Here is a 288358-nt window from a genome sequence, read left to right on the forward strand (position 1 = left end):
TACTGAATATTGTGCATAGGTGTGAAAATAATAAGTGATGCATAAACACATCTCTTGTTCATAAATTCTGAACTTTAATTCAGTTTTTCTTTTCTAGGTTGCATTAAAGGATTTCTTTTTGTGTGTGTAGGGATGAGAGGTATGGCTTTCAAAGGTAAGATCTCATAATCACCTTAATGTGTTTAAAAAACAGAACAATGGCCCTCCCACAGTTTCGGAATCAGTAGGCTTGAGAGAAATATTGATCATTTTCATATGCCATTTGTCAGATAAAGCTAATGTTATCAGCCCCTGAAATACATTTTCGAGCTATTGTCGATATTTTAAAATTGGTGGTGGTGGCACATGCCTTTATTCCCAGCACTTAAGAGGCAGAGGCAGGTGGGTTGCCATGAGTTCAAGGACAGTCTGGTCTACAGAGCTAGTTCCAGAACAGCCAGAGATATATAGAGTAACCCTGTCTCAAAAAAGAGGTGAGGGGATTTAAAATTTGGTTACTATGTCCTTCCCTCTTCAATATTTTATTGGCAATGGAGTGACCATTGTTTGGTATAGCATTAAGAACATTGTATATTCACAAACTGAGGCTAGAGAGAATTGATGTTCACAATGCCTAATCTTGGTTGTTAATTTAATTGCCTCTGGAACCAGTGAAGACATGTGTTCCTGGTTCAAACAAATGGAAAATATTCCTTCTCAAGTTCAGAAACTTTTGTCAGTAGCCCTTATACAAAGAATTTGAGGGAAAAGCGTTGTGATTTTTGTCTACTTTCATTCTTTCCTGGAGAATGTACCAAAGCTATTACTTGGTGTTATGGTTGCCATCTTTCAATGAAACTGCAGACTAATTTCTTTGACCTACCAATGTAGACTGAAAATGAGTGATTCTCCTGGTATCCTCCAAGCCTTCAGCCTTAGATTGACATTACTAAGGCATACGGTTTCAAGAACTGAGTAACTATTGTCTTCTCACCCTCTCAACTATGGAGATAGCCATTGTTGGGCTACCAAGTCAATGACATTTAAACAGTCTAATAGATTGCTCCCACATAAACACACACACACACACACACACACACACACACACACACACGTGCACATGCACATAATTAGTTTCTATTCCTCTGGAGAACTGTGACTACTACGAACCCTGCCTGAAGTTAAAGATGCTGCAGAGAGTGGGTGTGGCTATTTATTGCTACAGTATGGTAATGTCCATGTCTGAGATGGCAATTAAGAAATTAGAGAACAAACTTCTAGGAAAATGATCTACCTCGTTCTCATTCTCATTATCTCAATTGTTGGAAGCAAAGAACATTCATTATCTGGGAAATAATACCTTAGGATGCTGAGTGTACTTTACTGACCTAAAATGATGGAAAGAGTTGTACCTTCTGAGAAATCAAAACAAATTAAGGAAATAAAGTCACGTTTATGTTCCAGTGATTTTGTTGCATAAACCATTTGTGATGATGGGCTGTGAGCACATTATACTAAAAATCCTGCCCTTGTCAAAGATTTTCACTGTTGGCCTCCTATTGCCCTAAGACACCTGCAATTTCTGTAGGTGTACCTTACTACACGTAAATTACTTACTACTACATGTAAATACTGTTGCATAGCAGTTTCATTCAAGATGAAAACCTCTGCTATTGGAGGGAAACTCTTTGAGCCTAGATATATACGTGGTGGAGGTGAAATGAGAGTCTATTCTAAGGAGATGTGACATATTGCCCATTTATTGAAACAAATAAAATCAGGAAGTAAACCACTCAAACGAATTCTAGGAAGTCCCTGAAAATGAACAGATTCACTAGGCTCCTCCCTCCCCAACAATCTATTAATGTCAAAACTGCTGAGAATCATTCTCAGACAGCAAAGTTGCATAAAAGACTCAGACAAATTCAGGCACCAAGAATGAGCAGAGACCAGCTGAAGTATATAAAAGAAATAGACCAGCTGTTGTGCATAAAAGAGAATGAAACCAACTAAGCCACCTAGAAGGGAAACACTTTGATCTGTTGAACTACCTGCAGGCTGCAGCAGTGTGATTCAGGTTTTCAGCTTTGTTGATATGTCATGCATGTTGGGGTGGGCATTGGCGATGCTTCTATCTTTGAGTCATTTCTACTCCTGACATTAACCCCTCATCCCTATTCCAGGAAGCAACTCCAATAAAACTCATTGGTTCATCAAGTTAAACTTTAGCAATATGTGCACTTTGGCCTCTCATTCTTCCCTAATTGGAGTGGTAGCTATTTGTTCATGACTCCACAGGAAAAGTATATCACACCAGTGCCAATCAAAAACAACGGATTTCATCCAATTGACATGTAATCTGTTCTGTTAACATTTATAGAGTATATTATATACTTTGGTCTAGGTGTACAATTTTTGAAAAGTTCATGCATATTAATCAGCAGATCTACAACATCATCTACTTATCATTTAATTTTTGTTATGAAACTATAAACGATAAAACATATCACAATGGGCTGTGGTCTGTTTTGTACTGCACACACTTAAAACTGATTTCTCCTATCTGACACTTGTAGCTTTGGTCAATATCCATTTTCCTGTCCATTAATTGTCCCTGTCACCCATGCTTGTCTAAGCTCTGACATTGTTACACTCTCTGTCTGCTCTAAGTTGACTGCTTGCAATTCCACCGACAAATGAAATGATATATGGCATGTGTAGTCATTTCAGAAAATACTAAAGACATTATTCAAAACTCAAACTATAATTATATAATCAATCAGTCCTATTACTGGGTATGCACACTAAAGGGTTGAAATCAATATGTTGGGGAGAGATGTGGACTCCTACAGTTCCTTCAGCATTGTTTAAGGTAGCCAAGATTTGATAACAATTCATGTTTTCATCAACAGATGAAATGCCAAATAAAATGAGCAAAAGAGTAGTAGTCTGCCTTTTAAATCAAGAAAACTGTGTATCAGCAGGAGCAAAAAAATGGCAGAAATTCTTATGGTAACAGAAATTAGTTACAGAGAGTGATGTCTTTTGTTATGTTTAGCCAATATGATATCCAACACCTGGTACGTGAAAAAAGGCACATTATTGATATCTATGATCTAAGTAAACTAGATACAAGGTATAGTCATCAAGAGAATGTATACTTGATAGTGAGGTTGAAGCGTTTTCTAAAATAAGGGACTTTGGACTGGGGGCAGTTTCCTCTGAATAACAAATTTCACAGTTTATTTTTTTTTAAAAAAAATCATCTTCATTTGTGTAAGACTAAGGAAGATGAAACAAATGATCAAATAAGTAAACACTGTTACATTTGAAATTTATTTAACTTACCAGCCATTGAATCTGTCAATAACAATCTTGAAAAATAATATTCTGGATACATCTCACAATTCTATCCTATAGTCCTCATTTTCCTTTTGACCACTGCTTAAAAGATATTTAAAGAGGATTGGTCTTGATATGATTCCCACCAGAGTAGAGAAGGGGATTTAAAAAATAGATAGTAAAATACCTCCATCTGAACAAAAATTTTGGCTATTTTCTATACAGACAATTTAAATAAAATTGTAGTTTTCCTAAACTGAGGTCCTTAGCTAAGGGGCAAACTTTGAGTATACCTAATAACTGCCTAACTGTTTTCAGGTATTACCCTCCTGGGAGATGAAGAAACAGAGAAAACTAACATGAATGTTATGGTCTTGTATTCTGTGCTCTGTGTCTGTCTTGGAAGCCTCAAGAATTCAGACAGAATAAATGAACTGCCAAACTTATTTGCTAGCTTGGACTTGGGAAAGAATATCTTGTAATTGACAATTATTGATAAGCAACAAGTAAAGAGAAAGGGGAGGATGAAGAAAAGATACTTTAGGGAATAAGAAATGAAAATAATAGCTATGGTTTGTCTTAAGTTTTATATTAAATAGTCAACCTTATTTTAAAATAATGTGTCTTTTAAAAGAGCTTCTCAGAATTCTTAGAGTTGGTTTCCAGAATGGCAATATTGATTAAACTGTAGCTTTTAATGCTCAGATAGTCTCTACATTAAAATTACAAGAAGACAAAATAGAAAGTTAAAGATTATGCTTATTTTTTTGTAAATGAAAATGGAAACGAAATTTAAAATGTGTTCTCTTCTGTTAATTTTATCCAAAAAATTCTCTTTGACTTATTTCCCTACAACTAGAAAACAGAAAATCTATCACTGTTTGATAGTTTTAGACAGATCAGTTAACTTTGACAGTTAAGGATAAAAGCAGTCTGTGTGATGGAGAATTTAATTTTCAAATAACAGAAAAATTATTCAGACTCCTTCTTTCACATTTTACTGTGAAAATGGTGTTCAACTCACTTGTAAATCTCTGTATGCAACCAACATTTTCACCTTCAAAACAGTAGCAAAAATATCCAGCTGCCTTGCAACATCTTGACTACACTGTAAAGATGTGTCACTTGGATTGTCTTAATTAAAAGCTAAATGGCCAATTGCAAGGCAGGGTTTGGAGTCACGTGGGATGCTGGGAAGAAGCAGGGAGGAGACACCAAGGAAGCAGAACAAGCAGCTGACCTTTACAAAGTAAAGGTAACCAAGCCACATAAAAGAACAAAGATTAAAAGATATGGGTTGATTTAAGTTGTAAGAGGTAGTTAAAATCAAACTTAAGTTATTGGTCAAGTTTTCATAAATATTAGGTCTCTATGTCTTGATTTGGGAGCTGACTGGTTGGACAGAGAAAGACTCACAACAAATCAGTGTATGTGATTCAGATTTTTTTCTAAGAAAGTTAAGAAATCGAGGAGTCCCCTTCTATCTGTTCCATATGGCACATGGTGGTTTACCACCTTGATACTCAACAGAAACAGGGGGAAATAAATTCATAATCTCATGTTTTTAATTAAATATGGTGTTTCTTACAAAATAATTACACATTTTATAACACAGATCTTTCAAATCACTTGTTTTTTTTCCAGAATTTTATACAAGAGTATTATTTATATTATTACTCTTCTTTAACTCCTCCAACTCCTTTTTTGTCTGTCTACTCCCAACTTAGAGTCCATTCAGCATTGCTTTTTGTACATGTGTTAGGGGTTGACATCACTGACTTCTTAACATTTTATTTTCAGCTTCGCTTTATGTTCCCTCTTCATGCTCCCAATTTCTTAGAGCAAAGCAATGGATAAATGTGAAGGTATCAGGACCAGTTCACCGGTACATGACAGACATTTTTTTTTTTTCTGGCAACTGTATCGGCGTGAATAAACGCAGGCAAATATTAAAGAATATATACAAATTTAATGATTAAATAAAACTTACAGAACCGAGGTTCCCGCGTAGCACAGGAGGTAGAAAAAGAAAAGGGAGGAGCTGCCTCCTTTGTGCCCATTTATCAGTACGCATTCGCCTGAGGCAAACCCGCCCCCTAAAGGGGCTGGCTTAACCCTACAGGCAACTTCATGCTTTTATTAATATCATAACATCTTTTTGAATAGCACAGAGTGGATACCATGAATAGAGAGAGAAGATCAACACAAACACAACAAATACATTCAGCTCTAGCTTGTCAGCTGGGGCCCAAAGACTTGTGTCATTGCATCAGGAATGGGGAACACAAAATTAAGTTTGTCTACTGAGTGTCTCACAGTAACGTAAATTTCTTGCTCATTTCTTATGTAAATGTCTTGCTTTTCCTTTACACCAGTTTCTATTTAAAGATAAGCAGGGCCTATGAGAACCTGTAAAAAAGCCCTCTTCACTCCTGCTCTGAACATTACCTATAACACAAATGCAAGCTAAAATTTTCTCAAACTCTACTATCCTGAAAGTTCAAGTAGAAAGGAATAGGAAAAAAAGGGGGCAGAGGTTTCAAACCATCTCAGACATATTATTTTGTATGAAATAATTTTTGAGAATAAATAGTGTGGACATTCATGATGCTTCCACCACAACCACGAGGAGAAACTGGATGTAGAGATGGGCATCATCTCCCAAAGAAGTTCAATAAACTGAGGCAGACTGCAGAAGCAACTTGATGTCATGTATTACTTTTTTATTTATTCATTCAGAGTTAGGTAAGTGCACCTTAAAGAATAGGATTACTGTTTATAACAATTTGGGAACTTTTTAGACATTTAGATTGGAAGTTTGTTTTATTTAATTGGTTTTCATATAATTGAGTCTGTCAAATTTGTAATAAGGCATCAGCCTTAGCACATTATTATTACTATAATTACTATTAAAATATATCTAGTCTTCTAACAAAGAGAATGCTTTTGATCTTTTTAGTGATTTATAATCATGATAAGATACTTTCTGTGCAGTTTATATTTGATTTAAATCTGTATTTAGAAGTATACATATTAAATTCCATCAAGTTTTATTGGCTCCTGACTTCTCATATACACAAATGTGCTCCTGAGGTCTTCAGGAACTCATCCATTCCCTTTGGAGAAAGCTGGCTAGAGTCATTTATTTTCATTTATTTCACATATCTGGAACTGACTGTATTCCGCTTCCAGAGCAGCTTACAGACTTCCTGGTGACATAATTTGTAGCGTAAAATAAGAAACTGGAGAATGGTATTGTTTAATAAAAACAGATTGTATTATCAAAGGTTTTATATTTTAGTCAGTAGATTCATCATTTTTAAATTTTGATTACTCAGCAGTTTAGATTATGATTTCAAACACAAAGAATAAAGGACTTAGGACTTTTCCTAGAAGGTATTAATAAAATATGGTGACTTCATATAAACAACCTGCCTCGCTCCCTTTCTCTCTCCATCCCTCTTTTCCTCTTCTATCTCTTATTTGATCTTACAAGTTCATTACAATTCTGGTTGTTATTTACTAAATATCATATCAGGCCTCAAAACCATATCATTAGGAGAATATTCTAAATTTGAAATATGGTACAATTATTTGTGTTCTAAAATTATATAATATATATTCTCCCGAGATACAGTTACAAGTACTGTAGCTCTTGTGTCCATTCGTAGTCTGTCACTGCACTCTTTAGCAATGTCTATGAGCCCAGTGGTTGAATGTTGTTTTGTTTTGTTTTTCTTTTAGAGTAATTATTTCTCCAAGCCTTCCTAGTAATATCCTATGTCTCAGTGTCTCCTTCCCATCAGTGATGTCATAGACATGAACACCTGGGCTTCATTTTCCATGGACCTGTCACCCTTTCCTTTGCATTTGGAAGATAAACATGGTTTTCTATAATTGAGCTCAACTCCTTCAATACGCTGACAGGACAGAGCTAAGTTTCTGATTCTTACATGACGCAAAGCAATCTTACATCTTCATGTAAGAGGAGGCAAAGGTTTTGCCAGGAAATTTACTTGGTCATGTGTCATGGCAGCATGGGTTATAAGTATTCAAATGAGATTTGACTTTTAGGTCTAAGTCCTTACGTTCTTAATTCGACACATTCAAAATTTGTCTAACTCTTCCTCCCAGGATGCAGCTATTTATTTTGATATTAAAGAAAAGTAAATACACAAAACCATTAAGAGAACCTTTAAACTTGCATGAATAGATAACAGCCATGAAATCTACTTAATAATGGATGATTCACCTGTAGAACATGTGACTTTGAAATTTCTCTTGAAAGTCAATTTAATGTGTCAATGGTAGATAGGAAGCTGAGCGACATAAATACATAGGTCCCTAGGATATATGTAATACTTATTTTTGATAGACGATAAAGGCAAGGGACTTTGGAAAATGTGGGCAAATCCTATAGATCCTCTTGTCAGAACCCCATTGCAGAACTTTGCCATAGTCATTATTACATTTATCCCCATCGTGGTGCCTTCATCTGTAATATTTAAGAAAAAATAGTTCTTTTCCACTATACATACCATTTATTGAGTGAAAATGTTTATTTATTTTTTTGTCTTTTTTCCCCTGTGAGCTAAAGGGAAACAATTAGTGAATTAGAAACCTGCGATCCACTAATACTTCCTTGAAATTTAAGAATGTCTCTTGTCTTCCCTCATCAGCACCGTCCTTCTTTTGTTGTTTTGCATGTGTCAAGAGTCTCCTGGTTGAAAAATTATCAAACCTGTTCTCCCTGAGTTCTTGACATCTTATGGCATCTTAAAATAGCAGCAGCCTGGAAAGAAAATGTGAGTTCTATAGACTTCTTGTTGCTACTTGTACACTTAGTGACTGCAAAGGTCTTTAACAGCAGACTAGTGTGGCTTCGCTTTTCCATCACAGTTGCCTGAGACAATCTTCATAATCTCTTCTCTGGCTTTATGTTTTTATAGTTTACAAATGTAAAATTTATTTATAGGTGACATTTTCAAAAGGAATCTCCCTCCATGTAGTCTTGGAAATGTAAAGGTGTTAACTATTCTGTGGAGCTATACTGACATCTTTGGTTAGGTGGTTCTGTTTGATCAAAATTTAATGCAGAGTTAGATAAATAGTAATATGGGCAGTTAAAGGGCTGGTCTAGGAATTATCCAGATGTATTGGTATCAGACTGTTCAGGATATAACATATTTATGACAAAAAAAAAGGTTACAAAGGCAGAGAGAGAGAGAGAGTCTAAGACAACTCCACAATTTAAATATTTTAATGACATTAATCACATATGTAAATTGTTAATGATATCTTGATATGCAAAGCTTGTATGATTAAATAGACAAAACTGCGCAGAGACATTCCCAAATGATGGTTAAGGTGTGTTATCCTTATGGCAATAAACAACGGATAAAGGTATTTGGAGAATCAAGAAAGTTCACTTGCCCTCAAAAGAAATATCTAAAACCGCCCCCCCCCCCCCAACATCCTTGGTTGTTAATATACCTGATCTGTGTGTCATTTGCTTGGCGCTCCGCTAATACTTGTGTTTGGAAGGTCTGGAGTACGGTGGTGCAGGCATATTCATGCCAGAGAAAAGCAAAGAAGTATTTTTTTTTCTTTTTCCTTTCTTTCTTTCTTTCTTTCTGGTTCTTTTTTTTTTTTTTTTTTTTTTTTTTTAATTTTATTGCAAGGAGCAATTGCAGAATCCGCGTTTCTGGGATTGTGTTAGGGACGCAGGCGGATCAGATGGGGCTGATTACCTTAGGATGAAAACAGAGAGTCTTTCTGCCCTGCGGGGGAGGGGACGCCTTTCAAGCGCAGCCCTCCTCTCAGAGGCGCCCTCCCTCGCATTCACTTGCAAATCGCTGTGTGCTGGCAGGAGCCGGCACTTCCAGTCTCTAACCTTCCCATGGCGAGTGCTGCAGCTCCATCAGCAGAACCTTTCTCTCCGAGTGAGGAAGGGCTTTCCCACCCCCCCTTTTCTCCCCTCCCCACCTTCCTTAATCAGAATCACTGAATGAAAGCCAATCAGAGAGAGAGTTCGCCCCGTTTTCTTCGGTTCCCTGCCGTCCAGAGTTAAAAGTGACGCTGAGAGAAAGCTTGAGTTAGACCGAAGTAGAATCAGCGGTAGAAAATAACAGCAGAAAACAAACAAAAAGGGGACAGGGTGACAATCTCTTCAGGGTTATTTTGGCTGGAACCAACTTCCGTTTCCAGAAGCTGATGAAACCAGGTAGGAAGAATTCACCTCTTGTCTTTTAACTCCTTTAAGGTCTTGCGTTTTCTTCCCCTCCTGGGGGGAGATCTATATTTTTTTTTCTTTCTTTTCTTAAGGTATATGTGTAATTATTCCAAAAAGAATGCCTTTTAATAAACAAATGAGCATGCAACTCTTTTTTTTTTTTTTGAGTTTCCTGGAACAACTGCTTTGAATGTAGATAATGCGAAGCCGGATGAATAATATATTATGTTCAACAGTGTGGGTCTTGATATTAGAGTTTTCGAATTCATTCATTCTGAGCAACTGCTGAAAAATATTTACGGAGTGTAATTAGTCATGCTCATTCCTGTTTACCTCTGTTGAAAAGATCAGTTTAGCATGTAGCACTGTTTGCTGTGAACTCTAGCATCAGATAACATTACTTTGCATTCCATATGAACGGATTCCCTCCGCACTTATTCACAGTCATAGTTCATTGTACCTTCAGTAGAAAGAGAAATGACAGGCAGAGGACAGATGCCTTGAAGCTGTGAGTGGTCACTAAGCATCTACATAAAGACAGATTGACATTCATCAGAAACAGGATGGGTACAATTCCTAGGTTCACATTTTCTATGAGTCAGAAATATGAGGGGGTACAATAAAAAGGGGGAGATTAAATACACGCAGTCAGCAGTTGCAGCATTTATTGTCTTTGCTGCAATAAAATCCATATTTTATGTGGTGTTAAGTTAATGCAGCATGTTGCAAGTCTAAATGAATGTCCCCAACAAGTAAGTATTATAGCACTGTAAGCATGGGCCAAAGCAGCAGTCTGTAAGTATTTCCATGCCGCCACAATAAAAACCAACTCTCTCTTTACCATTAAAAGGGGAGAGTCTACAGGTACAGACAAACATCATTTTAAAACTGACCTATCATCTCTTGCTTTCAAAAAGCAGATCTATTTCCTACAATTGTGGTCCTTCATTCCAGTAAAAGCTTCTATTACCCAAAGCTGTGCATGCATTTCTTCTCAGCTCTTTGGAGATGCATTATTTTTTTATCTCATTTTTTTTTCTCTCTTAAAAGATCTATTTTAAAAATAATCTGTCCCTGCGCTGCTGACAACTGTTATACTTCAATGCATATGTTAGGAGACTTTCTCCCTTCACACCATCCCCCTTCTGTGCCTTTCCCTAAAAACGTAGTTACAAGAGCTTCACTGTGGTGGATAATGCTTGGCAAGAGTGTGCTCATTTTTTAGGTCTGGTATGGTGAGGATTTTTAATTAGTGGAACTTTCATGAAAACATTATGTCATTGACAGAGCTGCATGTTCATTTTTAGCTACAGTGAGGAAGGAAAAGGAAGAGACGGTGTCCTAGAGACATGGGTAAATGATAAGTTGCATGGGTAATCTGCACCCCTGGGGTGGTAAATGGGGCACATATGTATTCAGTGTGCAGGGCTAGAGGAAATGCTGGCTGATTTGGGCAGAGAATGGTGAACGGATAGAAAGTGAACAAATGTAAGCAGCCTGTTTGTGGTCAAGGGGCACATCAATTGCAGAAGCATCCCAAGGGTAAAAAGGTAGAGGATTGCTTCCTTTTGCTCTTAACATTTTTGGTTTTTGCCTATGTTTTTAAAGTCTGACTCACTGTCTTCTTGCTTTAAAGAAGACACTTCCTTGATTTCAAATAGTCTCTGTTAACCATTTGACTTCAGTGGTGAACGCATATGCTCTCTCTGCCTCCAGAGAATGGAGAGACATGCATTTTGATTGGGGGTGGAGGGCCTACGACCTGGGAAAACCAAATGACACCCTGTGATTCTATCTACCTGTACATAGATGAAATTAATGGTTAAATCGCCAGGTGCCTGATTAATGCTCCAAGTGAGGCTTTCTGATCGTTACAAAAACCAGTGTTTATTAAGAAGTACAGCATATGCAGACCTGGAAGGTAGTGATTCACTCCCAATTTTTTATCATTATCATCATTATTATTATTATTATTATTATTATTATTAGCCTATAGTTGGATATCATTGTTGGAAAAAAGATTTTTTTTTCTGTCTAGAAAGAGATACAGTTCTGGTACACTATTAAGAAACTTCATGGAATATGAAAAAGGTGTATATACATAGGTCCTTGTTAGAATTGTAATATGTGCAACTGGAAAGGTTAATTGTGAAAGACGTGAATCCTCATAGACTACAAGGTGACGTTCCTGACTTTTACTTGGCTTCCCCTATAAACAAATAGCGAAGGTAAAGTGTATATATCTGGCAGATCTCTTGGCGCAACGCTGTTTCCTGTGCCTCTTAACCTACTTTGCAGTCACAGATATAACAGCACATTCTCTCGGAGCATGTCATTTTTTATATCACATCTTACCACTAGGCGGCAGCACAGGCACAGCTTTGGACAGATGATGCTGATTCAGCAGCTGTGAAACAGGTATTGGTGAAGTGTTCTTCGGAGTCTTTCTAAGGCACAGAAAGACATTAGTGCACACCCAGGATGCAAACTCAGCTACCCTAGTCTGGGCCTTAGGCTTCAAGAGCATCAGCCATCATGTCTTCTTATTTCTACTCTGTAAGTCACATCCTTGCTGATGTCACGCTACACGTGGCTCCAAAATAGTCTCAAGTGCAGAGAGAGAAAATATCATTCGTGTCTGTTATAGGTAATTTAACTCAGTTGCTTAATTTTTCAAGTTCAATCCTATTTTTTAATAATTGCTTTTGACTAATCTGAAATATTGTGAAGAATACGGTTTCTCAAATAAGAGACTACTTGCTATGTGTTTGATTGTAATGAAGTGGACAGAAGTTAAAAAGAAAAGACAGTCCCAAGAGTGAGTGCCTCTTTTCTGCTCTCATGGGTGATGAAGCTGACCAAACACTGATTCAAGTACCATCTAGAGTAACTATTGTGAAAATCTGAATAAAAAGAAAACTATTAAATACAAAATTGCAAAAAAAAAAAGTTGGCTTGAGAAGCTCTGTATTGGTGTATATGAATGACAGTCAAGTGAGCAAGTTCATCTTGACAAAAATCTGGAATCTGTAGAACTAACATATAGTGTGTGTGTGTCTTTCAAAGAGTGGGGTCATGGTCACAGAACTTACTTCTCATGTTCTACTGCTTTCAAATTAATAAGTTCAGCTTTTTCTTTTCCAGTCAACAAGCAATTCCTGTTTCCATGATGGCAATGCCAGCATGGGGTCACCTTGGTAGTGATTTTGGACTCGGTGATAGATTTACTCCTTACTTGACATTTTGCTCTAAGCCCTGAGCCATTCCAAATCAGTTCTTGTCTTGCCTCCCTGGGTGGCTGCCTAAAGCAGAAAGCCATACTCCTTTTGCCAAGCCTTGCTTGGCAACATTCAGTTCAACTAACTCTCACCTACCCAGAGCTGGAAAAGCAGGGCTATCACTTTAAAGTGATAGGTTTCTGTGGAGGAATATACTGAGACATTAACATCAATCTTTAAAATAATCTGGCAGGTCTTAACCATAGCTTTCTAATGCAGCTTTTGCTCAGGTGTTTATTATCCGTTCAGCTTCTCAGAGAAAGATGGGTTTTTGTGGAATTTTTTTAAAAGGAAAATTATTCTCACCGATTCCTTTATAGTTTTGTTCCCTTTCTTTGTTGCTGGATGTGTGATGTACTAGACTCTCTATTACTAAGGACATTTTTGTTAAGCTTTAACTATTCTGGAAGTAGACTGTTAAAAAGAGAAAAATGAACATTGAATATGAGTGAGTGAAATCAAATCACAGCCTGCACCATTTCAGAGGCAACATTCCTGAGAAATAAAGCAGGCTTGTGGGAGGCTGAAATGCCTTCCTGTAGCAATCTCAAGCAGCTAAAAGATTCATATTCTTAAGGAGTTTGTCAGTAGTAACACTATAAAGCACTTTACTAAGTCATGTGATTTCAATGTTCATTTTTCTTTATTTATTTTCTATATGCTGCAGCCCTGTACACTAATGTTAAATGACATTTCAGGCTTAAGGACAGAATGCAGCAGTAGGCTGGGAGATGTAATACAACATTGTCTCTCATCAGGGATTCCAGCACTAGATGACATGTCTAAACACTTCAGAGCATTGCTGATCCTCATAAATTCAACAGAACATCTGCTCCCTCCCTCTCTTTTCTTCCCTCTCTTCCTGGGCACCTCTTTGATTTCCCTTCCTTTCTCTCTCCTCTTCTCTCATTCCTGATCATTGCAAATGTCCAATTGCTTGTGATTTGATCCCCACTCGTGTTTCTATAGCTCTTGTGAGCTTTATGGCCAGTATTTCCACATCTACTGAACCATATATTGGATTCTCGGCCTCATCATGTGCTCTGTAACACGCATGACACTTCTGTTGCCCAGAACATGTCCTATAAACTGAAAGCAATCCGCTTGACTCTGAGGCTTCTAAGGACTGGAAACCGACACCAGCGCAGCACAGTTTCCTGAGAATTCAGCTTTCATTAAGAGAATGCCTCCCGGAAATAATCAGAATGGAGAGTGCATAGTCATGAATTATGATTCTCAGTCCATCAGTTATTGATTAGGAGGCTGTGTTGATTTAGTGTAAGAAGAGAATATTGAAGTGGCTTGACAGAGCTCTGATTTTAAAAAATAAATCAAACACAAATTGCATGCTTCCAGAAAGCAGAACTCCATTAAGTGTGTTGATTCTTTGCTGCTGTGAGAAACAAATATACCAGTTGCTAACCTAAGAAAGGAAGCTGATGGGTGGGGAGGAATCTCCATCCCAGTATTGTTAGGTAAAGAATCCTCATTGCCAAGGACAATGGCACTGGGTTTTGATCCTACTGCATGTACTGGCTTTGTGGGATCCTAGCCTGTTTGGATGTTCACCTTCCTAGACCTGGATGGAGGGGGGAGGACCTTGGACTGCCCACAGAGCAGGGAACCCTGACTGCTCTTAGGACTGGAGAGGGAGGGGGAGGGAAGTGAGGCGAGGGGAGTGGGGGGAAGGGGAGGGAAAAGGGAGGCGGGGAGGAGGCAGAAATTTTTAATAAAATAAAATAAAAAGAATCCCCATTGCTCCTCGGCTCTGAGTGGAAAGTTTGGTGAGAAAGTAGAGCAACAACCAGGTTAAACAGAATGTGTGACAAACTGAACTAATGAACAAGTAAATATTTTAACTTGAGCTATTTTGGTAATTCTCTAAAGTGTTAACCCAGTAGGTATAAATACAGAAATTTGATTGAGCTGTCAGAATAGATCAAAGGCAGTCAAAGTATCTACTTAGGACATCCAATGTTCTTAGCATATTTTTGTGTGTAATCCTAACAAAAGCTCTGTAAAATCATTACTACGTTTAATTAATCTCTTAATTAACTTCTGGTTTCTTGCAACAGTCTCATGTTGCTCATCTTCCGGTTGCTGGGGTTACAGGTATGAATTACCACACGCAACTATAGCCTAAGCAGGAAAGATGATGGGTCAATGGTTAGGAGCACTGCATGCTCTTCTCTAGCAGATGGATGCAGGCTCCATTCCCAGCTCCCATATAGTATGGTGCCTCCCAACTATCAATAACTCCAATTCGAGGAGTTCCAGGAGATTCAGACTTCTACTATGTTCAGAAGGGTCCAGCTGCTCAGTTGGTACCTAGAGACACTTGTATGCCAGACACCCATACTTATATAATACAGATAAAATGGAAACATTAAAAAAAATCAAACATTTTTTCTTGTTGTTCCATTTCCAATAAAATCAAGGGAAATAAACTTTCAGTTTTAACAGTATGGGTTATGGGATTTTTAAAAGTTATAAATATTTCTAAAATTCTAACTCACCTTCCAAATTTAAGATAATTGCCTTCTAAAGATAATCTTTAACAGCCCCACACTTTAGAAAATTGAAAAATTTGAACTCTGCTAAATTTTCAGGATTTTGTATTTCCATATATTTTTGTATTTCTATATTAACCTACCAGTTATATTCATTATTTTACTAGTGTATTTTATTTAACAAATAAAAACATTGCAATTTTACTATATTTAACCAAACGAATTTAAAGTAATTCTTAATTAAATTAAAAACATGAATGTAGCAGTTTTTAACAATGGCGTTTCTTTGCTTAGCAATGATGTAAGGTAAAAATTTCCAAGGTATATTTAGAATAGTTTAATCAATTGAAAGAATAGGACCCATAGTTTAACTATTAATGTAGTCAAGTATAACATCTTTGCCTCTATTTTTTACTTATTTCTAAAGCGTAAGTTGGAGATTATTCTTGTCCTGTAGTTTTGAACCCTGCCAAGTATTATAGAGGACACCACCACCATGCAGATCTGATTCTTTTCAGCATTTAGTATCCTAAATGTAAAGGAGACTTTCTCATAAAAACTTAATGAAAGCATTACTATTTAGTTTTAGACAAGGAGCCAGTGCTGACCTACAGCTCAGTATGTAGTTGAAAGTGATGTTCCTATTTCCACCAGAGTGATGTTTTTATTTCGTTACTGTGTTCTTGTGCACTCATGTGTGCATACGATTGTGTATGTGCCTTGCATGCCATGCACATATGTGGAGGTCAGGGGACAACTTGCAGGAGTCAGTTCTCCTTTCAGCTTGGACCTGGAGACTGATGGACATCTGTCCTTCCCGAAAGTCCCTTTCCCCTCTCCACAAATTGCGACAATAGGAAAGATACCCTTTTTTTGGAAAAAATATTTATTTACTTATTTTTACTAACTCTTCTAGAATTTTGTTCACTATTTTGAAAACATAGAAATATAATTAAATCACTTTCTCCCTCTAGTTCTCAGTTCTCCTGCCTGGAACCTCTCCTATGTCTCCTACTTTCAACTTGCTAGCATCTTTTCCATCTTTTCCCTTGATTATGGTTCTTGCATATACATATGTTTATGTGTCTGCTTGTAGTACATGTGCATATATATGCAGACAGAACCTGCTGAGTCCATTCCTGTTACTTGTCTCTATATGGTTTCAGAGCTCATAGCCTGCATTGGACAAGCAATAATGGGGCTCACCTTGTTCTTCTCTCCACAGTCATTATTTACCTCTAGTTCTCTGTCTATGGCTGGGGCCCTTTAAAATCCCCTCCTTCCAAGCTAGCATGCTCATTGGTGGCGTCATTGTTCTGGTCTTATTTATGAAGTCCCTTTAGCTTCCCAATTAACAACCTGGTATTCTGGCTCTTTCTATTTTCCCGATCCTTCTTGTCTGTGTTCTCTGAGCCCCATGTAGATGCAGAGGCTGTGATGTAAGTAGGTGTATCCTTTGGGGCCAGGTGTTCAGGTTCTGTTGATCTCTGTATTGTATCCAGCTGTGGTTTTCTGTGATGGTCCATATTTGCTGTAAAGTGAGGTTTCTTTGATAATGAGCAAGAGTGACACTTTTCCAAGATGACTCAAAGGAAATATATTCACCATGAACTAAACTTTCCCCACATTTACCCCCTACACCCCTCCTCATCCGATCTCTCTCTGTCTCTGTCTCTCTCTCTCTCTCTCTCTCTCTCTCTCTCTCTCTCTCTCTTTCTGTCTCCCCAGAGTTTCCAGTTGATGATACCCAAATATTCAGAGTTTGGGAGCCTTAAACTAGAGAATGGTGGAACTGCCAGGCAGTGCACCCTTAAAGAAAACTGACTTTTTCTTTCCAAGCAACCATCAATAACAAATAGGTCTTCAGCTGGTGGTGGAACTTAGTGACCAATTAGCTGCTGTGATTTTTGCATGGTTTGAACTTGCACAGATTTTGTGGATTCCACCCAATCATCATGAGTTTATATGTGCTCTATCCAGAGTGCATTGTTTTGTAGGGAGGGATTTTTATTTCTTTGCTTCAATAATTTTTGGTTCATTATTTTAAAGAAAAAAATGCTCATTGACTCAATTTCAAACTCTTCTCCAAGTTCCTCTATTTTTCTTTTTTTCTTTCTGTGGTGGTTGTGTTGAAGGTTTGATGTGGGGCAGGTCTCAATATGGAGCTGTCAATTTCCTGGAATTCACTATGTACATAATTTTGGCTGTGACTTGTGCAGCTCCTTTGAACTCTTCTGTCCTACTGAATGCTGAGTTTATAGGAACACATCTACATGCTTATGTTTTCTGTTCCTTTTACCTCTTGTATGTGTGGAGTTTCTACAAAAGTCTTACACTAAGGACATGATTTCCACCTTTTCTAATCTAATTTTTTTTGGTGTATTGTCAGACAAATAAATAAATAAAATTCCACACCCACAAGAAACTTTTCTCTTTTAGCCAACATCTTTATAAAACATGTTTTGATTTTTAACTAGAAATAAATAGTTCTACATAATATTTAATCATTTATAAACCTTAACTAACTTGAGACTAGACACAAATATTCTGGAATAGATATAACATACACATGTATATCTACACACACGTATGCATAGTATTGAGAGCACATACATATAAATATATACACTAAAGACATGAAAAGGTGCTCAAGAATACTAGGAAGCACACATATGTACATATGTGTGTGTATAATTCATCACTTAGGTGAATATGTATGTATAGATATTTTAATATATATATATACATTATGAATTTAAAATCATGTTTAATTTTTCCTTAGAGTTATCTGATTATATGTGGTTAAAATCTAAAATCCAGCCCACAGAAAGTGTCAAGTTTTATGAATGGGAACTATAAAGAGTTAAAACTTAGACAGGACTTCATCTAACTTTAAAGTGAAAGGTTAGATCCAGCCTGTTTCTAGTAGGCCAAGGAAGATAAAGGTATGAATGAAAAAAGCCTTCCACATTAAGTAAATTAATTACAACTTTACTTATGAACCACTATCCCATGGCAATCATTTATTAATATTTTCTGCTTTAATACTGTCAATGGCATAATATTATGATATCAATTTAATTGCTTTTTGATTTTTAGGGCCTCGTGTATTGTACATCTTTTAGGTTTTTTTTATTTTCTCTTCCAAATTTGAATGCTTTCTTCGAGTCTGTGTACTGACTTCTTAGTTTCATGCCTTTGGGGGAAGGATGATGAGCCACCACTTTGGTGTCATAGCCAGCCATATAGGCTCTTTAAAAGAATGTGAAATGTTAATAGTTATATGGTCCAAAATAGAAATATCAGTAGTGTTCTTTGAAGTTTACTATTTTATGTTCTATTTGTAAAATTAGCATGAAATCAAGCAGAAGTCAATTAGTTCTTTATCTAATGCAGTTGTTTTTAGTGGTCCATACCTCCCACCCCCCAAGAAATATCTCTAAGTATCTTGTGCTGGACATAAACTTATGGTCCTTCTGTCTCATCTCCTTTTTGGCTGAGATTATAGGCATGTGTCTCCATACCCAAGTGGTCTTTCAACATGACTGTCAATTGCATGCATACTAAAAAAATAAAAACTACTTAACTATTAATTTCATTCACTAATTTATTCTCAAGCTCAAGCATCCTTTAGCTGCCTAATAAATGTCAGCTCTCCTTATATCATAAGATAAATATTAGGAGGAGAAAGGACAGGGTTGGGGAATTGATGGTAACCATAGGCTGCAGAGGGTGGGTGTGAGATGCTTTATGACATAGTTTACTATCTTATTCTGGCTGTGATAACTGATAAACACTAGGTACTTTTAAACTGCGTAAGATGAGACTCCTTTGCCTCCATTAAACTTTATTATTGTATTGAACACTGCATTGCTTGTTTTAAGAAACTATTAGGGTGAATTATCTGCTTGGTTCCAATTCCTTTCTGTTTAGCCTCAGTTTTTTTTTTTTTTTTTTTTCTGATGGAGTCTCAAGAGTGTACCATGAACTGTGCTTCTGCAGCAGCAGACCCTCTGTGGATGATCTGTGCTGCAGTTTGATTTGCAGCAGCTAATTTTCACCTTGCAGATGCAGGACACTCTGTGGAACGAAACGAAGGTACAATGCTGAGACTAATGGCCCATACCAGAGAAGTAACGGAAAATGGATGTACATGAGTGCAAACTATACTCCAAAGTGTCATCACTAAAAATTGTTAATAGGAGTTCTCACACCCTCAAATACTGAAAAGCTGCGTGCTTAGTCGCTTCGGAAAGGTTTCCCTTGCAAAGACTGTAGAGGGGATTTTTAATAAGGAGTCTACATGAAGAGAAAGCAGCAAATCAGAAACATTGAGATTCTCTTTGTTAGAAAATATAATGACCTTAACCTGTGTATTCTCCTACTGACTTTTAATGGCAAAAGCAAGGAGCATGGCACCAGTCTGTCTGAATTAAAATTGTAACTGTACCACTTATCATACACTTAATATTTAATACCATTGGAAGCTTTTTTTCATCAGTTAAATGGGGTTAATAGGTATACTTTTGTAATATGACAATTTTCATGATTAATAGAAGCAATTACCATAAGTCTAAAAATGTACCAAACATTAGTTAACATACAATCTATGTTCTAGTATGACTTTAATTGTTATTGTTAAATATTATTATTATTGCTATAATTACTCCATATAAGTTCATGTAACCTATGTCTTCTTCATTAGCATTAAATGTGTTTCATTTTTCCCTCAGAAGACCAGCTTCATGTATTCTAATTTTTAAATTTCAAATTAAAATATTTTAACTTATGCCATGAAATATTAATTTTGTAATTAAGTTAAATCGAGAGAGTCTAGCTATTATGATTTTAGTACTGGAATTTTACCAATAACAGTATTCTTCATTCTTACTGTTTTCTGTAAAATGGGAGTTTGAAACACAAAATTTCCAAGGACTTGGTGCGTTTGCCTATTTTAATTGAAATAGCCTCATTCTATCTATTATTGTAACTGGAAAGAGGTCTGAACGTACGAGTTACAAACATATCCATCCCCCAACGATTGGGAAAATGTCAGCGCATAAGGAGTTGAATGAAAGCTGGAAACTTAAATTGCATTTTCCGATGGCCCTTGCAAGAACCAGGGCATTAATGGATATGAATGTTGAAAAGGATGTGAGGAGCCCGAAACAGACATAGAGAAGGGAGGAAGCATTAGAACGAAGACCATGAACTATTGTGATTTCCATAAGCCACATAAACTCAATCAGGTGAAATATGAGCTCGTTTTTCTTCTGTAATAATGACCGTTTTCTCAGATTTTCCTTTTTGAGGTCACTGCCTCTGTTCACCACTCTGATGACTTCAAGGAATGATTCTGGCAAAGTTTTGATGCCTATGAATCTCAAGAATCATTTTGCAGTCAGTATTACAAGATGAAAGGTCAGTGAGTTACTGTTTTCCCAGATTAGGTTTATGAAATTGTCTAATGAAGAAATAAAACCTGCTGCAAAATGTGAAAAACTGAACAGGTTTTATTTAGCTAATCCATTCCTGTCATTCTTTATGTTCAAGGTGATACAAAGACCCATCCAACAAACCACTGTTGCTAGTTTTTTCTTCCTTTTGGAAGGGTAATTTAAAATTCACCAATGACTTTACTTTTGGATTTTGATTTTCAAAATCAGTTTTTATCTTTCAATTTTTCTTAAATCTTAAGAGAGGTTCTTATATATATTTTATAAACTTACACTTGGATTGAGTATAGTGCCTCACACCTGGAACTGAACCAGAAGTCTATCAAACTCCACCTACTACAATGAAGGTCCTGGCCAGATTAAGTTATAGATAAAATGCTAGCTAAATGAAATAAAAACAAACAAACAGAAAAGGCAAACCACACCTTCTACAAAGTGCATAGAATTAAAGGACATTCTTCTCCCTGCCTGTCTGTAAAAATAAGCACAACAACAACACACATTACCAATGTTTATGACAGATGTAATTTTAGAGAACACAGAAAAGCTGGTTTTCAGTTTTTGTCATGGTGCTATATTCATAGGTGACCTCTAATCCAGCACAATTTATTTAATCAAGGGAAGCCTGTTTTATCAGTGCTAATCCTGCTTGTATTCAGTAGCATTTACATCTACAGCTTCACTTTCATGTTTGGGTAAATGATCCTGCTTTATAGCTGACTGATTAAGAAGGCTAATTCAAAATACCATATACATTTTAATGCTAGTCTACTTGACTACCTAAGTATACTTGATTAATAGGCCTCTCAAGGCTAGAGAATTAGTTACAGAATTCTTTAATCATACTAGCGATAAAGTTCATTAGCTTGCATATATTTTCCCTTCATTTAATTGAAGAAAATGAGGAGAAAATGTACAAATATTAGTGGGGAAATTAATTTTAAAACTTTAAGAAAAATGTAATTGAATTGTTAGTTATACAAATGGTTCAGACTTTGTAAAGGTTTGCAAGTATTTGATGGGATTTTTTTTTAATGTGTTCAGTTTAAAAACACATGAATTAGATAGGGAAATGCTGATAGGATTGAGATGAGTTCACATTTGAAGTATTGACCCATTGATAGGTAAACTGCAGCTAATATTTTTGGTACATTTACATTCAAATTTCGAGTGACACACAGTGGTGTTTGGGGCCCCCTAGTGATCATATTGTGCGAATTAGAGACCATACCTTAATTTAAGATTTTTTTTTTTCAGTTAACACTGTTCTTCAAAGTTCTGAAATAGTCAACACAGATATCTAGTTTTTAGGATGTAGTTGTATTATTTTTATAAAGCAGTTTCTCATATCAAAATTAGGAAGGCCTACTTAGAGTTATATCCAATGAAAATAAAAGTAAAGGAAAGTTGATATTTAATATATATGTGTATTATTCTAAGAAAACAAAAATTGTTACAATATTTGATGAAAAAGTGAATCACACAGACTTTCTCTCAGAAATGACAGTGAACCCAGTGAAAAACTCCGTAAATCCCAGCAATTAATAACTGTTTTCCAGGTCTCTCCTATTTCAGAACTTCGAAGAACAGTAAGAATTTGGAAGATAGATTGTTTCTATGAACTTTTCATTATTTACTTTGTTATCTGAATGTAAATGAGGAATCTCAGCAAATTACATTCTTATATCCCAATCCCATAGCAAGAGATGAGTATCAAATTGTCCCAAGTTTTCCATGTATTTAGTTGGACCTACACTTAGAATTTCATCGCTTTCTATACATTCACCTGATGTCCTAATTATTAGTTATCATCCCTGTCCTAAAATTTCCATTTCAAGACTGGACACAAAGTAGCTTAATCAAATGTAGGGTATAAAGGAACCACTAAGGGTTGGCCCTCTACAGCATGAGGATCACTTGTCTTCATTAAGAGAATAGAGCTAGACAGGAACCAAAGCGTCCATCTACAAGTCTCAAGACAGCTTCTGAACATCATCCCCCTGGAATGTGTTAAAACCGTGCATTTTTCATTGCTGGCAGAAAGTCATTTTCTCTTTCTGCTTGAGCCTCTGAGACAGCCTTGTGACATAAACAAGTGGTCAGAATGTTTGATTTCTCATGCTCGGGCCAAATGACAGACTGAAAACACTGATTACTTCATTCCCATTAAACCACACAGTTTCTATCAACAAAACCTCTCCTATTCTAAAGATATTACTATTGATTTGCTTCTATTGTAAAAAGTCTGTTATTTTTCTATGCAGTGGTTCAAACACAGTGTTACTTCAAATGAGTATATATTTACCTAAATCCTCAAAGCAAAATAAAGATAAAGTACTGCATTTAGAGTTGAGAAAATGTTCGAAGTTAAGTGAAAACATTTTATGATGTTGTGGTGCCATTTAATTTTTCTAATTCAGGTGATACAGTGTTGTTTTTAAGTAAATAGACAATTTATGATCACAAATGTAGAAAGAAAAATAATGAAAGTCAGCACCCGCAGGAGTGAGAAGCATGAAAATACACTCAAAGTATTAATCGAAGTATTTGTTCAAAACTTTTCCCCTTAAAATATAGTATAACTGTATTTGTTAAAGATAATCATCATGAAGAAGAAGGGAATTCTCCCTTTTAGCTGGCACTGAGGACACTCTTTGCTACCTACCATTTTCAGAGATTTGTAGCTGCATGAGTAGACTCTTAACTCCTTTCTCACTCAGATATAATTATTTGCCATAGCATTTTAGTTTCATCTCTGTTAGAAGGAATGTGCTTTCTCTTTGACTACAGGTCCATACCACAGATAGACTTCATGTCTCATAGGAGGCTCCTCCTTCAGGGATGGGGCAAATTAAACCCTCAGAGGTGTGCAAATTCTTCTGTTAGTGACTAGTTCACATCTTCTTCCCACTGCATCTCAAATGACTCCTCAAATCACATAACTATACCTTTTGTGGGGGCCTATGCACTTAGACTTTCACCATTGCTCCTAAGGGAGAGCTTGGAAATCTTGGCAAAGGTGTTCAGTTTAGGTAGACTTCAGCTATATCCTTTGCAACATGGGATAATGATATGGCCATATTCTAAGCAAGCTACAGGGATTAGATGATGCTCTAGTAAAGGTCTCTGGAAGGGGTTTTGTGATTGCAAAGTCTACTATATGTTACTAGCACTATTGTTGTCTCACTTGAGGAAATCCAAATTCCTTCTTCAATCTATTGAATCATTATAGGGTCTTTAGACCTCTTAAAATTAACTTGCCTTGGAATATAAGTAGATAAAGATATTCATTTTCAGTTCTTGGATAACAAACAGGCTTTACTTTATCATTTTAACTCCTTTAATCTCTTTCCTTTTCTTATTTTAGTTACTTTACCCAAAGGCCTTTCTTGCTAAGATTTATGTGTAAATCAAATAGGCTTCAGATATTATTTTTTCATTAAGATGTTCCCTGAGGTCTCCACTTTAGCTTGGAGGTACTCTTATAGATCCAAAGTCATGCCTCTTTGTTTACAATTCCTTCCTGATGGGAGTCACTGCTAGCTTTGACTTGACTCGTGTGTGTGTGTCTATGTGTACACAGCACTGTGTGTGTATGTGTATATTTTTATGCATGCACACATGTGCATATGTGTGTGTAGAGCTTAATCATTTCAAATGTTCTCTCAGAGCTTGGGCCATTCTTGTTTTTATCTACAATTTTACCACTTAGCTCACTATGTTCACATATTAGCAAAGGTGTGATAAGGAGATACCAGGATCACATGGGGAAAAGTATATTATGGCTTCCATTTCACAATTTATACATATTGAAAGTTTAAAGGACTCATGGAAGATCCAAAGGTATACTTTTTCTTATTGTTTCACCTGGCCAACTTCTTATGTCCATTTTAACATGAATCACTTTTAATAAGAAAAAAATCTAAAGCACATTTGTTCTTTAAAAAAAACTGTCTAATATAGTTGGGCAGTGATGGTGCACATCTTTAATCAGCACTGAGGAGGCAGAGGCAGGTAGATCTCTGTGAGTTCAAGCCCAACCTGGTCTACAAGAGCTGGCTCCAGGACAGGCTCCAAAGCTATAGAGAAACCCTGTTTCAAGAAAAATAAAATTATCTTATTTGTTCAACTTACCTCATCCTACATTTATAAGATTATAATATTTGTCATATGTCCTGGCTACCTATATTTAAAAATTCTTGCTGAATGATTTGGTGTGATCATCAGATTAACAGTAATAACTAGACACTACTAAAATGTTTTCACATATAAGCTCACAGATTCTAAAATGATTTAAGTTAGAGTTTACAAAGCACATCTACAATGGCAATTATTTATTATTTAAAGTAAGTTCATTGTTAGGGACATTACCCATCTTTGTGATCTTTTGAATTCAGTTATATTAGGTCTCTAGAGCTGTGTCTTGTTCTAAGCACATGTTCTGCATAGAGCCTTCACATTACACCCTGAACAGAATATAAAAAGAAAAAGATGTCTTTGAGAAAGTGTTCCTAATGTGTGATTAAGGAAACTAGAATGAGCCGGCTGTAACTTAGTTTGGGCTGGAGGTGTGATACCGGAGCAAAACAGGTCAGGTCTGTCTTCATGCCCCTATGTAAGTGAGCTGAAGTAATGGAGAAATGTCAGAAGAGGATTTTAAATAATAGCTATTTTGAAAAGACAAAGCAAATTAAATATTTTGGTCATTTTTCCAGCTGCTAACACAGACTTTAAGTTTGAATCAGAGAATAATTGGGGCTGGTGGCAAGATATATAAAAGTGAGATTTTTAAAGATTTATTTACGTATTTATTTATTATGCATTGAGTGTTCTGCCTGACTGTACTCCTGCACACCAGAAGAAAGCTCCAGATCTCATTACAGATGGTCATGAGCCATCATGTGGTTGCTGGGAACTGAACTTAGGATCTCTGGAAGAATAACCAGTGTTATTAATCTCTGAGCCATTTCACCAGCCCCTGCAAGCTATAAAGAAAATTAAGTATCTGTGGTCGAAATTTGGTGTGGTTGATTGTTGTCTCAGGTTTGGTTCAGTAAATTTGTTTAAGGAAGTCCTTTTTGCTTGAAGAGGCAAGCTGGTGTCTGTGAGTTGATGTTCCTGCTCAGACTTGATCTCACTGTGGAGAGATCTGTTGGAGAGATTTTGCTGACCCTGGAATCCGAGGAGATTGCAGTTTCACAACAATGAATGGAGTTCTCAGGTTTCTTTTGGGAACATCTGAAAAATTCTGCTACTCTTATTGCTTAACCTTTAGCCTTTAAATGGACAAATTTCCCATCAAGTCTGCAGACCCACAGCCCATGACAGTGTACAGATTTGAGCAGGATTCTGACTCAGTTTCAAGAAAACTGAGTCACAAAAGAAAGACAGGTATGCCAGGCTTCTTGTTGTGTCTTCCTTTGTTGAGGAGGGGTGGGTATTTGCTTCCTTATGTTGCTTAAATTTGTCTCCAACCCTGTATTGAAAGTGTTCAATCCAGGACAAAGGAAGACAGGTATGCCGAGCTTGTTGTATTTCATTTCCTAGGGAGATGTGAATAAGTATTAGGTCACCCCATAAAATATCAGGCACACCACAGAGATGATTCCCCACAAGACCAGATTTTTCTTGACCTACTGAGTTAATAGCAATGCCCTCCGGGACTGTGTGAAGGCCTAATTACATAGCACAGTCCTCTCAAAGTAGCCCCATGACTGACAGGCCTCCCTAGGGCGAATGACACCTCATGAAGGCTGCCTATTTGAAGCTCCATGTCCAACCTGCAGTTCACTCCTGATGGAACTTCATTTCCCTAGAAATTGTTTATTTCATTTATAGTTTTGGTAGGGGGCTTTCCATGACTTGAAACTTCTCCTTTTCCTTTTTTTTTTTTTTTTAGATTTTTAATATAAGTCCATAATTTTCCCGCTTCCCTTTTCTCCCTCCAAACCCGCTCACACACCCCTCTTTGCTCTCTTTCACATTGATGCCTTTTTTATCATTAATTGTTGCTATAAACACACGTGTTTGTGCACTCGCGAGTGCCCGCATGTGTGCATGTGTGTGTTCCTAAATACAGACTGCTAAGCTTATATATTGTTATTTGCATGCATGTTTTCAGGGTTTACCACTCGGTTTGGCCCAATGGGTGTGCTCTCCCTCCAGGGAGACTGTGGCTTTTAAGCTTCCGCGGTAGCCTGTGTTTTATGAGCCTCCATCTTCTTTCAGGGAGAGAATGTCTTCACTCTGAGAAAATAGCTATACAACAGACAAGATTGACAAGCTCAAAAATGTGTTATTATTTTAAAAGACCTTAAGATTAAAATATGTCAAATGAAGCTGGCTCCAAAGGCCCATAATTGTGATCCTAGGAGTTTGGTGACCGAAGCTAAAGAATCCAGGGTTGGAGACCCATTTAGGCAACATAATGAAACTCCTGTATCAAAATATATCAAATGAGCCCTACCTACCCACCCCTCCCCAAAATATAACAGCAGCAACAACAGCAATAAAACTCAACGTGAAGAATATGGTAATAAAAATTATATTTGGCATTTTAAGTACATAAACTAGCAATTTAATATGCGTATAAAATATTTGTCATTCAACTAAAATCTAATATTTCTTTGAAGTCAGTCAAACAGGATAAAAGAGAAGTTATACCAGCGATCTCTGTGTGTATTTCTTTGCCCATTTCCTACCCCAGCAGTTTTGTTTTATTGTAAAGCTTTAAATACACATGCAATCTGATTTACCACTTGATGTTTTCAGTTTTCCCTTTGGGATCCAATTCCTCAACATTTGCACCCTGCCTAGCACCTTCCTCTGCTGACGGAGGCAGGCTTTTCCTCTGCCTATGCTTTCTGATGGCGGTCTGGCTTTCCACATATATAGGCACAGAAGTTCACCCTGCCAAGTTAGTGTGAGGAGTCTGACATACTGTTTAAACTGATTTAAACTGTTTCTTTAAATCCTGATTTACTTCAGACTCATGTGTGTGATCACAGAATGACTTATTGGTGTCAGTCTCTGATATTACTTTATTGCATGCTTCTGTAGTAGTCATACGTGGTTCCAGTTACCGGCCACATGTGAATTAGCGCCTAGGCATAAATCTTTCTTTCTCTTTTTATTACCACTATACTAAAGCAGTAGTCAAAATTTAACTCTTTATGAAGTGAAAACATAGACAATATCAAAGTTTATTAGTAAATTTTGTTATTTTGTAATTTCATGCATGTACCTTATGTATTTTAATCCTTTTAGTTGCTATTTCCTCCCAACCCCAATCAGCTACCTCCACTATAAGCATACACCCATTATTAATTTTATTTTGGGGCCCCATGGAGTGTAATCAAGTCACTTGGATGACTTTGAGTTTAGAACTAACTGTTAGAGCCTGGTAAGCTTGGGCGTAGGTATACAATTGGGTGCCATGGTCCCCCTCCCCCAGAATCTGTCAGTTGGAAATACATAAGCTGTATGTGATGGGGATTCTCTTCTCCCTCCATAGCTGATAGTTAGGAGAACTTGGATTCCATTGATCCAGTGCAAGTGTACACAGCTGCTATAAGTTCTTGACTCTCTCATGATTCAAATACAGCATTTAATTGCTGCTCTCCCAGTCCTGAACTCATATTCTTTATGCCTTCCTTCCCCTTTCCCAATGTCCCCCAAGTCCAAAGGATTAGTATAAATAAATATCAACTTTCAAGTTTATCTTTACAAATGAGATTGTATACATACATAATCATCTATCTATATCATTTGTCATCTATCTATATTTATATTTATACACAACAGGCGTATGCCCTACAAAATACACATTGGTTATAATTTATCCTATCATGCTTTCATTTATGTAAATGATATATCAATATTAGTGTCTTTTTTTTTTACAGAAAGGTTTAAAGCAAGTGATTAGATAATGATAGTGTGATAATGATAGCTATCAATTATTTAACATTTTCTGCTTTCCAGACAGTGTGCAGAGTGATCAGTGTGTGGTGTTTCTTTTGTTGTCCTGTTTCAGAAAGTCAGTGTTATTAGGGAACTGAGGATCAGACACATTACTCAATGTTCACAGATCACAGAGCTGTTATGAGAGAGAGTTGGTATATATCTGTTAATACATCCTTGTTTCTCCATCCATAGTTTTCTTCCATATTTTAAAGTTTGAAATATAAAAAGGAGAAACTATGAGATTAAATTGCGTGGAAATATTTGAAATTGCAAGAAATGGACAATTTTAAACATTGTGTGATTTTTGCCAAAATGTAGCTAGCATAAGGGTTGTCAAAATCCAGGAGCAATAAAGAACAAGAAAATAAATTCTAAGTGAAAGAAGTATGATAAAATCATCAAATCAAAACACCACTGTTTTATCCTGGCACTCTGCACTAGTTTTCCATATTCTCAGTTGAACAAATAATGTATATACTGAAATGTTTAGAGAATATTCTTTTAACTTTACTGATAAAAGTAGTCACAGTGGTCACTTGTGAGTAGAAGGGTCAAGGAATGCACCTGTCTACAGTTTAAGGGCTATTTTCTGTCTGTACATTTATTTTCGAGAACTTTGTGGAGTATTGAGTCCATGTAAAACAAATTTTTAAAATTCTCTTCAGTCATCCTTAAGATCAACGGACATGGAAAATGACAAGGATCCCAGATGTTTTGTAACAAAACATCTTGTCTATCAAGAGGTCTGGGTGTGCACATACGCATGTGACATCACTGCACTGAGCCTTAAAAAGCTGATAAATTATGACAGAGTAAGTTAGCAACTGCTGCTCCTCATATGACTGCGAGTATAAGAGGAATATTGTATTTTTATAATGGTTCATTTTTAGAAAACCATATTAAAATTGCAAAATGCTGATCAGTATTTTGCGAACATAATTTAGGTAAAACAGAAAGAAAAACTGCTGGCTTTTTTGTGATAGTAAGAATAGGTTTAATATAGTCATGTGTTTAAGAGTCGTGACGATACTCTCAAAAATTTTTCTCATGTCATTTCAGGACCCATTTTTCTAGTGGATCATTGTCTCTTTTATATTTCCTGTGTTTTTCTAGGTAAGAAGGTGGGTGGATATCTTACGATTATTTTCCCCAAATAAGAATCAATTGACATTTTGGTGAGCTGTGTGGGTTACGTGAGCATGGTTTTCCACAAAGAAAAGTGGGTGACGACTTTAATGTTGCCATGTATCTTAATGACTAAAGCTTCCTCTTGTGTACATCCATACTGAGTCAGCCACCACTTCATCTTTCTGAACAAGAGGAATTGACTCCATAATATTCATTCATTTGTTTTAACTTGGATGATTATGTGTCCTGTTTACCTCTTGAGTGTTGGCCTTCTGTGTTTCAAAGCTTGAATGTCATTTTACTAAAAAAATTTCCTCCAACTTTTAGACTTTTTAAAATACATTTTCCAGTACCAGTATCTGACTTATCTTAGTCAAATAGTTCTTACATCTACATATGGAGACTCAAGGGATATACAAGAGAATGAACCTTCATAGAGTAACCGATATATCGAACCATATTCTTTTAATGATCATCTGAATATTGACTTTAGAAAGTGAATTCATCCAGCACCTATCTGTTTAGTACCCCTCCATATCAGCTACTGCTGTTTGGCCTCTTTCTCAGACACTTGTTCTTTTAGTTGTGTGATTTGCGTGCAATAATGTCCAAGTTGGGTCTCAGATTATAACTAAAGAGCAAGAAACGCTGTGTACTTTGACAAAGATAAAAACAGTATTAACGGTATACTCTACCAATTCCCTTTAATAGTCTAGAATTGATTTATTGCATGTTTTTATCTAAACCTTTTATGAACCTATTATATTTTTAGTTCGCTACTTCCATGAACACTCCATCTAATAAATAACACAGCATGGCAAATCCATTACTTTCCCCAAATTTATCTCTTTTAAACTTCAAAGGGTACCCTTAGACCCTGTGTAATTGAGTTTGTACATAGCTTGGCTTTCACACTTTCCACCTTCTTCATGATTTAATAGATGTCAGAGTTTCTAGATTGAAGATTCTAATCTCTATGTCTTCCTACACAAAGCTCTCAGACTTCTTTAAGGATATATTTTCTTTCTATGCATTTTCTGGAAGTAGTATGTTTCTCTGAAGTAATGTTTTCAACTCTTTGAGATCACTGAGGCACATGGTTTACAGAAGTTATTATTAGAAAGTGTGTGCTCTCAGCATTTAGGTCCCTATTCCGACTGCACCCACTCCAAGGACCGTTAACAGGTGCCTTAATACTTTCTAATTTCTAGTTTGTACCCATAAAAGGGGCATTTGTGGAGAAATTATTTGTATACTGCATGACTGGAGTATCAAAATTGAAATGACAAAATTGTTATTTTTGAAACAGAAGTAAGTCCTTTAAGAGTGGTTAAAAATGCGAGAATTTTTTTAGATTATATTATAATTCCATCTATTCCCTTGTTGCTCTCTATCAAATAAACTCTCCCATCATGTGTTGGGACTGAGTTCCTTTTGTGTGTGCTTTAGCTTGGGAAACAGTGTGATAAATTTCTTGTTTTAGTAATGTGATATTGTTGCAGAAATATACATTTTAAGGTCAAATTAGTAAAAAACTGATTTCAGAAGTAAAAATGACTTAGTCTTCACTTCTGCTGAGTGTGACTCAGGGAAAGAGCAGTGAAAACTTGTGCCCTGCATGGAGACCTTGTGATTCTGTCTTGGTAACCACTGTGTCCAGCAGTATCTTCATCTCCTTTAGCCATTTCTGGAGTTGATTTTAGTTTTCCATACTGTATGCCTTATACTCACACGTTCACTGTAGGATTTTTAGCAAAACTTGGTAAATTTACACCAAATGTAAACATCAGTTTTAAAGCATGCGGTAAATCTCAATATGAACTAGGCTAAAGTCTCTCATTTTATTTAGAGTGCCATTCTACTGAGGATTGGAAAAAAATAAAACTTGGAGTTACACAAAGACGTTCTGTGCCCTGATTCTGCTATAATAAAGAAAACCCAGGTGTAGATTGATATGGCTCCTCGCCTGCTCCTTCCTAACCACAGGAAACTGTCCTGATGATAAGTTTCTTGAAACCTATGGTAAAATTAAAAAAAAATAATGTATGTGTGTATTTCTTGCATTGGTATTTCTTTCTCCTTTCGCTGTATGTTATGTTTTGATGGTGTAGGAATGAAACACAGAAATGTGTTTCTTACACACAATGAAAGAGAACAAATCTCTCATTTCTCACTAGATGATGAGATGTAGTTTAGAAGATGCAGAAATGCCTTTGAGTAACGCAGTTTTTATTTTCATCACTGAATACACTTGACAGTCACTTGTAAGGAAAAACAAAACCAAAAAGCAAAAATGTCAGGAGTGAGCAGGGCCAGTGATTCCTTAAAGCACGCGCAGGCAGTTATTCAGAATCACAGCCCAGGCTGCAGTTACGTTTAGAATTCAGCCTTGCTTTCTACTTCCTTTGATTCTAGGCTCGTTCCTGCTCTGCAACTTTAGAAATCCTCTGGCCAGAGGATGGTTTCAGTTCTCATTTTTACTGACAGGATACTTAAATGCTGTTGAAAACTCGTGAGAAAGCTGACAATCTCTCTGTTTGGAGTCTTCTTCATTTTCAACACCTGGCTTTCCGTCATTTCTCAGTCACACATACTGAAGTGACTGCGGATAGACTTCTCTGACGATTTACATGGTTTTTGGCTGGGAAGCCCACGCCAGTGGCAAGACTCCTTGGGCATTTGTTCCAGTTCAGAGGTTCCAGCCTGTCTCTGCACCTTCTCCTATTGTATATTGTGATTACCGCTGTGCCTCGTTGCATGCAATATTTTATTTGCAGTCATCAGACACTGTCATGCTCAAGCGATCGTTAGCTGTGTGCTCTCCAGCTGTTCGGAGACTGTTAAATAACACCAGTATCCCTACGAGGAATGTGTCAGAGTGCTTTCCCGTCTCTGTAGGACTACTGGCTTGGAACTCCCACCAGAATGAACAAGGGAGACTGTGCACATACAGTAGCTATGGCTTCCAATTTTCTTATCTCTATCTGAAGCAGAAAAAAAATGAAAAAGAGACTAGCAATTTTTGGCTCAAGTGTAACATCTTCGTATTCCCATATACTTTAGTTAAACACATAGAGCTATTTGAAACTACTTAACGTTATATATATATGTATATCTCACAGGCCATGCCAACACAAATGCTATATGGCAGTCACATGTAGATTTTATCAGTTCCTTTTGGACAATGAAGGATTTTACTGGGTCTCACACACACACACTGAGAGAGAGAGAGAGAGAGAGAGAGAGAGAGAGAGAGAGAGAGAGAGAGAGATTTGTACGTCCTACAAAACTGGATGGCTTCTAAACAAATATTTTCTTTTAAAAATAGGCAGGTTAAATGTACACTTGATATTGGAGGGTTTCTCCCCCCCACCACACACACTTCAATTACTTCCTTTCTAGTTTGTTTGCTGTTAAAGTGTGTGACACGTTTGTTTTTGTTTCATGAGCATTGAGAACCACACACTGCTACCACCACTCAGTGTTTCCTGTATCCTCAAACTTGTCCTGGGGAGCAGTGGGAGATACATTCTAAGTTGAAAACGGTTTTATTTACAAGTTTGAAGTGGATTGTGATTGTCACTATCGAAATGGACAGGACCGAATGACAACTCTTCCTCAAATCAGAGACTAGAGTGATTTCCCTAAAACCCATTGGTGCCTCTGGAAGTTTTCATATATCTTTAACGCATTACTAATTCTGCAGTTCATGATTTATCGACAAAGTATCTGAAATAAACTAATATGTTGGCATTTTTCCCCCCTGGGAACCCCTCTCCACCCTTGATAATTCTTATGATCCTCACATGACTAAATAGATTATTTGACACTTTGAAATGATACAGAAATCATATCAATTGCATAAAATGTCACTGGTTTACAGTGACATTTCCTTCCATGAAGATATTATACGACACTCTTATTTACCTTTTGCACTGCATGTTCATGCTCTTCTCTCCCTCCCCTCACTCATGCCCCCTTCTCGGGAACGCAAGGCATCATCTGTAGATCTGGTTAATTTTCATCATTTCCCCAATGTTCTTCTCTCATCCACTCTCTCCTTTCACTGGATCCCTTATTCACAACTAGTAGTGTGTGTGTGTGTGTGTGTGTGTGTGTGTGTGTGTGTGTGTGTGTCTGTCACTGAATTTAATTTAATTTACTTGGGTATAATTTCAAAAGCAGGAGTTGGGTTTTGTTGACTTGAGCAAGGGCAACTATGAAGACAGCAGCTTTATTATTGATGGATATAATCCTCTGCCCCAACAACAATTGGTTGTCTATTACTATTCAGAAAGGGGTGGAGTTTCTTGAGTCTTTTGAATGCTAATGGATTGAGTTCTCTGAAAATCTTGTTCAAGCAGTCACTACTGCCATGAGTTTGTGTGTGTAATACTCACAGAATGTCTCAAAGGACAGCATATCACAGCATTCCTCCCTGTGTTCCTATGGCTCATACCTTCTTTCTACTCTTCTTTAGCAATGTTAGTAAGCCTTGGAAAGGGGCTTAGGGCCAAACATTCAACAACCCCTTATTCTCAGTACTTTGACTCTACATTAACCATTGCACACGATGACCAGAAGTTTCTTTGGACAAGGCTCAGAGTGGCAAAATTTAGTATACACAACAATATTTGCAAATATTTTGCCACTGTGTCTGTTAACTTAAGCAATAGTATAAAGTTCTGCTCTAGGCCATATGAGTTCCTCAGCTCATAAAGCACATGTGATGTAGAAGCAGAAGTAGGGAGGGGACGGAGGTAGGTAACAGAGAAGACAAGGGAACAGCGGTAGGTGAAACTTGCAATTTGTAGTCTAATTTACAGAAAAAATAATTTGAGGGGAGGTGCACCATATGGGTTGATAATGCTGCTACTGAAACATTATTAAACAAAAGCCCAGTGCCAGATGGGGAATAACTTATTAAAATTGTTTTCATTTTTAAGTGTTTTTAATTTAAATAGATTTATGTAATTTGCCCTCCCTATCAACCCTCCAACCTCTCCAAGCTACCATACCTAGAACCCCTTCTGTAACTTATTTATCTTTTGAGTATGTATTTTTTTCAACAGTGGGAAAACTTTTAAATTTTATTTTAATGTTTAAATGGTTCTAATTGAAATAGAGTTCCATCACTTCTCCCTCCCTGTCACCAATCCAGTATTTCTTGGCTATGTTTCATAGACCCAAACCACAGTCTCTTTATCTTTGACTGTACCTATTGAACACACTCACATATGCATTTGAACATCAAAATATGTATAAATATAATACACTATATAATACAATTTGCTGACTCCATTTTTGTTGCTTGTATATTTATAGTTAAAGTATTACAAACTACTCTGCGTTCGACAACCAATATGGGAGCTTATCCCTGGGAGAAACTAATTCTCCCCCTCAACATTCAATGGCTACCTGTACTTTTTTTTTTTTTTATAAGGGTAGAATCCCATGAAATTTACCCTGTCAATATCTACACATCCATTGTTATTGCTATTGTTCCAGTCTTATTTATGGAGCCATTTCTGGGAAAGACTGCTTCATAGACTTCCTGACATTTTAGCTATTAATATATTTCCACTCCCTTCTGTAATGTTCCCTGAGCCATAGATACAGAAGCAATGATATAGATCTATCTGTTTGGGCTGTGCTCCCCAATATCCCTTATCTCTGCATTGTGTCCATTTGTGTTTTCTGTGATTGGATCCATTTGCTGTAAACAGAGGATTCTCTGATGGAGGGTAGTAGTTACACTTATCTGTGAGTTTGAGGAAAAGATTAAGAATGCCATAAGAATTATCTTGATCCAGCAAAGTGGTATTAGTTGATTCTTTTCTGTGGTCCATGACCTTACTAGCTCTGAGAAGCCGTCTAGATTTCCAGTACAAAACGTGATTTCCCTCAGCTGAATTCAATTAGACAGCTGTTGGTTGCTTCCAACATGGGAATGCTGCTTACTGAAACTTTATGAATATCTTGCCATGATGACAATGTCATGGTCCATGCTTGTTTCATCTGGGTAGCACTGATTAATTGCTTTCCTCCCTAGGCAGTTTGCATAGTATTTTCTGGAACCATGAGAGCTAGACCACAGGAAAGAGAGGCTTTCACATCAGATCCAGATGAGGACATCAGTGTTCTTTTTTCTGAGTATGTAATGGTTTCAGCAATTGGGGCCCACCTTCAACCCCTGAGAGGCAACCAAAGGAAGCATGCAAGTGTTCATTCATTTGCAAAAGGCCTTGGTCTGATTTGAGGCCTCTGGTTTCTGCTACATTGTCAATGCTGGACCCTCTTGTACTCGACATGAATATCCTGTTGTTGGTCTGTGTTAGGGAGATCCTGCAACTTTGTATCTGCATGATCGGCTTCCTCACATGCTCCATCAGATCTTAGATGGGATTGCTGTTGGGAAAGACCATCACAATCCTTCCGGGCCTGCATGGGGTAGTTTTCAAATGGGTCTCTTTGTTTCTGCACTTGCTTCAATTCAGTGTGTCTCAACCCAAGGTACTCAAATAATAGTGTTAGTCTCTGTGCAGACATATGTTATTTTATTTTGTATAAAAACTAGGAGCGGCACAATGCCTCAATTGTGGGGTCTACATTTCCTTTCTCACCTCAGCTCCATCTTTTGTCATGGGTCCCACAGCAGTCAGCCATCCAGTTCTTTATTCATTAACCAATAAAATTAACACATAAACAGAAGCACCGCCCACACCACTTATCTACATATCACATGCCATTTTCTTTCTTTCTTTTTTTTTTTTTTTTTTTTTGGTTTTTTTTTTTTTTTGGTTTTTCGAGACAGGGTTTCTCTGTGGTTTTGGAGCCTGTCCTAGAACTAGCTCTTGTAGACCAGGCTGGCCTCGAACTCACAGAGATCCGCCTGCCTCTGCCTCCCGAGTGCTGGGATTAAAGGCGTGCGCCACCATCGCCCGGCTTTCACATGCCATTTTCTAAACACATAACACATACAGAATTTCTTATTTTATGACGTATTTAATTTCCCTCTCCTGTTGATAGTCTTCCAGTAAATTTAAGCACCTTATGGGACAGTTGTTCTGATTAATTTGTTTCTGCTGTGTTATTTTTTATTATATACATTATTTAAATCTGTTTCATAATTATTAAAAATTGATACTTCTAAGAAGGTGGTTTATCTCACTCACCTCTTGCCATATTAAAAGATTCCAATAGGTATGTTTTAAATTCGTCTTAAATCAAGGAGCATGAACATCTTCTTAGTTTCGAGATGACACCTGACTGCAGAAATTTCAGGGAGATTAGATTCCTTTTATTCATTCTTCCCTCTCCTGCTGCGAGTAACACATCCGTGTTGTGGGTGATCATGAGGGCAAGACCATGTGTAGTTTCTGCAAATGCTTCCATGACTGGCAGGTCTCGCTGTCCTTGAGACAGCTAATAGGGGCTCTTGTATTAAACTGAATAAGCTTTACCGATATTTCCTGCATGCTGGCAGATATATCCTCATTTCAATCTCCAAAATATTAAGTCGAATGCCAATAGATCCAAGTGTCTTGTATATTATACTGGCAGGGAGACCTTGATGATAAGATGGAACTAAAAAGAGTTTTCCATAAACCTTCAAAAGTTGAAACAAGCTGTCCAGAGACCATCAGTCATTGAGATTGATTGCTGCTTTATAGGATTTGTATATTTTGCCTTTGCCTCTTCTGTCAACATTTTTATGAATAATATGAATAACAACTGTTGCAGGCATCACTAACAAAAATTGGCAATGAAAAAAGTGAGAAAAAACTTACAGTGTCTCATAACTGGTAATATGTAACTGAGATCTTTGGATGTGATTGTCCAGCATCATCCTAAGCAATGCAGAAAGGTCAGAAAGTGCAAGGTTACCTAGGGTATGCTCTGCCATTCCATTCCTGTGTGTCTGGGACAGTAATTATATTATTTATTTAATATGCATTTCTGCCCACCTTAATTTTTATCAATTTTTTTTGTTAAAATTTTAGATTTGAAAGAGAAAAGACAGAAAACTTGGTTTTCATATTGTTACTTAGAAAGAATTTTAATGATTCTCTGAAAATGAATAACTCTGGGGATCTGGAGAGATGACTTAGTGGTTAAGAGCACTGACTGCTTTTCCAGGTTCAATTTCAAGTACTCACACTGAAGCTTGCAACTGCCCCAAACTTCAGTTCCATGGACTCAACACCAACAGACAGATATACATGCAGGCAAACACTAATTCACATAAAAATAAATTATTAAAAAATGAAGAACTTTGCTTTCATTAACTAATAATGTATTCTTATTTATTGTGGCACTGGGAATTGTTTCTGGACTTTGCAAGTGCTAGAGAAGACTCTGCCATTGAGCTACATGCCCAGTTCAATATGTAATTTTAGTTCTGAGACAAGATGTAGGCAGAGTGACCTTGAATTCATTCTGTAGGCCCATCAGCTTTTGATTTTTAGTTCTCAATCCCAGTCTCCCGAGTTTCCAACATAGGATGTTTATAGAGAAATTAATGTTTATAGAGAAATACATACTTAAAGAGAAACGATTGCATTCTATCTCTGGCCATCCAAAATTAATTTCATTTTTCATGCATAAATTAACCTACTCTAATAGCTCCCCCATATCCTAACTTATTGAAGAACTGGCTTTAAAACGTAAGCCTAAATATTCATCTATTTAATGTCTAATCATCTATAGTGATTCAGATTGAATTTCTTCCCCTTAACATGTTCCTCAGCTGGGGACTTGTGCAAAATGAACATTTAATACACTCCTGAAGTAGAAAGGTGGAGTAAGACTCAATGCTTCGAGGAAGAACCGGAGTGAAGGAAGGAATGGCAGGCCCAGAGAAATTACACACTTTTCATTACTTCTCATAAGATGTGTTAGTTACACACCAAGGTCATTGTTACAGAACCCACCTTCTAAACATAATTCGATGGGGGAGGGGCTTCATATTCGTTCCTTTGAGCAGCCTTGTCATATCTTGAGATTTATCTGCAGGGTAGGACTCAGTGAAGCTTAATCACCTTTGGCTGTTTTAGATCGTAAGTGCTCTGCAGAATCTCTCGGCGTTTGTGAGCTTGGTCTTTGGAATCAAGCTCAGTGCACACCCAAGAGTTTGGGGTTCGAATATTTTCATGGTGTCTGTGTATAATTGATCTTGAAAAGTCAGTCAATCCCATGTTTTCAGCAATTGCATTGGACTGTTTCACCATGTTGTTTAATACTCCAAAGGACACACTAGAATGTATATATTTTTAAATGACAAATAAAAGCATTAAAAACATTGTAGCAAAGGACCCTGGAGTCTGTAACAAATGTACAATTTGAAAAACAAAATGTATTTTTATCCAACATAAACTAAAAAGATAAAAATTACTCCTGATAAAACATAAAATCTCTTCCAGCATTTTAGTATGTCATTTCCAGAATAAACTTATTTGTACAAGAGAACATGAAAAGAGGTTAAGTATAGGAAAATGTCCATGTACACACTGAATTTCATAGTCATGAGTAAAGTTATTTAGGGAGATCAAGCATTATTTAGGTAATTACAAAATTAAACCTTTTCCTTCCCCTTGCTTCTATAAAGTGGCCCAATCCAGTTAATAGAACACTTATTGACTCTGGAAGATAACAATAAGTTGAATGGAATCAATAATTGTTTGAAATCACCATGCAAATATAATAAAAGTATATTTTATTATATTAAAATTAAGGAAGTTAGATTTAAAATTAAATAATCAATACATATTTAGAAGTATAACAGGGGGCTGGAGAGATGGCTCAGTGGTTAAGAGCATTGCCTGCTCTTCCAAAGGTCCTGAGTTCAATTCCCAGCAACCACATGGTGGCTCACAACCATCTGTAAAGAGGTCTGGCGCCCTCTTCTGGCCTTCAGGCATACAGACAGAATATTGTATACATAATAAATAAATAAATATTTAAAAAAAAAGAAGTATAACAAAATATATAGCAAAGACATTTCTGTTTGTCCCTATCTGTATGGATATAAAATAGTAGATATAAAATTTATCTGCATGAATTTTTCTGACAGAAGATCAAGACAGCTTCAGGTATATAAAAATAGTAGAAAATTCATATAATATTATCTCAATTTGTATAAAATCATTAAGCAAATATTCTGTTATTTGAAAACATTTTTAGAAGGTGGTAATGAAGCCTTTACTAGCTTCTATGTTATTGACTGTTCAAGATCAGCTGGTTGGAAAACCTGTTTCTGCCTTCAAAACTTATCAGCCTTTGGACACATTAATTATGTTTCTAGAGACGTGGAATGTATGCCTTCATATCCACAGTAGGTTATTTATATCCAATTTCATCCATAATTGTGCTATAATTGCATCCATTTCTCTGAGATGGGCTTTGTAAATACAGGAGATGAAACAGCCTATATTCTATTAACATTGGGGGAATTCAAATCTTTGTGTGCTGTTGAGTCAAGAAATGACATTTATCATTTTACCCATGCACACTGCACAGCAAAATCACACTGTTCTTCTCATTGGAAGTATGATTGATGGCTGGCATAAAGTCCTTAATGAGTCTTAGAAAGTATTTCTAAATTTTCTGTTGGCAAGTCATTCAGTACTCATATGCCTTTCTTTCTTCCCTCCACCACTCCTTCTCTCATTTGATAGCTTCTCATTTAGTCCACACTGCCAGAAACCCACTTTGTAGCTGAGGGTCACCTTGAACTTGTTACCTTCTTGCCTCTACCATCTGGCAGCTAGGATTGCAGACCTTGACCATCACAACGAGCTTTACATGGTGCTAGTGACATACCCCAATCTCTGTGTATTCTAGGCCAACACTCTTCCAACCGTCAACACTGTAATGTGTATTGTTTTAATATACTTGTATGTGCCTATGCTTTTTATGTGGGCTGTGTATCAGAACATTGATTCACTCATGCAAAGCCAGTTACGTACGTACAGGCCTGTATGTGCTTTGTAAAAACTCATGTCTCCATTATAGCCTCATTGCAGTTTCTCGTTTATCTTTTTAATCTACTGCCACACTCGCCACTCACCTGAGATGGATTATAAGTTTAATAAGTAATTATGGATCCACTGACTCATCTCGATGAGCCTTATAATTTTCACCTGTAATATGCAGGCACTCAGTAGCACGGAAGCTGTGAGCAGTTCTCTCAGTTCCCCACAGCAGCTCTGACAATTTCCTTCCAAGAGCAAAGAAAATAAGACTGAAGACAATAAACTGCAAGTAAATGTATTTTTTAGCAGGATATTGTCTTTTTATTTTAGCTCTGTTCTCCAAAAACAGTTACCAGAATAACTTAATAGGTAAAGAAGAGAGAAGTCTTCTTTGGAAATAAAATAATGTTGGTTTTACCATGCTTATGAGACTATTAAACAGTTTACATGATAAAATTATGGAATAGAGAATATATATTGAAATATACAAATAAAAATAGTCACACTTAAAGAAAGTTTTCTGACTTTAAATTTGAATTTTCTATGATAATTTCCTTGGGATACCTTTTAGCTTCTGCCAAAATTACTCCTGGAGACAAAGAGAAACACAAGCGATGACATGGTATTATTAAATGTTTACAATGGTAAGTTGAAAATTTCTCATAAATGTTACTGGGAATTAATCTTCATACGAGCATTTTTAATGAATAAGACAGTAACCTCATTGAACCTATGTGTTAGATTCAATTTGTAAATTCCCAGCAAACACAAGTCTGACATAAAAGTCCATCAACTGTCCTCAGTGATGCCTAATAAAATATTAAATGTGATGAGAAAAAGTCACAGGCAAAAGAATACGCCATTCTCTACTTGAGAACTTCAGCTGGTAGAATTATTTTCATCTCCAGAGCAGTAGTTTGGTCAAAGAAATTAGAAGGGTTTTGATTGGGAATTTTTGTGAACATTTAGTTAATAAATCTAAATAAGACATTTGGAAAATTCACTGCCTCTGCTAACGTTCCCTTGACATTGCCGGATGCCCCGAATCTTTCCTATGATTCACAAATCTTCCTCTACAGTTATAACATCGCTGTTGTAAAGGAAGCCAATAGAATCAATCCTAGGTTACATCCTTTCATGTCGATGACTAACAACAGGAAAAGAGAGAGAGAGAGAGAGAGAGAGAGAGAGAGAGAGAGAGAGAACAAAGCCTGGGTACTACTGAGAGCTGGGGGAAACGTCATTCTGATTCAAAAAGGCAAAAAGGAATGAAATTACTGGAATTTGCAAATGTAGATATAGTTCAGTGTTCTTTTTAGTCTTATACACTGAAACTGGGAGAGTCCTAAAAATATAAATGCGAGATTTAAGAAGGAGGCAATTAAAAGGAATATTGGAAGTAATGCATGCTAGCATGCTAAAAGGACTGTTCATTCAGTTTCCAAATCCGTTTATCCCACTACCATACTTAAAACTTTTAAATTAGTATCAGAAACATTTGTAGTTCACTAACTTGATCATGAGGTAAAATTAGATAGATTTCCATTGTAACACAATTTTTAACCTATCATGGAGAGTAGATCATGATTTCTCCTCCTTGTGTTGGTTAGTTTTGCATGTATGTGTGTTCGTTATATGTGAACTTGAGCAAGAATATGGGAAAGGGAAACCTGGGAAAATTTTTGTGATTAATGATTGATTCTGGTGGGCCTGGCTCACTCTGAGAAGTGCCAACCCTGGGCAAGGAGACCCAAATGGTACAAGAAAGCAGGCTGAGCAAACCATGGATGGAAAGCCAGTAATATGCACTTCACCATGGCCTCTACATTAGTTCCTAGCTCCAGGTTGCTGCCCTGACTTCCAGTCATGATTGCCGTGAGCTCTAGCTTATATAAGCCTTTCCCTGTCCAACTTGCTTTGAGTCAGTGTGTTCTCACAGCAACAGAAAGCTAACAGAATGCCTATGTAACTTCATGATCTTGAATTTTTTAAAGTGGTTTTTAAGATATGTAGTTATTTCTCTATTTCTAGTTGAATCAGCTTAACCCCACTGTGCAGTGTTCAGAGTTCTTTGGGGAAGTTATATTGGTGCGTGTTTCAGGGTCATTCCTCAGGTTTCCTCAGACATTCCACTGTTTTGTGTACTCCAGTCCCTGAACTGATATCTAGTACTAAGAACTGCCTGATAAGATCGACATCTCTTTTTGACAAATAGAGAGGTTACTCACTTGTACCATTTCCATAGGACATGGAATACTGTAGGTCCCATCCCACAGGCGGTATCATTAGTTAGCCAATGGGAGATATGCTATTGAATGATCATTATTAATTACAGAAATTGCATCTTCCTCTTTATGGCTCATCAGTATTGTTTGTTCTCAGCCCCGAGGGATGCCTATTTTGACCACAGCATCTCCTAGCTAAGGGAAAACAGCCTGCGAAGCACCTTTCAAATGTTTGGATACACCACCATCTGTGTCGTCCTCAAAATATAAAATCTTATTTGGCTCTCTCAAAATATTTATAAAGTGTGCTAACTAATCATGATGAAACAACTACCATTCTCATTTATTTAATTAAATGAATTTTTCTTTAGCAAATGCACAAAATCATCCCAGATATTTGAGCTGTCTAAGCAGTTAAGGAAACCTCCCTCTTCTGTGCTCAGGCTAGCAGAGCAGTTACAAATTCTGAGCACACCAACAGCAATAGATATATTGAAAGATTGTATTCGGCGACCCCCATTGTAGCACATCCTACTTTTGATCTTACGCACAATTTCTAGTTCTTTACTGATACAACCCTTAAAATTTTTAGTAATATTTTCACGCTTCATGTCTTCTGAAGTTTGAGTTTGCAATTGTCTCCTTTGGGCATGTTGAATTTCATCTCTAAATTAAATCTACAGATAATTAGAAATGATGTGGATTTTTTCCCTTGTAAGGTAACTCTGTTGGAGAAGTTGTTAGTGGGTTTCAAGAGGGGTGGAAAAATGTATAAAAGGGTGCTGTTCTCTGCATCTAGAGTTTAGAGTACACCGAACCATCTGTATTATAACTCTTTGCTGATCAAATCCTCAGGTGTACAAAAATTATCAGAAATCTTGTGTCTTCAATCACTGTGGTGAGGTTTTGTATGGCCATGACTTTGGCATTTTGTAACCAGCACGGCTGTATTTAGTAGCAATACTTTATTTTCCAACTACAACTGCAAATCATACAAGATTATTTAACCCAAGTTATAAAATTCTCCTGTTTTCTACCCATGCTTTAGTGAAGATTTTAGGCATTTATTTGCAATATTCATTTTTTCTTTTTTTGAGATTATAATATAATTATATAATTTTCATGTCCCTCTCTTCTTCCAAAACCTTCTATTTTCTTCAAAGTTTTTTGTATTGAAGCAGCCACCTGATACTCAGAGCCTTGCATTCAGTAGTCATCATTTTTCAGTTACTGTAGGTCACAACCCTATTAGCTATTATACTGTTTGCCAAGAAATAATCTCATTTTAAAATTTCCACTGAAAGTTTGGAAAGACATTGCAAAATGTCTCCCAGTACTGATGAAAAGCCAATACTTATTTTTATTTTCTGTGATATTATTTTGAGCATGTCATCTTCTACCAAGTTATTTACCATTTAAAGAGGTGTGTGTATATGTGTGTGTTTGTGTGTGTGTGTGTGCATGCACACACAGTTTTGAGGGCATAGGCACCTTTGCACATATAGGACAAAGAGGGGATTGGATCCATTGGGTTTGAAATTACAGGTATTTGAAGGAAGAGACATACTCTTGATATGTGGGTACTGGGGATTTGAACCTCAGTTCTCATGATTAGCTCTGGTCTCTATGACTGAGCAGCAAGAGCACCTAACCATCAGGCCTTCTTTCCAGCTTCTAACTTGGAATTTTAGTATGTGGCCAAATTTACGCGTGAATTTTATTACTCAAACAAGGCTATGCAAACTCTTTTCTGATACTTTTCCTTTGGTGTTAGGAATAGGCACTATCCACTTAGCATTTTAAATATTGAAATACACATGTTCAATAGCTACTAGAATAAATGGATGCAGATTTAAGATACATATCATTTTTATTTCTGATTATGAATTTAATTATTTTGCCCTGGCAATGCTGATGCATGCATGGGCAACCCGTTTATGATGGTTCTGCTGAAGGTGTCCTTATATTGTGTTTTATGGTCTAAAATGATGAGAACAACTGACCAGGTCTCTTCCTCAAGAGGGCACTATGCTAACTCTTTTTGTTTCTTTGTAGTTTCCTATTATTTTTTTTAAAATTTTCATGCAACTTTCTTCCTTAGAAGGATTAAATTTTTTATGCAACATACCAAGTTATCATTCCAAAAGCATTAATATTTCTTAAAGCTATAATTTTCTTGCACTTACCCTCCTAGTAACATGACTCAAATATTCTGAGAGGTTTTAAATGTTTCATGCTTTTGTTATAGATATTATATTTTAATTTGCCCTCTGATTTTTTTCCTTTTGACTCTGGTGGATCCTTAAGTTCTATTTTTTTCTCCAAGTATCTTTCACAAATCACCATAGTTATGTTTTCTCCCTGTTTTGAAGTAATTTAGATTCATAAATAAGTCCTCAAAATGTGTCTTTGTGCTTTTCCTTTGCTAGGCATAAGGATAACATAATAGGGTGCTGGAGAGAGGACTCAGTTGGCAAGAGCAAAAGCTGCCTTTTCAGAGAACCTGAGTTCATTTCCCAGCATGAATGTCAGAAGGCATACAACTGCCTGCAACTCCAGCTCCAGAACATCCTACATGCCCTATGGGCTCCATAAGCATCCCCATACATATGACATAAATACACACACACACACACACACACACACACACACACACTCATGAGTGTCCTCGCACACAAACACAACCAAAATAATTAGCCTAAAATTACAACTGCAATCAATAAAATTGTGCTATTCATCTTATTCTTGATTCTGTCCATCAACCCTCAAAATGAGAACTATGATTGAGGTGGGATGTGAGTGTTGTACAGGAGGAGGCTTGGGAAACTCATGACAAATATCCTAACAAAAGGAGTAAATGGAGAGTTAGGAAAACTTTTTAAATCATTAAATGGTTTAATCCTTCATCTATTTCTGGTCAGAGATTTCTTTATTATTTTGTTATATTTTCCTAATAATTATGAAAAATGTTAAAAATAGCATTTTGAATATGATTTTTGCCTTTGTGTTTATACATTAGGAATTTTTTTTTAAATTTGCATCCTAATGCCTTAGTTGTGCTGAATCTGTTGCAGATTTCTTTGTTAATGCCCATAGGGGAAGGGGTCTGCCCCTTTCTGAACAGAATCAGAGGAAGAGTACATTGGTGAGGGTGAGGTGAGGAGAGAGAATGGAAAGAGAGAAGAGAGGGGAAACTGTGGTCAGAGTGTAAAATAAATGAATAAAGGGAACTGATAAAAATATAATACTGATATTTTATTATTGTTAGTCTTTGGAAAATTGAGGTGAAGAAGTGGCAATAGATGGGCAGTCTGTCACATTATAGAATCTCTAGCAACCATTATTTTACCCATTGGATACCATTGCTCTTTTGGAAAACGTGTCTTCCTTTTCCTCTGAATGGATGAATTTGTATTTATCTCCCCAGCCTATCTCAAATACTGCTAATTGCAGTCACACTGTTTGCTAATTATTCCTGATTAAAATTGGCTCAGTTTCCTGGATCAACTAAATCTGTGAGTGTGTGTGTTCCTTCCCCTTTTATTTCTGTGTGCTGGTTTCCTACAGCGTGGAACGGACTATGGTTATGCTTGAGAACATTAAGGCATTTATGGAACTTAGTGTGAGATTGTAATCTAGAGTTTAGAGTTTTAAGATAAATTACCTTATTAGAAATATTTGGGTAAATAATTTACCACCCACTTTGTGTGTGTGTGTGTGTGTGTGTGTGTGAGTGTGTGTGAACTTTTAGGGTTTTTGTTTGTTTGTTTGTTTTTATTTAAGCATAGACTTGGGGAAACAAACCATCATTCCATTGTCAGGCATAAGTATAAAACAATAGGGTGCTGAACTTAAAATCACAAGTTGAGTTTGCATACAAGTTAATCGACAAATACGTACTCAGTGCCTATTTCTTTTCCCAGATTTAACCCTGGTCTTAAATTTGGTCTTATTTTCCTGCTTAAAACTTGTGCATTTTGTTCAGAGTTTTCTTTCAATGCTCTGTTAAATTATCTACATGTGTTGAGATATTCAGGGAGATACCTAAATTGCGTTGCACTCCAAGGCAATTTTATTTCCCCCCTACCCCACCAGCAGGTAATATTTAACAATGCCTAGAGACATTTTTGTTCATGGAAGGTATTGAAACTGAAAATTAGGGAGTAGTAGACAGGGACAATGATAAGCCTCCTCTGGCGCACAGCATGACCAACCATCTGCAGCAAAAGAGCACCAATTATCTTGTCCAGAATATCAGGAGTGCAGCAGTGGAAAAACCAACACAAATCCATTGAATACAACTTGATGCACTCGCAAAGGGCTCTGTTGATCATACAGTTTCAGCAATACTGATGCTGAGTTTTGATTAAAGGGCTATGTCTTTCAAATAGGTGAAATGTTACAGTTATTGAAATAAACATAATGAGACATTTCTGTTTTTCCCAATTCACAATTTAAAATGAAATATACTTGTAAGATTGCTGCTCAAAGAACAACAGTGGAGGTACTCTGAGGAGAAGAGTCACTTACAACCGCACCACACAATGAAGTAAGCTTTCATACTGTTTGAGAAAGACATAGTCTGTCCTCAGTCCAGAGTTTAATAAATGTGAATTTGTTCTTCTTTTTATCTGGAGGTTTGAAAGCATATGAGTGCTTGCCCAGACATTTTGGAATTAAAGATTGTTTTCTCTATATCTTAGTGCACTTAGATAGAAACAAATGATTGTAGGGTCTCCTTATTCCTCTTCCTGGATATTGTTTTTGTCAATACTCCACCTGCTGTACAAGTACCACATCATTGCAACCAATATTAGGCCATACCATATATACATCCTCTTAACATCTCTCAGTTAAGCTAATGGATTTCTATGGTTACTCATCAGCCTTGGGAAACACAAATTTTATTCCTTATTGAGTGACTTTAATAGTGAATGTTTAGATATTATCTGGTCTTTATATAAGTAAATGAGACAACTAAAGTCTCTTTTGTTTGCCAAACATGGATGAACATATATGATGGTCCTTCTGGATATCTTCATTTTTAAAATATTACTGCTTAAAAAAATAATGCCAAGTCATGTAAAGTATATTCCCCTCTCTCTTTCTCCCTCTTTTTAACTAAACATCAAAAATACATGGTATTCACCAAAAGTTAAACTTGAACAGAGAGTTCTGCCTTCTTGAGAGATGTAAATTTTAAAAATATTTCTCAGTTTTAAAGGCAAGCTATTATTTTATCCCTTTCTTTCTTCTATATGGGGTCTCACTACACTGGTCTAAGAAATACATTTGCACTGTAGCAGGATAACTTCATTCAAGACCAATGCTGATATGTTTCTGACAGCGACAAGACTTCATGGACAAGAGTTCTTGGTTTGCATGTCTGAGGATCTAAGATAAGTTCTCCACACTCAGATTTAAATGCCAAACATATTTATGGAGACTATTCTGCCCAGCAAAGTGGAGTGGAGATTGGTGGATATAAGAACTCTATGGTCAGATAACGTAACCGAAACAATGAGGTTATAGTTCAATGAAAGGTTTCTTCTCAAGTCAGCAAGGTGAATAGTAGATGGAGTCATCAACAACAACCTTTAGTTTCATATGTACCTTTAGGATTATGGGATTGCAATGCACATTCACACATACACACACACACACACACACACCACAGAATGTTTCATATATATATATTGTTTCTTAATGAAAAAAAATAAACCTTTAAATTATGTCTTTGAAAAATTTACAAGGTGATAAGACCTATAAAGGAATAAAAGAGGAAGAGTAAATTAAATGAGAATGTTTTTGAGGGACAATTATAAATTGAGTAGTAAGAAGCTGCCAATTTGTCTAGGTTGATATTGCTGAAATACGAACTAATGGAACTATGTGAGATTTGAGGAGCAGGGATTTCATAGAGGTAGATCACCAATCGGAAAGATTCTGCTGCAGAAATGGCCTTGGTACAGTGACAGAAATAAACAGAGGCGATTGCACCAGAGAATCATTCAAGGGAAATTGGATTAAGAATTTAAGGAATGCATATCTTTGCTAGCATGTGTCCTGAGTCAGCCAATCAGTTAGAAGGCATATTAGTTGTGTATTTCAGCATTGTGAATGCAGCACCCACACTCATCAGTGGGAGAGATCCAGGTGCTAGTCTCAGCACTGCAAATGGTACCACTGACTATGTCTGGAACATACAGGTCACCACCAATATACTATCCCAGGGAATAAGTATGGAGAGAAAAATTGAGTTCTCTTCTCTTGGTTTTCTTAAAACATGGTGAAAAAATGAAAAACAAAAGCTAAGTTAAGCATCCTCCAATTCAAATAAGTTTGAAGTTTGTGTATCCTTATAATTCTTCAAGATTAACACCCAAAAATCACATTTTTAAAATTCAGGATCATAATGTAGCTACATCATTTCCCCCCTTTTCTCCAAATTTTTCTCCACATTTTCCTCCTTGCTCTTTTTCAAAATATTTCCTCTTTATCCCCTTGTTGTTGTGTGTAAGTGCTCCTAAATAGTTTAATACGTAAATACAACCTGTTCAGCTTATATATTTTTATTTGAATGTGTATATTTTCAGGCCTGACCATTTGATAATAGATAAATAATTTTGAGCTCTTACCTGGAGGATACTATTTTTTAGGTTTTAGGCTTTCGAGTGTTCCACCAACTCCCTTCCATATTTAATATCTTTATTGCTTTCCCTTTTGTGAAGATCATGATTTCCAGACATATTGGGGAGACATTATGGGTATAGCTTCTGAAATTCCTAAAAACATGATCCCACAGCAAATTCCCTGTTCTTCCAGTTCTTACAGTCTTTCACCCACACTTTGGTAATGATTCCTGGGCTTTATGTATAGGAGTTGTGTTGTAGGTGTATGTGTTGGAACTGGACTCTATAATCAGCACTATTTTTTATTGGTTGTGGTTTCCATCTTTTGCAAAGAGAAGTTTCCTTGATGATGGATGAGGGCTATACTTACTTATGTGAATACAGATAAATATTTAGAATGTTGTTGGAGATTATTAATGTAGCAGTTGTTGTTTCTCCTTAAAGATTCATGACATCATTAGCCATGAGAGGCTGGCTAGGTTTCAAGTACCAAGCAGGATGTCCCTGTTGTCGAGTGGGTCTTAAGTTCAATTAGCGGGCTATTGGTTACTGCCAAGATATTTGTGCTGCTACTGCATCTATTGGGTTATCATGCCATGCAAGTCAATGTTATTGGCTGTAGTAAGGAGGCCGCTAGTTAGTTCTGGCACTCTGAGAACTCGTCAAAGGGAGGATGCTTTTAGGTCATTTCAACTCAGATTCTCGGGGTCCAGTGTTTGTGGTACATGGTGACTTTAGGAATATGGAGTTACCAACCAGACAGTGGTGACACATGTCTTTAATCCCAGCACTCAGTAGGTAGAGGCAGGCAGATCTCTGTAAGTTCAAAGCTAGCCTGGTCTAAGAGCTAGTTCTAGGACAGGCTCTAATGCTACAGAGAAACCCTGTCTCAAAAAAAAAAAAAAAGAAAAGCAAACAAACAAAAAAGAAGAAATAAGGAGTTACCTTGTGCCTCTAGGGGCAACTGAAGCAAAAGCAGTACCCTGTAATATTTTGGGAATCTCTTAAATAACTCTTAACAAACAGTCAAAAGTAGGCTTTACATGACTCATGTTGGGATATTTATTTTATTTTATTCTATTAATATTTATTTATTTTACACACCAACCGCAGCTTCTCCTCTTTCCTCTACTGTTCCCCCTCCCCTCTACCATTTACCTTCCTCCCTATACACTACTCTTATGCATTCAGAAAGTGTCAGGCCTCCCATGGGCTTTAACAAAGCAAGTTGAGGGAGGACTGAGCTCCTTGCCCTGCATAAAAGCTGGGTGAGGTAATCCAACATAGGAAACAGGTTTCCCAAAGCCACTCTAAGCACCAGATCCTGATCTCAGGACTAAAAGTCTTACAAATAGATGAAGCTACACACACCTGTCACATGTAGAGAGCCTACATTGGTCGCATAAGGGCTCCCTATGTGTTGGTCCAGAGTCCTTGTGCTCCCAGGACCTCAGGGCAATTCTCTCTGTGAGTTCCTCCATCCTGACCTTGACCCCACCCCCTGGCTGGTACAATCCCTCCTCCCTTTCTTCTGGAACCACACTTTCTCTTTCACCTCAAGTTCAAGTTCCAGATCTTCAGATGTGAGTACATAATCTGAAGTAAATGCAGAAACCAGTTAAGTACAAAGGGGTTGTTGTAGGGGTGAAAGGAATGGGGAGCAATAGTCATGGGATACAAATGACCTGAAAATGAAAATGGGAGAAATGGGAGAGGGTTCTAATTAGGGAGCCTGGAGAGAGAGACCTGCAGAAGGAAGAGAGGAATGTAATAAAAAAGGAGGATAATTTAACAATAGGGATGCTTATAAAAGTCACAAGGCATCATACTATTGAATATCTTTCTAGTAAATTACCTATAATACTCAAAAGCCATTGTAAAAATATACATATATAATTGAAGTTTAATTTCCGCCAATATCAAATTTTAGTAAGATTTTCAGACAGAATGTTGTAGAAAACACTAGCCTAGTATTTGTCTGTAGTTCCGTATGTGGTATGGACACCTAAACTAAGCTGAATAGTATAAACAGGCTGTGCAAGTCAGGGAATCATGCTATGATTAACCCATGATCATTTCCTATGTTTCTTCAAAGTCATGCCAGTCATTTTGTCAGATGTGGAGTTTATTAGCTTATTATTACTTATAGTTTAAAATATTTATACATCCACAGCTATGTCAAATAAGTTTGTAATTCCGTGATTCTTACTTTTCTAAAACTCGTACTTTTGTCTACGTCAGAGAAATGACTCATGTGAAATTTTGACTATTAATGAAAGTTTGCCAGAGCTGGAATCAACCACACTAATGAGATGTTTTCTATTTATCTTTTCTAGAAGTAGTAAGGTATATATTTCACTTGCAGTGTTTTGCCAGGTTTTTATTAACCCAGTGTAAAAATACTTTCTTGAAAAGATTTTGCAAATTTTTGTAGTGATGATAGAGGAACTTTGACTAGTCTGAATCAAGGAAGCTTATATTATTGTTGTTTACCAATGCTGATCACACTGTGTCTCTAGAATCTACTCCGAGGGATGTGTGTGGTTATCAATGCATTTTTCTTACCTTTCCGCTATGATTTAGCCATACCCTTCCAGCAGTTGACTTACAAAGCCTTGTTTAAAGGTTTGAGTCTTTCTAGGAATGATAATTCTTCCTGTTCTGAGCTTATTTTTCTATTTTTCACTTTTGTGTTGAAAATGTGTGTATGTGTGGGTGTGCATATGCACAATGTATCCATGGAGGTCAGAGGGCAATTTACTTGGTCCTCTGTCGCCATCTTGTGTGTCCTACTGATTGAACCAGAGACTGAAACATGGTATTGGGCATGGTAACAGGTGTTTCCACACATTTAAGTAGTATCACCTGTTATTTTTCCACTCTTAAGCACATTTAGCTCAATAAGCATTTACTTGGGAGAAAATGTCATCCAAGATAGTTTTAGTCGATCTGACTGAAGACAATGGACAGTTCCGTAAAGCCAAGTTCTTCTAGAATGTTCTAGTAAACAGTGTATTGGTTAGTCTATCCCTTGTGATACATGGTCTTTACAGACCACTTCTGCATTAAACAATAAATATTAGTCCCCCAAAGATTTAATTTGTATATTAAATCTTGAAATAGTTTTTTTTTTTTTTTTTTTTTTACCATATCCTAGCTAGTAACTCCATACTTTCTCATAAGAACTAAGAATGTCATCAACAGCTGCCCAAATCACCTCAGGCTATTTTTTCATGCTTAGAGTAAATGAAAATCTGCTATTACCCACACCTCCTTTTGCTCTATAAAGATTGTAACTGCAAGCCAGGCAATGCCGTAAAGACTACAATGAAACATATTTTGAAATCATTCCCACAGACAAGAAAGAGAAAGCTCAGAAAATAAGTTTTAATCTTTTAGCTAAGAAGGCTTTAAAGATGAGTCACTCTGCCATAAAGATACATGGTATATGTATTTCTTTCTTTCTTTCTTTTTTTTTTTGTTTGTTTGTTTGTTTTTCGAGACAGGATTTCTCTGTGGTTTTGGAGCCTGTCCTGGAACTAGCTCTTGTAGACCAGGCTGGTCTCGAACTCACAGAGATCCACCTGCCTCTGCCTCCCAAGTGCTGGGATTAAAGGCGTGCTCCACCACCGCCCGGCACTTGCGAGGCAGAGGCAGGCGGATCTCTGTGAGTTCGAGACCAGCTTGGTCTACAAGAGCTAGTTCCAAGACAGGCTCCAAAACCACAGAGAAACCCTGTCTCGAAAAAAAAACCAAAAAAAAAAAAAAAAGGGTATATGTATTTCTTAACAGATGTATTAACAACACAGTCCAAATGAGCTGTTTTTTTTCCCTTCTGAGTTTATTTTTTCTTCATTTACTGTAGCTATTGTCACATAAACGTGAGAATGCAGTCATCCAGCTCTGATCCCTAAGCCACTGCACAGACAGTCTTAAATATTGATCCGTACTTACCTATTTTCAGTTTTAAGAATCGGGTACCTATTATAAGGATGTAAGGAAAATCATTTGAGAAGTTTTTTACATTTACAGGTGCTAAAATATGGAAATTCAGTATATTATGAAGTTCTGGTAGTGGTAAGATAAGATCATAATAAAGACATTTCCAAACCTCTTTAAAATGTCCTTTGTTCAGATATGTCATTCCAATTACTATCACATCTTGTCATTTGCGTGATTTAAGACGTTGTTCTTATGGAAGATCACTAGGCATTTTTTTTTCCTACGTATAATTGCTATCTGACATTCTTTAGAGAAAAAGGCAGAGGCAGGCAGATCTCTGAGTGGTTGAGAACATCCTGGTCTACAGATCAAATTTCAGGACACCCAGGACTGTCCCAAAAAGAAACCCTGTCTGAAAAAACAAAAAAGCAAAAGAAGAAGAAGGAGGATGAAGAGGAGGAGGAGGAGGTGGAGGAGGAGGAGGAAAGAAAGAAAGAAATTATGACTTATAATGATATTAATTAATGCAATTTGGTTATTATTACAGTAGGTGTTCAGTAATTTCTAAAATACTATTTCTAAACTGAAGTGATAAAAACCATGGATATCTTCAGGTTTTTTGGAGGGAGGATCTCCTGTAACTTCTCACATGTTACAATCGAGGTGTATGTAGTCTGATTGGTCATGAGAAATTGGGTACTGGTGGGCTTCATTTCCTTGTTGACTGCTGGAATGAGATCCTTAGTTCACCACTGGCTATTGACCTGTGGCCACTGTCAGATCTTTGTCTGGCAACTACTATAGGATGTCAGCTTGCTCATCCAATCCTGTAAGCCAAAAATGCAATGGAGGTTGGCTTCTAGCCAGAGAGCAATGGTTAACAGTAATCCAGATGATAGTATACTGTCACCTATGTTGTGATTTAAAGGTTAGAAGCACCAGGACAGTCCACAGTGAGGAAGATGAGATGACAGTTCACCCATCAAGCCCAAAGAGCACTGTAGACTTGCTGGAAATCCAATTCTTAATTAAAAAACAAAACAAAATAAAACAACAACAACAAGCCCAAAAAACTACTTTGGAAATCAGGACTACCGTTCAGTTGTTACGGGCACTTGCTGTTCTCTGATGACCTATATTTGGGACTCAGCATATATGTCAAGAGGCTCACAGTCATTTATAACTCCACATACAGGGGATCCAATGCCTTTGACTTCTAAGAGCACCCCTTTTCCATGTGCATATACTCGTATGTACACACATCCTACATATAAAGAAAAACAATAAAAATAATTCTTTAAAAAAATCTACTTTAAAGCATAGGAGCCAGGTTTTCTGTAACCGCTTTTCTGGTGATCAAGCTTTGTTCTCTTTTGTATCTGTGTCCTTGGCATTTTAAGTTATGAATTTTCTGTTGTTGGAAGACAGAATAATAAAGAAGAAAGAATTCGCCTTAAATCCCTGGGTAGCCACTTACCAGCTGTATTATGTTAACTGTGTTACTTAATCCCTCAGCATTTTCAGATGTATTGGTTAAATGATATTTTAACTTAATATAACCACGTATTGGACTTTCTTTACGAGGAAATAGTAAGATATATCACCTTCCTGGAGTTTGCTGGGCAAACAGTTATCTATCTAAAGAATCTATGTTCAATAAAAGGACTAAAAGAGAGTTGTCCTGTCCCAAATCCCTAATTAACCTAAATGAGAAACTGGTTCAGTGATGTAGGAAAATGTGTGGTCCTTAAGGAAGAAGTTTTTTTCCTTTTATGTGTATATATTTCTGATAATATTTTTAAAATAGTATTCTCTAAGCATCAGAGTTACTTGTATTTTGGACCATTAGTGACTAGCAACCACTAGTGTCCATCCTCAGAGCACAGCAACTCAAGCCTGGTCCATCTTCTTTGCCCAACACTAAAACTTGTAACTTCTCCTTTCTCTGCTGCTTTCTCATTTCCACATAAGTTTCCTTGCCTCTTAAGTGTTCCTAAGTGCCCATACTTAAAATCTTTTGACAGTTTTGACTGAAGAAAATAAAACCTAGCATGGGAGTATTGCCTGGAAATATTTATTGATGTTATTAAGAATATTTCACTAGAATAAATCAATATATAATCACTATATTCAAGGATCGTAACTCCATTTTGTAGAGCTGTTTAACTTTGCCATTCAGAGAAAACCTAATGTTTTATTCATGTGGGTATTTTTTTGAAATAGAGGCCACACATTCATATTTATAATATGGAAAAAGTTCCACATTAATATTTAAATATCTACCTCTAAATTTAATCAAATACAATTAACATAATGGAAACAAAAATATATTATCCTAGTCAATACTGTCTTAAATGGACTTGCAAGCTACTGTTTATTGGATTGAAAATTTTGAAGTTCAATTTCTATTTAAAAAGCTACTTAATATAATAATCTTCTTAATATGTAGCCCAACACGTGTATGTTTAGGAATTGTAGCATTTCTTTCCACACCTACATAAGTGGGAATCTACTTCACACTATTTTATAAGCTAATTCAGCCTTTGTAAAAGTGCCCTCTCGTCGACTGTCATGTAATAGCTGCTTATATGTGAATGTTTATATTCCAGAACTGTCTCAATATAAAATTAAGCTCTTTAAACAAGGATCAATTAGTGAGGTCTCCAGTCTATGAATAATAACAACATGGGACTTCTCTGTACCTGGGCCTACTTATTAAATCCTGCCAAGTGGTGTTACACAGTCCCCTTCCTATTGCTTTTTCTTCGGGTTCCTACCATAGATGCTTCAGCCTCAATTCTGGGAATTGTGGGAGAGGAAATACACGGACCCTGCACATGCCATGATTAGGTTGACTAGCATTTCTGACGGAGGTCTAACTGTGACAAAAGACAACAGACAGAAGCAAAGTCAACTGGCAGGGGAATTAGGAGAGTGACAGCTACTTGAAGGAAGTCATAATCATGCTTGAAAGTCATGGGAGAGTTCATGGAGAAGAGGTGAAATCAAAGTGTTGGGAGGGAATTGACATTACTATATATTGGCAGCAGTGATCTCTTGAGTGTCTGCTGTTTCCTATTGCACAGTAACTATTCCCTTTCCACACCTGCATTGATTTCAGGAGTGATTGTTTTATCAGATACACTTTATTTGTTGTATTTTGTATGGGTTTTGGTAAACAGTGATATCCTGTGACTGCCACAATATTTCCCATCTGACTCAGCCTTTGGGGTCTATAGCACTGGCCTTCTTCTCTTTATTTCTCTCTGTAGTTCTTGTGTCTGCTGCATTTCTACCTGAGTACATTCTGGGCTGGATGGGGCTTCTGAAACTGCCCTCCCACATATCCACTTCCATCAACTGTTTCTTATCTACCATGAAGTGAAAAGTTTGAATTCTTCCTTGGCAGCCCTCAGTCAAGTCTCAGAGACGCTGACTAAATGGTAATGAGGTGTAAAGATTCACGCTTTAGTGGATTGAACTTCTTGCAACTTCCCTGTTCTTTTCTATTTTTCTTTTTAGTCAGTTTTCGGCAGCTAAAATGGTTTTCCTTCACAGTGGAGAGGGGATGCTTCTTGCCTGATATTGTACATTGTTCTCAGTGAAACACTGAGGAAAGTGTTAAGAACTCAACAGTTACTAAACACTACATCCGTTGCTTTTCAGACACACTGATGAAAGTACACTTCGGAACATTAGCACTCTTATTCTGTCAACAGCACTTGGAGTTTTATACCCAAAGCTTCACACCCAAACATAGTGTTAGGCTAATTGAGATGTAGCCAGGCACAATGTGTATTACAGAAATCAAGAGACACAATTTAAAAAAAAATGCATTGTGAAGTCATTATTTTATTATTAATTTATTAATTTCACAATGGCTATTTTATGTCAACTGGACACAAGCTAGATTTATCATAGAGGAGGGAGCCTCAATTAAGAATATGTCTCCTAGCCGGTTGACGGTAGTGCCTTTAATCTCAACACTCCTAGAGGGAGAGGCAGGCGAAAACACAGAGAAACCCTGTCTCGAAAAAACAAAAAAAAGAAAAAAAATTGTCAAAAGAAGACCTAGTCGTAGTTATCCTGTAGTGCATTTTTTTAACTAGTGATTCATATGGGAGGGCGCAGCCCATTGTGTGTGTGTGTGTGTGTCTGTGTGTGTATCTGTCTCTGTGTGTCTGTGTCTATGTGTGTGTGTTTCTGTGTGTCTGTGTTTCTGTCTGTCTGTCTGTCTCTCTCTCTCTCTCTCTCTGTGTGTGTGTGTGTGTGTGTCTGTGTGTGTATCTGTCTCTGTGTGTCTGTGTCTATGTGTGTGTGTTTCTGTGTGTCTGTGTTTCTGTCTGTCTGTCTCTCTCTCTCTCTCTCTCTCTCTCTCTCTCTCTCTCTCTCTCTGTGTGTGTGTGTGTGTGTGTGTGTGTGTGGCCATCCTTTGGCAGGTTGTCCTGGGTTCTATAAGTAAGCAGGCTGAGCAGACCAAGTGGAGCAAGAGGGTATTGCAGTGCTCTCATAAAAACAGAAAGAGAACAAACAAAACAAAATAGAGAACTTTAAAGCAAAGCTGCATCTTCAAGGTGACTGATTCTTGGCAACTAAACTAAAACCATACCCTGAAGAGAGAATGATTTATATTAAAAAGGTTCCTAGGAAACTGGTATCTACATCTCACAGATTAACATTTGACCACTGTCTTTCACTGTGTAGAAAATCAACTCAAATCAATGAAGGAGTTTTGCTGTCATACATACAGTACTGCAGGCGAACATAGGAAAAGACTTGGAGATATGGTTCAGAAAGTGATTTTATGAATAGGACTCTGACATCGTTTGCAAATGATCCTACGTCAAACTCGGAAGCTTTGCAAGAATGGAAGCAGTCAGCCAGTAACGGGAAACCATTCCTGGGAGAAAACATTTACCGGTTACTCTTCTAACAGTAACCAAAATACGTAAAGAATTGAGAAAAAAATTAATAAAATCTGTTCCAATAAAAATGAGCAGATCACTTGAAGAGATAATACAGAATGATAAACCTAAATGCCACAGCACACTCTTACACCTCCTTTAGAATGACTATTATTTTTAATAAAAGAGAATGAAGAGCACTTAGAAAAAAAAGGACACTTTGTAACAATGATGAAATGAAAGTAAATTAATATAAAAAGTATGGATAATACTACGGAAATTCTTCTCAAAAAGTGAAAATAAAAACACTATATGAGCTAGTTTCCCTTCATAGCTATGTATCTATGACAAATAGCTAAAATTATTGATTACAGTAGTCGCAATTGCTTAGACAGAGCATGTCACTAGGTGCCTGAAGACTAGTAAAGGAATAAAGAAAATGGGAATATGCGAAAACAGATGAGATGTTCATTAGAAATAAAAAAGAAGCCCTGCCCTCTACAAGAAATTAGACAGACCTGAATGCTATCCTGTTAACTGTGATAGGCCAGAACTGAAAGAAAATATCATATGTTCTCACAGCAAGTTCTAACACCATAAATAGATAGAGGTGTGGGGAGATAGCTCAGCTGACAAAATGTCTGATTGCATCACAATGACTTGCATATGTGATCTATGCGAAGAATAATAAATTGGGAGTAAAATGCTGTTTTTTTCAGCTAATATTACCAACACATCTATTTTTACTCTGCTGAATTTTAGATCTGTTTACGATTGTACTGTTTTGCCATTATTTCCTCATCACATAGCACAATAAGAGTCAGATAAAATATTAAATGATTGATAAAAGTAGTGGAACCAGAATTTACCCTAGGGGCAAGAATTGGTTATTTGGAGCCCATTCCCTATGAAGAAATACATTGCTCTGTCTAGATACTGGGAGGTGGACCTTGGTCCTGTCTCAAGTGATTTGACAGACTTTGTTGACTCCCCAAGGAAAGCTTTACTCTCTTTGAGGAGATAATGGGGGTGGGGAAGGTGAGGGGATCACGAGGAGTGAAGAGAGAGGGAACTGCTATTGGTATTTAAGATAAGATTGTTTAGCTGGGCGGTGGTGGCGCAAGTCTTTAATCCCAGCACTTGGGAGGCAGAAGCAGGCGAATCTCTGTGAGTTCCAGACCAGCCTGCTCTACAAGAGCTAGTTCCAGAACAAGCTCCAAAACCACAGAGAAACCCTGTCTCGAAAAACCAAAAATAAATAAATAAATAAATGCTTACTGACTGAATTAATTGTGCTGGCACGATAGTTTTCTTTTAAAGGATATTTTTTCTCATTGCTTCTGACAATGCAATTTTATTTTACATTTTATGTATTATTTTAGAGTTTGATTATCTATTTACATTGCAGGGCTTCAATTTATACAGTTGATTGATTGCTACGCAATCACTCAATCCTTACCTACAAGCCCAGATTCAGTTGTTAGTAGATACTTTTTATTTGGTTGATGTGTGTGTGTGTATGCATGTATGCACATGTGGTTTTTTTTGTGGTGCACATGCAAGTGTGAATATTTTGCATATTTGCATATGGATGTGCATACACGCAGGAGTAAGAGACCCTCCTCTGGTGTCACTCTTCAGGAACGCCCTCTTCGTTTTTTCTGTGTATGTGTATGTTCATGCATGAGCATGGGGTTCACACACACAGTTGTGCACATGCATGGAGAAGCCTAATATCAACCTCCAATGCTGTTCCTCTGAAGCTGTTCTTCTTACTTCTTCAGGCATAGACTCACAGGATTAGGCAAGATTGGCTGCTCAACAAGCCCTCCAGATCCTTATGTCCTCATCGTGCCTGCCCTGGGTTTACAAATGAATGCTAGAACATCTGGGTTTTAATTTAGATTCATGAGCTTCCAAGGCAGACACCTAAGCCATTGGTTTTCAACCTGTGTGTCAATACCCTTTGTGTGTGTGTGGGGGGGTCACATACCTAATGTCTTAGGTATCATATATTTATATTGTAATTTATAGCAGTAACAAAATTATGCAAAGAAATACAATCAAAATAGTTTTATGATTTTGGGTCACCACAACAAAAGAACCTGTTTGCATCATTAGGGAGGTTGGAAAGCACAGGTAAAGCTATCCTCCTGGGCCATACATATTCTTTTCATTACAACTGGATGAAAATTTGAAATTTGGTCATAAATCTGTAATCTTCTTTAAGCATACATACATACATATATATAATATACTGACCTTTAATCTTAGTTGAACACTTTTTGTAAAAGATATTTTAGTTTCAAACTTTGAAGATTCAAATGTTTTCAGACAGTTAAAAATATACAAGTGGATTGCATCAATTGAAAAATAGGTGTATTCCAACTATAACATTATATCAGTAACAATGCTGAGTTAAAATATTTGTTCCTTAGAAAATTCTTAATACATATACCACTTTATTAAGGTAAATAAGAATTAGTACGATTATGAAAGTCATATATTTTTAATTTATGAGATACATTTTCGTGAATAAGATCTTAAATCAGAAATCCTAGTTCTCTAAAGGATATACAGTTCAATTACTTTTGATAAATCTGTAATTAATTTGACCTTCTATGGAGTGAACCTACAGAGCCTATAACAAGTCAATTATACTATAAAGAATTGCAAGTCATAACACAAAAATTTCTTTGAGAGTTAGAGAATTGTTAGAAAACTTAGCCAGCAAGTCACAAAATATTGTTCTTTATTAAAATTTTATGCCAGAAATTTGTATGTGAATAAAGTAAGAACAAAAGAAGCTCTGTGTTAGCTTTCATAAGTTTCTTATAAATAATACAGTCCTGTCAAGTTCATTTTCCTAGTTGGCTGTGCCTAATGTGTGCCTTTTCCTGTTTGGATTCTGTTCCATCAGATACTTGTAAATAGAAATCCCTTGCGGAAAACACACCTCTCCCACCCTTGTGTCTGTCTCCAAGGGAAAACGTAATCTTCCGTCAGTCATCTGATTAGGAGTCAAAGTCTCTCTGCTGCCGGCATCGACATCTGCACAGGTCTGATGAGCCAGTGTGCTGACATCAATGAACACTTTATTAAATTACACACTCCCATAAGCAGGCATGAGCTCTCAGAGTCCTCATAGTTTATGCACTATTGCACTCACCCCCTGTTTGCTCAAGCTAAAGGTGTCCAGGCCAAACAGAGAATATAAAGGTCTCATGAGGTTAATAGATTTTTTTTTTTATAAAACACGGTATTTGTTAGACTTAGACTATCAAATCTTAAATTTAGGCTGTTGTTTGGATAAGAGATAAATAGCTAGAATTTAAAAGGTGAAAAATAAGACAGGGAGGTAGTGTGGACAATGGATTGATCGCTTTCTTTTTTCCGGCGGGGAAGCATTAATTTCTTAGACTAGCACAAAGGAACAATTGGTTGATATAAACATTTAAAACAATGAGAAGTACATGGATCCTCAATAGATATATCATTAATATATATTGATTTTAAATACTCTCTCATTAATAAAATTACATATTCTTTAAGGCTTTTAATTACTCAGAGGCTTTCTAATAACAAAACAACAGAGGCATGATGTTGGGAAGACGACAGGGTTTGGACATTGGGTAGAACTGCAAAGAAGTAGTGGATGCAGAGGATCAAAATATATTCCATAAATATATGAAATACACAAAGAACACATAAGTTAGTACTCTAAATGATTTAAATATGTGATAAATGAAATAAAAGAAAGGTAAATATTTTTTTAAATTTACATTCCTCTTCTATAGAATTGCAAACAGAAGGTGGTATTGCATTGTAGTTTTTGTTTAAGTACACCTCACTTTGACACTGAGTATGTTTATGTAATTGTTGGATGTTCATATGGGACAAAATTAACCGACAGTAAAATATGTTCTTTCTGTGTGCAGTTCTGTGAGTTTTAACCAGTCCTTGCAGTGATTATTACAACACTCAAGACAGACATGTTTTCAAGTCCTTTAATGTTTTCTCATATCATTTTGATGTTATTATAATTTGTAATCTGTCTCATATCCCTACATCGTTGCTGTTTTACAAAGGTTATATTAAGTAGAACCAGATATTTGAAATAATTTTTTTCTTGTTTTATTTTTTTAACACTGTATATTGAATATTTGGTGGTATTTGTGGCTACATCATTGTCAACAGTCAATTAAATTGTGTTGTGGATACACTACAATTTGTTAACTCATTCATCCATTTGAGATGCTTATACTTCTTACTAAACCAATACTCCATTTCCATAGACTTTTATGTTAAGGGATTTTAAAATTTAAAAATAATATGTTTAGGATGAGATTGCTAAATCAAATTGATCAAATTAGTCTATATGTAAAATTTTAAGAAATAGAAAATACGTTCATGAAATAGCTGATACTTTATATTCTCATTGGAAAGGTATAGCAGCTTCAATAGTCTATTCTTGTGAACTTCTGAGGGTGCATTTTAAAATAGTAGGGCTTTTAATTTTGTGATATGGTGTTCATTATAGCTCTAATATTCACAGTTTGTCCACAAAGATGATGAATGATACTGAACAACTTTTTATATGCTGTTTTCAATCTACTTTTTCTTTTTGGAAGATGTTGTATTGTTTGGTATCATGGGAGTATATGTAGGCATGTAATAGTAATCATGTTTATGCCATGTATGCATGTGGAGGCCAGAAGACAACTGTCAGGAGTGAGTTCCCACCCTCCGTCTTCTGAGACAGAATATATTTCTGCAGAGGTGCTGCCTATTCAGTGCTAGTGGGCTCATGATACCTATTGACAGTTCTGTCACAGCCCCTCCCTCATCCATACAAATGCTGGTGTTACAGCTGTGTCTCATAGCATCTGACATTTTCCATGGGTTCTGGTGACTGAATTTAGGTCGTCAGGCTCACACAGCCAACATTTTAATCTGTTGAGCCACATCCTCAACTCTGCTTTCAGATGTTTAATTGTATTTATTGTTGTTTGACACAGTCTCCTTTGGTTGTTCAGGCTCTCTAGAACTAATGATGTAACCTCAGTGGGCCTTGGACTCAGTACAGTCCTCCTGCTTCATCCTTCCCGGGATAACAGTCACGTGACTTTGAATTTTGTGTTTGCACCTAATAGTGTATGTAACTGAAGATTTAATGTAGAGATACTTTACCAGATTAAAGTTTTGCAACTCTGTTCCGATTCTAAGGACCTTCTTATTTTTTCCATTTCATTAATTTGTGAGTAAGTGGTATTATATTTAATTTTGACAAAAATAGATTTGTCATTTTTTTTCAAGGGTCCTGATTTACTATCATCTCTAAAAAGTTTTTGCCTATTAAAATCACAGAACATTCTTCCTAAGATATTTCTTTCTGGAAGGTCTAGGACTTAGATTTTTATGCTAGACTTGTAATCTACTGCCAGTGATCTTTGTTGTTGTTGCCGATATCCCTTCTCTTAAAGCACAATTGTTTCATTTGTTTATTTTATTTGCGTGACCTCTCTTCTGTTTCTTTAAAAACCTGAAATTCTACCAGCTAGTCCCTGCAAGATTTTTTTTTTCTAAATATACAGTAGGGAATCTACACCCATGGAATCTCAGCAGTATGGCTGTTAACAAAAGACCTGAACAATTACAATATCATTTGAAATGCCAATGTAGGTGGGAGAGCTCACATAAAGCCCCACCTCTAGATGAAGAGCTACAAGCAGTTCAAAGCTTCAGTGAGAGGTAGAAATTAGCTTCCCTTGAGATAAATACCCTGCATGATTATCCAATCCCAAAGAGAGCCCTAAATATACTTACAAACAACACTAAAGAGATTCAATAATCTTTATTTATATATTTATTTGCATAAAGATTTAACAAAATTAATTAAGAAATAAGAGGAAATTATTTTTAAAAAGTGAGAGTCATGGGAAGAAAGAGAAAGGGAGATATTTAATTATATTTTGGTAACATACAAATTTTAAAGATTCAAAATGAAATTGTCTTTCAGTATTCTATATTAGAGAAAACTGCTAACTCAGGATACATTTTTGATACTGTTCACAGAAAATACGTTAAAAGTTAAAAGTGAATACACATGTTTACGAAAGAAAACATAATAATTAAAATAAATTGATATACTCATTGTAATACTGGTAAATCTCATAAAAATAGTTTCTTACACTGTGACATAATCACACACAATACTATCTCCTCCCACTTTCTCCTCCTCCATCTTCCTCCTATTCTTTTTACTATATAACTTCTTTACCATATTCATGTAATTATCTTTATAAAATGTAGAATCTACAACTGAGATAAGAAATGTACTATTTGTTTAGTATGATGATCTCACATTGTATTGATTTTCTACCAAATAACTTAATTTCTTATGGTTGAAAAAGACTCCATTTTGTGTGTGTGTGTGTGTATATATATATATATATATATATAACATATATATGTATATTAAAATAATAAATGTAAATGCATAAAATGTCATATTTTCTCTTTTTTCAATTTATTCTCAGCCTTCTATGTTGATTCTACAATGTGGTTAATGCAAATAATACTTTGAGACAAACATTGATGTCCAAATATCTCTGTTATGTTGACTTTGAGTGCTTTGGCTACATCCCAGAAGCAGTTTGCCTGGGGTTCATGTAATTGTGTTCAATTTAGTTATTTGAGAAAACACATCAAGATCTAGACAGAGAATTTTCTAACTAGAGACCCAATAGCTTAAGAAATGGCCCCAAGAAATGAGGAATGGAATTGCAGGAAATTCTGAAGATCCTCATTGCAAAGGAAGTAACTGAGTGAAGAGATGGTTTGTCAAAACAGATAAAATCTTTGCTACCTATACATATGACAGAGGATTAAATTATAGAATAAAGAGAGAATTGGAAAATAATAATAGAAGATACCAAAAGAACTACTAAATTGCTGTGAAAAACCTGAATTATAGAAAAATTATGCCTTGTGATGCATTCTTTGTTTTTAACTGTTTTTATTCCATGATATTTTATGGGGTCATGAAAGCAAGAATGCATGATGTACAAAAACACTGGAGATTTTTATGCATACTCTCTACTTCATTGCTTCCACATATTTCTTACTACATCCACCCAGTTATGTTAAAAGTTAGTATAATAAACTATAGTGTCATCAACAGAAATATTTTGTTTAATTAACTTAGTCAATTTAAGGGTATTGAGTATGTGTGTGTGCGCACACACACACATACACATACACACAAAGGAAAAGCAGACAATAAGATTATGCTTCTTTTCCCAAGATATGGTTATGCAGCCATCTAACAAAATGGGAAAAGTAGTGAGGGATAGTATCAAGTACAAAAACTTGAAAGATTATACTTAACACAGAGCATATACTAGTTGTAGCAACTATATAGGAGAAGAAATGCTGAACGGAAATCTGCTTACAAGAATAATTTTCAACTAAGTGAATGAATGGCGCTTTGTAGATTAGGCCTTAATGATCCAGAAAACCGCTGCTTTGGTTTAGTTCTGGTACATGTCTTTGACTACTATAATCTTACTGAAATGAACCCACAGTAATGGTGGCTGGAGATAAGTGAAATATATAATGTGTAGAGATTCTCTTAGAATCTGGGAGATATAGACATTATTTCCTTTTACACTTGTTATATTTGTTTTAGTGATAAATATTACACTGTATTCAAGCACCAAATAATTCACTGAACAGAATTATGAACTCCAATATTTCATATAAATGATCTCCTCAACTGGTGTTTTGGCTATTCTTATCAAATGAAAGACTGCATGCAGAATTTCACTTGGAATTCAAAGAATGTACTCTAGCAATTGGTAATTGTAGAGTGGGGATTAGAGTTTGTAGTTAATGAGTACAAAGATGAAAAAGGGAAACACGTACATACTCATCAAAGTCTGTTTTGATTAGGCACATTACAGTTTTAAATAATTCAACCTTCCTTTCTACTAACAAAATTCTTTAAAAACTCAATGTTAAAAATAGTTGAATCTTTGTTCTTAAATGGCTTTTCTTCTTTTTTACTGAAGTTCTGTCATGTTAGTGGTATATTTAAGAAAAAAGCAATGTGTGGAATTTATATAGCTAAGACTATTATTATCAATGAAGGCGGGTGGTTGTGAGGCTGGTCCCACGAGGGGTGGTGGGGTGGTAGTGGGTGGACCAAGGCTTTGGTGGGTCCCCTGAAGGGTGGCCTGAGGCCACATAGGAGACAGAAAGATAGATATACCATGGCATAGACAGTTTGCATATAGAGTTCATTTAGTGGGTTATGGAAGGAGAAGGGAATGGGAGAAGGTGGGGGAATGGAGAAGAGTGAAGAAGAGAGGGGGGGAGATAAGGGAAAAGAAAAGTGAAGTAGTGAGGACACTTGTTCATTTCCCGGTTGCCCAGACTCCCGAAATAACCGAATAGGAACTGTATTAATTAAGTCACTCCTTGGCCAAATACTTAAGCATATTGCTAGCTAGCTCTTACATCTAAAATTAATCCATCTCTATTATTTTATAATTTACCATGAATCTTTTGTCATGGCCTACCAGCAAGGTTTCAGCATGTCTTTTTCTGGTAGCAGCCCCAAGGATTCTCTAAACTCCATCTTTCTTCTCCCAGCATTCAGTATATTATCTCCACCTAGCTCTATTCTTTCGCCCTATCACAGGCCAAAACAGTTTCTTTATTAACCAATGATATTCACAGCATACAGAGGGGAATCCCACATCAATGGGGACTTAACATTAATAAAAAACACTTAAATATAAATATATAAATCTTGCTTCTTTTTGTTCAGTTGCAAACGCTGATAGAAAGTACAAATTAAAATTGAGCCAAGCGTTATCCAGATCGAACTGTGTCTATACTCAAGACAATAAGAGCTAATATCTATGGGGTAATTTTAGTGTTACATGTTGCCTACAGGTGAGTAATTTAAGAGATATTTGTATTTATTTGTTTATTTCCCATTGAAAATAGATTCTTCTCTCACTCAATACATTCCAAACTCAGTTTTCTCTCCCTTTTCTCCTATTTTTCTATCACCTTCCATCTCCCTCAGATTCAGCCCCTCTACCCTTTACTCTTTGGAAAAGAGGAGACCTCTAAGAGAGGACAGTCAAACCTGGAGAGCATGGCCTACCAGTTTAACTAGGCAGGGCTCACATGAGCTCACAAAGACCGAAGCACCATACACAGGGACTAACTACATGGTCTTGAAGGTCCTCTGTGGATATATTGTGACTGTCAGCTTGGCGTTTTGTGGTACTCCTAACAGTGGGAGCAGGTGTATCTCTGATTCTTTTGCTTGCATTGAGTCTCTTTTCCTCCTATTGGGTTGCCTTGTCCAGTCTCCATAGAAGTTATTTTTGTTGTATTTTATGGAGTAGTTTTCCACAAAAATGTGACATACTGAACAGAAATGAAAGTTCATTACTGATAAAATGTGATAATATATATCACATTTATGTATATGTAAGTATACACACATATTAGCTGTTTTACAGAACCCATATAAGTCCCAGATCTAAGAAAATTTGGTAGCAGATGGCTTTTATCTGAACATCTTTAAGATACCCTGAAAGCATTCTTGCTTCTCATTCCATATAATGAAATAAACTCCAGCTACAGTAAAATGAGATTTCCAGGAAGTTGCAGTTGTAATGTCACAGCTGTACTGGCACTGCTAACTTGGTCATGGATTAAGTTACATCTGGGACACTCTCATTTGCTGCTGAATCAAAAAAATAAAAGTTAAGGACGCAGGAGGGGAAACTATTGAATGCTCTTCTTTTACCTATTCGCAGAATCTTAGAGAGTGGGATACCTCAGTCATTGAATCTTGTATTACTTACCAAACTTTCAAATTTAAGTGAATTGTGTCTGGCTTGGAAAATGGTTTTGTGAAGATATTAACACATAGTATAGCTGCTGACATCTATAAAATGTTTGTGTTAGTCACATTCAGGATCTGAAAATCCATGTAATTAAACTTATTTTTTTTCTTGAATAAAAATAGCAATGATCTAAGCTTTTTGTATGTCATTATGCAATTTGGTAGCATTCTTTGCAGTGAGTGATGGCTTATTTGAAACTAGCAATCTTGGTCTTGCACTTACTGCTCAATTTAAAAGGTACCATTGCTTGTTTGGCCTGCTAATGTAAGGTCTGCCATGTTATTATGCAAATAAGATTTTGTAAATATAAGATCATAATTTAGTTTGGTCTTAAGGCAAAAGAACCAATATTCCTTCATATTGAAATATTTTATGAGTGATATTAATATTTTGTCTAGTTTAAAAATTATTGAGCACTGTGTGGATCCTTGCATTAGTAAAAAAATTAGACAATATGAGTCCTTGTTTTAAGTTATACCTAAAAATAAATGCATGTGCAGAATACTTATAATAGAGTGATAAATATTCAATGTAAAATTCCACATTTTCTGACATTAGAACACAGTAGGTAGTGTGTAATGAACTCTTGGAAAATATGATCAAGCATATGGCCTCATTTTATTTGAGTCCTTAGTGTAATGCTTTGATTCAATTGTCTCATAATTCTTTATTTAATATGCATAGATTGGCCTTAGTTAAATAAAAAAGCAAGTATTTAATATGCTTTGACTCATTTGAATTGTAAAAAGCCCACCTGAAAAATGTCTGTTTTTTAATATTGAAATCATATTAGCCTGTATTTATTGTATGGAATTCTAAAAGTATTTAAAGTGTTCACCCAAATTGGCTTAAATTTGTTCTCAATAATCATTAGCAATTGGTATTATTCTTAGAGATGGCGAAAGATTAAAATCTATTACATTACTATCCTAATGACTATAACCAATTGACTGAAGAATGACTAATTTCTTTTTTCAGCCAACAATGTATGGTAGTGATCAGCAGTGATGTGTAGAGACAATGAGTAATTGAAATTCACTGATGTGCTTATTACATTATAATTTTTGATCTTGCCTGCTATATACTTATGTTAACTTGTTTTGGAGGAAACAACATTTGATAACCATTTCATCAGAAGAATGAAAATTCTTAGATAAGAAAACAGAAATGAAATCAGTATGTCAATCTCATTCATGTGTACTTTCAAAGGGATTTATTTTATAGCATGGCCAGACAAAGAGATGCTGTTGAGTACTATTCTGAGAAAGAAAGACTTTCTGTTAAAATAATAATATTAATAGTAACAGTAATAATAATATTTAGTGATACTGTTCTGGTATTTCCCATTAGAGTCTTGATTATCATCCAATATATACAGTAAAACATAAATTTGTCTCTAAAGCACTATACTCAAAATCTCATAAACAATTTGAAGGATATTTCCGATATAAAGGAGGTCTGTGCTTCTGATATTCCTTGCATATGTCTAGCTGCACTAGGACTAGAAAGAGAAAATATTGACAGACACACACACACACCTGTGAGTTCTGGACTCAAGGAGGCTGCAGCAGAAGGATTGCAATGATTCTCAAGCTAGTCTGGTATAAATAATAAAGTCAGATTAGACTGACAAATAAAGCCAAATCTTACCTCAAGTAAATACATAAATAGATCAGTTAGAGAAACAGACAGAAATATAGACACATGCAGAGAAACAAATATTGCACATCTTCCCTACCACATCCCTACTCCACCAGTGCATGGACAAATAAGAACTTACCCAGGAATCCGAATTTACATTAAAATTTATAAAGTTCTTGTATGAAGAGAATACAGTGAATCATGATGAAAGATGGTTTCAAAACAAGTGGTGATTTCTCACTAAATGTTAACTTATATTAATTATGTTTAAGACTAAGAAAAAAAACAATTTTTATTGTTTTCTCAAATTAATTACCTAGAAATTGTATTATAAAACTTCATTTGTTTTACTACACTTCTTTGATCTCTACCTCCTTTTTAATTGCAAAACTATAATTCTAGCTAGTACAATATCTCCTTTTTATATAATTTTATATTATGATATTTAGCTTTAAGTTTGAAGCATAGATTCCAGCTTATTCATTAAGAATTTCAAAGGACATATCAATTGCTTATCATAATATTATGGTTTTCCTAAGTGAATCTAATTCAACAAGCTATAATTGCCTGAACAACATTTAGAATTACACATTATTGGAGAAATACACAAATCAAAAGATTTACATATAAAGATTTAAAATTACTGGAAATAGTATAAAATATTTTAAAATAGTTGATCCCAAATGTTGATAAAAGGTTGGAGTAGTATTTCCTTAGTTGCAGACATATTAAAATATTTTAATTGACTTTATTCTTGATGAATTGGGTTAAGACAAATTAATTTAGATAATGCCCTGCAGGACTATTTTAAAGTAAGAAATTCTGATGTTAAGAAAATCTGTTGGAAGACATTATAATTTTTTTTTGTGAGAAATGATTGCCTAAAATAGTGTGATGGGCTACCCAGATGGCTCCGTGCATAAAGTGATTTCTGTATGAACATGAGAACTTGAGTTTAGATCGCTACAACACTAAAAGTGGCCAGGAATAGTGGTATTAACCTATACCTCCAGCATGGGGGAAGATGGAGAACATCGGATCCCTGGGACTCCCTGGTCAATCATCCTGGCTTAATCTGCAAGCTCAAGGTTCAAGAAGAATCACTGTCTCAAAAAGTAAGGTCTGGAGCAATCAGGGGAGATATGCAAAGTTAAATTTCGAATGACTCTCACACGTCCACAGTGATGGCATATTGGATGGGGAAGAAAAATGTATGTATCTGAGAGTTATGAAGAAATATACCTCCCCAAACAAAAGAATATATTGACTGACTTTGTTAAATATTATTTTGATAGAAACTTTTCACAATTGGTGTCATATTACCAGACAAATATTTTTAGTAGTATTTAAAATAAGTAAGCAATGTTCTCAAATGTCTAGGTATTGACGCCTAACTTCATGGAACATGTGTAGTGGAACTGAACTTTGGAAGAATGTAATAATGAGTAAATTCAGTTTCTTTGAATTAGTTATGTCAAATAGTTTGGATGTAATCTATATTCAAATATACTTTTATTTACATTATAATTATTAAATCATGCATCTTATTGGGGATTTCTAAGGCATTTAAACAGTAAACAGTTGCATATAGAAAAATCTTGAAAATATGATTCCATTTCTTATGTAGAGTTTTGAATATTTATTAACAGAGTTTAAATATATAAGTTATTCATTAATATCTAAAATGTCAGTGTTGTGTTACAATAATTAGCTGTCTATTGTTGTATATAGAGGAGGCAGCAATATTGAATATAGTTGTGGTCAAGTTTATTAATGATCACAGGCATTGAGTTAGTACACTGTTGACTCAATAAATGTTAATATTTTTAGAACACAGCAAAAATATTAATTCATATACTTCTGTGTCCTTAGAAATGCTGTAAGATGCTGGCCAAACACTTGTAATATATCCTATATCATAGAAATAGAAACAGTTTAGTTAATGTTCCTACAACCTAGAATTCAATCAATATAAGTGTCTGAAAGGCAAGGGTCTGGGCTGTAAAACTACTTTACACATCAGATCCTTGCTAAACTCAGGTGGAGTATTACATGGCATATTATAATAGCATTCACATCGATCATGTTGTATGACTTCATGCGCTCACTATCATTTAATATACTCAAGGGAGACATTGGTTCATCATTAATCTTATTTCTAAAGCACATTTGCATTAGCTTTTCAATCTTTTTAATAACAAAGGAATAGGAAACCAAACAAAGTGCAACCAAATATGTGAGTGGAAGCATCAATGTGGATCACAGAGTACTTAGAGTGCTTCTCATAGAACATACAGAGAATTCAATCCTCTTAGTCTCTAAACAATTTAGAACAGTTATGATTTTCAGAAATAAAATAAGTATCTATTAGAAAGCTTTAACAATCTACACAAATTTACAGAATAAAAATGGCCTAAAACAATAATAAAACATAAGTAATTGTTCTTGTCAAAGGTCTTTATGTGTACATACTTGGCATAGATCATAGAATAGAAAATGATCGATGTTTGTACCATTATATTCCATATTTTTTTTACTGAATGTGGCCAATGAATTTCTCTTATGCAAAAGGCTCTGTTCTAGAGACTGAATATAACAGTAAGGAAGAAATATACTTATCTAATTTCTGCAAGAGACTTTCATGTGTTAACAGAATGCATAATTGGTAAAAATTAAAACATATAGAGTTCAAGGTGATACATTTAATTCCAGAGTACATATCAAAGCAGGAACTAAAAGGTGATGGAATCTAAGCTGATCTCTGAAAGCAAAGCATGACAGAAAGAGAGCCCAAAACAAAAGCGAGCATAGGATCCTTAGTGAACATAACACTAAAAGAGCCCTAGCCTTACAGGAGTCATTTTAGTGGGTTGAAGTAAAGGACTAAAATGAAATAGTTGTGTGAAGTAACAAGCCATTGTAAAATCCAGCACCATATATTAGGGTAGATCTTGTTTTCTGCTCAAAGTTTAATGAGCCTTCCATGCAGAAATAAGACATCATCCAACTGATGTTACTGAGATTACTTGGAGATGCCATATAGAAAAGAGTGACAGGTATAAGGTTAGAGAGCAGGGAGTAGGCTATTACCACAGTAGATATTAGACATTATAGTCCAGGGTGAAGACAGAAGTGTGGTAAGAAGTGTTCAGATCTTGCATTGTATTACACATATATCTGCTACGAGTAGATCCTTCTCGTCTCTATTGCTAAGTTTATTACAAATCAGTTCACTGGAGTAGTGCCTTTTATACTTAAGGAAACCCTAGCGATCCTTTGGATGAACTCAGTAGAAAGGATGATCCTTTCAGCAGAAGACTTTTGTATGTGTTTATTTCTTTCTGTTTGTTTGACTTTTCTGTAATATCTGATCAAATTTCAACAATATTATTATTGCATTTCATGTTCTTCATAATTCTTATATCTTATTTGAATAAAATGTTATTTTCAAAGTTTAATTGTATGCTAAATTCTCAAAAACTTGACATGCAAAATGGTGTCTTTCTACTTTACTTAGAAATTATAAGTCATTAAAACAGTGTCATCAGATAAAGAGTCATGGATGGTCTTTAAACAGTGTACTTGAAAGAAATTAGTTATCACTATTTTTCTTAAATTTTAGATATTCTATCAGACAAATAATACTTTCTAAAACTGATCATTATTTTAAATAAAACAAAAAAGAATATTTTATTTTGCACTTATACTAAATCATTTTCATGTTAAAATTGTAATAAAAAAGATCAAATTGTTTTCCACTAACTATTTTTAATGTTTGTTTGCTTGAAGCTCTTGGAAATACGTCCACAGCGTTATTGAAATGTTGGAGGCCAGCTGAGACCCAGTGAGATCTGATGCCATAAACAGAACTACTTTCTAATCGTCTACACTAGAATTTTTCAAGAAGTGAACTATGACGATCTATCAGTTCTTGAGACTTTTTGTTCTCTGGGCATGCCTACCCCACTTCTGCTCTCCAGAGTTAATGTTCAGAAGGACTCCTGGGCTTCAGCAAATGATTGCAGAAGCCCGCGTCCCAAGAAGTGATGGTAAAATCCTTCACCGCCAAAAACGTGGCTGGATGTGGAACCAGTTCTTCTTACTGGAAGAATATACAGGATCTGATTATCAATATGTAGGCAAGGTAAGTAAATATGTGTTGAAAAGGTAAATGCTTATAGTCTTGACTTACATGTCTAACAAAAGAATATTGAAGGTCATCGAGATTCAGTGACTGTAAATTTGTTAATCTAAACATTCCCAACTCCTTTTTATTCATGTAACACCAACTGTACTTTGAGAAACTGAGAGATGCATGCAACATCTTGCAAAGTAGATAGATAGCCTGAGGAAGCCATCCCCTGTAATTAGATTAGTAACTACCCAGATAGCCATCTGAGAGCCTTCACCCAGTGACTGATGGAAACGGATGCAGAATTCCACATCCGATTACTGGGTGGAGTTCAGGTAATCTTGTTGAATAGGGAGAGGAAGGATTGGATGAGCCAGGGTGATCAAGGTCATCACAAGGAAACCTAAAGAAACTAACATGGGCTCACAGGAAGTCCTAGTCTCTGAACCAGCAGTGAGGGAGCCTGCATGGGACCTACCTAGGCCCTCTCCAAATGTGTGGCAGTTGTGTAGCTTGATTTACTTGTGAGACTCCTAGTGGTGGGAACAGGGCCTGTCCCTAATCAGGTGGCTTGTCTTGCCCAGCCTTAATAAAAGGGAGGAGCTTAGTCCTACTTCAATTTGATATGCCATGTTTTGTTGACACCCAAGGGAAGGCCTGCCGCTTTCTGAACAGAAACAGAGGAGTGGATGGGGTGGAGAGTGTAGGACAGAATGGGAGGAGTTGAAGGAGAGGAAATTGAGGTATGGATGTAAAATAAGTGAATAAATTTAATAATAATTATAGTAATATAATTATAAATAATTATAATAATATTGTCAGAACTCATTATAAGCATCAATTTTGATCTCAAAAATTCAGAAGCTACTGAAAGTAAATTTTTATGTAAATTATTTTTAATGCATTTCTTTAAATGACCATCTGTATGTAAGTTAGCGTTAATGTTTACTACAGCAAAGATATATAAAAGGCATGTTTAATTTTTTACAAAATGAGATACACATCGATAATATAACTGTCCCAAGGGCAATTATATAGCTTGCTTAAAATAAAATGTATTTCCATAAATTATTCTTTTACTTTTCTTAAGTTACATGTGAACACAATTTTTAAAAGCAAGCTATTATATATATATATATATATATATATATATATATATATATGCTATTGTATTGCAATATATATGCTATTGTATTGCAGTATAAGATTGAAAAAAACAGATGTTTGGTGAAACTATGTTAAGCTTTCACCCAAGGAAAAACAATATTTTGAGATAATAAATTTCCATTATTTTTAGAACTTTGGTGTATTTTGGGGACACTTGAATAATTTTAGACTTGTTAAATATGTGATAAACAGAATAAAAGTGACATAAAAAGTGAAATAACTAAAAGGAGTGGGAATACAAACAACAAACCTCGCAAACTTAGATGAAGGCAGGAAGTAGCAGACTTTCCAGTTCGGATTGAATGCTTGACTGCAATGTAAAGGTGAAATTCATATTTGCTGACCTAGGAAACCTAGGCTGTAAATACAACCACATAAAAATAAAGTAACAGAAAATCAAGCTATGAAGCTATAAGTCAACTTGTTTACTTTTCTGTGGGCATAGCAGTTACTAGATTTCCATCAATTTCCATCCTCGTCTAGTCTTTAATGGGGATTTAATAAATGTTGCCAAATTACATTATTGTTATAGTATATGCTTTCGCATGATACTCTCCCCACCCCAAACAACAGAATATCAATACTTTGAATTCAAAATCTGTACTTCATGCCTTTGTTTGTCTAGTGCTCATTAACTCCTTAGCTAATTTAATTATTGCTAGTCATATTGAATAACACTTCCTCAGCCATCTGGTGCCATTCGGCTTTTTGGCAGAGAAAACTAGTCTCTAATTTAATATTAGTCTGGACAATTAAAGTTAGAATCATCTACTTACAATATATGCATAATAATAGAGAACCCAACTATAACAAATATTATATTCTTACTCTGCTATATAAAAACCAATAAGATTTCATGGAATTTTTATCAGATTCTATAAAATGTGTACAATTCCTATATTAAGAGTATTTGCAGACCTACTGTTCCATAGAAGTTTAGCAGATGTTTTAATTCTCAATACTGTCTATTTTAGCTTCTGTTTTGTTTTAATTCTTTATATATTACTATGACAAAACACTGCAACCAATGCAACTTCTGAAAGAAAATGTTTAATAAAATTGACAGGTTTAGAGGATTCGTGTAGTGTACATGATGGATGAACACAGGCATGGCAGCAGAAACAGTTGAAAGCTCACATCTTGATACCCAAGAAGAAGAGAGAGACACACTGGGTATAAGTAGCATCTGCTGAAATACCAAAGCCAGTACAGTGACATATCTCTTCCGATTAGGTCAAACCTCATAATCCTTGGCAAATAGTTCCATGAACTGGGGACAAACAATTCAAACATATGAGACTCTGGATGCCATTCTCATTCAAACCACATTACAAATCTGTTTCATAATTTACATGGTTTATTCATTTCATAGCATAAGAAATAGATGTTTGAAGTCTTTTTTATTGCTCATAGGTTAATATCTCAGACCTAACTTGCATTGTATCAGCTACTCATGGAATAAATATTTTATTTTAGATATATATGCTAAAATACTTTAAATATTATAATAATATATTAAATATATCATTTATGACATTAAATAGCATATATAATATTTTGACATTATATATGGATGTTAATGAATGAAATTTTATTGCAATGTATATTTATTCATAAAATATAAAATTCCTCACATTCTCTACATATTATTTCTAGTATTAATTGTGAAAGCTATTACACTGTCATTTTTCTTTAGGAAATTTATCTTTCAATTTTTACTTGCTTTAAGACAGACAAGTGCTAAACATGCTAGTGGTTTCAGTGTCTCTAGATTGATTTGGCTGTAAATTTAATATGCATTCTAATTGAAGGCATATGGGGGAATGGTGACAGACATCCCACTGTAGGAGGAATGTCTTGGGGCTGAGAATAGGAAGCAATAAAGAGAATGATTCTGGTGGGATGAGGACACAAGTATAAAGCACATATATAGAGACTGAAAGTATTTTTTTATAGATAGTTACATTTTCCCAAGTAAGAACTCTTTATTCTGTATAGCTTTGAAGTTGAAGGCAATTTAGGAAAGCATGCAGTTAGCAAAAAAGACCTTGAAGTAACATCTTACTTTCAACCATTTCTCTTTCAGTTGGTTACTGCATTTATTTAGGCTTCATTTCTCTGTCTGTGTAAACAAAGAGGATGTTTATACCAGTGAATAGATCCTAAATGTACTTTTACAAATACTAATACATTATTAATGTAAAGGGTATTTAAATCCTCTTTAGAAAGGGAAAAGAAAGAGGGGAGACAGGCCAGAGGCTCAACTGTCACTGCCATGACTTTGTAAATGTCAAACACTGAAGTCAAAGCATGTCTTTGCTCTTGTCCCAGTAGTCAAGGATTTTGCTTTACGTGACACAATCAAGTGGTTCATAGTTAAAACATACTCAACATAAGACCTTCTTGTTTTCCCTTTCCCAGGAGTAAATGTTGACACTGTAACTTAGACACTTCTTACATTCAGGAATTTATAGCAATGCAGGCCAATGTATCTGCAGTGCCGCTGCCCTGTCGTCACCTTTTCATGGAGATTGTTAAATAAAGGGACCATTATCATTTGAACACCTTTCCCCCTTTTCAATAGGTTTAAGGTTCAGAAAAAAAAAATGGTTATCAACTCTTAGGCTTATTTATTGATTGTCTGTTTACAATCACTTTCTATTTCCTTTAACAAAACACTGTCCTGAGAAAGCATCTCACAATGTAGCCCTGGCCTCAAACCCATGAACTTATTTTGTGACAAAACACAACAAACATATCTGTTCTCCCTAGATCAGGATCCCATGCCACAAAAGTCCAAGGTGGTGAACCAATGAATTTGGGGGTTTGCTTACATCAGTATGGGTGAGAGGTTAAGTACAGGAGCAGAAATGACTCAAAGACAGTTGCATCACCAAGGTGTCCCCACCCCCAGCACACGTGGCAGGTCACAAATCTGGAACTTGGAGCACACTGAACAGCTTGCAGACAGCTCTACAGGTTTGGAGAATGTAATTTTCAGGTGTTCCATTTGTTCTAAAACACTTCCAGGATTCTATTTCATCCAAGTGGCATCTGGTCTCCTCTAAAGAACCTTAGCAGCTGGTCTCAGTGTCTTTTGTAGCATAGTTTTTATTTGTTCATTTGTTTGTTTTATTTTATGTTCTGAGTTTTGCCATTTTTTGTTGGAAGTTGCTTGTTTGAGAGATTCTCTACCAGTTCTCATTGCTTACTGTGGCACCAAGGAGTCTGGGGAATCTGGTCAGTTTCAGGACCTTCCTGAAGGTATTTTGAGCTGTTTATCTGCAGTGGCATTCCAATAGCATTTTAAGAAATAAAGCTTGCCTGGGGATCAGGAGAGTAAAACAGCACACTGCTGAGCCTTGATGTGGGAGTGTCATATATCAATCTGTTGATTTCATTGGTTAAGCAATAAAGAAACTGCTTGGCCCTGTGGGTGGAATAAACAGAACAAAATGCTGGGAGGAAGAGGAAGTGAGGTCAGACTCCACAGCTCTCCTCTCGGGAGCAGACACCTGAGAGAGACGCCATGCCCCACTCCCTGGCAGACACACGCCATGAAGCTCCGACCCAGGATGGACTAGGCTAGAATCTTCCCGGTAAGACCGGTTCTCACAGATTATTAGAGATGGGTTGATCGGGATGTGAGAATTAGCCTGTAAGTGCTAGAGCTAAAGGGCCAAGCAGTGTTTAAAAGAATACAGTGTCCGTGTAATTATTTCGGGGCATAAGCTAGCCGAGCAGGCAGCTGGGGTGCCAGGGACGCAGCCCCGCCGCTCTTATTACTACAGAGCCTTATAGCCAGACAGTGGTAACACACCTTTAATCCCAGTAGTCACAACAGTTGCCCTTAAAACCGAGTGGTACATGTCTTTAATCCCAGAGGTGCATGTCTTTAATGAGTGAATATGATGGAAAAAGTCATTCATTTTGTCAGTCCTCCCTGTTCTTCAGACTGTTTCCTTACTTACCTATATCCCCTGTCAGAGGCAGTGGAAATATAGAGCATAAGCCAATTGGTATTCAGATGTCAACTTGCCAGAAGAGGGATTCTCTGATGGCAGTAAATCCTGTCCAGGAAAGGCCTGCAGAATCATCATCTCTGGAAATTTTTGCTCACTTTTACTAAAGCAGCTTGGTGTCTCCCCAATACCTGCATTGAAGTGTGTAATCTCATGTGATATGTATATGTAATCTCATGATTACTTCTCAAGCTAATGAGCACATATAACTGCAGGTGGTCAGGAAGATGACTTTCATTTTCCTGTATAATTTCCATATATACAAAATTTACTAGGACATGATTCATAACTAGATATGTTGTCTTACAAGTACTTTAGATACTTAAAAACTTGCTGTGTTTCTTTTTGCTCTGACTAATTGCACACAATTAGCTCAGTTTTACCTCAGAGCAAATTTAAACTAAAGACTTTTTTTTGTAAATAGATCATAAGTTTAGAACATTACTGCTATGCACAAGGTCAGAGTTGCAGATGTCCAAAGAAAGTTGCTGCACAAAATACCTTAAGAAAAGCATGCCAATTCTTTGCTTCTTTGCTTGCCAAGTCTACTAACAATAGACCTATTTCAAGGTTTGTTACTACTGGGCACTGTGCCTCTGCCCACCCCACTTCTGGTCCTGGCCTTACTTCTGTAACCTTGGGACCTTATGTTGCCTTGGTAAATGGTTCAGCTCCTTATCGAATATACTAGAAATGTGGTTTTGACAAATGAGACATAACTCTTTTTTTTTTTAATTATTGCTCCAAACCTCCTGTAAAGAGAGTTTTTAGTTTACAGGAGAAAAAACTAAGAGAAATTAGAATTAGGAAAGGAGAATTAGAATACAAGCAGAATACAGAGACTTGTTTGAAAATGCACGATATGAGAGAATTCATTCACTTTCAGATACCTAAATTCATTTCACTTCCTGTAGCATTCAATGTGAACCCTGAATGGGGCGAGCTAAAAATACTCTGTATCAGCGATTCTACTGAAAAGTCACTTTTCCATCCTCAGGAAACTCTCTGTGCTTAGAGACCTTTTAGGAAATCTGCTGCGTTCTATTCCTCAGCATTACTGCACAGTGATCCAGCTAACCATCTCTTAAAGCATGGGACAAATACCTTTCAAATTGCTCAGTTTCCAGTGTCAGTTAAGTGAACATTGAAAAAACTTTACTAGACCATAGTTTCTCAAAGTTGCTTGTAGAATTATAAACAACTCAATTTATAGTTTTATAAGCTCTTACATCTAAAAGCATTTCCAATTATCATCATTTCCTTTATTTGTGATTAGCCGTTAAAGTTTAATTCAATTTTGATGTTTTGAAGACCTGGCTTGCCTCATCTTAAGTATCTAGTTGGTCTGCTCTTAATTTGTATGTTCTACACAAAATGATGAATGAAACAAGTATTGATTCTTTTAATAGATAGCTGGAAGAACTTGTGGCTACTACTTTGACATTAACTGTACAGTGGTAAAAATAGAACCGTCGTGTTCTCAAGTATCTATCTTCAGGAAAGGATGCACTTAAGGATAGTATGTTATAAATATGTTTTTGCTTCAGAAACAACATTTACCCCAGAAGACAAGTACAGGACAATTGAAAACAAATATCTCTATGTTCATCTTTTTCAGCACTTGAAAGGAAAAGGAAAACTGTGAACAAATGCCAGTAGATATTAAGACCATACAGAGGAACTCATTACATTTTGCATTCCCTTTTTAGATTGGGACATTCTTTTTGATAGTAAATTCTTCATAACAACTGAGTAAGAGAATATCAAGAGGAGGGTCTCTCCAAAATTAGGGAAGGTTGATCTGAGTGAGAGAGACCAACTTAAATACCACAAAGCCTCATAATACCAGCTCTTCCTATTACTTTTGGCTGAGTCCTTTTAACCTTAATTATGTGGATCCAGTCAGCTGGCGATTGCTCTAAAATGAAGGTTAGAACTAAGATGAAAACAAAAAACTGCATTTTTTTTCCTAGAAAGCAGACCTGAAAATTGCAGTGTGGAAATCCTTTAGATTATACAAGAACTCAGTGGAGAAAAAATAATTACTGAAATGAAATAGTTTATGAACAAAAATACCGGATAAGTTTTGTTATGTATAAGTAGAAGGATCTACTTTAAAACCTGTGCTGTATACTAAATATGGACCTAACCATAAAGATAAGAATAAAAAAGACAGGGTCTATTGGAATATAGTCAGTTCTATTTAAAGCTAAGAACTGAAGCCACAGAACAGATGGAACAAAAAAAAATCACAATGTACTAGGTAATATTAGCATAAAGGAAGAATTCTTGAGAAGAAATCAGGACACTCTAACAGGTATTGGAAGAAACTCTTTTTGGTTAAGTGTTTGTTAATATCTCCCAGATGTGTGGGGATTTGGATTAAAAGAGATATCCCTTCTCTGATACATCATGACCACACTTAAAATGGAAATTGCGAAGCATCTGCAGTGCTTTTTCTATAACTGTCAGTCAAATGATAATAAAAGAATTTTAAAATGGAGCCATGGGTTAATATGTGTATGCGTGATGCATGTAACAGTAATAATCAAGAAAGAGTTGACATATTTGGTGCAAAAGGGTAGAACAAGGGAGGAGTTCGAGAGGAATGGAGAGAGTGGTGCTGATGTGGTACTCATGTATGAAGTTTACATCAAAATGAAAAACATAAAATAACACAACCATGTATTTACATAATGCTAATTAATGAACAAGAGGCAATTAATTTGAGGCAGAGCAAAGGGGGGGTTATAGAAAGATTTGAAAAGAGAAAAGGGAAAGGAAAAACAATTAAATTATATTATAATCTCAGAAACATAATTGGAAAAATTTCAAAAGATATTGCTGGAAAAAAGTCAGTCTAAAAATCTATATCTAATAAAGTACATACACAAACATCATTCATGATAAAAAAAATGGAGTGGGAACATGTGCTTCCAGAGCTTGATAATCAGTTGCAAAGAAACAAGAAAGTGGATTATAGTGTGCTACATACATATAATTTCTGAAGTTCTCAAGAAGTTACTATGTGATCCAAGAATTACATATGGAAAATATATTTATGTCTCTACTATTGCTGTAACATTCTGAGAGTACTTTTGGGGGAAACATTAAGAAAATCCAAGAGTCCTAACCTGTTAGTATTTTTAATTAATTTATCAGATATAAAGTTCTAATAGGAAAGATACCACAAAACTAAAATATCATTTAAATATAAAGTCATTATGTGATAAAGGGTTTATAACAACACTTTGAAATATACCCAACTGTATATTAAAACATTCTGTCTAAGAGTAGCAGAACACTCATTCCTCCACAGAAAGCATCCATGAAGCATTACCTATGGTAGAGAATAAGTCACAGGATATACAAGGGTACATAGTTACATTCAGTATTTATTCTTACTATAATGGAATAAAACCAGAAATACAAAGAAACATTTTAGAAAACATGCAAATACTTGGTAATCCTATAGTTTATGAACCAACAAAGAATTGTTAAAGGAGTGATAATGTAAATGTGATGAAAATGCAAACACAGCATACCGCAGCTCACAGAAAGAAAAGGTCAAAAGATGAAGCTCATAATATACATTTGCACATCAAAAAAGAACACCCTCAAAAGATGTGCAAGTCAAGAAACTATAAAGAGAAAAATAAACCAATTGCTGTTGAAAATGAAAATAATAAAGATCAGAGAAGAAATAAATGAAACCAAGTATGAAAGGAAGTAGAATAGGAGAGTGAAGATGTGAGCTGCCTCTTTGGAGAAAATGAACATCATTAACAACCTTTTATTTGAAAATAGAAAAGGAGATGAAATTACTCAGAAACGCAATGAGAAATTTAAAATAGATATTACAACAAATGACCCAAAAATAGGAACAGATCAAGACAAATCACAATGTAAATCTTTACAAAGCCAAGTGCATAAGCTAGAAAAATTGCACACTTTCCCTGAAATATATAGTCTGCTGTCCTGAATAATGAGTAAAACTGATCAGATCCATAGTACACTAAGAAACTGTGTTACAAATTCCATAAAGTATAGAACTATACTTATTCCACAATGGATTTCTGAAAACACTTAGAGGAAAGGCTAATAGTCATTTTCAAAGTCTTCTGCGATATTAAACTGAAAACTTCTAAAAATCACTTTAAGATCACTTTTAGCATTATTTTTATATCAAAGCTAGACAGGTGCTAAAACAAAGCTGCAGGATATAATTTCCATGAATGTACATGTAAAAATCATGAATGTAATACTAGAAAACTTAATACCCAAATATATTCATTCACCAAGAATAAATGAGAATTATATCAAGGATGGAAGAGTAGTTCAACATATACAAATCAATAAAAGTGATGTAACATATTAATTATGAATTTAAAAGTTATGTGATCACAGATAATTGAGTACCTTTTGTGATCTAAGTCAAAAAGTATTTTATCCCAATAAATTAAAGAGTATTTATAAAAATTCTGTAATTAATATCATACTAAATGGTAAAATTAAAAATGTTCAATGATTACAAATATTTCTTATATTTCTTTAATATTAATAATAATTTAATATTAATATTTATCTTCCTGAAGAAGTCTGGCTATCATCTTACCAATTGCTTCTTTTGAGCATATAGTCCTTTTTCTTTCTTTCTTTTCTTTTTTTAGACTACTGCATTCTCATATCCTTATTAAGTAAAAAGAGATCATTGTTTTCAGATACTTTCTCAGGATCCTCTTTAGATGGAAGACCGTGTCCTGTCTTGAAACTCTCATGTTTACTGGAAAAAGTAAGGGATGTAAAATATACACAACATTATTCTTATGATATATTAGTTGATAAATGATATTAAAATATAATAGACTTATTAAGCTAATCAATATTGGGATAGATGAGGTAGAACATTGGTAGTGGCTAATAAAGATGACATTTGAGCAAAGACTTGGAGGAAGAAATGGAGTTATTATTCATTATCAATGTGATATTCTCTGCCTGAAGAGGAAACAGTTACTGGAGAAGATTAAAGTGGAGAGTGTCTGATTAGCAGTGGAGGAAGGCGAGGCTGTAAGTGAAACCAGATCAAAGAATTGGAAGGCAGCAATGCAGGTAGCAAAATCAAACAAAGATGTAATGGAAGATGGATGCCAGGTCCTATAGGACAGGTGCTATCACCAGTCAATGCCAGAGTAAATGCTCCCAAAGATACCATGTCCTATTACCCAGATTCTGAAAACACTGCTTAAATGTCTTAAAGAGATTATAGAGATGTGATTAAACTAAAACTCTTGATGTGAAGTGATTATCCTGGATTACATATTAAATTCTGGTATAATTACATGGATCCGTAAAGGAGGAACTCAAGGGCGGCAACCTCAGGAAAAATAAAAGAGACATGATTATGGAGCCAGAGGTTGAAATGATTAACTCTGAAATAAGAGAAAGCAGCCACAAGTCAAGGAATACACACTCTGTAAAATTCATGACAAACCTTCATATGATATTTCCTGTCGATGGTAAATTTTAAAAATGTAATTTACAGAAATAAATTTAATGTATTATTAGTTCAATTAATTGATTGTATTAATTTTGTATAAATGCAGGGTATTAGTAAATATTTTCATGAATTCTTATTTATTTTTTCTTTGTTAATTGGTAGTATATAGACTTGAAGGAAAAATCATAGAAGATATAACTTTTAAACTTATAGTATACATTTTAATGTTTGCTTCTTTATTTTACTCTTATTTGCCTAAAGTTTTCTTCTCATTTTTAATTTATATTTATTGACTTTGAATAAACGATCTTTTCTCATTTTACATGCCAATCTCAGTTCCCCTTTCCTCCCCTTCTCCCACTCCACCCATCTTTCCCTATTTCCCCCTTCACTCATCAGAGAGGATAAGGCTTCTGACTGGGGAGTCTACAAATTCTAGCACATCACTTTGAGGTAGGAGCAAGGCCCTCCCTGCTATATCTAGACTGGGCAAGGTATCCCTCCAAAGAGAATAGGTGCCAAAAAGTCAGTTCAGGCAGTAGGGGTAAATCATGGTTCCACTGCCAGTGGCTCTGCTGTTTGCTCCAGCCAGCCATACAAATGTCACCCACATTTAGAGGGCCTAATTTGGTTCTATGCAGAATCCCCTGATGTCCGTCTGGAGTCAGGGAGTGACTAGCTCATGTCAGCTTCTTTGTCAATTCTGCTGTTATTATGTCTTAAAGCTTTCACTCTGGCTTATGGTTATGTATACAGAGATATTATTTGGTTTGTGTAAGTTTTCACTACGAGCAATATTATGGGCAGTGCCAGGGCATCATTCTCATTTTGTCCTGTTACACTATACAACACCTTGACCTTAGCCCCAAAATGGTGATTCTGACTCCAGGAATCTCAGAATGAGACTGTGTTTGAGAACTGTTTCCTCCCATTTTATAATCCTCTTTAGGGCTGAGATTAAAGGCTTGCACCACTGTGATTAAAAGCATGCACTGCACGGTTTCTATGGCAACTAGTGTGGATACTGGGTTAAAGGTTCATGTCATTGCTGACTGGTCTTTAAGACTGGCCAGTGTGGTTGTTTAACTTTTCCAATCCCCAGACAAGCTTTATTTATTAAAATACAATTGAAATGCCACTACACCTCAGTGCAGTAAGGAATAGAATGATACATATGATTCTCATTTTTCTTCATTTCAGAGAAAGCATTACAGTACTACTGATAATTTATCAAGTTTCTTTCTTTCTCTCTTACTTACTTACTTTCTTTCTATTTTTTCTTTCCTTCCTTCCTTCCTTCTTTTCCTTCCTTCCTTCCTTCCTTCCTTTCTATTGAGACAGCATCTTCCTAGATAACTCTGGCTGTCCTGGAATTCTCTGTGTAAAGATCCTCCTGAACTGTTTCCAAGTTTTGGGAGTAAAGGCATGTGCTACCATACCTGATAATAATAACAATTTAAATATTGCTATAATATTTATTCTATCATAATAAAGAAGTACATTTTGATTCTAGAGTGTTATTATGCTTTGCTCTTGAACAACTAAGTCATATTTCCCAATACATTTAAATAACTATTGTGGTGTTTCAATGTCCTATTTCAAATTAGATTGAAATTACATTAAATAGCATTCTTATTAGAAAAAAATATTAAGTCTGTCTCTGTACCTCATACCATGACATGCACACATAGGTTTGTTACTTCTTAGTGATGAAGACTTTGATTGTTGGCTAAGATTTCAAGTATTTTCATCTCACCTTACTAGACCATGAAAAATATCTGTACAAAATGAAATCCTACAGTGATCAATTATTTCCTCTACAGTAAGATGCTGTTGTCAAAGATTTAACACTGTTCTCTTGGAGAAAGAAAAGTATAAAAATGGAAACAAATGGTAAATTAATATTGTGAAGTAAGCAGTCAATGAAAGCAGCAAGGAAACTGGAGTGCTTACCAAGCAATAAATAAGTTAATTAAATAATAAGTAAGAGCAGTTTAAATAGATTAGTTTTGTCCATAGACCATGATAGAAAATGAGCATCTTTGTCATAGCAGAGTAAACTGTCACACTCCTAGCTGAGTGCATTGCTGTGGAATATCTCCGAGGGCTTCCTTAATAGGGTGTGTACACTGCTGTCGTTTCCTCTGCGGCATGTCATTCTTTTCTTCCCAGACACCTTCCTCATCACGGCAGCAAGCTTCCCTCTCTGTTTCTTCTGTTGTGTAAGGACAATTCTCCCTCTGGTGAGATACACTCACGGAGGTACACTTTCATCTGATATGTAGTTGACTTCTAAAGAGCTCATGCTCTTTGATTTTGTTCAGTACATTTCAGTCATTACTGTCTCACACTTTTTCCTAATCACCTCATTTATCAGAAAGTATGTGAGGCATCTGGGAAAGAAATGCCAAAAAAATAACATGTTATATCTTACAGGTGGGAAATTCTATGGTGTGGTCATGAACAAAATTTTTGAGAAAATTGAAATAATTTGCTGCTAGGAAAAATTATTTTTATTTCTTGTGTGTTTATCTATTGTATTAATAGCAATACAACTTACGTTTTATATAATTTCTCTAGCTGGTGTGCTGTGATAATCAAAAACTTAAGTGTTCTTGAATATCTGTTGTTATGTAAGTTAGCTATAATAATCCAAATCTATTCAGGAAGAGAAACACAGAATAGGGACTTCACATTCATGTCTTTAACTAATCCACATTATCCCTTCCTTTTAGTTTGTGATGTCTAGCAACAAGTATGAGCCTAGTATTTTCCCTTTCTTCCATTTTTCGGATAAAGGCAGCATTCCCAAGAAACAGGAGTCAATTGAAATCAAAACTTTGTTTTGTCCGTGTGTGTTGTGCCTTGAAACATTCTTAAGGATAAATTGTTAAAATTCTGAAACATGAGGTAATCTTTGTTCTTACATATCAATTACCAACCTCCAGTAGCAAAGACAGGAAAGCAGAGAAAAATTATATACATTGTCACAATCCTGGCCTCAGTAATTCACACTATGGGAACAAAGCCACATAATATTTCATATCATATCCAGCTCTCAAAGAAATTTAGTACCTCATGTTCACAAAGGAATGGTGGTGGTCATATCTGCTAAAAAATAAACGTCAGGCTTATGGATAATTGATTTTATATGAATATCATGATGATTCTGTGGCAGAGAGAGGTTAACTCAACACCTAATATTTTGATTTTCCATGAATAATTAATCTTTAAGAATATTCAAAGGGTCATATACCAGAAAAAGTCTAGTATTATCAATATTGGTTTCAAAATACCCAGAAACCAAATGCAGTATATTTATCTAATAATACTAAAAAGATATGAGTCTTGCAGAACACCAATAGGAACCCATAATAAAAAAATGAATCAGTCCATGGAAATTCACTCAGAATTTAAAATGGGAAATTAGCAGAGGATGTGAATGCATAACAGTTTTGTTCCACATAACAACAACAACAAAATTAAGTATGATCACTAAATACATGAAAGCTTTGCATCCACTTTCTACATTTGGAAACTACAGTGTGTATAATGAAGGGTAGAAAAGACGTGATTATTGATTGATTGATATTACAGAAAGAAACAGCTTTAGAAGGCAACGGAAATTATGCGAAATGAGACACAATGAGAATCGTTTAATTCTCTTTCAAATTGAAGTTTTTATCATTCACGTTCCTGCTCTAAAAGTTTATGAATTCAATTTTGCTATTATTGTGTTAGTTGCTACTTGCTTATTTTTTATGGTTTATCCCAAAAATCACATTATGAACCACACCATTTATCAAAATGAAGTTGCCATGTGTAATAGCAGAAGCACCAGAGAGTATTAGTGTTTTCATTCCCCCATCTGAATAAAGTTCCAGACACCCTGTGTTCTCCCTGCTTGCTCATACTGACATGTATCTACGTCTTCTATATTATACCATTCACACTTCACTGTCAATTAGGAAGCAGTTGATTTTGTTTTTTATATTATCAATGCATTATTATGTTTGAAAATGCACTTAATTATTTTCCCTTCTATTGAAGATACTGTATCTTTTTTGTTACATTTATTTGATTGCTTTTTATGTTTTTACACTTTGGCTCTGGTTTACTCGCACATTTAAATTCACTCAGAACTGACAGCAGTCAAACTGCGGTCATGGAGCCTATCACCCGCTGTTGATCTTTAGAGTATTTATTAAGCACAGCTATTTCTTTATTTCCTTATCTATCAAGCATCACTAAAAGGATGATTTTTCTCACTCTAGTAATATAGAATGAGCAACTATTTTGCTTTCTTTTATATTTTCACATGAATGTGTGCTCGTTGAGAATGGGCATGCACACGTGAGCATCGGCATATGGAAACCTGAGAACAATATTGGGAATCCTTCCAACTTCCAGATTATTAGTATTAGTATTAGTGGTAGTAGTAGTAGTATTTTGCAGCATCCCTTAGTTAAACAGAGCTCACTCATACAGCTAGTCTCACTAGTCTGGCTTCCCCTTAAGATCTCCTGTACCCATATTCTGAAGTTGAAGTTACAAGTTACTGACTACATATTACTGTCCAAGAACATTGGGTAGTTTTGTGCGTCTTAGGTGGAGCGCACCACGCCCCTGTCTACGCTGTATTCGCTACAATACAGTTCGCAAGCTTCGGGCAAGGGGCTGGAGGTTGAGGAAACACAAAGAGAGACAGACAGACACAGGGACGTCTAATCACCGATACAAAGCACTTTCTTTAACAGCACCATGGAGGCTTAAATACCCAGCAGTCAATGGCCAACAGGTGAAAATCCCATCCTCTGATCCCCTATGGAAGGCACAGCTTTTAGTAACTCCCATTAGAAGGCTCTAGCAGGGAAGAGAAGCTGAAGGCCAGGACTTCAATTGGTCCCAATGCTTAGGGAATCAAAATTCTAATCATCTGGCTTGTATGGAAATGATTTAAATAAAGAGCATATCTTCAGACAAACGAGGTGCTTTTATTACTTAATCTTTGCTTAGTGATTCTACCTCCTTGATTTTGATTGTGTATTTCTTGTCTGAGGTGTGGAACAAAACTGAACACTAAAATCCACCAGACAAGCAGCCCTTTTCTGGAAGAAAGAGCTGTGACTGGAAGGTTTTTTTTCACTGGTGTGGCTTTCCCTGCTATTATATTTGTTATTCATCATCTTTTATGGCTCTCTTTCTTCAATATTCTTCCATCACTTTTGTTCTATCTATCCATCCACCTCTTTCTCTCTTTCTCTCTCTCTCCATCCTATCTGTGTGTGCTTGTACATTTGTGTGTGTATATTCTATCACCTTCCACATACAGTTTCTTGCAAATGGTCTTTTCCTTTTGGTTCATTTTAGTCCATTTTATCTCAAAGTCTGTTGTTTCTACTGGAAAATGAAACTATTAATTTTGGTTTAGATATGTGTTTCATGACACAAATATTGATTATGCTGGACACTTACACCATATGGGAATTAAAGGCAGTCATTAATGCAGTCAGACATTCAATTATAAGCTTTGATTCTTCCCAATTTAGCTTACTATTTGTAGGAAATCTTAACTGATAGTCTAGTTCAATTTATGTACTTCGGATAGAGTAAACTCTATGCAAGAAGCAAGAAAAACATTTTTTCCCTGTGATACAACTTACAGGAGGCATGACCTGAATTGTGCACAGATCCATTAATATCTCAGGCACCCAAACACACCTGCAACAGGAGCAAATTACTATAGCCCAGAAGATAGCTCCATTTTACTGTCAGCAATACACCTGGAGCTGCAGTTACTTTTCTGCAATAATGATTTAATACTGTGTCTTTATGCTCTTTAGGTTTTTTGTTACTGATGGTCCCATGAAAAGTTTGTGTTTATATATCAATGTTTACACAAATTTTAAATATCTTTAAATTATCTTTATTTTTCTCCTCTTTATGTATCTACGCCTATGTTGGGTTATGTTAATATTGGCACAGGTATCCACAAAGGACAGAGTGTGATTTCAGCTCAGATTGCTCTGGAGTTGGAATTATATGTGATTTTAAGCCACCTGACTTAGGTTTTGTGAACCATACTCAATTCTCAGCAAAAATGAGCATGCATTACTAATAACTCAATCATTTCTCCAGCCCGGAAATTTAACTTTTTATAGTATGCATAACCATGAGTGTAGAAAATTATAGAAGACTGTTTTCTATTCATATTTCACAGATAATGGACACATGAAATACCTAGTTTTTTCTTATCTTTTGTAGTCTACTGGGATCCCCCTGCCAACCCCAGTGGTTATATCTCTCCAAAAGAAAATAAATACACATTTAGGAAAGCCTGCAGAGTTCAAAGCAATACTATTCAAAGGTCAAGTTTGTTTTGTCAAATTGAGTTCTCCCAGCCCTTTCTGAGTGTCTCCACTCTGGATCTACTTTCTTCTTTTCTTTCCTTCCTCGTCATTAAATATTCACAGCATGAGTGTGGCCCTGAAATATCTATTTTTTTTACACTGTGGTGTTTCTTGAGCTTTATCTATGAAATCCTTTTCTGATGTTTTGAAAGAGGTGAGGTAGAATTGCTTGTGTATATCTTCTTTTCACTGCTACTTATTATTCACATTTAGGCTAATCTACTTTAGCAAAACATAGGAACAAGTTTCAGGACATAATTTCATAATTCATATAGTCAGTGGTGATCAGATGTAGCCTTGTTTCATAGACATCCCTGAACCCTGCAGCCTCTGTTACTCGGTGTTTTTCATGCACGTCAGGTTTGCTTAGTGCCACATATGAAAAATCATATCCAATATTTGTTCTTATTTAGTTTAATTCACTTAGAATAATGTTCTCTATTTCAAACCAATTCACTGTAAATGTCAAGATTTTGTTCTTCATAGCTGAATTAATAACATTGTATGTGCTTATCACCTTTCTATAATTATCCAACTGTGGGCATTTATGTTATTTGTCTCTGTCTAGTTTCTTGCTTATAGACTTCCTAGTAGGATGCTTAGATTTGGTGGTTGCTCTATCTTTGGTTGTTAAGAAAGGAAAAGACCTCTCATTCATTTTAATACTACTCAATACCATCCAAAGCATTACAATAGAATTCCAAGGAATGATTAAATCTACTTTTCTACTTCTACCCTATTTGTTTTCCAGTTCTTTTCAAACTCCCTTTTTAACTTTGATTTCTTGTTCAGTTATGAAATCCAAGATAATCTTGGCTTACCCATACTATTGGACATATTTTGTTGCTATTGTGGTAGTCTGGTTCCTGAAGACTGACTTTAAAAAAAAGATATGCATTTTAAGTTTAATTTTTAAAAATGCTCTTCCTTTCCATCCCTTCACTGGTAGACTATTTCCCTAAGTAGCCCAGCTGGCCTTGAACTATTAATGATAATTTCTCTAGGGCTAAGCTTCCAGGCATATAACATCACATCCAGTCCAGTTATGGATTTTTGAGCCAGAAAATTTTTACATAAATTGGAATATGCCTTTGTGGATTTAGTGCCTCCTTTTGTCTAATATAAATAGTGCAGTTCTGTTGCCAACTTATGCCTATTTATAAAGAAACTATTATTGCTTTTTCTATGCTAGCAGATGCCTTAGGGTAGTTTCAAGTTGAGTGTTGTGGAGCATTGATACCACAAAAGTTGGAGAACATTACAAATCAGATGTGGTAGAGAAGAGTTATTTGGCTTTATAAAAAATTGTACTTTGTGTTATTATAGAATTAAAACTAAAATTGAGCATGATAACTTGGAGACTGTGTGGTGGCATATAACAAAAGCACAGGACATCTTTTTCACCTTTCGCCTTGTTCCTGCTCTTCTACTAATTGTTTTATTCACTGCAGATCTTTAGGTCAAATTGAAATTTCTTTGGAATGTATTTCATTGTTTTTATACTGACCTTGACTCAACACTGGATAATGATGCCTTACTGGCTTCTGAGTTAAATTAATTTATTTTCTTCTCACATAACTCCTCCGTTACTACTGTTGACCCCTATGGCTTTTAGCATTAATCAATCTCTTCCTGATTTAATTGAAGCTGTTCCTATTATTTCTGACATCCTGTAGTTCATTTTTTCCCTCAACCCTGTAAAAACTTTTTTCCTTATCTCCACAGTCTTCAATCCTCATCATCAGACTGACTGCAAAGATTTCTTGAAGCATTCAAACAGTGAATACCTTCTATATACCATTCAACATTTCATCCTGACTTTTAAATCATTAAGAATTAACAATAAGGTGGAATGTTTTCCTTTTCTCAAATATTTCTATTGGAATTCCAATGATAGTGAATCCCATTTTGAATAATATACAATCTGTAAATGAGAGAATCTATTAATAGAACACTCTATTTATTCAAGTAAAATTTGAAAACAAGACATCAGAAACAAATCCCATTATTTTAGGCCTTAAAGTGTGGGGCTTCCTCTCATGAACCTGTGGTCTGCTCACACTTACGAGACCACACGTGAGCCATTTCCTAAATTCGTTTAGAAAATAGAATGGTTTCAGGTGCAAATTATTAACTAAAAGAATGTAATTATTACACAAAAATATATGTTGTAACAACGTAATTCCATTAAAATGTGGAAGTATAAACTATCCATAAACTTCCCAACTATTCCTTATAGGTTTGTTTAAGTCAGTGTGCCATGATACACTGAGCTGAAATTTATTATTTTAGCCCTTGAACTCATGGAATCCATATATTGTAGTCTTCTAAGACCTGGCATGAACAGTCTGAGCTACCACATTTGGCTAAGGTATATTTAAAATTTTGAGAATGGATTAGTTTGAATTTCACAACTCTAAATTCCTCGCAATAGTCAAGTAACCTGCATTTGTGTTTGTTTCACACAATGCAGCTTTCGAGGGTATTGTTGGCGATTTCATTTGGAACAAATATATGTGGAAGAAGAGAACTATATCTCAGAAGTGGGAAGAGTTAGGAAGCAATACAGTAAACACAGCATCAGCCACCTCCTGGCCTTTCTGCACCCTAAATATTCCATCAGAACTGTCATCTCTGGATACACAATGGCAAAGTCCCCACACCTTCACTTCCATTGCTCTCTCCCAGTACTCTGTGAGACACAGTCCTGGGTAAAACGGGCCTGGGAAACAGAGGTCTTTTTTTTTTTTTTTTTGATTTTTGAGACAATGTTTCTCTGTAGCTTTTGGTTCCTGTCCTGGAACTAGCTCTTGTAGACTAGGCTGGCCTCGAACTCACAGAGATCCTCCTGCCTCTGCCTCCCGAGTGCTGGCATTAAAGACGTGTGCCACCACCGCCTGGCTACAGAGGTCTTTCTTAAGAGGATCCCATGGACCTGCATCAATTTTTAGCCCTGCTAGGAAAATCGGGCCTATTAAATATGTTCAGAAATGTCTGGTTTTCACTAACAGCAAGTTGAAGTTAAGCATTTTATGAAGATGTATCACTGATTTTAGTGTTTACATCAGTGTGTGTGTGTTTGTGTGTGTGTGTGTGTTGTGCATACGCACTGTTTGTGTGTTCTTGTCTGCTTACATGTGTGTGGCAGTGGTACACACGTGCAAGTTGAGAATGGAGGTTGTTCTCAGGTGTCTTTCTCAGATTCTGTCCATCATATTTTGAGACAAGGTGCTAAAATTGCACTGGCCAATGTTCTGACATGTCTGTCCAGAAATCTCCAGGAATGGCATCGTCTTTGTCTCCTGAGTCTGAGTACTAGGATTGTAGGCATGAAGTGCTGCTCCTGGGTGTGTGTTGGTGATGAAGAATAGTACTCAGTGTTGCTTCTCACCCGGCAAGGATTCTACCAACTGACTTATCTCCTTGTCCGAAAGGAAGGGGGTGAAATGAGACTTCTCTCTCACTTAATTTGTATTTTACAAATGCTTAGTAATATTTTGTGTGTGTGTTTTGTGTGTGTGTGTGTATATGTATGTTTACTGATTACTTCTTTGTCCTCCTTGATGAAATGCCTTCTATAGTTGTTTGCATGGCTTTTAATTAGGCTGCTTGTTTAAATTTCTTTTATTGTGAATGCTTTTATTTTTTATGAATTGAGACTTCGTGCTCTCTGGTCTCAATATTTCTTTATAGAAGTAATATTCTTACTGTATTAACATATCCCCTCTGGTTTCTGGTTTATTTTTTATTATTTTATAATAACTTTACCTTAAGAACCATTTCTGTGGTTTTCTTGGTAACAACTAAATGTAAAAATACACAATTATAGCCAATGATTTTTAAGGTATTTTTCTACATGGTAGACTACGAGGCCCATTGAACTGTTTGCACTATAGCTAGCTCTGAATAATTATGGGGAAGTTGTGTAATTTCTAGTTATGTATATGAATGCAGCTCCATTTGAAACACCATCACATCCCGTCACTCTATAACAATAGATGACAAAGAGAAAGGGAAAAATACAGTTAAGGAAATGAGCCTGCTCATTTTGGTTTACTTGAAAGTCTGAAAGAAATCTTATTAGAAACATCTCTAAGAATCCTTATGTTAAGCACAGCCAACTCTCATCTTGCAAATGCTTGGATGGATTTTGACAGAGCATGGTCCTTCATTCTCCATGTTCATGTATGACATGACCTTACAGCCTAGAATTTTGTCTGTCATTATGTCTAAGCAATTTACCTCCCCACAGACAAAATATTTCTGATTTCTCTCACCAAAGTTAATATCCTTTCATAGAAATAGGCTCACAGAGCACATGTTCTTTTGTATGTGGCTTATTATCTCAGCATTGGCTTTGGGAGAAATGTACACCCTTGTATGTGTTAGTGGTTCCTTCCTGTTTCCTGATGAAATCTCTTCCATGCTGATATCTTATCACATTCTGTTTATTGTTCTACTCCTGTTCATGCGCATTTGGGAGTTTATATCTGTGCAATATTTTTAAAATGCATGAATGTTCAATTTTGGGTCATGGATTTGGTATTTGCTTAACTCAGTGAATTACACTTTCTGAAGAAATGATTGTGTTGATACGTCAGTGACTTCTCATTCCATCTAAAGGGAATGTAGTGGACTTTCAAAAGGTTCTGTATTTGCTTCTAGTTGATGACTATGACTGCTCAGCTTAATTAACATACAGTTATCTAATGGCTTTGTATCTCCTTATGTAGCTTATGTTTAACACTTGCTCAAAACTCTTCCGGGGTTGATGGGTTTTATATGAGTCAGGAGAGTTCCGTTGGCATTAGCATATGAATAATATCTTTTCACTTAGTCACTTTGTTTTCCATGTGAAAGCTTTAATTTTGAGGCTAATAGGCACATATACATACATACATAAATACATATAATGTACACATGTATATACACATTATGTGAATATATGTGTTTGTGTATATACACACATTCACAAACACACACATATTCCTTTCATGCTTGGTGCCTTTTTGCATGTTCTACAAATCTTCAGTTAATTTCAGTAAAGGTAGATAATTCTTGTTTATGATTTGTTTCTAATTCCTTCTGATTTGGATGCTATAAATTGCATTTTCAACTTTTTCCACATATACTCTGAATCATTTCTACATGGTGTAATGTTTTCATTGAAATATTTTTCAATGAAAATTTTCCAGAACAAAAATAGTTTCTACAGTATTTCTAAAAAAGTATAAAAAAGATACCTTGTTGCTTTGCAAACCATCCAAATAATCACACCTTAGGTAAAAGTTGGGTGTGTTGTAGAATATTATTTTAAGATGTGTAACATGTGTTTATGCTGTGGAACATTTATTCAATGATCTAAAGATGTGTTGCTTTTGTTTATGCTGCATTTGTTTAACTCTGTAAAGCTGTGAGTCTTTGCCTGTCTAAAAAACCTGATGGCCTAATAAAGTGTTAAATAGCCAATAGCACGACAGCAGAAAGGGTAGGTAGTGCTGGCAGCCAGAGAGAATAAATAGGAAGAGAAATCTTGAAAAAGAAGGGAGAAGAGCAAGAAAAAAAGGCAAAGAGGATGGTAGGGGACCTCCAGCCAGCCTGCCAGGGAGTAAGAGTGAAAGATACACAGAACTAAGAAAATGAAAAATTGCAGAGGCAAAGGATAGGATAATTTAAGCTAAAAAAAAAAAAAAAAAAACCTGTCTAAAAACAAGGCCAGTCATTTAAAAGAAAGGTGAATAAGTAAGAATAAGCATCCATGTATAATTTAGTTGGGACCTAGGTGTCAGGACACCTAAAAATGCCAAAAGAGCAGTAAAAGGAGAGAAAAAAAAAAGAAACAACCAAAGGATTAGCCATATATTTGAGGGCAAATTGAATTTCAGTAAATACACAAACTGATTTTCCATAAGATGGTGGTGTTGTTGCTGCTGTGATTGCTACCTCCTCCTTCCCCTCTCTTTTCTTCTCCTATCTTGGAAGTAATTTTGCATTTTTCCATCTTTGTGTGAATGTGGCTTCACTGAAATACACTGGAGTATTATTAAATTTTAATAAGTATAAAAATAAAAATGGAATGATTTAACACCCTCTGTTTGTTTTGTTGGTTTTGCCTAAGAAAATAGATCAAGGTACCTCATTAAAAAAAAAAAAAAAACAACTTTTTTGTGGGTTTTTTTTTTGTTTTGTTTTGTTTTGTTTTTTGATTTTTTTGTTTCTCCAAACACCATATCAAGGTGTATTTGGTAAGTTTATGGGAATCACATTCTTTATTGCTTGCTTACTGCCAGATGACTCCTCACATGTCTCTGAATTTTACAAACACTTCAGTTCATAACTTGTTAAATATAGATTAAATTACACTCTCATTTTGAGGATTAAAGAAGGAACATTTTGGACCCACATTTGGGTAATGAAGAATATTTTGGCAAATGTAAAATGATGCAGAGTTTCAGAAGTTGAGCAAGGGATCGGAAGTCCTCGAAGAGGTGTCCTGAGATGAGTTGTAACCAGAAGAAATGCATATATCCACTGTATGCATAGTGTCCTAGTGTGAAGGCTGATGGGGAGACAAGGGAAGATGGTGTGATACACTCTGGGACTGTGTATGAGAATCTGAGATCTGGATATAAAAAATGGCATCACTTAAGACTAGAGATGATAGTAGATATGGGATTTTTTTTTTTACATGCAGGAAGATTGATCAAGTACATATGTTGAACACTTTATCCATCTTTTTTTTTCTTATAAGTAAATAAGGAAAGGAGGAAAATGACAGTCAATTTTGTGGTCTTGCAAAGCAACAGGAGATATTGGTGTGAGTTCTTACATTTTATTACAACTATATTAAAATACCAATATGTATTTTATTTATTTATTTTTTTAAAGGCCAGGACTTATTTATTTGCTAATTTATTCTTTTTTTATATTTATTTTTTTTAAATTTATTTATTTATTAAAGATTTCTGTCTCTTCCCAGCCACCGCCTCCCATTTCCCTCCCCCTCCCCCAATTAAGTCCCCCCGCCCCAGCCCGAAAAGCAATCAGGGTTCCCTGTCCTGTGGGAAGTCCAAGGAAACCCCCACCTCCATCCAGGTCTAGTAAGTTGAGCATCCAAACTGCCTAGGCTCCCACAAAGCCAGTACATGCAGTAGGATCAGAAACCCATTGCCATTGTTCTTGAGTTCTCAGTAGTCCTCATTGTCCGTTATGTTCAGAGAGTCTGGTTTTATCCCAGGATTTTCCAGACCCAGGCCAGCTGGTCTTGGTGAGTTCCCAGTAGAACATCCCCATTGTCTAAGTGTGTGGGTGCACCCCTCATGGTCCTGAGTTCCTTGCTCGTGTTCTCTCTCCTTCTGCTCCTGATTTGGACCTTGAGAATTCAGTCCTGTGCTCCAATGTGGGTCTCTGTCTCTGTCTCCTTTCATCACTTGCTGAAGGTTAATATTCAGGAGGATGCCTATATGTTTTTCTTTGGGTTCTCCTTATTTAGCTTCTCTCGGATCACTAATTATAGGCTCAATGTCCTTGGTTTATGGCTAGAAACCAAATATGAGTGAGTACATCCCATGTTCCTCTTTTTGTGTCTGGCTTACATCACTCAGGATAGTGTTTTCTATTTCCATCCATTTGTATGCAAAATTCAAGAAGTCCTTGTTTGTATTTTATATGCATATACAAATTCTTGATTGCTGGACATGTGAAGTCCTAATAGTAATCAATAGTCTTGAATTCTTTAATCTTTTCTTTTAAGGCCCGTTTTTGACTAAGATGGTTCAGTAGTTTGAAAGAATAATACCCCAAAAGAAGAAGGGTGTGCATTATACAAATTAGACTCACCATGTGCTAGAGAGGAAGGTAGCACTCACAGAACAAAGGTAACATAAGCACCGTGAAGCAAGAAGATCCAAAGGGTTTGAACATCAAAATAACATTCATGATGATGAATTTTACCCATTGGAAAAGACGGGCAGACCTTTCTTCGTGAAGCTGTAATTCATTAACTGACTAATAGACTATGAGTTTTTATGAGGAATAAATGCTTAGATACTTTCAAGCTCACTTGAATATATGTTTTAACTGCACATGTAAAATATGATCTTAGCAGCCTGAAAGTCATAACTGAGAAGACAAAGTGATTATGTTGGAGAATGAGAGAAACTGGAACTTTTTGCCTGTTGCCAGAACAGAAGGAGGATACAAGGAAGTTTCTGTGATAATCCTGTGTGTCTATATGAGAAACATCACACCCAAACTGAGGCAAATTAGCAAGTGCTTATGGTGTTTGAATTTTTTTCTGAATTTTCAAGTCCAATAAATACTGATGAAGTCTCAAAAATGCTCAAAAAAAAAAAGAAAACTAAGTCTACCTCATGCTCTGAGTTTGCTAATTTTATTACAAAAGTTACTAGAAAATGCTAGGGATTTAATGGCAATATGTAGGTAAGAATATAAGAAAAAAACTCTTTATATTATGTTAGTGTTTGCAATTTGTATATTGAGATTGTATTAGATAATCCTTTATCTGTTGGAAATATTGAAAAAATAATTCAGGAATAGTCATGTCAAGGCTACTTGTCAAATGGTGAAGGAGTAAAGTTGTGAGAGAGGTGAGGAGAGAGAGAAGATGGCATGAGGGAGCTGGACAGGGAGAAAGGGAGAAAGAGGAAGAGAAAGCAAGTGCATGGTGTGTGTGTGTGTGTGTGTGTGTGTGTGTGTTCCGTTGTGCAGAGAACAAATGAGAATATTGTATATTTTTCAATATAGTTATCTTCCTTATTCTCTTAAGATAGATAAGACCGATTACTTTCTTAGTTATGATTTTTACTGCTGTGATAAAAACACTTTGACCAAAAGCAACATGGAAAGGAAAGGGTTTATTTCAGGTTGCCTTACCACAGTATAGTCCATCACTAAGAAAAATCATGGCAGCTATCTAAACAGGACAGGATCCTGGAGCAGGAAGTGACTCAGGGGGCATAAAAGAATACTGATTACTGCTTGCTCTTTTGCCCAGTAATAGCAGCTCAGGAGTGATACAACCCACAGTGGTCTGGGCCCTGTCACATCAGTCATCAATCTAAAAATTTCACCATGGGCTTGCCCATATGCAAATTGGTTGGGAACATTTTCTTGCTCTACGTTTATCTTTCCAAATGATTCCAAGTTGTGTCAAATTGACATAAAGCTGGCCAGCACATTCACTGACTCTAAAAGTCACCATAATGGCTAAGGTGGGTGGTCACTGAGCTCTTGGGATTCCTCAAAGTTAAGGACATAAGCTCGTGTGATCATGCTCACATTGTTTCTGGTGGTGCTGAAGGTTTGAACTCGGGTATTTGTGCTTACACAATAAGCAGTTTTGATGACTAAGACATTTCTCTACTTCCCTCAACCATTTTTTTTCTTCTATACTAGAGAAAAAATGTATTAGTGTTTAAAAGTAAAAAATTCAAGGCAGGCAAACAGAATCTCAACAGGTGTCCTGAGCAGGAAGACAGAAGATGGAAAAGTATTCATTCCTTCACATGGCAGAGTACAGCCACATGGAGAGGAGGGGGCCTTTAGAGAAAGTTAATTAAGACAGCTCAATATGTTAGAAATTGTTGTAAGGAGGCCACTTGTTGATTTCCCGGCTGCCCAGACTCCTGAAATAATCACACAGAAACCATGTATTTAAATCACTGCTTGGCCCATTAGCTCCAGCTTCTTATTTGCTAACTCATACATTTTAATTTAACCCATCTCCTTTAATCTATGCATCACCATGATGTCTTAGCCTACCAGCAAAGTTTCAGCACGTCTGTCTCTGGCAGCTGCTCCATGGCTTCACCCCAACTCTGCCCTTTTTTCTCCCAGTAGTCAGTTTAGTTTTCCCCGCCTAGCTCTGTTCTACGCTATCAGGCCAAGCCAGTTTCTTTATTAACCAATGATATTTACAGCATACAGAGGGAATCCCACACTAAGAAAACAATGAAGCATTATCAGGTTCTGGTTATCTTTGCAAAGGAAGAACAGAAAAGTCACCCCACTCAATGGTGGGCAGACCCAGTGAACCTCATGGCCACCTCATTCTGGCTTGCTTGGATTGTGCTTGATGTCAGGAGTTCTAGAAGGAAAAAGCACAGTAAGTAGCTCATTAAAGGAATTCTTACCCTATCTTATCTTCTTCAAGGGGTAAGGTGTTCCTGTATTTCTAGTGGTTGCCCTCCCTTCTGAGGGGCAGTCCAGGTGATTTAGATGCTTAATCCAATCGGTCTCTACCTAGGCAACTGATAATATTCTTTAAAACAGTAGTTCCTCTTAATGAATCTTTATCACTTATCTAGCAATCCCTCCTCTGAAGAGGTAATATAACAGCCTTTAAGGAAATGAACTAAAGTTGGGATTAGAAAAAAGCCCATCTCCACGCTAAAAATGCAAAGCTGTTCACATGAAGGGAATATTAATATCTTGAATAAAAGTTTAGTCTCCCTCCCCAATGTAATCCTTCTTTAGAGTGTTCATTTTGGAGGACTAAGAAACCACAACACTTTCCCAGCATTCTTGGCTTTAGAACCAAGGGCATTTCAGGGATTGTTGATGTTTGAGCCCTGAGCTTTCTGTCTAGTTTCTGTTCCTCTTCCTATCATTCCATCCACTGAAAAGGTAACCCTAAATACCATGCAATCAGGGCAATGGTTTTAAAGTTGATCAATAGTTATTAATATTTTGCTTTTTTTGCAAGTGATGAAGTTTTTTCTTCACGGTACATATAGATTTATAATACTTCCAGTTCTATATTGTTGAATTTGATCATTCTGCAAAAGTTCTGCGTGTATATCTAACAAAAACAAAAATGAACAAAATTTCATTAGGCCTGCAGTTATTGTCAAGGAGATGTTTTGTTGGTTTGTTGTTTACTTTGGCTTTTTATTCTCAGTTCCTGTGCAAAATCCATAAAAGAAAACACACCTGAGTCTGACCCTCCCTCAGTGTGAATGATGTCTTCCATAATGTACTATGGTTATTGCCTTATGACTTCTTTTTCATATTATGGTTTCTGAAGCTCAGTGCCTCAGCTTATTCAGAATGACCTGTGGATGAACCGATCTTATTGGCTGTGATTTTCTGTTGGGTTTTTACTTTGCTTAATCTCATACAATTCTTTACAATCTGCAGTTAATCCTAAAATATGAGGATCTTCTAATACTCTATAGCGTCTGCTCACATATGCTCTTGAGAACTTGTTCTTATAGATGTTTGTACGCCCTTCCCCTTTGATGGCTTTGTGCCAATGCTGGATTGGCTAGAGGTTAGAATAGTTCTTGTTGAATGACTTTAGGGAAGATAAGACCGCAGATGAATACAAAAGGTTCATTTTGAGCTCAACCCCAGGGAAATTAGGTTTAAATCAATCCAAGTGAATATATGACTCTCTTCGGCATTTGTATTAGAAATGTGGTACTACTTACAATTGGCTCGTCCTCAAAATTTTGAATAGAATTATGTAAAAATAATAATCTTTCAGGAGTAGGAAATAATCTTATATGAGACACTTATTTTTAAAACTTCTAATATAGAGCACAAACTTCATTGTCATTCTCCAAAAATTTCTGCTTTAAAAAATAATGTATTTTCTCTTCCATTTATATTATTATCCTATGCAATACATTGTAACACATTAGCATTATCTTTACAAATAAAATGTGTTTTATTATAGAACAAAATACTAAAGCTAAACAAGTTGATGCTTATTGAAACATTTAAACCAATAATTGCTGAAAAAATTAAACCAATAATTTTGAAAATGCTCCTTTTAATCCTATTAAACTTTTGAAAGAAAAGGATTATATATCTACTATAGAAAAGGAAAATTAAAATTTAGGAAGTTTACATAATATTTATTTAGTTATCAAATTAATTTTTCAGGGTATTTTCAGGTCTAGAACAAGAATTATTAGATTATTAGTAAATATGCATAAAACTTTCCAGGATAACTGCAGTTTTGATTTGATTTACTTGCAAGGTACATACTGAATATACAAATTTGTATGTGTATAGATTTGTAACTTTTCAGCCCGAAGAGGACCATTTGCACAAGATGGTCCCTTGTATCTTTTAGCCACAACATGAATGAGCCTGAGCACAGGTTCAGGTCTTGAGAGAGGAAGGGACGTCAATGCAAGGAAAGATTCTAAACACCAAGTAGATTGCATTCAAGTGGTTCAGAATAACTTGAGTCATCTTTACTTATACTTAAACAGAGTTTTTGTTTGTTTGTGTGTTTGTTTTTACCAGGCTTACATGAACAGCTTTATTAATGGCTCCTACTTTTTTACTTTTAAGAAATACATCTTTATCATTATAAATGCTCTATTGTTTCCCATTATGCTTTCCCAAATACTCTTTCCCACCCCCTACATAATCTTATTCTTGACACAGAGTTCAGCATTTTTGTCAATTTAACTAAATATTGAGTCAGACATCCCACTCTTGCAGAACTTATGTCATCTGGTAGCTATTTGTCGTTACAAACTTAAAAAAGTAATAGACAACATTATTCAAACCCAAACAATTCTTTCATGTCTGCAGATATACTTTTATATAGTTCCCATGTCTCAATGTCTCTGTAAAAGTCAGAATTTGTTAAGGCACTCTACTCTTTCCCCACCCCACTATACATACCATTACCTCTTTTTTCTTTTTTTTTTATTTTTATTTTTTATTGCGAAAAGAAGAAAAAAAACATAAACAAAAAACAAGTTTCCACCTCCTCCCAGCCTCCCATATCCCTTCCCCTCCTCCCATCCTTCTCCCCCTCCTCCCACCCTTCTCCCCCTCCTCCCACCCTTCTCCCCCTCCTCCCACCCTTCTCCCCCTCCCCCCACTCCTCTCCCCCTCCCTCTCCAGTCCACAGAGCAGTCCGGGTTCCCTGCCCTGTGTTAAGTCCTAGGTCCTCCCCCCTCCGTCCATATCTAGGAGGGTGAACATCCAAACTGGCTAGGCTCCCACGAAGCCAGCACATTAAGTAGGATCAAAACCCCCTGCCATTGTCCTTGGTGTCTCATCAGCCCTCATTGTTCGCCATGTTCAGAGAGTCCGGTTTTATCCCATGTTTTTTCGGTCACAGTCCAGCTGGCCTTGGTGAGCTCCCCATAGATCAGCTCCACTGTCTCAGAGGGGGGATGCACGCCTCGTGGTCCCGAATTCTTTGCTCATGTTCTCCCTCCTTCTGCTCCTCCTTGGGACCTTGGGAACTCAGTCCAGTGCTCATGTGTGGGTCTCTGTCTCTATCTCTATCCATCACCAGATGAAGATTCTATGATGATATGCAATATATTCGTCAGTATTGCTCTAGGATAGGGTCATTTCAGGTTCCCAATCCTCAGCTGCCCAAGGAACTAACTGGGAACCTCATCTTGGGCACTAGGGAGCCCCTCTAGGGTCAAGTCTCTTGCTCACCCTAAAGGGGGTCCCTTAACTAAGAATTGTGGTTCCGTGCTCCCCTATCCACCATTCCTTTATCCCAATTCTCCTGATTCCCCAAGTCCCCCCTCCTTCCCTTCTAACTTTTCTCTCCCCAACTCCCCTTACCCCTATCCCACCCCACCCCCAAGATCCTAATTTTCTCCCCGGCATTTTGGTCTACTTCCCTTAGCCAAGAGGTTAACTATATGTTTTTCCTTGGGTTCACCTTCTTACTTAGCTTCTTTAGGTTCACCTATTGTAGACTCCGTGGCCCTTATTTATGGCTAGAAACCAATTATGAGCGAGTACATCCCATGTTCATCTTTTTGGGTCTGGGACACCTCACTCAGGATAGTGTTTTCTATTTCCATCCATTTGCATGCAAAATTCGAGAAGTCATTGTTTTTTACCGCAGCATAGTACTCTAGCGTGTATATATTCCATACTTTCTTCATCCATTCTTCCATTGAAGGGCATCTAGGTTGTTTCCAGGTTCTGGCTATTACAAATAATATTGCTATGAACATAGTTGAACAAATGCTTTTGTCATATGATAGAGCATCTCTTGGGTATATTCCCAGGAGTGGTATTGCTGGGTCCAGGGGTAAGTTGATCCCGAATTTCCTGAGAAACCGAAACACTGACTTCCACAGTGGTTGCACAAGATTGCATTCCCACCAGCAATGGATGAAGGTACCCGTTCCTCCACAGCCTCTCCAGCAAAGGTTATCCTTGGTGTTTTTGACTTTAGCCATTCTGACAGGTGTAAGATGGTATCTCAAAGTTGTTTTGATTTGCATTTCCCTGATTGCTAAGGAAGTTGAGCACGACTTTAAGTGTCTTTTGGCCATTTGAACTTCCTCTGCTGAGAATTCTCTGTTCAGTTCAGTGCCCCATTTTTTAATTGGGTTAATTAGCATTTTAAAGTCTAGTTTCTTGAGTTCTTTATATATTTTGGAGATCAGACCTTTGTCTGTTGTGGGGTTGGTGAAGATCTTCTCCCAGTCAGTAGGTTGCCTTTGTGTCTTAGTGACTATGTCCTGTGCTTTACAGAAGCTTCTCAGTTTAAGTAGGTCCCATTTATTCAATGTTGCCCTTAATGTCTGTGCTTCTGGAGTTATACATAGGAAGCGATCTCCTGTGCCCATCTCCTGTAGGGTACGTCCCACTTTAAGCTCCTGTGTATGGTGAAGATGGAATGATGCCTCTCATATTTTACATTGCATTTTTTTTCTCATTGAATCATATTAGATCCTATCATTGGCTTTATCTTTTTGGTGTCCAGGGAACTTACTCTCACCAGTTGGCACTATGTGTATTCCTGAGGCCTTTTCCCTATTCTGTGTATGCATACCTTACTCTACTTTCTACTGTGAGAAATGGCTAATGTTCCAAGTGTTGTTTTCACATATGCACCTGTCTCTATTAAATTAGAAAAGTTTTTAGGATTAGGAGTTCTAATTAATAATTTCATATAAGAGATTTGAGAAGCATTAGCCCACTGCTGAATCTTTGGATAAAATATTCAAAAAAGAAAGAAATTTCCCAGGAAAATTAGAGCTGTTGCATGTGAGACTGAGAAAGTAAAACTAAAAGTAAAACCCAAAGAATCACCAAAATAATGAGAGAGAAATGAGCCTACAAGATGGATGAATTTTGCAAATCCTGCACTGTCCCATGGACTACTGCTACTAATTAAGTAAGAATCCTTTTCCAGGGGTTCTTTGCTCCCAAGGAAACCCGTTGGACATATGCTGATCTGGGACTGGGACTCAGAGATCCCAACACCTAATCTTTGAGTCTCAACTTTCCATATTTTTAAATAAAACAATCACATCTATTCATGCAAGCTCTACTTTTGAAAATCAAAATTTGATGGTGAATGTAAAAAAATACTTCAATGTTTTTCAAGCTTCATCCAGAGGCTCCCAATTATTAACACGTTTGTCATACATCAACGAAAATATGTACCATTTTTATCAGGAATTTTGTAGGACTTGATACTGTTTTAATTACACAAATAGGAAGTCAAATCCAAAGAACTAAGAGCTGTGATGTTAGTAATAATTGCAATTTTGGCAGGTGCTGCGTTCCTGGCTCCTTTCATTTGTGGCATGTCTTTTCTGCCTCTTTAATATTCCAGAGCTGTGCAAACTGAAGGAAATCTGTAGAAGATTGAAGCACACAGAATAAAAATCATTTCAAATGAAGCATCAGTATGCTATTTTCATTAATCAACAGAATGCAAATAAATCCTGCAGTCATTTGAACAAGTGAGATCAAATATTACTGGGAAAAATAATCTGATATTGTAAATTAAAAATAGGAAATGAATAGTGCATGTCTATAGATTAATAGATAAAATATTGAAAGCTGACAAGCTTTGTTCAGAGCAGGGATAGAAGAGGAGCTAACATATAAAATATCACATGTTAAAATACAGGAATTATGTTCATTCATTTAATTCATTATCCAGCCAGGAGAAATATACAGACAAATATAAATGAGTTTGTAAAAGAAAGGAACTCGTTTAAAAAAAAAAAAAACATTTTAGTCAGTTAACAATTCAAAGTCAAAACTATTCATTTCTCATTTTTACTATTACTTTTTAACTATAAGGTGACATTTCTTTCTTATAAAACTGTCAGCATCACTTTTCTTTAAAATACCCCAGTTACTGTTTTCTTCTGTTTCATTTTCAAGCATAATTGTTCTTTTCTTTCTGCCCCATGAGGAGAAAGGCTGCACATCTTATTAGAATATTATTTTCTACATATGTTTCCCAAGGAAAAGGCTAGCATGTCCGCAGGAAGTGCAGATTAGATATTGATCAACGATCAACGTATGGATCTTGTATGCATGTATTTACTTATAAAGAAAAATAAAGATAATTCATTACAAATGTTTGCTATATGTCAGATAATACATTGCTTTCTCAAGATTATTTCCAATTCCTGAGTGATTTTCAGCAGACATCTACCCCATCCAAATCCTGTGCCACAAGTTTTCTAGTAAATATAAAAATGTGGGATAATAGCCGGGCGGTGGTGGCGCACGCCTTTAATCCCAGCACTTGGGAGGCAGAGTCAGGTGGATCTCTGTGAGTTCGAGACCAGCCTGGTCTACAAGAGCTAGTTCCAGCACAGGCTCCAAAACCACAGAGAAACCCTGTCTCGAAAAACCAAAAAAAAAAAAAAAAAAAAAAAAAAAAAAAAAGTGGGATAATTTCCTTGAATTGTAAAATATTAACATCTATTTCATTTACCTATTTAATTCTTTGTAACAATGTGAAAATAGCCTGTTGCACTCACCTTTTAACAGCATTTTTATTAGTGTGCACTGGCATTGAAAACAAAAGCATGACTTTAATTTTTTAAATTTTTTTTGAAATCATCGTTACAAAAACTCCCCTTTCTTTTCCCACCTCCAACCCTGGCTGAACAATGAAGTCGCTAACGAACTGTTGGACGTGGAAAGGTGGATGCTCCTGGCATCAACCCTAATCAAAGAGCTAAGGGCTACTATGGATGGAATGCTGACAGTAGGGGAAAATGGTCTCTGGGAAACAGCCTCCCTATTAATGATCCAATACTGGGTGCATGACTTTTATGAGAAAAAGCATTGACTTTGATACTTTTAAAGTAAATATTAAAACTCCATAAGAAGCCCACTACCTCTTTGCCCCATGAAAAATTAGTAGCTACTTAAGAGATGTCATATGTTAAAAATCACTCTTCACACATGCATGTATCTGTATACCCAGAGTCTCTTTATTACCATGTAAGAAATGATAAGCATGTGAGCCTTATCATAAACACACCCAGCCTTGAAGTTTACCCTGGAATTTGAGTAATTGTCAAGGTTGCCTACTCTAAGTCCTATTAATTTTCTTTCAGCAGTGAGTGGTCTCTGGCACACAATGTACTTGCCACTCTCAATCTAAAAACTATCATTTCTTTCTTCCTACACCTTTTTTCAAACAAAACTTGATTTGTTTAGAATTGCATAAAGCTGAATTATAGGAAGCATTTTGTTCTCATGCTTTGTTTTATTAAAAAAATAGTAACTTTAATTGTAAGTTAGGTTTAAAGTTTTATACAGCAGAAATTTCAGTGAAGATCTCTGAGGGTTAAAACAATGAAACATTGTTCTTGCCTGAGAGGTTGATAAGCATCATTACTTGAATATTTAATCCATTCCATTCATCTTATTTTGCTTAGTGACTATGCCAATTTTTAAGTAATTGTTAAATTCAGCAGGGAGGCATTTATTGGAACAAAATCAATTGCAGATGCTGAAGTAGTTCTTTGTTCTCAGAGATGCTTATTGGTAACCTCGGGCTTTTTTTTTTTTCTTACTAGAAATTAGCACTAGACTTCATCTCATTTGCTTTTCCCTTGACTAATGACAAAAGAAAGCAAGCAAAAAATTTAGATGAAAAAAAAAACTAAAATTAAGCTATGGAGTTTTAATGGTGTGTTGTCTTTGTTTGTATGTGAAATGGCTGGGGATCATAAATGAAATTAAGCATGAAATTATATAGGATTAATTTGAGAACTTATTTTTCAGCCATCAATTTGTTGTATTTTACTGAAAAGCATCAAATGACAGTGGAAAATCAGATACTGTGAAAGAACATAGATTAAGCTAAGGATACTGAAAGAACATAGATTAAACTGAGGATATTAAAACAGGATACAGAAAAAAATTATATTATGTTGGCAATAAAATTAAATTTAAAATCATACAAAATAAAGCAGAAATTGAAATTTCTAAGTTTCTAAAGAGCAACTTAGAAAGCCAGGGATGGCTGTGCATGTCTATAGTCTTAACATTTAGGAAGCTATGGTGAGACTGAATGGCTCTGGATCAAGCTGAGCAACATCATAGAGAGTTTAAGGTCAACCTTGGCAATTATAATGAAACTCTGTCTCAAAAAGAAGATGAACAAAACTCCCCACATAAATCATCCAAAATCTTAAAGAATGAAACAATTTAGGAATTATTTGAGGCAATGAAAAAACATAAATTGAGGTGTAAGAAATAAGAACAATATTAAGAAGAAGTGGACAGATTTTTTTGAGATATTTTTTATATGGCATAGGCTTCTCACAGATTCATTTTGTATGTGAGAATTCTGCTCAGGATGCTGAGATTATTGGTTATGTCAGCAGGACGGGTTTTGTGTCAAGCTTCAAATGGAACCACAGCTAAGCAACCACTCCACCAACTGAATTACATTCCTACCCCGTAAAATGGATATTTACAGTTTTATCTTTGTTTTACAATTGTAGACTCTAATACCAACAGAGAAGGCAACTCCCTACTCTGTCTTCACATAAGCACACAAACTCTTTCTTGAAATTTGACAAACACAGTGAGATGGAGGAAATATCAATTATATGCTCTTGTTAAACATTTTCACATTGATATGTATCCACTTGATTTATTTTTCAACTAATTTATATGCATATATATAATAAATATATATATATATATATACACACACAATACTTTTTCAGAATAATTCCAGGCATCAAATAAATACATAACATTATAGTTGACATAAGAGTAGAAAAACAAATTATCCACAGTTAATTCCATCTTTTTTATAAAGACAATAATAGGAAAGGGGTGGCTTAATATTAATATGTATGTTAAGTATTTTTGAGTTCTTATTAATATTTTAATTTGTTAAAATATTATAACATTTTAATTTATTACTAATAAAGTCTATCCACTAAAATATGTGTACTATTTCCTGGTGATTAATTTATAAAAGATTCATTAAATTATAAATTGTGTTTAATCATTAATGGAAAGAATTTAAACTACTTTTCCATAAAGAAGGGTACATAGACTATACTTATAATTTAGTAAAATCTTTTTTTTTCTTTTTAAATGTATTAGATTTTTACAAAAAAAATACCACTCCAAATTCCCACTTCCTCCCCTCCTACCATTCCCTCCACACACCCTCTAAACCCATCCCCATCTAATCCTAACAGAGGGTAAGGCACTTTGCTTTGTGGAAGGTCCAAGACCCTCCCTACTACATCTAGGCTGAGCAAGGTATCCATCCAAAGAAAATAGGATCCCCAAATTCCAGTACATGCAGTAGAGATAAATCCTGGTGCACTGTCAGTGGCCGCTCAGTCTGCCTCAGCCATACAACTGTCAACCACATTTAGAGAGATATGTTTGTTCCTTCCTAGTCCAGCTGGAGTTGGTAAGCTCCCATTAGCTTGGGTAAACTGTTTCAATGGATGAACCCTTCCTGCTCTTGACCTCTTTCTTTGCTCATGCTCTCGTTCATTCCATTCTTCAACCGTACCATGGGAGCTCAGTCCAGTGTTCCAATGTGGGTCTCTACCTCTGTTTCCATCTGTTGTTGGATGAAGGGTCTATGGTGTTATTTAAGATAATCATCAGTCTGACTACAGGGCAAGTTAAGATCCAGCCCCCTCTCCTCTACTGCTTTGGTCTTAGGCAGAGTCATCCTTGTGGATTCCTGGAAATTTCTCTAGAGCCAGGTTTCTGCTAACCCTATAATGGCTCCCTCAATCAAGATATCTCTTTCCTTGCTCTCAAATCTGTTCTTCCTCCATCTTGACTATCCCATTTCCTCAAGTTCTCCTCAGCCCTCCCCTTCTCCCCTTCTCCTCCCTTTCTACCCTTCCTCCCCCCCCCCCCGCTCCTATGCTCCCAGTTTTGTCAGGCGATCTTGTCTGTTTCCAATATTCAGGTGGGTCTATATATGTTTTTCTTTGGGTTTACCTTACTACTTAGCTTCTGTAGGATCACAAACTATAGGCTCAATGCCCTTTGTTTATAGCTTGTATCCACTTATGAATGAGAACATATCATATTTATCTTTTTGTGTCTGGGTTACCTCAGTTAGGATAGTGTTTTCTAATTCCATCCATTTGCATGCAAAATTCAAGATGTTATTGTTTTTTTTTTTTTTACCACTGAGTAGTACTCTAATGTGTCAATGTGCCACATTTTCTTTATCCATTCTTCAGTTGAGGGGCATCTAGGTTGTTTTCAGGTTCTTGTTATTACAAATAATGGCTGCTATGTATATAGCTGAACAAATAAATGCTTTTGTTGTATGATTGAGCATCTTTTGGGTATATGTTGAAGAGTGGTATTGATGGATCCTGAGGTAGGTTGGTTCCCAATTTTCTGAGAAACCGCCATACAGATTTCCAAAGAGTTTGTACAAGTTTGCATTCCCACCAGCAATGGATGAGTGTTCCCCTTACTACACATCCTCTACAGCATAAGCTATCATTAGTGTTTTTGATCTTAGCCATACTGACAGGTGTAAGATAGTATCTCAATGTTCTTTTGATTTGCATTCCCTGATAGCTAAGGTTATTGAACATTTCCTTAAGTATCTTTTGGCCACTTGATTTACTTATTTTTTGGTTGTTTTTTTTTGTTTGTTTGTTTTAAAACGGGGTTTTCTCTGTAGCCTTGTGGCTTGTCCTGAAACTAGTGCTTGTAGACCAGGCTGATCTCAAACTCATAGATATCTGCTTGCCTCTGCCTCCCGAGTGCTAGTATTAAAAGTGGGGGCCACCACCAGGCTACTTTTTTTTTTTTTAGTTAAATCTTAAAAAGAAATTTTCCTGATCTAATATGTCTAATAAATAAGTAAAGCTTATATTTTATCAACAATCTTGGCACTTAGGGTTTCTTTATTAAGATATATAAATTAACACAACCTTCACTGTTACATTTCATTTAATAACATAAAGGATGCTGTTATTGTCTTTTGTGCAATGAGACATAAAGTTCAATTTGCTATATTCCATCTGCACTCTGTGCAGGAGAGGGAAACTTTCCTTTACCATACTTGCCAATTACCTTTGAATATTTTATTTATCTCTGAGAGAAACGACTACAATAGTTATGGATTTTAACCCGGAAAAAAATGTTGATCACATCTCCAATGTAGAGGGGAGAAATATAAAGTGTTTATTTAGAAGTATATGTGGATGGGGTTAGCATGCTAATTTACCTCAATCATGGTAGTTCTATATTCTTATAAGACTAATGATCAGCAAAGCTGAGAGAGAAGTGGGTAGTTCTACCTTTAATTTCAACTAAGAGTTGATTCAGTTCAGGTTTCCTGCAGCATGAGCTGAGCTATTTAGATTGCCCCTCGTCTCTCGCCAACTACCGACTCTACTTTTAACATAAGGAAGAGAACCAACAATATATCTTCCTAGAAGTGATTTTGGCTTCCCCATTGGATAGGATTGCCTAGTATCGAGTCCAATATTTGTGCCGTGTGTTGGGTATGAAATCTCATTTTCATATTTCCCATTTGTGCAGTTTTTGTTGAAGTTCTCCAATCCCAACAGACATATGCTAGCTGTGCTAGAAGACAATTTTTCATAAATCTTTCACATTTCTTCATTTCTGGGTATTAACAACCAATTCACTTAGATTAATCCACACCCAGAGTGATATAAATATGAAACAACATACTCCCCAATGGTATCTGAGAAACGAAGATACAAAATCTCTTCCTGCATTCCCGGAGAGAATCTGCTTATAGGAAAACCTATAATGTCAGAAGTTTACCTGGGCTCAGTGTTTGTGAAATGTGAACCTGTCTGTCGCATGCTTACTGTATTTCTGTTTCTGGATTCCACTGCAGACCCTGCCTCTCTAATGCAAAAAGTGAGGCTGGGAATTTTTTGTTTCTTTGCAAACTGAACATCAGCTCGAGGAGAACACATGATAGAGAGCAAAGAAAGTAGGTTGATTAAGTCGTATCCTCCTTAGAGAGATGGAGAAATATAAAGAATGATTAAAAAGGAGGTGTGAAAGCAGCAGCAAACAAAACTTGATGTCTAGTAAATCTTTATAGACAGTGTAGTTGACGGAGAGAGAATGGGGTAGATCAATGAGAAGAGGTAAAAAGAATGACTATGAAAGTCAAGGAAAATGAATGACTGATAAAATTTCCAAAGCTCAGGAAAAATTGCCGTGTTGTAAATAAGAGGACTTAATAGAATCAGAGTTTCATTTGTACATTTTTTATCAGATTTTAAAAATAAAATAAGATTTTCATTGTATTCTCAAATTGACTTGTATTTTAATAAATGTTATAATTGATTACAGTTTTACAAAGTAAAAGTGGATATTAATAAGAATATAGCACATTTAATATTTTTTGCAATAAAGTTTGAATATAACACTATATAACTAGTAAGTTCTTAATGAAGATATTTTGAGGCAACCTTTTAATATTTATCAAAGAAGGAAAAACTCTTGTGAAAAAAATAATTTGGAAGAGATAAAAACGTTGTATCAGGTGAAGATCCAGGTATATAGGTTTTGATATTATTTAGTAATACTCTTCAATGCAGCAATTCCTACCCAAAACTACCCAATGCTTTTGAACAACATCATTTGGGTACATATTTAGATTATGATACTGGGAAATACTTACCTGTCTGTGTCTAGATGAACAAACAGTTCTCAAGAAATTTCAGATACACTGGGCAGGAGGAGACTGGACATCTTAGGGCTCACTACATTTCACTGTTTCTGTCTTTCTTTACCATTTACCTTCTCTCTGGCCCCCTGTTCTTATGTGGTCTCTGCTTTTCTTGTTGGCTCTGTATACTGTAGTTTGTGTAACACTCTAGTGACATCAGAATAACACAGCTAACTCTTCTTATATAGATGGGGGGAAGTTTACACATTCTGCTTACAATGCAGAAGCTTTTTTTTTTTTTTTTCTCTGTGGCTTTGGAGCCTGTCCTGGAACTAGCTCTGTAGACCAGGCTGGTCTCGAACTCACAGAGATCCGCCTGCCTCTGCCTCCCGAGTGCTGGGATTAAAGGCGTGCGCCACCATCGCCCGGCAATGCAGAAGCTTTAATACCTCTTCTTAGCCAGCCTGGAAAGTCACACGGCCTCATCATGGTAATATTCTATCGACTTCAAGAGAGCCTAGGTGGACAAATTAGCCCCATATCTTTATATGAGTTATATAATGAGAGCACTAAATTGTTCCTTTTGATCTGAGGATGCCAACTTAATGAAAGATGACTATGGAAAACACCACACACACACACACACACACACACGTGAAAGACTATCAATGAGCATTGAAAATCTAATAGCCTTGTTAAAATTACAATAGATAGTTTGCACATTAATAGTAGAAAACACAAGGAAATAAAGCAGAATACAAGGGATAATATAGGATCCAAGACACAAAGAAATTGAAGCAAAATTCCTATGGGATTAATATTTGAATAAATAGGAGTTCCCGAAAAATGGATTATGAGCAATGAAAGTGAGGGACATCAATGAAATTTTTTTTTTGATGTAACCCTGGGCGGAAACACCGATATTACAAAGTACGAGTGCCCTGTGAGCCCACTGCAGTTTTGATAGAAAGAGCAAACACAACAAAGAACTCTGCCATAAATTAAAATTTTTAAATCGACAGTATGAATTGTTCTGTACGTGTTCAGAGAGAAATGCATAAATCCTCTACAAGAATCAGACCTTAGGAAGACTACAGATTTACTTGTGGCAATATGAAAAGAAGATAATGCAAAGTTATATTCTACATTATCCTGAAAAATAATAACAAGTCTTGATTTCTTTTAACAAAGAATCACAGAAATCTTTACACTTCTATTTGGGTATAACAAAAAATCAAAGAGTAAACAAACAGTAAAAAGAATAAAACATGGACCACTGAAGGGAATCAGCCTGTAAGTACTTTCTGCTGAATCTGAGGACCTGTGTTTGATCCACAAACCCTACAGAGTAGATGCACAAGTTGTGTTCTGTACACCACATACCTGCTGGGTATGCAGTGTATTTACACACACACACTCACACAGAGTTGTATTTAAGGTGCAGAAGAGTTGGGAGCAAAGAGCTCATAAAGAACTACCTCGAGATGATAGCTATTAACACTTTGACACTGTACATATCACACATGGCTTTAGAAACCACACGAGTGTTGGGAGATATGTGGTAAAATGCTGGAGACTCTTAGATCCTTAGAATTTGGGATGGACGCTGGTTTCCTTAATTAATAAAGTGAGCAAAAAACCCATCTATATCTAAGAATGTTTCTTTCTATTTTTTTTAATTGAAAATAAATTTTCTCACACTATACACCCGGACCATAGTATTCCCTTTTGTTACTCCTCCTAGCTCCCCCCACCACATCTCTAGCCTTGATACACTTCTCTATTTCATCTTCAGAAATGAGGAGGCCTCTAGCAGAAGGTAGACAAACAGTGCAAACCAAGACACAACAACAGAAGGCAAGGCCCTCATATCTAGGCTGGACAAAGCAATCCAATGAGAAGGAAATAGTCCCTAGGGCAGGCAATAGAATCAGCAATACATCAACTCCACTGTCAAGAGTCCCATGAAAACACCAAGCTAAGAGTCATAACAGATATGCAGAGGCCTCATGCTTGCTGCTTTAGCTTCAGTGAGCCCCTATGATCCCTGCTTAGTTGATTTGGTATACCTTGTTCTACTGATGTCCTCTGTCCCTTCTGACTTTTACAGTCATTTCTCACCCCCTTGCTCAGGGCTCTCTATCCTCTTAGTCTAGCTACCCTAAGGAGAGCACCAGTTTAGACTCACTCTGCACCTGCTCCCGTCTGCTACCAGAGGAAGCTTTTCTGATAATGATGGGGCAAGGCTCTGTTCTGTGATCTATGTATATAGTTAAATATCACTAGGAATCATTTCTTTCTTTTACACACAAACACACACACACACACTGCCAGTAGTGTTTGATTCTACCCTGAGTCTCTGACCTATCCAGTTTTTGGTTTACTAGCCATCCAGGCAGGATTGTGCATGGTCTTCCTTTTGTAGCATGAAACTCAAGTTAAACATTTATTGGGCATTCCCACAAGTACTGGAAGAGTGAATGGAGGGAGAGAGTGCTGGGAGAGAGAGTTAGAACTGGGAAGCACTGATAGATGATGTGGAAACCTAGTACAGTTGAAACTTCCCAGAATCTAAGAAGGTGATCGTAGTGAGGACTTCAAGTAATGGGGAATTTGGAGTCTGAACTGACCACTTTTTATAGTCAGGCAAGATTCCCAGTGGTAGGGCTGGATTACATTTTCAGTTGCATCCTTGGCTGAAGAAGTTCCCCTGAGATCCCTAAACAACCCCAGCTGATGCTAGGACAGATGTTGTCTCTCTGAAAACTGACAGTGGGGCCCCATTGCTGAGAATAGCATCCACACAGCTTGTTGAATGTAGAGAAACAGAGCTGGTGCCTGCATGGAGCAAACACTTCTAAGTTCTAGTCTATTTGGAGCAAGAAGATACTTTGTAGACTTCAGAAAGAGAAACCTGGACACCAACCCAGTCACTAAACCCTAAGCTCCAATTTATCCTGCCTGTAAGAATTTTTTAAAATGTAGTTGTTATGAAAAGGAGACTATAGTATTAGTGTGTGTGCGGGGGGGGGGGTGAATAAAATTAACCATTGATTATATAGAGGAACAGAACCAAAATTTGTATTGTAGTCAACCCTAATGTTGTTGAGAAAGTTTGACTGATGGGTGAAGAGCTGCATACTAATAAAAACCTAACAGACAGAATAAAAATATTCAACATAATTCCCAAAGGGATATCAGATTTCTACGAGATCATAAGCAAACGTACATGAAAATTATGTTTTATGAAACTTTAGTGAAGTAAACAGGAAGCACATTGGCAACTTCACAAAGTTTCTACAGACAGCAAAAGATCTCACAAATCCTGACAGTAAAACTGAGCAAATTATAAGGAAAGTAAGATTAGATTATGTCATATTTACTGAGGACTCTACTTCCAATTAACCCAAATATGTAGCACAGTAGCAGACTATAGAAATGATCTTATCTAATACTAGCTTGGTGAACCAGTTAGTTTAATTGGGGCTAATTATAGGGACTTAGATTAATCTAAATCTCTAAGCGATCCACTTCCTCCAGCAATTGTCTACAACTTATGTCTAGATTTGGAGGAATTTTGCTCAAAAGATTTATGAGTTCTCAGGCTCTTCCAAGAGGAATGATAATTGAGCCCATCTTGGGATGGTCTTCAATTCTTAAACATAATCACTTAGATTTCAAAATAGGAATGGCCATGTCATATCAGAGTATCAAAAAATACGATATCAAAAGCTAATGAAATATATTCATAAAAGAGCTATAAATAGTATTTGAAGAGGAAAATTATTCAAATCATATACTTTAAATGTAATTTGTAAACTGATTGCAGTTTTGATTAAAAATTTACCAAGGATTCTTCTTATTATATAGAAGGTAACATAATATTTAAAAATCCATGTTGCAACCAGAAAGTCCTGATTTAGAATACAGATAAGGAAGACTACTTGTTTGAATATTTTCATTGACTGCTGTAGGTCTTTAGAAACTGGAGTACTGGGATGTGACAGTGGTGCCCTTCTTTGTTTTTGCTGATGTAGCCCAGAGACTTAAGAGAAAAAAAAATTGTCACATTTCTGAGATGTGAGAAGTCCATTGGTAACCTGTTGGCATCTGACAAGAGCCATTTTGATGCACTCTCCCTTGGTAGAGGCTCCAGAGGATGTGAGATCAACAAAGAAACTAATGTGTCCTTTTATTCGCAGGCCATTCCCATGACTGAGGAGCACTCTTCTGTGATAATAGCATCAGGCTCTTTAGGAGGGCAACACTCTCGAATGCGCCTGTCCTAATCTCTTCTCTTAAGGCTTAACCTCTCAACACAGCTGCAGCGAGGTTTAAATTCCCACCACATGCTTCTTGCTAGAGATACTCCAACAATAGTGGTACTAGCTTGCTAATAGACAAATGGGATAAAAGCAATGCTCTAAAACACCTGTGGAATGCCCATGTAGAAAAATGTATAACTCCTACAGTTCTGGCTGACATTTCTAAAAGACTTTCAAAGTTCATCTATTGTCTTTCTTGCTTTATTTTGGTTGTTATATTTTGAAATTAAGAAGCATTAACAAAATTGATGATTACACATGATGATACAGAAATTGTCAGAACAGCATTTTTCATGCCCTATAGTTTGTAAGTGTGCACACCTTATGAGATTTACTGTACCTCAATTGTACCTGATTTTGTTTTGTTGGACTTTCTTTCAGTTTTTTCCACTTTGTGAACTCCAGTCTTGAATTATTATTTCTTCAGAAATACTGTCTTCATAAACCATAGATTTTTACTTTTAACACTATGTCCCTCTCAGAGTTTCTGATGCTACGCTAAAACACCACGACAAAAGGCAAATCGGGGAGGAATGGGTTATTTTCATCTTTCACCTCTATTGCATAATCCATAAGCACCTTCACTGAAGGATTCAAGGCTATAATAATTCAAGGCAGGAAACTGGAGACAGGAAGTGATGCCAAGCAGAGGTACGATTTCCTGCCACGCCCTCATGATCTTATACACCCCGAGAACACCTGCAAAGGGATAACACCACACAACAAGCACCACAGCATTCACATCAACCATTAATCAAGAAGATGTCCACAGGTTTGCCCACAAACCAAAGTGGTGAGATTTTTTTTCTCAACTAAGCATCCCTATTCTGAAATGTTTCTAACTTGAGTCAAATTACCCAAAACTTAACAAGGACAGCCCCCAAATGACTGTTTTCCTGGACAGCAGTCAGTCATCAGATACATCTATACCATTATGACTTTTTTAATTTTTCTATTTTTTATTTATTTTCTTGGTTTTTAAAGATGGGTACCTATGTGTCCTGAAACTAGCTATCCTGAAATTAGCTTTGTAGTCCAAACTGGCTTCAAACTTACAGAGACCCTCCTGCCTCTGCTACTCAAAGTACTGGGATTAAACATATGTACCACCATTCCTGAAAATTCTTTTTTTAAAAATAATATTTTAATTATTTTTTGAGAATTCCATAAAATGCATTTTGATCATATTCACTTCTCTAATCCACCTTTACCCAGATACACCCTCATTTGTCTATCCACCCAGCTTCTTGTTCTCTCTCTCTCTTTGTTTCTGTTGCTCTTTAAGCCCATGTTAGTACAATTTATTTTACCCAAATAGATTTGGATATGGGACCTGACCTGGAGTGTGGTCACAGCTACAGGGATCGGATCTATTCTTAAAGACAATTGACTTTCCCTCTTCCTTTCTCAATATCTATCCGATACGAAGAGTTTCTCAAATCAGGATGGAGCTTTATGCTTACATCTATTTTACTTGGTTTGAGATTGTGAAGATATTGTGAGAATACTATATTACTATATGTTCTATGGCTGATATGTGTGATGTCTTCAAAATTAGGGTGTTACTGTCAAGTTCTGAATGTTACCCAAATAGTTTTAGAAATAGCCAGTAATGTTTGGTGGTTCTTTGGTATTCTACAAGCAAACCACACAAAATAACATAAACCATTCCAAGTACTAGTGTTTTTATTTGCTAGTATGTGGGTTTAAATGGGTTATTATTCTCTGGTTAAGGCATTAATTTAATTTATACATGTGTAAGTATACATTTTAGGAAATGCCTACAATTCCCCTCCTTCTACTTCAATTCCTATTATATTTGCAATTATTGAGTCATAACTACCTCATATTTTATTTATTCTTCTTTTTCTTTTTTACTTCCTATTTTGACACTCTGGATATTCTACAAGTTGTCATTGGGAATGGCAGCATCCATTTAGTGATAGAACTAATGCTTTATTCAACTTAATTTGAAGATGTTTACGATGACCCTGATTCCTATTACAGAGAAAATTCAGGTGGGCAGTCCTTGGGCTTCCCACAGGTCAGGGAACCCTGATTGCTCTTAGAGCAGATGAGGGAGGGGGACTTGATCGGTGAGGGGGAGGGAAATGGGAAGCGGTTGCGGGGAGGAGGCAGAAATCCTTAGCGGACAATGAGGAATACTGAGAACTCAAGAACAATCGCAGTGGGGTTTTTGGTCCTACTGCACGTACTGGCTTTGGGGGAGCCTAGGCAGTTTGGATGCTCACCTTACAAGACCTGGATAGAGGTGGGCAGTCCTTGGGCTTCCCACAGGTCAGGGAACCCTGATTGCTCTTCGAGCAGATGAGGGAGGGGGACTTGATCAGGGGAGGGGGAGGGAAATGGGAAGCGGTTGCGGGGAGGAGGCAGAAATCCTTAATAAATAAATAAATTAAAAAAAACAAAAAAAAAGAAAAGTTTCATTTATGGTTTCACCTGTTAAACCATGTATACATCATATTCCAATTATTCTAATTTTATAGTTTATTTAAACTTAGATATGAAGAGTAACATTCTTTTCCCTGCCTTACTCTCTCCCACATGACTTCTCCCTGTTTTATGACAGCATTTAGAGATGTGTCCCAGATTAGCCTCATATTCATAATCTTTCTGCCATCCGCCTCTATGCTAGAAGAGAACAAGATATTCTTAATGCAAAAATTATAGTTTTAACATAATAACTCTTCATGGTTTCCACCCTGCAATTTTTATAATTTAACTCAAAATCTTCATGTTTTTTTAAAATAAATATCGTAAAATGCATCCAATTTTTCATTCTCTTAAAGATGCAATTGCAGAATTAGACTTTTTGTCCATTGATGTCTATCAATAAATGTGTGCCGTGTACTATAAATAGTAGGAGTGGAAAAGAATGAAAATGCTATATTTAGACACAAAGTAAACACGTTTCTCTAGAAAAGTATTGCAAAAGTAGTCTTTCAGAATAATTAAAGTTTTTAAAATTATATGTGTGTGAAGCCCAAAATTTATGCAGTTACATGTAATGCATAGATAATTTTAGGTATATATGCATACACATTAAAAAGCATAGTCTGAATACAAAGGGCAAAATATGGAACAACTATACATGGAGATTGAAAAGTTGGCTTATTTTACATCAGACTTTTTGCAGATTACCTGGAATTACAAGTGAGGATAAATCAAAGAAAGCAGTCAGAGATAAGTGCCTGATGATGAAATTCTAGATGTCACTTAGAGGATCAAGCACCCAACCACCTTTTCTGAAGCAATTCCTGAGTCTTTTTTTTTTGTGGAAAACACAAAAAATTGTTGAAAAAATAATTTTTAATTAAATACTTAAGACTGTATCTTAGGGACTCTTTGTACTCCCTCATACTGTACTTTACATCACTTTTATGCACATACTACATGTGTGTTAGCTGTTTCAAGGACATCATTGATATTCTTTCTTTCAGTTTCTTTTAGGGTCTCATAACAAAAGCAAAAACAAAGACTGTATTCATCTAAACACCATGCCTTTTTTTCTCTCCTTTGTGATAGCCAGGGAGATAGCAGGCTCTATAGCTTGGTCCCTGGGGTGTCAGGTTATATGCTTGATGTCCAATGGCTACCATGGGAAAAGTGTCTCTGTAAAGTGTAGAAAACAAAGAGCTTCTAATAAAAATTCTGTAACATCACTCGTCAAAACCTTTAGAGCCTCAAAGCACTTTACTCTCTTTAATTTAATATAAAGAAATACAATTTAAAATTTTACATAAACTCTATCAATGAATGTCATGATCCTAGCTAGCTCCTTTAGTATCCTTTCGTGTTTTCGCTCACCTCAGTTCTAGTCCTTGTGTAGCTATGAGTACGAGAAAGCAAAGAAATTAAACAATCGGGTAGGGGTGGTGCACACATGCCTTTAATCCCAGCATTTGGGAAGCAGAGGCAGGCAGATATCTGTGAGTTCAAGGCTAGTCTGGTCTACAGAGCAAGTTCCAGGACAGCTAGAACTGTAACTCAGAGAAACCCTGTCTTGGAAAAAAACAATTAAATAAATAAATAAATAAATAAATATATAAAGTGATATCTTTGTTATAATCCAATATCGATATTATCCTCCTCAAGGTGGAGGAAAGAATATTCTGTTTAGTACCTTTAAAACTATCTTCAGTAAAATCGAGTCTGGTATTTATATTTAGTTCTTGTAGTTGCTGTTTTTGTTCATTGGTATGTGGAATTTTAGAGGAGGAAAAGGTCTACTTGCCTTACACTTTCTGGTGACAGCCCATCACTGAGGGAAGTCAGGGAAGGTACTCAAGCAGTGGCTTGCATCAGCAATTTGGATAAACGCTGCTTTCTGGCTCACTAACAAGCTTGTGCTTAACGAGCTTTCCTAAACAAGGTTTGAACATCTGTCTAAGAATGGTGCCCCCACAGTGGGCTTTCTCTTACATCAATTAATAATTAAGACAATTTTCCATGCGTATGCGTACTGGCCAATCTGATATGGGCAACCCAACTACTGAGATTCTCCTCTTTGGTGATGTTAGTCTATGTCAAGTTGATAACTTCAGCCACGATTGCTCATTTGTTTAATGGGAAAAAGAAAAGTCTACTTGTTTTCTGCCTCAGAGAGAAACTCCTCATGCTAAAAGAGGATTGTTTCTCCAAGAATCTTTTGATATGGACTCTGTCTATCATTCTGCACTCCATCCCCATCCCCTACTCGTTCCACACCTTATCAGCAAACTCTTAATAATTCTCCATGGCATCACACAGAGACCTCACATCTCCTGTGTCTTCTAAGGTGGATCCATAGTCATGATTGTAATGGGCTAACTTTATAGAAAATCAGATGTGACAATTTCCTAGTTACTCAATCTAGACCAAATATTGTATTTTGCTTGCTTCATTTTTGTTGGGGAGTGTTTGGTTTGGTTTGATGTGGTTTGAAGAGATCTCTGGAGCATGATTTTATAAAGATAAACCAACCCTATTTTTGGTGCTCTTCTATGGTTCCCCACACCCTCCAAGCACTGATCTATAAATACCCCGTTGCCTAACTCCTAAATCCTTTGTACTCATCTCTGCTCACGACACCAAGGATTTTTCAGAAATGTACTTATCAAGCTAAATAAAATACATATGGTACATTTAAAAATCATTATAGTTCCTTCATGATCTTTTTATTGCTCTTTTATCTCCTTTTTGTTTCTATTTTTGAATGGAGAAAGTTTCATTGAGGTTTATAAAGCTGACCTATGCATTCCTGTCTCATGAATATTTACACAGCATTCTCGAGAGGAATAGATACACACATTGATCATTTTGCAACTTAATTTGCTAACTTTCTACATTGCAACAGGATCTTTCACCCTTTCTCCTTTTACTTCCCTAACCAAATGAAGTACTGCTTACTTATTTCCGAGCAGGTGTTTGCTGGCTTTCCCATGCTTTCAGCTGTGTTCCGTTGCTAGATCCTCTTTATCTGTTTATTGGATGCAAATTGGCCTCTTTGATTCAGTACTTCAATTTTTATTGTTGCACTGTTTCTTTCTGGAGCAATTAGAGCATTATGCCAATGTTGGTGACACCTGTACAGGATGACATATTTGTCACATTCCTGATGGTTTAAAAATAAATATAAAGTATCTCAGTTGTTTGAAAGGAAATGGAGCATAAAATTAAGGGTGTATGTTAGGGAATCTACTCAATAGTTTCTGATGCTTTAGGTTAATGCATGCAGTCACACACACACACACACACACACACACACACATGCACACAAAGCAAGGGGGGGAGGTAAGAGGCATAGAGAGAAAAATTGTTAAATTGACATAGTATTTACTATAAATTTCTTAATTCATTTATCAAAATTTTGTTACAGTTTTAAATTCTGATCTCCTCTGTCCTTCCTCAGTCTTTTAAATAGAGCCAAATATAAACAATTATCAATATCTAAAATGCTGTCAACTATTCTGAATATTAAATAGTTCCACAAAAAAAGAAGTTTAATTAACTGTTCTGAATTTCTTGTCCTTTACCGAGAATATCACTTTTTAATAATTATTTAGTAAACCTTTATTTTTAATCTCTTTAATAATGAGTTAAACACATTATTAGGATAGTATTGGTAAGTATTTTGTGTTTTTACATTAAATTCACTTTTAATTGAGTGACATGAAAATTTAAAAAATAATGTCCTGAAATTGAAAGATGAAGACGTGCTATGCTCTGAAGGTGTGTTTCACCTCTCGTTTCTCATTTCTGACTACCAGGTGACGATGTTAGGTGTAGGGTCTTTGAAAGGTGTCTGTGATGTATGGATGAAAGAGGTTTGCATTATTTATTGATTATTTTCTGGAAGTTGAGTGAATTACGCGCACATCTTGGAGGTGTTTGCTAAGACAGACCATAGAGGCTTGAATGTACAGAATAAATTGTTTCTTCCATGCATGGACATAGCACAGTTTATACAGAAGTTGTGGAAAGCAAAAGGTGAGGATTGGTCAGAAGAGCGGTTCTCAGTCTTCCTATTCCTGTGACACTTTAATACAGTTCTTTATGTCATGGTGACCCTCAACCAATATATATATGTATATGTATAGTTTCATATATATATATGTATATATATAGTTTCATATGTATACATATATATATATATTCCTTGCTACTTCAAAACTGAAACTTTGCTACTATTATAAATTGTAGTGTAAATATCTATGTTTTCCAATGGTCATATGTGACACCTATTGAAGAGTCATTCCATTCCTAAGGGATTGTGAACCTTTGGGTTAGAGGGTAGATATAACAACTATGAAAGGTAGATGTGGCATGGGTCACCTGAATTGATTAGCTCAGCCCTAGTACACCCTTGCCAAATGAATTTACTAGAAACCCTAAAAACAGGGAACAGGGAACTATTTCATTCATTTAGGTTGCTGTCAGCGGGAGTTCTTTTTTCATGACATTTCAAAGGTCTGACTAATTTAAGGAGTTGGTATCGAAGTGAAATTTTTCTTGTGACTATCCGGCCATGTTGTTCAAAAGCCTTTTAAAACAAGGGAAAAATTGGATATCCTTTTAGATGCAAGTGAATACAGGAATCAAACACGACTGAAGAAAGTAAGAAAGAAAGAAAGAAAGAAAGAAAGAATCCATTCCTAATGACATTCTGCTATACTCATAGATCAGTGCCTACCCTAATTGTCATCAGAGAGGACCCCATGAGAGCACTGGCCACAGAATCTACTAAGCAGACCTCAAGGGACTTATAGAGACAGAAGCAGCAAATGGTCCCTGTTTGGGTCTGAGCTAGGTTCTCTGAAAATGCCTTGTGGTTGTTTAGCCTGGTGTTTTTGTGGGATTCTCAACAATGGGAGTTGGGGTTGTCTGACTCTTTTACCTACTCTTAGGGCATTCTTCCTACTACTAGATTGCCTGGGCCAGCCTTGATATGAGGGCTTGTGTTCAGTTACATTGTATCTTGTTAGGCTGCCCTGGGAGGCCATTTTTTTGTTATTGTTGTTGTTTTTGTTTTTGTTTTTTGTTTTTTTTTTTTTTTGGTTTTTCGAGACAGGGTTTCTCTGTGGTTTTGGAGCCTGTCCTGGAACTAGCTCTTGTAGACCAGGCTGGTCTCGAACTCACAGAGATCCGCCTGCCTCCACCTCCCGAGTGCTGGGATTAAAGGCGTGCGCCACCACCGCCTGGCTGTTTTGATTTTTTTAAAGAGAAACCAATATTGATTGTATCTGGGAAGATGCTGAGACAGACTAGGAGGAGTGGAGGGAGGAAAAATTTAGTCTGAACGTAATGTATGAGAGAAGAATAAAAGTTTTTTTAAGCAAATTATAAACAATGTCTAATGGGTGAATTCAGTGGGAATTTAGAAAAGAAAAATCTAATAAAATATAGACAATGAGGATTGCTCATGGAGTTTCAAATGGCAGCAAATATTCCATAGAGAGTTGAACCTGGCTCTTAGGTTTACTACACTAATGAAATTCTACACATTGTATCCATGGAATGAGGCTTTGTGAGAGACAGAATTTGAAGGCGGTGTTAATTTTATTTTAATCAATCATTGATACTATGGAATGGCTATAGTTACTCAATTTTATAAAAGTTTTTATGTGTATTCTTTTGTTTTGTTTGTCTCTTGGAAAAAGAAGTACATGATTACTTGTAGCCAAGTGGCTTAAAATACCACAGTGGGAAAAGTACATCTCAGGAAGTTGTGTAGGCTTTCTTACCCGTTGCAGGCTCAAAGATATGAAAAGTCTACGCTCAGTTAAAAGATATTCTCAGTTAAAAGATATAGAGTTCCATAGTGAACAGCACACACAGGTTATGAAGGAAGTTGTGTACAATAATCCTGTTCACTCTGATTTCTACCCAAGCACCCCGAGCTGGATTGAACTATGTTCCAAGGGATATGGCTGGCAGTGACCTAGCACTGGCCCTGATAAGATGAAGGTCCGTCCTGCTCACCTGGGAAATACACAGAATGTAAAAAGTGTGTCTTTGTGGCACCTTAGACTCAAAATCCCAAAGAAAGCTAAGAAGGTCAGCGAATGTACGTGAGGCTCAGAATCCCTGAGAAGGCAATGCGTGAATCTGAGATAAATACCAAGAATGAATGGAAATCCTAGTACACTGACAATCTCTGAAACATAAAAAATGTCTGCCAAAGAAAGTAGAAAACAATGAGTAAATATAGCCAAGAGAGAGGCACGGGGGACTATAATAGGAATTGCACCGTGACAGGGGTGGCAAAATCTACCTCATGCCACCCTTGCTTCAGATGCTGGAAATGCCACCATAGCCACAGGATTTAATGGTCTGTGCTGGATTTTAGTTTTGCTCTATTCTAATACTTCCTTGCTATTCTCTTGTGTGCCCCATCCCACCATTTGTAATCTGGTGCTACATAACTGGATTTTTAATGGTTTTATAGAGGCTTGCTGCTAATTTCTGCTCCAAGTCCCAAAATCCTTTACATTTGCACTTTTTAGCAATTCTGCAAGTGTCAAGACTCTTAAGCACTTTTTCACAGTGATTAAAAAGTTGGAATAGCACAATTTCTCATGTGTTAAGTCAGTGTTCTTGCCCAAGAAAACCCTCTCCATTTTCCCAACAGTGGAGAAAAGCAGCTAGTAGACACAAATATGCTCAAGATAACAAACCCTCACCTGCAGTAAGGACTCTGGCACAGTGATCCTTGACTTCCCAGAAAAGGAGATGACTTTGTCTCGTGGTTCTAGAGAGATAGACATAAAGGTCAGAGAGGAATAGCAGGAAGAAGGCTTGGCAGCTAGAGTAGGAAGAAGAGAAATCACATGTTCATCCAAAACCAAAATTTAGAGAGCTAAATGGAAGCAGGAAAAAAGCTACCCATCCTCTGAGTCTGCCTCTAGTGATGTGTTTCTTTCAGCAGACGGACTACTAAAGAGTCCGTAATCACCAGCTGAAGACCAGATATTTAAAGATGTGGACCTATGGAGGACATAAATCAGGCAAACCACTAATCCACATCTAGTATCAAAAGACATACCTTCCTTTTCTTTGGAAGCCACCCAATCAATAGAATTTGAATATACATTATCAATCCTGAAATGTACCTTGATTTAACTCTTTTACAATAAACATTTATTGCCTGGACTCATACATGAAAAAGGTATTTTTGAAACAAGGTCTATTGCCCTTTGTATTATCTTACAAACTTTCTTTCATGGGAACTTATGAGGAGTGTATGAATAGTCAAAAATAGTCTACGTTTCAAAGTATCAAGCATTCTTTGATGTTTGTTTGGGAATTTTCTTTAGCCTATTAACTCTTTGACGTAAACAGGTACAGTATTAGATTTTAATTAAGCTTATCCGAGTTTAAAAGTTAGGGAGTTGGGATATGACTTTTAATGTGCAGTACAGAAGCAGTTTTCCTGTTTTCATTAGTTGTCATGCATCTTGCCATGTCCTTTATCTACTAGAGAATTTACAAGGAACACAGCAGGTTGTGAATTTTTAATAGGCTTTCCTCAAGGAAAGGAAAGGTCAGTATTAACATAAAATTCTTCTTAAAGATTTGTGGCCAAATGTTTCACACCGGAAAGCAGGTGTTCCTGCAGAGTTAAAGCCACAATAATCTATTTTCCTTCCTTCCTTTTTTCCATCCTCTCTCCCCCTTTCTTCTCTTTGTATTTAAAGAAAATTTTATGTCTCACATAATAGAATAGCAAAATACAGCCCATACAAGATGTTGTTTTTCTTTGAAGGTTGATGCTATGAGCTTTTGAGCATATGATCAATCGACTCGATCTCTTTTTACCATAAATACCTGACTTTTTCAATTAAATTAAATAAGCGTAAATATTGATCCCTAATACTCAAAAAAGGACATTGAGAAAGCAGTAGTTCTAAAGGAATAAACCCGTGTACAATCTCAGTAATGAAGCTGATTTGTGAAATAGTGTGTATGTCATCGTGTATCATGTGTAAGATTATAAGAAAGAAACAATACCAGGAAGAATGTGGAGAAGTTATTCACAGAAAGTAAAGTAAACCAATAAAGAAAGCTTCTTATTGCTGCCCTCTAGACTCAGTACAACTGGTGTACTACATCATACATAACACATTAACTACATCATGCATAACTACATACATAACATACCTGTCCATCACACAGGTCTCACAGAAGCCTGACCCTCTCTACAAGTACATCACAGATGGAGGGTGAACTCATAGGATCTCACATTTTACTGGACAACTAACTACAGTCTAGTGACAGATGAAGAATTCCGCACCCACTACTGAGTCTACTAAGCTCCATAGAATATCCTCAAACCTACACTTAAACAGATAGTCCTGGAAAAAAAAACTGTCAGTCATAAATAAAAATGAGTAGACTTGAAAATGAGACAGGCAGGTTTTCGGTGAAGAGGGCGGGACCAATGTAAGGGTGGCTGGGGAGTGAGAGCGGTAGGTATGCATTGTGTACTCATGTAAAATTACTCCACGACAAATTATAGTTGATATAAAAAACTCTGTCAAAGGAAACAAATAATAAAACTGTTTTGAAAACTAATAATAAAGAGACTTGAACATGGAAAGACTTGATAAGAGCAAACTGAAGAATTATGTTGTTTCTTTCCTTCTGAATCTAATGAAACTGTTGCCACCAATATAACAATTAGAAAAGACCTTGTAACCCTTTAGTTTTATGTGTGAAATAGATTAATTACCCACATCTCAGGAGATATAAAAGTTTATAACAATCAAAATGTTGGTTACATTTCCTGTCTATCTAATTCATATATTTTTGAATACTGTTTTATTACCATACAGTAGGAATAAGACCCTAATCACCCCCACCTTTATCTTTTATTCCACTGTAATAGTCAGCTGTGTTGAATCCTTCCTCACTGTAAGAAAAGACAGAGCTTAAAAAAACTGTTTCATCACTAATGTTAAACCTAATGGTTGAAGAAACACTTACTCTGTCTGTAGCTTCTTAACAAGTAAAGTCCTGCATTTGCAGCTGGCATTTGCTTCTCTTAATTATATTCCTGTTGAATAAAGTAGACAATTTTTCATTCTTAAAACCACAGTCTGACTTCCAGCCCTCCTCCTTCACCTTTGCTGCTACCTTGTTCAACTTTCTAATCCAACAGAAACTCCCACAGCATGTGGTCCATGTACAAGAGTTGATTTTCACTCTCTGTAGCCTAAGCAAAGGGCAGAAAGAAAAACAACACAATCAACTGTGGTTTTTAGTCTAAAGTCTGCTTCAAATAACTCAAATCCTACTCTATAAATGTATACATATATAATCTGGGAAGGTTTTCTTTTGCATGCTTAACTTAGAGCAGTGGAACGCTTCTTGCCTTGTATATTTCTACACGCTACATCTCAGGTCTGTACTCTACATTCACCGAATGTTCTGAGATACAAAATTTGTAAAAGAATTTCTTCAGTTCCCAAACCATATTCAGTTTATATCTGATAGCTTAGATAGTACAAGCTTAGTAGATCCACTTTCACTACTGCAAGCGCTGTAGAGTTTTCTCTGCATATATGGTTTGCATGTCTCCTTTAAGTCTTCCATGGAACACAGATGCAATTTTTCATTTGCTTTTAAAAGCACCTGATTTTGTGGACATTTTAAACTAAAGCTATTGGATGAATAGCTAATAGAAATAGAAACTGACTACTGTGAACCACAGTGCTGTCTGGTCAAGTGATTGATAATACCAGTAGCATTGGCTTGCTGTGTTTCTCAGACAGAGTAAGAAATCTGTAATGTTTAGAGTGACGCTGGGAAGATGACCACAGTGTTGCAATGCATGTAATTGGAGTGTTTCCGAGCAGCCCAGTACATTTTTGGATGCTAATAACCATCAATCTCTTGACTACTTAAGAGTGATTCCTGGACTACACACTCATATGCGACTTGTGAGAGTTTCGTGATTAATAACAGATACTTCCTGAGTTTACTCACATTGTTGTTTCCAAATAGCTACATACACAGTAAAATTCTCTTTGCTCTGAAGCTTCTTTTTATCACTAAAGTACCTACATATTTCATATATGCACATCCATTATGTCACTAATAATGAATTATTTGCCCAAGAATAAGAAGAACAGAGTCGTATATAGAGGGGATTGCTAAATCTAATGAGCATAATCATTTTTACAAAGTAAACTACTCTTGTAAATCTATCTGGAACTAGCAGCACAATAGCATGCATAAATATGTTCATTCTTGCTTAGTTTGACTATTTTATGCTCATTATAACAAAATATTAGCATAAAATTGGAGGTTAGACAGATGACTTGGTGGTCATGTGGCTGCAATTCTAAGCTTGAAGACCTGAGGTTCAATTGTCAGAATGCACGGACGGCAGCTTGTAATTCTGGGATCCCCAAGACTGGCCCAGCTAGCAGTGTATCTGGAGCAGCCAGCTCTAGGTTTAAAAACTGAGGTAGAGATCAGTAGAGAGAGACACAGAATGTTGTCCTGTCTTCCACGTGTGCACACTTACTCAAATATCCATAGACATAAACACTCACAAATCTTTAACATTCACGTTCATTAATATAAAATAAGCATACATAATTGTCATTAACAAAAATACCTCAGTTAAATAATACATTTTTGTGTTAAATGGGAAATAACCAAATTAAAATTCCTAGCTTTGACAGTCTTATGTTTTGATATAAATGACCTAAAGAGCAAATCCAATTTATTTTAATAAATGTATAATTCACATTCTATATCTGTGTAAATAACTGTTATTGCTATATTTTAATGATCCAGAATAGAGAGTGGCATGGCTCTTTTGATTTATGCTGATATCTTATGTGACTATTAAAAGTCTAACATTTGTGGTTATATATTATTTCCATAAATAGTTTAAATTTTTAAGTATTGGTGCAATGTATTATGATCATATTCTCCCTAGCTGCTCACGTTAACTCCCTCCAGATTAATCCTCACTTCCCCTTAACTTCTCATTTAACTGTGTGGACTCACGGACGTCTTCCAACTGTATTTCAAAATATTGACAGGGTTGATTTGGGGCAGATTTTGCACAGGCAGCCACAGCTGCTATGAATTCATGAGTGCAGGGATTCTGCTATGTCCAGAAGACACTGTTTTCCTCTGGTCTTTGCTAGCTAGCCATTTAAAACCTGGTCCTTCTACTGTGATACATACACCTCATCTTTGGGGAGAAGTTGAGATACAATGTCTCATCTTTGGCTCAGCCTTCATCTTTCACTTATTCTCCCCAGTTTGGTGAGTTATGCTTTTCTCTGGTAACCACCTTCCACAGCTGAAAGTTTTTCAGATGAAGTCTGAGACCTGCACTAACACATGACTAGAGAAATGTGATTTTGGAGGACAGTTTAATACTGTGTTCATTTGGAAATTAATAGCTGTTAGTTCCGCCCTGAACCTATGAGCATCCCAACTGTGGGTTTTTCGGTACATTTTTCAAAAGGGCCATGAGTTTCCTTCTAGGGAGCAGGTCTTAAACGCAATCATAAAAATGGTTGGGTAGCCTCATAGTTTATGCACTACTGCATCCATGGGTATAATCTTGCCATACTGGTCATTACTTAAGCTCTCAAGGTTCACAGCTTGCTAAGATTGCTAGCTCTCCTCCTGTTCAGAAGCTTGCACAACAAGTTCTCAATAATGAGAGCTAGCCAGCCGGGAGGAAGCTTTCCAGTCAGTATCATCTTGATTTCTCCATGTCCTACAATCAATGTGTGTGTTTGTGGGTGGGGGGCAGATCTTCAGCAGTAGATCTTTCCTATCAAGTTCTGATGCAAAACAAAGAGCAACATGCTTATTGTTTCTCGCCTTGGGAGTCTTTAAGACACTTTTGACAGAATTGAAGAGAGGTATCCATATCTATCACTGGGCTTTTAATTTGGAAAACTGGGACTTCTGAAATGGACATAATTCCCTACATAGTGTATCTCCAATTAAACACTTTTATATAAATATCCACATGTATAAAGTTTTTTAAGAAGCAAATTTCGATGTGACTTTTAATACATTCTTAGAGGTAGATATTCTTCCGCAAGCCATTCTCCACCCTACCCTCACATTCCTTTCCCCTGTTAATGTTCCTTTCCCATTATTTACTTTACCCTTCATATAAAATTTGTAGGCCATGCTCTAAAGAATAAAAAATCCATATAAGTAGAAGTATCAGTAAGTAAAAAAGTGCATATTATTGCAATATTAAAATTATAGTCGTGGCATAGTCAGGACCTGTGATTCTGTGGTACAACTAAAGGCATAGTTATAAATATAATTATTCCAAATTTCTGACCTTTCTGTGGACAAGCTTCTTCCACAAGCTAAGAATCCAATGACAAGGAGACATGGAGTAATATTGCCTAGGAACACCGTCATATTATCTGGAAGATGCTTAGGATACATTACTCTCCACTACTCAACAGCCTAGAATTTAATTATTAGTCTTAGAGTGACTTCCAGTATATTCTCTCAAAGTCTGAATTTACTCATCCATGTGTCTGTAAGCCTGGCTGATTTCCTTTAGGGATACCTTTGAAAAATAGAAAAATAGAATTTTCTCAGTACACATAAGTTCTTGGACCCACAGCTCAGCTGCAACAATGCACTCCCTAGGATGTTCTGTGCACAAGATCCCAAATACATCTCTTAATATGATAAAACAAATCTCAAATTTTTGGTGTGATTTTGCTATAGATGCAGGAAAGTCAGTCACAATCTTCTCTTGAATTCTTTTGTCCTTTGCAGATTAGGAAGGTATTTTGGCAAGGTACAAAGTTAGGACATATACATTATCATTTATTTATTGTTTAACTATTGTTTAGCATATATGTATTAATATTACATAAATATCTGTGCTCTACTCTAAGATACAAAAATATCTGCATGGTAGTGGGCATCTTCTATATGAAACCAAACATTACATTTATTGTTACCACATTTGGAGTCTGTCTCATGTTTGCTTGAAAGAGTTAGAAATCCTAAGATGTTACTAATTACCAAGCAGAAAAAAGCAACCAATAATAAGTTGATAAGAGCTGAATTCCCAGTCAAATATGAGAGAAAAATAACCTAACATTTCCAGAAATAGTTGAAAGTACGTTGTTGATACCCTCATGGCTATGTCTTTATCAGGATTTATTTGTTCAAAGAAATGGTTATATACCAAGCAGGAAGAGAGAACTTAATTTAATGTGGGATATTTTTTTTTCTGTTTAGAATAAAGAATCACAATGCTACATGAAAAACTCTTGGCGGTTCTTGAGTGTGATAGAACTGATAGTTACTCAATTCTGATTTATAGTATTGAGATTACTGACCCCATTATGTGTGATGGGATTTGAAGGGCCACCTTTGAATTCTTTTACCCATTCCTTAGACATCATCACAGATATGCTCATTTTTATTTCCTCTAGCTTCATTCAGACCAAGATAAAGGAGATGGATCGCTCAAATATATTTTATCTGGAGATGGAGCTGGTACTCTTTTTATTATTGATGAAAAAACAGGTGATATTCATGCCACAAGACGAATTGATAGGGAGGAAAAGGCCTTTTATACTCTACGTGCTCAAGCTATTAACAGAAGAACTCTGAGGCCAGTAGAACCAGAGTCTGAATTTGTGATCAAAATCCATGATATCAATGACAATGAGCCAACGTTCCCAGAGGAAATTTATACTGCTAGTGTTCCTGAAATGTCCGTCGTAGGTAAGTGCAGTTACAGTTTTTAAGATGGTATGAAAAGTATGAAAGCAATTGCAAAAAAAAATCTTGTGATATTGTCTTCAATTAGCTTACATTACCATTTTTATTCCCTAGTCAAAACACATATATTTTTGAATACAGAAGCAATGAGACAGAAAAAGGTTATTAATGCATTTTAAATGGCTTGTGAATTTGCAAATCTGCACAGCACACTTAGGTAGACCTCAAAAATCAAGAATATGCCAGTACATTCCAGTAGAGAAAATTAAGATGGCACTTGTCATATGAACTTTCAGCACAAGCTTGTAAAGTCCTGAAGACAAATATTTTGAGATTAGAGTTGTATCCCACTGTCCACAGGGCCCACATCTGAGCCCCCTACAGATACTGAATATTCAGTCCCTTAAGTGGCATAGTATGTACATATGCTGATGAATGTCTTCCTGCATATGTTAAACTAGTCATGAAACCTATTATTTATCTCAATAATTGCTATACTCTATTTTTTACAGGAAGCAACATGGAAAAATTTATGTACATGCTCAACAGCAATATATTTTAAAAACATTTGAAATCCTCCAACAGAAAAAGGCAACTGTAGGCCAGTAGAGAGTTAGTCAGAACTATAGACCATAGATTGGTACAGCAAGATCAGCAGCAGTAAGATACGATTTCACTTATATATTCTTGTCAGAGTTTATCAAAAGATTTCGCTTAAGTTAGTACTTTTATTAACTCCCATTTTCTTAAATACTGAAATACTTTTGTATTTTAATATTTATGTATCAAAACTCTGCTGCTATAATCCACATATTTACATAACCCCAGTGAGTACCAGTAATATAATATGGTTTTATTTAGTTATACTCATCGCAATTTATCAAAAGCATTTACTTAGATTGCTTACATATTCAAATAAAAGCCAGATTATCTTCTATTTTCTTAAATATTCATATACCTTTGCATTTTAACATTCACATAGTAAAAATCTGCTCTTATATACTCATATTAAAAATATCACACTGAAACCTCATAGTCATACAAAAATTTTATACAGAAGAACAACATTGAATTGTGAAATATATAAAATAAAATGTAAAAGTACATTTTTAAGAAAATGTTATTATTTTTAATCTTACTAAGTGTAATATATTGAGTAGGAAGTTGAAAATACTTGACTTTTATTAAATAGTTAATAATAATATATTCAAACCCCTAGAAATCTTGATAATATTTTTAGAGTGAGATATATTTGGTTTCATAGAAAACCAAATGTTCTGATTCTGTATCACTTGTTTAGATTAATAAAAGCATTTTTTAAAATAGTAACTATTGCTGTTTTGATAATAGCAACCAAATTCATACATTTCTCAGAACATTTGTTCTGTGAGTGTTATTGCACTCTGTAAACCCCAAAGACTTTGGAGAGTTACCAAGCATATAGCCCTTACAGATATCATGAACCCTACTACACAGATTTTTGTTGTTCTGGGAAAGTGGGATCATCTTTGATTGTTTCTATATTTGGAATTCAATCTATTCATAAAATTGTATTCTAGAGCAGAAGTTGGTTATTTTTAGAGCTAATTAGTGCAGAGGGAGAAAGAATATACTTACTCCTTTGAGATTTAGATGTGCCCTTTATACAAAACAAGTCTATTATATGAAAATTCATGTTAATATCGACCTCAATATTTATAAAAGAACCATGTTTGTTATATTCTGAAATACTGCAAAATTATCTATTTGGTGCATAAACATACACCTCTTGGCTAAATAAATTTTAAGTTGAACTTAAGGTTCATTTCCAACATTATATACCTTTATCTATATGTCTATCGTCCAACTGTATAGTTTCTTAAAGTGGTCATTTTTAAAGTCAAAAATCATTTAAGTCTTCAATGAAAACCAGCACTTTTGCTCCTCCTTCTGGTACTGTGCAGAACTAAGCTGAATTTGGATACTTCAGGTACTTCTGTGGTGCAAGTCACAGCTACCGATGCTGACGACCCTTCCTACGGGAACAGCGCCAGAGTCATATACAGCATACTTCAAGGGCAGCCTTATTTCTCTGTGGAGCCAGAAACAGGTCAGAAACAATGTATTGGTGTTTGCTGAAGTTACCATGTTTGTGATCTTTACAAGTATAAATGGGTGAACAAAAATAAAACCTAAGTATTCACACACTCAGGAGAGTAACAGCAGGGCCATGCTGGATTTTTATTTTCTCTCTCTCTCTGTGTATATATATATATACATATATATATATATATATATATGTGTGTGTGTGTGTGTGTGTGTGTGTGTGTGTGTGTATATACATACATATATATATATATATACATATACACATACACTTGATATCTGCATATTTGTGCAGATATATATGGAGGTCATAGTGGGTCATCAAGTATACTTTTCAGTAAATATACGTGTTGCTTTTTAACAAGGTCTTCCATTGAACCTGAACCCCAACAATTTGGCTAAATAACCTGCCCATTAAATCCCAGAAACCATTCTGTAGTGCCCTGCAAGAGTTGAGTTGGCAGGCCCTTACTGTCATTATCTGGAGGTTGGGGATTAAAACTGGGCCTTTGTGTTTGCTTGGGAAGCACTTCACTCCTTTAATGTGTCCTCAGTCTGATTCTTGTGTATTTAAAAACTCAAAGTAAACAATTGATTGAACTAATAGAAATGTAACTTAGACTTTACTTGTAAGCTTAGATCACTATAGTCCACATGAGGTAACCGGGCGAAAGAAAACAAAATGAACTCCAAAGATCTGTGTGAATTTAATGTTAGAATGGTTACGTATGCATAAGTTGATGTCATAAGTATGGTGCTTGATTAAATTGGCAGCCTACAAACATAGTGTGATAACACAGTATTTGTATTTTTTTCAAAGGTATCATCAGGACAGCTTTACCAAACATGAACCGAGAGAACAGGGAACAGTACCAGGTGGTCATACAGGCCAAGGACATGGGTGGCCAGATGGGGGGTTTATCCGGTACCACCACAGTGAATATCACACTAACAGATGTCAATGACAACCCGCCTCGCTTCCCTCAGAGTAAGTGCCCTTCATCAGTCATTCTGTAGAACATAAGATCCAGAGTAAAAAGGTTGACTTAAGATACCTATCAGCTAATGAAAAGATGGTGATAGCCTACTACCAAACTGCCAGCATAAGGTAAAACTAAATACTTTACAAATACCTCTTACAGAACTGGGGACTTTGCATCTCTACTACCTCTCTCTGTCTCTCTGTTCCTCTCACTTTCTCTCCCTCACACACACATGCACACACATACACACATACATACCCATACACACAGTGTGTAGCTATTACCTAATAACTGTTTAATCCAGCAAAATGAATGTGTTCATTTTAAAAGCTAATAATATATAATGAATATTTTTCTCTACTTAGATACTAATAAGGGAGAACCTAACTTGAAGATAAAATTTTAATAAAACATCTAATCATAAAGACTCTATTATAAGTGGCAAGGCAGGCAGAACTTGAATTACATTTTCAGTCACATGTGTGGGTAGTTTTTCCTGGGTCCACATTAGTTAAATGCATTTTATTTAATTCTCCAAATATCCAGGATCAATTAAGAATCCATTAAAAGACATTCTCTTCTGACCATATGATTAACACATCTATTTATTCTCTCTTATAAAACTTGGTAGATTATTATGTGTGCAGCATAGACATGATGACAGTTATGCTACTGTGCTCTCAGGACTCTGCAGGATTCCTTCTGTTTCACTAGGTCCCCACTGCAAGACAGAACATAGAGTTGTAATGAGTCAACCATAAAAAGCGCATTATAGTGTCATCTCTATTCTATTACTTTTAATTAAAAAAAATTGCAAATGTAATTTTATCATTTCTCCCTCTTCCATAACTTTGTTCTTCTCTGCCATATTCAAAAACCCCTAAATTCAAGGACTCCTCTTCTTTCAGCATCGTTTTCTCATACACAAAGAAGGAAATTAACATATGAATATAACTTGCTGATCCATTCACTGTCGCCTGAGTGTACATGTCTTTAGTGCTGATCCTGGTCTCTGTTCTTAATTCTCATTAGTTTCTGGATATCAGCATCAAGGTTGATCACATTTTCCTTTTTGCCTTCCACTGAATCTTTTCATGATAAAAATAAATTATGAATTATAAAATGTTTTTATGGTGTTTTTAACTTTATGCAAGATAATTACCTGGAAAGAATTTTAATATTGCACTGTAATTTTACTCTTTATAAGAATAATTGTAATTCTTTCTATACTGTTATAGTAGATTTTCTTGTCAGCCCTTCATGATTAGGGTTAATTTGTTTTAAACTGCATGTGTAAAGAATTATAAAATCAGATAGAATTATTTGAACTTGCTTGTCTGAATGTATTATGTGTGTATATGTGTGAGTTTATATGTTTGTATCATATATATGGATTATTTTTAGGCATTTAACTTACATACCAATCAGAATGGGGTTTTAGGAATGGATGTTTGATTTTTGTTTTTATCCTTAAGCATAGGGAGAAAAAAGACATCCATGTCCACACTTTTCAAATAGTTATATTTCAACCAATGTTATTTGTGTTATTCATCAAAGAGGAGGAAAGGTATAATAATCCTCAATATCTCTTTGAATGTTTTGGTAATATGAAAAGAATTTAATACAATATAAAATTTTAATTTCACATCTCACATGTATTCTTGAATGTTCATCTTGAATCTGTTATCAAGAGAATGAACATTTAGAGCTGGAGAGTTTAGCTATTAGGAGCCCTTGTTGCTCCTCCAGCACGTTTGGGCTTTGTTACCAGCACCTACATGGTGGCTCACAACAGTCCATGATTCCAGTCTCAGGGAATCTGCTGCCTTCTTCGAGCCTCTGAGAACACCAGGCAAGCATGTGTTACACATACCTACATGCAGACTAAACTTCACATAAAATAAAATAAAAAAGTCTAAGAGAATGAACATAGTAATTGAGGGGAATGAACTATGTCTAACTAATTCCATAACCAGAAAGGAGCAAAATAACTGCTTCAAAGGTTTTTTTTTTTTTTTTTGAATGGGAATTTGGAGTAGTATTACATTTAAAATTCTCAGGAAATTTTAATGGCTTGTTTTTGAGTGGAACATTCAATAAAGTAATTCATAGATTATAATTGATTGAAAAATCAGACATTTTAAGCCTAAAAATGATCAATGAACCTTTGTTACTATGTGTTTTCCCTCTTAGGCCCTTCATTTAATAAGCATTTATTTGTCTTTATCCACTAAAGTTTTATGATTACCACAATTTAGGCTTACTACACAAAATAAAACACAAAAATATGGCAAGAGTAGTTGTCATGATATTAATTAATAGAAGCTGAAAAAAGAATACACATAATTTTCTAATGAAAAAAATTACGTGACACCATACTTACTGGTGTCTTTTACTAAATCATAATTATTCAGTATTACAATCTCAATTCAGGAGTTGATTCAAGATTAAATAATACAGTCAGAGTAGCAACATTGATGTGTTGATCTCAGTATGCAACACCAAATGTATAGCAGAATAGATTTTGAAAACTGTCAATATACCCTGTAACCTACCTTGTAAATTTAAATTTTAAATGAACATATAGTTTACTGATTATTTTTATCCTACAAATATTTACAATGTATCAATTAAGGATACTCTTTCACACTAAATAGTATATTATTTGGTATTATAGGACATCTAGAATGTGAAAAACTGATTTTTATTGTGTAATACCATTTGATTAAATATTCATCATTTAGGAATTGCTGTACTATCTTTGAACATGTCCACATACAACACATCACTAAAGCCTCAATACTGAGATATGTGTAATATATAAATATGTATATGTGAATATATAAATACTCACATTTTAACTACCATATTATATTCCCCAATGTATAAAACAAGGGGAACAAAGCAGACACTACATAATAGAAACTGTAATATAAACCAAAAATATTTACTACATTAGAATTTTTTTTTTTTGGTTTGGTTTTTGAGAAAATGTTTTGCTGTAGCTTTGGAGTCTGTCCTGGAACTAGCTCTTATAGAACAGGCTGGCCTTGAACTCACAGAGATCTGCTTTCATCTGTCTCCTGAGTGCTGGAGTCAGGGACCACCACCCGACCAAGAATCCATTATTGTTGAAAATAGATTAGTCTCTCATATAATTCATCCCAGACTGTTTCCTTTTCTTCCACTCCTCCTTGCAGCCTCACCCCCCCACTGAGATCCTCCCCCATTTCCTTCTCAGAAAATTCAATTTGTCATGTTTAAGGGCTGAGAAATTTATTTTAAGGACATTATTTTCTTTAATATTATCTTTAAAGTATGGAATCAATATAATACGGAGATATGTAAAAGTTTCCCTCTAAATCTTATATGAACCCTGCTCTACTTACATTTAATCAGTTTAGGTTAACTACATTTCCAGTCCATGGCTTCTTAAGGGTTCCTGGCCTGTCAGTGGTTTGCTTCCTGGACAACTCTACAACAGACCCTGCATGAGTCTCAACGGTGTAATTCATTTAGCAGCTTTCTAGTGTGGTGAATTAAACTGAGCTCTACATTTCTCTTTATTATTAGTAACACTGGGTTATAGCGTATGCTTCACAGCGTGATGATGTAAGACTAAATATTTCAATGTCTAATTCAGTGTCTATGGTCTAGGCAGTATTGATTCATTAATAGCTGGCATACTCTGTAGTGCACTAATGTTTATTTCTGTAAGTGATGCTCTGCCATCTTTAAACATCGAAGCCAGATCAAACTTAAAACTTCTTTCAAGTTTTATGAAATAAAATATTTAATAAAGTTTTTATTATTTAATGTTTAACAAAAATTTTCAAAACCAAATCACAAATTCTTTTATCTAAACATATTTCTCTGTGGATCACCACCTAACTTCAGAAATTGAAATTGCATCAAATTAGACTCTTTGGCTTCTTTGAGACCCGTTTTCGAACAAATACTTTACTTATTTCTTATAGCATTACAAGTTAAATACAAAGACACCTAAATGTCCTTAGTAGTCATAGTAACCTAACACAAATCCTCCTTACATAAGGGTTTCCTCCCTTTTTTTTTCCTCATGCTGCTAATTCTCTATTTTTTTCTCAGACTGAAAACTGCCCTTCATTCATGTCCAATTGAAGACACAATAAACCTGGAGGAATCTCCAGCTCTGAGAGCAGCAATAAAATGCACGTGCCTTGAAAGAGCCAATTAACACTATGTTAGTGAGGACTACAGAGCAACTCCTTTGCAACTAGTGAAAAATTAAATCGTGTTCCTTGACTTAAGTTATGTTTCATTTTTGTACATCTAATCCTAATATACCTACTTTATATTTGACTATGCCAGCGCTTGTTTTCTTTATCTTCCCATAGTTTTATTTTTATTAAAATTAGATTCTCCTCTCATATAACACATCCCCATCACAGTTTTCCTTCCCACACCTCCTCCTAGCTTCCCCTCTATGTACCCTTTCCCCCAGATCAACTCCTCCTCCTCTTTTTATTCTTTCTCCTAAAGTTTTAAGAAGAAACAAGATTTTTAGATTTAACTGCTGGGACCATTGAAGGGACCAAAAAAGAAAACAAAAAAAGAAAGAAAGAAAAGAAAAGAAAAGAAAAGAAAAGAAAAGAAAAACTGGGGCAAGAGGATTTGTTTCTGAATGGGTTTTTACATCAACAAACAGACACCTTTGTGAAAATGTTGCAAAACTGAGTTTTCCTGCAGCCCAGAGTCAGAAGGCAGGGATATCCTCAATGGGGGTTAGACTGACCGCAACATTCTTCTTCCAAGAGAAAGAATGACCAGTATTTAATTCTTTCAAATATATTATCTGAGGGCTGGTAGCAGAAAGCAGGTTCTAGCACTAGAGACTAATAATGATTTGCATGTGGTCTGTGACTGGAATATAGTTTTGAAGGGACTAGATATGCCAGGAGGGTAATTGAACCTCCAGTTGAAAGCAAGATAAACATGAAAAATACCAACTTTCATATGATGGTTCTCAAATACCTCCATGTAATTCAAAAGACTTTAAGTCTCTACTCCCAAGGACCACACAGACAAAAAAAAAAAAAAGAAGTCAGATATTTTTACATTTTTTGTAGTAAGGAGGACAGGAATTTGGGAACCAAGACTTCACAAAATCATATATTTACATTGAATTGAATCAATGTAATTTCAGCATACATTTTACATTGATAAATCAAGGACTAGTACCATATAAATTTATGTCCTATCAGTTTTGCTAAGCTTTTATAAGAAGGGAGAACTGTGAATTCCAAAGATCACTCAAAACATAATTGCAAGACTTTGTTTGTGGGGTCTAATGACTGTAGATAAAAAACCACATGTTAGTGAAAAATGATGTGTTTATGATGTAAATTTCCAATTTCTTGATAAATTCACTCAAATATTTTAATTAATTATACTCTGCACCTAAAAAGTTATTTCACTAATAGTTATTCGGAGTAGTAGCAAAGTAAACTTTCCTCCCTTATTTGATTACTGTCATATATATATATATATATATATATATATATATATATATATATATATGTGTGTGTGTGTGTGTGTGACACACATATCTATATATCTATATCTATATCCATATCTATAATGCAAAGTATCTCAGAGAAAAGTTTTTATTTAGATAAGCTATAGGTAATAGAAGATATTTTAGGATTGTGAATCAATTTAACACAGCTAATAATTCTTAAGATTTCCATACCATCTTTCTATAATTCTGTTCTAGCTCTATCTAAAAATCATATATAGTGATAAAAAATTTAAAAGCAATGACAACTGGTAACCGACCCACTCAAAACCTAAAAATGATTTCATAGCAAGCATTTTTGTATGTTTTATAGAATTCTCTTTATTGACTAATGTCATTGGCCCAAAAATTTAAATAAGAATTAAATGTTTTGTCCAAAAATAAAATAATGGTAGTTAAAAATATAAAATAATAGCAGTATAAAATAATTATAAAAGCCTTATTATAACTTATACTGAATCTTTGAAGTGCAAAGTCAATTAATCTTTACAACATCTACATTAGGTGTTGCATCTATTTTATGATTTGAAAAACTGAAATCTGTAAACTGTTACCCAAGTGGTAAACTAATGTTACTTGATCGTGATACTACTTTGCGGGTATATTAACCTACTTTAAAAGCACTTCATTTGTAATTAAATGGGTGTGTCTAAATGTTTCAATAAAAAAAGTTATAATAGAAATAGTCTGTGACTTATTTTGTTCATTTTACCTTTAACTAAATCCCTGACTCCATGTTTTATTTATGAATTATGTATTCGGTTTCATACCTGGCACTGAGAATCATGTTAACTCATTTTCATAGAAAAAGGAAAAGGAAATTGATGCTATTGTTGGTGGTGTTTCTGTGATGCTAAAGAACAAGAAGGATGAAACCATCCTTGGCTTTTTCGGCTGATAGACAAGCAAGTATGTACAAAATAGACAAGGTCTTTCAAGGAACTTCTTTATAATGTACATAGTGATTTAAGGCACGTATATCACTGAGCAGTGGGACTGCCATAATCCCTGCCTGGTACAAGAGAGATTTGATTTAATAAGCGCTGATTTTTCTCTTTGTAAATAGCGTCAACCTCTCCTCTAGTGAGGATCCCAAGGTAATGTCAGCCCCAGGCTGATCTGCATATTTAAAGTTATCAAGTAGTTTTCAACAAGAACAACTGTCAGGTGTGTCCCCAGGAAGATGCTTCAACTTAAGGAAGAGGAAAATGCAGTTTAAAAGGTCTCTTTTCTTTCTTTGATTACCTGGGATATAGAAGTATACCTACAATAAGCACTGTAGCTATACATGTTGCGTTGATTTTGATTTTAACTATACACACTAAAATACTTTCAAATATTTGCTCCTCCCTCCTCCCACATTGTCTGAGTACTTGTTCAAGAATTAGAAAGAAATAATTCTGGTAAAGCCTTTGATCTAGTAAAAGGGCATTAAGTCCTACTATGTGTATAGGCCTTTGTTGTCTAACATAATATATGTTGAGAATGTCAGTAATATAATCTTAAATTCTGAAATATGACACAGGACACAATTTAAATTATTTGCATTTTGGTCAGTTTACAGATACAATATCTTTCTCATCTCTCATATTTATTTACTTTACTGTTGTGTATTTTTTTAACAGCATAATTCCTCTTACTACTTTTCTTGCTAGAGAGATAGCTCAGTAATTAAGAAAATTTGCTCTTCTTTCAAAGAACCCAGTATGCACTTCCTAAGGGCCATGTAGTAGATCACAAATCTCTGTGACTCTAGTTCAGCAGGTTCTGATCTAATTCAACAGGATGGCTTCCATGGGGTCATACAAGGTTTAGACACATGCACATAAATTTAAAATGTGTTTATGTTATAAATATACATACATATAAGTACATCCATGAGTGTACATAAATGAAGATTAATTAAAATGAGTACTATGCTTTGATTAATGCTAAAAGCAAAAAATGTTAATTTATTTTAAATAGGAGAGGATCAGGCAAGAAACTGTTATTTAAAAGTCATTCTAACATATAGCAAAAATTTCAAAGCAGAAAAGCAAAAGACATTAAGGCTTGTCATTGTTAGGGAAGACCAAATAAACAAAGGTAGCATTCAATAAAATGGACCGCAGGACTCAACACAACTGGAGTTGTGTCTGAAGTAATGCCGAAGGGAGGAGGGAAGGAAGATCACAGCATCTCTAAGTGTGAGATTCACAGGAGTGAATAACCAGGTCAAGCAAAGATTCAGGGGATAAAAGGCAGAGGTACCAATAAAAAAGGTACTTTGAAGCTTTTGAAGCTTTCTACCAGAAGAGCTTGTTGGAGAGGGGAAAAGGAAGGAGGGAGTCAGGCAAGGGCAGGTGGAGGGAGGGACACTGAAGGACTTCAAGTTGCATTTTTGTATTGCACAAATTACAGATTGTAAATGTATACTAGTTGGAGAAAGACGTGAATCGGAGATGTGGCATTTAAGTAAACGATCATGTAAAGTGTCAGTGAAATAACATGTTTAGGATGACAGAACCTGGATAATTATCCCTTTTTTCATGTGTGTTGAAATAATATAATTGTTTAAGAGGCATCCTATGGAAAGTTATGTCCCTCTAGACTGCCCTATTTATTCCCGTGGAAATTGTCTCAGAGTAACCATTTTTTTTGTCATTTTTTTTATTTTTATTGAGCTCTACATTTTTCTTTGCCAATTTAATATTAACATATGTTATAATGGGAATCAGAGTCCCTGTTTTGTGTTGCCTTACAAAATTAACGTTGACCATACTCCAAGTACTGGAATATAGATGAGCATTTGCTGCACAAATATGTTTACTCCTTAATGATTATTTAAGACAGTTAAATTTCAGGTGAGCCGTAAAGGGATTGCACAGTAAGTGCAATGAAATCCTTCGCCTGTGGCTAACCGACTTGAGGTTTTTCTAGAAGCCCCCCCCTCCGCCCGCCAGTGCTACATATTTCTGTTTTCATGTGTTATGGTTCTGTGAATTGATGTAATATACTGGCAGACAATTTCAAAGAAATGCCAAGATAGATCCTATAGACTCAGGAGATCAATGGTTGCTCTGTCGTGATGCCTTCCCCAAGGGCATAAGAAAAAATAAAATAAAATAAAATATCCAGCATGGCTTTTTGCTCTAATTTAACTTAAATGCCCCCCAAATAAACCAGTGATCCTGTCTTTGGTGTTCAGAGATTTAGTTTTCTGTCTCCTCTGGTGAACGTCTTCAATTCCGAAACCATAGCAGTTTGTCAGTCTCCAGTGTGACTTTCAACTCTCCTCTGCCTCCTCCTAAACGCTCATTTAGCACGGAATAATTTCCTTAACTACCCTGCATTGCCTCCAAGGAGCTTTATCTTGTTTTTAATTTCTTCCTGTTAAGCTCATTAAAAAACATCTTTTGAGCATTATACAATGGAATGCTTTATAAACGTGCATAATTGTGTCATTTTTCTTAAAGCAAGTATTGTTTGAGATTATTATACAGCACTGAGATGTTGCAAGAAGATTACACACAAAGCAAATAAAAAATTAGACTAATGTTAAATTATTTTGTTGATTCGTATGTGTGGGGCATTTTGAAAAATCTCCACCTTGGAGAAGTAGAAGGTTCTTATGTAAATGTGATAGCAACAAGGACAGAGGACAAAGGATAAAGAAAAATTATCTCTTTCAACCTCGTTTTTTTGTTTGTGACAAAACAAAATAGCAGCTATTTGTTGCTAAGCTCAAAACCTGGAGAAAAGCAATTTGCCCTTGTTTCTCTCCAGGTTGATTTCTGGCATTTCTTTTGTTGTTCTAAAGGACATCACTTGTCACATCTCTTAGTTTGACTATACTTTCCCCAAAGTCCCTTACTTAAATTGAACTGCCAATTATTTCTAATTTCACTACAAAAATCTGCAAAATTTTCGATACTGCAGTATAGGAACCCTGTTATTTGAGTGCAAGGGAGAGTCTGTGACCAGTCTATCTTTCCCAAAGACAGAAAACCCAGAAATGCGTCAAAGCTGTCTGAAATCTTTGATGAAGACAATTCGGGTGTCATGTGAGGTTTTCAGTATCAGTTTGCAAGTACTCTTACTGAAGTCACCACAGCCATTGCTTGCTCCATTGTTTGGAAGGCCTCTTTGCAACAGCACCTCTAGATTTCCACTTGCACGTCTTCTCACATCCAGGTGCTTAAGCGGGCAACCAAGGTAGAAGGATACTTACCGGGAAGAAATATTTATGTGCCCTAATCATTAAAAGAGAAGCAGATGATTCAATCTGACACCTGGGAATGAATTTCAAACAACTACAAATTGGAATTGATAGGAAAGCTCGCCGCATAATTAAAGCTCCATCAACTGTACGATAAGAAATAAGTAGCACGCAAATAGGCGCCTTTAAAAAGAAATGAAACGTGATGGGTGCCAGGGCTGTGTTCCTTTGCCTTTGTCAGGGTGGACCTAAGAATCTAAGAATCTGTGCTTCAGTTCTCTGCTTCTAGGCTTATGTGGAAATTACCCCAGGAAGGAGAACAGACTGGCTCTCAATTAAAGCAGTATCAGTTTGCATGGCAAACCAAGATATTTGTATTCAGCATGAGCAACTAGAAAATAAAGAGTGGAGTGTTAATGAATCACCCTTTTGTACGTTTACACCATGAAAATGAACTTTTAAAATTTGAAATAGACCAAACAATGTGTGACCTAAAATTGGATCTGAGCAAAGTGTAATTCCAAAGAAAGCATTCTAATATTATGTATAAAGATCACTGAATAAAACGGCTTCCAAAGAGTAAACGAGTAACTTCATACAAAAAAGCAGGTGTGAGGAGTGTTTAACAATATACGTAACTACTTACAAAACTCTTTGGCTTATTTGTCAGAACTATATCTATGCTACTTTAATGAATGAGCTCAGTCATGGTTTTTTAGAAAACTCTGGAATACTTTGAAGAAAAATTCATTTTTATTGCTGGAAGAAAATTAATGTGTCTCCATCTTAATTTACATAAATACTTCTTAAGAAATCTCTAGAGAACTAATAATCAATATAACTATATCAATATCTTCAGAACTATCAGGTTCATTGTAAACCAATAAAACCTATTCCCTTTCATGCTTACATTGTCAAAACTATGAAAAATAGCATAGCATTAATAACACTAACCCAACAATATCAAACCTCAAAATGGATATTGTCTCTATGCTAACAGAAAAATAAAGTGAACTGATAATCTTCAATGCTTGAACACACACGTAATAGCAACATGAAGTGAACAGACTTTCAGATGTAAACGTATGCTGTCAAGCAATCAAAAGAATTCCAAGCTGAAAATAAAAACGTAGGACAAAATCTCAGAGACATACCCCCAGTGAAATCGTCATGAAATTAAAATTAGTGGAACAAAGAACACACATCCTTGTCCTTCCCCTTTCTTTTTCTCTTTCCCTTTTCCCTCATCCTATATCAGTTCCTACAATCTAATATCATAGAAAAGTGTGTGTGTGTGTGCTCACACATGTGCATGCTTACTCATATGTATGTAAGTGTTAAGGGTGCATGCACATTGCTTTGTACAGGAGGGACTCTGATAACAAGCTGGTGAGCCTAGGTCCACGGCGCCTGCTCTTACTCTTTATTTTATGACATGGATTGTCTCTGAACTTGCAGCGAGAGTAGAAGCCAAAATGCCCTAGAGCACCTCATTCCTCCACCTCTCACATCCAAGTCCCCATGCTTGCTTATTAAAAGCTCTTACCCATGGACCCATCTTTCCAGACCTCTTTTAACCTCGTGGGTACCTCTGCTCAAACTTGTTTACTGAGTTCTGATGTTTCATTTTCTCCACTTAGAAGGTCAGGTCTCCAGTAGCAGTCCTATAACCTTGGTGTGGCTTTTCTAACTTAGATTGGATAATTTCTGTAGCTTACTATATTTGAGGAAATCTCCCGCTTCAGGCATTTTCTCCTTTCTTTGTGGACAGTATGCCTTATGCATTCTTTGGACCCATGGATCTTGATTTACTCTTTTGTTTTCATGGGATACAATCTTCACCAGGTTACTCAAAAAGAACCAAATGGAATTGGCTGAATATGAAACTATCTTCTTTTGGGAATCATATTTAATTAATATGTTGGTTAGAGTAAACATTGAGGGACCAAAATAATTTTATCATCAAATTTTCATGACATTGCTAATTTTCTTACTTGCTTTTTAAAAAGCTCACTGACAGTTGCGTTCATTCCCTCTTGTGAACCTCTAAGTTATATATTAATTTTATTTCTGCTCTAGCTCACTTAGTCTCCTGTTGGCTGCTATTAATATTGTGTTGATCCATCTGCTGTTTTCAGCTTCAGTGAATTTTTTTGAGATTATAATTTAATTACATTTCTCCCTTCCCTTTCCTCCCTCCAAACTGTCCCATATACCCCTCCCAACTCTCCTTTAATTTCACGGCCTCTTTTTTTCCACTAATTGCTGTTGCATGCTTATATGCATTGCATAGACATGTTGTTCCTAAATGGGACCACTTTGGTCCATATAATTCTACCTTTAAGCATGTATTCAGAGCTGACTGTTTGTCATTGTGCATTAATAGTGTGTTTATCTCAGGGATGGCCATCTTTTCCCTTCCCAGATTTCCTCAGTTGCCTGTAGTTCTTTGTTAGAGCTCAGGCTTCCTGGTTTTCTTTGGCGTGATTATTGTTTTTAAGATAATATTTTGGGTCTTTATAAAATACAGACTACAGTCAAACATAGATGACATCCTGTCCTTATCTTTTTATGCCAAGTTTATCTTATTGATCAAAGTTCAGAAACGTGGTTTTGCAATATATAAAATACTTACTTTATATGAGTATAAGAAACTTAAGTTTTCAATTTAATGTTATGTTCCTACTTATCATTTACCTTTGTTGCACACAAAGATATCTAAAAGTATTTCCTTTCAGATAGGAGAAGAATATATGGCTATGCGCTAGTCCATTCACTGACTTGGTTTTGTTATTTGTATTTTATTATTATTGTTGTTGTTGTTGTTGTTGATGTTGCTATTACTATTATTTTAAAAAATAATTCTATGTTTTGTTTCTACATTTGCATCTTTGTAAATGCCAATGTTTCCTAATTATACAGTATTTAATTTCAAAACATATATTCTCATTTTATCTTTTTTGTGAGCTGAATTCAAGCTTTTACTACCCAGATTATCAAACTGTGACCTTCTTTTAAATAGGAGAACTTAATCAAATTTTAATTATATAGGGTCATTACAGCTGTGGTCCTATTTCTAGGGTTCTGATAATAAATAGCCCTTATAGTACTCAGGTGATGTGTACACAATCAGCTGACAAAGCTGGGTTCATTTTATTAAAACCTCCAGAATCATGTACACCCCAAATCAATGTTCATAGGTTACCTTCTACTAGGCCATACATGAATTTCTATTGTACAAATGTTCTTTATATTGGTTTTATTAGACTTCATATTTATAAGTTCTATAGGTATAAAAAGATTTCACATCTTGCCTTTCACTTACATTTTTTCTGTTTCTGCTTTGGCATACTTTTTATTTTTCTGGTGTATGCATCTGTAAATGGTTTTCTACATCCAACCTAATGCTTCCACTTAGCCATCTAGGTTTTATTGTTCTATAGGCCTTTAGACGTATGTTTACAAATATAGACACTAAACTATCATCTCATCAGGGACAACATACTTTATTTTCCTTGCATTGCCTCTTACTTAGAAATTTTTGAGAGAGGAATGACTTAGTAACTTTCCCAGTAATTTGCATTTTACCCTATCTTATTTGGCCTTGAACTCAACAGCAGTTCCCTAACCCCAGTCTCTCAAGTGCTGCATTTATAGGTGTGAGCCAAGACATCCAGCTAGTCCTAGTTCATATCTATCTGCTAGCTGAGTAACTGTCTGGTGAGTTTCACGGAATTGGTCACCATCTTTATAGCTTCATGAATCAATCCAAATTGAGATAAATTTATTGTAGAATGAGAAATATTCACAGGCAAACGTAATATAATTGTCCACTTCTTGTGATCTTTATTTTCCTGCAGTATGATGACTTATTATTTTACCACCATACATTACCTCTGTGTATAGATATATATGTGTATATATGTTCTCACATATATGTATATATGTATCTTTGTATAATTTAAAGTGTTTAACGTATTTTTAGTATTAGATCAGACGAAATTAACAAGCTAACATTGTAAGAAACAAATCCTGATTTAATTTAATATAAAATTTATTGATGGAAGCTTTTTATTTTCTTAACTTTTATCTAATGCTGTAGCCTCCAGCAACAAATTGATTAGTTTTTTTGTTGCTGTTGTTTTCGTCTATAATCAAGTTACTCAGTGATATCTCACTTAATTGTTCCATGAATAAATTCTTGCCTTGTTTTCCTTTTAATTCCTCAGATTTAAAAATTATAAAATTTCATCAAGACTATGTTCAGAGTATAAGTGGAGAAACACCAGCATTAGCAAGCAATATTAGAGAAGTCAAACTGAGTTGCATGTTAATGTCAGGGAATGGAATTCTACACTCTTTTCAGCAATAACATTCAGAAACAATGTGCAACTGTTACATTGAAGCTTAGAAATCAAGGCATATTATCAGTATTAATGTAACAATGCTCTTTGCTAAAGTAGTTCTAACTTGTCATTGTATTGCATGATCTTTTTAAATATATTATTAAATATTACATTACTACCCATTGCACTGAAAAATCTTTTCTCAAGAATATATATGTTGCTTTTTTGAAAGATCAGATAATGTGCTGAAAGATATTAACTGACTTCTAGTGAAATTACACTTTTAAAGTTGTATTAAAGTGTTATTTAGATGTATTAGATTCTTATTTCAAGAATAATTAATTATCTTCCTTTTGTCCTTAACATATTTGCACATTATGACTGAAGGATTTAATAGTCTGTGATTCTAGAACACCATACTTGATCAAATTTTTTAGAAGTATATTTTTGGTTAACTAAAATTATGTGAATACCTAGTTGATTTTATGTCTTATACTGGAAAGTTATAAGAAGAATCTAGAACATCTTGTTACTTACATTTAAGTAATAATTGGGAAAATATGAGGAAGGAAAATTCATAGGCATTGAAGGCAAGTGGCTAGATTACCAATGTCAAATATGGAATAGTTACAGGAGGAAATGAAGTTATTCTAGCGTGGGAAAAAGCAGACTTTAAAAAATAATCAGGGTTTTTGAGGCTTCACTGGTCACTAATCATCTCCATAATTAAAAATGATTAAAAATGAATTGGGTGAAAAAAAGATTCCCTTTAGAGAATTCTACATAATAATTATGACACTATAGAAAATCAAGATCACCATCATTAGTTCCCAGTATGTATTTAGCTGGCTATATTACTGATTGATACAAAAATGAGGGTGAAGATTTTTGATGAAACATATTTGTACAAACTCAAGGCATTTTCTGTAAGAGAGCCATCAATTGCATCAATTGTAAATAAAAATATACTAATTTAACATTAGTGAAAAATGGCAGGGGCACAGGAATGTAGTAATCATCAGTAATCTCAGTCACAAGACAACCTGATTTCATGCAATACAGGTAAACACTGTGCAGAGGAAAAACACGAAACTATTCATATTTAACAAGTATGCTTTCACGATGAAAAAAAGGAAAATGCTCTTTTCAAAATAACAGAAAAGTTAGCGAAGGCAGGTAACATCGTATTCGCAAAATATCAGCTTTATTGGAGAAGTCTTTCAAAATGAGTTTGGTATTTTTATTGTTTCTCTTGTGGATTTGTTTAAAACTCCAGTATTCTTTGTTTTTATTTTAACTCATTTCTTTGAGTGCTAGGTTATTTTATTATAGCATCATTTTACATTTAATACTCAAGTCACTCATTCCATCTTTCCCTGTTCATAAACGTGTAAAGTAATACATTTTTCTCCTCTGTAGTCCTATTTTCTCTCTACATAGTGTGTTTAGCTTCCGTTAGTGCATCCGTTACAAGCCTTTTGGAGCTTTCTGCTGATGGTTGTTTTGGTGCTTTGCTTTGTGTTTTTGGTCCTCAGATTTGTTGCCTTATATAAGGCATAAAGAACCTAATTTTCTATTTTAACTTTTCAAGAATGTATTGGTGGTCATCTACTCTCGTGTAAGTGTGTGGTAAGCATGTGCGTGTACTTACAATAGGGAGACAGAAGCATGTGGGAGCAGGTCTTCAATATTAAGATCCTGTGTTTTCCTATATTGATCTATAGGCTGGACAGTACATTCTTTAACTAATGAGCCATCTCAAAGCAGTCATCAAGTGTGTAATGTGGATTGCATCGTGGACGGAGATATTTTAACTAGTGATACAATTTAGGAAGGCATACAAACTCAGTTCTAAAGATTCTATCCAATATGCAACTACTATACCCTACTACAAAGAAATGTATGTACTTGACAATAGTAGAATTAAAGAAACAACTGGGGATTCAAGATAGAAGAAGTACCAAAAACTTATTTCATTGTATTCTTTGATGCTACACACACAAATTAAAAATTTAGGAATGGAATGGGATTAGGAAGCGTGCCAGAAAGCTTAGGTGTTGGTCATGTTGTTTTCATCTAATTTACTTTATATCAATCTCACATGCTCACATTTGAGCGGGAACCTGAAGGAAGTGATCAACTGAGCCACTGGGCTGCTCAGGATTCAGGGGTTCCATGGGAAAGAAAGACTTGGAGCAAAGATGATCCATATGAGAGTAAGCAAGTCAGTAGTGGAGTTTTGCTGTCAACTTTGCAGGACCTCAAGAACAGAAAAGAATATGTTTAAAATCATAGGAGGAGACCACGCTGAGCTCCAATGCCATTTGTAAGAAAGACACTCGTACTGAGAGGCCCCTTTATGCTATTACATGGCCCCTGAATGAGCACACATCAAGGAATCTTGTATTTGGAGAACTCTATGATAATATATGGGGATAATGAGGAAATAATTCATGATAAAGACCTAACGTGGTAAAACTACAGTGAAGGACATAGAAAATTCTTTAGTCAAAAAAAAAAAAAAAAAAACAAAACAAAAAACAAAAAAAAAACTGAAGGTCTAATTTAATGCAAATCTTTCATGGAAGAGACTAGAGGTAAAAGATATTAAGAAAGAAATATGTATGTAATACCAGGACAACTTAACAGGTCGGGACCTTATGATGTCTAATACAGAGAATTAAGCTTTATGGGCACATGGAGCTATAATCAGAAGCATGCCTACAGTCAATTAACCCATCAGAAATTGTAGTTTATGACCAGGTGTTAAAATTTAAGTCTCATTAGTGGTAGGGGAGGTTCGTGCTGGAATCACATACAGGTATACCAAGGGCTTAGTTGTATATGTGTTTTGCTCCAGAATGAAAGAGGCATTGTCAGAATTTAATGTTTGTACTCTGACACTGTGAAGGACATCTTTTTATTTCTAACACAGAGCAGTCTTTGTTTTAGTTGTCACAAATAGAGATGAGATTCTTTATACATCGTGACTGATTCTGTGGATTTCTGAGCTGTTTTGATCTGCAGCTAAAGTAAGAGATGTAAATAACTGCACATAGCATGGAAAATGTAAACTACAAATATTCACTGTGTTTCAGGTGACTTGTTGTGATTATGTAAACACATGCAGGGATTCAGGTGCCTTTATGCACTCAGATGACATCTATTCAAATGAAATACGCTAATTTTCAAAATCAGAATTAACCGCTGACACTATACAGATTGCTATATCCAGGAAAGCACCCTTGAAATTCCACATTTTTCTCCCAGTTTTTAATAAATATATTCAAAATATTAATTCAACAACATCTAACATAGATTATATGTTGTATGATATTCCTTTGCACAGACTTTTCTTTTGAATATTCTCTAGAAAAATCTACTTAATCACTTTTTTCTCATATATGTATATGTATTTTTATGTATATACAAGAGAAAGAAATGATGTATATAATTAAGTATATTTATATTAGAATTTATATTTTTTTGTTCTGTACAGATACTATCCATCTTCGAGTTCTTGAATCCTCTCCAGTTGGAACAGCTGTTGGAAGCGTAAAAGCAACCGATGCTGACATGGGAAAAAATGCTGAAGTAGACTACCGCATTATTGATGGAGACGGGACAGATATGTTTGACATTATAACTGAGAAGGACACACAGGAAGGCATCATTACTGTGAAAAAGGTGTTCAGCTTCAACATAAACAAGCATCCTTGTGTTTAGCAAGGAGAAATTTCATTGTGTAGTGTTTGCTCTTGCATTAGCTACCAAAAGAAAAAGCATTGGTATGCTCAGTTGAGTTTTGCATCACAATAAATAAGAAGACTCTGATGCCAGAGAGCCTGTTAGACATTCTGACAATATATTCTTCTTATTTGAAACATGAAACCTGAGGCTTGAACAAAAATTTGAATAGTCAATTTAATACATGTGTAATTATATTTCTTAGTCATATTATTAAAAGCCCCTGTAAAAACAATGTTTTCTTAAAGAGCAGTTAATAACTAATAATGGCAAGATATCATCACAGTTGGAGGCATAAAAATAACATGTTATCCAGATGTATGAGTCAATAATTAGAGTTGCTAGTAAAAAAGAGACAGAATGGATTAGAACATAATTTAATTGTTCACATTTTCCCTTCTGCAATATAAATTAAATTTTTCTTCCAACATATGCTCAGTGAAAGAACTTAAAGGTAGCTAGGTTTTATTGTAGTTGGCTCTATCATTATAAGAAAAATTAGGTACATTTTTATTTAGGTCAAATTGGTAGGCTGCGTAAAGAGTAACAGTTGAGGTACTGGTAACTAATATAGTATTCCTGAGATGGTATTGAAAGGCAAGACACGAAACAAACTGTCACTGTCAGTGACTAGTAATGCTAAAACACAACTTCTCAAAACCAGAGAGTAGCAATTACTAACCAGAAAGTATCAGTAATGGAAAAAAGTATCATTTGCTTCTCAAAAAGAAGAAAAAAAAAAAGATGAGCAAATTTGAGAAAGCAATGATTTTTATCCCATTCTATTTTAATCATGATATCTAAATTATATCAATAGTAAAGTCCATTTTTGTTTTTAATACATCCTACTAATGAAATTGCTATGTTTTTTCTCATTAAACAATGCATTGATTATCTTGAATATTTCTTATAACTGCTGATGTTTGAAATTCTACAAAGACTTCATAGTTTCCTGGACCCTTTACACTGATGAAAATACTTGGATTTTAAAACCTCAAATGTTTAAAATCATAGAATTTTTGTCTAAAATGTTGAGTCCTAACCTTTATATCATCAAGTACATATACACACAGAAGTGCATAACATATGGAATTATCACCCTTATGAGATTAAATTAAATATTCATTCAAATTTGTATAATAATTAAAATTTTTCATATGTTCAAAAGCACTACATATTGGACACCTGTAATTATAAATACTAATAGGAAATAGAAAAATTTAAAGTGTCTAATTTTTATTACTTCTTATTAATGAACAACATGCAGGATTTCAAATCCTAGTGTAAACTAAGGAGGGCAGACTCCCACTCCCCAGAATTTAACTTGATATTTTTTGTCTTATCCAGCCACTTGACTATGAGAGCCGGAGACTTTACACTCTGAAGGTCGAGGCAGAAAATACCCATGTGGATCCACGCTTTTATTACCTAGGGCCTTTCAAAGATACGACAATTGTAAAAATTTCCATAGAAGATGTGGATGAGCCCCCTGTTTTCAGCCGATCCTCCTATCTGTTTGAAGTTCATGAGGACATTGAAGTGGGCACAATCATTGGCACTGTCATGGCAAGAGACCCCGATTCTACTTCCAGTTCCATCAGGTACTTATGTCCCTGTTAAAGATGAAAAGGAACAGAGTTGAAGGCATATTGGGACCATGAAATTCTGCTTGATTACAAGAGTTTCTATGTAAATTCTACATAAATTTGGTGTGCCCAGAATTTAAGAGATATTTTGACAAAATGTTGTGGGCAAAGCATTTACCTCTTTCATGATTTTCTAGTCCTTGCCTTTTTCATTATGTTAATGGACTATGTCATGAGTTTGATTCATTAAAACATTGGTTATTCTGATCATTGATATAGATCAAAAATATATAGTTGGATGCTTCGGATAGGCATGATCAATCTATCACAAATGGGAAGATTGTTGTTTCAGATTTGTTTCATGATTGTGTGTGTTTTATTTTCTTTTAATTGGCTGTTTCAAAAAAGGTTTGAATATCTAGACACATGAGAATCTTTTCTGTACATTTTTTTTTTTACTTTTCTTCCTATGCAATTTTGGTTGTGAGCCTAGCTTTCAACTGCTGAGCCATCTCTCCAGCCCCTTTCTCTGCAATTTTAAAGGCACATGAGGTCTGATAGATATATAAAAATAAGCAAGATTCAAAGTTTTCACTAGCGTTTGAACTGGTGTATTAAAGAAATAATAAATTTCTTTGTACATTGTTCAACATCAAAACAAATATTTCCTTTAATCTGTTAGTCTATTGTGAATTTTGGATTTTATTCCTTTGCCAAAACTTTGTAAGTTGAGCTTGCATCTGTGTGACACAGTTAAGTATGAGTTGCAATATTTGTTTTGCAGTTTCTGATTGAAGTCTTTTGAATTTTTCAGCTTTAAGATATATAGAACCTTAGGTTTTCTATTCCATGGGATTCTGAGTGGATTCAAGTGAACAATTCTGCAGATTCTACTAGTCTTAAAAAATTGTACTAGTCACAGAGTAATGTATCTTTGTATGTCACTTATTCATGTATTTTATGCAAATACATTGTCTTATATTCATGCATTCTACCACAAGTTATATACTGGCAGAAGGAAAAGAAAATTGTACATCATAATCACACAAGTGCTCCCATATGCCAGATGAAATTTGCCATAAATGGCTCTTTTCTTGTTGCTTTATTAAAATTGCTACATTTTATGCATTTTCTTTCTTTGAATTTTCTTAAAGTAACTAATATGGTTATTTAATTTTCCCCATTAAGCACTTAACATTTTCTTGCCAAAGAACCAATCTAAGTAGGCTATGTTCTTGGTTCCTGTTTTAGAAACAGATTTTAGGATATGATGTGTTTGATTTGTCTGTTTTAAAACAGATTCTTGCAATGCGTATTAATCACAACTGCACAATGTAGCCAATGATGACCTTGAATTTCTTATTTTCCTAACTTCACCTCCCAAGTTCTGGGATTTCAAACCTATACCACTATGCCCACATTATGCACGTCTGAGGTCAATCTCAGAGCCTCATACATGATATGCAAGAACCTTGCCCAAATAGAGTACGTGCCCAAAACCTATACACTGCTTATGAGGGATAAATACCAGTCAATTGGTATTAATATAATAACAAAATATTTCTCAAGAATGTAAAATTAATTTGTGTCTTCATACAGACTGGACATTATTATATCAAATCTATCTCTGGACATGTCCCAATAAATTAAAATGTTTAATGATGGTGCTTTCCTAAGTACTGAGAGAATAAGTACGTTTTCATGTCTTAAGTACCAGCTATCTGTGTTAGGGTTTGTATTTCTGTGAAGAGACATTAAGTGGTGGTGTCACTTACAATTCAGAGATGTAGTCCATTATTATTTTGGGACATGACATGGAACAGGAAGTTATGATGCTTGAGAGGTAGCTTGGAGTTCTACATCTTGATATGCAGACAACAGGAAGTGAACTGTCTCACTGGGCTGGCTCCAGCATATATGAGACGTCAAAGTCTGTATCTACAGTGACACACTTTCTCCAACAATGTCATGCCTACTCCAAAAAGGCCGTACTTCTTAATAATGCACTCCTTTTGGGGGCCATTTTCTTTCAACCAAAAGCTTATATGTATATCATAATGCAATATGATAAACAACTTCAGTTGGAAGTTCAAAAGTTCCCATGGTCTTTAACATTCTCAAACTTATCTAAAAGTTTCAAGTTTAAAGTCTCTTCTGAGATTCATGCAATCTCTTAACTGTAATTCCCTGTAAAATCAAAACCAAAAAAACAAATCACATACTTCCGATATAAAATGGCACAGGATATGGATTACCACACCAAAGCATAGGGAAGAGAGTTTAATGAGAAAATACTGGACGGAAGCAAATTAAAAAACCAGCTGGACAAACTAAAAAATCTTCTTCTCAATGTCAATATCAAAATGTTGTTCAGATCCCCAACTCCTTTTAGTTTTATTGACTCAAACACACTTCTTTCTCTTGGGCTGGTTAGCAGCTCTACTCAGCAGGTATCCCAGAGCTCTGTCATCTCCTGCATGTTGGGTCTCCAAGGCAATCCAGGTTTCAAATTCACAGCTTCACCCAATGCCTCTACTCAGAGACAATCTCCATGCCTCCATTCAGGGAAATCCTGTCACTTGCCTAGCCTTAGTGGTTTTCCTTAGTCACAGAAGCAAATTCCATATCCCTTTTTTTTTGTCCTTAACTTCAAAGCCATGTGGCTGAAGCCGCCAAGGTTTGCTGCTTCTGGGGTTAAAACATGGCCTCCTCACTTAATTACATTTCCACCAACTTTCTGTTTTCAATGGTTTCCTTCACTGCCTAAGCTTGGGTATTTTGGAAATTACTTTGTTGACCCAGCCTACCTCAAACTCAAAGATCTACCAGCCTTAGTCTTCTGAGTACAGGGATGAAAGACATGTCACTACACCTAGCTCTAAACTTTTCTTTAATCCCTTTCACAAGTAGGAAACTTAGCTAAGTGGGATCTTGCCCTGCGGTTACCACTCCTTTTATCCCATTTTTTAATCCACTTAGCTCCCTGACATAAGATTTAGCTCAATTCTACTTCTTTGTTCCCCCTTTTTTCATCTGTTCATTTGTTATTTGCTTAACTCAATCCTTTTCATTATAAATCTTCATCAAAGTTAACATTAATCACATGATAGAGTCTATACTAGGCTGTTTTGAGATTTTTCTCTACCAACAGAATTACTCCCAAACTTTTTATTTTAGCCTCAGTTAGATTCTTTAGACAAGGACAAAAAGCAGTCACATTCTTTACCAAAATATCACAAGACTGACCGGTCTTGTCACATATTAATGTTCTTCTCTACTGAAACTTCTTGATCCAGGAACCCACAGTCCAAATCACACTCAGCACCATTGTCTTCCATGTTCCTACTAGAATGGTCAATTAAGTAGTATTTAAAGTATCCAGCTGTTTTTCTAATTCATAGTTCCATGGTCCACATTCCTTCAAATAAAAGCACGGTCAGGTCTATCACAGCAATACCTCACCCCCCACTAAGAAAACTCTTAGTGTTTCTATTGCTGTGAAGACACCATGAACATAAAAATGTTTATAAAGGAAAACATATAATTATGGTGGCTCACTAACAGGTCAAACATTTAACCCATTATAATCATGGTGGGACATGTTAGTATGCAGGCAGATATGGTGTTTGAAAAGTAGCTGAGAGTTCTACATAGTGATATGCAGGCAATAGAAATTGAACTGTCCCACTGGACATGATTTGAGCATATACGAAACCTCAAAGCCCACCTCCACAGTGACACACTTTCTCCAACAAGGTCACACCTACTCCAACAAGTCCATATCTCTTAATAGTGCTACTCCCTTTGGAGGCCATTTTCTTTCAAACTACTATACCAGCTATAATGCTCTATATGGCAACTTTAGTGCTGTTGTTTGTGGTATATTTACACTTTGTTCTACATTAGATATAGGAAATGCAGATAGTTTTAGATGTTATGGTTTAAATAGAATGCACACACACACACACACACATACACACACACACATATATATATATATATTAATATAAATATATTTGTATAAACACACACTTAAATATTATGGGTTATGCTTTCCATATTCATGGATTCATTATTATCTTGGCAAAAAAAGAAAATATTCAGAATTAAAAAAATCTGCTTTTACTGACATGGTCAGGCTTTTTATGTATATCCCATATATTGACATTATATTAGGAATTGTAAGACATGCAGAGGTGATGTAAGGTGTAGAAAGAGACAATAGTTGGAAAAAGATATTGTGGTTATACTGAGAAAATAAATATTTTCTATACATATCACCATGACTTTAGATTATATTGTGCTATGCACTAGACCCCAGTTTGCGAACTTCGGGCAAGGGGCTGGAGGTTGAGAACACAGACGCAGAGACAGACGGACATGCAGACCTTTAAACACTGTTACCAAAAGCCCCTCTTTATTAGCACCATGTAGTCAATGGCCAACAGGTGAAAATCCCATCCTCTGATCCTCTAAGCTAGGCACAGCTTCTAGTAACTTTAATTAGAAGGTTCTAGGAGGGAAGAGCAGTTGAAGGTCAGGACTCGTTAATCCCAACATCATTGGGAGTCAGATATGTAAAGGTGATGCAAAACTTAATATATGTTTCTATGGTTGTTTGAATGCTATTATCACCTTATATTAAGGATTCAGTTTCTGAGAGAGTTTGTATCAACAGAATTAATCTCTAGCTATATCAAGGAAATATTATAGATATTCAAAGTGAATATAGTTGACAGTTTAATACTTTTGTTGAAACTCAAATTATACGTGTTATAAATGTAGTCACTTATTATGAATTATTTATGCATAAATAAGAATTGTTTAAGCATATTCTGGAAATAGTTTTAAGAAAGAAAATGAAAGATACCACATAATTTACCAGCAAAGAGATAGGAATACAGTCAGAATATAAATTATGTTTGAAAGAAAGATCTTGGCTGGCAAGATGACCCAGGGTGTGAGGGAGCTCTACCTGACAGTCTGATAACAAGAGCTCAAGTCTTACAATTGCTCTTCTGGGTCCAAAGATATTCAAAGGTCATCGGTTGTCTTCTGATCTCCAAATATGTACTGTGGTATGTGCACACATGCAAAATATATTAACATCAATACTAATTGTAATATAGAAGTCTGATCTCTGCCTACAAGATACCGCCAAATAATCCCCCACATTCTTCTGTTTACTTTCAAATTTAGTAGCATACACAAGATAGAACACACATAAGACAGAGAGCAGACAGTGATACACTATTCTGGGTGTATTTTATGTAGTAAGGAACACACTGAAACTGAAGGTGTTTTGTTTTTTTTTTTTAACATGTGAAGGACGTCCCAGTTTTCTAACCTGACAATTAGTTCTGTATTTTCTATGATTTGATAATTATTGGCAGATTGTTCTCATGTTTGGATACATTTTCCACTCAGAGAAGCTTGCTCATGAGAATCAAGTAGTAGTCAGTGAGTCTCAGCTAGAGTCTGCTGCTGGATAGACCTAGACTAGCAAAAGGCTTCATAATTACATGTCTTATTTCTTCTTTTAAATTTGTGATGAAACAACTTAATAGACAGTGTCATAAGTGGAGAGGATTAATACAGAAAGATTTAAATTAGAAGGTTGAAGACAGCTTCTACCATGGATAATCATGGAAGACTCTTTTACAGTAAAATTTTCCTTACGTTTTTCTCTCAGTAATTTTTTGTTTGTTTGTTTTGGTTCATTGTATATTTTTGCTTTATTTTGTTTTCAAATTTTTATTTACTTATTTATTTTCATTTTATAAAGCAACACAGTTTCTCCCCCCTCTCTTTGTCCTATCCCCCATCTCCACTCCATACTATCCCCATCCACTCCTTAAAGGAAGTAAGGCCTACCGTGGAGCAACAACAAACTCTGGCATACCAGTTGAGGCATGACCAGGCCCCTACTTCCTCCATCAAGGCTGAGCAAGGTATTTCCCCATAGGGAATGGATTCCAAAAAGTCAGTTTATGCACATTGGATAAGTCTTGGTTCCACTGAGAGGGGCTTCCCACACAGATAAAGCCATACATCTGTCACCCATGTTCAAAGGGTTTAATTCAGTCCAATGCAGGTCCCCCAACTGTTATTCCAGAGTCCATGAGCTCCCACTAGCTCAGGTCACTGTCTGTGATTTTCATCATCATGATCTTAACCGCACTTGCTCATATGATCCCACATCCCCCTCCTGAACTATACTCCAAGAACTCAGTCCAGTGCTTGGCTGTGGATCATTGCATCTGCTTCCATCAGTTAATGAATGGTGGTTCTATGGTGACAGAGAAGTCACTAATCTGATTACAGGGGCAAGCCAGTTCAGGCAACCTCTCCACTAATGCTAGGGGTCTTATCTAGGGTCATCCTTGTGGATTTCTGGGAATTTCCTTAACACCAGGTTTCTCCCTACTCAAATAGTGACTGGCTCAATCAAGGTAACTCTTTTATTCTCCCTTTTTCTGTTCCTCCACCAACTCTGCCATTTGGATAACTCATGTTCCTATTCCCATCCACTTCCTTCTACACACCCTCCCAGTTTACTCAAGAGATCTTAATTATTTCTCTTTCCTTGGGCCATGAGACATTGAGTGTGTGTGTGTGTGTGTGTGTGTGTGTGTGTGTGTGTGTGTCTGTGTGTGTGTCTGTGTGTGTGTCTGTGTATCTGTGTGTGTCTGTGTGTGTGTGTGGGTCTGGGTAGCATTGGTTATCTTCGAAATAGCTCTGTAGACCAGGCTGTCCTCAAACTCACATAGATCTACATGCTTGTGCCTCCCGAGTTCTGGGATTAACGGTATGTCCAACCCCTGGCTAGTGAACAAATTTTTTATTTGAAAATTATTCTAGATGCAGGAAACTAGAGATTTGCTTTATTTGATTATGGCAAAATATGTGGTTTGACAAACGTATTGATGTTTACCTTGATTATGCTTCCTTGTGTGACAAATGCTGGGATTATGCTTTCAAATGGTGTATGACATGATGCCTGCTATCGGTTTGTAGCAGAGCAGTTTTCATTGATTCGAAAAGACTTTATTCTTTATAGATGCATAAGCATTTCTTACACTGAACTGTAGCAATTTTAAAAGACCTTAAGGCATTTATTTAATAATAATTCATGTGAATAAAGAACCTGAAGCTTGGTGGATATTACATATAAAGTTACAAATTACCACAAGCTGATGATGTACTGCTTTGACGAAAGTAATCTTGTCTTCAATATTCTCATTAATAACAAAATTAAGTTTCTCACATTGACATTTTATGATGGACGATGGCAGTGTTTCATCATCATAAGACTTGGGAACTGAGTACAGTCAGTTGATAATGAAACTACATCTGATAACCCTATTCTGTGTACCAAAATGCATGCAAATTAGTCGACTTTATGGCAACCAGCAATAGTTTAAATGGTTAAAATAATGAACATTTCCAGAAATTGTTTATCTAAGCAAAACAAAATGCCAATTCAAGCCTTGAGTGACCCATACGCATCGTTTTTAACAGGTGAAATAGTTTATATTCTACATTAGCTCTGTGGTTTCCAATGATTATGAGTAAAGTGTTTATCTTTGTATTTTATGATTTGCTCATGAAAACCATCAATATTATGGCCCTGTATTTTCTGTACCATCTATTTCTAGATTCACTTTGGATCGCCATACTGACCTTGACAGAATCTTTAACATTCATTCTGGAAATGGATCGCTTTATACTTCAAAGCCCCTGGATCGTGAACTGTCTCAATGGCACAATCTTACTGTTATAGCTTCTGAGATCAGTAAGGAGTTAGAGTTAATGAATATTTTTTATTTTGTGAATGTCTTGATTCCTGCATTTCAAAATATTTATATGTTTATGTTGAAATATTCTCTCTATTCAAATTAAGTTTCACTGTGTTTTTTAAAAAACTTTTTTCAAATGTCAAATTGTTTCAGTAATTCCTTTATTTCTAAACTGAGGAATAGTTAAGCGAATGGCAGCTATAGTAAAATGTTTTCTCTCTCAAAAATTTCGACATTGTTTGAGTGTTAATTGTCTAAATGTCTAAATTTCCTTTGTAGTCCTTCTCCTTCAGGTAAGTCAAGAAGGAAAATATTCACTCATTTAAGAGCACCCCACAGCTCTTGCATTTTCTCTTAATGCTTTCTGAATTTCTTTTCATATTTCTATCAGACACTAATAATTCAATTGTTGTGTTTGCAAGCTCTGCTATTTTTTTCTTCTGTTTAGTCTAATCTCTTATTGAGATTGTTAACTAATTTTTCTTTCTGAGCTTTGGTGTTTCTTATTTCCTGGGTGATCTTTGTCAGATTCTCTTTCAGATATGTTGGGTTCCCTAATTTACTTGTTTGTATTTTTTATTCACTTTTCTTATATTTAAGAATAGCTGAGCCGGACGATGGTGGCACACGCCTTTAATCCCAGCACTCGGGAGGCAGAGGCAGGTGAATCTCTGTGAGTTCGAGACCAGCCTGGTCTACAGAGCTAGTTCCAGGACAGGCTCCAAAGCCACAGAGAAACCCTGTCTCGAAAAACAAAACAAAACAAAACAAAAAAATACAAACAAAAAAAAAAAACACAAACAAACAAAAGAATAGCTGGTCAATTGAGATGGGCATCATTTCATGTTGTTGTGATGTGGCCTTTTTACTAACTTCCTCTAATAATTTGTCTTGAGAGGGATCAGTCCTGCATTGAATTCATAGCATTCCCAGATGTGTCTAGGTAGAGGAAAAAGCAAGTTAGAGATAAGATATCGGGTACAGCATTTCCTTGCCAAGCAAAATTCAGTGTTGGATGGGTCTCTCACTCATGTTATAAAGTCCAAGACTAATCCTGCAACATTTTTTTTCCTACACTCATGCAATGAAATATAGCAGAGCTAAAATTAGCAGCAAGCTCACATGCCCACAACAAATCAGGGTAGAGGCATGGATTGTTCTTAAAATCTTTGTGTTAGAATGTCTCTTGCTAATTTTTTTATCAACCTCATCTTATTGCAGATCATAGTCCTTGGAGATTTTTATAATTTTAAAAATTCACAATGCTAGAAGCAATAAACTGGGAATCAAATTGATTATTTGACTTCTAGATCTAATACTTAATTCTATACATGCTTTAAAAAAATCAATAGTTTATCCAATTAGAAAATGGCAAGTTAAAATCTGAGAACAATACATTTCTAAAACTGCCCCAGATATTGCTTCCAGAAAGGATTCTATCATTGTGGATGCTGTTGTAATTCTTTAGTGGACTGTTGAAAATCATTATGGGTTCTTATGGGATAGCACATGCTTATAATCCCTGCACTCAGAAGGCAAGAAGTCTAAATCAAAGTGATGTTGGGGAAATGCCTGAAAGAACAAGAGCATTATCATATCTAATAGAACAAACAAGAGACAAAAACCATGAAGAAATTTGAGACAGTGACAACAGAGCCTTAAATCAAATGTGCAGTCCATTACATCATAAAGATGTGGAAAAGTCACATACCCATGCTAATGAAAACCTCCCAGTGCCCAATCCCTTGCTGAACCCATTATAAGGCAGAGCAGCTCTGTACACTTTATTTTATTGTTTTTTTTAAACCACCTTATTTTACATACCAATCCCAGCTCCTCCCCCTCTCTCCTGTACACTCCCCCAGTCTTCTAAACACCACACTCCCACCCATTCCTCAGAAAGGGTGGGGCCTCCCATGAGGAGTCAACAAAGTCTGCCATATTACTTGAAGCAGGACCAAGGTTCTCCCTGCTTTTATGTAGGTGAGCAAGGTATCCCTCCACAGGAGATGGGCTCCAAAGATCCAGTTCATGCACTATAGATAAAAACTGGTTCCACTGCTAGCGGCGCCACAAAGTGCCTATGTCAAACAACCACATTCATAGGGTCTAGTTTGTTCGGACTTTATGCTGGCACCCCAGCTGTCATTCTGGGTTCAATGAAATCCTACTAGCTCAATTTAGTTATTTCTGTGGGTATCCCCATCTTAGTCTTGGGCCGTTTGCTCATAATATCACGCCTACCTCTCTATGACTGGACGCCAGGAGTACAGCCCAGTGCTGAACTGTGGCTCTCTGTATACTTATAATGAGAAGTTCTAGCTTTTAGTTGAGCCATGGTAAGAAACTGATGTGTGTTTGCCCTTCTGTATGCTGTTTTATTACCATTGATTAATAAATTAATTCAGCCTATGGCAGGACAGAATAATTCTAGGTGGAAAATATGAACAGAAATATATACAGATAGTAGGCAGAAATAGGGAGACACCAAGTAGCTCTTAAAGGAGAAAGATGCCAGACAAAACCTTAGGTAAGCCACAGCCAAGTGGCGATACACAGATTAGTGGAAATGGGCTAATTTACCATATAAGGGTTAGTTAATAAGAAGCCTGAACCATTGGCCAAAGTGTTGTAATTAACATGATTTCTGTGTGATTATTCGCATTTGGGCTGCCTGAAAACAAAAGAACAGTCTGCATTTACAAGAAACTGCCTATAAATTCCATACATGCCATACTGAGTCTACAAGCAACTGTCTAAACAAAGCTATTAAAACCAATTATTGCAGACTAAAACCAGATCCGAATCACCCAATGTTTCAGAATTGTGCAAGTAGTCTAGTCATAACGCCATTCCAGGATTTTAACTGAAATAATGGATTTAGCTTCAGCATTCTAGCTGGGATGTAAATAGAGATTTGCTTCCACTTTCCCCAAATTGTGCTTTGTTTAGGGAGTTATAAATGGTAGTGTCTTTTGAGGCTATCAATTTAAAAACATATTTTCTCCTATAAGGAAAACTCCTATTTCTCTGTCTTCTGTATCTAATGAGATCCAATTTGGAGCTCCAGGAATCTGATTGTTTGTGCTGTCTGCTCCGCTCAAGATCCTTCTTCAAGCTCACTGAGCTTGGAATTGCATTTTCTATTTCAGATACTTTGAGAAATTTAACTTCTAAAGCTAGTTGAAGTAATTATGATTCTGTAAAAAGCTAAGCCAATTACTTCCTAAGAGCTAAGCTTATTCTCGCCCTTAAGTGAAATCAATCTGTGCAGTGAGTACTAGAAATGCCCACCTGCCAAGTACATGAAGCAGGGTCCCATTATGCTGTTCTGGGCATTTAATGCAATGAGGATGGAAGCAAAACACACACAGGGACTTGTTTCACTAGACATTAAACACTGGGTTGATGGTAAGTGTGTCCCTCACCAAGTTCTGAGCAGGACAGTAGAATGTGTAAAGGAACCTCTTACTGCTGTGCTTCCAGGTCCGCCTCTAACAGTTTAATTCTATGTTGCATAGCAAACGTCACATCATGTGAAAAGTGCAGTTTCCCTCAGGTAATTATTCAGTGCATTATAGCATGGCGTAATTCTTTTCCCCTTATTTAAAAAAAATATTTTAAAATGCCAGGTGGAAAATGCTAGACTATAAAATTAATGTCACAGTCAGTGACTTCATAACAAACTTGGGATCTTAGAATACTCAGGAAGCCAAAGCGTTCCTATAAGTACATCTAGAAACTGATCGTATTGCATATATTTTTGATCAATGCATACAGAGACATTACATCTTTTGGAAACCTCAAGATTCAAGAGAATGATTCAAGCTTGCCTCTTTTTGGATGATTGGCAAAGCTTATGCATGCATAGGAATGGCCTTACTTGAGGACATATATCCTGAAAGCCTTTATTGCTCATGCATCCTTGTTATAGTACAGTTTCCCTGAAGGATTCTGAGGGAGATTCAGGTGGTAAATACAAGCCAGCTGCTATTCAGTATAATTCATCCGTGGAATGCTTTATACTTTTATTTATACATAAGCGGTAGCATCTGCCAGCAAAAAAGATTAGCGTAAGCACTGTCTTCTGAATAGATGACTCCAGGCCTTACGCTTTATAAAGCACATTCATCCCTGTGGATTTAGCTTTTGATTCAAAGTTATTTGGAAAGAGGTTGAAGAGTCTTCCTACTGTGATAGAAAAGGGTCTCACGAAGCAGTTTCTTAGCTATGAAACTTCTTTGTCTCTTTTGTCTCCGTTAGCATAATTAGAAAGTGGACCTTCCAACATGAGTGGAGTTTGTTTTAAAAATAGTAAAAATAAATATTTTGTATACATCTCACTCTATCAATAGGAAGAAAATCATATTCTAGAAAGATACTTTTCCATTTTTCTCCACACCAACATGTAACTAGGGAGCTGAGAGTCCATTTGTAGCTGGATATACCTACCTCTAACTATGAGGAATAAGGAAGAATAGCATTGCTTTTCTATTTTTGTGTGTTTGTTCATTTGTTTTGTTATGTTTCATTTCTTTTTTCTACTCTCGCCTAAATACTCATCAGATTCATGTAAGTGGAAAATAACTGACAGCACTATTCATATATTTTTATTATGTATACTTTATTGTGAGAGACATTAGCACAAAAATCCTAAGTAACAGAAGGAAACGAAGTTATGTTAATGGTTATAAAGATGATTTTAGTGGTAATAATTAGCATAATCTCAAAATTGATGCTCTATTAAAAAGATTTTTTTTTGATTTTTTGAGACAGTGTTTCTCCGTAGCTTTTGGTTCCTGTCCTGGAACTAGCTCTTGTAGATCAGGCTGGCCTCGAACTCACAGAGATCCGCCTGCCTCTGCCTCCCGAGTGCTGGGATTAAAGGCGTGCGCCACCACCGCCCGGCTTAAAAAGAATTCTTATCTAATTTTCCTAATAACTCATATGAGATTGGACTTTCTACTTGATATGTATTTCATAAACTGAGGGAAGAAGAGAAGTGGAGTGAATATATGAACCAAAATTAAACTGCATAAGTTGTGAAATTGAGACAGACACAGCTCACTTGTCTCTGGGGCCCAAACTCGTGTTGTCTGTAGTAAGAGTTTGAAAACTCCTAAAATAAATTCTGATGGCTGAATACATGTGAATTAAGACTTTGGCAAGACTTAAAAAAAATTGATTTTTATCAATTTAAATTGATATTTTCCTTTTGTGGAAAGAAGGGAAGGTAATTATATTTCAAATTATATAGAACCTGTGGCTTTTCCTTTATAGTCTATTAGACTTATGAATCCTGATCAGAGACCAGCTTTTAACTGCATAGAATCATTAATTTAGTAAAAGTATAGTTATATTAAAAGGGCAATAAACTCTTTCAAACTGCAATACATATTACATTTGGACTCAGTCACGTTTTTTATTTTTGTGTTTGTAAAACACAAAGAAAAATATTGGAAAAAATGAGCATCTATAGAGTAAGCAATGGTTTTCACAATCATTTTGTCCAAATATTTAACAATAGTGCTAACCTTATTTCTTCATTTCAATTATAGACTGTCTAACCTCTTAAATTTTTTATTTTATTGATACACAAGAATAAATTTTACATATTAATATTACTGTGTACTGTTTTATATGTGTATCTACTGCATATTGTTTTGATCAGTTCCTGAATTGCTTCTAATTATCTTTATTATGAACTTTTAAAATCTTTGAATTTTAAAGTATGCACTATTTTCTTATTCTTGTAATATCTCTACTGTGGAATAGCACACCAGAATACACGTGTCTCTTAGGATATATTCATCGGCCTTGCTTAACCTTCATCCATCCTATTTTCCAATACCTCTAAAAACCATCATGATTCTTCCAGTGTCCATGACCTCAATGTTTTGACTCAACATATGACTTCAATCACATAGTACCTGTGTATACTTGCCTTACTTACAATATTTTCCAGTTCCATACATATAGTCTTTTATGAATGATTTCATTCTGTTTATAACTACTTATCCTTCTGTTGTGTTTATGTACCTCATTTTATCTCTGCATGCTCAATTTGATGAGCATATTACATTTCTTGATTCTTGTGAATAATACTGCCTTGAACATGAAGCACAAATATCTTTTATATGACTTTCTGCTTGTGACTGGCCACATTTGCATGCAAATTGCATTGTGTTCATATAACCAGCATTATGAAGTCTAAATGACTTTAACTTGAATCCATCATGTAAAACACTCAGCCATCAGTAGGACTGCCTAGAATACACTTGGCACGCATAATGCCATTATGACAAATACAAAAATGATATTAAAGCCAAGCTAAGTAGACAGGTTTTAAAATTTCATTCATCGATCAAAGCAATAAATAAAATTTATCTTTCTTCATAACAAATGTGATGCTTTTAATTTCACCATTTTTAACAAAGCAGATGTAATAAATTCACTGTTTATTGTTTGGAAGCTGGTTGGAGCTAGTGTGGTGCTTTGGCACTTAGTGACAAGCGTGATGACCCATAGTTCAATTACTGAGTCCCACACAGTGGAAGGAAAAACCTTCTTACCACAGTTATCATCTGTCTACTACTTACCTTGTGGTATTCATGTGAACACAAATATAGACACACATGCTGCACAAAAAATAAATGAATAAAAATAATAAAGTTCTGTTTAATGTTATCAGGGATGAATATATCAAAAATGTTTTTACTATATTTTTTCTAATAAATATGTTAAATCATATCCATGTAGTCCAGTTTCCAAATGAAGATTTTAAAGTATGTTTGAAAATGTTTTCATTATAGAAAAAAACAAAGTGAGTTTTAGGAGTTGGTGATATTGACCAAGTACTTAATCTATTTCCAATTGTTTCTTCACTAGAGGGAAGGAAAACTGTGGTTGGAATATATTTTATGAGAGAAGAATCTATTTTCAATTTAAAAAACATTAAAAATCAAAAGTGGTTCATAATTAAGTGACACGGCCATGTATAGCAAGAATTTAATAGTTATATAATATAATCTCATAATTGGTTGTTAGGGACACACATATAATATGAAGACAATTACGTTGTATTGTACTTTTAAAAGGAATATTTAAAATAATGGTCCTCTTGTGCCTACTTATAACAGAATTCATGACTAGTTAACTGGGCTCTATAGTAATTTTCTTTATTGCATTTGTTCATTGTATCAGGAAAGTGGATATGATGTTTATTTGTATGTGACATTCAATGTCCACAAGATGTTTATCTCAATTGAATTCTGCACAAACTCTGTCTCCCTAAACACTGTTTTCATTTCCTCCTTCTAGATAATCCCAAAGAGACAACTCGTGTGTCTGTTTTTGTGAGGATTTTGGATGTGAATGACAATGCTCCACAATTTGCTGTGTTTTATGACACATTTGTATGTGAAAATGCCAGACCAGGGCAGGTGAGCAGCTCTACAACTCCCATTCAGGATGATCCAGTTGTGTGTAAAATGTGTTTTGGTCAAAATCTTGGAAAAGATGAGACAAATGGAGTTAGGAACATTTATTTATATTCTCATTAAAAGTTTAGACAGTGATTGATGTTTATAAAGTTGAAAGTATTTTAGCAGTTAGATTTCTCAATTCCTTTTTAAAGTTATAATGCCAGAAAATAATGAGATCTTACTCTACATTATAATTACAACCATATAGTAGTAAGAAGAAGATATTGTCTCTCCCATAAAAGTTGAGATGTGGGAAATAGCTTTAAATTTTAAAAATTTCAGAATCAGAATACCAGAATGTGTTCCATGGCATGCCATTGGTTCAACATCAGTAACCGTTTAGAGGAATAGAGGATGGTTATTAGTACAGTTTATCATTTTTACTTTTTTTTAATTGTTCGCTAATTAGTCTCTTTGTTTTGTGCTTTCAAGACAGGCTTTCTCTATGTAACAGTCCTGGCTATCCTGGGATCACTTTGTAGACCTGGCTGGCCTCAAAGTCATGGACATCCTCCTGCCTTTGCCTCCCGAGTGCTTTGATGCATGCACTACCATGCCCAACATAGTCTAGTCTTTAATGGTCAGAGCTTGGGCCCTAACAGCTCTAGTCAGGTGGACTTCACCACCCATTCTCAATAAATCAATGAAGTCCACATGCAAGAGTGAAAGTCAGAGAAACATGACCTATTCACCCTGGCAAGGTTGGAAAAATAAATAAATAAATAGAGCCAGTGGTGTCTGTCCAACTGATCCATCTTTCAGTCCCAGCGTAAGGATTTGGTTAAACCAGTTTCATGGAACACGCATCATAAAGAAGTACCCGTCAAGAGTGACCCTTTCTATCATCGACACTGCCTTGTCTCAGTTCCAATTTCTCCTGTGAGGTGTTCTCTGTGACTGTCCCAATTATTTGAGCTCTTTTCGGGAGACAAGTTTCTCCCGTGGCAAGTACCTAGATTTTAAGCCTTTTGTTCTCCAGCATGAGATTCCTGAGAAATTTTCAATTTTTTTGTGACTACTGCTTCAGTAGTCTAATATAACTGTTGACACAAATTTCTACTTAGAAATCTTCATTGCTGCAGGATGTTGGCAGTGAGACTCTGGAAATGCAGAGACAGGTGCACAGGTTCACTGAAACAGTCAGTGTTGAGTTGTATGTGAACATGTTTTGAAGTAAGGCAGCCACATTCACAGCTATGGGTTTCCTGTGTTTCTCCTACGTGTGGCAGCCCAGAAAACACTCAATGACTTCATTTTAGTTCTTTGAAGCATTCTTTCCACATCAGCTTTGTTTGGAATTATTTAAATAATTTCCTCAGTGGACTCATTTTCTTGTTTGAAAAGCTTCAGCATATATGGCTGAGAGAAATGCTCTTAATTGTCTTGAGTGCTGTCTTCACAGAAGGAAGCTGCATATTATAAATAATAATTGGGAATCACAAGCATTTTATTAGAGATAGAGAAGCCATTGAGAAACTGTGTTGTGTTTTGACATCATTTAATGCTTTTATAAACATCAATGTCATTGCTATATTTTTATGCAAATTGCATTGTCGAGTAAGTTTTCTTGTGAATATTCTAACGAGAATTCAATAGCTTGTCTATTGTTTGAAAGGATAAAATTACTGCAATTGGATTTTTTTATTTCAATGTTATGGAAATGTTTATTTCTGAATATTTAAATAACTTAGGTGTTTTTAATATTCCTAATGAAGCAGCGAAGCAGCGTCTACCCTAAAAATACCATTCCATCCAGTCTTTGACCGACAGGCTCAGCATGATTTAAGCTAAATTCTTTTCTGAGAGTGATAAATTATCCACTTTGCTACTACTACATGCATTGCTTCCTCCATGATTATTGAATTTGATTTTTCAAGAGATACCTTTCAGACCAGTAGAGGCATAAATACTAAAATACTGATGTATTCAAAATATTCAAAAAAGAATGGTATTTCCTTGTGCTTTCTCTCTTGTTCACTGTAGCTAACCCACAATGTCTCAAGACTTTTTGATTATTTAAAAAATAGTTAATGGGGGAAAAGAATATAATACTTGCATTAAAAAAGTATTTACTGAGTTCTGAGAACCTTAATTTTAAAAATATGACTATTTTTTTTCTAACTAGACACTTGAGCACACATGTCCAGATTAACTCTTTCTATTCTGACTAGTTTGTTTTACTATGATTGCATGAGAAAGGTTTTCGTTGGAACAAAGGTTTTATATGTGAAATCATTAGTAGAATGTGTAGGTATTTGTACTCCCAGCACTTGTGAGACTGTGAGACAAGGGTATCAGGAGTTCAAAGTTTTCCCACCTCCATGGTGTGCTCAAGGACAGCCCGAGCTACATATTATTTCTCAAAACGTGAAACTATAGCATGGGGTATTATCCCACTCATTTGGTGTGTGGACATGTGGGTGAGTCAGACGTAAAACTGAGAACCACCACATATTCCTTTACATCCCTGCCCCTTGGTCTTGTCAGTTCCTTGATTTAAGAAAGGTGCATTTCCTTTATGAAGGATGCAACATGCCACTGAGATGAAGCTAATTGGCTTTTTTCACGCCTAAATTTGGATACTAAACTCTCACACCCTTAAAAACAGAAAGTCGTTAGAAGTGAGAAGGAGAGCTGGCTCTTTCCCCATGCATTTCCCTCCCTCATATCCTCTCCTCCTGCTGGTGAGAATATTTTCATGTCCAAGGGAACAAATGAGCATTTACATCTCAAAGCATCCTTTTGAAGGAGTCTCCCAGGGAAAGTGGATGGTATCAAACAAGATTATCAACTGACATTACATAACAAGTGGCAGCCAAGGTTTATCAGGCCCCGAATATGCAACATCTGTACTCCAAAGAGCAGTGTTCAGGTGCCATCCCTCACAACCAGGAGCCCTGGGTTTGACCAAGGCAAAGGAAAGTTTTCACCAAGAATTATTTGTCTTCTCACAGAAGAAGTTCAGTATTTTCAAACACATGTACTGCTTTCCTTTGTGCATCTAAGAATCCACCCCACATTCCACCCACGCTTCATTTTGTTAGGATCCTTGAAACAGCCTTGAAGTTCCTGTAGGATGTGAAATACAAGTCAGCTCTGTTACTGCTAAGGACTGAACTGAATGTATTCTATCTCGTACTTGGAATAAATAATCAAAAGCACTTTTTTTTTGTAGTATTAAGATGCAATGAAATAGTGAGTCCTTGGTGAACCAGAGGAAATCTAATTTTTATTTTGGTCATAACCTGTGTTCAGGAAAGGTAGAGACTCAGCTGTGTCATTTCATTTATTGTCCCTTTAATACTATTGCTCTTTCTATAAGACAGTGATTCAGTTAACCACTAATCGTTAATTAATTGGCACCATAATCCTTAATCAGTATACACATTTCATTTGATGTCAGGTAAATTTTGTAATATCCTGTACACACATACAAGTAAGCAGACATTGGTCCTCAAAATTATATGATTTGTTCTATAAAAATAGACTGAAACTTTAATTTGAAATCACAACTACAAATGTTGTTTTGAGATCTTGTAATTTTTCTTTAAAAGATCATTAGATCTACATATATATATATATATTCTGTCTATAATATATATATATATATACATATATATATATATATTAGCGTTGATCCTAGTGACTAATAATTTCCGTTGGGTTTTCATCTTTTTTATTTCATTTGCGGTATTTATTTCTTCTTCAATACATCAATGAATCACATTTTAAAAGAAAAATAAGTAAAGTTAGGCAAAGAGAAACAGATGAATTAATAATTTTTAAGAACCACAAGCCTGTTACCATTATTTGCATTTTTGTCTTGAATATATTCAAGTATCTGTTCTATATTTTATTCTATTATAATATGTTTTTCTTTGTTCTTATAATAAATATCTAGTCATCCATGATTTAATGTTGTTTTAAAATTGTTTCAACACTTAAATGATTATTCTTGTTCATTATTTATAGAAAACAGTATACTGCTTTGTGTGGTTTAATTAAAATTTTTGAATTGCATTTAAAAATAATTAGAATTATAATAAGTAGAATATTTTTACTGTTATTGCTATTACATGTTTTGAAAGGAAAGTAATTTAATATAATAATAATTTGATCATGTGCCTAATCATTTTACATAATGTTTTAAGCTTGAAATTCCTTGCTAAATCAACCAAACTCAAGAATTTTTTTACCAAGTATGCATACAATGTTGAACTAATGCTTTAAAAGTGTATTCTTCTAAGAATAAGTTCAAATGCTTATGCAAGTGATTATAACCTTTTGATGTTTTTCTGAAATGAATTCTTAAAACATTATGTGTGTAAGTGGAAAATAATTAGAGACTAGTCTCCCAGATTATATAAATATCCATTCCTGATGTACTGTCCCATGTGTTAAACATATAAGGAACGTGACAGACGTCTAAAACAAGATATGGTACTGCCCGTGTGTGTGTGTGTCTGTACAACATATGTATTTGAGTGCCCACAGAGTCAGAAGGAGGTTGTCACATCCCTTGGAGCTGAATTGCAGGTGTTTGTGAAATGCTGAATATTTGTTCTGTGAACTTGACACAGGTTCTCTGGATAAGCAACAAGGGCTCTTGATTGCCAACCCATATCTTTAGCCCTCTAGATTATTGCTTAAAATGTCTATTCCTCTAAAATCAAAGTTGATCCTCATAATAGTCATCCCTCTAATGTATAGATAGAGTCTATCTTAAACTGTACTTATAAATAAAGAAAATCCTTTTCTTTATAATTAAAAGTTTTTTTTTCTTTTGGAAAATCATGTATTACCTATAAAGTTTCTATTTCTTTTCCTTTTTTCTGTAATTTTATTTTGTTTCTCATTTTGTTTTGAGGCAGGCCCTGTTGTCCTAGAACTCTTTTTGTAGATCACACTGACCTTGAGCTCACAGAGATCCACCTTCCTCTGGAATCTTAGTACTGGGATTAGTTTTGTGACGTCACACCCAGCCCTAAAATTTCTGCTTCATTTCAATATTTTCATATTTAATATTTTGGCAAGGCAAAAAACCTACCACACATTAAGTTTCCAAATTGGATGAAATCTTCTAGATCATTGCTTTAATTCATGTCAAATAACCCAGTTACAGCAAGCATTTCCTTACATTTGTTTGAAAACCTCAAAGAATGTCACATGACATTTTGAAAGACAAGTCAGTGTTCACAAAAGCAAAGCAATTATTAAAAGTTGTGTTTACTAAAATATTCGTGCATGAGGGTCAAAACCAATTTACTTTTACAAGTTTTGTTGTAGCTTTTCCTTTTGATATTTTAATATAATCGCATCTTTCCCCATTCCTTCTTCCTTCTATGCTTTCACATTTGTTCTTTCAAAATTTCATAACATAATCACTGCCCGTGGGGGGGGGGGGCTGTGTGTGCACGCATGTGAGTGCACAGAAGCATTTAAATATAACCTGCTTAGTCTGTACAATGCTATTTGTAGAATGTTTCTAAATGACATATATGGTTCCTGATTTACCCACAGGAGTGTGATGGCTCTCATTTTCTCTTTTCTACAGCTGATCCAGACCATAAGTGCGGTTGACAAAGATGATCCCTTAGGTGGTCAGAAGTTTTTCTTCAGTTTGGCTGCTGTTAACCCTAATTTCACAGTACAGGATAATGAAGGTCATTTTTGAACTCTTTTCTTATCTAATATGGCGTGAATGGGAATTTCCCCCAAAGTAATTATTGCAATATAACAATCCATTTATTTATGCTTCATATCAACTTAATGATGTAAGCTTAAAAATCTGTTCACTCTGTATTTAGTAATGTATTCCTAAAGTATTTTTTGAGGTTACTTACTCTCTTAAATTTAGAATAATACAATAAATTATCAATCTATGAGTGTTCAGAGGAAGAGTTAATGTTAAAATTATTAGAAGGGCTCCAGATAATTAGTTAATATTGTAAACATGATAACGTGTGAATGGCTGTAGGAAAGAAAGATTTTGTGCATGCATTACACAAAGTTTGATGCAACAGAATGGCAGCAGATTTGTTGGAGCCAGGTAGGCATAAAGAAGATATAGTTGTCTTACTGTGGCTGCAGATGTATTTCAAATGAATCTGGTAACCACACTATCAAATATACAATACTTCCTTCATGGTGTCTGGGAAGTGTTATCAAGACCAATTGGCTGTATTTTCCTGCAGATGGTTTTCATATGTCATAAAAATGCTTACGGCATTGGATCATTTTACGTCATACTAGCTACTCACCAAGAAATTTCATCCAGTAGAACGTTCACATAAATGAGTCAAGAGAAGTTATCATTTGAGACTTTTGCTTTCACTAAATCTTAGGATTTGCAATGTCCATGTTTTCTGTCACTCTAGACACATCGAGTAATTGGGTTAGAAAAGAGTAACGTAGAGTTGGCAGTTGACATACAGAATGTTGAAGCTGAGTCTGAATTTCGGGTAAACACCCCTCAGCGTAATTTCAATTTGCTGAACCTGGCAATCTACACATAGACTTCAGATTGCTGCCTGTCTAAATTGAATCCTCAGTACCAAATTGACAATGCCTGATACTGGGTTTATTTAATTTTGATTATTTTTCTGTGAAACTGAGCACTAGTTGTTAAAAAGTGATGTAGATCAGGATTGCTTCTGTCATATCCCTGCTTACAGAGGCCCCAGAGAGACCACTTAAGACTCACCTTCATTAAATTTTGACATAGATTATGATTTTGTTATGTAGAAAGTATTGTTGAACCTATAAAAATTACTCAATGCGAGAAATAAACTTATACAAATATCAACCCAAAGAGTTCACTGAGTTGCATTCTGCATAATTTGATAGCATATTTTATCTAATTTTAGATATGACATTGTTTTCCGTTATTGGGTGAAAGTTCAAAAGAATTGTAATTATATAGAAATTAAAGGATACATTTTGTGAAGGTTTCCTCTTGTTTATCCACATGTTCCTCTTAAATATTTATTTAATGATAACAATCCTTTAAAAATTAACTTATTTCTGTGGTAAGTCAAATATATATCATGATTTTAAAATCCAGTTGTTTTACAAAATTTAAAGGATAAGATATATTTTAAAATAAAAATTTATTTTGGATATTAAATATGGCAGAATTACAAAATTAAGATTTAAATTTTGCGAAAAGATACCTAGACAAGAAGATTTTTTGTTATATTATTTTTATCTATTAGAGATATACATATATAAGTATAGACACATATGTTTATCATATTTTCTTGCAATCATTTTTAATTGTTTTTATTGAGCTATATATTTTTCTTCACTCTTCTTTCTTCCTCTCTTCTTTCCTTCCCTCTCCCATGGTTCCCATGCTCCCAATTTACTCAGGAGATCTTGTCTTTTTCTACTTCCCATGTAGATTAGATACATGTATGTCTTTCTTAGGGTCTAGATTCTCTGGGATTGTGAATTGTAGGCTGTTTTTTCTTTGCTTTATGTCTAAAAGCCACTTTTAGACATAATAAGTGGCTTTTAGACATAAAACAAAGAAGATTCTAAAAATGCCCACACATGTGAATTTTATCGTGGCTATTAATGCTTGAGAGGTAGGTCTTTGAATTTCTTCATGTTTCTATTAGTTTAAACTTCTGCTTTTATAACGTAATTATCTGATGGAGGAAGGTCATTGGCTAATAAAGAAACTGCCTTGGCCCATTTTATTGGTTAGAACATAGGTGGGTGGAGTAAACAGAACAGAATGCTGGGAGGAAGAGGAAGTGAGCTCAGACTCCACAGCTCTCCTCTCAGGGGCAGACGCCTCAGAGAGACACCATGCTCCTGGCTCCAGGGAAGATGCACGTGATGAAGCTCCGACCCAGGATGGACGTAGGCTAGAATCTTCCCAGTAAGACCGGTGCTACATAGATGATTAGAAATGGGCTAGTCCAGGTGCGAGAGTTAGCCGAGAGAGGCTAGATAGAAATGGGCCAAGCAGTGTTTAAATGAATACAGTTTGTGTGTTGTTATTTCGGGCATAAGCTAGCAGGCAGCTTGGGTGTTGGGGACGCAGCCCCGCCGCTCATATCACTACAATTAACAATGGAGAAAGCACCTGTTTTATATTCAGCCACTGAACCAGTAAGCAATTGTCACTTTCTTTTTTGGTTCCTGTTGTTTTCACTTAACAACTGATTGATTGTTGTTTCTATTTTGGCCTTGCAGACAGCTGTTTGAGAATCAAGACTACATTCGTCTGCTTTCCCCCCTCCCCCCAAAAAAAGAGAGGGGGAAGAGAGAGAGAGAGAGAGAGAGAGAGAGAGAGGTTAACAATCTGTGATTTTTAAAAGTTGATTGTTTGAGACTAACAGAAATTACACGTACTTTCCCCTACAACTCCACATTGAGGAGAATTGGTTTACTTGTTAGATTAGGAAAAATTTTACTAACAGAGTAGTAGGCAATTGGATGGTAAACTTCATTAAAATTCTACATTTTTTGAAGTGTTATTTGGTAGTCCACAGCAGTGACAACAAATTTCTCATTAATCATATAATATATATATTCTTGTTTTTATTGAGCTATCCATTTTTCTCTTCTCCCCTCCCTTCTGCCCCCACCTTCTACCCTCTATGTGACCTCCATGCTCCCAGTTTACTTGGGAGATCTTGTCTTTTTCACCTTCCTATGTTGATCCATGTATGTCTCTCTTAGTGTCCTCTTTGTTGTCCTGGTCCTCTGGGGTGGTTGGCTATAGGCTGGTTTTTCTTATTGAATTTTATTTTTTATTGCTTTATAAATAATACCATTCAAAATTTCCACTTCCTCCCTCCTCCCATTTCTCTCCTGCTCCCTCAGTCTCCCTCCCCCTCCCCCTCCAGTCCTAAGGGAGGGCAAGGTACCCTGCTCTGTGGGAAGTCCAAGGCCCTCCCTGCTCCATCCAGGCTTAGGAAGGTGTGCATCCAAACAGACTAGGATCGCAAAAAGCCAGTACACGCAGTAGAAGCAAATCCCAGTGCCATTATCAATGGCTCTCAGGCAGGCCCCATTGTCAGCCACATTCGGAGAGTCCAGTTTGATCACATGCTTGTTCAGTCCCAGTCCATCCGGCTTTGGTGAGCTCCCATTAGATCAGTCACACTGTCTCAATGAGTGGACGAACCCCTCCCGGTCCTGACTTCCTTGTTCATATTCTTCCTCCTTCTGCTCTTCAGCTGGACCTTGGGAGCTCAGTGCAGTGCTCCGATGTGGGTCTCTGTCTCTATCTCCATCTGTTGCTGGACAAAGGTTCTATGGTGATATTCAAGATAGTCATCAGTCTGACTACGGGACAAGGCCAGTTCAGGCACCCTCTTCTCTACTGCTCAAGGACTTAGCTGGGGACATAAGTGGCTTTTACACATAAAACAAAGAAAAACCAGCCTATGATTGGCAAGGGGCTTGGCTCTAGGCTGTTTTTTCTTTGTTTTATGTGTAAAAGCCATTTATGAGTGAGCACATACTATATTTGTCTTTCTGGGTCTGGGTTAGCTCCCTCAGGATATTGTTTTCTAGATCAATCTGTTTGCCTGCAAATTTAAAGATGTTATATATACCATTGAGTAGTACATCATTGTGTAAATGTACCACATTTTTTTTTTATCCATTCCTCAGTTGAGGGGCATCTAGGTTGTTTCCAGGTTCTGGCTACTACATGTAATGCTGCTATGAACATAGTTGAACACACGTCCTTGTGGTATAATTTATCATCCTTTGGGTATATGTCCAAGAGCAGTATTGGTGGGATTTGAAGTAGATTGTTTCCTAATTTTATGAAAAATTGCCATACTGATTTCCAAAGTGGCTGTTCAAGTTTGCACTCCACCCAAATTGTAACTCTAATGGAGGAACGTTTTTATTTATAGAAGCAGTGTACAGAAATATTCAAAATTTGCTAACCTTTAATTATATATTTAAATCTTAATGGATCTTGATACTTTGTTTTTATGTGCTTATACTACATTGTATCATTTTCTTTTAATTATTTGATTGAAGCATATTTTGTCATGTGAAATACATATTCAGACATGTATAAATTTAAAAATTTATATGGATTATTATCCTTGATAAAGACATATTTTGCAAACCTTCAGAATACTTATCGTTTGTACAGACATCACATATGAATTTTTATGTTTACCATTTTGAAACTGAGTGAGCATAAGAGCTCAAAATAAGTGGATAAATAAATGGTAATACATGATACTAGATTCTCTGTATTTTCTAGTATACGTGGTTTAGTTTGAATTCAATTATGCATATTGAATAGAAATATTCATAGTTTAAATAAACTGATGATTATTTAAACCTATCATTCACAACAAAAACACATTGATTGATTCAAATTATTTGTAATACTTCTGTGATTTATTTTAGATAACACTGCCAGAATTTTAACGAGAAAAAACGGCTTCAACCGACACGAAATAAGCACCTATCTATTGCCTGTGGTGATATCTGATAATGATTACCCAATTCAGAGCAGCACTGGCACCCTGACCATCCGAGTGTGTGCCTGCGACAGCCAAGGCAACATGCAGTCCTGCAGTGCGGAAGCCCTGCTCCTGCCTGCTGGTCTCAGCACGGGTGCCTTGATAGCCATTCTCCTCTGCATCATAATTCTGCTGGGTAAGAAGTGTTAGAGGAAAAGGGATGGTCTTCCAGGATGACTAATTCAGTCTGTTATTGAATAGGAAGGGTTACCATCAGAACACACCACCTCTCAAGTTTAAAGACCACACAAATTAACTGGGAAACAGTAATAACAAGGAAACCTTTTATCTGGTCAGAATATGTAATGTTTAAAGGAGTATTTGGGGTAATAGATGTAGCAGGGCTCTTATTTGTGGGAATTGTTCAAATATACATAAAAATGCACACCGAAAATAAAATAAAAGCAATATGTTAACACAGGCCCCCAGCCCCTAACCTGAAGGCTCTCTCCAGCTGATAACTACTGACAAAGAATAATTATTTTCTCCAAAAGAGTCTCCCTGGGGATAAAAACCACCACACTTAAGAGCAAGCCCCAGCCTAGTAGTGGCCAACACAAAAAGAACTCAATGGGAATTTTTAGGGTTTTTGATCTCAAGGATTTGTCAGAGCATTTTTCCTTTTTCCTTATAGACCTTTTACTTTATATTATGGTTTCTGATTTTGGATCCTTCTGTGTGCGGATTTATGTGTCTCTGAGTCTTTGTGTATCTCTCTCTCTCTCTCTTTGCTTTTTCCTATTACAGTTTATTAATTATGATGATGATGTCTGTTTTCTAATGAGAGAAAAAATAACTATGGATTTATGTGTGTAGGTAGTAGGCAAAGATCTGGGTAAGGAAACATACTCAGACTATAGTGTATGAAAACAATTAGTTTCAATAAAAAGGAAAAAATCAAAAAAGAATTGTTAATAGCACCAGCAATGGATGGGTGCTCCCCTTAATCCAAACTAGTCACTCTGAATGTGATTGACAGCTGTATGGCAGGGACAGACTGTAATCACTCATAAGTGGTTTTTAAACATAAAAGTAAAGAAAACCATCCCACAAATCACAATCCCAGAGAACCCAAACAATAATGAGGACCCTAAGAGAGACATACATAGATATAATCTACATGAATAGTAGAAAAAGACAAGATTTCTTGAGTAAATTTAGAGCATGGGGACATTGAGAGAGGGTTGAAGGGGAGGAGAGAGGGAGGGAGGGAGCAGAGAAAATGTAGAGCTCAAAAAAAATCAACTTAAAAATCTAATAAAAATTGTTAATAGCAATGTTTTAACAATAATCTACTGTTTATCAAACAGTGTACCGAACACTTTGCCACAAAGATTTTTTCTTGATTTATTTTTTAATAAGCAAACAACAGCAAAAAGAGACAACATTGTCAAAACTGTTGAAATTTAATATCCTCACTCAGAATGGTGCTAGGAGTAAGTTTTTGTCAACATGTTTGAAGGCAGAGCAACCAGAGTGCATTGCCCAGTTCTCTGGAGAATGTGCAGATTGCGTTCATCATTTTTTCTCCTAATGGCTGCAAGGAGGTCTTCACAGCTATCATTTTTACTCGAATCTGCTCAAAAACCCTTTACCTGATTTAATTGGTCACAAATAATACTAGTTGATTTTACGGCCTTGAGTAGAATGATTTTAGCTGATCTCGAGAAGAAAATAAGTTATTTACTCTCCATTGCATTCCCGTTTCCCTATTGACCTTAAGGATAGACACAGTAGCTGCATTTCAGAGAAATGAGTCTGGACAGAGTCAGTCTTATGGTTTCTACTATATTCTGTATCGGAAGCTCTGTATTGTCAACTTAGGGTTGAAAACCTTTACCTTACACAAGGTTATGTGTGAGAGGCTTTGTGAACTAAGAAAAATAACGTAAGCACTTCTCAATGGCGCAAATTATAAACATAAAAACAATCAGGGCATTTAATGTTAATGAATATAATTAATAGGAAACAAAGTATATTTTGAGGAAATAGTGATTCCAACTTGCTTTAAATACATTTTCTAGGGCTGGAGAGATGGCTCAGTGCTTAAGAGCATTGCCTGCTCTTCCAAAGGTCCTGAGTTCAGTTTCCAGCAACCACATGGTGGGCTCACAACCATCTGTAATGAGGTCTGGTGCCCTCTTCTGGCCTGCAGACATACACACAGACAGATATTTTATACTAAATAAATTAATCAATAAATATTTTTTACAAAAGTTGATCACTTTAAAAAATAAATACATTTCTAAGTAGAGATATTTAGGGAATTAATTTTTTCGCTTTATCTGATCAATAACAAAATGTTTAAGGATAGTACATAGGAGAACCCCAACTCCATGAGTGGTATTTGCATTAACTTTCTCCTACAGGTGTGTGGCTGTAATTTTTGCGATGCGTTTCTCTCCCTGTGCACGTCGACTCTCTGAAGATCACAGCTGTGTTTTAGAGTTAATTCAGTGTGATCTGAGTTTACTCTTTGTTCTGAATTCAGTCAGTTTAACAGTTTTATAGGGAATTTTCTTACAGGACATGAAAGATAGTCCCTTCATGTAAGTTTAGTATTTAATGCAAAAGATTGATATTTTTCCATTCTGTCAGGAATATACTTTAGTTCTCAGAAAAGTAAGTAAAAGGTAGTCATTGTAGATAGGGATTAGTCTACAGTGCTTTCAAAATGAATCACAAACACCATACTAGCCACCCCAGCTAGCCCTTCTCAGCTTCTGAACAAAAGTACAAAATAACCCCAAACTCTGGCCTCTCATGCAAAAATATAAACACCTTCCCACCTGTGTAGCGCTTGAGTTTTGGATTAGCAGTCTGGGAATTAAGTTCTAACGCATCTTCTTGTCTTTGTTTAAGTTATAGTAGTCCTCTTTGCAGCCCTGAAAAGGCAGCGGAAGACCGAGCCTCTGATCTTATCCAAAGAGGATATCAGAGACAACATTGTGAGCTATAACGATGAAGGTGGTGGAGAGGAGGACACCCAGGCCTTTGATATTGGTACCTTGAGGAATCCTGCAGCTATCGAGGAGAAAAAGCTCCGTCGTGATATTATTCCTGAAACGTTATTTATACCACGGAGGACTCCTACAGCCCCTGATAACACGGACGTCCGGGATTTCATTAACGAACGGCTCAAAGAGCATGATCTGGACCCCACCGCGCCTCCCTACGACTCACTGGCCACCTATGCCTATGAAGGAAACGACTCCATCGCTGAATCTCTGAGCTCATTAGAATCAGGTACCACTGAAGGAGACCAAAACTACGATTACCTCCGAGATTGGGGACCTCGGTTTAATAAACTAGCAGAAATGTATGGTGGTGGCGAGAGCGACAAAGACGCTTAGCCTGGCACCTGAGCTCTGCTCAAAGAAAGTAACTTTGCAGATACTGTCTCCACTTCACAATCTTTGATATTCAGGAGAATTTTTTCCTGCCACTCAGCACAAGTTTTCCACTTATTTCTTAATTTGTTCATTAATTATATTAATTCTTTCCTGTAGAATGTCTCATGGAATATATACGACATTTTATTTAATCACTTCCAAGAGCCAAAGCTATGGAAATTCAATGTTGTCCATCATAGTAAATAAAGGAAACCTGATCAGGATAGCTCTCCCTTAAGCAACCTCATGAACAAGCCGCTTCTGTTAGATACACGTCTTGCCCTTGCAAATGAAGCTTTGAAAAGGCAAAGAAAACATTTAAGATATATCCTGTTCTGTACATTAAGTTAAAAGCAATGTACACGTGGTGTCGTAGGTGTGATATGCAGCCTGGTATACAAGCATTTGTGCAATTTCATTTCATCAAATTCTATCTGCTAATGTTTTATATTTATATTTTTGTATTTATTTTTTAAAAAAAATAAACCAGTTTTTACAACTACTTTGTCTCTAGCTTATCTTTTCCCTAGGAGCAAATTTCTCTCTCCATAAATTAAAAATCTTGTTACCAAATCGAATTAAATGCCCAGGAAGAAAAACACATTTTATGCAATGTTGAAAGCCTTGATCAAACTGATATCCCAGGTAAGCATTGCTTTTCTGCAGTAAATCATTGCGCTGTGATATGGGGAAATTTTCACACTAAAAGCAGCTGCCAATTATAAACCACTTATAAATTATTGTTTGAAAAATTTACAAGAATGGTGTTCTAACCCCAGAGTTGCAGAGTCAATCACACTCGAATTTAAATTATTGCCATTCTTGGTTTCTGTGCTAAATACACCGGGAGTACAGCATTTTCATCTTGCCCATATTTACTAAAATAGTATCTGAAAGAATAAGACATTTTCTAATTTTTGGATGACATTTGTGTTGTTGAGGTTTATAGGTGATATGAGCTCTGGCAGCTCTCAGGCTGGAATAATCATTGAATGGAATTCTATTTACCTCCCATGGTGTCTTTGAAAATGCCTAGTAATGACAGTAATAACACTGAATATTCCATTAAGATGCGGGTTCACAACTCTGTCAGCTTTAGGAGATGCATCACACATTATTGTAACAAAGTCTTTTTGTGTAAGAAGAATGACTTGATAGAAAGTAAAAGCACAAGTTGAAAAACAAACTTTAAAGTGCTGGTAGTCGATCACAAAATGTTACTGAGAATCCTGGCCGTGAGAACAATGTCATTACTTGTTGTTCAACTCCTCGGCCATGATTTCTTTGCAAACGGAATAATTTATTAATAGATACAGAAGTCACCGTCCCTGCTGAGTACATTGAAAACAATACCAAAGATTCATGTGCTAATTAGTAAAAATGCTATATGACTTGAGTAGGTCTGTGTTCTATGTTGATATATCCTTGATGCAGAACTAATTATGTCAGTGTTTTTGGATGGTGTTTTTTTTTTCTAATTTCCAGGCTGAAAGGGCCCACACCACTCTACCCACTGATGCTTCAGTTTGTCTAATAGTCTGATTATGAAAGAGAGACAACCCATGAGGCCCAATTAAAATCACAACCAAGTGGTGTTAAGGACACATCAGGATGGATAGTAACACTTAATTTGACAGAAACCACTAATGTATATCATACATTGGCTTCCAAAAGAGACTAAGTTTAAGAAAGAACTTTTCCCCTTTGTGATGAATTGAAATAAATAAAATACTATTTCCTGGAGAGAACAGTCATTAATATAAGAATAAATTGGCTAAAGAAAAGAAAAACAAAGGCCATTGAATGTTTCAAATTGGTCATAATTTAAAATAAAATTTTTGTTGGAATTAATTTTAACTATCCCACACAGGTAGGGTCCTTGTGTGAATCTTAGATATCAGTAATGTGATTCTTTAGACTATAATGCAATTCTTATGTGAAGATGTTTATCTTCATTCAGAAATATCAAGCGACACTAAATTGTTCTGGCATTTTCTTAGTCATCCATTATTTTAAAAGCCAAGATTTGTGGCAGTAATCTCTAGCATAACCCAAACTTTAGGAATGAGCTTCAGTACAACTGATGGGCAGGTTTATTTGCCAATTGTGGAGAAATTGGTTAGTAGCAAACTGCCAATATTGTTGTTAATGAAGATGGTATCTTAAAGTTATTTCTTGTAGCCACGAATTTAAAACATGTTAAGAAAATCTATTTCCAGTCTCTCAGTCACCTTCTGGTATTGTGCTTGCCCAATGGAATGGCCAGTACATAGTTTATTCCAACATAGTGTTCTGTGTCAATGGGGCTACTGTTTCTCCAAATATTATTGATGTAACTGAAACAATGGATGTTTTAAATTTCTTCATCCATATTTATCTTCAGAATAAATTGTTTATTGAGCATCTATTATAAAAATACAAGGAATGTTCTGACACAAAGAGATGTAATAAATTATATATAATTCTTCTACTTATAGCTGTGTTTTTCTTTTACTTATAAGGTTAAAAGATGGGGAAAACTATGGTGTTATTAAAACCACTGAGGTTATAAGAAACTACCTAGATCTTATGATTACTTTTCAAGGAACAGAATCATTCTGTTCTCTTTTTTCCATGATTGTATAATTAGACATTTTAAATTAACTTCTAAATTTTGGAGCATTAGAAATGCTAAGTATATATAAATTTTACTTACAGCAAAGTATCAAATTATGTATTTACAAATTCATGGTCTCAGATTGAAATTATTCTCTGTCTCTTTCTCTCTCTTTACATACACACACACACACACACACACAAACACATATGTAGGGACACACATACATCCAATTTATATAACTTCAAAAATATTGGGTGGACATGTGCTAATAGGTTAATCCACATATACCATGCTGATTTAATGTCTAGAATTTTTTAAAAAGAAGATGTTAATATTAAAACTTATATATCTTAATATATCAATATATCTATAAGTTTTAGATATGCATTATTTATACATTATGTGCACTTGTATGTATAATAACTAAGACTATGATAAAATGATTTCATAAAACATCCAAGAATATCATATATTTTAGAGTTCATGAATAGACAGAAAAACTCATGTATGTTTTCATGTATAATTTGTCCATTAAATAATGTTTTCTAAGCATACACAGGTAGCTGAGTCACTTACTGTAATAACTATGAGTTCTTGTATCTTCACGACAAAAGCAAAAATAGGGAATGTCCACAATCTCAACTCTTTCACTAGTTGTGAATTAATAGTTACATTTAGTTTGTTTGAAGAATTAAATGAAATAAAATTATTAACTTTCAAAGGATGCTGAAAAGGTGAAATAAATATAGGCCCTTCTCCTCAAAATCATATACAACAAATGATACATACATGTGATAAATATGACAAAACAGCATATAAGATAAATACAGAGGAAAACTACTAATGAAAATATCGCATATTTGGTTAATTAAAGAATGGTTTTCTGTCTATGTTTAGCTTTCAATACACATAACTACCTAGTTTGTGGTAGTCATTCACATATTCTTCACCTTTATAAAATTACCTTATTGTAAAACAGGTTTGTCCAAAACAGAATTGGGTCTTACTTAATTCTGTCATTGTTCTTCCCAGTGTCTGCCACCATTTTTCCAACTGGCTTACCCTATTAAGGATCATTCTATCATTCTTTCTGTCACATACGCAAATCACTTTATCTTTAATCACTGCATTAAATTACCTAACACTTTAAGATCTCCAAGGAAAGCATTATGAGCAGAGTAACTATATTCTGCCTTATAAGTATGTACTTTTCTTACAGCTGACCTCATAATTTTCTCTATGACAGCTACTAAGGTAATTGCCTCAAAAGCTCTCTGCCTCTTCAAATACACTATTCACTACCCACTCGTCCATTCTAGTACATCACTGATCTTTCTAAAGTTAGGAATTAATGAATATGTTACTCTGTTTTTAAAATCTTCCCTAAAACCTTCATCTTAAGATTAATTCTAAATTTCTACTCAGTATTAATAACTCCCCCAACCAAAAGATGTTGATCCTCATTTAAAAATAGTTAAATTTATGTTTTCTTCCTCATTACCAAAAAAACTTTTAATTTTATTTGAATGCTTGCTATCTCACAATTCATATCTGATGTTCTCTGGGAATCTTACGGAAGGCTGCTTCTTAATAAGAGGATCTTATAGATGACATGTCAAGAAAATAGCCATGCATTTTCAAACTTATTAGCCTGTTGCACCTAATATCTGCCCCACTGATGGTGCAACACTGACCTCTAACGAGATGATGTCTCCAAGTTCTTAAGAGTTCTTCATGGTCTTTTATCTTTTTTTTCCTTTTTTAATGAAAAAATTGTCACATAATTTATTTTAATTATATTTTCTTCTTCTCACCCAATTCGTCCCAGATCATTTCAAACTCCCTATCCATCCAATTTTGCTTTTGTTCTCTTTACCTCTTTCAAAACAAAAATGGCAAAAAAAACCCTATATTTCAAAATTGTACCTCTCTAAATGTGTCCTATCAAGTGTGACCGTGCATGTAACTGCAAATAGCACCTCTGATCCTTTGACTTTATACAGAGTTTCTACATCTCAATATTTCTATTCTCTTGTCTGAGACAACTCTTTTCACAATTACTGGAAGTAGTTAATTATCTTCCTAACTTTGCCCTTTCCTTTTATCTGCATATCCAGTTATCAAGGTCAGCAGAATGTTTCTCCTAGGGTTTTCTTTGCCATTGTTTTCTTCTCCTAAACTCAGGAATGATTTCTGATTTTCATCAGAGTAGAAGACAAGATTTGCAATATGACAGTCTCTTCACAGTCCTTCATCTGTTCTTACCTTTTACAAACAAACCTTATGACTTGATTTTTCATTCCTTTCCTCCACCATGTGTTTTCACTGGCTACTACTCCTTCTTTCTTACTCTGTTTAAATTTTGATCAGTTAGCTAAATTGAGGTCTACTCTATTATTTCTACATCATGAAACTGGTAATGCTGTGGTCATGACTAAAATTGGTTGTATTCACTTGCTTTTTTATATGCCTACATATTCTTTTCTATTTTAATGACTTTATCCCTATGGTTATGTTCTTTCTCCTTTAATCAGAATATGTTTACACGAGCATGGATTTTATCACTTTCTCCCAGTGTATAGAACTCTATGCTTGTACTGATGCTCAATAAACATTTGTTGGGAGAATTAAAATAAACATTATTTTTAACTAAGAGGTAATCATTTAGAATGCTTATAACATATTAAAAGTTTGTATGAAATCTCTATTTTCACAGTGATTATTCAGTCTTATAGGAGATGCATTCATGATCCCTTCATTTGCTGGCAACCATTTTGGACATTATTCTAATATTATACAATTCTACAGACCTTCAATCCCACCTACTGGGGCAGGAATATCACAATACCAAAGCTGTATTGATCTTCAGAAGTGAGTTCAAAGTCAGTCTGGAAACCTTGTCTCAAAAGGGGCAAAAATAGCAAATTAAAAATACAAAATGATAAAAGTGTAGCACAGTGGCAGTGTCTTGCCTAGCATGTACAAAGCCTTAGTTTCAGTCTTCAAAACTGGGAAATGGAAAAAGAGGAATGTAGAGTAGTTTTAACAGGCACTCAAACCTCTGAGCTGTTGCCTCTGGGGTAGAGTAATGCACAATCATTTTACAGGGCATACATGTCCAATTGTTTTCTATGAAACAATATTGGAAAAGTTTTTAAAATCTGTGCAAGCTACCAAGGATCATATTAATGGAAACACGACTAAATTAAATGGTAGCATCTGAAGACAGTTACCAGTTTACAATGAGTTCTCGCGTCTTGGAGTCTGTGTCATGAGAGGGAACTTAGTCTAATACTGTGGAAAGACTGCCTAGTGAAACAGGTGATTAGGGAAAGTGAGAGAAAGATTGTGAAGAATAGGAATGCTGAAATGAATGAAAGGAAGATAGACTTCAATGAAAGCTCCCCTTTAATAGGCCAAAGTTTAATTTTGAAGTAATCTCCACATACATATTTTTTGTTTTCTTCAAACCATAATATTTGCATATATTTGTATCTTATAGAGTACTTGGTACAAGTTTCACTTGCTAATATCACCAAGATGCACTGAGCTATTGGCATTCAAGGAGAACCTTCAAAGATATGTAGGCATATACTTTAGGGACTAACTTGATTTATAATTCCAAAACAAAACAGAGACAAAGAAATTGCAAAATACCTAGTGGTGAATGAATGTGCTAGGAGCCATACAGACACTATTGATTTTTATAATAATGAAATAAATTTAAATGATATATTTTAAACATCTGTCTATTTTAAGTCATAAAAGCCACATATAAATATGTAAATATCAGTACTATTGTATTGAATTGTACTGATATTGTATTGAATTTATTTTTATCATATGAATCTTAATTTTCAGGAGACAGCTGCAAAACTCATTAATTATTTAAAAATATGCATATAATGCTTACCTCCATGCTGAACAAGCTATTAATAGAAAAGCAGTAAAGTCACTTTTCACAACTATGATTAATAAACCAAAAAAGTGAAAAATAGAAATAGATCTTTTCCAGATACAAGTTTGCATTCCTGTTGTAAATGCATCTACTTTAGAACATATGCAAATTAGCAAAATGGACATTCTTTATTTTAATGAGAGAGGATTGAAAGCTGAGGAAGCACATAATGGAAGCCTGCTAGACTATTTGTGAATTCTTTTTCCAGTTGTGAAGTTATCCTGAGTTGGGAACGTGACATTTACAACTCCACAGGAAGGTAACACAGCAACTTCATCCCCAAATTTATCTGAGCAAGCCTCCTACACGTTGTGAAATATTTAGAATCAGCCCTGAGAGTCTTAGCATGGGTTTTGCCTCTTTTTACAGTCAAAAAGCTTGAAGTTTAGTTTTCATCTCAGCGTGTACCCTGCCTAACTCTTACAGTTCCACTTTTTCGTTGCTCTCACTACTAATCTATTGAAATTTTCTTACATCATTTTCCCGAAAAGTGATGTCTTCTAAAAGATCGCATTAACATGACCAGGTTTGTGTTAAATAAAAAGCTAGACAAATCCAGTGATTATTTCTGCTGGTATTTTAATGTATTTTTTTCCTTTCGTTTCCAGAATAGGACTTTACATTTATGAAATTACTGTGTAAAATTTTCATCTAAATACATAATTAAATTTCAAATTTCTTTTTTAAAAGAGGGTTATAAATTTTAAGTTTGGTTGTGTGAGCACCCCAAGGTTTCAGGTGCATTTGTGATCCCAATGCATGAACACTACAATATGCTGACAGGTCTATGTAATTTAGAAAAAAGAAACTCTGAATTTATCCTTCTACTGGTTTAAACACTTAAACCTGATAAAACACTAGTCCCCATTGCACGTTGGGCATCTAAATAGCTTTATATATATGCTCGTTGAGTGACTGATTAATCTTGGCATTCCAATACTTTGTTTTCTAAATTCGGCAGCATGGAAAATGTCAGGTTCCATACCTTCCCCACCCTCAACCAAAAAGGCAACATGTTTCATTCATATTTGAAAAAAGCATATTCTAGAAATGTCACAGCAACCTTTAAAGATGACAGTCTCTGCCTAGGAATTCTTGACAGCAACTAAGCACAATTATTCCAGCTATATATTGAAATTTTCTTACATCATTTTACCAAAAATGATAACTTGGGAACACAGCATGTAAGGATTGGTTGGAAGGAAACAAAAATTTGATACACTCTTTAAATTTTTATTTTTAATATAGAAATAGAGAAAATTGAATTAAATTTTAAGGTGTTTAAAATAGAAAACTGGGTGTACTCAAATATTTAAATGTAAACTTATTTTATAACTCTGTATATTTATAATAGAGAATAGAGTCCAATTTATATCCCTTCATATTCTATTAGAATAAAAAAAACGAAGACAAACTCAAAGGTACACTCCAAATAATTTAAAATATAATGGATAATTTTAATAACAGAGTAAATCTCACTGTCAAGTAACAGAACCAACATGCGTGCTTAAGAAACCTGCACATAAAATGTTGACTCATTTATACTGAAGGTAGTTGAGGATATAAAGTGATGGTGGAGGCGGTGGTGGTGGTGGTGTAGGTAGTTGAGGATACATAGGGAGGGTGATGGCGGTGGTGGTGATGGTGGTGGTGGTGGTGTAGATAGTTGAGGCTATATAGGGATGATGGTGGAGGTGGTGGTGGTGGTGGTGGTGTAGGTAGTTGAGGATACATAGGGATGGTGATGGAGGTGGTGGTGATGGTGGAGGTGGTGGTGAAGGTAGTAGTTGAGAATGTATATGGATGGTGATGGAAGCATTGGAGGAGGTGGTAGTAGTGGTGTAGGTAGTTGAAGATATATAGGGATGGTGATGGAGGTGGTGATGATGGTGGTGGTGGTGGTGTAGATAGTTGAGGCTATATAGGGATGATGGTGGAGGCGGTGGTGGTGGTGGCGTAGGTAGTTGAGGATACATAGGGATGGTGGTGGAGGTGGTGGTGAAGGTAGCTGAGAATGTATATGGATGGTGATGGAAGCGTTGGAGGAGGTGGTAGTAGTGGTGTAGGTAGTTGAAGATATATAGGGATGGTGATGGAGGTGGTGATGATGGTGGTGGTGGCTGTGTAGATAGTTGAGGCTATATAGGGATGATGCTGGAGGCGGTGGTGATGGTGGTGGAGGTAGTGGAAGATATATAGGGACCGTGATGGAGGTAGTGGTGGTGGAGGTAGTTGAGAATATATAGGGATGGTGATGGTGGTGATGGGGGTGGAGGTAGTTGAAGATAAAAAGTGATGGTGATTGAGGTGATGATGATGGTGGTGGTGGCAGCAATGTTTATAATAGCTGAAATTGATTTGCGTTCTCTACTCCAGAATTTGCATTGACTTTTATAAAATGGCACAGGTAATTGTTACAATGACTCAATATGATAAATACTATTATTATGCTTACTTTCTTGAGAAGAGTTAAGTGAAATTAGATAAAGTCCAACTACTACCAAATAAAATTGAAACCCAAGTAGACTTAGGTCTTGCTCTTAGACAAACAATTACTACTGGGGAGAAATTTTAAATGTCAAACTTCACCTCTTATGGTAGTAATGACAATGAACAGCTTATTCTCTATAATGTTAATTTGAATGATGACTTTTTATTTAAAATGGTAATATGTTATCCTTGTACATCACCGCTGTTTATAGTATATTAATATTATCCCAATTTGTAAGAATTTTGGTCATCACAATCTATTTTTCATCAGAATTAATATTAATAAATAAACATTTAAGAATACACTTAGAACAGTGTAGGTTTTTTCTGTTATATTTTAGCTTATCTCACATTTAGAATTTAAAACATCTTATTAGACACATTTATGAAAACCCTTGGTGTTTAATGATTTAGAAATAATTGCATCAACAAGAAAAATATGGGCAATAAAATGTTTTTATTGACAAAGAAAAAAGACTCCTGGGTCATTACTAGCCAAGCAGTCTAGTGAGTTGGTAAGGTCTAGTTTTATGACAGACCTTATCTCAAGAAAAAATGGTGAAGTGGGATTTAGAAATACATTCAACTTTATCCTCTGGCTTCTGCTTGATGACAGATAGGTATAAAGATCTTCTCATATATTTGTACACACACAAATACACCAAACACACCCACACACACACACACGCAAAATAAAATGATTTTTTATTATTTTATTTCATTAAAGCAACTAACGCCAAAATCAAGTATAAATTTGCTAGTGTACACCTTAGATCATCAATAGTTCAAAATAAGACTCATGTGTTTGTTGTTATGGGGAGAAAAGAATTAAAGACAGATGTAATAATATTTTTTCCAACTATTAGCTTATTATTTGGCATGAAAAATAGAAGGACTATGATACACAAGGCAGTTTTATACAGACTGGCTCTGACGATGAATATGAGTCAAACGAGCAAACCTTCATGTATTATGTGAATGACGGCGTGTATGGATCATTTAACTGCATTCTGTATGATCATGCACATGTGAAGGCCCTGCTGCCAAAGAGACCCAAGCCAGATGAGAAGTATTACCCGTCCAGCATTTGGGGACCAATGTGTGATGGCCTTGATCGGATCGTTGAGCGCTGTAACCTGCCTGAAATGCATGTGGGTGATTGGATGCTCTTTGAGAACATGGGTGCATACACTGTTGCTGCTGCATCTACTTTCAATGGGTTCCAGAGGCCTTCTATCTACTATGCAGTGTCGAGGCCAATGTGGCAACTCATGAAGCAGATCCAGAGCCATGGCTTCCCACCAGAAGTGGCGGAGCAGGATGTTGGCACTCTGCCCATGTCTTGGGCCCAGGAGTGCGGCATGGACCATCACCCAGCAGCCTGTGCTTCCACTAGTATCAATGTGTAGATGCCATTCTTGTAGCTCTTACCTACAAGTTTAGCTTGAATTAAGGGATCTGGGGGGACCATTTAACTTTATTACCGCTAGTTTGGGAATGTCTTTGTAAGATTAGGGTTGGCACGGATGCAGTGTGGAATGCTAGGAGATGGGTCGCACTTACCTGTGTTCCTATAGAAACTTTGAATATTTGTTTTATATGGATTTTTATCACTTTTAAGACATGATACTAACGTGTAACTCTCAGCTGCTAAGCAAGCATTTGTAGCTTGTACATTTGGCAGAATGGGCCAAAAGCTAATGTTGTGACCCATTTTGGAAATAAACTGTCTTGAAATAAAAAAAAAGATATAAAAAATATTAAATTCAATACTAAAATATTAATTTTTAACATAAAGTAATTATAATATAATCAAATCAATGTACTAAACTTAAGTTTTGGATTATGGGGAATGATGAGCAGTTTTCATGTGTTTTATTTACTTAAGCGATGTTATAACTAATATTATATTTTTCTCAATTAGTGATAGATTTTTCTCTCTACACTGAGTTCTTACTTCTTCTTATGGTGTGTCTAGGTGAAGGGGTATTTCTGTTGTGTTTTTTTATCATGATGCTACATCTTCACAAAGCAAAATCTTTATTATGAGCAGAAAGTATTACTGTAGGATCATATGGGTTTGTCCCATGTGTATTTGGTCATTGCATTTGAAAACTGTATGTAGGAAAAGCATGGCCTTTAATATACATTTTCTTATTCATTTTATGTCAAATAAAACAAGCCTTCTGAAATTATTTAAGGTTTTGAAACTTTCCAGGTTCCCGGTGAAAATAACATATCCACATAGCATAAATTCATGCTAGTGTGCAATCAGACTGTGTTTTCTAAAACACAACTGCACATATCTTGTCTGCTTGAGTTCACTTTACCAAATGCAACTTTATATAATTCAGTGATTCCAATACTAGTTGTCTTGGCTTTGATATGTTCCATTGCCAGATGCGGGCATTGCTCATTAAGGCTTCCTAATAAAAATTTAATTTCATTTGAATTTACATATGCCCAAAAATTAAGTATAATTTCAGCTTATTCCTCTAGCCCAGAGTTCTCCCAGTCTCCTCTCTCTCTTTCTCTCTCTCTCTCTCCCTTTTCTCTCTCTCTCTCTCTCTCTCTCTCTCTCTCTCTCTCTCTTTTTCTCTCTCTCTCTCTCATCATTTCTTTCTTAGAATATGTAATACATGTTTTAGAAAAAAAGGACTGTAAGATGATAAAGTAATATTTGTTTTGATTTTATATGAGTAAATGGAAATATTAAAAGTTTAAGTGACTTTCCATATATCATAATTGTAATAACAAGTAGAGCTGGATTTACGCATTAGGCTGCCATCTGTCTCTACACACTAGGCTTTTAATCCTATCTTATCTGTGAAAATTAAATCTAAAATTAAATTAATTCTTTAGGGAAGATGATTATTGATGAGAAGACCATGCTTTGATGCCAGATTGGAGGATCATGACCAGGAAGTAAAGAGATTGCTGAAAGTATGAAAATTATATCAAGATGAAATATGTTCAAGAGTGGAAATATGACAGGCTCAGTCTCAAACTTATTCACTCCTAGGTTTAAAAAAATGAACCAGCAACTCATATCAATGAGATGATGGTTTCCAAGGCTTCAAGAGGACTAAACAATGAAAAACTGAATTAGGGAGGGTTAAGGAGCCATTCAAATTGGAACTATATAAGAAATACGGTTAATTATTTTTGCCATTTAAAATTATACTTTATATATATTTTATCAATATGTAGATTTGATTTCTTCTTAATTCTACACAGTTGATGGATGATTTGGGGAAATAGAGTTGCGTTCTGGTTTTCTAACTTATATTTCATAAGATGACTGAAACCTGCATTTGAAAATTTTGTCTTCAAGAAATTCAGCTACATACAGGAAATAGAATAATTTTATTTAGGTATACTGAGTGCATAGTTATAACTCTCAATAATTTGGGTGTTAAAGTTTGAAAACATTGAGACAGATTGATTTTTTTAAGATGAGAGGAGTATTACATGCTAGTTTGCTGAACTTGAGAAAATCAAACTGAAGAATGAATATAAAGGAATCCAAAGATTTTTTTCAGGAAATATACTTGGATTTGAGAAAATGTCTTAAATATTTAAAATATTTTAGATACGCACATATTACCATATTTGCAATAATAATTTTTCTCAGCATTATTATTCTTAAATTAATTTTAAATTTGCTTTCTAACATGAAATTTAGTTTTTTTATAACATCATAATGTATCAAATATTCTAAAATAAATTTGTATAGAATAACAACATGGAATTTGCTGGAAAATATTGAACTTTTATTTGAAAAGTATATGAATAATATATTTTATAAATATGTAATATTTGATCTTGAATTACTGAATGTTATAATAATAAATAAATTAGAAAACATTTATTTAATTGCCTTACTTTATGTTTTTTTTTCATGTACAGAATTAAATAGTGAATACAGGATTTAATAGTGTAAGCTAATAGTAGCTGGTTTGAATTGATGATGTATCTGTTCCTAATTACAATAACTTGTGGTCAATGCTCAAAATTTCTTAAGTAGACAACATTCTTATCACACTTGTTGAAAATTTGCTTTATGGGAAGATGCATATGCTTATCATCGGTTGTCAAATTATAGCAATAATAATTGGATTCACCAGTTTTCAAAATACAGCCATAATTACTGGATTCATGCCTGATGGTTTAAATGGAGATCATGCGCTTGTTGCTAGTCTTGGGAACTATATATAATGAGAATCACTTGGATGGTCACCTTTTACACACACAAAAGCTATTCACATCCTTGCTCTTTCTTCCCAACTTCCTCCTTTTCGGTGGAATCTTATCTATTTTATACAGTACAGAAAAGGTGTGTATGCTGTAAGGATTAACTTTGTGTGTCCACTTGTCTAGGTTAAATATTTAACAGAAAGTTAGAAAATGTGGTTATGGGTATGTTGAGGAGTAAGTGTATGGAGCAAAAGAGTACTTGCCTTGATAGGATAAGCAAAGAACCTGCATCACTAAGGGTAAGTATAATCCAAACCAGTGAAGTCCTACACAGTTCAGAAGAAGGGGCAATGTACTTATGTTTGAGTTTGAACACTCACACTCTTAGGCATCATTTCTTCTGCTCCCCAGGGCTTTAGATACAAGCTAAATTATAATACACCTACATCTCTGAATTGCAAACAGTAAACTGGGAATTCCCTGCCTTCTTAACTGCATGGATGAATCCCTAATAAATCAGTCTTCATCTCTGTATCTCCCATATGCACATATAAATGCCTGCCCCAGTTTAATGCAGATTTCTTTTGTTTCTCTGAAGAATCTACACGAATATTTATGCTATTTCCCTGTCCACGTCGGAGCCTTGGTTTTAGTCCTACAGTCCTTATTAGTTTCTTGTAAGTAAGCAGTCTTACTACTTGTTGTATTTTATGCTGTTGAAAATTTTCCAGATATATATGTATAGGTGAACTTAAATACACATATCTAGAATTCTGAAAAAAACTATAATTTGTAATATGTTCTTTATTCTTTCAAAATGTTTTCTTTGAAAATTTCACGTGTTGGGTTCTATGGACAAATATAAAATTTGCCAACATCTTGTTTCTAGAGTTTTGTAAAAATTGATAATTATTGCTCAATTTTTATTTATCTTCTTATGAATCTAAAACTAGATAAATATGAACTATAAAGATTTTGGTAGTTTTAGCATTTTTGATAAACTCCTCTGCATCTTAATTTTCAAATATTCTTCAAATAATTGAAGGTTTATAAAACGTTCTAAAGACTTCTAACACAAGGGTCTGTTGACAATATGAAATAATGGTGGTCAACAAAAGAGGAAGAGTTATAGTTTAATAAGCAATTAACATTCATAGAAGAGGTACCTAGTCTTATTGCAACTGTGACTGGCTGATATACACGAGGGACCTGCACTTCTCTGAAGGGAAAGAAGGAGTGGACTAGGGGCCTAAGAAAGTGGAAAGGGGGAAGGTTTGAGAAAGGGGCTGGAAGGAGAGAAGAGAGGGAGACAAAATTATAATTAGGTCATTAAAAATTAATTAATGAAATATTCCCAACTAGGAGGTGGTGGCACATGCCTTTAATCCCAACACTCAGGAAGATGAATCTCTGTAAGACTGAGGACAACCTGATCTACAGCGAGAGTTTCAGGAAGCCATGATAGTTACCCAGAGAAACCTTGTCTAAAGAAGCTAAAATAATTAGTAAAATAAGTAAAATATTTCAAAACTTTAAAGATATATAATAAAACAATAAATTCAAACTGTCAAACTGTCCTTTAACTTTCACTCTCTGGGGTGTGATTGTTCAATTATCATCTAAAGCAGGAAATAGAGATGCTTCTTCTTGGAACAGAGTCTCTTTTCTGTCAATTTCATTAGTTTATTATAAGAAAAACACCATAATGTTTAAAATTTTACTGTCGATATGTCAAGCATTTAAACATACGACTATTTTTAAAATTGGTGGCATTTTTTTTCTAATGTACAAATTCTTACTGAATTCTTTCATTTCCTTAAGTCAGTTGTCAACACAAATGTATGGACACAAATTTTCTTTTATAGCAAAAATGGAAAAAATAATAAAATATTATTACAGAAAATTTTAAATTCAATTTGATAATCATATTTGAATTTGAATACTAAATAAAAATGACCAATGAGGCTTTTTCTATACTATTATTACTTAGGCCATTAAATAATGAATTTTTAAATATAGCTATAAGATACTTGTTTCAATAATAAACAAATATGATTTGTTTTTGAAACAGGGTTTATCTGTGTAACATTCCTAGCTGTCATGGAACTAGTTCATGTAGACCAGGCTGGCCTCAAACTCACAGAAATCCACCTGCCTCTGTCTCCTGAGTGCTGGGATTAAAGGCATGTGTCAGAACTGCCTTTTTTAATAAACAATTACTTTTTAAATATCACAATACTTCAAAATTCAGTGATATATTTTTGATTGATCTGCATGAGGAACATTGTATTTGGATCTGGATTTAAAGTTCAGTAGTATTTTCCTAGCATATATATGATTCACACATTCTACTTCTCTATGGTGTTTTGTCTTCTCCTGAGTCCCAGGTTTGGAAATTTGTAACACACTTCAAGTCTTAAAAATTCTACATAAGTCCACTACTTTCTTACAAATCTTCATGTCTGTGGGTATTTTTTGTTCGAGGTTCTGGTTCTCAAAAAGAAGATAAAACGGAGAGAATGTGCCAACTTCCTTATGCCTCAGACAGTTGTTGATATAGAAGCCAATGGGGAAAGGTAGGTACACACTCTCAAACACACATACACTCACACACACACACACACACACACACATATGCACGCACGTACACACACACACACACACACACACACACACACACTTCTCATCCCATCACTCGGGAGGAACAGGGAGAGTTTAGGAACTAATGTTTGAGGTCAGTCAGCACAGTATACAAAGATTTGATACCATCATTAACTAAAGAGTGAGATTGTGTTTGACCAAAATTGTGACCTGCTAATGCATTTATTTATTTACTGTTGTGAAAAAAACATTGGACTGGCTAGCCCATGAGATGTGGAACTTGCAACCCTCCTGATTCAACTTCACCGTGGGTGCAGATCAGTGTTATCTTTCTCCACTTCATTACACTTGGATAATTCCTATAACAATTTTTCTTCGTATCTAGATACAAAGCAAACTCTCCTCAGAGAGGTTCAACAATCTTAGTCTTTCTTCACAGTCTCATTGGCCAGCCTTTCTGGAATCAAAGTGATTCTTTTTTTCTGTATAAGTGGACAAGTAGGTGAGATCAGATGAAGGCATTTGACTAGTCATAAGGCAAAGCTGGTTGAACTAGAGTCTCCTAGAGTCTGTATATAGTGACTGACATAGCTATCCACAAAGCGTTGTTTCCCAAAGTCCCAGTTGTTTTTAAGCTGTGGCCAGAGGCTATGGCTTACTGACAGTTTGCTGCTTTCCATAAATGGAATAGAGCTGAAGCTTGAGGAGTTAAATCAACTAGGCTATCATCAAGACATCTCTGTGGAACATGCAGAAAGTGGTAGTTTGATGGGAGATCTCCCCATCTTCCATCAAAGTAGCTAAACTAAAATTGAAATTGGAGACTATCTTGATGGGATTTCTGAAGTAGGAGAATGCTGCTCACCCCGATTCCAAGGCTGTGGCAATTTCGGTAATGACCTGAGACTCTGCCTGACCTGGAGCAGCTACTCTTGTGCCTGACAACAGGATTACTAACATCTGGTAATTGTGGTGTTTGGCTGCTTGCTGTCTTTGCACTTGACAGCTTCAGCCTTTACCAATGAAGACAAGGTATTCAATGCTTGTCAAGGTCCAATGTAACAATCGATGACCATGGTAAATTCTGAACAGTTCTTATCCCATTGCAAGTGACTTCAAAAGAGAAAATATACTCCAAGGAACAGTTCAAATCCACTGTTATCTGTGTTATTATGGGATTGGAATCATTATAATCGCTTTGGAAGATGACCTGTCCGTTTCTTAGGCAATGAAAGCATGTTCCATATGACAGCTCTGTGTACTAATAACCAAACGGTGAAAACCCTCCACGCTAAGCCTGCACTGAGATGTTTGTGGCAATTTAGTCTGCAGTAGACAATTAGATATAAATAGGCAATGGAGTGGGGGTTATTCCAAGTTAAACCAATAAATTATGAAAACACACAATCCTAAGTGAAAGGTGCCAATCTGTGTGATTTCTCTTTGAGAAATTGTGGAAAGAAAAGAGGGAAAGCAAATAAAAAACAGTCATAGATTGTACAGGTGGGACAGAAAAACAGACTAGTGGAACATACAAAGTGTTTAATTCAGTGAAACTGAGCTTTCACTATTGTAATAGTGAATACCTGTCATTAAAGCTTTGTCAAAACCCATGGGAAACTTTAGAGACAATTGCATATCATTATTATATCATTAGCTATCAAAAACATGGCATTTGAATATATTGAACATGAAATTTTTCAGAAGGTATCTTCTGTTATGCAAAGGTGATAAAATATTTCAGCAAATTATTGGGACTTTCTCCTCAATTTTGCTTTGAACATGAAATTTTTCAGAAGGTATCTTCTGTTATACAAAGGTGATAAAATATTTCAGCAAGAGAAATATCAGAAATAAATGTAATTTAAGAGTGGACCATTATACCAACTATTTCTGTGTCAACCTATGAAAAGGTGATTAATGGGAGCTTTATGAAATAGAGAAAATATTTTGGCCAGATGTTTCAAGGATAGAACACTACACTATACTACATATATTAAATTAAAATAAAGGAAATTGCCAAAACACATATTAACAAAATTTTTATATAGCTCACTAGAATTTTTACATTCACAATTTCTTCTTCTCAATTTCAACTGAGCATTGGTTAATATAATGATTCAAATGAGGATGAGACCAGATGATTGTTTATTTATTGTGTAGTAATAAAAAAAATTAATACCCAGAAGTAAGACTTGAAAAACTAAAAGAGAGATTAAAATGTGTAATTAGGAATTCCCATTCTCGACATCGGGTTCTGTCTTCAGGTATGCACTCACTAAGTCCTGGAATAATACTATTTGGGGGTGATATTGACTCATAAATTAAGGGAACTGGATGTACCCATTGAGACCTGGGTATATAAAGTCAGGAATATCAAAAAGAGCAGGAAGGATGAGATAGAAGAACTGGAAATTTGGTAAGGTTCAAGAATCAGAAACAGTTGAGCTGAAAATATAGCCTTGTCCATCGTCTTGAGAAATGCTGTTCTCAAGAGTCATTAAATGTTCACAAAAATGAAGCCTAGTTTATAATTTAAAAGTAGTTTGTCTCCTGTACAATATTCTTATTTAGGTGGACATCTTAAAGAAGGAAATGATCACTGAAGTGATTTGGAAAGAAAAGGCATAATCTGAGAGACCTAAAAATGATAGGTATGAAATCCTTAATGTAGAGATTTTAGTAGAATGCACAGACAGAATACTCCAAATTGTTAAATGGGATTTAAAAAGTAACAGTTAAAATGCAGGAAGATGGGGGAAAAGGAAAAGGAGCATAAAAGTTTTTCATAGAGACACTAAGAGAATACTGATATTGCTATTTGAAAAATAGAATTGATTTCAGGAAAAGAGACAAATATCTAAATTAAGAAATCTCTCATTGCTAAGTTAAGTTGAATAAAATAAAAATGCAATATACATAATTTTCAGATGAATATGAGTATACATTAAGCATTGAAATGGTGGTAATAATGAAACCATTATAATAACATAATAAATTGAGGAGTATGTATTGTCTACTCACAGCATTCTGTGACTGCAGTAAGCATATTGGAAAGATGAGCATAAATGTATATATACCTTGGTGAATAGGTAAAAACTGAACTCTGAACAGACATATTCAGAATACTAAGGGCAACACTGGAGTTCAGAAAGAAAGGTGCTAAAGAAACTGGTCAAGGAAACTTCAGAGAATATGTGGAAATGATCTTTATTACCGAATACGAAGATCGCCAAGCATACCACGCTGAGAGAATCAAGGGATGCAAGACACTGCAATAAGCTTGGAAATATTTGTTGTCAAGGTGACTAATGGGGGAAATAAATTGGAACAGCAAGGCTATTAGCGCTTCCCTCTTTCTTCTCAGTACCACAAATAGTGGCACTTGATCTTAGCTGAAGAAGTGAGTGTCAGAACTGGGAACAAAGACACAGAGATTGTTCTTGGGAAGTAATTATTCTCATGAGGCAGGGACATCTCACACCCAGACAAAAGACCCTGGCACATAAATCGTGGCAACCTAGACTGTCTATTTCACATATGATCAAGGAATGATCACAACAATGTGGATTATGACCGGAATATGACTGATGAATGACAAATAAAACGAAACTTTCTAAACAAAATCAATGCCAACAAAGTAACAAAATTAAACAAATGTAGACAGGAAAGTCAGGAAGTTCAACTAAATGTAACCAAATTTTTCAAAATAATCTTCTGTTATTGAAACTAAAATATTCAGGAATGAACTTAGAGACTAAATCATATTTTCAAAAATAAATTATTTTCAAAGTTATAGATTTTATTACATTTTTATAATCTATACCTTTAAAACACTTGTCTCCTTTTGGTGACAAAAAAACTTAGTATATCCTTCATTTAGTGACTGTCTGTAATCTCTTCTTCATCCTCATTGTGTTCTTCCTTCTTCTCCCCCCTTTCCTCTTGTTCATCACCTTTTCTTCATTCTCTTTTCTTCCCTGAAGGTATAACAACGACACCTAGGTATGTATGCACTCTTCACTCTTGCAGTGCATGCATCTTTGGATCCTTTCAGGGATCTCCTGGAACTGGGTTTACACAGTGGAAGCCGCCTAATGTATGTGGTAAGATCTTAACTTGTTTCCTCTGAAAGAGCAGTGGATGTTCAAAAGTACTAAGAAAACCTTTCATCCACTTATAGCTTCTTCTAAGTTAGAATTTATTTCAGTTTTTTAAAAAAAATGTACGTACATATTTGTCAAAAGAAATAAATTTTAAAATATCATACCAAGATACTCTCCAAAATCCCTTGAACTTACTTTTCTTTGTTAGCATTCAGCTTTGTTAAAAGAAGTAAAATCTTAAAGGTTGTTTTATATAAAACTATATAAATGCACAACAGGGTAACTTTAACTCCTATAGTGAAGTTTAAGTTTTCCCTATTCTGACTTCATCTACAGCATCTACATTTCAGTACTCATTTCTGATACTTAATTCTCTCTTGGTAAGTGTAATATCCAATTAATGGACAGCATTTTAACGAAAAAAAGGCAGACAGAACTGGTGATATGACAGTCAGTGGTTTAAGAGTTAGTGAAAGAAAGATTGCTTACATACTTCTTTAAAATCTGTTGTTTTGTTTGCATAATGCAAAATCTTTTAGAAATGGTACTTTAAAACAGCAAGAATCTTACTCTTTGGAAGAGTAATTTTCTAGCAATCAGGATTATTTCTATATTATATATGGATTTAGCAATGTTCAATGAAACAAAAATCACCTCACTGATCTAATCTATTGTATGGAAACATTAAGAAAAACTTAACAGATGCAGTCAAAGCAATCATGAACTAGCTCCAACTAGAAGCATATTGAAGTTGGCTACTTCAATATTTTTAAAGTACAGAGTAAAAAATTATCTCCTTTACATCCTGTAGTCATTCTTGTTAGTTTCTTCTCAACCTATATAGGATTTCAGAATGCTCTTCTGAAATTATTAAGAGATTGCCTGACATCTAGTGGGCACTCACTAAATCCTTGCTAAGTTATGTTAGAATAAGATTGGGAAACAGAAGAAGAGAATAGCCTCCACAAGTATTTAAAGAATCATAAACTGTCTTTCAGGCAGAAAGATGAGGATAATATTAGTAGTTTCCTGGGGAAAATACAGAAATTATGTCTGGAGAGGCTACTACAAAAGAACATTCAGCCAAAAAACAGTTTATTACAAACAAGCACAGTTATTTTAAGAATAAGATTGGGGGAATGGAATGGAGGAAGGGTGGATATGGGAGCAGGGAAGTATATATCTTAATTAAGAGAGCCATTTTAGGGTTGGTAAGAGACTGGAATCTAGAGATGTTCCCAGGTGTCCATGGAGACATCCCCAGCTAGTTCCTTGGGCAGCTGAGGAGAGGGAGCCTGAAATGGCCCTATCCTATTGCCGCACTGATGAATATCTTGCATATCACCATAGAACCTTCATCTGGTGATGGATAGAGATAGAGACAGAGACCAACACTGGAGCACCGGACTGAGTTCCCAAGGTCCAAATGAGGAGCAGAAGGAGGGAGAACATGAGCAAGAAAGTCAGGACCGTGAGGGGTGTGCCCACCCACTGAGATGGTGGGGCTGATCTAATGGGAGCTCACCAAGGCCAGCTGGACTGGCACTGATGAAGCATGTGATCAAACTGGACTCTCTGAACGTGGCTGACAATGAGGGCTGACTGAGAAGCCAAGGACAATGGCACTGGGTTTTGATCCTTCTGCATGTACTGGCTTTGTGGGAGCCTAGTCTGTTTTGGATGCTCACCATCTTAGACCTGCATGGAGGGTAAAGGACCTTGGACTTCCCACAGGGCAGGGAACCCTGACTGCTCTTTGGACTGGAAAGGGAAGGGGAGGGGAATGGGGGGAGGGGGAGGGAAACGGGAGGAGGGGAGGAGGTGGAAATTTTTAATAAAAATAAATAAATAGATAAATAAATAAAAGTCCAATAGGTGCTGCCTATATATGTATGAGTGCAAAGACTTTCACTGGAGTGTGGGCAATCTATCAGGAAACCCCACTGAAGAAAAATGACTCTTTTTCCCAGGAGCCACCATGCCAGAAAGTCCTCAGCTATGAGGATTCTTGTGACTGTCTTGTGTCTGCAGCCAAGTGGGTGTAAGTTATTGGATGGAGCAGCCTAGTGACATTAATAAAGTAGTATTGCTGTACTCTCCCTGAACCTCTGACTCATTCTTTCTACTTCTTCCTTAACAATGTTCCCCTATTTGTGGTATGTGTTTGGGATGTCTAATTTGGGGACAAGCACAGACTGGTTTTTAAATGAAAGCTATCAAATATTCAATTTCTTTTTGAATTTTCTGCATCAACATTATTCAAACAATGGTATTCAATAGTACATAGCACAATAAATGTAACTAGGTTTATCTTTATTGTTTAGGTGTTTTATTCTTCTATTTTCTGGCCATCCATTCTTCAGAGGCCTAGAGAAGTATATGATTCAAACATAGGTAATAAAAGCATTCTAATTATGAGGGGAGTGTGTACTTTGGTGCTTCTGAAACACGATGAACTTCCTGATACGTGATTCTATGTCAAACAGTCACATGAAATGCTAGAGTATTAGAAATAAAGATATAAATCTGATTTTACGGGAAATTGATTTTTCCTTCACACTAAAACACAAGTTCTTGTTCTGTAGAGTTTGATGAAAGCATAAGCTTCCAGATTTGCCATCATTAAATTGTAATGATTAGAATTTATATCAACTTGACAGTTATAATGCTTAAATTTCTGAAAATGTCAGATCACCATGTCAAAATAAATTTAGATAATCGCTTAGTTTTCTTCTAAAAAAGAAACAGATGGAAGGAGCACACGGATGAGATGCTGACAAAAAGAAAAGTATATTGTTTATCATTTCTAAAATGAGCAAATATGTTTTAAATAAAACGGTTATTTTTGTTACTGTAACAATAAAAGTTCTATTATTTTACTTCAGTTATTTATTTTAGAATTACTTTCAATTACCCCATAGTCAATATTGATGTATATTAATGTCTTTATAATTGTTATTGAGACACATTAAACAGAAATAGGACAATTGCTGAAAAAAATCTATCATTTTGTTTATCATCAATTTAATATTTAAGAGATCAATGCATCTATCATAATATTTTTCTCTTGACAACTGTATGCATAATATATACATTAAGAAAATGAGATAACTGTGTTTCACTTAGAACAATAAATTTCTGCTTAATTTTAGGAACCAGGAGCCTCACGTGCTGTTAAGTACACAACCTGAGTCAGGTGTAGTTCATAATCATGTATGGCAACATGAACACAGTGTATACTATACAATCATGGTTATAATCTGTGGAAACCACAGACTCCAGCTTCACAGAGAACATATAGTCTATCTAAATCTTGAAAGAGGAGTTGGGTGTTATGAATAGATAAATGTAGAAAGATATTTTTAGCAGCAGAGATGACACTTGAAAAGGAAAGAGGCTGGAAATCGATTTTTTTTTCATCAAAGAGTTTTACTTAAAGACTGAGCATGCTGATCTTTGCCGCAAGTCCTGTAGGATTAAAGCTAAATAAATTTAAAATATACTTCTTTCTTCTCCACCACAGCTCTTTTTTAGAATCCTTCTCTCATATACTTTGTTTTAAAATTAATTGTAGCGTGAAAATACATATCCCCTCTGTTTTTGGACTTCCTGTATACATGCATGGCTCTCTCAAGAGGTCTCTATTCTCCTTATCGTCTACAAGATGGCAGACACACACATGTCTTTCATGATCCTTAGTATGCAGTCACATATTTAAGTAGCTACTTATCTTTCTCCTGAGTCTGGATCACTACATATTATGACCTCATCACGAATATATCACTCCCAATTTCCCTGCTGTGATGATTAATTTTATATGTCTACTCGAAAATCTTACCGTGCTTAATTCGTTCAACCTTAGGAGCCTTGGAGGTGTTGTCTAGATGTCTTTTACTGAAGACATTTTATTGAAAGAATGAAAGTGGACAGGAAAGGCAGAAGGAGAAACATCACACAGGACTATTGAGTTTTACAAGGAAAATAAATCTCATACAGCTCTTACCTTGGTGCAAGACACTAAATATATTGAGTGAGCAAAGGCTATTATTTTTACAAATATTATTCTACTTCTTTTGTTGTTTGGGCTGTATGATGTAATATCCCATGAAAAGGCACTCCTGAATGGAGTGCCCTCTTTCTAAATTGATTCTCTACAAAGCTGCAAGAATGATCATTGTAGAAAGCCTAAACAATACTAAGAATAAAACAAAATATAGGGAAATTTAAGTAAATTTGAGCAGTCCATCACAAAATTAAAAAAAATAAATGCAAAATATTCATTTAAATTATAGATGCATATATGGAGTTTAGAAGTTCTGTGTCTGAATATAGAAAATAATAAAGCTAGTAGATATTAAATAATCATTCCATATTAGAGAACAAAATTAAGATTTAAGCAAAAATCTACCTCATTTCTTCCAAACTTTATAAAAGTTTGGCTTTTAAAATCGTTTGATAGCTGTGGTGTGTTCTTTTGCACTTTCTGCCCACTTATCACTACTAGATTCATGGTAGATTGTATTTATTTGAATTACCTACACCCTTTCAAGTCTGAGTTTTCTCATTTGCCTGTACATTTCTGTCTGAAACATCTGTGAAAAGTTTGAAATATTGTAACATTCTGCTGAAACCCCAATTGGTAAGGTTGTTTCCTCACCAGCTAATCCATCTGAAAAGTGCATCATCCTTGCTCTATTGGCGTTGTTCAGGCCCAAATCTACTGCCTTGTGAATCGGATTCTGTGCTGGCTACTCTTGTCAATTGCTCTAGACTTAGGAGGAAATCAAGTGAAAACAAAGACACATCCTATTTGCCTTTTACTCAAGTACATAACTGTATATAAGATACAGAAAGTGAGTAATTTGTTGTTGAATGTATTTTAAATAGGTAGCAAGTGGTAAAAATGGTGTTTGTTAATATTTACAAAAATGTGATTAAAATAGGATTTTAATTTATTGTTTTCCATGGTATAAATTAATATATATATATATATATAATAATTAGGCTAAGAAAATGACATTAATGTAGCATCTGTATTGTGTTAATTTTAGGCCCAAAGGGCTTTATATTTTTTTAACAATGAATAAAACTTTCTTTCATATAATAGATTTAATGGAAAATTTAGAACTTTTGAAATTCAATGCATAATTATACAAACTTCTACTTTGCTTTATATCTTGACCCAAGAGTCATAAAAAGAAGAAAAATAAAAATTTCTAACTCCAGGCAAAAGTAAGTATTTTACTAATTACCATGACTTTATTTTATTCTAAAAGCATAAAATTTTGATCATAATAAAGAATTTTATAGTCCAAATTATTCAAAAATATAGAAAATAGATTTTTGCAAAGACAATGAATATATAGTTTTCAGATAATAAGGCATAAATACAGGTTGTTGGCAATCAGAACATCAACATGTAAAATTTCAGGTTTCCAAATGTGTCTTAATTTTAATTTTGTGCATCTCTCTGTGTGTATATGTCAGACAGTCATACTTTTCTTTTAATGTACCTACATGAAGTCAGGATATATAAATTGAATTTGTATATCATTCCCATGATTGTAAAAAAACATGTTGCATTAAAATCTTAAGTTACTTTTACTACTATTTTTAAGCCAATCAAATTCTTTTGTGGAGAGTTTCAGGACTGCTTTATTCAAGTTTGATATATATATATATATATATATATATATATATATATATATGTTGAGATAAAATCAAGTATGTTAAACTTCTGATTAAAGCACAACCATTCACTTGCACATATTTTGTTTTAAGTAAGTCTTCGTTAAAATAAAAATATGTCAGAGACTGTGAAATTCTTCATCATATAGCAATTAATATTTCAGACGCCCACCCACAAGAAAAGTGATTCTGATGGAGGTTAATCCTATCAATTCATGGTGTTCAGAATTACCGACTCTGAAAATTGTTGCTCATTTTGCTAAAGCAGCTTGATGTCTTCCCAATACATGCATTGTAGTGTGTAATCTTATGTGATGTGTATATGTAAGCATGAGATTACATTTCAAACTTATAAGTACATATATCTGTCGGTAGTCAGGAAAATGACTTTCCAATTAGCTATGTTATTTTGATATATAGAATACATGTTTCATAGCTAGATCTATTTGAAGGGGATGTGGGATTCCCCTCTGCATGCTGTGAATACCATTGGTGAATAAGAAATGGTCTTGGCCTGTTGATAGGGCAGAACTTAGGTAGGTGAGAAAAACTAAATTGATCTGGGAAAAAGGAGGCAGAGGCAGAGAAAAGCCATGGAGCCACTGCCAGAGACAAACACGCTGAAATCTTGCCAGTAGACCACAAGCCTCGTGGTAAAATAAAAAATAATGGAAATGGGTTAATTATAGATGTAAGAGCTAGTTAGCAATATGCTTAAGTGATTGGTCAAGCAGTGATTTAATACAATTTCTGTATGGTTATTTCAGGAGTCCGGGTAGCTGGGAAACAAACTTCCTACAACAGCGGACACTTAAAAACTTGCTGTGTTTCTTTTTGTTCAGAGAAACTGCACACAATTAGCTCACTTTCACCTCAAAGAAAGTTCAAACCAGACTAAATACTAAAAACTAGATCATAAGTTTAAAAGTATATAGCTATGCACAAGGTGAGTGGCAGAAAGTACCCTAAGATAAGCATGCCAATTCTTCACTTGCCAGTCTAATAATAATAGAAATATGTCCCAAAGTTTATTACTGGGCACTGTGCCCCCACTCCATGTATGTGCATGTTCTTACTCCTGTAACCGTAAGAACTTGTTTTGCCTTGGCAATGGCTCAGTTCCCTATTATTTACCCCAGGAAAATGCTTTTGACCAATGAGAGGTAACTCTTCCAATTTTTTATAATCTCAAGGCTCCTATAAAGTGAATAGTTTGTAGGCTGGAGGAGAAGAGAAGAAGCTAGGAAGAAGTAGAAAGAGGACAGAAAAATTAGAATGAAAGCAGAACAATAAAAAGACTGATCTGGAAAGCACGTGGGAGAGAGTTTGTTCGCCCCCGCAGATACACAAGGAAAATGGTGCTTTTTGCTTGCTGTTCCATCCAATCTGAACCCTGAAGAGAGTCTTGGTGCTGGACAACAAAGGCTGATGTTAAAAATAGAATAAGTAGTGATGTAAGAAGTGAGATCAGACCTAAACTTTTCACCCTTCAGAACGTGGCACAGGCTTTCCTCCCTGATATCAAATTACATGCTATAGAAAAAATAAAAAAAAAAGTTTTCAAAGTACTGTATGAAATAACTTTAGGTTATAACTCCCTTTAGCTGATAAAGGCAACAATCTTGTCTCTGTAGAGAAGATCATAAACTAATTATGTTGCACACTGACATTTTGCAACAACCAAGGAATATTTTCTAATTAATTATTGAAGCAGAAGTAAGCACTGAAGAAAAAAGTCACAGAAGAAAGAAAAAAAAATAAAAGTCAATATTTATGGCATTATTTTTAAACATGATTTTAAGTTAATGAGTGGGTCTATATCATTTTCTACTTGGCCTTTGCATTATTAAAGTTCTTTGGCTATTTCTCGGTGTAGCTGTGTGTATGTAAAAGTCTCTCAAAGTGTCAAAGTAAAATAAACAGACTTAAAATCAACTTGATGCAGCATGACTTTGATAAACTAATATCGCATAAACTCATACCATGTAGATGCCATAATTAGTTATTTAACTACTAAATAAGCCAAGCAACCTAAAACTAATTATGTCATTATTTATTCTGAGAAACTGGAAAACAAAATATTTGTTTTCAACCCTCTTGATGAGTCAACAGAGCAGAATAATAAGGCAAAGTAAGTATCAATTTGGTAGTCATAGAAACCAATTAACACAAATAGCCAGTAGAATTTATTAACATGATAAATTTTATTAAAGGTCAAAAATATTTGTGCTAAATGTTAAAATAAATAAAATACCACCACTCTGTCTGTAGAATCAAATAACTAATAAAAGAAATTTTATCTGTTCCTCATTTTAACATCAGTTGAAAAAGTAAGCAAACTAATTTTATAAAATCTGAACAATGGATGGTAGAAGCATTAAACAAGAGGAATATTCAATTGTTCATGAGCCGCCTGAAACCTCTTGCCTGATTAGGACAATGGATTTTCTTTACTTTCAGTCTGTACTGTTAGGCGATAGGAATTACTGTTTGAGATATTGTACACTGTGTGAATTGCAATATACCAAGAGCAGGGTAGTTGTAAATTGCAGAAAATCTATTTTGAGACACCATAGGGAAAAGTTACAAAAAGACTGATGAGGTTAAATAACACATATATTTAAGGCAAAGCTACAAATCTATAGTAGCTGAAACCAGTAAAAGTAGGTAATGTCTGCTATTGTAAAACAAACAAAAGCTTGCTTGGAGTTTACAAGGGAAAGGCAGTTTTGCACAGTGATGAAATCTGGGATGAATGAGACTTACTTTCTGTAGCATTTATTCTGTCACCCATTATATTCTCTGCATATCCTTCAATGTTTGTGTTTATCTACCTGTAAACTGCATTTTGTTTCTTTAAAGAAATTAAAAGTCCCTGAGGAAGCAAAGGATATAATTTCCTAAAATAACATTTGTGCCACTAATCTGCATGCCATAGCAGCAGAATTTTTCAATGACGATAACAGCTGTTTGTAGAAGCCATGATTAATGAGTTGAATAAGAGTCCACAGTGCAAGTAAATCTCTGAAGATGCCCTACCAAAGCAGAGAGCAAGACCACATTGAAGGAGAGGGCACACACAATCACAGAGTCATGCTATGCAGGAGATGTTAATTATCACAGTATTCATTGAACCGTCAGTGAAAACAGGGATTCCTTTTATTTGATGTCCTACAATATTTTCCTACTCTATTTGATGTCAATAATGCATTCAGGATATGTTCTTTACTTCTTTATGCTTTATGTTGATTTCCAAGTATATTCTATTATGTTTGTCATCAGAAGGTGCTTCTCCATCTATCTTATTTCCCCCTTTATTATTGGAAACTTATTTTGTAAAGTTATACGTTTCACACATGTGTGTTATATGCTTTCACCATATTTCCTTTCCTATTACATTCTTTTTTTTTCAAGTTCTTCTTCCTAAACGCCTACCTCTTCTTAAAATATCTCTTTCTGCTTTCAGCATGCACACACACACACACACACACACACACACACACACACCACATAAACACACATTGTACAAGGGAGAAAGATGAGCTTGATTTGGAAATGGTACTATATTTGAAATTTTAACTCCAAAATATTTTCTTGTTTTATTGTGACATCTTTGTAAAGCAAAGAACTTGGGAAGATAATAATGTCTCTTGTGTTGGGAGATAAAGTTAATCTCTAAACCTGGGCAATAATTAACAAGTTTCAGGCAGTCCTCCTGGCAGTGTTTCTCCTGTGTTTGCAGCTCCCTATATGTAAAGATACCTATTGTGTATAAATTAAAAGATTATTTTCCCATTGCAACCAAGGACAAGATCAGTGAGTGGTACCCAGAACAATTCTAAAAACAGGCTACCTATTGTTCTGTGAGTAATAGACACTTTTATCTCTACCCTGTTACCATATCTGCCAAAGTTTGTGAACTTGTGGAAGAGTAAGTTTACAGGCTTCCTCTCTGTAATGGTGACCTTTTTGGTTATTCATCCCAAGGGTAAGGCATATAGAGATTATATTTATGACATTCAAATTCACTAATAGCAGGAACAATTGCCTTTGGAAGAATAAATTATTTCAGATTTAAATTTTCTCTTTTGAATAGAAATTCCATCATTTTAATAAATAGTTTCTTTCTCTTTCTCTCTCTCTCTCTCTCTCTCTCTCTCTCTATATATATATATATATATATATATATATATATATATATAAAGTAAGCCCCTACTAGTTTGCATACTAGCTGTGAATCTGACATTGCACATTATTCCTCATGCTTAGTTTTGGAAACTATATCACCCTATAGCTCACAATTGCTTTGAACTCATAATTTTGCATCAGTCTGCTGAGTGCTGGACTTCCATATTTCTGTCACCATATAGCAGTCAGCAATTTATAACTGCTAAAATTGAATAAATCTCTACTTTGTCTTTGATGAGATGATGAATGTCCAGCACTAAAAGGCAAGCCTTAAGATTTAACTATAGTCAAACTTAACAGAATGGTGTGAAGGATTTTTGCTTCCAAAGTATTAATTAAAATTACATTCCAGACTTGATATCGATCAAACAACACTAAAAATGAGCCACTGTTGACAGAATAATTGTTAAGTGTCATTTAAAAGACTGCTATTGAATATTGGTAACAATAGTGCCTTCTGTGCCTGCTACAGTCATGGAGAAAGTGCAGTCATGAATCTTTCTTTGGGAAAGGGTTCTGTACTCGGGAGAGTAAATATAATTCCTTATGTAGGTGCTGCACACACAGTAAAAATATCGCTTTCCTGTAGATTTTCAGGATGTGTACCTGAGATATCATTTCCAATGATATATTTAGAGCCTAAAGATCTTCATGTACAAAAATAGAAATACCAAATGACCACCTCAATACCTTAGCACAATTTCTAAGGTCTCATTTCCCATCTCCATTCTGATTTCCCTGTCAAAAGATACTGGGTGCAGTTTACTACTTAAAGACAATAGATCTCCTTGCAAAGTCTAGATTCCAAGTCCTATGAGGGGCAGAAACAGCAGTTTGCATTTTGTACACCTTGCTCAGTGGAACTGAAGGATCGTTCTTTTCAAATGTCACCTTTTTCTGGCCCTCTGTCCTCTGCCTCAGCTCTCTATTATGATAAATAATGGATACTATTGCATTAGAAATGCATTCTCTATGTTCATGATCAACCTTCTTGTTTTCCTTCGACTTCCCACAGGACAGGGAACCCTGATTGCTTTTCGGGCTGGGGGGGGGGGACTTAATTGGGGGAGGGGGAGGGAAATGGGAGGCGGTGGCTGGGAAGAGACAGAAATCTTTAATAAATAAATAAATTAAAAAAAATAAAAAATAAATAAATAAATAAATAAAAATTGAAGAACAAAATGATTGACTTATGTTCTATCTTTAGTATAATTCAAACTAAAGATGATCTCTGTTATTCTAAATACCACTGACTGTGGTGGCTCATGCTAGTAGGATAAGCTGAAGTGGTGCCAGGATGATCAAATACTATTTGTTTATTTACTTAGTTCAAGACTAGCCTTCACTAAATAAATAAATAGTATTATGTAAAATTAATGATTTGCAGCAGCCTTCGGAGATCCCGTGGATCTCTCTGGGCTACTATTTTGATGGGGATGATGTGGCTCTGGAGGATGTAGGCCACTTCTTCCGCGAATTGGCCAAGGAGAGTTGCAGAACGATCACGGAGACTGTGCACTCTTTCAGGATGTGCAGAAGCCATCTCAAGATGAGTGGGGTAAAACCCAGGAGGCCATGGAAGCTGTCCTGGCCTTGGAGAAAAACTTAAACCAGGCCCTCTTGGATCTTCATTCCCTGGGCTCTGCTCGCACAGATCCTCATCTCTGTGACTTCCTTGAAAACCACTTCCTGAATGAGGAGGTGAAGGTCATCAAGAAGATGGGCAACCACCTAACCAACCTCTGCATGTTGGCTGCTGGGCCCAGGCATCTCTGGGCGAATACCTCTTTGAACGGCTCACTCTCAAGCATGACTAGGAGGCCTCTCCTTCCAGGGGCTCCCACCTCTGCTCTGCACCAGCCGGCCTCAGGACCTTCACCCGAACCTCTCAAGAAGCCACTAGGCAACTTTGTAACGCCCTGAAGCCCCTCTCAAGTCTTGGACCAAGTAAAAATAAAGCCTTTTAAAACAGAAAAAAAAATTGATTTTCTTTTCTAAAGTGACCTTAAGAAAAATTCTTGTATATAATTTCAAATATCACAAAAATTACTTAGGTGAATTTTGTACATACAAATAATATATTTTAATTCACTTAAGTCTTCTTTCCTCTAACTTCTCTTTTAATCCCCAACAATTTTCTTCACAGCTTCAGAATTTTTAAATCTTTGAAAGCTCATCGTGAGTATTTAAATTTGTTTCTCAATTCTAATACATCCTTTTTTTGGGGAGGTCCTATCAAAATGAGTTAAATGTAAGATGTTGGATCTGATTTAAATTCACACAAAGTTCTTTCGTTTAAACTGCACATATCTATCTCTTGCCTCTGAGATGACTGGAGGCAATAGCTTTAAGTGCCTAGCTTAATATGTCTACATCCATCTGTAGGTCTTCAGTGCCACCGTTGTGTATATCACCATTCTCCGTGCTCTTAAATGTCCTCAAAGTAAAATATAAGACTCAGGAGACACACACTTGGCATTAGTCTTGAATCAATTTATTAGCCTAACCTTGCAGTCTTTTCCTCTCAAGATTGGATGAAGAAATTACAGCCTATGGTCAAAATTTAAGACTTGGGCTGGAGTACATAAATACCGAGTCTGTATTTTTTGAATGAAAACTGATGCTCACTCAAGAAGAAAAGTTTTCTTAAGAGTTTATTTCTGCTAGTTTTAAAATATTTACTTTTATTTTAATTATTTTTACTATTCTTCACAGAGGAACTAATATAATCCCTGTATTTAATATTTATAACCTAGGGAATAACAGACTAATACACAATAGTCAAAATTACCATAAAATAACATTTTAATATGTGAAATATTGCTATGAATATAAGAAATCTTCACCTAAACAATACTAGGAATTAATATTTCCCCAGCCTTCCAGAAGTGTTTCTGATTAAGATAATCTTATCTAAGTAAACTTTCAAGTTCTCTCTCTATAGGGATATTAAATCAGAAACTTTCATTTGTGTGCAAAGAAGCATAGTTCCTATTCAGAACAGCAATGTAAGAAATAGATAATGTTTAAATCTACTTGCCTGTTTATCTTAAAATTAAGTGCTGTGGAAAAGATGGTGGCTTGAAAAAAGCTATACAAAATGTACTTATGTCTACAAAATATTACTATAATCTCAAGTATTAAAGTTGCCAAGTATTAATGAATTTTAAATTTACCAAGTTTGCTATCATAAATCCTTTCCTTAAATTAATTTTACAACATTAAATTCAGTATAAACAGACAACACTGTATCTTTCTGAAAATATAGCCAAAGTAAAGTGTCATTTGATGCTGTGTTATGCATTCAGCTATTGGTAAAACATGATTAATTAACAAACTATTTTCAGATCATATGTGGGAATTGTGTATTGTTTAAATATACTAATATTTTCAGTAATATTTTTAGTGCTCTAAGACATAATTAAACTTTTATGATATATAACATTTCCATAGACCTGTCCCTAGGATGCTGGTAAGAATATATGTAAAACCAAGTAAATAGTTATCAAAATAAATTATTAATTATAGCTGAAACACATATCAGTATCTCTGTGGAATGCCAATTAGTATTTTGTTTAATTTTGGGTTTATAGTATCATTCGAGTATGTTTGTTTTAGTAATTTATTTTCTTTAAAAAACTTTAAATATATCTTAGTGAATATTTTTTCTTGCCTTTATGCTGAGAGGACTTTATACATTTCAGGCAAATTATCCCCAGAGATTTCCATGCTGTAAAATGTCTTAGTAATATACTGAATCAGGCTTCATTTTATACATAACTTTTAAAAAGTTTTTTAAAAAGAACTATCACCTTAAGATAAAACATAGCTGAGCGGTTGTAGTGCACGGCTTTAATCCCAGCACTAGGGAGGCAGAGGTAGGTATATCTCTTGAGTTCAAGGATATCTTAGTACACAGAGTAAATTTTAGGACATCCAGGACTACACAGAGAAACCTTGTCTCAAAAAACAAAGAACAACAAAGAAAGAAAATACATTTATTAATATAATTTTTCTTACATAAGAATACAATAAGGCCTCATTATTTCAGAACAATGTTAACTAGGTCAAACAAAGATAAGTATTGCATCTCAATTTGATGTCACACACTAACAGAGCATAAAATATTTAAATTATTGCACATATAACTTAATGGTAACAACTTAATCTACAATGACAAGAAAAGACATTGATCCTTATTAACTGTTGCATCAGAGAAAATAAATTTCACATGGGATATTCCTGCCAGAAAACTTAGTGAACTTGAGTCAAATTTCATATGTAAAATTTTGTATGAAAATTGATATATTGTACATTAACTTCTTATAAAAATGAAAGATTATAACTGATCATCTTTTAAATTATTATCTACTGTAGATATGATAATACTTGGATTTCTGAAAGGCCATGCCTGCCAGAAAACCAATTCAATGCCTTATTCAGACTTCATTAGAGAAGCTTCCTCCTGCAGCAGATGGGAACAAATACAGAGACCCATAGCAAAACATTACACACAGAAGAGAGAAAGACAGAGAGAGAGAGAGAGAGAGAGAGAGAGAGAGAGAGAGAGAGACAGAGAGACAGAGAGAGACAGAAAGAGAGAGAGAGGGAGGGGGGAGAGAGAGAGAGACACCTTGGAACACAGAGCCCTAAATGAGATGAATGAGATGTCCTCATCAATTTCATCCCCCGCAAATTTCAGAAAACTCCACGAAAGAGGATCCAGAAGGAGTGGGGGAGCCAGAGGGAGCAGAAGACACTGTAAGAATAAGGACCTCTGAAACAACGGAGAAAATCTTGTATGAACTCACAGAGACTGAACCAGCAGTCAAAGGGTCTATATGGAACTGCTTCAGGTCCTCTGTATATCTATAACTTTCAGTTTAGTACTTTTATGGGATACCAGAGTGTGTAAAGAAGTGAATCTCTGACTCTTGGGCCTGCTTCCGGAGTTCTTTTATTTTTAAGTTGGTTTGTCTTGTTCAACCTCAGCGAAATGTTTTAGTTTTTTTATATTTTATTTTGTTTTATTATCTCCTAGAAGCCTGTTTTCTGAGAGACAGAGAGTAGATCTAAATGGGAGAGGTAGTAAGAAACTGGGAGGACTAGAAGAAGAGCAAACTATATTCAGATTATATTTTTGTTTTGTATTTATGAGTGTGTGCCTGGTGTCCAAGGAGGTCTGGCATCAAATTTCCTATGGAATTACAGGAGGTTTGAGACACCCTATAGAATTTAGTAACTGAATCCTGATCTTCTACAAGAAAAATAATGGTTCTTAAGTCCTGATATATCTCTCTATCCACAAAATTAAAACCTATTAATGAAAATGTTTTACAAAGAAAAGAGGCTTAAAGTCAATGAACTAATAATATTTACCACAAAAACATAAAAAGAAAATATAACTTCAAAATTCTAAGAGAATTTAATTAAAGGTTATGTATTATTACCTAATAATAAAAACAGATATATAGTAGAGAGATATCAAAACCAAAATTTATTATTTTGAAAACATTATTAACCTGGTTAGATCTCACATATTTAATAAACGTAAATTTTTTAAAATATATGTTAACGATGGACATGACACTTCAACAGCTTTATTCATAAATTTATTTATACCTATCCCCTAAAATAAACATATTAAAACCTGTAAGCTTTCATGAAAATGTAATCATCAGATTCTTAATCATTCTAACCCAACAATTGTTCTTTGACTACAGAATAGATCAAACAATTGCACATTTATGTCATTGAAAATATTTTTGAAAATGGAATAATAACATGCAAGTATAAAAAGAATCTTTTGCATAAATTCTGTGCAAATAAGCCACACACAGAAAAATATGTTTTTTGAAGTTCAAAAACCACACAAAATGAACTTATCTGCAAGATGCAGAAGATAACTGCTGACCGAGATTTATGTCCCACCCAGTGCTGCAGCAGTTCAGTCCCAAATAAGCACACAGAAGTCTATATTAATTATAAATGGTTGGCCTAGTAGCTCAGGCTTCTTATTAACTAATTCTTGCATCCTACATCTTAACCCATTATTCTGTGTTAGCCATGTGGCTTGTATCTTTCATCAGCAAGGCATTCTCATCTTGCTTCCTCTCTATCTGAGTGATGACTGCAGACTGACTCTTTCCCCTTACCACTTCTCCTGTTCTCATTTTTCTGCATCTACTTCTGGCCTGGTTGCCCCACCTATACTGGCCAATCAGCATTTTATTAAACAAGTGCAAGAAACAACACCTTATAGGGTAAAGCCATTGTCCCACAGCAGATAAGCTTTGATGTTTTTTTTTTGTTTGTTTTGCTGAAAATGTGAATGTAAAAAATAATGGGTTATTGTTGAGAGACTCATGAGGCTTTTGCCTGGTCTGAATGCTGGATAATATTATTTCAAGTTTTTTTTAAAGCTACAATAATATTACAAATACATTATTCTTGGTTACTATTTTATTAATAGGTTCACTAACAAGGAAACATATAGTCACATGTACTATAGTTTTTGTTATTTAAGCACATTTCTGTATGCATCCTACTGTGGAATGTATAGCAATAATGGGCTATTGAAATGCATAATGCTACAATCTCTAAACATTCACGTGTATCTGAATTATATATGTTGGCTTTAAAATCAAATAAGACACGATATTTAACTGGCATAATTGCAAAAATATAGCCAAGGTTCCATGTCTAGAAAGTTCTTTAATAGACAAACATTAGGTATGTCTCTTTGGAGTTCAATGTGTGCAGTAGGTAGTTTGCTGCATTAGATAAAACAGTGAGTGAATGAGGAAAAGATGACTCCAAAAATGTTAAGGTGACAACACTTCTAGTTTGTGTATTTTCTTCATCTGGCACTGTAGATCTGAGGCCCAGCTCAACATTTTACCATATTTTTTTAGAAGTTTTGAAATTATTATACAAATATATTAAGCCAGTGAAATGATTATTTTAGAATATAAGGCCATGTGAGCAGTAAGAAATAAATTGTACAAATATAAGTATGATTGTTCTTTAAACCAAGCAAAACTCAAATTGAGTCTCTGTTGTAATACCCTAAAGTCCCCCAGCCATGAGCTGAACAGTTGACTGCATTATCCTCCTTCAGACATTAGTGAGCCAATGGGTTTGATTTGGCAGGGCTCAGTCTTCATTGCACTATTAGAAGCATGTCTCATAGCCAAGTGAATCATCTTCTAAAAACAAATTCAAAGTGCCACAAATGTCTCATAGCCAGTTAATTCTCCTTCTAAAAGCATATCTGAAGTGCTGCACGATGGAAAGATACAACATTATTCTTACAGAATAGTAAACTCATCAAATCAAAGACTGTAATGTATAAAGCTCTGATGAACTTAGAGGGCAAATCCATAGAAAATAGAGAACATAGTGTACTTCATTTTGTCATTAATCTGAATTACTCATTTTGAATTTTGTATATATGCAGTTGTGCCATTGATAGTACTAGAGATTTATCTGATTTATCTCAAGATAAACTAATCTTAGCAAAGAACAGAGTAGTAGCTCCAGTATTCTGTATACAGTGGATAGGAAACAGAGGTAGGCAGGGAAAACTAAACTAAATTCTGGAAAGAAGAAGGCAAAGTTAGAGAGAAGCCATGTAGCTCCACCAGACATAGACACTGGAACTTTACCCAGTAAGCTACAGCCTCATGGTGATACACAGTTTAATGGAGATGGGTTAAATAAAGATGTAAGAGTGAGCCAATAAGGAGGTATAGCTAATGGGCCAAGCAGTGATTTAAATAATATGGTTTCTGTGTGATTATTTTGGGACTGAGCTGCTGAGAACCAGCAAGTGGCCTTTCCCTGCAACACTCTGGACCACCACATAGGAGTAGAACTCACCACTTTAACTGTTAGAAGGAGCATTTATCACTTAAATCCTTTTTATCTGAGTAACATGTAAATATGCCATGCAGAGCCCTGCTTGACCTGGAAAATATGTGTATGGCTGCCATAATCTGACAGGCGCTCCTGCCTATGCACTCCTAACAGACCTAATCCCATTATCTGCCCAGGAGGTGGGCACTAAACCACATTCATGGTCTCAGCCACTTTCCTCCTAACCCCAAGCAATCACACAGGCACCTGGGCCCAGAAGCACCATTCAAGTGCTCTGTAGCCAAACTTGCCAAATTAGTCAGAGCCTTTTGTGCTGGTGAACCAGGAAGCTGCAGCTTTGAAACTGCTAAGGTTTTTTTGTTTTGTTTTTTCTAGTACCACTGACTGAACCAGGAAGGAACCTCCCACAAACAAATCAAGAAGCTGTTTGATTTGGTTTTTGTTTCTAGAATTCCTTTTCGAGCTTTCTCAGGTTTTATGTGGATCTAACTGGCACACGGTACATTTCTGAAGGTGTTTATGAGTTGTAGGAGCTTTTGGTAGAATTTTGTCTTGCTTCTTTTGCTAGAACCCCAAGAACTATGTTGAGTGGATATGGAGAGAGTGGAAAATCTTTTCTCTTGTTCCTGATTTCAGTTGGATCACTTTCAGTTCTCTCCATTTAGTTTGATGTTTGGCTGTTGGCTTGATGTATATTGCCTTCATTATGTTTTGATATATTGCTTGTATCCCTGCTCTCTAAAACCATTATCATGAAGGGGTGTTATCAAAATCTACACTTTTACAAGTCACAGACTTATGTGTCTATGTAATTCCTGTGAGGTGTAAATAATATTCTGAAGTACAAATATTATGTTTGTAATGAAATAAAATATAACACAAAACTATATTAATACTTTGTGAATTTCATATTATTATATAGTACTTGTAGGCACTATCATAATTTCTTTATATACCAATTTTTGTACTTTATTTTTAGAGATTTCATTTGGATTTCATGTTTAGGGATTCAGATTATATTACTGGTATATTACTGGTGATTTATAATAACTGCTAAAACCTGTAGTCAATCATTGATGCTCTTTCAATTATTTGAATATATTGGGCATAAATAATTAATTTTTTCAGTTCTCATTTTAATATTTTTCATTACTCAGCCTGAAATTTACCCTTCAGCCCATACACAGAAGAAAAGGAATTTTGACATACATTTTCTTCCATTCACTCTGTTTTGAGGTGGTAAGCGAAATGAAATGGGGGATGGCATTATTTAGGGTCAGTAGTTTGCAGTAGTGTGTCAGGAATGAGCTGAAACCTTCTATAAACCACTCATATTATCCATCCAAGCACATTGTGTTGATTGGCCCTACAATAAATACTTGCAAACAGATGAAAATTAAATTTGCGACAAACAAACAAAAAGCTCACTAAGGTTTCCAATTAGAAAACCGAAGGGCCAGAAATTAAACTCAGGCCCATTTGACTGCAATGTCCATAACTTTTTTTTTTGCTTTGCAACTTATCTTCTCCATTACAGTATTAAAGTTATCAACCAATGAATGCACATGAACTTAGCCATATATATTATTCTGACATGTTTATATATTTTATTAGCATTAAAAGAAGCTAATGGTTATTGCCATATTACTTAGATATATGCTGCACTGCCGCAATGGTTATTGCAATATTAATAAGATATGCAGAGGTTTTCTGTAGTGGTGATTGCCATGTTAAGAAGATGTACGAGGAAGTTTATAGCCTACAATAATAATAAATATGCTAAAGCAAAATACTGTCATGATGCATATTCTAAGAGCAACATTGCTTAAATGGTTATGGACTACAAAAGTAATTTTAGGAAAGTTTTAATGCCTATTAATTTGATTTTAAAAGGGTTGAGTGAAGATACACTTGGATGGTCTTTCTCTTTCTGGACTCACCCTGACAGAGTCTGTTCATGAAAACATGCTTCCATGAGAATATGTTTCTAAAGAAATTTGTTTAAAATGTTCCTTTTAAAAAGACAATATAATTGCAATATTCTCCCCTTCCTTTTCCTCCTTCTAACTCCTCTTACGTATCCGCACCTGGAGCTCTTTCAATTTCATGGTCTCATTTTCTTTAATTGTTATCAAACACACACACACACACACACACACACACACACGTGCAAAGTCTGCTTAGTCCATATAATACTACATATGTATTTATGATTTCAGGACTGAATAACCAACTTGGGGGCTTTTGGAGAGCAGAAGCAGCCTTGAGTGAATGTGTAAGGAGTGTGTGAAATACACATGTGAACGTATGGTTTTGGTATTAGCACAGCCATGTCAAGGACCTCAATATCTCAGATCAATAGAAGTGGCAAAACCTTGGAGCTATCAACCACAGCTTTTTTGTTCATGATGACTGCAGCCTGAGACAGCTGCCCTACGGAGACCTCCTACTTAGATTATCTAAACTAGCTTCTTTATTCTACTGTATACTAGGAACTCATATCCTCATCTCTCATCATACAATAAATCCATCTTCTTGATTCAGATGTACAAATTCAGCACACAGATTTGCTGAGTTGTTGTTGCCATAGTTGGTGCATGTTCATCAGAGTGCACATGAGTCCCACACAACAACGCTTCTGTGGATGTTTCTGTCTTTTCTTCATCCACCTATAAGTTCATTTAGGTCAATCCTTGAAGCCATGCAGAGTACTACAGAGACTTCTCTGGGGAAGACTATTTAATTCTTCTGCTCTCAGGATTCCTTGGTTGCTTCTATGTCTAGGGTTGACGTCTCCTCAGCTTTTGTTCTTTCAAGTTAGCATTTGTATTGCTGTCATCGTTGAAGACTGATCTAGGCAACCATGTTGATCTGAATTCAGGGTGTAACTTATCTGAAATTTCAGGAGAAACCATTTCACAGCTAATCTCTTATTTCACTGGCTCTTACAATCTTTCCACCAATTCTTTCATCAGGACCTCTGAACCTTTGGTAAGGAACTGTGTTGCAGAAATATCAGCAGGGATTAGGCACCTCACAATCTCTTGCTCTCTATAGGTTGATTGGGTTTCCTATAATGTTCTCCTTTTCCTGTGACGCTTCTTTGAAGCAGGGTGAGAGCTATGCTTCTCTGTGGGTATGTCTTAGCTGTGATCTCTACTGCTAGTTCAAAACACTGGAAACAAAATGTAACGTGGAGACAAGGGATTTAATTGGCTTACACTTCAATATTTCTATTCTTCACTGAGGGAAGTCAGGATAGGAACACAAACAGGGCAGGATTCTGGAGGTCGTAGCTGATGTAGAACCATCGAGAGGTGCTGCTTAACGGTTTGATTCCCCTGGCTTACTCAGCCAGTCTTCTCAAAAAACCGAGGACCACTAGCCCAGGAATGACATCACCCACACATGGCTGGGCCTTCCCACCTCAATCACTAATTGAGAAAATATCTTTCAGCTGGTTCTCATGGAGAAATTTCCTCAACTGAGGCTCCTTACTTCTCTGATGGCTCCAGCTTGTGTCAAGTTGACACAAAAGTAGTATTTTCTCCTCAATAGCCCATGACATTTTTAGCTATGAGTATTTGGCTATCTTTTTCATGCATGTTTTTCTTAAATGTTCTTTTTCCATTTTCACTCCCTTGCCACCCAAGTCAGGTCTCCAGGACCAACCTATACAGAAGATAGTGAGTGGAGCTCCATGCAGGAGCCCATGGAAAGTGAGGAATTCACACTTGCCATGAAATGGAAACTTCCAGAGAGAACTGTGGATGTTTTCTCCTTCTCATTTGGGTCTCAGTGGAGGTGGAGTAGGGGAGACAGAGTCAGAACAAGTTTCCTAGGTAGCAGACTCTAGAGACCAGAATCGAGGAGCAGCTGTGGTCTATTGTGTATGTTCACTGACATGCTATGCATATCCACACTATGTGCAGGTGTACATCTGGCAATATATCCAAGCGATGTATCTGCAGACAAATGGCAGAATCAGACAGTGCCGAGTCATGGCTCCAAATTAGAGGGGCTCCAGTTAGCTGTCCCTCCATTTTGGGTCATTTAGTATTCCAGAGACTCAGGTCTGCTCAAGCAGCCTCAGGAGATACTGGTACTTCTCCCATTCCCTCTCTTTTAGTGACACCATATGCAAAAAGAGTGACCCTTCAAAGTATACTTTTAAAGTTAAACAGAAAGATACAAGAAAAAATTGTCAAGATTCAATTCAAAATGTCAGGGGTAAACCGTGGGACTAGTAGTGTCTTAGCTACTTTTTTCTTGCTGTGATTAAATACTATGATTAGGGCAAAAAACAAACAAACAAACAAAAAACAAAACGTGTTAAATTGGAATTACAGATTTGGAGGGTTAGTGCCCATGATGGTGATGACAATTGTTTTTGCTGATTCAAGCCATTCTGTAGGGGAGAGGTTGAAATCTGTGTCATGACAGAAAGAGCTTGAATCTTAAACTACAAGCAGTAGGCAGAGCTAACTTGAAATTGTATGAATCTTTGTAAAAACTCAAGCCCTCTGACAGTGACAAAATCCTTCTCTGAATCCATAACTCCTAATCCCTCCGATTCCCACCATCTGATGTAATACATTTTCTGTCCCATTTCTCCATCTACTAAATAAGTCAGATTAAGTCAAATTCAAAAAGTATAACAGCAGGATTATTGAGCTAAACAATTCCTGGGCGAGTTCACCAGTCCCAAAGATTGAGGGCAGAGGAGTCAGGCACCAAGGCTAGAGCAGGAAAATTTTACAGATTTTAGGCTAGGGAGTGATGATGTGTCCTCCACAAGTTGGGTATGTGCCCAAGTACGGTTAAAAAGTCATTGCTTGGTACTTGAAAGTACCAGGCACAATTCAATTGCGACCTTCATTAATGGCCTTTCTCCTAAGTCTTTGGCTTCAAGAAAATTTTTGTTGTTGTTGTTCAGCATCCGTGCCGTCAAACGGGTATGTCCTACCAAGTGGAAGTTTTGCTCCAATAAATAAATAAATAAATAATAAATGGGCTTTATTATTTTAAAAAAAAAAGTCATTGCTTGCTGGGGAGCGGGCAGGCTTGGGTGGCTGGCAGCACCAGGGGAAGAACTTGGCAACCATTGCCAAAAATGCAGAACTGAGCATTTTGTCACTTTTGTTTGGAGACTTTCTGAGTGTTCAGGCTTTGGAGAGAGAGAGAGAGAGGGAATGTGGTTTCCAGGACGAGGAGGGCAAGCCGGAGGCTCCAACTTGAACCTGAGTGCCAAGTGTTCAAATGCCTAAGACTAATGGGAAATGTCTCATGCAAACCATGAAAAATAGAATCTAGGATAGGTTGCTATATGCTAGTATTTTACAATTATATGTTTGCACTTTGAAGGAGACACTGAAGAACCACTTCCAACTTGAACCTGAGTGCCAAGTGTTCAAATGCCTAAGACTTATGGGAAATGTCTCATGCAAACCATGAAAAATAGAATCTAGGATAGGTTGCTATATGCTAGTATTTTACAATTATATGTTAGCACTTTGAAGGAGACACTGAAGAACCACTGAAGTAAAGCAAAAACATTACAGCTACCCTAGTTCTTGGATTATGATCAAGAGATTGGCATAACCTTGGTTTCCAGAAGAAGGAAAATAAGTATGGCTGGTTAAAGGATTGAGGAATCAATTTATGACCATGGGATTCATTAGTGTTCCAACTACCACATGATTCCTTGGACCCTCAGCAAAGGGCAGTTCTGTAAAATTGAATCTGGAAATGATCCCTGGGACTAAGAGGAGGCAGTCAGCGAATTACATTATTCTCTGCAGGTCTACCAAATAATTGTCATAGCTATCTTTAAAACATGAAGCAATATACTTAGCAAGGGAGAAAAAAAAAAGAAACTACAATCAAAAACAAAACCTTGTATCTAACTGAAACTTCCCAGGGATCTAGAAAATGTACCCGTATTTTGTGATACATCTTATCTCAGCCTTCGTTCATGAGGCTGAACCCTTAGACAGATACTCTCTTGGGTGGGGACTCCAAGCCACTGAAGGGCAGGATAAACATCATTTCAGAGAAAACAATTCCTATTCTTGCTCTTAGTGCATAACTGAGCAGGCTGTTTGTTGTAGCCTGAATTTTTTTTTTGTTGATAAGAAAATTCATTATATAATATATTCTGATTGCAGTTTCCCCTCCATCAAAGTCCACTAAAGACCTCCCCACATCCCCACTCACATGAATCCATACCCTTACTTTATCTTTCATATTAGAATGCAAACAACCATGTGAAAAAAATATAACTAAGAAGAATTAAAAACAAAAAAATCAGAGTTGGACAATACAAATGGGGTGGGGGGAGTAAGAAGAGCCTAAGATAATGCACAAGAAACACTTTCAAGATGCTGACACACACACACACACACACACACACATTTGCACACACAGATTACCAATAAAAATAAGAGATCATATTATATAAGCAAAAGATCTGTAAGATTAAAACAATAAAGAAAAACTGAAGGAAGTGAGCCAGGAAGGAAGAATAAAAGAAAGATAAAATATTGTAGGACACAATCCCCCAAAATACTAGTGATTTCATTTTGTTTTGACCATCTACTTTTGGGCTTTTGGGTTTGGAACTTGCCCTTAAGTGTAGCTTATATACCCAGAGAGATTTTGCTGGAGAAACCTAATTTTAGTCTGGCTTTTACAAAGAGCCTAGAAAAGAGGCATTTTCAGTAGGAAGAGATTATTGTTTGATTTTTTTTTCCTTAAGATTTCCATGTTTGAGCAGGATAATAGTGTTTATTGGAAAAAGTGAAGTTTTTAATCACCTACTATTACTGATTTGATGTCAATCTGTCTTTAATTCCAAAAGTTTATTTTTTTTATGAAATTGGGTTAACCTGAGTATTGTTCATATATATTTAAAATTGCAACATTTTCTTGATCAATTGACCTCTTGATTAGAATAAAGTGTTAGCTTTGTCTTCTAATTAATGTTATTTTGGTGTTTGTTAGATATTGTAACAGCAATGTTGATCCACCCATTTTTGTGAGAGTCAAGTTTACATTTTAAGTCTTAATTATTTGCCTAAGAGGCCCAAAAAACAAAATTGCTACTGCTCCTCAAGCCCCTTGCCCAAGGAAAGATACTTCCTGAAATGCTGGAGGCTGCTCTTTATGGAAGATGACAAGCCACATGTTCTCACTCCCCTAAACACGTTGGAACCATCTGCATTGGATGTGCTCATTCATAAGATGGAGCGCGGTACATAGGTCGGAAATAGGAGGTTTGTAGAAAATAGGAGGTTTGCTTGCCCATGATTGGACCCGATAGAAAAGATTTTAAGCCCGTGTATACCATGACTCAAGGCCATTTCCCTTGAACCCGTTGCCTGTGCTCATTTCTCTTTTTAATATTAACATACTATATTTTCTTTTTGTTTGGTCTATTAGGTATTTATACAATTTAAGACTGTTTAGATCATTGAAAATATTTCTTTATACTTCAACTATGGATGAAATTTTTTTCTGTGTACATTAGACTTTGTTGGCTTGATCTATTAGAACTTGGAGGGCATTGCTCCAGGCTCTCCTTTCTTTCAAATTTAGATATTAGAAAGTATTGCTTTAGGCTCTCTTGCTTTTAAAGATTTCATTGAGAAACCACCTATTGTTCTTTTTGGCTTTTCTTCATATGTGACTTTTCCCTCTCTTTTCTTCAGTACACTTTGTTCAATGTAAATACTGTCTTGAATACTATATGACTTAGAGTTTCTTTCTTTCTTTTTTTTTTTGGCCTTGTCTGCTTAGAGTTCTTTGTTCTTCTGTCTGATGGAGTAAGTTTTTTTGTAGTTTGGGAAATTTTTCTCCTATGATCTTGTTAAAGATCTGGTCTATGCCATTAACCTGGGATTGCTTCCTCATTAAATGTAAATTTGAATGTTTTATTTCATTAATTCAGCACGGACAGGAGAATGAATTCTATTTTTGTGAGCTCCTTTGTAAGTCATTTACCACCTCACTTCAAATTGAATTTTTAGTTGCTGTCCCTACATTGTGACATTTTTGGATTGTCTCATGTGAGTTAGCTTTGAGAACATTTTATTTCTTCTGGGTATTTAAAAATGCATCATTTTAGATGCCTTTAGCTACTTGTAAACACCCTTCTTCCTTTGTTATCTCACCAACAAATATGTGTTATAAATGAATATGTATTATTGTAAGTGATATTTTTAGTATACATTTCAAATGAACATTGCTGTTATATAAAAAAATACAGTCAGTAGTCTTCTTAAATACATAATTCACTGGCTATATTTTAAAGTTGGCAGACTGTACCCATTATGATGTTAATAAGAACAATATTAAATTTAAAGATAGTTCTTTGACTTCTTATTTTCCCTGTAAGGACGTTATGTAGGAATACTTGAAAGGAGTTTTTATTACTAATTAAGGGAACTGAGTTGGCACTATAAGAGTGTCTATTAAAATAGTGATCAGAAAGTGAACTGAAACTACATGCGTTTGCAGATTCTCCTAAATCAGGGTGTGGGGGGAGTGTTATTTGTCTTGTATTTTGTCTTTGGTTTGTTTCTCACTTCATTCCTCTCTCCTTGCTCCCCCTTCCTTCCTACCTCTCTTCCTCTTTACTCTTTGTCTCTTTCTTCCTTTCCCTCTCTTGAATTTTTTTTCACAAGAAAGCACTTCAATAAATCTTGAGTTACCAGCAGTAGGTGGCTAACAGAAGTTGTGATCTGCCAGTCCCCTCCTTCACTTGCCTAAAACTCAAACTAATTCTTAACCTAGTCCGCCAGTGTGAAAACATAGAAGAAAATAGAGAATACACTAAGGAATACCCTTCAAATTATAGGCTCAGGGAAGGACACTGTGAACAGCATCCCATTAGTACAGGCAATGAGATCAACACTTGTCAAGTGGGATCTCAGGAAACTAAAAAGCTTTTGTACAGCAGAGGATGCCATCATTTGAGTGAAATTGAACCCTACACACTGGGAAGAATCCGTTAACAGTTATACTGCCTACAGAAGTTTTGTGTCTATATATGAAAAATGCAGAAAACCGAACACTAAGAAAACAACCCAGTTAAAAATCAGAACATGGAAACTAGACACATTTCTCAAAATAAAAAATACAAATGGCCAAAACTTTTTATTTTAACAATTTTAAAACTTTTTATTTAGCCTTATCAATCAAGGAAATGCAAATTTCCACTACTTTAAGATGGGAAGAGTATGAAGTGGAATTTAAAAAGCAAAAGAGAAGGAAAAAGAAAAAGGAAAAAAAATGCTGCACGGGTGTGTAGAATGAATGTGGTAAGAGTGTGAGACTAATTCACCATTGGTGAGTTTGTAAATAAGCCATTGCACTTCCATGAAAGTCAGTGAAAGATTCCCTCCAAAAGCTAGAAATAGATATGCTAATCCTGACCATTGTATGCAGAATTCTATATACTACTATATATAGTAGTACTTCCTCATCTGTATTTGTCACTTCTTTATCCATAATATTCTGAAAAAGGAAAGTGTGTATGATTTCAATAAAAGGATGAGTAATGTAAACATTATTTATTATCAAATGAATTATTATTCAGCTATAAAGTAATTAAAAATTGTTAAGTGAGATTGTGATTGATTGGAGCTAGACACAATCACTTGAATGGAGTAACAGATCAAGAAAGAAGAAAGATAAATATCACTACTATTTTTTTCTAGAATGTGGATACTAGCTTTTGACCTTTAGATATGCATGATAAAATTTGATTACCACCCCCAATATTAAGAAATTAACAAAGGGATATGGAATAACTTCAAGGAAAGAAGGCTATTGACACTGGCAGGATGAAGGATAGGAGTAACTATGGACCAGAAAAGGTTAAACAATGTGGATGATGAAAGGGCAGGGTGCATGCTGGAGCTGGGAATATTAGAACAATAGCTAAAAACATTTGAAAATGTCAATATCTACTACTGTAGAAGTTTACTGATAGGTATATATGGAATTTAACTGACATTATTCATAATGGGGGGACAATGCCTTTTCCAGATGTCATAACATATCAAATAAAAAGCCAAGTTCCAGTAATAGGTGACCTCTCTTTCCTTTATGATGACTGGAGATCTACAGAGTCCACAAACACTGTAGGCAATTACTAATGAGCTTTGGTTACCATATGGAAGTTAATACTAAGATCCTGTTGCTGAACACAACACACATCTGAAGTACAGGATATGGAGAAATCAACTCATTATTTAATCTAAAGGCTGCACACCCACTGCCTAACTTTCATAATGCTAGAAGGTTCTATACACACTGCCTAACAAAACTGGTATCAATGTTATGGGAATAACTAACCACTTTCTAACAGGATTTAAAGTCTGATCCACAGGAGGGAGCCCATGCCTGGTAGCATTAGCTCAAATAAAAAATGTGTGGTTGGGCGGGTCATTGGTCCTAGGGGAAAACCTATTCCTATTACTCAGAGAAACAGTCGTGGTAATAAACGGAGCCACTCAAAGTTCTTATGTTTGTATCCATAGAGTAGATCATTTCTTCATTCTCATTAGATAAACTACTTTTTGCAGCAGATGGAGATTCCTATAAAGACCTTCAACTGTTTAGCATGTGCAGCTTAAGTGACTTTGGAGTGATGAGCTCTAAATGAGACATCTGTATCTCACAGTTTTCTGCACAAGGATCAAGAGTCACCACAGAAGAAGGGACAAAAATATTTTCAGGTCCAGATGTCTTAGAATTCTGAGGTAAAAGAGTATTTCTTAGGATGACATCACAGTTGCACAAATGAATTTATAGCTGTTAGGAATTCATTTTTTGGTTTTCATAAAGTCAAACCACCAGAAGATCCAATGGTACTGATGGCTCTGGGGCGGGGTGGGGGTGGGGGAAGGGCAGTTTCCTGCAGCAACAGTAGATGGCTCTACTGAACACACACATGCACAGGCATGCTTGTAAGTCAACTCAATAGACTTTTTTTTTTTTAAGAAGAAAGAATAAATAAAGATGGGAGAAAGAAGTGATTGGAAGAAATATGGGAGGAGTTATAAAATAGGAACAATTGGTGGATCTTCCATATTATATATATTTTATATATTCAAGGACACTAAATGAAAAATATTTTTAAAGGAAAAAAATCTCAGAAAATCTGTCCCAGGAAGAATAACATACCTGGATCAGTAACCTCAAGTAATGCCATAGATATTTAGTAACATCATAGCATGATAGTGGCACCCAAACAGAAAGGTAAACAATTTAAATAGGATAGAGGACAATAAACTAAGAATGAATCGTCACGACTAACTAATATTTGCCAATTGACTGAAAGATGTATACTATAAAAAATATGACCTATTTGCAAGAAATGATTCTGAGAAAATGAAATATCAACCTGTAGAATAGTAAAATTAGATTCCTAAAGCCAGAGTGACTTAAAGAATGAAAACCAAGTATTAGAATTATTTCTGGTCCATAACCAGTCAGATCAGAGATACATCAAGTTAAGAACAAAACTTCCATTCAACAAAAGCAGGTATTGAAATGACATAAAATAACTTCAGACATCCAGATGTGTGGATTATGGTGAAAAATCAGAAACATGAACAGCCAAGACATTATGTCTCTTTGGAAGCCAGCAACAGTATTGTAATTCAGCAAATTAGCTGAAGCACAAGACAAGGAATAACAAACTATGATTATGAATAAAAATAATTTACTGAAGCTCAAAGCAATGGCAACTAGATAGTAATTATGCTTATTCCAAAAACCTTAAAGAAGACAGGAATAGACATCTCAATGAACACTTGGTGGGCAGGGGGAGAACAGTTGAATGAAATAATTCAAGAAGTAAAAACAGAGTTTAACCAAGAAATCTAGTCATCAAAGAAAAGCCAAACTAAAATAGAACTCGAAATAAAAACTCAGGAAGACAAACAAAAGAAGTCAGAGGAAAACTTCAACCAATAGAGAAAAAGGCAACAAAAAGAGAATTTTAGATTTTGAAGATGAAATTGGGAAAAAGTGATAGTCCAAAGAGAATATTAAATCTCAAAAATAAAAACAATCTTTTAATCAAACAAACAAAATATTTTCGATATATGGGACATAATAAAAAGACCAAACCTACAATTAGTTGGTATAACAAAGGAGAAAAAAAGTCAAAAAACCAGAAAATAATATTTAATATACTCATAAAAAATTATCTAATCTAAAGAAAAAGGCACCCATCAAAGTGCAAGAAACATATAAAACACCAACTGGCCAAAAGAAAGATACCAGTGGGAATTAAGGACAACGTAAACAAATTAAAAGCTATTTTCTTTTTGTCTTCAGTATAGCCTTTAATTTTATTATTTTCTCTCTCAAGGAAATGTTAGGCAGATCTGTAGGACAGCAGTGCATCTGTTAGGTCATATGGGTCTCAGTGCCTCTTCTGGCCCTTAGTATCCTTTTCTTTTCTTTTATTTATTTTTTTTTATTGAAAAAAAATTTCCACCTCCACCCAGCCTCCCATTTCCCTCCCCCTCCTCCCACTTCTCTCCACCAAAGAACTTTTACAGCTGATAAACAGCTTCAGTAATGTGGCAGGATACAAGATCAACTCCAAAAAATCAGTCGCCCTCTTAAACACAAAAGATATGGAAGCAGAGGGAAATCAGAGAAGCTTCACCTTTCACGATCGCCACAAATAGCATAAAATATCTTGGGGTAACTCTAACCAAGGAAGTGAAAGATCTATTTGACAAGAAGTTTAAGTCTTTGAAGAAAGAAATTGAAGATGACACCAGAAAATGGAAGAACCTCCCTTGCTCTTGGATTGGGAGGAACAACATAGTAAAAATGGCAATTCTACCAAAGGCAATTTATAGATTCAATGCAATCCCCATCAAGGTCCGATAAAAATTCTTCACAGATCTTGAGAGGACAATAATCAACTTTATATGGAAAAACAAAAACCCAGGATAGCCAAAACAATCCTGTAAAATAAAGGATCTTCTGGAGGCATTACCATCCCTGACTTCAAACTCTATTACAGAGCTACAGTGATGAAAACAGTGTGCTACTGGCATAAAAACAGAGAAGTCGACCAATGGAATCGTATAGAAGACCCGGATTTTATCCCACAAACCTATGAACACCTCATTTTCGATAAAGGAGATAAAAGTATACAATGGAAGAAAGAAAGCATCTTCAACAAATGGTGGTGGCATAATTGGATGTCAACTTGTAGAAGAATGAAAATAGACCCATATCTATCACCATGCACAAAACTCAAGTCCAAATGGATTAAAGACCTCAATATCAGTCCGAACACACTGAACCTGATAGAAGAGAAAGTGGGAAGTACCCTTCAACAGATGAGCACAGATCACTTCCTTGGTATAACCCCAGCAGGACAGACATTAAGGGCAACATTGAATAAATGGGACCTACTAAAACTGAGAAGCTTCTGTAAAGCAAAGGACACTGTCACTAAGACAAAAAGGCAATCTACTGACTGGAAGAAGATCTTCACCAACCCCGCAACAGACAAAGGTCTGATCTCCAAAATATATAAAGAACTCAAGAAACTAGACTTTAAAATGCTAATTAACCCAATTAAAAAATGGGGCACTGAACTGAACAGAGAATTCTCAACAGAAGAAGTTCAAATGGCTAAAAGATACTTAAGGTCATGCTCAACCTCCTTAGCAATCAGGGAAATGCAAATCAAAACAACTTTGAGATATCATCTTACACCTGTCAGAATGGATAAAACCAAAAACACCAATGATAGCCTTTGCTGGAGAGGCTGTGGAGGAATGGGTACACTCATCCATTGCTGGTGGGAATGCAATCTTGTGCAACCACTTTGGAAATCAGTGTTTCGGTTTCTCAAGAAATTCGGGATCAACCTACCCCTGGACCCAGCAATACCACTCTTGGGAATATACCCAAGAGATGCCCGATCATATGACAAGGGTATTTGTTCAACTATGTTCATAGCAGCATTATTTGTAATAGCCAGAACCTGGAAACAACCTAGATGTCCTTCATTGGAAGAATGGATGAAGATAGTGTGGAATATATACACATTAGAGTACTACGCTGCGGTAAAAAACAATGACTTCTCAAATTTTGTATGCAAATGGATGGAAATAGAAAACACTATCCTGAGTGAGGTATCCCAGACCCAAAAAGATGAACATGGGATGTACTCGCTCATAATTGGTTTCTAGCCATAAATAAGGGTCACGGAGTCTACAATTGGTGAACCTAAAGAAGCTAAATAAGAAGGTGAACCCAAGGAAAAACATATAGTTATCCTCTTGGCTATGGGAAGTAGACCAAATTGCCGGGGAGAAAAGTGGGATCTTGGGGGTGGGTTGGGTTGGGGGTAAGGGGAGATGTGGAGAGAAAAGTGAGAAGGGGAGGATGGGGGGGAACTTGGGGAAAAAGGAGGATTGGGATAAAGGAAAGCTGGATAGGGAGCACGGAAGCACAATTCTTAGTTAAGGGAGCCACCTTAGGGCTGGCAAGAGACTTGAACCTAGAGTGGCTCCCAGGAGCCCAAGGCGATGTCCCCAGTTAGTTCCTTGGGCAGCTGAGGATAGGGAACCTGAAATGACCCTATCCTATAGCAATACTGACGAATATCTTGCATATCACCATAGATCCTTCATCTGGTGATGCATGGAGATAGAGACAGAGACCCACAATGGAGAACTGGACTGAGCTCCCAAGGTCCCAATGAGGAGCAGAAGGAGGGAGAAGATGAGCAAGGAAGTCAGGACCACGAGGGGTGCACCCACCCACTGAGACAGTGGGACTGATCTATTGGGAGATCACGAAGGCCAGGTGGAATATGACTGAAAAAGCATGGGATAAAATAGGACTCTCTGACAATGGCGAACAATAAGGGCTGATGAGAAGCCAAGGACAATGGCACGGGGTTTTGATCCTACTTCATGTTCTGGCTTTGTGGGAGCCTAGCCAGTTTGGATGTTCACCTTCCTAGACATGGACGGAAGGGGGAGGACCTTGGACTTTCCATAGGGCAGGGAATCCTGACTGCTCTTTGGACTGGAGAGGGAGGGGGGAGGAGTGGGGGGAGGGGGAGAAGGGTGGGAGGAGGGGGAGGGAAATGGGAGGCTGGGAGGAGGGAGAAACTTTTTTTTCCTTTTCTCAATTAAAAAAAAAATCCGCCTCCTCCCAGCCTCCCATTTCCCTCCCCCTCCTCCCACTTCTCTCCCCCTCCCCCTCTCCCTTCCCCTTCCCTCTGGAGTCCTAAGAGCAGTCAGGGTTCCCTGCCCTGTGGAAAGTCCTCCCCCCTCCATCCAGGTCTAGGAAGGTGAACATCCAAACTGGCTAGGCTCCCACAAAGCCAGAACATGAAGTAGGATCAAATACCCAGTGCCATTGTCCTTGGCTTCTCATCAGGCCTCATTGTCTGCCATGTTCAGAGAGTCCGGTTTTATCCCATGTAAAAGCTCATTTTTTAATCTGGTAATGATGTTGTGTTATAAAGACAGATATACAACATAGGTTTCAACTTAGAATGTAAACATATGAACAATGACTGATAGGGTGGCCACCATGGGAGTTAGTCTCTAGATTCTATTCAGTCTGTTTTATCAAATAGTCTTAGCACCAAGAAACTGTGTTTATACTACTGCCACTTTTTTTTAAAAAAATAAACATTCTAGAATTTTCTCTTTAATTACTAAGCATTCAACATGTTTCAAATTTTCTAAACTGATAAGTTTTAGAATTTACTTGCCATTTTGTGCAAATGTAGTTTTCAAAATATATTGCATAAATAGGGTTGGTGGGGGGTTAAATGATGATTTTTACATTTTTAGGCATTTCCATAAATAAAAAAATAATATTCAGTAGTTACATATTAATATTCTAAGTTATGTGTATCAAAGAAGTCACATCTAATTTAGGTTAATCTAACATTTCTTTCTGAGTTGTTTTGTTGCTTATAATGATTATACTTTATTCAGCTCTCTAATACAAACCTTTACCTTAGTATTTTTTCTCATTACTTGTTTGCAGTAGGAGTTTTACCACTAAATTAATTTATAATAAAATTATTTAGTAATTATAGATATTTGTATATAAAGGAATAAAACCTGCTGTGTGTATGTAGTACAGCATATATATTGAGGCCTGTTCCCTCCTACTTTCTACTGGCTAGACTATTTGCTGAAGTGTGAGGAGTGGCATGAAAATGAGATATGAATAGACATGTTTCTTCTTATTTATCTATCCATATTAAGAAGAACATGAGGTCCTTTCTTCCCAATGATAAAGGCGATGGGGACAGATAGTATCATTTCTCTTTTCTGTTGTTTCTTTCCTTGGAAACTGTACCCCAGTGGTCTTTTTCTTTCCTCTCTAACTACAATTTCATTTTTTTCAAGTAAATATGTTTAACCTCCAAATCTCTTGGTCCTATCCAGAATCTATATTGAAAGGCTATCCCTTCACTCTATTTCTTCTGTGTTCAATGTTCTCAACACAGGCTTCTACAGGAAGCTAGAGTCAGAATGAACATTATATATTATATATCCAGGCAGCAGAAAGAAACCAACTTGGTTGGAATGGGGAATTAATGGAATTAAAGAAGGATGTGGATATTAAAGCAAGTCTGTTCAGTACACAATATAAAGGGAAACAAATTAGTGTGAGAATTTTGCTTCTGTTTTCCTCTAAATCACTACATCTTACTAATTTCATAAATGCAACCATATTCAGCAATAGGGGAGCAATTTTATCCATTATCCAATGTGACCAGTTAGTCCTGTTTGCCAGTACTGGCTCAACATGCTCAGGTGGCCACTTAGCTGAGAAGCAATTAACTGTACTTACTGAGAAGGATATGGGTTGGCACAGATGGGGGATGGTTCTTATATAGGCTGTCCTGGATGCTATAACACTGTGCTTTATCCAGAAGGTACAGTAGCATTTGGCTTTATCTTTAAGAAATTTACTTTAAAGGTTGAAGTAGAATTTTGAAAAGCTTTCCTTGTGTTACTTTTCTTGTTTATCCCTGCTAAGAGGTATTATTTGTAGTTTGTCCTGACATATATTAAATACTCAAAATATTGATTTAGTTGCTCTTGGTCCCAAAATATATCTATTTTGCATAAGTCTTGGCCCAGGTAGAGCCACAGGTGGGAAGTTTTCTGGCAGGAGACCCTCCTAACATCCTAGGGAAATGGGGCCTCACTTACCCTGTTTTGGCTTTTGCCTGATTGGAGCCAGTGCATTACCTCAAGAGGGGCAGTTACTATATGTGTTTGAAGAAGTGTTAGCCTCATCTATAAATATGCTATCTAGAGAAAAAGGATTACAATTGAACCCTGAAGTTTTGCAAAATTTAAATGCCAAATTAAGAAAATATACAACAGAAAGAACATAGAAAGAAGATAAAATAAACAAAAAATATTGAAACATGAAAGAAATGATCAATTCATTCTATTCTAGGCATGAGTAATTACCTGTTCAACCTTTCTATGGTAACTGGATAGCAGGGTTGTATCATGTGTAGATTCTACTCAATGTACACATTAATGTGCCTTTGCTGTTCTAGCAGTAATAGTGCATTTAACTCATCTTTTTCACTAAATGCCATTTGTTACTAAGCAATTTCTGCCTAGTTATAGTGTTCTAAGAAGACTGTGTCTTGGATGGGTTTACAATACAGTCTTTTTAAAAATGCAAGAAGAATGATATTCAAGCCCAGAACTTCCAATCTGTTATGTGACAAGCATGTCCAGGTTCCCAAGGGTGGCTGAGGATATATAATCTATTAATATTCATTTGATAATCAAAATTTTTAAGGTTTCATTCCTTACCTGACATGGTCAGGGGAAGAGTCAGAGTCATTCACGGTCTGATCTGCTGGTCTGTGTGTCCATTATCAGACAGCACTCCCTGGTTACTGGTCACAGGTGAATGATGATTTGTTTATAGGGAGCTACATGGAAACTCCATGGTTCTACCAGGTGCTAATAGGTTTGCAGAGTGAATGATGTCATAAATCAGACAGTAACCAATGGAATGTTCAGATTCTGATCTTAAAGATAGGATAGGGTAGAAAAGATTCCAGGAGTCCAAGAGCAGCTATGAATTGCTTAACCAGGAGAGACCAAGAATTGCCCAGGTCAGCCTGGCTTACTTCAACTAGGTTCCACCTGTGAATACTTCCATGGCTTCCCAACATCACCAAGAGCTAGAGACCAAAGCTTCAGCACATCATCCTGATTGCGGACTGAGTGAGAACCAGGGACACTTTATATCTCTACTGTGACAGTGTATACTGCTGGACAGTGTATTCTTTGTTTAATTGCTTTTTAAACATGGGGCATACTTTAAAATGGGAGATAAAATGTTATTCTAGTCTCAAGGAAGCAAGACTTCATTTGAATACATAAAACAAGAGGGAGGATATTGTTCAGTTGGTAAAGTACCTGCAGCATCAGAATAAAGACCTGAATTTGAATCCCCAACAAACATGTAAAATTATTTTTGAAGTGACCCTGTATATTTGTAACCTAGTACAGAGAGGGGTAAAGTTGCTAGATCCCTGAACTCTCTGGACAGACCGTCTAACCCATCAGAGTGTCTTGTTCAGTGAGAGAATTTGTCTCTAAGAATAATTTCAGGAATCTGGATGCTGGAGAAGTGGCTCAGTGGTTAAGACTGATTTCTCATAAAGAGAACAAACCTATGGTTCTCAGCATCCACTGATTCTTCCTTTCTCTGCAGCTTGTAGCTGTAGCTCTTCTTTCAGGGGTAGGACTTGGGGAGATCTTCCCCCATCCACTATGGCATTTCAAAAGGTACTGTCAGTGTACAAGTGTTGTTGAGGTGGCCATGTTGTTAAATTTTCAGTTGGGGTAGCTTCACTGTTATGATGTCATATACAGAAGTCACTAGCTTATGAATTTTAGAGGGAGAGGATTATAGGTATAATGGGAATAAGTTGAAGGAGTAGGGTAGACATTATGTACACCATAATTACATATAAAAATTTCCAATCATTTAAATATTAAAAATAAAAATCACTTTATACTAGACAAAATTCAGTTTTAAGGTTGACTTTATTGAATTTCATATACATATATATGATATCAGCTTCTGAAATTACAAAAGAACTTACTTTTATCTATCAAGTTGTTCTATCACCAAGAAGGCTGTTTTGAAAGTGTAACACCGTGTTTATTCATATGACTTTGTGTTAGTATATGAAAGCTGCATGTGCATTTCTGTTTATGTATGAAAGATGCATGCACATTTCTGTTTACGTATGAAAGATGTTTGTACATTGTGTTTATGTATGAAAGATGTGCTCACACCTTTGTGTTTGAAAGGAAGAGGTAGAAAGAAGGAAGAGAGGGCTGGAAAATGTTGAGATGTGGAGAAGCAGTTAGCTCAAATATTTCATAAGAATCACCTTCTGGGTCTCCTTGCAATACAAAACCTTTCAGAAAGAAAGTGGAGTAATTTTGTAAATCGAGACTGTGCTTTTATTTCCCGGTCTCCCAGACTTGAACAATCATACAAAAGTGTATAAGTTACAATACTGGATGGCCAACAGGTCAGGCATATTCCTAGGTATCTTTTACATCTTAAATTAAATCATTTCTATTATTTTATATTTTACCACAAGGTTCATGATTTCTTACCTTGCATCTTGCTTCTTGGGCAGCTACATGGCATCTTTCTGATTCTGTCATCTTTCTCCCTGCATTCAGTTTACTTTTCCCCACCCATCCATTTTCTGGTCTGTCAAAGGCCAAAACAGCTTCTTTATTAACCAATAGCAATAAAACAAATTCATAACATACAGAGGGAATCTTCAATCATAAATCGTGTTCACTTTTACAATAACAAAACTGTAAGAGCCAAATAGCTATGAAAAAAATGATTTTGAAAAATGCTCTTGAGTATTGCTTAGAGTATTTCCTATTTAGATTATTATGTTAATTCATTTCATTTGGACAAATTTACTTCTTACATTTAGGTGCAGGCATGGATTGTAACATAAATCATAAATCTAAGGTTGGTGATTATCCAAAATAATGTTATAATATTCAAAAAATGAGAAAGAAGAATGCAAGGGTGAGATTAATAATAAGGAATAGAATTAGATTTCTACAAAGAGAAGATAAATCAGAGCATAGACATGGGCCAGTCTTGAAGACAGAAAATAATTTATGACTGTGGTTGATGTAGAATGAGTTTTTATGCAAAGAGTGGATTTGTAATACAACATTTTAAAACGCTGAGTAAACTGGGTATGGCAGATCAGGGAACTAATGATCCAAAAGTTAGGTTGCTACATCCTAAACAATAATGGGATAGAAAAAGGTGGAGGCATGCTTTGAAGAGCAGAAGAGGGGTATATGAAGCTCCTGGGTGTATTTTTTAATTACTCTTACATGCCTTAGCTCTAACAAATTAAAACTAGTGAAAATAGTATACCTTTACTCCATTTCAATTGTATATGTATTTTGTTCTGTTTGATATATCATCATTGGTACCATAATTACATGTTGAGCATTCCAAATACAATGGAATACAAAATTCTTCAAGATCAAGAACATTTTGAGCAGCTAAATCACACTGAAACTGTACCAAGTTTATGTATTTATTCAGGTGAAGCGTGATCCACTGGAAAAAGTTATGCAACAATTTCAGAGTTCAAAGTTTAAGAAACTCTTTTATTGTTTACCTGTGATAATACTTTAGCATTGAACCACTTTTCTCCCCAAGCATTTTTGTAAAGGAAATCTCAACTATATATATATTTTTTTCCCCAAAACACATTCTTTGATTTTGTTTTGTGAACCTATTATACATGTTTGTTTAATCTATCTTACTAATTTCTAAATAATTTTCAAGTGGAAGAAATTTATTCAGATTTATTTTTATTGTTTAAATTTATACTGTATTCATTTAAGAAATGAGAATTCACCTAAGGCTTTTATGAGGTATTCAAGATGGTAAAAATGACCATGAATTAACTCTTTCTGAACATATATAGATATTGTATACACATTATATCTTACATCTCCAGTCTTCCAGAAAAATGCATACATAGAAATGCACATATTTACTGTTATCAACACTGAAATAAGCTTACATATGTAGATATGCACATGGATATTCAATGCAAAACTATGTATATTCATATATACTGCTCCCGAGATATAACTTGGTCTCACCCATCTGTTTTGGCAACTCATATCAGCTCTCAAGAGAAGTAAAATAGCAAGTGGACTGCACAACAGTCTAACATAATTCACTAGACTGATTGCTTTTTAATTCCAAATGCTATCAGTTTGAACAGTTTATTTCATTAAATTGTCAGTAAAAGGTTCAATGTGTTTGCTTCTTTTGAGCACTTATAAATATGCTTCTAAAAGACAGAAAAATTGAAAACCAGCATCTAACTACCATTATAATTAAAATTGAATATACCACTTTATAATTGGCAAAGTGCAATATCTCACTGTAAAATGATAAACTTTTGCTTTGCAGACTTTGCTCAGTTGAAGAAAAATAACTGATAACAAAAAAAAACCCAAATTGTCACAATGCCAAAATTTCCAAGTGAGCTACATTGTATCCATTATATATAATGTTTTACAATGATGTTACAGTATATTTGTCCATTGTTTTAAGATATAGTATGAACTAATTGTTAAATATCATTCAAAACTGACAGGGAAAATGACATTTTTTTCCATCCTACACATTTTTCTTTATTTTACACTGCTCTGAAATAAGAGAATTGGGCATTCAAAGAATGGCCCCTGATTTTGGCAAGGCAACTTGGACTGTCGTGATAAAATAGCAGTCAAGTTCTTAGCAAAATTAGGACTCTCCTTGAAGATTAGCCATTAGCTTCAAATCCATGCCAGCAGTGCCAGGTGGCCTTTAAAAGTCTGACTTGCTCTTTTCATTTCTGCTCAACTGATTTAAGCAGTATGAGTGAGAAAGAATGACATTAATAAGGAAAAGAGAATGTATGTTTGTTTATAAATTGTATTTATTCTATTCATTTTTGCTATTCCAGGATAAGTTTATGTGTTATTATGTTGGTGTGCAGATTTCAGAGACTTCCTCATATAACAGATTTTACAATTGTATGATGTACTTTGTGTGTCTGTTTATATACATATTATGTACACATATATGTATGATGTGTATATTACATGTATTCATGCATATTTATACACATAATAAGAAGACATAGATAACTTTACAAGTAGATAGTGTTGACACAGAAGTGTTAAAGCTAAGTGGGAATTCTCTGCTGTAGGCCTCTGATGATATTTTTAGCCTTTTGGTTAGTGGAACCTGGTGGTCTCATGAGTTAATTCATTTCAAATGGATTTAATTCTTAGTCAGAGATAAGCCCTAGAGCCAGGTGGTGGTGGCACACACCTTTAATCCCAGCACCTTTAATCCCAGCAGAGGCAGAGGCAGGCAGATCTCTGTGAGTTTGAGGCCAGCCTGGTCTACAAGAGCTAGTTCCAGGATAGGCTCCAGAAACCCTGTCTCAAAAAAACAATAAACAAAAAACAAAAACAAACAAAAAGATAACCCTAGAAACTGCAGTTAGGCTTTGAACCTGCAATATTCCAACCTTATCACAATCACAGAAATTCTAATCATTTAATCAGCATGGCAGAAGCTTCAGAATAAGGTAAAACATTTTCTAGCAACTGTCATTCACAATTGAATGAATGAAGTACATAATGTTTTGCTCCTCTTTAATATATTTATTTATATAAATATTTATTTATTTTAACCATATGGGTAGGTGACACTTGCTGATCAATATGATTATCACCCTAGTAAAGCATTAAAGAAAAACAGAAATACTAAGGAGTGACAATGACACAGAACTGCTGTTACAATCTACCCATACCACAAATGTCTTATTCATCAGAGATTCTTTTACCTTCACTTATATAATTACCAATAATGGTTTATAGTAGTAACTCTTTATTCATTTTAAAAACAATTATTAATGTGTTATAAGAAATGTCTGTGAGTAGCTGGACAATGGTGGTAAATGCCTTTAATTCCCAGTACTCAGGAGGCAGAGATAGGCAGACATATCTCTGTGATTTCGACGCCAGCCTAGTCTAGAAGAGGTAGTTTTCAGCACTGGCTCCAAAGCTACACAGAAACTCCCCTCTAAAAATTGTCTGAGGGTAACACCAGGATGTTAAATGGTTTAAAAACTTGTCATTTCAGGAGTTGTGGGAAGAGTTAAAAAGGGCTAGCATTGACAGTAGCATCCGTCTTCACATGTGGATGGGAATCGCAAGAGAAGAAGGCTGAGTTTGAGTGGTCTTGCTGCGTAGCTCTTAAATCCTTTGCCTTGTAATGGGAGCTGCAAGCGATTTTGACTTAGTGCCCAGTAAGATTATTCTCACAAAGATAGCTATCCAAGAGTGGATTGGGATACTTGAGAAGTAGCCAATTTCCTCTCTATGCAGGTGCTCAAGGGCAGAGTTGGGGACAAAGGAGGCTCTAAGGAACCCTTATGTAGGTGGAAGTATTTGCCATCTTTCAGATGGTAGTCCAGCAAAAATAGTACACCCTCTGCTTTAGAAAATGACATCTTTGTGTCATGGGTCTAACTCTGTACTCCTCTCGGCTCCCTGGTTCTTATGATCTTCATCAAAAGAATTCAGAGAATAGTCTGGCTTTATGTTATTTCTAAAGTCTCTGAGGAATCTGCTTTCTCAAGGACGTTGTCCAGGTGATTGACAGGCCCACTTAAAATGACTCTTCTAGGAGAAGACAACTTTATGGCCTTTTTATTTGTCATAAAACCTCCTGTTAGGTAACAATGTTATAAAGTTTAGGACTACTGGAAACAGGTTGAGATAGGACTCAAGTCCTTTTATCTGATTAGTGATTAGAGTCCTAAGGATTTGGATCTTGATTTTATAGGTCATTGATGATAAGGGAGGGATCCAGTCCCAGGGTTTTGTGAGTATGATATCTAAGCAGGTATCTAGCATGTAATAACACTTTTTGAAAGTAGAAATTAATTAAAATTATTTAATTTAGAGATTTTTCCCCCAAATTCCCTTTTAGTGAGCTTTGCCTTTACACTCCCAAAACATATAGCATAATTTGCCTTAAATACATTTCAAATGGCAACATGTTGTCTCAAGAAGCAGAAAATATGAAAATTCAGGAAGAAATCTGCAGTGTTTTTAACAAATCTGTGAGTTGAATAAATTTTGAAATCATTAAAAATAAAGTGAGAAAAGTCCTTCCTCTTACAGGATTTATCTTCGTGGAACATCTGGCACTTGGAATTTAATATTAAAATAAAGTTCATGCAATTTTACAATATTGTTCACAATGTATAATTGATCTTTTTAAGCAAGTTTTTCAAATTAGCCAGCTTTTAAAATAGAATTTTATGACCTGCGCATTCACAGTGTATGAAAAGTATACTGATAAGAGATTGTTGCACTTTTTTTTTCCTGAAGATTAAAAGTGGTTTCAAAGGACAGGGAAATCATGTGGAATAAACTCCAAATTATATCACATTCCCTGCAGGCAAATTTCACAACCAAAGTATCCTTTCCAGATTAATCATTTGCTAGAACCTGTTTTCTTCATTCTGAGTGAAGCAGCTGTTTGGCTGTCGTTTATCCGTGACTATTGAAAAATAAAATGGGAAATTAGCTGACTCTGAGTAGGTAAGGTTATTCTGTGCACATGACAATTTTCTTCACGTGTCTGTGTACGGGGAATTGGTGACTAATACCAGCAAGGGGCAGAATGTTGATTTTGAATGCCAAGAAGTCCAATCATAGCTGAGAGTGTATTTTCTCTGACGTTCTTAATTACAGGTCACTTAGGTAGAGAGCCAGATGGTAGAAGGGTAAAGTGGCTAACAAGACACACAGGCAGGTGGCAGAGACACAAAGGGGATCTTTTTCTAAGATGTCAGTCTGAGCATTTTGTGACATTGGGGTTCCTAAGGAGGACTCCTTTGTATGAGCAGGAAGGAGAGATCTTAAAGGATTTTAAAAATTAAAATTTGATTCAAACAAATAAATCATATTTTACTATTGCCTTTAACCAACATGCTGAAATACATCAAACTGTCATTTGAAATCAAAAGATTTTCCTTTTATGATATTTAAGTTGTTTTTCAGGAAGAGACAACTTAAATTACATATATGCCTGAAACTGAACATACACTCTTTGCTCATGGGTTGACTACATCAATGACTCAAGAACAAATTATTTTTATTATTATTTAATTTATTTTTAAAACAATATGCTCATTTTACATACCAATCTCAGTTTCCACTCCCTTTCCTCCTCCCAATACCCCCACATTCCCCCCAATCCAGTCCTCTATTCACTCCTCAGAGAGTCAACGAAGTCTGACACTTTGAGGCAGAATGGAGGTTATCCCACCTATAACTAGGCTGAGCGAAGTATCCCACCAAAAGAATGGGCTCCATAGCACCAGATTAAGCATTAGAGATAATTCCTGGTGCCACTGCCATTGGTCATACAGACTGCCCAAGGCACACAACTATCACCTACATTCAGTGGGCTTACTTTGGTCCTATGCGGGTCCCCCTACTATCAGTCCAGAGTCAGTGAGTTCTCACTAGCTCAGGTCAATTGTTTCTGTGGGTTTCCTCACTATGGTCATGACGCCTTTGCGCATATTATCGCTCGTCCCTCTCTTGTACTGTGAGAACCTGACTTTACAGACTCAGTTTTAAAGAAGGGGCTTCATCCTAAGTCATATAGTGACAGGGGTGAGGTGGGATGGGAGGTGGTTGGGGTGATGATGGGGGCAACCTCAGTTCCAGGAATGGGCTGCTATAAAGGAATCTCAATGGATACTCTAAAAATAGCCAATTAAGGTGCTAAAGAGCAGGGTCATACAATTTAAGGAGGTCTGGATACTTCCTGCAGACGTCCTACTCCTTGCAGATATCCTAATAGCAATTTATGGCCATTTGTTAACAGTTCACGCCCTAAGTCTGACTAATGGTTTGAGAAGTCATCTTACTCTGTACCCCCTTCACCCAATCCCCAAACCGCAAAACATGTATATACCCCACTTGTGACCATTCCTTTCCCAGGCTTGGGTCCTCACTCTCTACTCACCCACTGTGTTTGTGTGTTGGGAGAGTGTGGTTCAGATCCTTGTGTATTTTGCTTTGGAAACCAGCTCCGTGGATTCATTTGGAGCTCAGTGACACTGGAAGAATAGTACTGATCTCCAGAAGCTCGGCCCAGTGCTTAGCTTCAGATCTCTGCGTCTGCTTCCATCAGTTGCTGGATGAAGATTCTAAGATGACAATTAAGGGAGTCATTATTCTGATTACAGGACAAGGACAGTTCAGACACCCTCTTCAATAATGCTTAGGGTCTTAGCTGGGGTCATTCTTGTGGATTCCGGAGAATTTCCCTAGTGCCAGGTTACTTGCTAGCTGCATAATGGATCTCTCAATCAAGATACCTCTTTCCTTGCTCTCTGTTCTGTCTCTGTCTCAACAGTCCCCTTCCCTCATGTTCTCCTCCCTCTCCTCCCCTCTCTGTAGAAATAAGGGCAGCGGGGCTGGGCACCCAGCCGCGCACACGGCTAGCTTTACCACACGGCTAGCTTTACCAGAAATAATTACACGGAAACTGTATTCTTTTAAACACTGCCTGACCCATTAGTTTCAGTTTCTTATTGGCTAGCTCTTACATATCGATCTAACCCATTTCTATTAATCTATGTAGCCCGAGAGCTGGCTTACCAGGAATGATCTTAACCCGCGTCTGCCTGGAGTGGAAGAATCATGGCGACTCCTTGACTCAGCTTCTTTCTCCCAGCATTCTGTTCTGTTTACTCCAACCACCTAAGGGTTGGCCTATCAAGGGGCCTAGGTAGTTTCTTTATTAATAAGAAATCACTCCCACATCACCTCTCCCCCCATTTTTGCCCTCCCTCCACTTCCACATTCCCAATTTTCTCAGGAGACCTTGTCTAATTCCCCCTCAATGGGGGATCCTTGTAAGTCTTTCTTAGGTTTCTCCCTGTTACCTAGCTTCTTTGGGCTCGTGGACTATAGGTTGGTTATTCGTTACTTTACATCTAATATCCACTTATGAGTAAGTACATACCATGCTTGTTTTTCTGGGTCTGGGATACCTTACTCAGGATTTTTTTTTCTGGTTTCACCCATTTGCATGTACATTTCAAGATATCATTGTTTTTTCCTGCCTTGCAATAATACTCCATTGTATAAATGTTCCACATTTTCTTTATCCATTCTTCAGTGGAGGGGCATATAATTTGTTTCCAAGAGAACAAATTTTTTGAAGTAAAAAAAAAAGATATATCTGTAAAGGTATCAAAATTCTAAATTGTATAGAAGCTGTCATCTCAGTCCGTCTTGTAGGTTGTTGCAGGCCCAGGAATGTATACAATGGCATCATAAGAAAGTACAGGTCAGGGAACCCTGATTGCTCTTCGAGCAGATGAGGGGGGGGGGGGGGACTTGATCGGGGGAGGGGGAGGGAAACGGGAAGCGGTTGTGGGGACGAGGCAGAAATTCTTAATAAATAAATAAATTAAAATAAAAAAAAAAAAAAAAAAAAAAAAAAAAAAAAAGTGTATCAGACCATGCCATTTTAGTTAGAGTTGGTGTAACTGTTTTCTAAATTAGTTCTGTCCTCGAGGATGTTCTGGGCTCTATGAAATAAAGGCAGTTATTGATAAGTTTCATGAGATCTTTTGTTTATTTTTCTCAAAAAAACAGTGAATTCTTCAGTGAATTTTCTTGATGTTAAATGCATTTTAAGCCCCAAGTTCCAAAGGAGATAGAGACAAGCCACTTTCTCTAAAACCATGTCAAGTGGTATGATTTCTTTGGCATTAGCCCTTATCCTATTAAACAGTTTGCTGCATATATAATCTACAACAAAGCTTGTATTTTATGTAGGTTTTCCCTAGAACTATAAATAGTAAAAATTAATGCCATAAATTCTTTGAAGTAATGAATTTATACTAGCCATAAACTTTTCAGACATACCAATATTCCAGAAAACTTTTTAAGATCCCTAGAGTAAAAATATTCTGTAGTGTCTTTAAATCCATCTCTGGAGCCATGTCTTTCCTCAGAATTGAAAAGAGGGTAGAGCTCGGGACATCCTGGTCCATTTAAATGGCTGGGAAAATGATGCCCATGAAGCAGCTACAGGTCACTCTTAAAATATGGGGGCTGGGTGAACTCCCTAGAGCAGCACAGACAGTGATGGAAGGAGAAGCAACAACACACTTCTGCTGCGATTACTAAATACTTTCACTGAAAATATTTGCACTGATCTCCTTTATTTCTTAGTTGCTATAATAAAATAGTGATGGAAAGCAACCATCTCTAAATTTTTGAGAACTCTCTATTTTCTGAACAATTTAGGAATTTTGTAATTGCTCCAAATTGCACGAGAATAGCACACAAACACTTCAGCACAACAGTAATTTGTATAAAAATTTTAAAAATAGATGAATCTTTTCTCCTCTAAAAATAAGAATTTAGATGCTGACAGGTCCACTATGTTTTTTGCTTCAACATTCATTACAAAATAGCTTTATAGGTTCTTGATAGAAATACCCAAAGATTATATGTATATTATATCACTGAAGGTGTTATAAGGTGACATAAATTATATAAACTAAATAAATTCTTTTATAAGCAAGAAAAACATTTGGTTTTATATCTCAGAAACCCATTAAACTTATTTAGAGTAAATAATGACTTTTTTTTATTTTTGCCCAATTAAAGAAATCACAGGAAAGAGACTAGAGACAGAGATTTCATAAATTTTTGTAAGGATTCTTACTCTACATCTTCTATGTAATGTATTTGGCGTATTTAGAATATGTTTGTGTCCTTAAAAATGTATTTTGATAAATGCCCCATGGTAACAAAAGAGAAAATATTTGTGCTGGATTTCATTCTATTATTATCTAGCCTAGCTTGTCCTAGGCAGTTATGAGGTTAAACCATCACGACAGTGTGTGTGCTGGGGGGTAGGCTTAGCTTGCTTACAGTAGCTCACTGCAGCCATTAAGGGAGAAGTGAGACAGAAGATAGTAGAAGAAAGAAAAAAAGAGAGAAGTGAAGGGGGAGATGAGGAATAGGAGAGAAGGAAGAGGAAAGAAGGAAAGAGGATGTGTGACGGAAATGGGAGGGGAGGAAGGGGACAGGAGAGGAACAGAAGAGAAGAGGAGGAGGTGAGAACTAAGACAGTACACAACTTTTCAGTTGACAAACCCTGTGATCTTCTTCCTCTAACTAAAACACAAATTCTCAGCGCATATGGACCAAGATTTTAAAATATGAGCAGATAGGTGACATTTTATATTCAAACTTCACAGTAAACAAAAAATACCTTGAAAAATTGCATTAAGTTGCTTCATAAAAGATGTAAGAATATGTCCTTTTAATTTTCAAACATAAAATAAATGCAGTGAAAATGTCATTGCATATATTAATGAATATTTGGAGTTGTATCTTTCATATCTTTATTATGCAAAAGTCTGAGAGAATAATACTCATATGGTTTTGATGTTGCTTATGTGTCTTAACATTTCTGTTTTAACCATCATGAAACATATTAAAATCTTTCAGTAATATTGCAGCTTGAATGAGAATGACCCTAATAGGGTCATATATTTGTTTATAGTGCCTGACTCCCAGCAGTTGAACACTTTGAGAATGAGTTTGTGGTATGAGCTTGTTTGAGGAGGTGAGTCACTTGTGGTGAGCTTTGAGATTTCCAAAGCCTACACAACTTACAGTTTTACATCTCTTTGCTTCCTGCCTGGGTTAGATAGTACTCAGCTACTGCTCCAGTGCCATGCTTGCCTGCCTAACAAGCTCCTTGCCATGATGGCTATCCCTCCAAAATTCTAAGCAAGCTGCAAATGAACTCTTTCTTTTATAAACTGCCTTGGCCATGGTATTTCTCCACAACAACAGAAAATTAAGTAAGACTAAAATAAATACAGGATATTCTAAAAGGAACTTCTAGGACCATTGATACATTATATTCAGAATACTGTTAAGCTATCCAGGAAATCTGCCTTACATAACCATTTCTTATCAAGTTATAGAAATGCCAGTATCAAAAGTATAGAGACTTGTGGCTGATGTTAATTGACTGGTAGAGGGAGTGCTATAGTAGCATCTCTTTTAGTAAGTATTTCTGCTTAAAGAACTTTTGAATATTTTAAGTATCTGTTAAGTTTTTTCTTCTGTCCGATAAGCCTTTCCACCAGTGCAATAATCCAAATCAAACCAAATCAGACCGAATTAGAAGAAGCCCAGGTTTAATGGATGTCAGCACCCCCAGGCAACCCTCTGGGAAAACACGGAGAGAAAAAAGGGGAGACCACATGTTCTTTCTCTGGGGAGCAGTTTAAATAACCTATGGGAGTGGTCTTCCTGGGGAGGGGCTACTGTTTGGAGGGCTTTCTCAGAGGTGGAGTCTGGACTGAGGTAACTCCCAGGGGAAGGGGCTTAAAATGGAACTTTACATCCTACATCCAACATTTCAAAATGGATGCCAGGAGCTGGGATGTAGCCCCTAACCCAACATTTCAGACTTTTTAGATAAAGCGGTGCTGGGGAGCTGAGGTGACTTTTACAACCAATCAGTATCTGTTGAATTAAATAAGATTCACGAATTAGACTAGCACTTAGCATGGCATGATAGAGTGAGATTTCCATCTTTTTTTTTTTTTTTTGTGCTGAAACCCAGTAAGTAGTTCCCATATATTACTAGTGTAAGAAAGTACACATTTGGATATTGAGAAGGTCACTTTTTGTGATCAACAAGAACCCCAAGCCAGGTGGTGATGGTGCCCTCCTTTAATCTCAGCACTCAGGAAGGCAGAGGCAGTTGCATCTCAGTGAGATTGAGGTCAGCATGATCTACAGAGTGAGTTCCAGGACAGCCAGAGCTACACAGAGAAATCCTATCAAAAACAAAACAAAACAAAACAAAAAACAAAAACAAACAAACAAACAAAAACAGAAAACAAAGAAACAAAAAAAGGACCCAAATTTTTCAATTTTCTTTACTATATAAGAAAATTTTTCTTAGATGTATTTAATAAGGTCATTTCAGGTTTCTGTGATAGAAGCCTCTGAGCAACCTGAGGAATAGATTAAATACTGCACTTAAAGGAAAATCAGTATTAGGTGAGGAATCCTTACACCTAATGAGAAAGACTGTGTAGCCTTCCAGGATTACTTTAGATTAGGCATAGAACTAAAATCTGAGCAAAGATGTTATTGAAATCAATGCTTATGGAAAAAATCCAATCATATTGACACAGAATCAGTGCTACTTTTTATTTGCTTCTTTGCTTATACTAATATCAGAATTATTCATGATTAGAATATCATAAAAAATCAGAAAGGTTCTTTGATTTAAGTTTCAAGTGTGTATAAAAATACGTTATTGGAAACTGTAGGGAAGGTTATTTGTTTAAATGGAGAAAAGACAGTAGCTGAGGTATCATCTACCACTGATAGAGAAATAAAACTGGTAAGCTACTTAGCTCTGAGAAAACTTCTAAGCAAAACATTGAAAACATGACCATTTTTCTTTTACTATGTTGCTAACCTAGGAATGGAAACTAGTTCAACTGATAATTGACTTAATAATAAAATAACATTTTATACAAAATCAACTCAAAGTAGATTAAAGACTGAAATATTAAAACTTGACCTAGAAAAAATACTAAAGAGGAGACTATCACTTTGGATTTACCCAGACTTAAATTACGTGTGTTTTATTTTTGTATATTGTAAAGGAGTTTAAAAAAAGAAAATTATGTATTTGAATATAACATAGAATATAATTCCCATGCACTCAATATGAGGCCAAAAAGAAAAGTTAATGATTAACAAATGTTTTTTTTTTTCATTATTTGTTTGTTTGGTTGGTTGGTTGTTTTACAGTTAACTTAATTAATGATATACATGCTTTTGCAAATGATCTTGACTTTTTATGACCTATGAGAAATGAATGTCTTCAAAGAACCTAAAACAACAAGATAAAGCCATTCCAGTGTTTAGAGAAATGTGTTACATACCCAAAGCAAATGATGTGCAGCTGAACAAATTTTCAGGAGATGATCTGGCAATCATATCAGAACACATATGTAGGTCAAGTTTGATCTATAACTTTTCCCTTCTACCTCCTGGAATCTTTCATTTTTCACTAGTGAAAGCTACTGAAAAATTGGGGGAAAAGGGATAGCTACCATTTAAATGCTTTTCTGCATACATTATCATTCTCAGTGTTTGAGCTTAGTAAAGCTGTCAGCCGCAACTGAAAGCAGACTTTCTCTATATAAGCTTTCCATGATCCTGAAATAGCATGCCTCTCTGACGTGCAAGGAGGTTCTATAGTTTACTGTTACAATCACAGTGTGAATGTTAATATTAACTGGACAACACAGTTTAATCCCTTTTCAAAGACATTTAAGAAGAAGCCACTAAAATCTGTGTTTGGAAAATAGAGCCAAACATTTGAGAAGAGAATTTGAGGTGCTCCAAAGGAATCCTAGATATGAGTTGGTACTCAGATGTGTTTCGGCACTAGGGTGGTGAGTCAATTTGGCCATATATTTATCATACGAACTACATAATTTAGAGTTATGATACAGAGGCATGTGAAGCAAAATAGTTAATGCTAAATATATTGGTCTAGATAGAGTGATTTTACCAACAAACAATATCATGAATTCTGCCCAAAGTAAGAGGCTATCATGATGTTTTTCACTTCAATAATTACAGTTACAAGCCCCCCCTTTTTAGAACAAATCTTGCCTGTAAAATTATGCATGCTAAATGCTGTCTTAACTTCTATGTATTTAATTTTACTCAATATTATGAAACATACAACCTATGTATGGTAGAAATACATATGTGTATATGTATGTAATAACATACAGTGATTTACTATTTGAAAACCACTTTCATAATAGAAAGCAACAAACTTGGATGCCTGCCTTTAATATATATTATATTAATAAACAGAATTATAAGGTATATACAGTAAAGTTGCTCAATAAATACTTTTCTAAAGATTATTTGCCAATTTTGTCAAAAATAGTATTGTTATATATTCATTATATAACAAAGATGGGATCATATATATGCTTATTATATATGTACATATATATGCATATTACTTGTTAAAAATGATTTGGTTGATCATAACAGTAATTCTACCTCAGGAGCAGATGATGTGTGATGGATATTCTTCCTAGGTGTGACAAACGTGGACATTCTAGCATGCTAGATATAAAGTAAAGATGAATTCATACTTCACAACTGTAATACATCACCAAAAACCTTAACAAGCTTTTGTCTAAACTTAGACATTTCATATGGAAAAGTGTTCCTGAATTATGGGACCAGAAAGCTCAATCTTAGATTACAACTGAGACTTAAAACTCTGAGTCAAAAGACTTGTTATTAATAGCTTTGTCTCCCTAAAAAAGGAACCCACAGAAGGCAGCAGGCATGCTACCACTAAGGAGTGCTCAAAATTGGAAACTTCAGTTAGAATGTGGCACTAAGAAAGAGTTAACAACAAACAACAAAAAGAAGTAGAGAGTTAAGGAAGATTCTAAACCAGTCAGGGAATCACACACGTCCAGAATGGGACCAATGCAAAGACCGAGCATCCTGTTGTATCTGAAGAGGTTGCAAGTGGATGTTTAAGTTGCAAGGTTTTGATTTGCTAGAGAATCTGTTTTAATATAGTAGTTGGGCCTCTGATTACTTATAGGTTTTAAAAATTGTAGAATCAATTTCTCTTTAAGGTAACTCAGATTTCAACTCTTGGGTAATAAAATTGAGGACACTGTTCTGTTTGTTTGTTTTTTTCCTCAAAATTTAAGTTAAAGCTTCATATGGTAACTGCGTCCTGTTCAGACACTATTGTCTAAATTTGGAAACTGTGTGCCGTTCACTAAAAATAGGAATAACAAAATCAGAACCAATTAAGGTTGCACACTTCCATGAAACACTGAAGTCCAATTCTTTGTGGTTTTGATAATTAGTCCTTTCCAGGTGAATTTCTTCTGAATGCTCCTTGTTTAAATTACAGTTAGCTTTGAAATTTCCCACATGTTGAGATTAAAACTGGACCTTAACTGTGATGGTACCTCTTTCCTCTCATGTTATATGCACAAGTTATATCCACTAGTGCAGACATGTGTACATATGCTTGATTCAGTTTGTTTGACCTTACCAGCTTTGAGTTGGCATCACACCACTTTGTAGACAGTGGAAAGTGAATATGCTGTTGAACTTTTAAGCTTTCAAAACAGTGTTTTAAAACTGCAGTGTCTTTATGTTTTTACAAAAATAATTAAATATTCTGTCCAATGAGGTATTTAAATGTATTCCTAATTTTGTATATGGGCTTAAGTTTTGATGAAACTTGCACTAAGCTAATATCAAGGTCTTTTTATAATAAAAAGGATTTTGATATTCAGACCTGACTTTGTTAAATTGAGGGACTAGAATGCTACTTTTTAATTTGCAGTTTTACATTGTTATGTATCATATTTTATGTAAATGTTATAATCCACAAAATTATATAAACACAAATAAATAGAAAATCACTCAATAGCATATTTTCTGGAACTTTCATTTAATCTGTAATTGCATAACCTAGTACTTGTCAGATAAATTACTTTAAAATGCAGATTAATTAATATCCCAAAATGAAGTTTATTTAGTTTGCAAATTAAATGGTTATTTGATATGCAAAATTCACATTTACTTTACCTAATACATCTTTTTGTTTTCATTTTCATTATTTTTAACAGGAAGATTAATGTCTATAGTGCCTTCATAAGCTTGGATATTTTCAAGTTTAATTATGCATTTTCACTTTTTCATAACTGGTATTATAGTCTAATTAAATTTGTTCAGAAAAGCTATAATCATCTAATAAATGCCAATGGTTTGGGCTTATCACTCACATAGGTAGGTTAATTAAAGAACTGATTATATTATTCATTTGTTGTCCTATTACAATTGTATAAAATGTACTTCAATACAAGGTACAAATTAGAATGAGATATATAACAGGCTAAAATGCATGGTAAATCAACTTTCTTTCAGTATTGTGAATATTTTATAGCAGGCATTTTCAAACTTAAAAATCTGACATTTGTACAGCAATGCATGCATAATTTCCCTCTTACATGTCATTTCACTGAGATGAAAGTAATTTTAAAATGCAAGGTCAAAAAAATGGTTACCCCTAACAAATAATAATAAAAGAAGCTAAAGACAGGTATCAGGAAGCAATTTTGCATGTTTTTTTTTTCCTCTGCGGAACATTTAATATCTAATGGATTTCTTAGGATAAGAATCAAGAGGAAGGAAATCCTTGAGGTAAAATTGAAGATTACTTCAAGGTAGATAAGTTGTTCCTTTGATTTAATGTCTGCTATTGTTTCCTGGCCAAAACACAGTTGGAACTGTTCTTGTGGGACCCAGCGCCTTCTATATCTGATAAATGGCCTGACCAGGACAACCTCAGTATCAGCAGGAAAGACATTGAACAAATTGTCAGCATGATTTACATACCAGTTGTCAACAGCATCTGGGTTGCTCTGTGAGAGAATGATGGGTAACAGATGTTCTGGGAAATGCTACCATCTGCCCTTTCTTAAAATACATCCCAAGTGAAACAATGCATTTGAATGGATGCCACAGAGATACCTTTTCCTTGGAGGACCACACCAGTGTTTTAATGTTCCATGTAGCTATCACAAATGCACAACAGTCTGCAGAGGATAAATGCAATTAGGTGACGTGCGCAGATAGGCCCTTGGAAGGCTCTTTAAGCTCAGTCATACAATATGAAAAGAAAAATGGTTCATGTCTCTCCAGAGCACATACTGGAAAAATTCCATGTGGTGATCTGGACACAATGTATGTATCTCTATCAAATGATCTATGGGGTTTTCAAATTTACAAAAGATAATTTCTGTTCAGATACAAAAAATACATATCATAATAATAAGTACTCATTAAATGGGTTCCTTTATTTGCCATATATATGTGTGTGTGTGTATGTGTGTGTGTGTGTGTGTGTATGTATATGCAGTAGTTTTACATCATTCTTAGGTTTGAGTGCTTACTTCATACAGCATGACCACAGGTAACAGTGAGATAGAACTTCCAAACATTTCTGTCATCATGTATCTCCTCATTGTAAATTGTTGATTTCAGCAGTTTTGTTTCTTCTATCTAGATCTAAAATAGATTTGAGCTTACTATCCCTGAAATGCCATATGCAAAAAGCATTAAAATTTAACAGTATTTTTAAAATGTGTCACTCTTACGTACTCTGATATTAATAATATAACTCGAAACAGTGTAATTTTCATTAGACAGACTTTCTCCTTGTAGTCCAGGTTGTCCTGAAACTTGTTCTGTAGCCAGATTGACCTTGAACTCACAGAGAGTTTGCCATTGCCTCCCTAGTGCAGAAATTAAAGGTGTGCACCTCTACTGTTAGTTTAAGCTTGCAATTTAAAATAATAATGTTCATAAAACACAAAAATGTTCATAGACTATTCTTTTCTTTTCATTTATTTATTTATTTATTTATTTATTTATTTATTATGTATACAGTGTTCTGCCTGCATGTATACCTGCAGGTCAGAAGAGGGCACCAGATCTCATTACAGATGGTTGTGAGCCACCATGTGATTGCTGGGAATTGAACTCAGGACCTCTAGAAGAACAGCCAGTGCTCTTAACCGCTGAGCCATCTCTCCAGCCCCCGACTATTCTTTTCTTTTGGATTTGACTTAACATTCCTCACTTCCTCTCCAATGGAAAGACATAAGTAGTTCAACATATTCTAAAATATGTTATATTGGAATTCCAAGATAAATGAGACTTGCATTAGCTCTGATGAGTTCAAATGTAAGGTTTGATGTATGTTCAGGTTATTTTTCTTCTGCTTGGTAAGTGCTTAATACACTTCTAATGTAAGGATTTTTATATCCATCCCTCTTTTATAACTCCTTCAGTATATCTCCCCATTTCTTGTTTTAAGTTAATGTCCTCTTCCTCTATTACTATCTTACTGAGTTCAACTTTTTTTTTTGAAGAGGTAGAAATGATAGAGAAGGAATGGATATGATAAAACAGTATAATCTATGAAATTCTCAAAAATGTACAATAAAAATTCGAAGTCATAAAAGTATTGAATGTGTAGGAAAAATAAAGTTTTGATTATTCTATGAGGGAGAATCTTTTGCTAATATTACTAATGTCCCTAGATTGATTTTCTTTAATTTGCTAAAAGTGACAAGACAAACATACTACTAGTACATAAAAGATACGTGGTATTAATATAAATATTGTTGTTTATGTTTTTTTGTAAAGTTGAAAGCCTTTCAAATGATCAATAATGAATTCCAATCTAGTTTATTGCATTATATATTTTCCATTGGTTTTTAGAGATGACAATATTATAGTAACCAAAATATGAAGTTGAAGAGAATAGTTTAATGGAAGTTTAAAAATGGCTACTTAGAAGATCAACTAGACACAGAGACATCAACAATCCTTACATTAACATAAAACTCTCAAGAACACAGGCTTCCTTAAGATAAAGGAATTAATAAAGAGCAGGGAGAAGAGAATATATGAATAAATACAAAGTTCTAGAGAATATGTTACTTAGATTAGCTCACTGTTTTTTATCTTACAATATCAAAATTGCTTGTACTTATTTAAGACTATTTCATCTATTTTTTGATAAACTTTGAGAAGTGGTAAAACTACCTCATGAAAGATTAAAGGGAAAATTAAGTATACTGTCTCTTTTATTCAGTCCAGTCTTAGAAAAATTAAAAGGATCTGGGAATTAATGATTTTTATACGTGGTTACAGTGTTAGCAAATTCAATTCTTCATTTACCAAGATTCCAATGAATATAGCTCTGTATTAAGGATGGCAAAAGTATAAAGATAGCAATTTTTGTTCCATGGTTCTACAACATGTTGATAAATGTTACATAGATATCCATCATGGAGTTTCAATGGTGTACTTGGTGGTTAAAAACACTCATTTCTGTGTTGGAAAGATGGCTCAGGGGTTAGGAACACTCATTACATTTGCAAAGAGCCTGGATTCAATTGCCAGCATGTACATGGCAGCTCATGGCAGTCCATAATTCCAGTCTTATAAGATCCAACATTCTATTTTGACCCTGTGTAGTGCACATACATAAATACATGCAGGAAGAGCACTAATGCATACAGAATAATAAAATCATTATATCTAAAATAATTTAGAAATCTGTCATGAGGTATATGCAAAGTAAGAATCTGGAAAATAATATGTCAAAATAATTCCAAAGTATATTTTTACATTTGGCTTACTTGTTTACTTTCTCAGCATCAGAGATAGGAAGTGACTAATCAGTTTTCAAGGGAAAGGATACACCACTTTGACTTAGTCTACACCCTCTCTGCCCTAATAGAAAGCTGGACATTTAAAAATATTTAAAATTTATCTCAAGACTTCTGTTATATTGCTATCAACTGTAGAGACACACTATAAGTCATAGCATACAATTCACATAAAAGATCAAAGGAATCTAGCTAATCCCAGGAATAAACTCCCCCCAGACCATGTTATCTCGGAGACATGCATTAAGCTGTGGTAGTCTGAATGTAATTGATCTCCATAAACTCATAGGGATTGGCAATATTAAGAGGTGTGTCTTCGTCTGAGTAGGTGTGATCTTATAGGAGGAAGTGAATCACCGCAGAGGTGGACATTGAGGTCTCATATGCTCAAGATACCATCCAGGGTCTCAGTCTACTTCCTATTGTCTCCATATATATAAGTAGCAAGCCAACCCAGCTAGATGTCTGCCTACATGCCATTATGTTTCCCATCATGATGATAATGGACTGAACCTCTAAAATGTCTCTCCAATTAACTGTTTTTCTTTATAAGAGTTGCCATGGAGGTGGGCGGTGGTACTGAACACTTTAATCCCAGCACCCAGGAGTTAGATATGGGTGGATCTCTATGAGTTCAATGAAAGCCTGGCCTACAAGCAGAGTACAAGGACAGTCAGGGTGGTTACACAGAGTAATCCTGTCTCAGAAAAACAACAAAAGCAAGCAAAAAAGCAAACAAACAACAACAACAAAAAAAAGAGTTGCTATGTAATATTGTCTCTTCATAGCAATAGAACCTGTAATTCAGGCAAAACCAAACCAAGTCCAGTGGAAAATGTCAGTGGTTTCAACTTGGTAAATCCTCATGGAAATATATCTCAGAGGTTTTATCATTGGTTTTAAGCAGTGTAAATGTGAATATCTGGTGCACAGATTTCCAAAATCATTTCTATTTGCTTGTTTTTCTTTCTTTTACATGATTTAATAGACTTCAGTGTGATTTGAATGAATGTCCTCAGAAAGGCATGAAGATTTCAATTCCATGAAAGTCAGATTGTGTGCTGTCATTATTTCAAACTGGCTTAAATCATGCAGTTATGTCATTAGCCTCTTTCTGCTAAGTATTTATTTTAATGACCATTGATCTTGGAAGACTTTCCATTTAAAAAAAGATCTTACTCCTAATCATTTGACACTGGCTGTGATTATACAAACCTAGTTATCTACAATTTAAAAAGTCTGAGTAGTTTTCCAAAAAGTTATTTCAAGTAAAATCAATCAAAATAATGCAAAGAAATGTGTATATTATTAAGCTTTACTGTAGGATTAGGACCTACGTCAGGAGGAAAACACAAATGCAAAATGTAACATTTAGAGCAGTAAAAAAAATAATTTAAGAAAAAAGGAAGGGGAGAAAGATGCACCTATATTTGGAAGCTGCATTAAATTGGTTTTATGATTAATTTTGTTTGTAATTAATACAAATATAATTCTTAAATTGGTATAACAATATTAACCTAAAATTAATCCAACTTGCTAAACATTAATTTTAATGAACTGAGGTAAAGACAGATCATTATGCTGCATTTTAGAAGTAGTTATTTGCATCCCATCGTATTTCAAACATATGCTTTTTAAAAAAATGTGGAATAGTAATAAGGAATCCTGGCAGATAGAGACAAGCATTATTTCACAGATATATTTGCAATTATTATGTGTTGTTGTGTTCACCTAATTTCCATTCACTTTCGTGTTGTAAATCTCTTTTGGAGCCCTTTCATTACCCTCTGTCAGTTACTCTGGTTTTTCTGCTAGTTTTTTCCCTTTCTGTCTTCTGTTTAGAGTGAATTCTTTGCTTTTGAGGCCATGCCACTGGCTTGAACTTTACAGTACTAACTTGTAAATATTCCTTTCCACAGGAGGTTTCAGTGTGATTAGGTAATGGATGTTAATTTAAAACACATTGGCTCCTATAAGTCATTCAAGTTAAACTGGCTAAACTCTCTTGCCTTTTAACAGCTTACCGGTTTCCCGTCTCTCTAGTTTTATATCTACCAGCTTCAGTTCTCCCAGATGTCTGCATAACAATGAGCAGTTTGGGAGCCCAGATTGCATGTCCCCTGACTATTGATTCTCTCTCATTGGGGTGTGTATGCCATTTTTCTGCTCTGTTGATTGGAATATTCTACAATACCATAGGAACTCAGCATAGACAAGCATTCTCTGGGTTGGAGAAGGGAAGTCCACATACAGAAAAACTTTTAAGAGGTGAAGGAAGCTGGTGCAAAGAATATGTGTCTTCCCCTGCTTATCATCTGTCATCCTAGGAGGCTTTATGTTTCTTATAAAGTTCATTAGTATATGATTGTGTTAGATCTGCAGAAACACCTAGTAAATACTTTCTATTCAGCTCTTCTTTATCAGTTTCTCTGATGTTGTGGTGCTTCAGCTTCTCGAACTCTCCTGTTGCATTTTGGCAGTGAAGCTTTTAATCTTTCCTTTTATGGGAAACCAAATACAGCAAGAAATGCCAGGAAAACCAGTAATAATATGATGGGAAGCATATTCAAGGACTGTGGAGATAGCTCAGTAGTGAGTTTGCCATGTCTGCATGAAGCCCTGAGCTTTACCCTGGAAGCCCTATTAAAACAACCCAGTGAGGAGGAGCTCATTTGTAATTCAAATGCAACTGAGGCAAAAGTGGAGAGATGCCTGGAATCCACTGTTCAGCAAGTTTAGCCACTTGATGAGTCTGAGGTAGTGAGGCGACCTCTCAAAATAAAAATAAAAGAATAAAAAAAGCAAAAACAGTGGATGGTGCCTGTGATACAGCGCCAAGGTTTTTTTTTTTTTCTTTTTCTGACCTCTTTTGTTGGAACACACAAATACATCCCCACACATAAAACACAGAAAATGGCAGTTACAGCAAATTCAAAAGGTCATGAGTTGTTACAGTGTCAAAATACAGAACCTAACACCAAGATGTGGCAAGTTAAAAATTTATTTATGGCTGGGCCAATCGTTCAGTCTCCCATAAAAGGAGAGTGAAACAGCAGGGTATAAAGGCAGAGTAGCAGGAGAACAGGAGAGCAAGTGATTAAAAAATGGAATCTTGCAGTTATTTTTATGAGCTTGAGAAAGGTACGTGTTATGGATTGATGGTCAGATAGTATGGAAACATACCATGAAATATTTTATGGTCAGTAAATTCTCGTAACATGCTAGGAAACAGTTAACAATGTGTAAATCACAAGGTCATAGAAGAAGAGCCAGAAAACAAAACAAAACCCCAATTTGGCCTTCAACTTTGCACATGATCACAGACTAACACTATCTTAAATTAGGAAAAAGAAGAAAAATGAGCCATCTTGCCCTTACATGAATGAAGTTCCAAATGAATTAAAAGGGAATACAATGAAATAGTTAAGTGAAATTAACAAGTCACTAGAGAGTATGAAAGAGGAATTTAATAAAACTTAGAAATTCTGAGGGAAAATGTTATTAAAAGTTTGGAAATGAAAAGTTCAATCAAATTGAAAAAATAACATTCAGATAGATAATAATAAAGATGAAATAATAAGTATGAGCAGAGCAAGTGAGGTGTAAGTGATACCATTAAACACTTAATCTATGAATCATAGTCTAGAAGTTCAAACCAAGGGCATAAGACATACATTCTATATGTAATTCATGGAAAGAGATAGATATCTAGTTACAAGAGCTATTAAAAGGATTATTTTAATTTCCACTTTTGTGTATGTTTGTGTATGTCATATATGCGGAAGTGGTCTCCGTGGCCAGAAGAGATTATTGGATTCCTTGTAGCTGTAGTTATAGGCAGTTGTAAATCTTCTGACATGAGTGCTGAGAAGTAAACTTAGGTCCTCCATAAGTAGAGAAAAGGCTTTTTTACTGACACCATCCCCCAACAAGACCAGGTAGTAATAGCACAGGCCTTTAAACCCAGTACTCAGGGAGGCAGAAAAAGGTAGACCTCTTTGAGTTAAAGGCCAGCTTGGTCTAAGGGCAAGTTCCAGAAGAGCCAGGGTTATACAGAAAAACCCTGTCCCAGAAAAGGAAAAGAATGAAAGAAAGAAATTCATTAGGGCTGGAAATGGCTTAGTGGTTAAGAGCACTTATTGCCCTATCCAAAGATCCAGGTTCAGTTCTCAGCACCCACATCATGGCTCATAGCCATCTATGTTCTAGTTCCAACATATCTGACACCCACTTCTGATCTCCATGGGCACAAGGAACACATGTGATGCACATACATTCATATAGGTAAAATACTCATACACATAAAAATAAATCTGGAAACTAGAACCCTTCCAAGCTGTATTATAGCTAAAACATTATGTAACAAAAGACAAGAAAGAACATTCAAAAGCACAAGCTAGAAATGCCTGTCTAATACAACCACAAACCCATCAGAATAAGAGCAGACATCTCGACAGAAGCTCCAAAGATAAAGAAGGCATTGGAAAAAAAATGCATTTTAGCTTTCATGTATAATAATCACAAATACAGATTGCTACATCCAGGTAAGATATCCTTCATAATTGAAAGAGAAAGAAAAGTTTAACATGAGAAACACAAACTGGAAGAATTTGTAACCATTAAGGCAGCACTGCAAAAGATACTTAAGAATTCCTACATACTGAAGAAGTTCAAAACAATGAGACCCCAGAGAAGGTAAAATCATACTTGAGCAGAAAATAAAGAAATAAGGATTGGAATGAAGCAATTATAACATAAAATAAGAATGAAAAAATTTGATATATGCCTTTCAGCAATAATTCTAAAGGATAATAGCATCAATGGTAGATTAAATTTATAAATAGTTCCATGCATTTGTTATGTCCAAGAAACATAAAACAGAACACACTGGGAATGATAGCAAAGACATTTTAAACAAATGACACTAGAAGAAAAGCATAGCCACACTAATTCTGAAGTATTCGGCTTCAAATGACAATTAGAAGTGACATCAGAGGCTGTAACATCACTAATTATTATCCAGGGAAACCTGGAGTACTTGGCTTCACAGACACTACTGAATGCAAGCACACTGATTGAACTCAACTCAATAATAGTATAGAGAAGACATAAAGACAAAAGCAAACCAAGAAGGTGGTAACAGAGGTATTGGAAATCACTATTAAATGGACTTAATTTCTAAACAAGAGAAAACTTAAGAAGCTTCAAACTCGTACAAAGAACAAAAGACTAGTAGAATTCGGAGAAGAGTAATAGTCTTTTGTAAACCGCCTTGGTGGGTTACTCAGTCTAGGTGTTGTAACCCGCCTGGCAGTTCAGTAATTTCAGGGTCCCGGAGAGGCGCTATCTGAAAGATATGGGGAGAAAGAGAGGAAGAAGGCCATGCTAGGTTTTTCAGAGCCTCCGTTTATTAGAGACAGTTTACAGCTTATATAGAATGAGGAGTTTGGCTTGGGATGGGAGCAGGGGCATGGAATCTTACCACGTGGTCCACGTTCACGTAGGCCAGGAGTTCATAGGTTGACACACCTAGTTCTCTAGATAGTTGGAGTATGGAGCGGGTTCCACTAACAGATAGCTCTCTATTAACAGATAATTGGGTGTGGGGTAGGCTCTGTCAATAGAACAATTGTCAGGGTGTGGAACTCTTTGCAGACCATTAGGGCGATGGTTCCTGTAATAATTTTGGGGGGAAATTGTCTCCTGACAGTCTTTCAAAGGGAAGAAAACACCAACGGATTATGCAATACTGAGTATTAAATCCTGAAAACATTTATACAAATAAAATCATACAAATTGAGCAGGCTATGTCATATATTTAGGAATATATATTTATGTACCTGTACATATATGTACATAGTAAATTTTAATTTAAAAAAGTGTATTAATTTGGAAAAGTAAAAAGAATGTTCTATGGAAGAGTTTGAAGGGAGGGAAGGGACGGGGTTGTCATGATTTGAAAGGAAATGGCCACCAGAGGGAGGAGCACTATTAGTAGGTGTGACCATGTTGGGAAAGGTGTAGTCTGCTTGAATGTGTCAGTGTGGAGGCTGGCTCTGAGGTCTCATACATGCTCAAACCACGTACAATGAGACTGACCTCTTCCTCTTGTCTAAAAGCCCAGATGTAGGATACTTGGTTACTTCTCTAGCGCTGTATCTGCCTGCACACCACCATGCTGCACCATGAACTAAATGAACTAAATCTATGAACATGTAAGATATTCCAATTAAAAGTTTTTTCTTTTCTTTGTAAGAGTTTCCCTGATCATGGTGTCTCTTCTTAGCAATAAAAACCCTAACTAAGGGGGGAAAGTTGTAAGTATAATCTAAAAATAACAAGAAACTATATTTCAATAAATTGGAAAATATAGAAAAAATTCATAAAATCTAGACACATATGAGCTACTGAAATCAAACAACGAAAACATAACAACTTATGTATATCTATGACAAGATGTACGAGTGCAGTGGTAGTGAAATATCTATTAACTAACAAAAGCTGAGGCTCAGGGGATTTTTTTTCCAAATTCTACCAGAACTTTAATGAAGCGCAGCTATGATCCTTGAATTACTCTATAAAATTGAAAGGGAGGTAACTTGCCTTCCAATTTCAAAACTACAATAAGAAGGACTTTGGGAGACTATCAGGTCTCAGAAGAACTATAATAAAGAAATCATACAACAGATGTTACTGTGACTCTGGGGGAAGAGGAACTCTTTTGCCTTGCTTTTGGGAACTCAAACAACTTCAGACATTATAGAAATCTATGTGAAAATATTTAAGAACAGGACTATCATATGACTAAGCTTTATCCTTCTTGGGCATATTTTTAAAAATCTTTATACCACTCTATAGACATAGTTTAACACCCATGTTTACTTCTACTTTATTCATAGTGGCAAGAAAACAAAGTCTGCCTCCATGTTCATCATCAGATGAATGAAAAATGATAATGTAGTGTATATATGTAATGAAACTTATGAACTTTGCACAAACATGGATAGATCTTGAAAGCACAATATCAAACAACATGATCCAATCTCAGTAAGACAAAAAGTACCTTTTCATTCTCATATTCTTGGATCCTAGCCTGTGTGTGTGTGTGTGTGTGTGTGTGTGTGTGTGTGTGTGTGTGTGTGAAACCTATAAAATTAGAAAATAGGCCAAGAGACATTAAAAATACATTATGTGCCAGGGTAAGAGGATAAGGGATGGATAGAATGCCACATAGAGCAGGAAAGAGGAAAATCGAATGGAAGAGGAGACAAAGGGAGAAGAGAAGCAGCAGGAGATCGAGGGAGAAAGGGAAGGGACAACTGCCAAGGGAACACTAAAACACTTGCTTCCGGACAATGTTATCATTATACCTAATACATTGCCTTCTCATCTAAACAAATATTAATCATTAGGACAGTGAGTTGGGGATGAGAAGTTAAAGAAGGAAGAGGAGCTTCATGTGATGGGAAGTTGGTAGAAGGAAATAATGAGAGGAATCTTTTATGATTGCTTTTCTCTGGTTGCTTGTGAGCTTAAGTTTGCAGTAGGGTAATGCTGGCAATAATTGACAAAGCCCTGATCTTCAAAAACCAATTGCCGCAGGGGTTGTGCATTTGCTTCCTCCAGTATCTGCAGGTCAGGATTCTACCTTTCTATAAAGTGTGTCCATTGCCACCTGCAATTCATTTGCTCATTAGCTATATAATGCACACCTCATTCAAAGGGTGTCTATGATTAGGTCCTCAAAAGACTCTGGGTCTTTAATAGTGGAGCCAGTCCTCAAGCCCTGTCCCCTTAGAACTACTGCATCAATAGCATCCACCTCTCGCGTTTTAGATATTAATAGAGAGCTATCAGTTTAAATTCCTGATGAAATTTGAATCACATCTGTAGTTCACTTACCCCTATTGTGTCAGTTTGAGATTCATAGTTTCAACAAATGTGCTATGGTTTTTAAGATGTCATGATTAAGGGAAGCATAAGGCATGTACAAAACCATGCTCATTATTTTCACATTTCCATGGGTCTGATTAATTTAAAAATAAAATCTTTAAAATAATCAAAATATGTGTGACTTTACTGTATACCAATCAATTCCATACAGATTTTTTCCTGTAAATCAGCATTCTCCTAACTTCCCTCTTTGCTACTGTGCTGATGCCAAGATTCTATTTTGAATTCTCTTGTTTCTCTTTTAGTTGCAATGAGAACATGGGGAAATATAAAGAGCACTGCACAGTCTGAAGAAAGCAGGAAGCTCTGGAATGTGTGATGGTCTGATCTTTCCATTTGGGTATTTTGTAGATGAAAGAGCATTTACCTATGTGTCTGAAGACTCCATCTGGAGCCAAGTAGAACGTTAACAAGCCTGGCATAATGATCAAATCACTTAGCTTTTCAAACTAAAAGAACTTGCCCAAATTTTAGTCATGTTTGTTTAAATTTAAAGAAGAAAAAAATCAAAATTAATTTTAAATACTGTGTATTACTAAGAAACAAAGAGTGAATTTTCATGGTCTATGTAGAGAAACATATATTGAAACCAAATCAAACCTTTATACAACATCAAAAATGAGTAAGAAAACGTGTAAAAAAAGAATATGTGGAGCATTTTTAATATCCTTTTAATACTTCTTTAAATTGGCTTGGAAATGGCTCTGTCTACTGAAAAAGGATTTGAGCAACCTTAATAGATAGGATTCAGTATGACTACAGTATAGTCTTTTTTTGACTCTCAGTCCAGGGACTATATAAATCTTGGTGTAATCATGACACCAAGAATTTGGCATGCCTTTTTAGATGAAGGCAAGTGGATGAATGGGTAAATGGGTAAATTTTGTTAAAAATATTTTTGAAACATTTTTTTTTCTTTTGAAACTTTGGAAGCTTTTGCTGTCTTTTCTTTGGCATAGTGTTGGAGAAGATTCTAATGGACTATGTGTTAATTGAAAAATATCATTGGTTAGATACAATTAAACTCTTGGTGTAGCTAAAAAAAAAAAAAAGAAGACTCCATGCAACAAAATGAGATAATCAACATTTTTTTTTTTTGTAGAATTTGACAACCTATTCCTAAGAGCTATTTGAGGGAGAAAAATAGAAACTATTGCATCTTGCAGAATTTTGAATAAAATTTGATGAACTAGTTTGGCCTACCAGATAAAATTATTTTGGATAAGAAGAGAGTAAAAGAGTTTCACAAAACAAACAGAAAATGTCTAAAGAAAAACATTTTCTGATCATTAAAATATATGTGTTACATAAATTAATACTAAATGCAAACTAGTATATTAAGTAAATTTATATTATTATAAAATGCAGAAAAATTATTTAAATGAATAAAAATAGTCCACTATGGCCTTATATCCAAAACCAAGATTCATACCAAAAAACATGATATGAATGAATGTTAATCATTAAAATCTTCAGAGAGAAATGAGTGGTTCATATTTTTATATTTTAATATAGTAGAACTTTTAAATAAAGGCATAAATTACTAAATATCAATATGTTAAACTATTCTATATCTAACAATATATTTAGAAGGAAAGTAAAAACAAGAATTGGTAGAATTTTATGTATAAAGCATGGAATAATTAACATTTAGATTACATGAAAATCTTATATATTAAAAAGTAAAACAGAACACTATAGAATAATGATCAAGTTCCATGGATAATTTCTTTACAGGTTTATATTATTATTATTCATATATATATATATCACATACATTATTCAATATATATGTATTTTTATATATGTGTATGTTTGTGAATAAAATTTTCTCAAATTTACCCAAACTAATTTGTACTGAAGAAATGAAAAATCTTAACAAGACCTACTTGATCCCCAGTGCATTAAAACATGTAACATTCATATTATTGTCAAGGGGTTTGGAGCAATGGAGACTCTTTCACATAATAAATATGAAAATGAAGTGTCATGAAGAACTATCATTGTATTACTTTCATAAGATGCAACAATGCCGTTGTTTCTAGTAATAGTATATGAACTAAGAGAGGATTGCATACACAGAGAAAGGGATGGGTTGTAGCTACATCATTGTAGATGAATCCTATACAGAAATGTTCATGATAAGAATATAAATTCCTAAAGTCTTCTGAACATGCATTTTAATGTGAGAGAGTCTATGACAATGAAATTCCTTGAATAAGTAAAATCACTCCAACAAATTAGTTTATTCCTCCTATGCAAAGATTTACTTTAGTCACATGACTCAATGAGACACATGTCCTGTTATCTCCACTTTTAAATCTCTTAAGTCTTCAGGAACATCACAACCTAAGAAATTTCCATGGATGTTTTACAGCCTCTGCTCCTTTGCTTAGAGCTAGAAAGGTTATGTGTCCTAGGTTTGATCCCAAGCAGCAATGTTTGCCAACTAAAGAGACATATAAATGAGAGAGACTATTTAGGTATCTGAGAATTCATTAATAGATACATGCCAGTATAGTTTTAAACATAATCAACCATTATAACAGCACTATCTTATTTAAGGGAAGCATATATATGAAATAGTGAAAGTGGAAAACAAATACTGAGAGCAGAGGTGTTAGTGAAGGATATAGAAGAATAAGTACAGGAAGGAGAAGGCAATTTCAGACATGTTTTATTTTTTCATTTGTTTTAATGGGTCTTGATATTTACTTTGCTATAAATAATTCTACTATAACTTACACTGAGATTACATGACTGTCTCTTTAGAGATAAAAAGTTTTATAATAGAGATAAATAGTAGCCAAAACATGATCATTTAAATCTTTTGAAAGATGAATTCCCATCCTTTAGAATAAATATACAGGGAAGGTACGCACTGCCACATTAAGGCATGAAATGACTCTACTGAAAACCTATAAATTTCTTCTGTTGTAAATTTTTAATATCTTTTTTCAACTGTGCCTCTCACTTCTTCTCCTGACTTATTAAACACATTAAATATCATAAAATTAAACTTTATGCTACCCCTAAGTAATGGCAAATCATTTCTAAGATTGATTTTGATAATCCACAAAAGTTGAGATTTGCAATATTTTATTCATGTGCTAAAAATTAGCTGGACCGAAGCTACATACATAAAAGTGTCCAGAAATTCAATGTTGCAGCCAAATCTGGCCTTCGGGAGAATCCAAAGAAAATTGCATTCTCAGAGGTTTCTCCTTCGAAACCTTCATTTCAGAGCCCCACAGCACAAGAGTTGGCCTCGTGGCTTAGCAATAACTTCCCCACTCAGGAAGATATTTCCTTGTTTCTTATCCCATAAGCCATTTACAGATAACACTTGCTAAAGTCAATCCCCAGTGACCTTCTGTTCCTTCAGGAGGACAACTGGTCTGCCTATCATGGTTACTAAAGTCACATTTGCACAGCCAATTTCATCTTTCAACTTTTTTTATGATGTTCTGGAACTCACAGAGACTTGACTTGCATGATAATTATTTGTGCAATTGCGCAAGAGGCACAAATGTACCTCCTGTCACGGTGCTTATCAGGACAAGAAGCTTGGGCTATGAATAAGAAGCTGGTTTCTGTGGAGTTAGTGCTGCTGGAATTTACTCAGCTTCTGAGGTTTACTGCAACATCCCTAGTGATAGAAATTTTAGAGGAATGAATCTCTGTACAGGAAGCCAAACCAAGTGCCTCTGGAAATTAATTCCAGTTTTCTGTCCTGTGATTGTGACCCTGAAAGATCTGCATCTTTGTACGGAGTTAGTGGAGATTATTGCAGTCATCAAAAGTTTTAATCCTGCTTGGTGTCGGGAAATCACAGAAGTGCTATTGTTACAGCAAAATTGCAGTGATTGCTTTCATATCTTTCATCAAAAGGTGAATTATTGTAAGAAAAGCACAAGGGCTGAAAATTCCCTCCTATCACTCCTCCTCCTCTCACTGGGGACCATAAACTTACCCCTTCTGTGTCTATGCTAAAAGAATAGCTTATAAATACAGACCACCTTATCTATGTGAATAAGTGACCATTCCCTCTATTTGTCAAAATCTAAGGGTTTTAAAACATGTCAAAGATATACATTGAAAAAGTAGAACTATATTATGTTCTGATGAACATGGAAGATGCATCAGAATTATTTGACTAAGCAGTAATCAGTAGTAAGTAGTACCAAATCCTGTGGTTTCTATTATTTCATGTACTAATTTATCATTTATACACAGTTTATTTTTAAATCACTCAACTATCAGGTCCTAATAAGAGATGAAATATGTACTAATAAAAATTATTAAGCTATACTTCTTCAATGATTCAGTAATCAATACAATAATCAAAATAACTGATTTGTAAATAGACAGAGAGACCTTTGTGCAAATACAACCAGAAGAAAATAGAACTCTGGGCTGCAAAGGAAGGGGGGCATATATCCCCAAACCCTACCATCTCATCCCCTACCTAGTGGAGTTTATGGGATTGGAGGACAATGATTGTGTCTGGAAGGATTACTATTCAGACTTAGGTTCTAGATTTATTGGTCCATGCATGATAGTTCAGTATCTAAGAGTGCATATGACAGCATGTTGGTTTAGAAGGCCTTATTATCTTGGTATGCACTTGGTATCTTTCTGGCTTTCCACTCTTTCTGCATTCTCTTCTGTGGATTTTCATTAGCCCTGATGGAGGGAATTTGATCTCTGCATAATGTCTGGTTGTGGGCCTCTGTACTTTATACTATCTTCTGGAGGAGGAAGATTCTCTGGTGAGGACAGAGCAATATACTGATGTATAGGTAGAGGAGAATGACATTAGGAGTCATTTTATCACTACTTCTAATTTTTTCTTTTCTTTTCTTTTTTTTAGTACATTATTATTTGGGTTTTCTCTTGGTCCCTGGACTATCTAATCTCACATTCTTGATTACCCAAGCAATGTTAGGTATGGCACTATCTTACGAAGTGAACCTTAAGTCAAATTAGGCATTGATTGATTACTATCATAAGATTTGTACCACAATCACCCAAGCATATCTTGTAGGCAGGTGTAGGCAGGACACTATAATTGAACTGAAGTTTTTTGTTTGTTTCTTTTTTTTTTTTCTGGGAGCTGTTCTGTTTCTCCTTTAGCAGCATGGAGAGTACCTTCTGGTATCAAAGGCACGAGAATGTAGGGGTTGAGACTTTATGTAGGCACCAGCTCTACTTCTCTATGTTTAATTATTTGTGTAGGTGTTGTCTTTGGTAATGTAATGGGGCCTTGCTGTCAGTTTACGGAGATAATCCTAATCTTGGCAATGGCCTGGGTATCTTAGGTGTTCCCATGGGACCCCTTTGGCCAACAACTCAATTCCATTTATAGTAACCTTTCAGTGAAATATATTTTGTAAATAATTAAAAATAATTGCTGTCAAACCAAATTTTGTGAAATATCTTTGTAAATTGAAATTGTTAGACTCACTAGAAGAGAAATAAGGTAGCTTGCTATTAAACTTATATGACTTTAGTGAATTTGTGGTTCTACTTTAGATTCATAAGGACTGGTGTAGGAGGTCCTTCTGTCTATCTGTTGCTTTTATTAATGAATAAATAAACTGCCTTGGCCAGTTGATAGGGCAGAACTTAGGTCAGCAGGGAAGACAGAATTGAATGCTGGGGGAAGGAAAGAGTCAGAGAGCCACCATGGAGCCACCACCATGGTAAGACATGCCAAATCTTTGCCAGTAAGCCACTGCCATGTGGTGATAAACCGATTAAGAAAAATGGGTTAAATTAATATAAAAGTTAGTCAATTAGAAGCTAGAGATAATGGGTCAAGCAGTGATTTAATGAATACAGTTTATGTGTGGTCATTTTTGAGTTAAGCTAGCTGGGTGGCCGGGACAAACAAGCAGCTCTTCTTTCTACATTTGGTGCCCATATGTTTCCATTAAAATATAATTTCTCTGATATAAAGACTCACTTTCAGAGAAAAGAGTATGTGTCAAAAAGAGCTGTAATGTTTTGTGATGTTAGAGGAAGGTGTCCTGGACTTTGACATCCAGGAGAGCACCTGGACTCTGATCTTCCACAGCTGGCAAAGTTCACGGAAGAAGGCACATTGAAAGCTCCTGTGACTGGACCTGGGCTTCAGAAGGGAGACAGGGCTGTTCTGATCCTCTATTTTAAACCAATCATTGCTTAGAAGGCATGCCTGAAGAATATAAAACCATTTCCAATCTTGAAACAAAACAAACTTGAAAAAACGTACAAATATTTTAATTTTTTGAGTGGATAAAAATAAATGAAGATGAGGTTTTCAAGGGAGAGTGTGAGATTTTTTTCTTAAATTATTATAAGCCATGATTTCCCTTTCTCATTTAAGATCTTGTACACCGTAGAGTGCTTCTGTTTGCATCTATTAAGAAGTTCTTGAAGATTTAGTATCTTTCTTGTTAAAGCACAGACTTTTATATTTGCTTGTGCTCACATGTCACCAAAAGAAATAAAAAAGGTAGTTGCTTAATCTTCCCATTGGTAAGACTTTTGTAAATTCTTAAAAGTAATTGAGTGGCTTAATAATGTTTTATGAGGTAAATGCTATGAACATTTACTATTGTAGAAATTGACTTTAAGTAGCTTGGACCATTCAATATTTCATTGGAGACAATGTTGAAAAATGCCCCGGCTAATATCAATTATATTTTATGCAAATTACTTCATAATAAAATGTTAAGCAGTTCATGATTAAAGTGGCATTATTTTGATCTGGAGAGATGGCACAATAGTTAAAAGAGCTTGAGGATATTACAAAGGATTTGGGTTTGGGTTCCCACCAACCACATGGTGGTTAACAACTCTCTGTAACTCTGCTTTCAGAAAATTGCACACTCTTCTGGACTCTGAAGACACTGCATGTAAGTAGTACCCAGAAATATATGCCAGAAGATCCCTTATACACAATAAAACAGTGACATTATTTTTGCATATTTTGTTGATGCATTTAATATATGCCTTTCCCAAAAGAGTTGGATTCCTATACTTATGAACTTCATGTGTTGTAATATGACTTTGGCTTGACTAATATGAACAAATTCACCCTTACAAAAATGTATTTAGAAAAGGGAAGATATTTTAATAGATTTTTCAGATACATATGTATAATCTACTTTGATATTACACCACTTTTTGGCAAGGGACACTTTCTTAAAGGTTAATTGTACTGTGAAATCTGAAATGTTGCCTCTTTTTCTTTTCAGTGCCATAATAAAGCACAGTATTCTATCTTGTACCATGGAAAGATCTTTTATTCATTCATGCTATTGAAGTATTATGCATTTATTATTAATTCTAAAATATTTATTTACTTTATTGTACACATTTTCTTAAATTTAACCACCATGTAATGCTTTTTAAGAAACTCACATTTTAAACTTCTCTGACTGACTCTCCTCAAAGAAGTACATTTTTGGATGCTGCCAAGTTCACAGTGACAGAGATAAGTTTTCCAGATTTCCAATTTTTTGCTAAGAGTTTGAATTTTACCATTGGCATCCTATAAGTCTCTCATCCTCACTAAAGTGACAACATCACTTGATGAAATTTTGCAGAAATTCTGCACACTAAACAAAACTGAGAAACCATGGTTTGTTTATTGTTTGCTTTGTTTTTTAATTTCCCTAAGAAAGTACTCTATTGAAAGAAGTTGCTAGTTCAGCTTACAATCGAAAAGAAATGCTTGCATTGATGCATCTTCTGAACTTCTCTAGATGGAAGAAGAGTTTCATTAACTTAGTAAACATTGAACCGTTGTTATAACTATGAGTTTAAGTTTAATGATTAAAAACTTAGGTGTCTTACTCTCTCATTAGAGAATTAAGAGAAGTTACTGCTGTTTAGTAATTAGTGTGTGTGTGTCTTGTAAGAAATATATAATGACTATTTTGCTGACTCATGAGAAACTTCTGACACAACAACAATGGACCATTGAATGATCTTTTAAACTTTGTTTAACATTAATCACATGTGACGTTAATCACAACAAATTTGAAATTACCAGACATTTTATATTCAAGACAGAAATAGAACCAATTTTTGAAAATGCTTGCATTCATTACCATTTGAAAAGTTCTCTGCTATAAGACTTGTCAAACATAAAACAATGTTATTAGTTGTAGACTAAATATTTTGTGATTGTTGTTAGCAATCAATGTGCATATGAACAAAGCTTAGAAATATTTTTGTATATATACTTATTCACAGAAAATTTCTAGTAGATAATTTTATAAGTAGCTTCTATGAGTGTTCTTAATAGTATAATTTTTAAAGATATTAAAACATATTTTTAAATTACTCTTTATTTCAATAATATGTAATTTCACATTTTGAATGCTTTGGTTTACTTTGTATTTGTTATCAAGGATAACAAAACATTTTGATAAATTTATCTTTTCTTTTGTTAAGTATAATTTAATTTAGAGAACTGCAAAAATTATATACTTTGGAATATTTAAATAGTTAAATATGTTAAACTGTGGAAATCTTACATATAGTTTATATGCTCTAATATTTTATAGGGACTATATCTAAAAGTAACATGCAAATAATTTTGTATAAAATATATCACATATTGATCAGATTCTACATAATCTACTTTTAAAAATGCATTTGTCTTAATTATATGTGTATGAGTGCTTAGTTTGCATGTATATATGTAAACATAATGAATGTCTGGTCCTTAAGGAGGCTATAATGGGGCATTTCATGCTGTGCAAACAGAGTTACAGAGGGTTTTAAACCATTATCAGGCTGCTAGAAACTGAAATGGGGTTTTCAGCAATAGTAGTCAAGTGCTCTTAAATGCTGAGGTATCTCTCCACTCTGTTTCGTATGTTCTTTTAAAAATAAAACAGTCTACTTTAGAGAGGAAAAGAATTATACATATTTGCATAACTTAAAGTTCTAAATAATTTACTTTTTATAACTACGATTATTTTTTCTGGCTTTGTTTTCTAAAGATAATTGAGTCTGATAATAAATAAAATGTTTTAAAAAGCAGTTTATTTCACATTTTGCACCAGTAAGACTTACATGACCAGTTGAAAAACAGTGCATTTCTGCATCAAGTGGAAATTTAATTAATAATTTCCTTAAATGCTGATTAAGTGTATACTATCACATTAATGCTTAAAAACATCGAGTATTAGCTTATATTGCTTCTCCTCAAAGTAAAAATTCACTGTTAGGATTTCTCTCATAAAAACGGCCTCAGACCAGCGAAACAAACAGATCTGTGGATAGTGCTCAAGATGTAATGGCTTCAATTTCCCTCCAGCCAGACAACAACTGGCAGCAACGTCTGTTTAATCTTCTCTGGGGCCCAAGGAACATAGGAACTTCAAGAAAAAGATCTTGCATGAGGGAGTAACTTGAAGATCATTTTGATTTAGACTTTTATCCTCTCATACAAAGCACCCTAGATTCATGTTCTGACATGTGAAATTAAGTTGCTAAGAAATCATCGCTCTAACAGGAATCCAACGCCTTTTAATATAGCTAAGTAGAAATTATGTTTTGGAACGTTTAAGTATGAATTATGAGTTTGCTTGATTTTTCAAGACAAAGCATGCTCGTAGTTCCTGTAGAGATATTTTAAATCATTTCATCACACTGCTTTCTATCTCACTCAAATGTCTTACTGTTGACAGGATAATATGCTCTGTGAATAATAATATCATTATCAAGGGGTTAATAGTCAAGCCTAACTCAAAACTATTATCTGGAGTCAAAGAAATGTAAAGAAGTAAATGGATGTTATACAGATGTATTTGGCAATATTTATAAAATAATCACTGTGAAATATAAATCGATATAAATATAAATCAAAAGCAAGTTTTATATTTATGCTTAGTACCTATTAAGCTACCTATTTTATGAAAATTCATTAAAGACTAATTTTGCTTCCTCTGCCTGCAGTTAAATTATGAACTAATACAAGCAGATGCTAGTCTACTAAAATACAGAAAATTCAGCTTTCTCTTCTGTGTCTGCAAGATGAGGTTTTTCTAAGTGAGTCCCTAACTTACACTCAGACAATATATTAATATATGAGATGGAAGTCATTATCAATGAAGACAATGTATCTACTGCATCTGTTATGTTGAATTTACATTCGTTTGTTCTCATCCAGGAGAGATCAGAGAGATGGCAGTACATAAGAAAACTAGGAAATTCTGTGTAGTGATGAAGAGAGGGAATAATGCTGCATTTTTTGTTTTGAATTATAACAAACTTGGCTGCTTAAAACATCAATTGAACTTCTCATTATTCTAGCGGCACAAATACCAATTTGAAGGGTTTTCAGGGTCAAGTTCACACCTTAAGGTTGATACTTGCTTTTCTTTTGCAGCTTCTGGTGGCTCTAATTCTTCTATGCATTGAAGCTTCCTTAATAACTTTACTTCTATCACTACGTGACCTCTTTGTGCTTCTCATGTGTTCCTCTACCTGAAAGGTTGCCATTGGATTTAAGGATTGTCCAGAAAATCAAATCTGATTCTTAACTACAATTATAAGTTCTGAAATTCCATGAAATGGCAGACAGGTAAAGAGCTTTCCAGTTTCCCTCTTTGCTCTCTTTCAAATCCATGGCCTTCCTTTCTCATTAATTGTGATTTAAAGCATATATGTGTACGTGTATACATAGAAATCCTTAAGGTAAGCAGCTCAGTTTGTATGATGGTATCCATTGATGTTGGAAGCTTCCACCTTCAGCATTTGACTTGTGGCTTATTTAACTTCACATCTCTAGCTGTCTGTCTCTGTGGATCTCTGAGTATGACTGCAAGTGGGACTTGTGCCGTTCGTTCCCACCTGTCAGATATCACCACACTGAGAAAAAAATGACTCTTTCTGAGCCCCTTCTCTTCTCTCCGTAGTACTTGGATGTGCATATACTTTGTGCAGGATTATCTTTCAACCCTCTCCAAATGTTTCACAATGAGAAAGGAACCAATTTTAGAATGAATGTTCAAGGAAATGTAAAAGAACAACCTTACAAATGTAAATTAAAACATTACTTTATCATAAGAAACAGTGATTCTAGAGAAGAATTAAGGCAAGCTTTTCCAGTAATATAAAAGATGTTGAGTATTAAGCTGGAGTAGTGAATGGGTGGTGAGGACATGTCACATATCTGATTGTAATTGTTACTAAGGCATACCAGTGGGGTGGCAAGCATGACAGACTTGAGCAATTGAATTCTGACTTATGATTCTTTACCCATCGAATTGATTGTTCATGAAATATGTGTCCAAAGAAAATAATTGCATATGCCAAAATGTTATTTACCATTTTAACTAAAGACAAGAAGATTAATGCAGATACAAGTATTTTATTTATTTAATGTTTTTTTCCTCTCTGATTTCCATTTCTTTATAATTTACCATACTTATATATGGTAGTCAATTTTATATTTCTCATTAAATACAACTTAGTAACCAAATATCATTATTTGAATAAACTTTGTGAAAGATATTTTAAACTTTTTTTTAGGATTAAAGGTGCAAAAAATGATATTTTTTTATGTTCTCAGATGTAGTATTTAATTCTGGGAGTGATATTTATGCTATGTTAGGTGATTGCATCCAATTTTCATAATCTTCACAAGGAAGCCTAAATGTGGGTAAACTGTTTGTGGACACAGTTGACAAAACTTTGAGCTATAGTGTGTTTTCTCTTGCCAACCCTGCAGTTCTAGACATCTAAACGCCCTGTTAAAGGGAAGTATAAAAGTACATTTCAAAGAATCATCTCCTTGCAGCTTGTCCACTGCTTGAGGAAATGCTTGGTGAAATGTGCATAGTTCTAACGAGATTTTGATAAATTCTTTTGACTTTTTTTCTTATCTTTCTTTCTTTTAAAAATATGTGTGTGAAGACAGCTAAATACTATGGCAGACGGATAAAGAAAGGGTCCATATACAAATAGCAAGTTGTTAAACTTCCCATTTCATCAGATTGGACAAAGGTTTGGAAAACCCTGATCTGTACACTTTCCTGTCTGGCAACTTGCTAAGACTTGCCAAACCTGTGCCTATGCGTGTCTTAGCTTTCATTAAGCCATGGGCCTATCAGCTCCCATTTCTCTGTTTAAAGTGACCAATCAAAAATAAGAAGAAGGGGGGCCACCTTAAGCCACTAAAAAATTATAAGGCCTCCAGAAAGGGGAGACTCTGATTGATGTTTCTAAATCCCCTCCTCACTTGAGGAGAGTTTGTCTCTTTGTGCTCCTCAGTTTGTGTCTGTGTGTGTTCCTGTTCCCAATACATTTTGACTGGATGCATAGACTGTGTTTTTTATGACTTTTATTCATTAAATGATCAGGACAAACTCCTGCTTTTTTTGAATCCTAGAAGAGTAGGTTTCATTGTGTGTGTGTGTGTGTGTGTGTGTGTGTGTGTGTGTGTGTGTATGTATGTGTGTGAGCACACACTAGAAGACAACATACTTAGAAGACAGTCAGTTCTTTTCATTATTAGATCTGTATATTGAATTCAGCTGTCAGGCTTACACAGCAGACATATTCATCTGCTGATCATTCTATATAATTAATATATAAAACTCTTAACAAGGAATCTTTCACATTTTTTTATAATCTTTTTTTTTTTTTTTGAGACAGGGTTTCTCTGTGGCTTTTGGAGCCTGTCCTGGAACTAGCTCTGTAGATCAGGCTGGTCTCGAACTCACAGAGATCCACCTGCCTCTGCCTCCCGAGTGCTGGGATTAAAGGCGTGCGCCACCATCACCCGGCTTTTTTATAATCTTGAACACCATAATTTTTAAATCATAAATGCTGTGGATACTCTGTTTACAAATATATTATTCCTATCAGTGTAGTCTTGTCTTTGTATTGTTAATAAAAACATACTTTCCATATTTTACAAGTGTGTAGAAAACATGAAAGTTTGACCACATTAAATTAATATTCATATTATGAACAGATACAGACTTTCAATGTGAAAGTAGATATTTTATTATCTAAAAGCAGTAGCAAACTCTTGATATTTTGCCTTTTCCCTTAGAGTATGTTATTTACTCTGTATTTGTTAAAATCATGAAACTTGCATTTGGTCTTGGCCCATCTAGGACTCTAAATAATTAACATGTCTGGGGCAGTTTTTTCCAATAGAGATTGTTGAAATATGAGTGGTGGGGCTACATCACCAGCACCCTGGCCGCCTGGCTAGCTTATGCCCCAAAATAACAACACACAAGTTGTATTCTTTTAAACACTGCTTGGCCCATTATATGTATCCTCTTCTTGGCTAACTCTCACACCAGGACTAGCCCATTTCTAATAATCTATGTAGCCCACAAGGTGGCTTACCAGGGAGATTTTAGCCTACGTCCATTCTGGGTCAGAGCTTCATCACGTGTGCCCGGGAGAGGGGAGCATGGCATCTGCTCCAGAGAGCAGAGCTATTGAGTCTGAGCTCACTTCCTCTTCCTCCCAGCATTCTGTTCTGTTTACTCCACCCACCTATGTTTTAACCTATGAGAGTCAAGCAGTTTCTTTATTACAATTAACCAATGACCTTCCTCCATCAAGAGATTTTTTTTCCTCCTTGATCCTCTATTTTATGAGAGCTTCCTCACTGTAGACAGAGGTAGATGGAGTCTTTTTTTTTTTGTAATTTTAAATTTATTTATTTATTAAGGATTTCTGCCTCCTCCCCGCAACCGCTTCCCATTTCCCTCCCCCTCCCCCGATCAAGTCCCCCTCCCTCAACTGCTCTAAGAGCAATCAGGGTTCCCTGACCTGTGGGAAGTCCAAGGACCGCCCACCTCTATAGATGGAGTCTTTTAATCCCATGAAATATATTCGAGTTCCTAGGTAATGGTAAAGTGTATTAAGACTCATCAGAGCAAGACTGGTTAACAGTATTTCTCCACCATGGAAATATAAAACTTTTATATCAGTGACTTTATATAAAGGTTCTTAGAAGAAAAATATCTTCAAATAGCTACTCTCCCTACTTAACAAAAAGACCACACATATGTCAAATCAGGCTTTTATAAGATAGACCTCCATGTTCAAATACTTCACACATTTAAAATGAAAACCAAACCATAGAAAAGCTTGCATAGCTATGCAACTCTTCTTTTAGGGTATCCATATGCTTGTCCTTGGCGAACCTGATTTCACTGTAAAAACAAAATCTATTAATAAGAAGGGTAAGGAAGGACTTCAAAGCAGTCCATCCTTATCTTCTCTCCCACTCATTTCCCCAAAATTTAAATAGGCATTTTCTCAAATTTTGAACTAGAAAATCTTTGTTAGAAAGTGGAATAAAGTTGTTTATTTTCAATTTTGTTCATATGGATGGCTCCTGCTTATTGAAATGAGAGGTATATGATTAGATATGAGAACCTCTCTCTAGCTTTTACGTAAGCCCATTCTGGGAAAGATTGGAGAATAATTTTGATTTTCTACTAATGTCATTGTATTTCTCAGAATACTCAGTGACTTATTTAGAGGCCATGAAGCAAATTAACTTTGTGTACAATACATTACTTCATATTGGAATCATGAAAAGAATTTTCCATTCATCAGCCTACTGATTTTCATAGTAAATTAACTATGTGTTAATTAAGCAAGTTCCTATTACCTGTTATTTTCCTTTGATGTTGTTACTATTCTAGAATGCTATTTAATGAGTAAAAACTCAAAATATCTATAAATAGAGCATGACAATATTGATGTATGCCAAAGTTCTAAATGAGAGGAAATTACACATATGAAGAGAGAGAGAGAGAGAGAGAGAGAGAGAGAGAGAGAGAATTCCTATGAATACCTTCGATTTACTGAATGCAGTTTACCACAATTTGGGTAATTTGCTGTACATAAAATCTTCAGAGTTAATATAAATCACTCCTCAGAAATTCATTCCTTATAATATCCTAACTTGAAATTGGGTGAATGTCTTTATATTAATACTTCATTAAGAATTAGAACTACCATAATTGATTTTGATTATTAAAAGTAATTTTAGTTCATTTTTATCAAATCATACCTGCAAGTTAGCAAGAGGAGATATTTTAAATGTATTTTTAAAATATAATTGTATAAGATACTAATTTTTTAATACAAAACTCTAACTTATTGTGTGACCTTTGCTTAGCTGAACATTTATTCACAACCATCTTAAACAAGAAGAGGCGCATATAAATGAAATAAGACACGTGCGCGTACGTGCACACACATCACACACATGGACATTGGGAAACTCTATAGATAGAATGAACACTTGAATTGTAAAACTAGTGACCAAGCACTGCATAGTATCTGAGATGTAATCTGAACTCCTTTAGTCGGTTTGAGGGTAATGATCACTTCCTCAGAAAGATTACTCTTCAGTATGCAAAACAGAGATTTTTCAAGCCATTTAATAAAGGAACTTGGCCCATAGTTAAGCCATGGCATATAAATATATGTCAGGTTTTTAAGGTAAAAATCTGAAGTAAAGATAATTTCTTTTGGGGTCACAGTGGCACCTGTCTCTGTATCATTGATGGTTGGTGTCAGTGTAGTGTCACTAAGGTGCCACTCTTAAACACAAAATTTCTACTCAAATTGCTGATTCCTTCCTCAAGTTTCATGATAACAAGTTAGAAAGTTTAATCACCATGAAAATCCTAAAGGAAGTAGTTATATAGATATATGAATTTTAAATAAAAATCATTGCTCTATTAAATTTTAAAGATGTTTTATATTTAACGTCTCGTAGGCACTGTAATTTGTTGTAGAGAGGATGGAGAAAACAGTGATTGAGGAGCTTTTGATAAGGTAAACAAGGATTCTATAAAGATTCCATTTTTTCCCCCTCAGACTACTGAAATGCTGATTGTCTCAGGACAGCATATAACAGCAGGTGATTCTAGGGACTAGCTAAACAATATATTCAATTCAGAACCAGAGAACCAGAAATTCATACAAAATGGCCTCAATGTCAGCATGAATTAGCAGGAACAGTAATCAAGAAAGTGTCCAACTAGGACAAGAAGAGCAATGATAGCAATTCAGTGACTGCGTGTCAGCAGAGTGGTCAGAATTGGGGTTTAAAAGAATCATTCCACATGCTAGGCATAAGAATTAAGAAACTGTAATTATGCTGCCATTTGTATCAAAGTGGAAATTGGAGGAGGTTTGTTGATTTTTGCCAAAGGGGAGTTTGATTTAATGCATAGGGAGTGACTTCTTGAAATAGAAATAGAATAGTCAGTATTGTTGAGATTTTAAATTATGAATACATTGGGTAACTGTAGAAAGATCAAAAACCAAAGGTGTACAATTTATGGTGGAACAAAGAGCAGGGGAGGAGAGTCTAACCAAGCTTTGTATCTGCAAACCTGGGGCTCAAGAAAGCATTAATTAAATTGCAGAACAAAATACTCAACCTAGAGAGTTTGAAAGTGAATGAGAAGCTGCTACTAGGTAGGTTGTACAACGTCATCAAGGAAACTTCTCTTTGCAACAAACAGAGATCTTTACAGTAAACCACAACCAATTGATTTGCAGAGTTGTGGAGCCTAGTCCCATAGAAAACATCTACAAAACAAGTATCACATCCAAGGCTTAGGGAACATTGCAGAAATGGGGTAGAAAGATTCTAAGAGCCCAAGATGCAAAGCTGTAATACCAGGGAGTTTAGTGTGAGATTATGTCTCCCAGAAATGTAAAGAGTCTTCCCCATACAAGTTCACATCAACCTATCATTCAATGTCAACTGGTTGGCCCTAACAATGTAAATACCAGTAGCATTATGGAGACTGAGCTGGTTCCACCTAGTAATAGATATGGAACTCACAAACAAACACACAAGAACACATGAATGCTCACATATATATATATATATATATATATATATATATATATATATACATCTACGCAAGTAATAGCAATTAGTGGGGGAAAAAGCCATGAATTTGATAAAACAAGAGTAAGAAAGAAAGAATATATATATGAGGGAGAAAAGAAAGAAATCATGTAATTATATTAAAATCACAAAAAATGTTACAAGGTCACTAAATCCTTTTCCATGATTTTAGATTGGCTTATAGCAATTAAATTGTTATATGTGACTTATTTTTTATCAGTTTAATGAAAAAAATGTGTGGTACTAAGGTATTAAAAGAGTTAAATTTATTTGAAGAATTTCTCATAAATTTTCTAGTTTACAGGTTTAGACTGTGTTGCAAACATTTATTTTTCCCAAAGATAGCAAAGAAGTATATGCCAAGATACAGGAGTGAAACTTGCCAGATGTCCAACAGCCTCAAGCCACACTGATACTGGTCAAAATCTGAAAGCTCACAGATGTAAGGCAGTCTGTTATTCTGCTGCAAGCACTATTTTCATTCCAGGAAAGCCAGTGAAGTGTATGACATCAGAGAAATATATTTATATTTTAATTTTGTCATTTTGATCAGTGGAAGACTGCATGCAGCAAGAGAATTCATATACTAATATATTCAAGGACTTACCCTCAGTAAAAATATAGTAGATTTTTTTAAAAGAGTACAATAATTTTTATTATTTAAATGCTGTGTTATTAAAATAGCACACATTAATGAGTT

General features: G+C 35.5%; 1 protein-coding gene and 1 pseudogene across 1 annotated transcript; both read left to right on the top strand.

The window, feature by feature from the left end:
* Positions 1-9177: 9177 nt before the first annotated feature.
* Cdh10 (cadherin 10) lies at positions 9178-188957 on the top strand. Its single transcript, XM_041632178.1, has 12 exons — positions 9178-9544; positions 73926-74280; positions 134552-134846; positions 136813-136932; positions 137749-137916; positions 155512-155699; positions 157107-157360; positions 165004-165140; positions 172465-172586; positions 178183-178291; positions 183024-183275; positions 186002-188957. Exons 2-12 carry the CDS (start codon positions 74050-74052, stop codon positions 186490-186492), a joined length of 2367 nt encoding a protein of 788 aa, XP_041488112.1. The 5' UTR covers positions 9178-9544; positions 73926-74049; the 3' UTR covers positions 186493-188957.
* A 17426-nt stretch (positions 188958-206383) lies between these two features.
* LOC121433613 lies at positions 206384-218281 on the top strand (annotated as a pseudogene).
* Positions 218282-288358: the final 70077 nt, after the last annotated feature.

This window comes from Microtus oregoni, unplaced genomic scaffold, assembly GCF_018167655.1.
Source record: "Microtus oregoni isolate MIOR12 unplaced genomic scaffold, Mior012 000040F_ref0000088, whole genome shotgun sequence".
NCBI classification, from domain to species: Eukaryota; Metazoa; Chordata; class Mammalia; order Rodentia; family Cricetidae; genus Microtus; species Microtus oregoni.

Bases quoted from the DNA above. Each gene is read 5' to 3' on its own strand.
- Cdh10 (XM_041632178.1), top strand. From the start codon at position 74,050: ATGACGATCTATCAGTTCTTGAGACTTTTTGTTCTCTGGGCATGCCTA. The intron at 165,141-172,464 runs GTAAGGAGTTAG...TCCTCCTTCTAG, and splicing joins TGTTATAGCTTCTGAGATCA to ATAATCCCAAAGAGACAACT. The intron at 183,276-186,001 runs GTAAGAAGTGTT...TCTTTGTTTAAG, and splicing joins CTGCATCATAATTCTGCTGG to TTATAGTAGTCCTCTTTGCA.